This window comes from Lissotriton helveticus, chromosome 2_1, assembly GCF_964261635.1.
Source record: "Lissotriton helveticus chromosome 2_1, aLisHel1.1, whole genome shotgun sequence".
NCBI classification, from domain to species: Eukaryota; Metazoa; Chordata; class Amphibia; order Caudata; family Salamandridae; genus Lissotriton; species Lissotriton helveticus.
The window spans coordinates 1,643,694,396-1,643,982,753 of NC_136059.1; the positions used below are offsets into that span (position 1 = coordinate 1,643,694,396).

General features: G+C 46.7%; 1 protein-coding gene across 1 annotated transcript; it reads right to left on the reverse strand.

Moving 5' to 3' along the window:
• Window positions 1-454: 454 nt before the first annotated feature.
• On the reverse strand, window positions 455-204,198 carry CYP2U1 (cytochrome P450 family 2 subfamily U member 1). The gene is made up of 5 exons (XM_078676596.1): window positions 203,528-204,198; window positions 138,875-139,510; window positions 56,254-56,415; window positions 11,313-11,480; window positions 455-9,073 (listed from the first exon to the last, which is right to left on the reverse strand). Exons 1-5 carry the CDS (start codon window positions 204,048-204,050, stop codon window positions 8,895-8,897), a joined length of 1,668 nt encoding a protein of 555 aa, XP_078532722.1. The 5' UTR covers window positions 204,051-204,198; the 3' UTR covers window positions 455-8,894.
• Between the last annotated feature and the right edge of the window lie 84,160 nt (window positions 204,199-288,358).

Genomic DNA, 288,358 nt, shown 5'->3' on the forward strand with positions numbered 1-288,358 from the left:
AAATGGTACAAGTTGGCCTTACATACCTTTACTGTGGCTAGCAGTGGTCACAATAATTCTGTTTGAAGGGGTGGGAAATTAAGGATATAAATCCTTTTACAACTTCGGAGAAGAGGGGGTATTGGAATGGCAGGTAGCTTCTTCAAAGGGCTCACCTTAATCTTGGCAGGTTGCAATGTAACAAACATTCTTTGCACTTGTGGACTACAACTTAGAAGGCACCTGTTTAAGCAATTTATTAAGTTCATGAGAAGTGGGACTGTATTCAATATGAGGCAGGTTTGACTCACAAAGAAAGGCAAAATCATTCTCTTCATGATGTGGGGGGAACATTAAAGAAAACACCATCATTAGTACAGAAAAAAGTACAGTTCCTTTTACAAAACACGTATCTTCCTTGCAGGTTTGCAAAGGATTTGGGACTTATTGAGAAAGTTTCAGTAATGAGACCAAGTTTAACAGGAACAATGTCTGATAGATTTTATTTAGCACAATTAATAAAAATAATTGCTGTCATCGGCTTAAAACATTACCATAGCAAAAACATAAGATTATGACAATAAAACACATTCAACACTAATCGGTAAGAAACAGCAACCACAAGAAGCCCCAGACAGCAGTTCAGAGCATCTAGTCCGCTTTCTTTCTGAGTTCTGCCTTTTCTGCATTAAAATATGATATATGGCTAAGATGTGGTGGGCAAGTCAAAATGCAGCACTCAACAGAAAAAGAGAGAAACTCATTCGAGAAAACTCAGAGCAGTATAAAGCATTAAACACTGATACAAAATAGAATATAAAACACCTTTGGGTTAAAATTTGCACTTCTGTTACATCATAAAACCTAACAAAGGAGGTTAAAAAAGTGCAAGGCCGTTAAATACATCGTTTATTATAATGAAGGCCCAGTCCACAAGTTAATTAACAGAAGGGTGCCAGCCAAATACCGAAGATCGAGGTGTAGAAAGCAATACCACAGCAATTTACAGCCTGACTGAACCAGCCTTAAAATTAATTGTTATCATAGAGACCTAGAATGCTTATTACAGTTATCAGAAATGTCAATAATCTTGACATCAGTAACGTGGATTATCCCTTTAGGCAGACTTCCAGCACCTCATTACAAGAAGAACTGTTGAGGATTCTAAACATCGGCCATAACCAAACTTTTCTGTGCGGAGAGAGCTTTTTACAGATACACATGATGTGGATTAGTGAGTCGGTTGGATAATTACATAAGCAACATGCTGGCTCCATAGATCTCTTCAGCCATCCATATCTGTGGCCTTTTAATGTAATCAGGCCAAATTTTAGTTGCATCAGCTGGTGTTTCTGCGGCTTTGATGGAGAAGAAGTAAGGAAGCTATATAGGCAGTCACACAGGGTCATAAAGTTTGAGTGTTTGGCTACCATGTGTACATTTTGCCAGATCATGTTCGTAGTAGGTTTGCAAAAGATGTGGGACTTAATTAAAACGTTGGTTTATCAGTAATGAGACACAGTGTAACAGAAACAGTGTCTGAAGCATGGCCAGGAACTTTCTGGTTGACGGCACTACCTACATTTATGGACAAGCCAGACAGAGGTATGAAAGGAAATTCAGAGGATTTGAGGACAGACCTGCTGGCACCAGTATCAATGTGACAAGAAATGGGTTTCCCATTAATGGTGAAGTTCATGTTGGGGCCATTCTGATCAGGGATAAAGGTATTCTTGGCATAATCAGCAACTCTCAGGCTTTCCTAGTAACTTGGGTAATTTGGACAAAGAGAGCGGGACTTTGGAGAGACACCACAGACACGATTTGGACAGTCCCTTTTCCAATAGCCCACAATTAAAACATTATCTGCCAGGGGTCTCTTGATCATCTCTCCCGCACCTGACACAACAGACAGCCTGTTCCCCTTCCTTTCTGATCCCATTGCCTCCTTGGTCTGACTCTTGATTTATCTTGTTTCTTCCTTTTTTCTTTACTTTTTGCATTATTGATTTGGATTCATTAGAGTCTTTCTTACACACTTGTACTTGTATCCAATGGTCCACTTTTTAACAATTCAGCTAAGTTCTTGGTTTGCAATCCAGTACTATTCATTCTCAACTGATTCTGAACATTCCGTAACAGTCCACTTACAAAGTCAGCACCCACAGCTTCTTGATCTTCTGTAGGGAGAATAATACCATAATAAAACTCAAACACATCCTTAACTAGTCTGAATAATCAGCTGGTGATTCACCCATGTGTTGCTCTGACTTTCAAATCAAACTTAGTCTAATCAGTTTTTAAGCTGACACACTTCCATTACTACACTCACCATCTCTTTCACTTTACTCGAAGTACCTGTCTCAGCTGGATACCTTTCTCTATAAAATCAATATTTCACTTCACTCGCAACTACCAATCGTAATAGCTGAATCCCGTCCTCCCAATTCGGTAGCTACACTTAAAATACAGTGTACAATTCTTCAAGGAACTTTGGAGGGTTTTTGCACCCAATGGGGAACTGTTTCTTTTTGTTCATGGACTGTGACATGGACCATGATACAATCATGATTATTTTCACTCTAACCAACAAGATCTCTGATTTGTTGGTATTAAGTTGGAGGCAATTAGCAGTCATCTAATCTGCAATGGCTGTTAGATCTTCCGTAAACTTAAATGCATCATTCCCAGAGTCATCAGGTAGAGCTAGTGCCAGCTGTGTGTCATCCGCATAGGATACCACAGCTAATTCTCTGTTCCTAGCTACTGCTGCCAAAGGTTGGATGTAGATGTTAAAAAGGGTTGGGCTTAAAGCTGAGCCCTGAGGAACCCCTTGGTGGACAGCATGTACCTGGGAGCAGAAGCGGAGGACAGACACATGGAAAGTACGCTCTGCTAGGAAGGAGATGAGCCAACCCAGGGCAGAGCTTCTGACCACCTTGGCATGTTTCCAAGCAACGGGGACTACCGCAGAAGACAAAGATAGATTGATGAGTTTGCAGAAGGAAGAAAGAAGTTGAGGTAGAAATTTCTGGAATTGGTCAGGTTTGAGAGGGTCTGCAGGGGATCCCGATTTAATTTTATTGCAGATTGTGCGCATCACTTCTTGAGAGAGCGTCAGGAAGACAGAGTGCCGGAGTATCCCGGGACCGCAGGGAGGGGCCAGCCCTAGTCTCAGTGTGGGAGAAGGTTTTATAAATGTCCTTGACCTTCTTGATAAAGAAGGTAGAGTGGGTCTCGCATTTCTGATTTGAAGGAGGGGTGGCTTGAGGTTGCCTGGAGGATTTAGGTATTTAAGAAGGGAAAAGACCGGTTTAGCTGGATTATTGCTGCTTCTGATCTCATTGGCGTAGTAGGCAGCTCGTTCCTTCTGAATGGCTACACAGTACTGTGTATTCAGCTTTTTACAGCTTTTCCGGATTGAGGCCAAGTTGTCCTTATACCACAGACTAGGCTGGATATTACGGCTCTGGGATCACCTGGCGGGGATGAGAGTATCAAGGAAGTGTGTCAAGCACTCGAAGAGGGTAATCTCCGTCCCATCCGGATTGTCGGGAAGACTGGGTGTTGGGCTCAGGAGGAGGGTGCGGAACTGCTCGGAATCGAGTTTATGCCAGGGGCGCCTTAAGACTGATTTACGCACTGTGCCAGTTGTAACATGGTTACCAAGTAATGGTCAGGCGAGCTCATAAGAATAGGTGGATTAACTATGAGAGCGGGCAGATTAGAGAGAACAGGGTCCAGCAGAATGTGTGCATCCAGGGACGTGCTATGTCAGTGACAGGGCAGCAAGATCAGCTAAGAAATTGCTGATTTCACAGACTTGACTAGCATCCAAATGTAGGTTAAGGTCTTCGATAAGACTGAAATTGGCTGATCTGATGGCAAGTATACCAGATGTTGCGATAAGTGCATCCCTGACCTCTTTTGACGGCCGAAGAGTGATAAATTAGGAGCCCAGATAGAGTTTAATTAGCATTGAGGAGGATCCTAAACCATGCACACTCGCAGCCCACCAGGGCCTCTTTGATCAGGATGCAAGTGTAGCCAGTTTTAAAGTTAATTGCGATGCCACTAACCCGGGTCCCTCTATAAAGTGTCACAATATTGTACCCTTGAGGCATGGCTAGGCCAAGTTCTGCCTTTGTGATGTCGGAGAGCCTTGTCTCAGTGAGAAAAAGAACATCCAGTGCCTTGTCGTGAAGTAAATCGAATACTTGGGTGAAGTGTTTTACTAGGGAGCGGCAGTTCAGACTGAGAAGTTTAGCAGAGTGTGGGAGGGGGATGGAAAATTAGCGTTTGCCAGAGAGCTGAAGCCGCACTGCATGCAGAAGAAAAGGCCCGTCAGTGAGACGCAGAGGTGGAGAGCACATGGGCTTATCCCCTTACTAATAGCAGGTGGGTCGTCTAGGGAGTAGGTATCTTTTGCGCAAACCAGACGGGCAGCACATCTGGCGTCGACCAGGCGCCGACGGGCACACACAAGCTTGCCTTTGGCGTGTCCGCCCCACAGCAGGCATTAAATGACATGGGGGGCACAACTGGCTCCTCCCGGTTGAGCGTCTGATTGGTTAAAGCAAGCCAATCAGAGTTCAGCCTGTCCGTGAAGTGAGGAAGTCAAATGAGCCCAAAACACAAGCAACACTAGGAAATGAATAAAAACAGTGCAGTGTGTTAAAAATATTCAGAGGCAAAGCAGCAGAAGCACACGTTAAATAGCGTGCTCAGGGCAGTTTAACCATGTGCAACTACGGATGTATCGCTTCTCCAAGGGCTTCTGCTCTCTTTCAGATGGGAGTTTTACCGATGCCCAATGTGAACAAGCCCCATGACAACTTTTCAGAGTCACAAAATCAGCCTCTTGTCTCACGTGCTGTGCCCCTCGTCTCTTTCCAGGTACTGGGGTAGCTACTGCACTCGCAAGCACTTTACCTTCTTGTGTCCTCCCTCTTGGATGAGCAGCCAGTACTGACCAGAATTATGTTGCAGGCGCACCACAGGCCCCTTCATCCCCCTGCAGGCAGCATGGGAACCCAAGGATGTTCATTATAGCCTCCTACTTTTCAGGCTCTTCCATCTTGGTTATTTTGGTTATCTGGGGGAACAACCAAGGAAGTGGAAACACAAGTTATACCTCTGTCCTTCCAATGGCTAATGAGCTTATGTATGTTTATTTCATCAAACCAATTAAGACATGTTGGCCATTGCTGAGGTTCAATTTTGTTTTAGGACCCTTTTGTTTCTTCAGTGCATCTAATTCAAAGGTACCATTTTGTATTTTGACTCACATTCCATCCTTGCTAGTGAGTCCCACTGTTTCAAGAACTTTGCACATGCTTTTTCCATACTGGTGGTACATAGAGTGGGCAGGGGGGCTCTCTTTTGGGGGCTTTTCTTTCTTATGTGTCTTAGCCCCCATCTCCATTTTGCAAACACACACCGCATTGTGCTGCAGCTCACACCATGAGTAATAGCTAGACAGGAAGGGGAGTTAATTTATCAGCTGAGCTTCAGTTTACATTGAGCTTTGACACAACAGCTATCGCCTTTTTAGATCTATGGGTGAAGTGGAGAACGATAATATATATATATCATTTCAATTTATTTTAATAGGGTTGAAATGTCGACAGTTACGCTAGAGGACTGATTATAATCGTGATTTTCTACATGCCGTATTCTGATTTTGAGTTGATGAGTTAAATCTATATCAGCCTCTAGTGTTGTATATGCCTTGTATGTAGCACCTGTGCACTTCAATTCACTCATTCGCTTGCACGGAGTTGGTTTTTGGAGCACTTCTTTATGAAGCAATGTGTTTGCACATTATTGATATAGTTTTATAATGAAAAACGTTGACTGTATTCTTTGCAAACAAAAGTTTATTCACAGTTGTCTTTGAATTGCCACCGACTTTTAGGCTTGCACTTACCCCGCGGGGACCATTGTTCTATTTGATCACTGACTTGCCCCGGTCTCCCAGCATTACAGGATTGCCCCATATTTCTTAAGTCTATGCGCTTAATAGTGGCTTTCTTTCCTTTTTGTGTTTGATCCACCCTCAAGAGCTTTTTTGTTTTTACCACTAGTAGATTCGTTATTCATATGTGGAGCAGCACACTTTATCTGAGGGGTGAGATTTCACCATCAGTAGATTTGGGATTCCTCTTTCTAGTCAGAATATTTTCCACGCTGAACATACAAAATCATGTTGTTGTGTTCCCTTTACTTACAAGTTACAAACCGACATCCTTTGACCAATTCAAGCACTTTATATAGGGTGACCAGACGTCCCAGATTTCCCCAGACTGTCCCGGTAGCCCGATGCTTTCCTTAATTTTAAATACAAGTAGGGCTAAGGGTTTTAGTCCTACTTTTATGCCTACCCTGTATCGGTTTTTGCTTCTCAAAATCGGGCCACCCTAACTTTATAGCCTCTGATAACACAAATTACCATATTTTGCATACCTGAGTGAAAGTAGTAACAATTAATAGCTACCTAACGTTAATGGAACCGGTAGCAGCAGTTAACGCTTCTATCCACTAGAGGGAAGCACACTACACAAAACGTTAACACATCAACATCCTATTGCATGGAAAGCAGCGTGGAGCTGAAATTACCAAGAATGAAAATAATATCACATCTACTAACAGACATTTGCTTATTGCAGATATATTGTTTGGATTAGATTTGAATGTGAACCATGGTAAGCAAGACTGGCAGTATTTAAAACGTTATTCAAATCATATAATGTGGATTTTTTTCGTTTTCACCTGGAATTAAATATATTCTTGTACACTGTGTCAAAACTTCCGCTAATTATGAACTGCATGCAGCGCGTCTGGCAACAGTGAAAGCCTTAATAGGATTTAAAAAATCAGTCAAAATGAAATAGGCAATGCCAATCCGTCTTACTTGTATGTAAAGGTAAGCGACGCCGAACAGCATTCATTGCTACAGCTAGTTCTGGTGGTAGGCGATTAATAAATTAGGTTCCACTCTTCAGATATCGGATTAATTTCTGCATTTTTTTTAAGGGCCAAAATGTATTTTTTAGTAACACCGGTTTATAGCCTTTAAGTAGCTCAATTTAATACAGTTATTCTATTTACACTTTCTCACTGCATTCGTTTTCGGATTGAATAGCCATCGTGTCAAAACCACAAAAAGTTTGCTTTGATTCAATTTACTTTCATGAAAATGTAGTCAGCGATGCCTAAACAAATGCATCACCCTAGAAAATAAACACTCTTCTCTCTTCAGCCAGTAGGTGCCACGCTTTGCACAGGATATGCAACGCGCGTTGTTTCTGTACGTTAGAAGAACTGCCATTAAACTTCACACAGTTGACATGAAGCCGCCGATCGGTGAATTTCATCAAGAGAGAGCAGTACAGCGTTTTGAACGGAAAAATAAAAGGTATTCGGTGGCACCGTCCTAGCACCCCTTCCTGGCCAGAAGCAGCCTCCTATTAAAAGCACTGCACATCTGCTTAGAGGCACTGTATCTTCAAAACACAGCTCCTACAGGTGCAAATAGTGAACGTACCAGATGCCCGAGTACATCACCCATCGAGGCACAAGCGCAGTGCACATTTTACCTAAGTATAGGGCGTGGAAGTTGTGAGTAAAATGATTTATGAAAGATAAAAAAAAATCCAGTTCTGTTGAAAGTATTTGTATGCAAGGAAATAATTGAATGTGCTTGAAATTCTACCCACTTGTGTTTACTTTGATTTAACCCGTGCTTTATTTGTGTCAGGGCGTACACATACACGAACATATGTTTGTTCACCTAAAGGCCGTTCATCAGGCAGGGCGGCAGGAATAGTAGGGTTTCATCTTGTGCTACGTGGCTGATGTCACTGACCTGGTCATAATTCTAAAATGTGGACATGCAGGTCCAATCATGGGTGGAGTCCTTTTGCCGCCTCGTTTGTTTTTTCTCTTGAGAGTATTTGTCTGATTATAGGATGTAAAGGAGGTCAAAAAGCCGCCCATCATGTGAGCTGGCCAAGCATATTCACTTGTGTTAGTCACTTCACTGGTTTCATTACCACTCAAACTATGTCAACTGTAACATAGAGTGTCAAGCTCCCAAAACATGCACCTGTGACTGCAAAGCACATTTTAAAGAAATGTTTGTACTTGGCTCATTTTGGTTGTATTTCACAATATGGAGGTCAATATTCTCGCCATGCACAAATATCAACTCCACAATATCGATTATAAGCATATCATCAAGTTAGGTGCATATAGAGAGCTATAACTTTCCTATTCTTAGCTCTACAGTTCCATACCTTCACGATATGTTAGTAGTCAAAATTGGAAAGTCAATTTACGTGCCGGGCGCTATTAAAACTTCCAGAGGGCAGCAGAACTCTCCCATGCCGTTATGTTTAAAGTGGGGCATCTTTTGGATAAGCATCTACACTTTTGCTTGGAATTATGGAAGTTATAAGGCGGCCATTTTGCAGTGTAAATGGGCATGCCCACATCCACTGCATGTACAGTGGTCAAGAGCTGAAGGGACTGTGTAAGGAGCTGTTAACCTTGGGGACTTCAGTCTGACCTGGCCCCAACCTGTTTCAACATCAGGAGCAAACATTAGACTTGGTAAGTAATGGCTAAACGGTATAAAGTACATCTGGCAAACAAAACAAAGTACAAACGTATTTCAAGGCGCTTCCAATATTTACACAGATCTTTGGTTTCACGTTAATAAGGCTACGTTTATAAGAAAATGAGACAACGGAAATAAAAGTAGCCTCATAATTCCAGGAAATAAAGTCTCGGACACAAAAAACCATTTGCAGCTTAATTGAAAAAGATCAAGTTATAAAAAAAAGTGTCTATTAAAAATACCCATTTTAATCCGGTCAAATTCATTTTTGCTTATTCTCCCCAACACAGTCCTTTCACCGCTTAGTGATTTTAACATTAAAAGGATAGGGAGCCAAAGTTAGACCAAATCGTCCTTCCATGGCTGGATTTTTGGAGTCATCAGCTAAGGCAAAAGAGAAACTTTGGAATAAATTCACGAACATTAAGAATAATTCCATCTTCGCCAGCTGTTCCCCCATGCAAACTCGACGACCTGAAAAAGACAAAATATTTTGAAAGTTTAAAAAAATATTGTTTTAATTAGGGAATGCTTCTTTTTACATCAACTCATCATTCGAGGCTGCTCAACTAAAGGTGAATGCACTTTCCATCTGATCCTAATACTGACGTATCTGTAACTCCTTGCGCAATGATGCGTCATATTTACAGTATGACGCATCATTGGTGTCGCAAGGAGGGCGCAGCGAAAAGTGACACATCGCAGTTTTCACGCAGCGATGCGTCACTTTTCATAAATGAGGCCCCTAGATTTTTCTCCTTGTTATGCCCCACTGGGTGGCCTTTTTACGCATTCCCAGTTTTACTAGCTTCAGTAAATCTGGGAAAGCACCAAAATCCATGGGTGGATGCATGGAAACGCCTATGCGCCCCCCATGGAACGCCTCCCAGACGCATTGTAACACAACTCCGTACAAGAGGCATCGTTACATTACTTTTTTATGACAAAACCACACAAGGTGGCGTAACTCACGCCTTGTGTGGCTTAAGGACTGAAGTTGCCTTGTGACGACTTGCACCACGCAAGGCCAATAGTCCTTATTAGATCTGGGCCATAGTTCATAAAAAGAAACACATGCAAGTTAACAGTCTCAAATCTCAAAGTTTTCAATAAACCGATTTAAGGAATTCTTAGGATGAGGCTTTTTCATTGATTTTCGCAATATTACTATGAACTGAATCAGTATGATACGAACAGAGGACCAGTTAGACTGTTCATGGAAGTGTTTTTTGATTTCCTAAAGGAAAGGCCTTTGTCTGGGTTTTCATATATAGAGCTCTAGACCTCTGTGGTGAGACACAGGTTACAAGAACTCACACATTTCAAGTTCTGGCGGTGAGCAGCAGATGGCTTGCGGACTGGAGTGTTTATTTGGCTATGAGATGCAATGCTCATCTAGACGTTTTAGGTGAGGCACATGAGTTTTAACTTTCTTAGCTCTTACTAGAACTTTTGTTTCCAGAAAAATCAATGAGCACCCCCTAAAAAACTTAACTACGACATTCCACTTATTTTGAGGAGAAACTTAATCCCATCTTTGTTTGGAGTTATAAAAACAATGATAACAGCAACATTCATTGCATTTGTATGGTTTTCCTCGTAGGTAAAGTGAACATTCACAAATAGGTGAGTTAAGAATTTCTTTTCTCCAGTACAGCATAAACAGTAGAACGCAATTATAACTCGGCAGAAAGACAGAACCTCACTCAAAATATGCCCTGTTTGGTGTGGGGTAAATTTGGTAATTCTTGGGATATTTGTGTTACACAAACTGTTTGGAGCTTTGTATATTAAGGCCGTTAATAGTCAGAATAATTTGGTGGTTACCAGAAAGCAGAAACTGATGCTTTCTTTCTATATTCTAACTAAAAGTGTGGCAGCTAGACTCCAGAAGAATTGAATCTGACAGAAGCAATGGTGTACTGTTAGGCATGACGGATTTCGAGGAAACAAGGTGCTTTTTGTTTAGATCGCGGTTTGCAAACCCTACATGCATCATACAATCAGTGAGACAAAACTACATCAAATGATGTGGCAAACATAAAAGGCATTCTCATGACATGCCATGGACAAGGTCAGGGGTGTCATACACAGCTCTGAGAGGGGTAGATTCAGGTCATGTTTAGGATATCCACATAATAAAGTACACATCCACATACGAATAATTTAGATACATGACAATAAAAGCAAAGAATTAACAGATAATGGTTATCTTGAAAATCTGATAAGGATCTGGCTCTTCAGGACCTATGTTGGCAATGCCTGTTAGGTCTGGTAGCTTAGTGGACTAAGACGCCCATTGTAGGGGCCTGTGTTTGACCTCATGGTCACAGGTTCAAATCCAAGTGGGGCCAATCAGCCTTTCATTCTTCTGAGGTCGATAACATGAGTACCATTGAGTTGGGTAACAAACATCAATTATTCAGCGTCAAGGTACCCTTCTGGGTGAACATGCACTTTACAAATACACGTTATGTTATGTTAATGCTTCGATTAGAAGAACTAGGGACACATCTTTGTAATATGAGTACTTCATGTCAGAAATGGATGGTATTAAAAGTCTATAATCAAATGCTGCCCTATACCTTAGTACACAAAACAGCGGGACGTGAACGAGCGTAAGAAAAAGTAGAGTGCACCGTTTTTTAAAAGCCTGACTCTCGCTCCCTTTCTGATGCATTTACTGTAGACAAAAAAAAGTATTGTAGGTTACCTATTCCGAATGGAATAAATGCTTCCTTTTTCAGGATTTGTCCATGTTCATCCAGAAATCGACTAGGGTTGAATTCATTTGGTTTCTCCCAAATTTTAGGATCCCTGTGCACAGACCACAGGTTGGGTAGTATCACACTGCCTTTTGGAATAGTATATCCTTGGAATACTGGAAATAAATAAAAACAGAGTGAGTATGCGATACACCAGATTCAGAGAATCAAAAAGTGTGAACAGTGCAATACACAATAGTTCGAACGTATGATCTATTTCTGAGATATCAAGTTGAAAATATAGGACTTGTTGGACAGGCCGCATGGTCGGGCTGCCCCCTCCCCGCAAATGGGACCTGGACCCTGGCTCCCCCTGCATCCCCAGCCAGAGTCCCCGACGACCACCCGAAGTACACTGTAATTCCTCACCCACAAGACACCAGCTCCGAACCCAGCTGGCCCGGGTCACCATCCACACCACGGCCTCGGCCCAGCCGCCATCTTGGGCCACTACAGCACGAGGCCGCGTGGCCTCAACTCGACCCTCACCCTGGGCCCGGCCGGGCCCGACATCGAGGCACCAACCTCCCCCCGGGAGGCAGAGTGACCACTTGGCGAGTCAATGGGAGAAAGGAATCGTCAACGGCTCTCCTCCGCCAGGTGTCGATCACCCCCGGCCGCCTGGGCGCTGGCTCCACCCCCCTGCTGGGTGTCTGGACTCCCTCATCCCGGACCTCCCGGCCCCCCCCAGGCGCGAGGGTCCGGACATCAAAGGGGACCAGACCTATAACTGGGGCAGGACCAGACCAGGAAACCAGTTGTATCCTGGAGTCGAGAGACCCGAGAAGAACTCCTCTGTGACTTGGCCTGCTGGCGCTGCCGCGGCCCTCTGCCTCGTGAAACCATCGTCTTGGCCTGCTGGCGCTGCCGCGGCCCTCTGCCTCGTGAAACCATCGTCTTGGCCTGCTGGCGCTGCCGCGGCCCTCTGCCTCGTGAAACCATCGTCTTGGCCTGCTGGCGCTGCCGCGGCCCTCTGCCTCGTGAAACCATCGACTTGGCCTGCTGGCGCTGCCGCGGCCCCCTATCTAGGGAGACTATCATCTTGGCCTGCTGGCGCTGCCGCGGCCCGATCCACAGACACCCCAGCTCGAGGATTGTGAGCTCGCCTCTTACCACTACCTGTACCGATCCGGTACCAAGACTGTCCCGCTACCCCCTTTCCCTACAGAGACTAGAAGTGAGAGGACCCCCGGGTCCGAGATATCCTGTATCGCTGATATCCTTGCCTTAAGAACCTTATATAAAGCATTGAACTCGACTTGGTGTGGTGCCTGTTTGTGGGGAGGGAGGTAACTTGTCTGTACGATCGCAGGAGACGGTCCCACTCGGGGATCTCTCCCTCAGTATCCGGCCGACCCTCAGGGTCCCCGTCTAACATTGGTGGCCAGCGACGGGATCCGAACCTACGCATAATCGTACAGAAAGTCACCCGACCCACGACACACGACCACCATGACAACAGAGAGCGGAACAACGGAGAAATTCCAGATGGAAAAATTGGAAGATTACAACCACCGAGAACTGAAGCAATATTGCATGGAACTTGGTCTCCCAACCACGGGTCTGAGTACGAAGGAAGACTTCAAACGAGCCCTAGAAGCCTGGGCGGAAACGGGTACGGCCGTACCCCGAACACAAACAACCGAGACGAGCCCCGCACCAACTAAAGAAAGAGCGGGTCTCTCCCTGGAAGAGATCCGAGAAAGAGAAAAAACCAGACTCCACGAATTAGAACTAGCCCGACTTCGCTTGGATGGAGAACTCAAGCTGGCCGAACAAAAAATAACCCTGGAACACTTACGGCTCAGGGAAGAGCGAGAAGACAAGCAAAGACAGAGAGAGCTAGAGGAAAAGAAACTAGAGTACGAACATGAGCGCAATCTCAAAACACTGCAGGTCCAGAAACAGAATAAAGACCTCGGGCTCCCCGAACGACCGACCCCGTCTGCCTCGACCGAACCCAAGGTTCACATCCCCAAAGATGTTATCCGGGAATACCACAAGAACGATGATATACAGCAGTGGTTTAAAGCCTATGAGGTGGCAATGACCTCCCACCGGATTCCCCGAAGCGATTGGGGAGCCGGATTATGGGGGAGGTTTGTCAACGAAGGGCGGGACGCCCTGCTACAACTCCCGGACCAGCTAATGACCTCCTACGACCACATGAAGGCCGCCCTCCTCACTCGATACGGGCTCACACCGGAGATGTACCGCCAACGGTTCCGCGACTGCAAACGGATTCCGGGTACAACTTGGGTGGAGTACGTGAACTTTTTTAGCCGAGCCTTCGAGGGGTGGATCAAGGGCAACAAAGTAACCACCTACGAACAACTCTTTGACCTTATCGTATGGGAGCACCTGTCGAACAACTGCTTCGTGGAGCTCCGGCAACACCTCCTGGACAGTAAGCTAACCGACCCTCGACAACTCGCCGTCGAAGCCGACCGGTGGGAAAGCACCCGAGTTGGCCGGAACGCACCCAGCGAATTATCCAGACCGTATCGCCCCCGAGGGGGAGGAGGAAGTCAGGGTCGGGGGAGAGACCCCGGCCCCTCGTCACCCCCCAGAAACCCCTCGACCCCGGTTGGCCGAGGAAGCCCTGCCGTCCGGGCCGGTTTCCGGGCCAACATTACGTGCCACAGGTGCCAGCGACCCGGCCACTACGCCAGTGATCCCAATTGCCCAAAGAATCCGAACACTACCCCCCGCCAAGTTGCAGCGGCGGCCCTAGGGGAAGAACTAATCCCGGAAGACCAGGAAGAGTACGAGACCGATCCCTCTGAATGGGCACCCGCCGCCATGGCACTGGTCTGCTTAGGGGAGAGAGACATGATTCCGCGGGCCCCCCTTCCCGCCAACACCCAGAAGTACGGTCAATGGGTCAACATTAATGGCCGCCGGGCGGAAGCCCTCCGCGACACCGGGGCCAGTATAACGGCGGTCCGACGCCACCTCGTCACTCCAGACCAAATCTTGCCGAACATTCTTTGCCCTGTCCGATCAGCCGACAATTCCGAAAGCCTATGCCACATGGCCTGCGTCCCCTTCGAGTGGGGAGGAGTAACAGGGATGTTAAAAGTAACTGTCCGCGATGATGCCCCCGTGGATTGCCTCCTAGGAAACGACCTTGAAAGCTCTCCCTGGGCAGCTGTCGAACGGAGGGAGCACCTGGGGATGCTCGGCCTCCCCGAATGGGTCTGCGTCACGACCAGGTCCATGACCGCCCGCGCGGTCCCCAGCCCAGAAGAGCCCGAGTGGCCAGAACCTCCACCCGCGCTCATCCCCGAGGAGGCCGCCCCAGAAGCCAGTCCATTGACCCAAACCGAAGAAGGATCCGACCAGCTTCGGGACGTCCCTGACCTGGCACAATGGCGGCAGGAGGGAGGCCCCACGCAGGAACAATTCCGGGCCGAACAGAAAACCTGTCCCTCTCTCGTAGGACTCCGGCAGCAAGCCCTGGCCCAGAGCACCGGGGATACCTCGGGGGCCCACTGGATCTACTGGGACCAAGACCTGCTCTACAGCGAGCAGAAAGTTGCAGAACTAGGGGCCAGTCGGGTGCTAGTGGTGCCCCTTCGCTTCCGAGACTTCCTCCTGAACTTAGCCCACGATGTCCCCCTTGCCGGACACCTGGGGCAGGATAAAACCTACGACCGCCTGGTGACCCATTTTTTCTGGCCCCACATGCGGAAGGATGTCACCAACCACTGCAAGGCCTGCCCCACCTGCCAGGCCAGCGGAAAAAGTGGCCGAAAAATCAAAGCACCGTTACAACCCTTTCCTGTCGTCACCACCCCGTTTGAACGAGTGGGAATAGACATTGTGGGGCCCCTCGACCCTCGAACAGCCCAAGGACACCGGTTCATCCTGGTCCTTGTAGACCACGCCACCCGCTATCCCGAGGCCATCCCTCTTCGGACCGTGACGGCCCCCGTGGTGGGCCGGGCCCTGATGGGGATCTTCTCCCGGGTGGGGTTCCCCCGGGAGGTCGTCAGTGACAGGGGCACGAACTTTATCTCCAGATATATGAAGTCCCTCTGGCAACAATGCGGGGTCACCTACAAATTCACGACCCCCTATCACCCGCAAGGAAACGGACTGGTCGAGAGATTCAACCGCACCCTCAAGGGGATGATTATGGGTCTAGAAGAACCCCTTCGACGCCAGTGGGACGTGCTACTTCCCTGCCTCCTGTTTGCCTATCGGGAGGTCCCGCAGAAGTCCCTCGGCTTCAGCCCCTTTGAACTCCTGTACGGGCACCCCGTCCGGGGCCCCCTCAGCCTAGTCAAGGAAGGTTGGGAGCAGCCTCCCCAGAAAACTCCCCCGGACATCTACAGGTATCTCCTGGCTCTCCGCAACCAGACCCGGCGGTTCCGAGACGCCGCCAAAGCCAACCTCGAGGCCAGTCAGGAGGACATGAAGAGGTGGTACGATCAGCACACGTCCTCCATTGAGTTCGAACCTGGACAACAGGTCTGGGTGATGTCCCCGGTTGAGCCCTGTGCACTCCAAGACAGATGGTCCGGGCCCTTCAAGGTAATCGAACGCAAGGGGCCCGTCACCTATTTAATCGACATGGAGACGGCCCGGAACCCCCTACGGGTCCTCCATGCCAACAGGCTCAAACCCCATTTTGTGCGATCCGAACTCAGCCTCCTGATGGCTACCGATAATGGGACAGAAGAAGACTCTGAACCCCTTCCGGACTTACTGAGGGCCCTCGAGCAGGATGGCTCAGTGGAAGGGGTCCAGCTCTCCGAGGCCCTGTCCCCGGAGCAACACCAAGACTGCCAAACGCTCCTGAGGCAGTTCGCCTCCCTGTTCTCCCTCACCCCCGGAGTCACCCCCTGGTGCCTCCACGATGTGGACACCGGGGACAGCCCTCCTATTCGACACCGAGCGTACCGCGTACCAGACCGGGTACGAGCCTGCATCCAGACCGAGGTGTCCAAAATGCTGACCCTAGGAGTGATCGAACCCTCAGACAGTCCCTGGGCGAGCCCAGTCGTCCTGGTTCCCAAGGCAGCTGCCCCGGGCGTTGCCCCTGAGCTCCGGTTCTGCGTGGACTATCGGGGGCTGAATGCAGTTACCCGGACCGACGCTCATCCCATCCCCCGGGCAGACGAGCTAATTGACCGGATGGGGGCCGCCCGCTACCTGAGCATCTTCGACCTAACAGCGGGCTACTGGCAGATCGGCCTCACCCCTAGGGCCCAAGAACGATCCGCCTTCTCTACCCCAGACGGGCACTACCACTTTAAAGTCATGCCCTTCGGCATGAAAAACGCCCCGGCAACGTTCCAACGGCTGGTAAACCAGGTACTGGCGGGCCTGGAAGGCTTCAGCGCCGCCTACCTGGACGACATTGCTGTGTACAGCCACCAGTGGACCGACCACCTCCGCCACCTGCGGGAGGTTCTACACGCCCTCCAGCAAGCCGGGCTCACCCTCAAAGCCAGCAAGTGCCAGGTGGGCCAAGGGTCCGTGACCTACCTAGGACACCAAGTGGGAAGCGGGCTGGTGGCCCCTCTCCAACTCAAGATTGCTGCCATCCAGGCCTGGCGACCCCCTACGACCCAAACAGAGGTCCGGGCCTTCCTGGGGCTCACCGGATACTACCGGCGGTTCATGAAGGACTATGGCAGCATCGTGGGGCCCGTCACGGAGCTCACCTCCAAAAAGAGCCCCAAAACCGTCAACTGGACCCCGGACTGCCAATCGGCCTTCGAAAAGCTAAAGACCGCCATGTGCACGGCCCCCGTGCTCCAGGCTCCCGACTACAGCCGGGAATTCATTGTGCAGACGGACGCCTCCGATCATGGTGTGGGGGCCGTCCTCTCCCAACTCAACGCCGAAGGGATCGACCAGCCAGTGGTCTTCATCAGCAGACGCCTATTGCCCCGAGAACAGCGCTGGAGCACCATTGAGAGGGAGGCCTTCGCCGTAGTCTGGGCACTCAAGAAGCTCCGGCCATACCTCTTCGGCACCCACTTCCGGGTGCAAACAGACCACCGACCCCTGCAATGGCTGATGCAAATGCGGGGGGAGAACCCGAAGCTGCTGCGCTGGTCCATCTCCCTGCAGGGGATGGACTTCACGGTGGAACATCGTCCAGGCCAGGACCACGCCAACGCCGACGGCCTGTCACGCTTTTTCCGCCTCAGCGAGGAGAGTCCCCAGGAAGATGGCTGACTCTCCCCGCCTTCAGCTGGGGGGGACGCATGTTGGACAGGCCGCATGGTCGGGCTGCCCCCTCCCCGCAAATGGGACCTGGACCCTGGCTCCCCCTGCATCCCCAGCCAGAGTCCCCGACGACCACCCGAAGTACACTGTAATTCCTCACCCACAAGACACCAGCTCCGAACCCAGCTGGCCCAGGTCACCATCCACACCACGGCCTCGGCCCAGCCGCCATCTTGGGCCACTACAGCACGAGGCCGCGTGGCCTCAACTCGACCCTCACCCTGGGCCCGGCCGGGCCCGACATCGAGGCACCAACCTCCCCCCGGGAGGCAGAGTGACCACTTGGCGAGTCAATGGGAGAAAGGAATCGTCAACGGCTCTCCTCCGCCAGGTGTCGATCACCCCCGGCCGCCTGGGCGCTGGCTCCACCCCCCTGCTGGGTGTCTGGACTCCCTCATCCCGGACCTCCCGGCCCCCCCCAGGCGCGAGGGTCCGGACATCAAAGGGGACCAGACCTATAACTGGGGCAGGACCAGACCAGGAAACCAGTTGTATCCTGGAGTCGAGAGACCCGAGAAGAACTCCTCTGTGACTTGGCCTGCTGGCGCTGCCGCGGCCCTCTGCCTCGTGAAACCATCGTCTTGGCCTGCTGGCGCTGCCGCGGCCCTCTGCCTCGTGAAACCATCGTCTTGGCCTGCTGGCGCTGCCGCGGCCCTCTGCCTCGTGAAACCATCGTCTTGGCCTGCTGGCGCTGCCGCGGCCCTCTGCCTCGTGAAACCATCGACTTGGCCTGCTGGCGCTGCCGCGGCCCCCTATCTAGGGAGACTATCATCTTGGCCTGCTGGCGCTGCCGCGGCCCGATCCACAGACACCCCAGCTCGAGGATTGTGAGCTCGCCTCTTACCACTACCTGTACCGATCCGGTACCAAGACTGTCCCGCTACCCCCTTTCCCTACAGAGACTAGAAGTGAGAGGACCCCCGGGTCCGAGATATCCTGTATCGCTGATATCCTTGCCTTAAGAACCTTATATAAAGCATTGAACTCGACTTGGTGTGGTGCCTGTTTGTGGGGAGGGAGGTAACTTGTCTGTACGATCGCAGGAGACGGTCCCACTCGGGGATCTCTCCCTCAGTATCCGGCCGACCCTCAGGGTCCCCGTCTAACAGGACTCTATAAAACTTAACCCTTCAATTTTTTTCCACCGCACTCCAAGGTCTAAAACTATCTAAGAAAAGTTCCTCTGAGCATCCTTTCATAATGGAAAACAGCAGCTATTTATACAGTGCAGATAGTATTCTGCGTGTTCAATGCTCTCCGCTTATCTGCCATCCTGAATACAACAATTCACAAGCAGCTGCTGGAACTCTTTGATAAGTAATATAAATATAAAAAAAAAGCCAATACAATTAGCTGTTGTTTGGGTTTATCCCCACTCGTAGCACCTCTTATAACATCCATAGGCTCTACTCCGTGCTCTATCACACGGATGCTCCAGCTCTCCAGCACGCAGCGGTTTTATCGGTCGATCTGGAGAAAGCGTTTGACACGGTGAGCTGGGAGTACCTATTCAAGGTAATGCGTCGCATGGGCTTGGGGGATGACTGGGTGCAGCTCCTTTATGACTCGCCCACTGCGAGGGTCAAGACGGGACGAGCCATAGCTAGACCTTACAAGTTCTCTATTCCGAGGGCTGTCCTCTTTCCCCGCTCCTATTTGCCTTGGCTGTGGAGCCGCTGGCGGAGTGGTTCCGACTGGGGGGATGTGGGTTGGGATTGACCTTGGGTGGGCGTTGCCACCACATCTTGCTGTATGCGGACGACCTGTTGCTGTACCTCACGGAGGCAATTGGGGGGGGGGGCACTGCGGCCTTGCAAGTCCTAGGTGATTTTGCTGCTCTTTCGGGCCTTAACCCTTTAACCGGGTGATTTATAGCGTGGGTTTGGTTCGGAGGGCCCCCGGCCATCCTCTGCACAAGCCCACCGTCCGACGCACGCAAGGGGTTAAGGTTAATAAAACAAAGACCTATTTGTTTCCAATAGCTGGGCATTTACCCACTCCAGAAGCGTTGCCACCTGATACCCTCTGGGCATAGCGTACATTTAAATATTTCGGCATACACATTTTTCATGACCTGGATGATCTTAAGGACGGGAATTTGGGTAATACGTTGCGCTCCCTTTGCTCTTGTGTCCAGTTTTGGAACTCGTTGCAATTGCCCATCATGGCCCGGATCACGCTGTCCAAAATCGTTATGCTGCCCCGGTTGCTCTATTTTTTGTAAATCTCTCGGTTCTGATGCCGAGAAGCTGGTTTAGACCTCTGCACGCTCTCCTGCGGCAATTGATTTGGGGTGATGGAAGTCTGCGAGTGTCCCTGCAAATCTTGCAGCGCCCTATGTTGGAAGGCGGACTTGGGGTGCCAAATTTCGAATTTTATATGTTGGCCGCCCAACTGCAATGGTTGGCACAATGGGTGGAGGAAGTGAACGAGAAGGGAATGTGCCTAACAGATCCAGTAGAGGATTAGTGACAGCAAAACTCCTATTACTGGCTACGTCCACCCCCTTCTGCTCCCTTTTACAGTGCACAGCCTTCCAGACGTGGAGACGATGCAGTAGCGGAAGGCAACAACCTGTAAAGTATTCCCCCTTGATTCCCTTGGAGGCTCTACCACACGGGGACCCTCAATCTGTATTCATGGAAACCCAACTGGCCAGATGGTTGGATGCTGAACTGGAGACTGTAGGGGATTGTTACTTAGACAAGGCCATGATCCCTCCCTTTCGTGGACCTGATGGAAGATAGTGGACTCCCCCGGGCCAATTCCTGCGATATGAAGCGTTAATGCGCATGTTTGCGCAACTATGGGGCCCTGGAAGGGAGGAACCCAATACCCACCCTGTCCTACATGCATTATTCACTCTTGGGACGGTGGGGCATCTCGTGAAATGGCTCTATACGACGTTAGTGGAGGCCTCCACTGGCCCGCTGGATAGATTACAGGCTCGTTGGGATACAATGGGAGGTAAAGTCCTTACTGACTTGGAGTGGCGTAGTGTTTTGAGATCTTCAGGGAAGGTTTCCAGGAAGACCCGACTGAAATATACCCAATTTAACTATACACATATGACTTATATGACACCACATCGGCTCAACGTGACGTATGGAGGGGAAGTGAGACAATGCCGTAGGTGCGCACATCCGGATGCTGACTTTGGCCATATGACCTGGGATTGCCAGTGGTTACGCCCCTATTGGGAGGCGGTGTTGGTTAAGATCAAGGACGTGCTTGGTAGGGAGTTGGCCTTAACAATCCAGACATGCCTGCTTGGTCTCTTCCCCAGAACACCTAAACGCAAAGTTGGGAATCGCTTGATTGATCTTACGTTGGGGTTAGCTAAACGCTGGATCGCAATGGAGTGGACCTCTGTGAGGGATCCACAGATTTCAGTTTGGAATAGGGATGTCATTGCATGGGCGGGAGCAGAGGGCAGAGCATTGACATGGCAGGAGGCCAGAGGGGGGAGGAAGCTCCCAATGGCCCAGCAATGGAAGGAAGTACTAGCTGAATGGGAGAAGCCAGTGGGATCAGGCAGTGAAGGGGGAGAGTCGGACCGTTGGTCACAAATAGATACCCAGATCCAGGTGACTAGACTGGGGCCATCAGGAGCTCCTGGTGTCTGACATATGGTGAGGGAATGCGGAGGCTTGGAATACACACTGGAATGGCTAAGTCTACTGAGGGTAGGAGAGTACCAGCAAGGAGGGGGTCCCCTGCCACAGTCCAGCTTTACAGGTTGGGAATGTCCCCAGTCCTGCTAGATATTAGCACTTAGACGTGCTCACACCACTCCTCTGCACTAGTTACTCGTTGCTTGTTTTCTTTTTGTTTCTTTTTTTTTCATTTTCCATTGGTTTGGATTTGTACAATGTCAATGGCAAATTATGTATCAAATTATAAACATGCATACATAAGATGGACCGATGTTGGACGACACTCTAAATAATTGGTGAGATATATTTGTATTGGTAGAGCTAACACCCTTAGTTGTGGACAGTGATAATAGATGTAATATGTTCTGCTTCACCTGTGTTTTGTTTTCTGTTTCTTCTTTTTTCTCCTGATGGCAATCTAATTGTCGATTTTTGCAAAATACCAATAAAAATATATATTAAAAAAAAAAACAATTAGCTGTTGTGTGCTTCTGTGCACATGCACTAAACACAAGCGCTCACACAGAGAATGCATACATCCATATACATAACTCAGCAGTTCTATAAAAAGTTGATGCAAATCAGGGGATCAGAGGTTGATATGCATCAGATAAGTACATGATGATGATCTAAGTCCACATTTTTGCTACACAGCACTTTCAACAGGTCTGTGAGAGATTGGGTGACTCCTCCTTCAGCAACTTCCAAACCCTAATTACCAGAACTTAAATTGAGCCTTTTACCCACAATCCATCACTTCAGTCGTAAATGAAGCTCACTATAGATATTTATTAAATATAGATAATTTTACAACAAGTCTACTTCAAAATAAGGTCAAAATTCTCAGCAAAGCAACTGATCGACTAAAATCAACACAGTTGAAATGCCTTAGTACATTTGAGCAAGAGAAAGCCAAGGATCACCTGGGATAAAAGCTGTATCATAGAGAACATGGATCCCTAGTAATAATATTAACAATACAAAGAACCCAACGGCAGATTTAATAAGTCAAAATGTAACAAAATTTAAAAACACACAGTGGTGAAGTGAGTATAGGCGCACAACACATGTATCAGCAGATCATGCATAGCACGGCCCGTCAAACAAAATCACATATACAATGAACTAGGGTCTGTGGCGTTTTTTTTTTTATAGTCAGTGGTGTTTCATCATTAGGACTTAAGCAATGTAGAGAGCCTGAGGCAGAGCGAATCAGTGATGACAGATGCACTATTAGAGATCTACACAATCTACTCTCCCAGTTCAAGCACCAGATCAACCTAGGCTAGGGACAGTATCTTGAGCTTCAACTTCAAAAGAAAAGGTTTAAGACCTTGAAGTCTAGGATTGGACGAAGACCACCATCCTTCATTGGGACAAGAAAGTACTAGCAGTCCCATATTGTGCACTTCACAAGATGGTTTGTGCACTGATATTTGAACATTAGGACCTACCAGATCTGGATTCTGCTTGAAAAGTTTTCATTAATCGTGCTGATAAAGCAGAATCCAGATCTTCAACCCACTGAGGTTTTTATAATCTGAATTTGGTGCACTTTGGCAAGACGGACTCACTTGAGTAAGACATGGCAGCACTACAAGGACCAGAAGGCTGTGCAAGTAGCCCCTCCCACTAGGATAGGTCCTAATGTTCAAATATCAGTGCACAAACCATCTTGTGAGGAACAGGCATCGCCATTGACAAAGGGGACGAATACCTGAAACGCGTCTGGCGGAACAAGACTCGATGCAATGCTTCTTGCCTTTTAAGTATTCAGCTTTTCATCAAATAAAAGACTGAAGAATACTGACCTGTGGACTCTTCTATTGGGAGCTACCTTTGTGTTGGATATATATATAGATATATATATATATATATAGATATATATATATATATATATATCTATATATATATATATATAAAAGCTCCTGAGTCTCCCTCCCGTCCCGGAAAGAGAGTTTAAGCACTCCAGGTTAGGCAAACGATTTTTATTCAACACACAGCGCGGATGTCATCTGCGCTGTGTGTTGAATAAAAATCGTTTGCCTAACCTGGAGTGCTTAAACTCTCTTTCCGGGACGGGAGGGAGACTCAGGAGCTTTTATATTTATCGCGTGCAACCGGCGCGAAGACAGCACCCGCCACTTGAGTGCTCCGAAGGATCTGGTTGAACGGAGCGTCACATATATATATATATATATATATATATATATTTACACACATATACATATATATATATATACATATATATATATATATATATATACACATACATATATATATATATACACACATACACATATATATATATATATATACATACATACATACATACATACATACATACTTACACCAATGTGGTACCACTCAAGGTAGCTATCTAGCCCGTAATCCAAACGAGAAGTGTGACAGCCTTAGGTTGCAAAGAAGAAAGCAACTTGAATGGGTGTATTCCTAAAACTCAGAAGCCCCTCGCAAGAGTTGAAGAGGACAGAGGGAGAAGGACCTCAAATACTTAAAAATCTTGAAAATCACGGGGCTCAGAATCCCAGGCAGGGCAATGAGGGGGAGGGGCAGAATGAAAAACCTCAGCGGCCTGCCAAAAAAGCAACGCTTCAAACCTGAGGTTAGGCGGTATGATACAGAATACATTTCTGAATTTAGGCTCTCAAAACATCCCAGGCTGGAACTTCCCTACCCTCCTAAGAGTGAGGAATAAATTCAATAACTTAAAAGGACAGGGATATCAATGGGAAAGTTTGGTGTTATATCAGGACTTTTGTCTGATCCCTGCAGTCACAAGGACCATATAGCAATATTAAATAGGATACTGAAAGTGTTTCCCTCAAACTGGGACACTAGGTTGTCAGTGTACGACGTAAAGTTAGCCTTCCTATTTTCTATCACACCCTGATGGCTTGGTTTAGCAGTTAACTCAAAGGAGCAGATGTGAAGGTTTAAGAGTCGACTAGATAAGATACAACACAGTAGATATATGGAATGTCAAAATGTTATTTTGTATAAAAAAAGCAAATAATGTAACAACACACTAGATATAAAGATATATGTACAAAGAGTGCTATGCAGTAAATGTCACACAAATATGTACACAGCATATAACACAAAAATATAGCTGCAAAGAATAGTCGACCACATTACTGTTAACAATGACTAAACGATAAGAAATGTCATAATGTTCAAAGTTCCTTTTAATAACATAGAGGATCATAGTACACCCACCATATTATATTTACCATTATATTGTTTGAAATCCACAGTATAAAGGATGCGTGCGACCTATGGTAAAAAAAAGAAACATTCTAGCAAAGCAAAAAGAAATATCTTGAAATAAACATTAAAGAGTTATAGGGCCAGGGGATGTTGTTTTTCCTCTTGGTTTTGGGGATACCTAGAAATTTGGAAGGCTCTCAACCCCAAGATGCTCGCATCAATCCGTCAACTGCTGCCTGTCACACGAGGGCAAGTGGCAGACTTGCCTGCGGGGAAGTTGGAATGGGGGCCCGCCAGCACACCACAGGAAAACACAAGGCTATTTTACTCCCTAGCAGGGTCCGCAAGAGTGGTTTAGATTAACTTTTTCAGCACCCTGACAACTAAGGGTGGTGATGAGTCTGGATTCCCAACACTCCATGTGGATGTAAGCGGGTACTAGAACATGTCAAATATGGGGTGAGGTCCAAAGTAGGTGAACAAATAAAAAGCTGGCACAGAGAAGGAGTATGCTGTTCAGGTTGTCTCCATTCAGCTCACCTGCACTTGGTAAGTGGTTCTTGTGCTTCTTAACCAGGTCTCTGGTGATTCATAAAGATGGCTCATTGATGCTCTATGTCTGCGTTGTTGGCCGCTTGGGGCTGGCAGCTGGCCTATGTGCAGGCTAGGTCCACAGCATCAGCACAGCAGGTGAGCAGAGCCATGCCCGACATATGCCAGCAGGTACCAGGGAATACCACAGTGCGTGCTCATCGGCAAGGTCAAATCTTCTCCTTTTGCTATGCTTCTTAGAAGGTATGGTTCTGCAAGGCCTTATTTAAAAAGTTATCATTACAAATAAGTAAAACAGGAGTCTAGGCTAGAGTTTCACCCCGTCCCACAGTGCTCCATTTGCAAGCGTTACCTTGTAGAACTACAGCAAAGGCCTTGCAACCTTTCTTTAGTGATCGTGCAGGTGCAAATGGTGAGATATGCAATCGTTCAGGGTATTTTATTTGATTCTCAGAGTAGGGTAAAGGCATGGATTGGAACACAATGACTTTTTCGTTGAATGATATAATTTCTTAGATGACTCCATTGAGTGAAGTTAACATGGCTTTCGATCAAAATGTTCAAAGTCTACCATGTCTCTGTGTGCTCACAGAAGATGGGTTGGCAATCTCTTTTTATTGACACATTAACATTTGATACCAAGCTTATTGAAATCCAGTTTTGAATCTGGTAATGGAGGGTCACAGAATTACAATGGAAGGCTATGGACATTTTAAAATATATTTTATGGGTTATGTTTTACACATCTGTTCAGCAGGATAAGCTATGAGCTTGAATATCTCCTTGATAATCCCCAAACACATTTTCACAATTAAGACAGTGCATTTCGCTTTTGATTAAAGTGCTGCTAAGTGACAAGTCTTTAAGAGGCAAACTTGGCCATTAACCTTTTAAAGGATTTTTTGGGGCGAGCAGGGCTTTAGAAATGTAGAAATGAACTATGAAAAAAATGCATTAATCCTGTTTTGACCAATATGCGGGATCAAATGTGTTTAAAATGCATTGTTTGCTCTTTTAAAATATTTCTGTTTCACTTTCAGTATACAGAATATCTTTAGGCAATCATGAAGGACACTCTTCAGGCAATCCAATCGCCCGGTCCATTATGCCATTTTTATTTGAACATTAATTTTCCCAGACATAGTTACAGTAAACTCAGTACACATTGCAGATGATCAGTGTTTCAATTCTCATTCTACATTAGCTTGCACTGCCAAGCACATTTTCCTATTTGCACCTACAGCACTACCCATACATATTTAAGTTTAAATATGACCAATATATTCTAATGAATAAGTGTACATTGCTACTATCAACAGTACTGGGCATGTCAAAGGACTAGACATCCTCTGCCTGTACCCTCTACATCTACCTACCAAAGCAGCTCCAAGAGGTCTATAGGGCATGCCATCGCGTATGGCAATACAGAGTATGCGTTTGGGACTTCTTTACAGGACCCAGAGTATAACAAATCCTGCAGCCAATGCCAGGGAGAGTCCCAGGGCCAGCAAAGACATTTGTAATTCTATGCAATAAGAACGCAGAATTAAAAAATAATAAAGGCGTCATGCACCGGGAAGAAAAAGGTGTAGCCCCCTGAAGTGGGTGGTGCACCGTCCAGACTTCAACCAAACCTAAGGCAGACATCTAGGGATGGCAGAGGAGTTCTACTAGATCCAGGGGGAGGCCTGTGTGCACACAACCTATCCACTGAATGATCCATAATATCATTCCAGTCACCCCCAATCACTGAGAGCCTCTCATGAAGTTCACCCCAAAAACTGATCATTGGGTCAATAAAAGACTGACGAAGGGGAGAAGAGGGGTACACGCAAAGAAACACAAGGGATTCCCCATATAACATACCTGTCACAGCCTTATATCGACCCTGGTGGTCCGCAGACGTCTTAACAAGCTGAAATGGAACTTGATTCTTGATTAAGATGCAGGTGCCTCCGGACCCCATGGTGAACCCCGAGTGGTAAACCTGGTGTAACCGAACCGGCCAAAACAAGGGACCTTGTTGCCCATTAGGTGGGTCTCTTGGAGTATTAGGACCTCAGCCCCCACCCTTTAAGCGTTCTTCAGAACTGCCCCCGCTTGACCTTGTGGAGCAAGCCATTTAAAATGCAGGACACCACATGAAGCAGATCCAGGAGATCATCTACTATAGGGCCACTATCAGCATACTAGGGTGGAATTTTAGGCAGGTAGGGCTGGCAAAGGGAGAAACATGTAGCAGGTGTGAAAAAGTAAGAAAGGGAATAAAAATAACAATTTAAATAAAGCAAAAAAATCCCAAACACCCCCCACCCCCGAACTTCGAAAAACAGGAACAGACTGAGGTTGAGAGTTGGGAAACTAGTATAAGAGTCTCACAGTTTGGCAGTCGCTAGTCGTCATTACGACATCGGTGAGCGTCGCGACATGACAGGGATTCATGTCTTATGGAAATTTCATAAAAAGGGCGCAGATGCTCCCCCGAGTTTCCGAGGTCTCCCCACCATACACTGGGGCCCCCGTCAAGCCAGGAGCTTCTCCACAATGATTGAGATTTATTGTTAGGTCTTGACTACGGCATTGCTTTAGCAATGCTGGTTTGTCAAGAGTATAGTAAGGATTTCAAAAGTCTACCCAAACTGCGGAGCGGGTACAATTCATGTGAGCAAGGCGCTTGCACATCGCACGCCTGTGAGCCTCAGCATCAGACTTCAAAGGAATCCGCTCCCCCGCCCCCCCATCAGACTTCAAAGGAATCTGTGTTGCAGTCTGCGCTCGCCCATGCATCTCCCACTCAGTTTGTTCCATCCCCTCCCTCCCTGGCTTCTCTCCCGCCGTGCTTTCACGCCTGCTCTGTTTATTCCGACCCCTCCCTGGCCTCTCTTCTGCCGTGATTGCACTCCCTCCCAGTCCGGCAAATCATTATTCAGTTGGAGTGAACGCCAGTCTGTTGTGGCACACGCAATGTTCTTTTAAATATTATTGACATTGAGCACTTCTGATAAGTGCCTGCACCTTTAAATACTGGCTTGCTGTATCTGCTCTGCTTTCACCCCTCCCTCTTTCATTCCGGATGTGTCCAGGCCCTCAGAAGCAGCAGCTTCTTGTCCTCCGAGTTGCCGATGAACATGGGGCAACAACTAGTTTACTCAGTGGTGGTGGAGGGGGCTCGGGGTGTTTCAGCTACTGCCCCCTTTTGAGCCCTTCCAACATTCGCCAAGTCTTCTCTCCAGTGTGCAAGTCAGAGGTACAGACTCCGGGAAAATTTGGACCCGTTCCCAGCCCTCAGATCACACACTTGAGTTATAGTTCCATCTAAGGTCCCGTGCTTCATGTTTTGATGCTAACACGATTCTTTTCTCAGCTGACGGCATTGGGTGTGCTCCTCGGCTTGTGTTTGGTTCACTCGCTATAAATCCAACTGATCACTTAGATTTATCTTCCTCACCAAGGTGTAGGGACCCCTTCTGAATATGATGGAACTCACCTTCCTTCAGGGCCGGACTGGCATTTGCGGACACCGGGCATTTCCCCGGTGGGCTGGAGGGGTGGGGGCCGGTTTTGTGGCCGCAGGGGGCCGCTTTTCGTACAGAGTGCCGGTTTTGTAGCAGCGCTGCAAAATTGGCCCTCTGTAAGAAAAGCGGTAGCAGTGCTTTGCGGGTAACAACCCCCTCCCCTCCCGTTACCAGGGCCGGTGGAAAAGCAACCTGCCAGAGCTGGTTGCTGGTCTCAGTCCGGCCCTGCCTTCCTTCCCCTCACCATACTCCTCTCACACCTCCCTACATTGTTCACGTCTCCTGCTCTGCCGCTTGCAGCTGCTCCCCCTTTACTGTTTATTCCGACCCCTCCCTGGCCTCTCTTCTGCCGTGATTTCATTTCCTCCCAGTCCGGCAAATCATTGTTCAGTTGGAGTGAATGCCAGTCTGTTGTGGCACACGCAATGTTCTTTTAAATATTATTGACATTGAGCACTTCTGATAAGTGCTTGCACCTTTAAATACTGGCTTGCTGTAGCTGCTTTGCTTTCACCCCTCCCTCTTTCATTCCGGATGTGTCCAGGCCCTCAGAAGCAGCAGCTTCTTGTCCCCCGAGTTGCCGAAGAACATGGGGCAACAACTAGTTTACACAGTGGCGGTGGAGGAGGCTTGGGGTGTTTCAGCTACTGCCCCCTCTTGTTGTTAATTAAAGGCATTGAATGTGGCTGGCTGAGGCTGCAGATAGCATCTTCGCTGCCCTGGCGGCTAATCTGACATCAGCATCTGCGACTGACACTGAGGAGCTTTGAGTGCCTTTCAGCTGCTCCTGCGAAGTGCTTTTTTCCATCTCTTCCATACACTACACCAGGGCACTTCAATCTGTGGGGCGCGCCCCCCTGGAGGGCACGCCACCATCCCAGGGGGGGGGGGGGGCGCATTCCTGCCTAAACTCTGACCTTTGTTGTGATCTAATTTCCCTACTGTCCCAGGTCGCAAGTCATCACCCATTTCGAATGGTGATGTGTGATTCACTGCTGCTCGGCTTTCTCAAATCAGCATGTCAATGAGGGGGACAGCAGCTGAGATTGCCGGAAATGCCTCGAAATTTGCGGGCATAAAACTCCTGCATCCATTACTTGCTGCCTTTTATTCCTGGTTTCCTGTGGAGCAGGCCCGGCTCCAGGAATTTTTACTTGGGTGGGCCAAGGGTACATTTGGGTGGGCCTCTGCAGGCTCGATTTGTCGCATATATGTCTGGGCAGGTCTGCTTCAGGGCCCTCCTTTATCTCTTCTTAGTCTTACAAGGCCCAGTAAAACGCACTCTTTTCCAAATCTCTTTATAAATATTATCACTCTCAAAAAGTGTTTTTTCCATGTAATGTTCCTATGATGGGAAGAGGAGGTTTCTGAGGTGGGAGTATCAGGCAAGTGGCACTTCACGGGTTCTCTCTGTGCGAATCTTCAGGGAGAATCCCTCTTCATTACTACCTCCACCTGACCCCGGACTCTGCAACGTACTCCCTTACAGGCTTGATTATCCACTACTCCTCTCCAGTGCACCTTATCTCACCGCTGACCTTGGGCCCCAGCCCCATATCAGGCACCATCGGGCTCCACTTTCATTTTTCCCGGTAAAAATATTATTAAAATCACCTTCAAACTTAAAACATTGAATATAGCAGTAAATATAATTAGCACGCACTTTAAAGTATGTTCCACAGTAGCCCGTATGACCCGACTGCTAATTAAATAAACAAAAACAGAAAGGCCATGACAGGGCCGGCTTCAGTGCTGATGAAAATGTCTTTTTTGGTGCCACACCAATAACCTCTTTCTCCGTAAATGCCTTTACCACCACCTTCCAACAGTGCCCCTCATCCCTCCATGGCCCCCCTATTGACCTCCTCCTCGGATTCCCTCACTGCCACCCTCCACCAGTGCCCTTCATCTCTCTGTAGCCCCTCCCCCCCATGACCTCCTCCTCAGACTCCCTCACTGCCACCCTCCACCGCTGCCCCTCATCTCTCTGTAGCCCCTCCCCCTCATGACCTCCTCCTCAGACTCCCTCACTGCCACCCTCCACCAGTGCCCCTCATCTCTCCCTAGCTCCCCCCTCCACCCATGACCTCTTCCTCGGATTCCCTCACTGCCACCCTCCACCAGTGCCCCTCATCGCTCCGTATCCCCTCCCACTACCTTCTCCAATAGTGCCCCTCATCTTTACGTAGCCCCTCTCTCATATGCATTTCATTTGTTGTATAGCGCTACTCATATCAGTGTAGTGTGTGTCAGTACTTTACACCACGCACACATTATACAGAGAGAATGAATCATACAAGTATGTAAATCAGTCTACAGGGAATGTCACATAAGCCAATGAGGTTTAGGAATCACGAGTATGTATGTATGTATGTGAATTTGTAGAGCGCGGTTGCTGCCCAGGGGCGTCCAAGCGCTAGGAACCAAAAGAGATAATTGGCGGAAGCAAGAAAAGCTAGCAGAGAATTACTGTGAGGAGTTGAAGAGGAATGTCTTTAGCTGTTTACGGAATAAGGAGAGATTGGGGTTGGCTCTCAGATGAAGGGGAAGGGCGTTCCACGTCTTGGAAGCATTGTGGGTGAAGGTCCTGCCACCTGATCTAGCCTTTTTTATTCTAGGTGCGGTAGCCATGAAGGCCTGGTTTGAGCGGAGGTTTCTGCTAGGTTGGTAGTGGGAGACTAGGTCACGGGTGATCAAAGGACCTGTGTCCCAGAAGGCCTGGTGGGCAATACACATGGCTTTGAAGTGGATTCTTTGGCGCACTGGTAGCCAGTGTAGGCTGATCAGACCAGCTCTAACTGATTGTCTGCGTGGGAGCTGAAGCAGTGTGCGAGCTGCATAGTTCTGCACTGTCTTTAGTCTCCGCAGTGTATAGTCTGGAGCAGCAAGGTAGAGGACGTTGTTAAAGTCCAGGCGGGACTGGATCATCCATACTGGTGGGCAGTTTATTTTAAGAGGGTTTGGCCTGGGGAAACACAACCTTAGGATTTAAAGAGTATTCCATGGGGGTTAGCTTTATGGATAAAAATGTATATCTGCCCAAACATACTCATTTTAGCAACATTAGAATAATGAAAGACTGGGGCAGTTCTAACTATATCACAAAACAAAAAAAGCGAAGTTCTAACTATACCATTCATGTTTGTATGCAGCTCTTTGATGACAGTTCATTGGTCACTGTCCTATGTTAGGATTGTAACTTCTGAACTGCAAGTAACGCAAGGATCTCTGTGAAAAATGCAGTAACCCACTGAGCTATCCACATAAAACACAGTTCATCTGCATTTAAAAACTACTAACAGACAAATTATTGCTCTCCAGCAGGATCATTAATCACCAGCGTTATCTGGACATTTTGTATTGTCTTATTGTTGTCCTGCATCGGCCATTGATAATGATAACAAGCATTGGCCTAGCCAATAGGTCTCGCCTTTGGGACCTTATAAATGTTTAGTTATCCAGCACAATAAACTTAGTGCAACAACATCAACTGTTGCATGGCTAAACACTTATAAGGTCCCAAAGGCAAGACCTATTGGCTATGCCAATGCTTGTTTCTTCTGCTTTGTTTTTCTAGATGAACAGTGATATGCAGAAGGACGATATTATCGCAACATGTTTATTTTGTGTGCACTTCATGTAATTAAAGAGCGTTATTTTTAAAATCACTTATGTCAAACTGATATAAATATATTTTGCAACAAATATTTAACTGCTTTTTAGTGTGCTTAATTTTACAATACAGATTCTACTTTTATTCTCCACACCTGCACCCATCCTATCTATTTTAAATGAAAAAACAAAATATCAAGGATATTTGAGTATTGTTGGAAGGCAAATGTGTGACCATGTATTATAAGGAATAAAGTACACCTTGGCATACATTAATGTAATATTACAAGTTACCTCCACAACCTTATAAAGGAGCTTTGCCTTCAGCCTCATTCTACTATATAGTCATGGAACTTGTCTGTAACTTGCTAAATCCTTAATATGTACAGTAGGGTTATTTAAGCCATATGTAATATACCTACATGTAGGTTTTGTCAGCCAATATTATTATTTTAGACTGACGAGGGCCTGCCAACTTCCCCAACACTAGATTTGGCACAATTCTTAACAGATCGCTTGAAAATGACAGTCGAGATTAAAATTATTCTGTAAAAAAAAGTTAATAGTGCGACTAGGACAAAACAATTCTGAGGCAATTTCGCTATTAAAACGAACATAGGCTTATAAAACGGTAACGTTCATTTGTGATGAGAAATGTATCTTATACTGCGCCGACTTATTCACGCGTATGCTATAAAAATACAGATGGGCGAGCCCAAGTACTCATGGGACAACCGAAGGAAGACCCGAGCGGTGGGAATGGGGGGGTCGTTATGATGAGCTTCTTGGGTGCTTTTACAGTTTTAGCACAATTCTGCTTATCATAACCTGTGAAAGTGGTTTAGGCCAATCTGCTTTTGTCACCTCTGAAAACCAGCAATTCATTTTTTTCTTCTATTTTCTTTATGCAGTTTTATATAGCGCGAACTGGGCCTGAAGGTATTGAAGAGCTCTTTTCATGAGCACTCGTAACATTAACACACGGCCCCATTCATTTTTAAGCACAGAGCGAATAGGTGATTTGCCCAAAATCACAGGACGTTAAGCGACACCAAGACTTGAACCTGGTTATCAAGGTCCAAAGTCAGCACTTCTGGTCATAAAACCTCATCCTCCCACCATATTCTTTTAAAACTTTTTTTTTAAATGCCAAGATGGGTCTTTTAGACAGAGCTGCTAAAGGCAGTGTGTTCCTGTTGGTGTTTTTAAAGTTGCAACACAATGCTGCTTTTCATTGCTTGTGAAGACCAGCAAGCTGGTACAACTTTAAAAATACACTAACATAGGCGCATAGTCTATCGGTAAAAGATGGCACTAGGCAATGTGTCAGTGTTGGTGTTTCGTGCCTCAAGAAGGGTCTGGGCTCGGATCGTGTTAGGCTCAAGGGTCTATGAGGACCCCGAGTCAGAGCCAGGCATCGGTCTCGAGCCAATCTCGAGCTTTAAGCGGTCGTCCACCAGTATGAAAATACTGGCGCGATGGGCGCCTGATAACCAAAATTCACTTTGACTTGTTTTTTTCACTAATGAACACACACCCACTTGGGTAAAATATACGCACCTGGGCACTTGTGAGAGTGAAACACAGCTATTCGTGGGATCATCTGCCTTGCACAGGAGACCTGCACATCACTCCGGGAGCCGAGAACGCCCCATCAGTTTATAACAATCACTGCTCCAGCACACACTTCACCACCCTGATATACTCTAAATAAAAAGCTGCGCATTCAGTGACCCAATGCGACTACGTGAGGAGTGGGATCCGAGCATGCAACAGACAACTTGGGTTTGATGCACTTTACTGTAATGTACAGTGGATTCTGAAAGTGCTGCAGTGCAGGCACAGCGCATGCATAAGGTGCTGTAATAGGCCCATTGGTGCCCGGCTCCTCTAGGAGTAACCATATTTTTATCTTCAAAATCAGGGACGTTCCACAACAAAGCAGGAGTACACCTGTGCTTCGTTCGAGGGGCACAGAGTGCAGTTGGCAGCCCCCATAACCACGGAAAGCACACACAACGAAGCACCAGGTTATTACATTTAACTTTCACACAGCAGCATCTCTTAACTGCTTTCTGATCAGGGCTTCCACCTAATCCTCCCCAGGAATTTATGAAAACTTGCCGCCCTCGCTATTGTGTCGACCTTCTCCCAAAAAAAGACGACGTGATACATTTCCTGAAATTTACTGAGACAAAATGGTGAAAACGGTGGTGAAAACGGGAAGTGTCCTTCAACACTGGAGACTCCTGGTTTACCTTTGTTCCACCTCTAAATTGGAAACGAAGCCTCATTAACATGTAAATAGTCGTTTAAAGACCCGTGAAGTACTCGGGTGGGGCTGCGATAATCTCTAAAACTGTCTGTGTGTCCGGGAAGTTGTTTCGGCCCGGGCACACAACAGGGAGGGTTGAAGCACTTTGAGCCCAATGGCGTTGCGCGCAGCTTGCCTTCAAGCCCTCTCTGCGAGGGCCAAGGATCCAATTTAGGTGGGCCAGGCTCATGTTTGAGTGGGCCTGGCCCACCCGGCCCACCCGCTAGAACCGGGCCTGCTGTGGAGGCTTTTCTACAGCACCGCCACGCTCTGAAGGGCTGCTGAAATCTTGAAATCTGAAACAGGTGAGAGGGCTTTTTCGAAATCGTCCGGGTTGTAGGAGGATTGTTGTGCAGAGGTTCCGCCATAACAGAGGGTTGGAGGGGGTGGAAGAAGGGGAAATCGGGCCCATGCTCCTCCACTTTCACGAGGTTAATGCCTAGAGCTGAAATACTTTATGTGGGAGGCAAGAAGACTCCTCTGCTGAAGCTGAAACCGAAAACGAACAAACTGACAGTCCACAGTGAACTGTCTGTTCATTTGCTTTCGATTTTAGCAGAGGAGACTCCTTGCCTCCCACTGCAGCTGCTGTATGAATTCAACCCCCTCCTGGGAGTATTAGCTTTTCCCATAACGGAAACAAAGTTTCTTTTATAATTATCAGGCAATAAAGTATCTATTAGGTTCCTAAACTGAATTGCTCTGGCAATTATAGTGCTTTTTTTTTTTGCTTACTGTGAGGGCTGAAGTACTTTTGGGGGTTATGATGTACTCCTAGTCTTTTGTCTTCAGAGGTACCTTTAGGGCAGCAGCCCCTGGGTATCCACAGAGAAGCTAAATTAAACCATTTGAAACCTGTTTGAAAATATTTATAGAATGTTTAACTTTCTCTAAAATATTCCTGGACTGGAATTTAACTATTACATAAGCCTCCCAGGCAATTGTGTGGAATGTTGCACTTGGGCTGCATTAGAAGAGCACAGCAGCCAAGCTGGAAAGTTAGTAGTTTCTTTTAGAATTATACAGGTGGGCAGCAACATCCACAGGGCTAAAAGTTCTTCAAGTTGCCAAAAGAAAAATGCCAGCCATGTGTTGCATAATCAGCCTGCAAATTGCTTGTTTTGGCACTAAATATGGTTTATAAATAAAGAAGTATGTATTTATTTGTAATGTGACTTTTCTGTCCTTGTTCCTTTTAATTATCAGTCATGGATCTTTCAGGCAGCCCTAGAACACAATTTAAGTGCTTTCTATATATATTTGCTGTTCGAAGTATGCACAGATAAATGCTGAAAATACAGCTTTAGGTGACTGCTTATTTTTGTACCACCTGGGACATCAAAATAATGAGCTGGCAACCCTAATCATAAAACTGGAACTTTCTTGCAGGATCAAGTTCGGGCCTAGTTGCGCCCCAGGTGTGCTGGCAGGGTCAAAGAGGTTGCTAAAAAAAGCCTAAGTGTTTTCACAGTCATGCAAGTGTGTATAAAATAATGCAATAACAGCTTAATTGGATAATAAAGTAACTGGTGGTAAATGCACGCTTTTAGGTTATGGAACCTTAGCTTGCGACTGCCATCGCTGCAGATGCCTGTGTGTGTTAAAGCTGAGCAACTCATAATTGAACCCTAGTTGGTGCAGAGGAATAGTGACCTTTGTATTTATATGCCAGACAACTGGAATTAAGCAATTGTGTCATTTTGCGCATATTTATGGATTTCCCCGCATTTGCCACATAATCAATCATCCGCTGCATGATTTGCAGATTTTTTTAAAAACTTGTTTCTAGCTCAAATGGTTTCAAAAGTCACTAAAAATGCTGCAACACATGTTACCTCCCAGTGGAAGGCCCTTTCTAAAGGTTGGCTGGTCACCTTTCTGTTGCTTATTGCTATATGTTGGTGTTAATAAGGTATTTATGAGGGGCAATAAAGCCAGGACAGTGTTAACAAGTTTAAAAAAGGCAAAATAATGCAGTAATGCTATCACAAAATATGCAGCATTATGCAGCATAATTCGCCTTTGCTTGCTGCAGAATTTAGTCAACCCTGCTGCATAATTTGTCCTAGCCTATGGCAGAAAGCATTGTTAATATATGTCATTATTTTAAAAACGTATTTACATACTCTAAGCTAGGGTGCTGCAAAATGATGCAGTGATTGAGATAAAACAAGTTCTTAAAAAATATACTTTTTAGTAATAAGTAATCAAACTGAATTGAATGCAGACATTTTTGTAAGTGTCTCTACTATTCCAGATCTCCGGTGATAACACACTTACATTGCATCTAAAAAAGAATACATCTTGTTACCATGAAGCTTTAAGCAGAGCCACTGGAATTATTCAGCAGAAGACCATATCTCATTATGCTGCAGGTTTGACTAAATTATGCAGCAAGAAAAGGTAAATTATGCGACGTACTGTGCCACATTTTGTGGTTGGCATTACTGCATTATTTTGTCCTTTTAACTCAAGGTAATGCTGTCAGGGGAAATATTTCACCTAGTTTGTTCCAGTTTAACATCCAAATACAGCAGTAAGTAACTACAAGATCACCAGTCAATCTTTGCAAAGGGCCTTCCACTGCTCCGGAACACTTTGTCACGCTTTAAGTAACTTTTGGTCTGTTTGAGCTAAAATCAAGGTTTTTTTGTTTGTTGAAATCTGCAGAATATGTAGCAAATGCAGTAAACTGATAATTATGTGAAAAACGCTACTGCTGCACAAACTCATCGTTCCAGTGGCCCTGGCTTTAAGTGACTCAATCAATTGATGGCTGGTAAGAAGGCTGCTTTCTTTAACTTTCATCACTACCACCACACCCTTTGCTTTGAGGCAGAGACTCCTCAAAGTCCGTTTTAACCATTCAGGGGCAGTTTTTTGTGAAAGCGGCGTCCATGGGGTGCAGGTAGAAGCCTAGCAGGGTTGCATTCAGATGCAGAACCCTAATCCTTTTGATCCCTGGAGCCTCACAGCAATGGTCTAGGAGACAGGAAAGGGGCGAGATTCATAGATATTGTCAAAGAGAAAGCCCAGAATAGGGAGCACTGTATGAGTACTCATTTTTATGTTTACAAATGGCCAGAGAGATACCCCAAAGAAGAGGACAAAGGGACATTCATTAGTGAAGCTGGTACTGCTGCCAAGTGTGTAAGTGGCCACTGCTGGTTATCATTAAGTAAGCAGATGCAGCAGGACTGGTGCCCAGGGATTTGAGGGGCCCACTGCATCACAGTTATGACTGTCTACCTTTAACAAAGCGGCATCTGAGCTTATTTTCTTTTCAAGCATTAAGACCGAGGTGATGATCCGTCATGGTGGGGTAGAGGTAAAAGATGCAGAAGAGATGGACTGCAGTTATCATTAGTGCAGCAGGTATCGTTGCATGGGTGTCAACTAGTGTGAGGGTCTCACAACCTCCCAATTATGGGGAGCAGTTTGTTTGGGATGAAATCAGTTTTTGTTTGATACATTTGCATAAGTCTCATATTTAGTGCAGTTCATAAGCTATAGAAAAAGTATTCCCGATATCCTGATATCCTCTCATAGCCCCGCTCCCTGCACGCAGCCACGTCTCTCCCGCTCCCCAATGCTTGCCATAAAGTTTTGGAGGGGGGCCCGACCTCAAAACATTTTGCTTAGGGGGGGTTCAGAGTAAAAAAGTTTGAAGACCTCTGCACTACACCCACCCTGCACAAAGAGAAAACTGTACCTGCCCCCTCAGTACTGTACTTTCTGTCTCTTTCCATTTTCCAACGTTTCTCATCTTCTGTTTGTCTTCTTTTTTCTCCTCTTTCAGTCCCTTTGCCTTTGTCCGGGTGTCTGGCCATTTCTTCTTATCTTCTTGTCTGGCCATTTGCCTACTGTCTCCTCCCTTTCCTATGTCCTCCTGTCTGCCTCTTTCCTTCCTCCTCCCGCCTGTCCTTTCCCCACTCCTTCTTTCCTTGTGCCAGTCCTCATATCTGCCCTTCTATTCTGACCCACTGCCTGTCCCCTCTAAGCTGCCCACATCCTCATCCCTTTAACTTTATCCTTCTGTTTACTGCACGTTTAATGCTCATTTGTTTGTATTCTCACGCCTAAAATGGAATAAAAGGAATGCATTTAGATATTTACAAACACGTATACAGGAGCTCTCCCCACTCGTTGCCTGGTCAATTACCCCATAACAACTGTATTTCTTGACACTATATTGTGTTCTATTTTCTGATTTCAACTTATGTCGTTTGGGCAGCTGGTCGTTTTTTTTTATATGTCCGGGAGTTGGGTGTTTTGGCCTCGGTTAGGCAGAGTGTGCCTTACATTGGTTCTGCAGCAGGATAGCAAGCTTGACACGAATGTTACTTCTACACTTCTTTGTTCCTGTGACTGCCCCTGAGACAGGGACGATTCTGACCTGGAGTAGCTAGTCTCCACTACCAAGCTATATAATATACACGCCATACCCCTTAGGCAAAATGTACACATCACATTCCATCTACTACAAATACACTCCAAACAATACCACTCAGTGCCACATAATTACACGCCACATAATTACACTCTACTGAATACAACATACACCAGAGACAATACCACTCACTGCCACATAATTATATGCTACATAATTACACTGCGCTTGACGCAACATACACTCCAAATCCCATTCAGTGCCACATAATTACACGCCACATAATTAGACAGCTCACAATGCAACATACACTCTAAATACCACTCAGTGCCACATAGTTATATGCAACATAATTACACTGCACTCAATGCAACATTCACTCCAAATACCACTCAGTGCCACATAATTACACGCAACATAATTACACTCTACTGAATGCAACACACACTACACACAATAACACTCACTGCCACATAATTATTTGCTACATAATTACACTGCACTCAATGCAACATACACTCCAAACAATACCACTCAGTGCCACATAGTTACACGCCACACAATTACACTCTACTGAATACAACATACACTCATAATACTACTCAGTCTCACTCTATCGCCCTCCCTCTATCGCCCTCACTCTATCTATCTATCGCCCTCACTCTATCTATCTATCGCCCTCGCTCTATCTATCTATCGCCCTCACTCTATCTATCTATCGCCCTATCTATCTATCGCCCTCAGTCTATCGCCCTCAGTCTATCGCCCTCAGTCTATCTATCGCCTCACTCTATCTATCGCCCTCACTCTATCTATCGCCTCACTCTATCTGTCTATCTATCGCCCTCCCTCTATCTATCTATCACCCTCACTCTATCTATCTATTGCATCACCACAGCATCACTCAGCACCACCACAGCATCACTCAGGGGCACCACAACATTACTATGCGCTACAACAGCATCACTGAACGCCACAGCATCACTCAGCGCCACCACCGCATCTATCTGTGCAACCATTCAACAATAACTGGTTCAAATATGTTCTCTCAATGTTTCAAGCTTTATTACAAATGTCACAAAAAGATGTTAATATTTCACTTCTGTTCTTGGATTTTCGTCACAATAAAATACATTGAACATAATCTTCACAAAAGTTATTTACAAAAGTTTAAGCTATTACCATTATAAATTACAAAAACTTTTATTTAAGTATTAATTATTTAAAAAAATTAAAATCCATTGTTATTTTTAATATCAATACATCTAAGTCACGTAAATACAACACATATTGCATTACAAATGCTATAGGTGTCACATATGTGAAGTTAGAACTATTGGCATTGTAAATGACAAAGCTATTCATTTCGCTATTTTCAAAACCAACACATAAATATCAAATTTGTCATTTACAATACCAATAGCTCAAACTTTCCTAATGTGAGACCTATTGCATTGCAAATGCTTGTGTCTTTTTGTTGGGGTCTTGGCAGGTCGATTTTGTCAGTCTCTTTGAGACGAGTTAAAGTACATTTGCGGGGGAGTATGCAGAATTAGATCAATAAGTTTGTCGGTCCATTGGAAGATGTCTCGAAGAAGAGTGTCTGCGAGTGGTTTATATGACCTTTAGCTCAGCCGGATATAAGAACATATATATATATTATGTTTAAGCTAACAAGGCACTGTTGCTGCACCATCCTGGTATAGCCAGGGAGGATCATGATGGTGTGGGATTGGTAGGGGATCTGTTCTTGAAGCCAAGCTTATGTTAGAACAGTGTCCCTGTCCATATGATTGAGGATTGTGCGATGAAAAGATGGGTTCGGGTCCCGGGCAGAGAGCACCCTATAATTGCCATGTGGGCCTGTTTGATAATGAAACAGGGAGATAAGGCCTATGAAGCGGAGCCATTGGTCAAGGAAGCATTCCATTGAGGGACCCTCACACCTCTCAGGAAGCCCACAAACCTTGGGTTAATATGGCAAGCCCTGCCCTCTGCGTCCTCCACTCTTGCTGCCAGCTCCTTGGTCACAGCAGTGAGTTTAGTCACAGTCTGTTGTAGGGTACAAAGTGAGTCTTTCACACCAGACAGCCTGGTTTCCATCTCTATAATCCGCTAGATAACCTTCCTGAGGTCCTGGCGAAGCAAGTGGACATCAGCGCCCACCTCCACACCTCTGATTTTAGCATCCAGCATTTCAGCAACTGTGTGATAGCTGCCATGAGGGGGACAATGTCTAGAGTTGAACCATCTTATCCACAGCCCCCAACAACAAAAGACGATCCTCCGGGCTGTGCATATTTGTCTAGAGAACTCTCTTTGGCATCGGGAGGGACCTTATCTTTGGCCATGATGGCAGGTATGGCAGAAAACACAATTGTTTAACCTCTGGAGCTCGCAGGACCAGCGTTGACCCACCCCACCCCCACCGCAGCCAGGTATGTGAGGTGGCACAAGCAGTCAGATCTCAGGCCCCCCCACTGTAGTGGCAGGCGCAGTAGAAGCGCACTGCCACAGACCGCATCAGATTCTAGCCTGGTCGCCTCTGCAATGGATATACCCTGCCTAGCGGGGCCACCCTAACGGGGTTACCCACTGATATACTACATAGGTCAACTGGGCACACTGGTGAGCAGGAACAGTAGTGGCCAGGCATCCCAGATGAGGAAACATCAGTACAATTTGCCTCGGCCTGTCACTCCTCAAACAGGAAGTGCAGATATACTCTTGCAGATGGTATCAGGATTAGTGCAGAGGCCCCAGTATGTCTCACCTGGCGATCAGGGCATAGCCTGATGGTGTTATCCAATCTCCATCCAGGACCCAGGACCAGAAGACAAGTCTGCTCCCACTGGGGTAGTAAAAAGCCCCCCCCACCCCACGGCCATGGGGGAAGAAATCACAGGAGGGGGAGCCCTGATGCACCTCTCAGTCTTGCCAGCAATTCCACAATACAGGGGCCACAGCCCCACAGGCCTGCTGCGTAGGCGTCAGGATGCTGGAGTTCACTCTTCCTCAAACCGCCCTGGGACCAGCCATCTCTTTACTGGTGTGTGCCAATGTGTCTCCAGGAGTGTCCTCAAGGGCCACATCAATTTCAATGCACGGCTCCCTCAGCAATAGGCTCAGGGCCGCGGGGCAGCTCCTTGCTCCTGGACACGTTGAAAGTCATTATGGAGTGGGTCTGCTCTGAGCAAAACAGCTGAGGGCGACTACCGCATCCAGCTGGGTAGAGCTGAAGAGAATACCAGGGTGGGGTGGGAGAAGGCCCAGCAAGATAGGCCTCATGCTATGCTCGTCAGTCCCCAGGACAAAGTCCCCCATACCGGCATCCACAGCGGCTGCTCCTGGGCTCACAACCCCACCCCTCATGCCTAGACACCTTAGGTTGATTTCATGCAAGTCTGTAAATAACATCTTTTTCCTGCAGAAATGGCATAGTTTGAAGAAAGTGATCTTCAGGCCTCTTCTAGGCAGAATACCCTGAAGGAACATTTTGGGGTTACCAAGACACCAACAAAAAATCTCAGAGTGGAGCTCCAGATCCATATTGAAGGATGCAGAAAGAACTGAGTGTACAGGGGTGACACTTCTACACAGCTCCATGCCATCATTTTCAAAGCCCGGTGATGGCACTTGCTGGCAAGTGGAAGCATTTGCTGAATAAGTTCTGGATCTAGTCTGGCACCTGGGGACATTCAAATGGTGAGCAATCTGTGGTTAAAAGAAATCCATCAGATCAGACCTAAGAATCTGCTTGGAAGCATCTTACCCATACGGATCTGTCTTGGCAAAAGTATTTAGCAGATCCTTCGGCAGCGTGAAATCTAATGTGTCATATCCCAGAGGGTGTGACTATAGCGTCTCAAAAGTCAGATACTGCTTAATAAGCGCAGTGACTGCCTGCCCAATAAAAGAACGTTCTTCCCTATTGCATCAGTTCTCTTGGATTCTCTGTCTGGAAGAGTGGAAGGGAAAGCATTAGGATTGGCCTAACAAGTGAAGACCTGCACCACAGGGCTCTCTGGAGAGAGTCCTGTGTCAGAAGCTTGGGGGTCTCCAGGCGCTGATCAATTCACTGCTGGGACAGACAATGGTTTAAACCAAGCTGCTCTGCTTAAGTCAACACAATCCTCTGATTGAGTCAACACAAGCCGCGTTAGCCTTCCTTTTTAATTCTGCTTTTTGGCAAGTCAAGTAGATCCTTATGCAGGATTTTCTCGTTGAGAACAATTAAAGTAGGAGCACACTTGCTCCCACCTCCGCCAGTTAATCAGGCAGAAGTAGAAAATATGCCTTTTATGTTTCTACAGTAGTCATGGAAGGGGCAAAATTGTTGGCTAGAAAAGCATGAGGGATTTGAGTCTGTTTAGGTTAAGGACATGAATTTAGACCCACTTACATGTTTGGTTACATGCGGTTATCTCGTTTTGGTTACAGTTGCTGAAATTAACATGGCCTAAAAATAAATCATTCAGAATTCAACCAAGGTGTGGTGTGTCCTCATGGAAGATCACTTTATCATCTCTCTTTATTGGCACTATAAACATTATATGACTGCCCAGAGAAATGCGATCTTAATCCCGGATCTCAAATTCTAGCCTCAGGCACACGCTGCATTATGTGCTTACAGTACACAAAGATATGTTCAGAATGACGATCTGTATTCCAAAGTTGTCTTTTATCATACAGCCTTTCGTTCACTTCATTCTTTTTAGCCACAAAGTCAACACGTTTTTTCATAATTGGGGCGTACCCTATGACTTCCTCAGGGCTAAAACATAGAAAAAAGATCTTGATTGTAATTTTACAGATTCCTACATCACCACTTTACACCCTTGAATCGGTAGCATTGGTGTCAGTATACACTTTCATTAATGTACCTTTCCATGACATATAAGTGGAAACCCATGCACAATATATTTTCTTAAAAAATTGTTAAAGAAATGTCTATCTCCGTCATTACAGCGTAAATCACCATAGCTTTTCAAACAACCTTAGTATGAAACCAGGGGTACTATTGACACCTTGTGAATCTGAACATAACTTTGTGTACTGTGAACACATAACGCAGCGTGTGCTTGAGGCTAGAATTTAGTATTAATAGTGATTTTTGTAATCACGGTATTGGGGAGAGGGTAGAATCTCCCTACCTTTCAGAGCATCATAACCATGTTAGCATTGTGACAGATATTGTGTGAAATAATCAACTGAGTGCCAGGGCTCTATTTGATCGCCCACATGAGACTCAACTTAATCCCCGATCTGGCAATGCTGACAAGGTATCATTGCTAGTCAAAAAACTTTGAATACTATAACGTTTGTTTTTTTAAATAGGTCTTTATTGCATTTTAACCTGATGCGTGCGGGCGGAATTCCGCTCGTATGCTGAGAATTTGTAAAGTGCACTTTACATGACGAGCTGGGCTCGTCATGAGCGTGCGAGGAGGCTACCTCATGACGAGCCCAGCTCGTCATCAGCGTCGAAGGGGTTAACAAATTAATTAGAACAGTATACACTGGTTGACTTCATTTACATTATCTTTGGCAGATATAAATTCAGGGAACCTGTACTGGTGTCAGGAGTACCTTTATAAAAGCCATTGTCCAGGGCGTTCAAGTGTGTGTGGTTTGGCAGTCTGTAGTCCGGGAATGGGTGAAGGGGAGGGGTACTGGTTTTCCCCAAAGGGGCCATTTATTGCACATGAGCTGCGCCATGTCACTACAGTTGTAATCCAGGCTCGTTCTGGAGCGCCAGTAACAGCATTTCCTAACCCACGACCTAAGCTTCAAGCCCGGCCTGCTGGCGGAGTTGCTGCAGGGCACCGTCCTCAGCCCTTGCTCATCATTTGACCTTGTTCTTCAATCCCGCCATTGGTCGGCACCTCTGTCGCCTTCCAGTGTGTTGGTATCGCACAGAGCGCCAGTGCTAGGTCTATGAGCCTGGTTCCCACCTTGTCCTTCTTGGAGCCGGGCATCAGTCCCATGAGACATGTCTGTGGTCTATTACGGTGTTGCCTGCCTGTCAGCTGTGTGAAGTACGTATACACGTTCATCCAGAATGGGGGCAGCGCCACGCACTGCCAAGTCATGTGGCAAAAGTTTGCATGTTTGGTTCTGCACATGTACCATTGGTGAGACGATCAAGCGAACATCTCATGTAGACGCTCTGGGGAAAGATATTTGCAATGCACATAGAAAAGTTGTAGCAATTTTAGACATGCAATCCTCGAAACTTAAGGGATATGCCCCAGTGTCTTGCCCCAATCAGTGTTGGTCAGGTCAATGAGCAGATCATGCCTCCATTTGTCTTTTTGGTCTAGCAGCATCGGTGGCATCGCTTTGCCCATTGCTTAGTACACATTAGTCACCCAATGGCGTTTCGGGCTCCATGTCAGCACTTCCTGAAGCACAGGGTTAGCCTCCAGCTTTTTGTTCTGGCCCCTACCCCATCTTTGCAGTGGCTCGTTTGAGTGCCGCATGAGTCAGAAACTGTCCTGCTTATATGTTGCAAGTGTCCCATAGATTCTCAAACAAAATGATCCCATCTGCAAGCAACTGGGTCATTGTGAGCACCATGGCCCGCCACCACTGCGAACAGTGCGATGTGAGCCCCAACTTAGGCAAAAGCGACAGACACCACAGTGGTAGGTCAGGGGTGTATGTCATTCCCACTCGCAGACGTAGTTGATAGCGTGCCCAGCAGTGGCGGGCCACCCAGAGCATCAGTGGAGCATGTTCAGTGCATAAGGGCCTACAGCCGGGCCTCAGGGGAGGCCTCTCGTTCAATCACATCATGGTCAGCAGGTAATACAGCTTGTACTCTGGTTCCCCAATCCCTCCGATTCCTGGGGCATGCACAATTTATGTAATGCCACTTGTCATCACCCCAAAGCCCAGCCAAGCTCAGACTGCCAGCTGTCCAGCTCCTGTACCACAGTGCGCCCTAGCAGCAATGGTAGGTTGGACAATAATTCTAGGAGTTGTGGTAGTGCCATCATCTTCGCCAGATCCACTTGTCCTATTGGAGAGAGTAGAGGGACTGCCAAAACTATAAAGGCGCATGTAATGATGCAATCACCCTGACTGGATTTCCCTCTCGTGTGTCCGATGGGTCCATTTACACCTGGACCTTCAGATATCTGAAGAAATGTGGGGCAACCAGCAAGCCTCTAATTGCGCACCTGTTGCCCGTTTGTGGTCGCGTTGGTTGCTGCTGTTCTTTTCTGGACCATCTACCCCTCGCCGGACCCGCTCCGCGGGTCCCGCATCGCTGCTTGGCCACAGGAGTACGCCGGGGGAAAGTGTTTTGAGACTCAGGGCGCTGGTCAGACTTGCAGGGCTGCGAGCAGTGTGGTCAGGGACTCCATATCCCAGGAGTCCCTGATAGCCCGGCTGAGAACACCTGGGCCGCTCTCCCTGCAAGCTCCGCCCCCTAACCAATTACCCTCCCTATATACCAACGCTTACTCCTCGCTGCGCGGGAGCGTGCGGGAGCGCGCCGGGAGAAGCCCGGGACAAGGGCGGGACCGTCTGTGGCTGTCCGGGGCCGCAGGAGGCCGGGCTGGGCCACCCCCCTTATTGCTGACTCATTGTATCTTCTCTAGTAAGTGACATTTTGGTTGAGATTGATGATGACTATGGCAATGTCTACATCGATAAGTTCTGTTTCCAGTCACTTGATAACTCCCCCGGTTGAGACTGGTCCACCAGCAATTGGCCCCCTAGACAAATTCTTTTTTAGCCGTTCATTGTCAATTGACAAGGAGTTATCACTGGCAGAGAGGCGCGCAGAGCGTAGATTGTCTATAGAATTACTTAAGAATTCTGTGGACAAGCTCCCAAATCTAGCGTACCCCACCCTGGTGACCCCTTTGTCATCATTGAACCTCCCTGCTGCAACTGAATACTTTGAGGGCCAAGCTCAAACAATAAATAAGGATGTTGCAACAGAATTGAATAATCCTTGTGGGAGTAATACTCAATCTACATTGCTCCCTGATTCTGGTGCTCAGGCCATATCGGCCCAACCTAAGCTGGGGTCTAAAAGGAAAAGATCAGCCCCAGCAAGGAGATGTAAAATGGCGGCCAAACCACCTCAAAAGCACAGGAAGCTACACAAACTCGTGAACACTGGAGAGGTTGTCACTGAAGAAACTCAGAGTGTAGAAAGTGTTTTACACACCAATCTTGCCCTTTCGGCCAGTCAAGACACAGAAGACAATTCTTGTACTGACTCCACTGTACCAAATAATGAAAATGTGTTATCACTTGTAAATGTACTCCCTGAGTTGGAAAAACTACTTAGATCTTTGCTTAACCCTATTGAGGATAGAATTGACAAGCTCGCAGAAAGGCTAAATCATTTCGAGCAGTCAACATTAGACAATTTCTATTCCACAAAATCGCTGATTAAAGCGAATGCTGGGGTGGATGCAAGAATAAATTCTCAGGTCCTTAATAATCCTGCTACCCAGGAAAAGGGAAGAAGGCCCCAAAATAATTCTCCTTTACCCCCAAGCAAAGCAAATCCACAGTCAAAGCAACTACAAAACCCACAGAAAAATCTGACAGATTGAAAGTCGGCTCTGTTTTAACTCAGCCGACTATTATACACCCTATACAGTCCTCAACTCAGCAGGTACTAAATCCCCCAATTACTAAGAGTGCAGAGGCTACAGCTTGTCCCCAAGTGGACAAAGCACTAACAATTGCAGAAGTAACTAATAACATGCAGGTAGCCTCAAACATTCCGGTGGGAGGGAACAGGGCCAACGTTCGTCTTGTGGTAGATAAAATTCTAGTACCGATCCAACTAAATAATAAACAACAGGCGTTGAAGCCCGCCTCCCAACCCGTCCCCCAAGTCCCTAAATCAATCCCACCACCCTTGGTAAAGCCACCTTACAGAAAACCCCCGATTAATCTCACTCCAGATTCCTTCCCCTATGTAGCAGTCCTTATAAATGTACCATCATTACCGTCAGGGCAGAGAGAAACTTTCCAGACGCTTAAAAACAAGATCATGCACTGGTTAAAGGAAAATCGTCCTCTGCCTGGTGATATCGACGGGTTAATCATAGGGGTAAGGAGAATAGACTGGATGGGATACACACCGAAAACCTTGGGTGGGGACTGTATAGTGGTTAATTTCCAAGACCCAAGGGTGGCGGGATGGATAACCAGGCAGGGATGGGGAACAAACAAGGGAGGTATTGGAATTGTGGACCTTACCTTTTTTTACCCCCGATCAGCTAGCGTAACAACTAGCTTGCTCAGCGAACCCCTAATCCCCCCTACTGTATCATGGCCAGTCAATTCTCTACTACCTCCTTTAGTTGGTCACAACCATAATACATATATAAATCACAACTCTTATGTAGGATGGCAGGACCCTGGACGGGGATATTGACAAACCAGCACAGTTAGGAAGCGGGAGAGTTATAACGAGCCAAAAGGGGTTTGGGACGTTAATGTTGATATCACAATTGCAAACGAAACGGGCAATAATATGGAGACGGGGAGTTTGGTTGAAGAAGGTGGTTCTAGACTAGAAATTTTAAACACCAATGTAATGGTACCGCCGTCAAAGATTGTTAACACGATTGTAGATCGCATGGATGTTCGGGAAAGGCAGATCAATTCTATTGAAAGTCCAATGCCATCTCTAGCATTCCTTAAAACCAACACCTTTGATGGTTCTGTGGCTAGCATCGGTACACTTCTATCCTGGAATGTTGCGGGGTTGGGCAGCAAGATGGATTCCCAATCCTGGGTGAATTTTATAAGTGGGTATGATATCTGCTGTCTTCAAGAAACCTGGGCTTGTGATTCCCTTTTTTGTTTTGGTTATCTAAACTATTGTATACCAGCCCAAAAAGGTGGAAGAGGGCGGCCAAAGGGAGGCCTCACTGTATGGGTTAAACAAGATTTGCATATTAACATCAAAATGTTGGACCTGGGAAGTAGTGATTTACAATTACTAAGAATCTCTACAGGCAAGGGTCCCCCAATAGATTTGTATAATGTCTATGCGAGAGGTAACAATGTAACTAACACACCTACCATAGAGCTGTTATCTGCTGCCATAGAGGCCACGTCTCAAGAAAGTATGTTGATAATAGCAGGAGACCTCAACAGGACTTTTGAACCCTTGGATTGTACAAACGATCCCTTAGGGAGCGAAGAGGATAATCTCTGGGGAGTACCCTCTCTATGTTTAAAGCCTGTTAAGAGATGGACAAAAGAGATTTTATTACTGAATGGTATTTGTATGGAACACGGTTTAAGAGCACTCAACGGGAGGACACTAGGGGACAAGGAGGGCGGGTATACTTTTGATAACGGTATCAGCAGGAGCAGAATTGACTACATATTGTGTAGTCTCCAGCTGTGGAAGGGGGTTGTCGACATGACCATTAGGCCCAGGGTTGAAAGTGATCACAACCCCCTCTGTGTGACTCATAGGTGGTGGAATGCAGGTGTGGGAAACTCTTCCGAAACTAATGATGATATCCCGGTCATGAGTAACGATGAACTCAGGTTAAAATGGCCAAAAGTACTGGCAAATGAGGCTACTATGACCTATATTAATAATGTGGTCGATAGTGCAATCTCTGCGATGGAAGCAGCGGCCCCAGTGGTACCAGGAGATAGTGGTATCACGGAAATCCACAACAAGTTATTTTCCCTCCTAAGACCATGCTTCTTCACCAAAAATAGGAAAGGGAAGAAAGCTAAAGAGGTGGGAAGGTGGTTTGATAGTCAATGTAGATTGGCACGACTTGAACTGGGACAAGCCATAAGGAATAGGGACCGTGATGCAGTAACAGAGAATAGGAAACTGTATAAAAGGGCCATCCATCTAGCTAAAAAGAAATGGGATGAAGACCATTGGGCCGAATTAAAAGAGGCCTCGGGTAACAAAGACTCCAGGACATTTTGGGAAATCATGAAGTGGGGTAGAGGAGCTGGCCCCGCGAAGCCAGATAACAACGTAGCAGAAGATGCTTGGGTCGATTATTTTAGACCACAGTATGCTAATGTTAATCATCCTGTGGTGGTGGGCAGTATAATACCTGTTTACGCAACTGACAATCTGTTTTCTCTTAGAGAAGCGGAAATTGCCATTAGCACCGCGAAATGTGGGAGGGCGCCAGGACCAGATGGGATTCCCCCTGACATCTTTAAATACGATGTGACTAGATGGGCGAGGTACACCTTCCTCGTAGCAAATGCCCTAGCGAAGGGGGAAGTGGTCCCAGACCTCTGGAAAGGCGCAACCATTATCCCCATACATAAGAAGGGTGACCGTTCACTGCCTGCTAATTATAGGCCTATAAGCTTAATAGCTACTATGCAGAAGGTAGTTGGGAGAATGGTAACAAATCAGCTTATGGACTGGGTTGATGACAACAACGCCCTTTCCCCATACCAAGCTGGATTTAGGCGAGCAACCAGTACCATTGACCAGGTCTTCCGGTTCACCATATTGCGGTGGAAGACTGTTGTACTGGGAAGGGGCTGCCTGTACGTCGCGTTTGTCGACCTGCGGGCGGCATTCGACCTAGTCCCCCGGTGTAAGCTATGGTTGGTTCTGCAAAAGATGGGGATTCCTGCAGACCTGCTTACATTAATCATGCGACTGCACGAGTCCAACTTTGCAAGAGTCCAGTGGGGTGGAAGCGGGGAGACAACTATGGACTTCCCAGTTGAAAGGGGCGTCCGGCAGGGCTGTTCCATGGCCCCTTTACTGTTCTCGTTATTTATTAACGGGATTGTTGAGAGAATGTTGAAGGCTAGTGTAGATGCCCCATCGTTAGCGGACACCAGGGTTCCGATCCTGATGTTCGCTGACGACACTCTTATCTTATCTAAGACCCCTATGGGGCTGCAACGTGCATTAAACATTTTCGATGCTTTTTGCGCTGAACATGGCCTAGAGGTGAACGTGGGAAAAACAAAATTAATGGCCTTTTCCCCAGGTCGTAGGAACTACCCCAAAGTAACCTTAAATAATAGCAGGCTAGATACTGTTGCAGAATTCACGTACTTGGGGGTACAGATCGCAGAGGGCACTGGCTGGGCGCATCATGTGGATAAAGTGGTCCTTAAACATCAGCAGCTCTCAGGTGCCCTAAGGGGCGAACACCGTAAATCTAAGACAAAGCCTATAAAACCCGCACTTATGGTGTATGACGCGAAGGTCTTGGGTGCCACATTATATGGCGCAGAGTTATGGGCCTGGGATAGTATTGCGGCACTGCAGACTTCTGAGAACAAGTTTTTGCGAGGGATCACAGGACTTCCACAGAGCACCCCCTTAACCCCATTGTTTCTGGAACTGGGTAGGCGTTCTATTATAGACAGAGCCCGATTGCGCCCAGTCCTTTACTGGAGACGCCTCTGGACGACTCCAGAAATAAGACAATACGCGGAGGGTTTTCTATGGATAATCCAGGAAGATACCTTCCACAAGATAAAATGGCTAAAACATCTGAAGTCTATGCTAGTTAATCTAGGGTTTTCAAATCTTTGGAACAATCCTGTGGGAGAGATCTTCCCTAGCAAGGAAGACCTAAAAAAACAGTATTGGGATTGGGTGGGTGTCAAATTGCTGAAAGACACCAGGGCCGACTCTATGTCTGGTCGTTTCCTGGAGACAAAAATCTTTCCTGCCCTAGAAAACTACTGGGATAACATCACGGTACCAATGGACAGGAAACTGGTCTTTCAGTTAAGATCTGGATCTATCCCCCTGAAGAAAATGACAGCTGGCTGGAATAGATCGACCAATAACTTATGTCCAGCATGTGAAAATGCCGAAGAGAGCATAGGCCATTTCCTATTTGTATGTCAAGCTTACATAAAACCGAGGACAAAATGGCTCATGCCGGTATGTAAAAACCTGGGGACACGCGATAGCACTGTGGCTTTAAGAATCTTATGTACAACAACTCAGGATTCGATAGTCATAGGGGTGGCCAAATATCTGGGCTGGGCCTGGGCAATTAGACGACGGGCTCTGGGGGAAATTAGGTAATTAGGTATTTCTTTTAATAATGGTTAATGTAATATATTTGTTACACTAATGGTTTTTTGTATACAACATTGTATGAGCTGCACTTTATGTTTAATGAATTTTTTATTGTTATCATGTATTATTGTGTAACTGTTTTAAATTCCATGTGCTTTTATGAGAATTGTCTCGAATAAAGCTTATACAAAAAAAAAAAATATTTTCTTAAAAAATTGTTAAAGAAATGTCTATCTCCGTCATTACAGCGTAAATCACCATAGCTTTTCAAACAACCTTAGTATGAAACCAGGGGTACTATTGACACCTTGTGAATCTGAACATAACTTTGTGTACTGTGAACACATAACGCAGCGTGTGCTTGAGGCTAGAATTTAGTATTAATAGTGATTTTTGTAATCACGGTATTGGGGAGAGGGTAGAATCTCCCTACCTTTCAGAGCATCATAACCATGTTAGCATTGTGACAGATACTGTGTGAAATAATCAACTGAGTGCCAGGGCTCTATTTGATCGCCCACATGAGACTCAACTTAATCCCCGATCTGGCAATGCTGACAAGGTATCATTGCTAGTCAAAAAACTTTGAATACTATAACGTTTGTTTTTTTAAATAGGTCTTTATTGCATTTTAACCTGATGCGTGCGGGCGGAATTCCGCTCGTATGCTGAGAATTTGTAAAGTGCACTTTACATGACGAGCTGGGCTCGTCATGAGCGTGCGAGGAGGCTACCTCATGACGAGCCCAGCTCGTCATCAGCGTCGAAGGGGTTAACAAATTAATTAGAACAGTATACACTGGTTGACTTCATTTACATTATCTTTGGCAGATATAAATTCAGGGAACCTGTACTGGTGTCAGGAGTACCTTTATAAAAGCCATTGTCCAGGGCGTTCAAGTGTGTGTGGTTTGGCAGTCTGTAGTCCGGGAATGGGTGAAGGGGAGGGGTACTGGTTTTCCCCAAAGGGGCCATTTATTGCACATGAGCTGCGCCATGTCACTACAGTTGTAATCCAGGCTCGTTCTGGAGCGCCAGTAACAGCATTTCCTAACCCACGACCTAAGCTTCAAGCCCGGCCTGCTGGCGGAGTTGCTGCAGGGCACCGTCCTCAGCCCTTGCTCATCATTTGACCTTGTTCTTCAATCCCGCCATTGGTCGGCACCTCTGTCGCCTTCCAGTGTGTTGGTATCGCACAGCGCGCCAGTGCTAGGTCTATGAGCCTGGTTCCCACCTTGTCCTTCTTGGAGCCGGGCATCAGTCCCATGAGACATGTCTGTGGTCTATTACGGTGTTGCCTGCCTGTCAGCTGTGTGAAGTACGTATACACGTTCATCCAGAATGGGGGCAGCGCCACGCACTGCCAAGTCATGTGGCAAAAGTTTGCATGTTTGGTTCTGCACATGTACCATTGGTGAGACGATCAAGCGAACATCTCATGTAGACGCTCTGGGGAAAGATATGTGCAATGCACATAGAAAAGTTGTAGCAATTTTAGACATGCAATCCTCGAAACTTAAGGGATATGCCCCAGTGTCTTGCCCCAATCAGTGTTGGTCAGGTCAATGAGCAGATCATGCCTCCATTTGTCTTTTTGGTCTAGCAGCATCGGTGGCATCGCTTTGCCCATTGCTTAGTACACATTAGTCACCCAATGGCGTTTCGGGCTCCATGTCAGCACTTCCTGAAGCACAGGGTTAGCCTCCAGCTTTTTGTTCTGGCCCCTCCCCCATCTTTGCAGTGGCTCGTTTGAGTGCCGCATGAGTCAGAAACTGTCCTGCTTATATGTTGCAAGTGTCCCATAGATTCTCAAACAAAATGATCCCATCTGTAAGCAACTGGGTCATTGTGAGCACCATGGCCCGCCACCACTGCGAACAGTGCGATGTGAGCCCCAACTTAGGCAAAAGCGACAGACACCACAGTGGTAGGTTAGGGGTGTATGTCATTCCCACTCGCAGACGTAGTTGATAGCGTGCCCAGCAGTGGCGGGCCACCCAGAGCATCAGTGGAGCATGTTCAGTGCATAAGGGCCTACAGCCGGGCCTCAGGGGAGGCCTCTCGTTCAATCACATCATGGTCAGCAGGTAATACAGCTTGTACTCTGGTTCCCCAATCCCTCCGATTCCTGGGGCATGCACAATTTATGTAATGCCACTTGTCATCACCCCAAAGCCCAGCCAAGCTCAGACTGCCAGCTGTCCAGCTCCTGTACCACAGTGCGCCCTAGCAGCAATGGTAGGTTGGACAATAATTCTAGGAGTTGTGGTAGTGCCATCATCTTCGCCAGATCCACTTGTCCTATTGGAGAGAGTAGAGGGACTGCCAAAACTATAAAGGCGCATGTAATGATGCAATCACCCTGACTGGATTTCCCTCTCGTGTGTCCGATGGGTCCATTTACACCTGGACCTTCAGATATCTGAAGAAATGTGGGGCAACCAGCAAGCTGAGCAACTCCACCCCTGAGAGTGTGATCACCCCCCATCCGCCAGTGGGAAAGACGCATGATTTTGAAACGTTCAGGCTCAGACCCAAGAGCTCACTTAATAGCTCCACTATCTACCCAATGGGCAGCAGCCTAGTGGCAGTGTCATGCAGATATATTCAAATGCCATCTGCATAAAAGGATATGATGTACTTCTGACCGTTCGCCTTCAGTCAGTGTTCTCCATGCAGTGTGCGCGTTGTGCTAGCCAACGGTTCCATGGAAAGTGTGGACAACAATGGGACCCGCGTGCGACCATGTCGGGTGCCTAATTTAGGGGCCCCTGATCGACCAATGTGAACCCTTGCTCTGGGTTGCGAATATAATACGTGTATCTAAGCTATTAGGTCACGGACAAACCCCATAAGATAGAGGACCACAAATAAGTAGGAAAATCAAAGGCTATTGAAGGCTTTAGTCATATCCACTGACAGCGATGCCTCCCGATCATGTCCAGCTGGCAGTACATCCATCATGTGGAATAGCCGCAGTATATTCATGGAGGTGATTCTCTCCAGGACAAAACTACACTGGTCTGTGGGGACCAGAGTCGGCAGACAGTGTAGGATTCAATTCGTAATAATCTTGCCCAGGATCTTCCAATTCAGGTTGAGGAGAGACAGAGGTCTGTAAGTACTCCCGTCCGACACGTCTCCCCCTGGTTTCGGGATCACAGCAATGATCACCTCTGAAAGGTCTCAGGCAGGCCCCTCGTGCGGCCCCATACATTTTTACCAGGGGTTTGGCCAGTTACTCTTGTGCACATTTGTAAAATACCAGAGGAAGGCTGTCATTACCTGGAGTCTTCTCCGTTGCCAACTGTTTGATGGAACGTCTGATTCCTCCTTCCGTAACCGGTCCCTCCATGAGGCAGCTGGTGTCTAGGATCAGCATGGTTAGGAGAATGTCGGCTAGCAAGGCAGTCAAAAGCTCTTCTGCTGCCTCAATGGTCAAACTGTACAACAATTGGTAGTAGTCCGAGAATACCTGTCTATATACATAGTGTTCGTCTGGGTGGCGAATTGTCATGATTGTCTCCCTAGGCTGAAGAAGCCTGCCAGAAAGTACCCTGCACGGTCTCCGTCAGCGTGTTCCCTCGACAAGTACTTACGGTAATCATACAGGGCAAGCCTGGACAATACCTCTATCTCTGTGTGCCTCTGTGTGCTCCTGTTGTAGGTGGATCAAATCGCGATGAGTCGCCCTTTCCGCTCCTGTGCGAACCTCAAGTCCACACAGCTCATGCTTTTTCCAGGTAAGGTGGGCACTCGTCATCAAGAGCACCCCGCATGAGATCCTAATACATATTCCCCCGATGTACACCTTGAATGCATCCCAATCGATCGGTGGTGACAAATCTGTGTTGGCAATGACCTCAAAGAAATGGATAATTTCCTCTCTCACCGACTACAAAGTTTGAATTTTACATTATTTCAACTGGGAGCATAAGTGAGCTTCTAGATCTGTGATGAAAATCCCTAAACTTTTTTTCAGAATTAGAAAGTTATTTCAACTTTTTGATAATGCGATTGTAAGTGACAAGGCTTTGCGATACATAGTTTGCCAGTAACATTTTAAAGCATGTTCGGTGAGTTTAGGCTTTAGAAATGAAATCTAAACACTCTGAATGTATAAAGCTTTTACTTATGAATAAGCTAATTTTTTTAAAGACATGCAGCGATTTCTCTTTATGTTTACTGTTCCACACTGTATCACTTTTTAGTTGGTGCAGTACTACCACTCTGAATATTGCATTGGCTCACAACGAGGGGCATGTCACTAAAGAGAACACCTGCTTAACTAAATTTAAGGGAACAGTATAGTATGTTAGAATATGCACAGTAAATACCTGTGTTTTCAGAGGCCATGTGGGGAACTGAAAGAGGAACAACCACTGTCATCCTCTGCACTTCCATGATGGTTGCTTCTGTGAATGGCATTGAAGGCTTGTCAGTTAACGATGGAGGGCGCTCACGGCCGATCACCGCATTGATTTCCGTTTGCACCTTTTCTATTAAGAAAAAGAAGAAAACAAAGACATAAGAGCACAGTCAGGAAGAAAGGTGGGTCTCTGTATCCTAGCTGATGTGGAGAACGTTTTTATGGAAAAACCTTATAACTGAATTGCTGTACTGATGTTTGTAGAAATTATTCACCATCTAAACATGCCAGTTATATTTCAATGCCCAAATTATTACTGGATACAAAACTCAAGAAATAAAGTTTATGTAAGGCTCTTTAACGCATAAAAGCACTAGAAGAACTACAGTGTCAAACACCTTCTTTTTCACCAGTCAATCTGCTGATTTTCTGGTCGGGTTTATGCTTCTGTGGCGACCTTTCACTAGAACATCCACCAATGTCTGGCTTTGTATCTCAGAAGCACTCATTCTGATGGACTGTAATATAATTTTCAAGTCCATTGATTAAACGAGACAGAGCTCGACAATGTCTCCATGATTTTAAGATTTTGAAGGTTGTTCTCGTTTAGAGATATTTCAGGCACACAGCGCATTGAAAGGTGAGTGAAAGTTAAGGTTTGCTTTGGTTATAACACCAAAACGTGTGAATAGCCCTTAAAATTGCTATACAAAACCTCAGTTAAAGTGCTGTTAAGGTTACTAATTAAAATCAAGTTAATAGCAAACAAAACCCGAAATTCTCAAGTTAAGGCTAGGACCATAATCCATAACTTGCACACCATACACAATGATTGCTGATACTGCAGTAACCAGTGTGGAACCCCTTGTGGTACTGATGACGGTACTGCTGTACCAAACACCATTTAACAAAAACCAAATGACAAGGGGCTGGTCATAAAACAGACCCAGTGGCCAACTGTAGGCGGTGTGCAGTGGGGGTTGGCCATCTGCAGTGGGTTGGGCACAAGAACATACACCTTCTCTTTAATCTGAAGTTTTCCTCCGTGAACAGGCAGAAATCCTGGCCTCCTGTGCAATTAAACTGGCTTCTAATGGAGGTTTCCTTTCATCTGCACTTGTTGCAGCTGGTGCATATGTTATTAGCTTTATAATGATCACAGGGGATGAGATGGGTTTGTTTGCATGTAAGCTGTGTATTAAATTCACTTTGTGTAGCTATAGACAGTTTATCAAATATTGCTCCACAGTTATCAAAAATAAGGAAACTGGATTCTGTTTGAGAATAACATTTATTCTGTATAGCATCTGACTGCCTCTTGGACTTTATCACAGCCTTCCTGGAAGATTCTTCTGAAATCAACAAGTTGTGAATTTGAGAGGGGATGCTGGACTTGTGATATGACCAATCCACTATTTTCTACCTAATATGATCCATAAAATATGTGGTAGAGCTTGAAGTATATCAGTGGTCTGCAGTTTAGGAAGTGGAACTTCAATTGGTGAAATCTCTCAAAGGAATGGGGAGCTAGAAAGGTCCTCAAATTCTTGCAGGACCCTACTGATCTACAGCAGAGGGCTATTAGTAGGTTCAGAGATAGCAGAGTCCATGCTAGTTGTAATTTCTAGGCTACACAATAATGGCATTTTGATTAGCATATCCCCACCCCTCATGCGGAAATAAAGGTAAATGGTGCCATGTACACAAATCTAACCACTGTGACATCAATGTGGGTTTTATTTAATTCTACCATGGGTAACTGTAAGTAGATCACATCGATTCTAAGAGTATTACTAGATAAAATTAAGTTCATCTGGGCAGAGGCTTCTGTGGTTGGCGAATCTACTGTCATAAAAATTGCTTGGTTGGAATTAGTACACTTCCACCCATGCTTCATACTTAATTTTCATTTTTCCAGCAGAGCTGTCTTAATCTTAGGAGCTTTCTAAACATCTTTGCTATGTTAATGGCCCTTGATAGGAGCTTTTTTTGTCACCCTTGGCAACTGAGTACATAAACTGCAGAGTACGTACGACCGTGTTGACTCTAATAGCAATATCCACGTGGATTAAATTAGCAAGAATACACTTTTTAATATTTAAATAAAATGAATTAATATATTTTTTAATTAAAAAAATCCCAAATATATATGTGCAATATCCAAACAATTGCTGTAATCCACACCCTTGCAAAACCCATTTTGCAATTCACTCACCTCTCTTCTCCAACTTATAGCTTAATTGCTTAACCACAGACCAGTTCTATGCCACAGCACATCATGGCAGGCACAGCAATTTAAAACAAGCATTTACAATGCAATGGTTTCGCCTTTGGAAAAGTTAGAGCTATTGGCATTGCTCATGACATTTCTTTTTTTTTTTTTTACTTATAAATAAATGGCATTGTTATTTACATTGCTCACAGCCCACACAGCCCTTGCACTGCAAACGAAACCCTGCTAGCTGCACGATTAATGCACGCGCTCAGCGTACTCTAAATGCGGAGTACACTCTTGTACTCCCTCGCTGCACTGTACACCCCCTACGGCACTCCTCAATTGCACTTTACTACATCACCGGAGCACAAGAGGTGCCTGCTGCGTTCTAAAATCATGCACCCGTGCTGCACTTTACATACTGCACCCTCAAACATTATTTGTTGCACTTTAAATGGACGCACTGTCCCTCTGGGTGAGGACCTGGCTCCCTTCTCACAGCACTTTACTCGAATACACCCTTCTGCACGTAAGGGCACCTATGTCAGCTGCGCGTTATTCAGTAACTTATTTAAACATACACCCTGCAGCACGTTCAAAGCACATTACTCATTTGATTTTCACTTTAAATTCACACACTAATTCAATTTAAGCTCGTGCACAATCACTGGACTTTAAATCCATATACCCGGGTCATTTTGTGTGTACAGATGTCGCCTGCACTTTAACTCATTCCAACCTTAAATACTATACTAGACAACACCGCTGCACTTCGGATGAACACGTTAGCACACATTACGCGGTACGCTTATAGTGTGAAGCCGAAGTGCAGGGAATCCCTTTCCTTCCACTGCACTTTAAAGGACATTTTTTCGACTAAAGTCTCCTAAACGTTCCCGTGGCATTTCGAGATCACACCCATCTGCACTTTGCTATTTATTAATAGGTTACCGAATGTATTTAAGGATTAACCGCCCCAACTTTTTTATCAGCTCCACTTTCACTTATTTATTTCCCCTCTTCATTTTGGGGGGGGGGGGGGTAGCCTAACAGCCAAAATTGTCGACTTTGAATCTGAAGAACCGTGTTGGAGTCTCAGCGTTGGCACAGCGTCCTGTGATTCTGGGCAAAACACTCACTCTACCTGTAGCTACAAAAAAAGCTTTGCACTAGTGGTTACAGGCGGCACTGAATGGACATCGCCGCACAACCCTCCAACCCCAAAGACACAGCACTTCACTCCAGTAGTTATGGCGGGACTTTGAATATTGCTGCTACATTCCTTGCTCAGGCTATGCCGATGAGACGTAATGTGGCTTTCCTCCTCTGAACTCGAACCCTTTCTCACTCAACATGTTACATCCCTGCACCATAGTGGGGTTATGTGCAGAGGGCGACCCCTTCACCTATAAAATTCCTCTTCTGAACCTCACCTTTCCTCTGTCTATAACTTGTTCTCCCATTATGAATGTCTCTTCAGTTCCACCCAGAAAGAAGAACTTATATAGTTAAGCCTAGGCTTCCCATCAGACATTCAGCCATCTACAGTGGAGTCCTAGCCGCTTGACAATTAATTTATAGTTTTGCTCAGTGTGAACCTGAGCAATCGGGATAGTAGAGCTTTTTGTCAAGCATTAAATACATATACAAATAGAGAGATCGATAATAGAGTTCATAACAGAAAAGTGTATAATTCATATAAACATCAAAGCTTTACAATAGCCAAAGAACATGTCTGGAGCAAGATTTCGTGAGGAGAGCTATAATAGGGGCCAAATGGTAAGTTAACTTTCACATGCACAATGTCTTATTAGAATGGAATATCAAAGGCTTTTCAGAATTCACTGATTGGTTGAACACACATTCTGTGACTAAGCAAATAATTGCACATACATTCAGACGACACCTCTACAGTTATAATTGCAAAAAGAACAATTGATGGACAGAATGCTGAACACTGTCAAACATTCACCCCAGTACAGAGATCTGGGCCTAAAGTCGTCGTTTCTTTGCTCCTCAGGCCATTACAGTTTAAACCCAGTCATATGCAAATCAGTCTTGACCAACTTCCACTTCGGAATAGTCGATTCCAAACTGTCATCACTCGGCGTTCTACGAACATAACACAGGTTAAAAGCATCCTACAGCAATACCCAGGTAGCCCATTAGATACACAGACTTCAATAGTGAATCCCAGGCTACTCTATAGACAAGCATTGGTTCTATAGTGAAACCCAAGCTGCCCATCAGACAGTGTCTTCTGTAACATCAAATGTAGGCTGTGAGACAGTCAGCACTCTCCAGCAAAGGACTTGTAAGCACGATGTTTTATCCACAACGAAGCACCGGAGCAGGCATCTACAGCAAAACAAAGGCTGCCTTTGCAACGTTCAGGCGTTACACAAGCAACTTCACCGAAGCGAGGCCGCCTGTCACAGGCTCAGTGCTCCACACAGTAAACAGAGGCTCGAGCATCTTTATAAAATACAGACTGTTTATCGCTCTTCCACCTACAGCGCAGGACTGGAGGGCACTGAGCTAGATTACAATAAACAACCTGTTTGGCACATGACAACCAGAGCACTAGATCAGCGCTCAGTTTTATTACTAGGTTGCAACATCTTCGTCTGTCTGATATATTCCCCTTAACGTCGCAGCAGGGGAAGAACCCATTCGAAAGGCTTGTACGTAGATAATCGGAGTTTTACATGTGCCCACATACTATATTCCAACATGTAACCATAAGACTATATGAAATAAAGTAACGTCCGAGTTCAGGTACCCTCACTCAAGCCATCGCGCTACCGTCGCGTACATCACTTCTGTAAGAAGAGATAACCCTTTCAAATGGAAGAACATCATCTAACGTCATCTTTAACGGCCACCTCTATACTGCAGCTCCCAAACTCACCCAAGGGTTACTGGTTTGCATTCTCAGCAGTCGGTTATATCCCTTTAATCCCCCCCCCCCCCCCCTCCCCCTCACGATCTCCTGGCCCTGGAATTGAGCAGATGGACGGATGCGTTTCTGCTGTCTCCGCAGCTTGCTGCGAACACAGCTGCTTGCTTTCAACGTCAATGATACATTTTGAAATGGAAAGGACCTCAGTCCCAGCAAAATTATATGCATGTATAAGCGATCACCGTCGCACTATATTCCGGTAACCGCACACAGGCTACAGTAAACCCACATAGGCTTCTCAAGCCCCACCCCTGCCCGAAGCATGCCTTCTAAACCTCAGCTTGTGCTAATCCAGGTCACTTAGCAACAACAGACCACATAATGTAAGGGGAATCCCTCCCCCTACACAGCGACCTGGAATAATGGAGCGACAGCAGACAGCCCCCTCCCCCACCGAACCCAGCCCTGTGGATGCCTTCTTACCGTAGACTGTCTCTTCCATTGCTGCAAGCGGCGAGGGTGTGGGTTAATGGTTAGAAACTGGGCGCGCTTCTCTGGCGCGGTGTCCGTTTATGTTTCAGGCACTTCGTACCTAATCACACATTCCCCACCGGCCACACAGGCCGCTCTGTCGTCCTCACCCAGACCATCTCGACCTCGCCTACGAGCTCACACACGGCCCTTCCCAGCCGAGCCGTCGCCCATCCCTAGCCACACCCTTTTACACACAAATTGCCAATTGAACGTTGCCTTGCACTGTCAGTCAGATGAGAAGGACAGCCCTAACCCCAATCAGTCTGCGACTTTCTGAGGCCTTTGTCTTGCGCTTCCTTTATGAGGGCGTTCTTTGACTAGTCGCATCTCCGGGTTGCGCATGAGGTAAAGAAGAAACGATCCCTGACGCGAAATGCACTCTTAACTAATCAGAACGCTCTGCGTCACTTAAAAGACAATGAAAGACGAAAGGAGGGCTAAAGAGGAAAGAGAGTGATAACAAGCACTCACCTAGGCTTCCTCCGGCGGCCGTGGTCGGCATGGAGTGACAACAACAAACCCAGAAGAAAAAAAAAACGAAACTCCGCCCACTGCCCAATGACGATGCAAAAAGGGTGGAGAGCGAAAAATTCTCGGGAACGCCCCCGAATCTGGTCCGTGAATGACGGACAGATCTCTGTTCCAATGGCTAGCCTCCATTTATGGAGCTAGCCAATGGAACAGAGGGCGGATTCAAGTGTCCCTTACTGAAAACTACAGATTTCTCTGGAGGCGGAGCTAAAGCTCCGTGCTCCAGGCGAAACCTAAAAAGGTAGCAGGGAAGAGGAACCTCCATAACCTACAAGGCACACTGGCCACCACCTACTATGCAAGTGTAGTCACCCAAATTATCATGTGCCCTCTCCGCAACGTACTTACACCCTCAGGGAATGTGAGGAGCACTGCATGTTACTAGGGAAATGAAACCTAATGCAGGCTGATCGCTTCCAGGGGAGAGTGGGAGGAAGCACCATCTCAGCATAGGAAGCTGCTCACCACCTTAGCTCTTCCACGATCAGCAGTGCATTTGTGGTGGTGGAGTTAGTTTTGTGACTAAATGAATGGTGAATTTCACAGTTTTTTGGACTGAAAACAGTAACCATAACATACCTTTCAATTGAGTGTTTTAAGGAAATACAGGACACATAATGGTTGTGTGATCTTTTGTTAAAATTCTGGCTCTAGCAGATAGAAATTGTTTAAGCTGGTCCCTGCAAGGTGCAGCTAACAAGTGACACTGGTTGGACTGAGAATGCTCAGGTGTTTTTTTTCTGCTGCGGCTCCTCCACAATGGCGGAAGCGTAATCTCACTGGCTCAGAGCCAGCAGCAGAAAAATAAAATAATATTTCATTATGGTTTTATTTTTCACCAGCTGGCTGAGCCAGCGTGTGTGGGGAGGGGCAGTGCCGGGCCATGGGATGGAGGAGTGGAGTGCATGGAGAAGTGTGGCTCACTGGTTAGAAGCGGCAGACCCTGAAGCAGAGATCGGCCCGGGACCAGGGTTCAATTCCCGACGCAGCAGGGTCTTGGGTCAATGTCCGCGGACTCGATAATTCTTGCCAAGGTGCCTACGCTAACCATGGGTCCCACTCTGCAACTCTGGGCAACAGCTTGCTTAATCTCCACAACGGCCCCATCAACGCCGGGGATGCCTGGCTTCACCTTGGAGGTACCCAGGAGGGACCATCTCACAGGGAAAGCCAGGACGGGTTCCCCAGCGGTATACAGCGCCAGGACACTCCGAGATGGAGTAACAGTGCGCTTTACAAGTATACTTACTTTACTTTACTTCTAACTGCGGCATGTCAGTTTGACTGGCTGTTTGAGGCCGGCCAAACAGACACGATCAGTTAGGTTTCTCCAACCCAGCTGTATTGAACAGCGGAATGTCAAACCAGACCACTCGGGCTAATCCTCACGCTGCTCTCACAGCATGAGAGCAGTGCTGGGATTGCACAGGGAGTCTCTGATGCTGTCCCAGTGTATGCTAGGACCCCGAATAAGGTTAATACAGAGGCGTGAGGGACAAGATAGCCTGAAGCTTCAGGTAAGCGGTTAAAAAGAATTATGAACCCCCCACATCCCACAATCCCCCGCCCCACCACCTCTTGATTGATTTTTCGCCTCATTCCTTTGGAAACCTTCGAACGTTGCAGGATGTCCTGTTGAAATACCCCATTTGGAGACACCTGGAAATACTTGACGATATTTGTAACTTCCCCTATGGGCTAAATTGAAGGCCGTTCCAGTTGTACCCTATCCATTGCTCCTCTACTTCTCGGCATTGCATTTTGGGACAGGATCCTACAAGAGTATTACGTAGAACTGCTAGTAGTGGATACATTAGACCACTGCTGAAGCGTCCGCTACGGGAGCTTGTAATAATTTGGTCCCCTGAGGACCACTCTTCCCCCTTGGAATTTAATGTGTCCTACTTCCATATTGATGAATTTGTCCCACTGTGATCTGTACATCCCAGCCCTGATGAAGGTGTAGCCCGGGTTGGGGCTCTACACCGAAACGCGCGTCGGCGTTTTTTCATTTGGGGACATCTTGACTGATCTCTTTTCCACCTCCCCGATGACTTATGTTTATTTTTAACATCTAGATCAGCCTGTGGCTGTCATGCACTTTGGATATGTTGTTTGTATGTGGTATGAAATGTATGTTATCTGGGTATGTATGTTGGTATGAAAGCTTTGTATGAGGTTGGTATGTGGGACTGTTATGATACACAATGTCCTTACTTTTAAGAAAAACGATTATCTTGTTTGATATTTATGTATTAAAGAAAGCGCGTATTATGTAATAAAATCTTTATATTTTTGTATCTAACTGTTTCATGTCTGTTACATGGGGCCTTTTTTGCAATTATCAAATGACCTCTGGGTTAGGCCTTGATTGAATTTGATTGGCAAGTACTTCTGTGACTTTGTTCTTTGTATTTTCCCCGCCCACCTGCCTGCAATTTATTGGGGGTCCCCCTTCAATGTAGGGTGAGGAGCAAGATAGTGTGAAGCTTCAGGTAAGCGGTTAAAAAAAAATTATTAACCCCCCACATTCCATAATCACCCGCCCCACCATCTCTTGATTGTGTCAACAGCACTGTTTTTTTCACGTTTCATGAATAAAATGCTGATCAAAGAATGGACTATAGTAAAGCTGTGAATTATTTGGCTTGTCATTAAGAGGATAACACCCATATTTCAGGAGCCATGAAACACTTTCCATATTTTCAAGGCTGGACTCGCCATTTATCTCATTAGGCTTTTCCCTGGAGGCTTGTAGACTCTGGAGGGTGATCTATGACTGCCCAAAGTTGCTGCTAGCTCCCCTGTCATTCTCTCCAGCTCCCTAGGTTCTGCTGACACAAGCACAGAGGGGGCATACAAAGAGACGGAGGGAAATTAAAATATGGGTGGATGAAAGTAATGGAAGGGAAAGATAGAAAAAGGATAGAGAGCAATTGGTCCAAAAACAAATGATTAGTTTGTCATTTTAACAAAATGCCCGTGTGATGGCTTATCTGATTAAAGCACCTTGCACACAAGGTTTTTTTTTTGTATATTTTGTAAGACACCACGTAAACATTTTGTTCTGCTTATTTTACGTTACGATAATTTCAAATTATGCTGCCCTGCTTTACTGTTCATGCAACAATTAACATCTTTACTAATTTGTTGCAAGGTATCTAGTTACCTGTAGTCCGTGATTTGCCTTAGAAAAACGGGATCACTAGAATTAACCACCATCTTATTAAGTGCAATACGGCCAACTACATTATACAAGGTTATTACATTTTATTGTAGGGCTTTTAACACTCTTGCGCAATATTGTTTTAATTTTAATCTATTGATATTGTAATTTATTTTTACCAAAATCGAATAAAACAAACTATTTATGGATTGATTGATTATGAGGTGTGATTGGGTTTTTTTCCACATCGAAAATGCTAGCAAGTAACACTTGGGGGCATCCGCTGTTATTTCATATACCCCAGGTCCGGCTGGATGCGCCATTAAAATGTACAACATCATAATTGGAAATCATTACCAAATACTGATTTATGATTCTAAAAAACAAATACACGTGTTCAACGTGGACAACGATGCAAGTAGAACCAATGCCAACAGGCTATCTCACACCGTACCTTGCCCTTTGGAACTTGTTTCCTCTGACCCTGGTGCCAAGAGATATTGGTTTTATCACACTGTCATGAATAGACAGATTAAAATTCAGTGACAACGTGAATCACAGCAAAGCTTGGTGAAACCGACTGAAACAGACATTCAGTTAACTTGCTTACTAGCTTATCCTCACTCAAAAAAGTCTTGCATCGTCAAATCTAGCTGAAGCGTTTTGTCTTTTTTTTTAGACATACTGGGCTTCAGTTGGCAGACTTCTTAAATGTTGAAAATGTAGTGGCCAATACATTGATCCACCCTTTTGAGGCCCTGGGAATGGTGTCCATTAATCCAAAATCAGTTATCAGAGTGTATTGTAAGCACTAATAAAAAGTATTTAGTAGCATAACCCACAGAAGATATGGCCCGTTTCAAAGTAGTTACAAGTAAAGAAGTAAAAGTATGATGCCAAGTGAACGGCAAGTATGTAAATGCTTGATTTAAAAAAATCTGGGACATGGCCAAGATGGTGGACACTATGACTTGAGACCTTGCTATGGCGCCTGCTGGTCATGTCGCAAGTGCAGAGTCTTGGGGGATCCCGAAACTCCATGAGAAGGCTGGATTGCCTGCAGCTCCCAAAGGCCGGGGAGTGACAGCCACAACTGAAACGGAATCAGAAAGATGGCAGGTACTGCTTGCCCAGGGCACTGACACGGCTGGGAGTGGCTCTGCCCCAGCGGCGAAGGGCCGTCTGTCAACCAGCCCATGTCCGGAGCACCCGGAAAAGCATTGCGCAGCTCCTGTGAGTGAAGGCGTGGAGCGGCCCCTAGGGCCTGCGGAACCATGCGCCCTTATCGGGCCGATTCGGCCAGCCTCGAGGCTGTGGCTCTAGTGCCCAGACCTGGTCCTTCTGAGCAGGTTGTGCCTTGGACCCTACCTTGAGCACAGGTCACCCTTTGGCATCACCTCCGCCTCCCGAGGCCACAGGGGATGTGGATGGGGGATCCAGCTGTATGAATTAATAGGCGTGATGTGGCAACTTAACACTTGGCACCTTACAGATACTGAATTTGCAGGGTTTCTCGTCCAGGAGATCAGACACTACCTTGAGACCAACAAAGTCTTGCTCGCCTCCCACGGCACCATATGGGCTTCTGAGAAGGTCGCCCTACAAGGTATAGCCAGGCCCTATCTGAGAGGTAAAGGAAAGGAAAAAGTACCAACAAATAACTGAGTTAGAGGCTGACATTCTGAATTTGGAGCGTACTAGCCTACGGCTGTCCCACTGAGCAGATGCAGCGTCACTTGCCACCCCCAGGGCGTCTCTTAGACAGCAGCCCTTGATGAGACCCATCACTGCTAGAAGGTGGCGCCACTTAGAGTGTATGACTGGGGAAATAAGTCCAGTGAACTACTGTATTGGATGGCGAATAAAGATACAGTAATAGTAGCAATCATATAGTCATATACAACTGTCACCCTAGGCACTGGGTGTGTTGCTGATGAAAACTCAGCTCCGTTTAAATAATTTGCTTAGCCCTGGTCATTTCCTTGTGTTCAATTTTATTTCATGGAGTTCCACAAATTTAAGGTATTGGATTCATCTGATTTCAAAATTTCGTTCAATACATAGCTTTAAATCCAATGCATTTCGGTGGTTAAACCACCTTCATCAGGGATCCATCTGTGAATAACAAACGATAATCTCTAAGCATACTGATAATCTTTGAACATACTAATAATCTTTAAACTTGTGTCATCTTTAACCATACTAATAATCTTTAAACGTAAAACACTCAAGTTGTGAATACATGTTAATGAACGCATTCATGTTACGCTCCTATGCTTAAAGTCGGTTGCTGAACTAGCTTAAACCCTCTCTAAAACCTTTTTCGGTGTGATTAACTATCCCCCTTGCAGTGTGGTAAACGGTAAATCAGTTGGTGAATTCATTCCATCCGTGCATTCTGTCTATATCATCACCCTTCGTTATAAGCTGATGTCCCATAGTTGGTGTACTTGCTACGTTTTATAGTTCAGTGGGCGACCCCCTCTGTATCTCTTATCTCTCTCGGAACCTCTTAGGGGATGTTCGGTAACGCTTCTTACCTGAAATCGGACTTCACTCGCGTCTCAAAGCTGCTGCTGCGTTTACGCGCGTCTTTCTCTTCCGGGTTTAAACCTGTCTATTGCGCATGCGCTACGTCACTAAAAGCGCGTCGTAATCGCTTGCCTCTTTTTTTTATATATGTGTGCACGTTTGTGATCAACTTTATAAACTGCTTATTTACCAAACAAGAGCTGTAGGCTTATAGTGTCAATTCATACGGGCGTGTTACTATCCTTGAGTCCATGATAATTACACTCTCTAGTGCTATCGAGTAGAACCTCCTGTCGCTACATGGTAGATCTATGGTTATGTACCCATTAGTTCTATAAATTCCATTTCAACATGTTCAAACAGATTCATACATATTGATATGTCTCTTATACATGATGTTGTTATAAATAGCATAAAAACTCAGTTCTATCATTTAACCCATTAGGTTTCAGGCTGTTCAAGTGGAAAATCCAGTGGTTTTCTCGCTTCATTAGGTTTTGTTTGTTGGTAAATCCTTCTTTTTTGTCGACCTGTTCTAAGATGCATGCTCTTAGTTGGCTTATGTGATGTTTCTTCTCCAAAAAATGCGTCGCCACTGTAGATTTTAAGGAACCTGTGCGTATGTTACTTTTGTGTTCAGTTACCCTTGTTTTGAATTTCCTTTCTGTGTGTCCCACATGCACACTGCCACACGGGCATTTCAGCATACAGACCACATTGGTCGTATCACATGTTGCGTTGACTCTGAGGTATATCTTATTGCCTTTCATAGGATGAGTAATGACATTACCCTTAATCAAGTTGTGACAATTGCTGCAGTTTAGGCATGGGATGGTACCACGGAAATTCTTTTTCTCCTTGGGTTCTTTTGGTGTCTTAAGAAAGTCAGAAATGTTTTTGGCTCTCGTATACGCGAACATAGGTTCTTTGGAAAATATTCCTTTAAAATCCGGTTCTAATGTCAGCATTGACCAATGTCTCTTAATGATGGTTTTGAACTGTGGGCTTATATTTGAATATTTGCTAACGCATGTGAGTCATTGTTCTTCCTTTCTTATTTGGCCTGACAATAGTTCTTCTCTTGTTTTTGACATGGTTCTTTGTAGAGCTTGTTGCGTTATTTCTTCCGGATAACCCCTATCCAAGAATCTTCTGTTCATTATGGATAGTTGAGTTTTTAGTTGATCTTCTTCTGAGACCACTCTCTTCACCCTGAGGAATTGTGAGTAAGGTAAATGTCTCTTGAGAGCTGGGGGATGATGACTGTCGAATCTGAGTAAATTATTTCTGTCCGTGTTCTTCCGGTAGAGGTTCGTGGTAAACAGACCTTCTCTTTGGGTGATTTCTACATCCAGATATTGTATGTTGGTTTCATTAATTTTCCATGTGAATTTTAATCTTTCTTCCTTAGTGTCCAATGTTTCTATTTGTCGTTGTAGACTTTGGTTTGTGTCCTTCCATACTACAAATATGTCATCTATAAAACGCACGTACAGGTTGGTTTGTTCCATCCATGTCTCATTTTTGTACACGTGCTCTTCTTCAAATGCTGCCATGTAGAGGTTGGCATATGCCGGTGCGGCACAGTTCCCCATCGAGGTACCACTTTTCTGAATGAACCATCTCTTGTCATACTGAAAGTAGCTATGCATCAAAGTGAACTCCATAAGTTCCATTAAGAAGACTTGTAGTTCCTGGGGGTAATCACTATGGACTAAAGCTCTTTCCATGGCTTCTAGGCCTTGTTGATGAGGGATGGACATGTAGAGGGCTTTAACATCTATGGTTGCCATGGTTAGGCCATCTTCGCGTTTCATGGCATTCAGTTTCCCCAAAAAATCTGTAGTATCCTTTATGTACGATGGAGTTTTTAATACAAGAGGTTGGAGGTATCTGTCTAGATATTTTCCAATGGGTTCGTGTAAGCTTAGTTTAGTGGACACGATTGGTCGACATGGTGGTTTTACAGGGTCCTTATGGACTTTTGGAACCATATATAGGCTTGGACTGTTTGGATTAACCTGAGTCAGAAAATTCTTTGTGCGTTCGTTGATCACCCCCTTTTTTTGTGCATTGTTCAAAATGGTATGGAGTGTCCTCTTTATTTCTTCGGTTGGGTCAAGGTTGATTTCCATGTAAGTCTGTTCATCTGATAAATGTTCCTCTACCACTTGTTGGTAGTATGTTTTATTCAGAATAACTAATGCTCCCCCTTTATCCGCTTTTTGACAAATGATGTTTTTATTGTTCGATACTGATGATAGTGCACCAAATTCCTTTTTGGTCATATTCATCCTTTTGCTTTTCTTTTTGGTATTCAGTTTGCTTATATCCTTTTTGCATAATTGTTCAAAAAGATCTATGGTCTGGTGGCTTGTTGGAGCCATGTATGTGCTACGGGTTTTTAAGCCTTTTAGTTCATCAGGTTCTTGAGATTTAGTTTCCACAACTATGTTCTCAAAGAAATGTCTCAACCTCATTTTTCGGGTTAACTTAAACAAACTAACTTCCAATTCTAGTTGATTGGTGTGAGCCGTTGGAACGAATGACAATCCTTTTTGTAAGGTGTTGACTTGTTGTTGGTTTAATTGGTAATCTGAAATGTTCAATACCAAGTTGTCGGGAAGTGATACCCTGGCAGCACGGCAAAAGATAGTTAATTAAGAGGAACTAAAGGAGGCGGTGCACGTCCTAAGACTCCAAGTATTTAGTATCTCAACCCTCCACAAGCACGTGGCACGCCCTACTGAGATTTATTTCAAGATGCAATATGAAGAAATTACACACTCCACAGAAAGTAGAGCAGAAACATTTGCTTATACAGCAGAAGCTAGTGAAAAAATATACTCGTTAATACAAACAGAAACCACTGAGCATACTTTTACGAGGAACAAAGAGCAACATATTAAACACCTACTATACCTTACCAGGAAAGAAATCAACCAACGGCTACATGCCAGTACTATGGTTAAATACCACAAAGCTCAGAGAATTCCAAGAGGCTCCGCATATCCCTGAGACCATCACTATGTAAGAACTCTAAACCGTTTGTTGACAAGTGGTTTGCAATCTTAAACAAATGCAGCTTGGATTTGATCCTTTTGATCATTGAAGAATTGTCCAAGATTCTTGAAGAGTTAAAAATAGACATAGACAAAACCAAAGAAGAACTAAGTAAGTTGATCTCAACGGAAGAACTGAACAAAACAATAGAAGAAATTAACAACCAACTGACAAAACACACACAAGAGGTTAACAAACGCAAACTAAGAAAATACAAGCGAGACACGCTTGATTACAAGTTACAAGAAGTATACACATGGGCTGAAATATATGCTCGGAAAAGACAAACAAAGGTTTATACGTCCCAAACAGACACCTCCTCCACGGATAGTGAAAGAACGGCAACAGAAAGACCAAATTTACAAAAGGACCCTAGTAGCCAGGATACAGCAAGCACATCTACAACAAGGCCTTTTTTAGAGAGAGGCCCAGGCGACAACGGAGACCCCGGAGGGGACACGGCAAAAGAAAAAGAAAAGGGTCAACCCCAAACCAGGAATACCACGAAAAAGAAGAAGAAACATCATTAAATAACGACAACTTGGTATTGAACATTTCAGATTACCAATTAAACCAACAACAAGTCAACACCTTACAAAAAGGATTGTCATTCGTTCCAACGGCTCACACCAATCAACTAGAATTGGAAGTTAGTTTGTTTAAGTTAACCCGAAAAATGAGGTTGAGACATTTCTTTGAGAACATAGTTGTGGAAACTAAATCTCAAGAGCCTGATGAACTAAAAGGCTTAAAAACCCGTAGCACATACATGGCTCCAACAAGCCACCAGACCATAGATCTTTTTGAACAATTATGCAAAAAGGATATAAGCAAACTGAATACCAAAAAGAAAAGCAAAAGGATGAATATGACCAAAAAGGAATTTGGTGCACTATCATCAGTATCGAACAATAAAAACATCATTTGTCAAAAAGCGGATAAAGGGGGAGCATTAGTTATTCTGAATAAAACATACTACCAACAAGTGGTAGAGGAACATTTATCAGATGAACAGACTTACATGGAAATCAACCTTGACCCAACCGAAGAAATAAAGAGGACACTCCATACCATTTTGAACAATGCACAAAAAAAGGGGGTGATCAACGAACGCACAAAGAATTTTCTGACTCAGGTTAATCCAAACAGTCCAAGCCTATATATGGTTCCAAAAGTCCATAAGGACCCTGTAAAACCACCATGTCGACCAATCGTGTCCACTAAACGAAGCTTACACGAACCCATTGGAAAATATCTAGACAGATACCTCCAACCTCTTGTATTAAAAACTCCATCGTACATAAAGGATACTACAGATTTTTTGGGGAAACTGAATGCCATGAAACGCGAAGATGGCCTAACCATGGCAACCATAGATGTTAAAGCCCTCTACACGTCCATCCCTCATCAACAAGGCCTAGAAGCCATGGAAAGAGCTTTAGTCCATAGTGATTACCCCCAGGAACTACAAGTCTTCTTAATGGAACTTATGGAGTTCACTTTGATGCATAGCTACTTTCAGTATGACAAGAGATGGTTCATTCAGAAAAGTGGTACCTCGATGGGGAACTGTGCCGCACCGGCATATGCCAACCTCTACATGGCAGCATTTGAAGAAGAGCACGTGTACAAAAATGAGACATGGATGGAACAAACCAACCTGTACGTGCGTTTTATAGATGACATATTTGTAGTATGGAAGGACACAAACCAAAGTCTACAACGACAAATAGAAACATTGGACACTAAGGAAGAAAGAATAAAATTCACATGGAAAATTAATGAAACCAACATACAATATCTGGATGTAGAAATCACCCAAAGAGAAGGTCTGTTTACCACGAACCTCTACCGGAAGAACACGGACAGAAATAATTTACTCAGATTCGACAGTCATCATCCCCCAGCTCTCAAGAGACATTTACCTTACTCACAATTCCTCAGGGTGAAGAGAGTGGTCTCAGAAGAAGATCAACTAAAAACTCAACTATCCATAATGAACAGAAGATTCTTGGATAGGGGTTATCCGGAAGAAATAACGCAACAAGCTCTACAAAGAACCATGTCAAAAACAAGAGAAGAACTATTGTCAGGCCAAATAAGAAAGGAAGAACAACGACTCACATGCGTTAGCAAATATTCAAATATAAGCCCACAGTTTAAAACCATCATTAAGAGACATTGGTCAATGCTGACATTAGAACCGGATTTTAAAGGAATATTTTCCAAAGAACCTATGTTCGCGTATACGAGAGCCAAAAACATTTCTGACTTTCTTAAGACACCAAAAGAACCCAAGGAGAAAAAGAATTTCCGTGGTACCATCCCATGCCTAAACTGCAGCAATTGTCACAACTTGATTAAGGGTAATGTCATTACTCATCCTATGAAAGGCAATAAGATATACCTCAGAGTCAACGCAACATGTGATACGACCAATGTGGTCTATATGCTGAAATGCCCGTGTGGCAGTGTGTATGTGGGACACACAGAAAGGAAATTCAAAACAAGGGTAACTGAACACAAAAGTAACATACGCACAGGTTCCTTAAAATCTACAGTGGCGACGCATTTTTTGGAGAAGAAACATCACATAAGCCAACTAAGAGCATGCATCTTAGAACAGGTTGACAAAAAAGAAGGATTTACCAACAAACAAAAAACCTATTGAAGCGAGAAAACCACAGGATTTTCCACTTGAACAGCCTGAAACCTAATGGGTTAAATGATAGAACTGAGTTTTTATGCTATTTATAACAACATCATGTATAAGAGACATATCAATATGTATGAATCTGTTTGAACATGTTGAAATGGAATTTATAGAACTAATGGGTACATAACCATAGATCTACCATGTAGCGACAGGAGGTTCTACCCGATAGCACTAGAGAGTGTAATTATCATGGACTCAAGGATAGTAACACGCCCGTATGAATTGACACTATAAGCCTACAGCTCTTGCTTGTTAAATAAGCAGTTTATAAAGTTGATCACGAACGTGCACACATATATATAAAAAGAGGCAAGCGATTACGACGCGCTTTTAGTGACGTAGCGCATGCGCAATAGACAGGTTTAAGCCCGGAAGAGAAAGACGCGCGTAAACGCAGCGGCAGCTTTGAGACGCGAGTGAAGTCCGATTTCAGGTAAGAAGCGTTACCGAACATCCCCTAAGAGGTTCAGAGAGAGATAAGAGATACAGAGGGGAGCGCCCACTGAACTATAAAACGTAGCAAGTACACCAACTATGGGACATCAGCTTATAACGAAGGGTGATGATATAGACAGAATGCACGGATGGAATGAATTCACAAACTGATTTACCGTTTACCACACTGCAAGGGGGATAGTTAATCACACCGAAAAAGGTTTTAGAGAGGGTTTAAGCTAGTTCAGCAACCGACTTTAAGCATAGGAGCGTAACATGAATGCGTTCATTAACATGTATTCACAACTTGAGTGTTTTAGGTTTAAAGATTATTAGTATGGTTAAAGATGACACAGGTTTAAAGATTATTAGTATGTTCAAAGATTATCAGTATGCTTACAGATTATCGTTTGTTATTCACAGATGGATCCCTGATGAAGGTGGTTTAACCACCGAAATGCATTGGATTTAAAGCTATGTATTGAACGAAATTTTGAAATCAGATGAATCCAATACCTTAAATTTGTGGAACTCAATGAAATAAAATTGAACACAAGGAAATGACCATGGCTAAGAAAATTATTTAAACGGAGCTGAGTTTTCATCAGCAACACACCCAGTGCCTAGGGTGACAGTTGTATATGACTATATGATTGCTACTATTACTCATTGATTACACTTCAGGCGGGAAGTGATACCCTGGCAGCACGGCAAAAGATAGTTAATTAAGAGGAACTAAAAGAGGCGGTGCACGTCCTAAGACTCCAAGAATAAAGATACAGTCTCACATATAGTTGCATTCCTTACAGGGGACCACATGACAGGGGTGAAACAGTTGAGGCCTCTGCCATAGCTGCGACATTGCGGCATTCTACTGCTCACTATATGTGGCTCGTGAACGTCCCTATGGAAAACTACCATGCCTCTTATTACAGACCTCTCTCTGCCTTGTTTGCACTCAAGAGACTGTCAAGCTATTGAGAAGCCCCTCAGGCCAGATGAAATTCAGCTTGCTATCATGGGCCTGAATGTCGTTAAAACCCTGGTCCTGGCAATTACCCGGTGGAGTACTATCGATGGTTCGCAATGTTCTTGATACCCCTGCTTCTCGGCATGTACCAGGAGCAATCTCCAAGGGACACAACCTCCACCGACATACACCCCTCCCTCCACCCCAGTAGTGGACCTGGCAACCATTGTAGTTTTACATAAATTGGGCCATCCCCCCAACTGGTGCGAGTCATACCGAACCACCTCCCTTATCAACAAAGAATTAAAGATTTATACCCAGGTCCTGGCCAATAGCCTTCTCCCTTTGCTGCCACTGCCGGTCCAGGTGGTGCTGGCTCGTCTTTCCAACTTACACAGTCTCCCTGCTCTGATCGACTGCTAAGAGGCCATCGATTTGCTTCACTAGTCCTTTATGGAGAAAGTACTCAAGAAACTTGACATGGACCGAACCTTTTCTCATATATTCAGGTCCCTGTACCCACACCTGCAGGTGTAGGTCTGAGTTAACTGTACTCTGTCAGATCTCTTTCCAATTGGACGGGGTACCGGTCAGGGATACTCCTTATCCCCCTTTTGTTAACCCTGGCCATTCCTTTGAGCCCTTGGTGATATGGGTGAGATGTGATGGCCAGGTCCAGGGCTTCAATTAGGGGATAGCAGAGGAAGACCGCATATCACTTTACGTGGACAACATCCTTTTGTTCCTGATGCTGCCTTCCGTCAGGGACCCTCGCCTCCTTCAGATACTGATGCCCTATGGGGAAGCCTCTGAAAGAGGACATGCGCACTGTAAACTGGCAGGTACAACTAGAGGTCCGCAGACTGAATTTTCTGTATCTGGGGGTGCACATAGCCATAGAACCCGACCTCGCATGGTCTCTAAAAGTAGCACCCTTAATCAGTGGCGGCTGGTGACATTTGAAAGTGGTGAGGTGTAAAATTGTCGTATTGCAGTGCGGCGAGCAAGCGAGCCCGAACAACCTAATTTTGAAAAAAAGAGTGTGAAAATGGTCCATTTTCAAGCACATTTTAGTAAGCAGGAAGGTTAATAAAGCAAAAAGATAGAATTATTTATCATTAAAGAAATCGTAAATTTTTATGAGCTATGTAGGACAATCTTTACTTATATGAGGTTTTCATTTGCCCATATTAACCTTTGAACACACAGATACACTTGTAATGGTTTTAACTATACAATAAATACATTCATTGACTGTGCAGTGCTGTGCAGTGCTGTACAGTGCTGGGAAAGAGAAGGCTGGACCAGACTGTGTCAGTCGCAGCCACTTAGCTCCGACTTGCAAGCAGGCACACAGCCCACTGGGCTACCCTGATGGCCTCCTATGGCAATGTTATTTGCCCCTCGTGACAAAGCCTTAACCAGAGAATCCCCCGCTTGAACTGGGGCCCATGACAACCTTCCTATGCCGCGCTGAGTCTAGGAGAAGGTTTGTACGGCTGCCACTGGTACTGGTTTGAAAGCTTTGACATCAGCAGCTTTCACTGGAACTACTGTGCAATTCAGACTCACTTCCTCTGAAAACTGAAACCCTGCTAAGCTCTCACATATTAACCCTTTCAACAATCACCACGTTACCCCATTCAACTCTCTGCGCATTCTGAAACACTTTCTTCAGTGAGACCCAGAGGAATTCTGGTACTTGCAGTCTTTCACACCACATCAATTTTAGTATTCTGGAGTTGTTTTCTAGTGAGACTCTGCGATATTCTGGTTCCTTCAGCCATTCACATCACAGTTTTTCCTGTATTTTCTCAACTTAAAGTCAATATAAAATGCATCTAATTAATCACCTTAGATACGTTCTCCAGATAGTTTTCTGAAGCTCATGGAGTTCTGGGTTATTATATGAGTATATTATGCCATGAAAAATAAAGACACCATTTTTCCAAAATCTGCATCACCCAAACAATTACCTCTGCTCAGCTATCAATAAAAGAACAGAGCTTCTACTTGCAGGAGCCATTTTATTTTACACATATATATTTTTTGTCTACAGGTGCAGTTTCGACAGCTGATTGGAGCACAAGGTTACACGCATAAGCACCGTAATGGCCAAGGGAGGCTGAGAAATAAAACAAGCATTTGCAATGCAATAGGTCTCGTATTGACGAGAGTTTAATCTATAGGCACTGTAAATGAAAATGCCTTTGATTTAGGTTTTAAAAACCAAAACATAAATGAAAGGTATAGTGATTTACAATGCTAATAGCTCAAATTTGCATAAATGCGAGACCTATTTAATTGCAAAAGCCTGTTGTTTTCTTGGTCCCTCTATAAACACAATACACAGTGACCGCTTTAAAGCATCAGGAAGGGAAGCTGGTGTCTGCCTGGGGGAGCACTGTCTGGTCCCCTCGTTCTGCTGCCTGGGTCGGATAGGGGTCCCCAGCCACTGCAGCAGTGTACATCTGCATTGATGTCTGGCCCTGATGTTACTGGGACCAGAGTTTATGGACCTGATATGTTTACCCTCCGGAGACACTCGGAACTGCAGGTGGTGTAAGTCTACCTGGAGTTATGGTTCGGGGTGACATTCTTCCGGGTCTCGGAGGTCACAGGAGGCAGGAAGATGGGTAGATCCGACGAGAGGCGAGCCTCGAGTGCCATCGCTATCTGTGTACGAAACGATGTAAACAATAACAGCACGTGCAGAGCAAGGGTGCAAAGCAGACTCCTGATCTGAGGATATGTCCATGAACCAACTCTTACTGCCAGCATGTGTCAATTACAGCATTACAGACCCACGCATGCGTGTACGCGCTTTACGAATACTCATGATATTGGTGACGTGAACCCATCAGTAGTAGCTAGGTCTCCTCGTGTACGCTCTTAAAACAAACAATTTCTAGCGACACCACTAGGGGTCTCCTAAGTAAGGGTTTGACAACCTGCACTTGCATGTTTTTTGTAAAACAAATCGCTCCTGTCCTGTGGTGAGGAGGCTTCGTGGCACTATTTCCAAAGACAGTGGAATTATGAGATTTTGCACCTGTGGTGTTTTCCACTTAGTTATGGACTTGCCACATTTGACGCACAATCCATTATCTGCAGATTTGAACCCCCATTTTTTTTTTTAGCTCAAACGTATCAAAATTTAGTAAAAATGTGGCTACCTCAGTTGCCACAAGTGGAGGACCCTTTGAAAACGTTGACTGATCTCCTTCCGTTGCTTATTGCAGGATCTGGGTGTTAAACTGGTACTCGCGAACGAAAGCTTGGCTCAGAAAGTGTTGGCACTTCAGACAGTTTTAGCATGTTTAGAAATAATTAGACAGTTTTAGCATGTTTAGAAATAATAAAACAACACTATCACAAAATGTGCTGCATTATGCTGAATAATGTGCCTTTTCTTGTTGCATAATTTAATTAACGCTGCCGCATAATTCCAGTTACCCTGCCTACGTTACGTCCCTAGGCACACAACACTCGGACACCACTCCTTGGTTCCACAGATACAGTAAGGGTACCTCTACTCCCAGCGATTTTCCTGTTTGCTCAACTCGGTATGTGGCATTTCTGTTTCTGCCGTTCAAAAAGTTGTGTTGGCGGCGGCACATGTTTTTGTGTCTGTCAAGGAAGTGAGATCAGCGAGCTGGTAACGCAGGTGCACAGAGACACAAGTGTTTGGACGAATCCAAGATCGGCAGGGGAGGCGGAGGCATATATACATACTGTGCGGCCTCTTTCTGATTATCTCATGGCCCTCCGAATCACTTGCAATATTTGCCAGAGTCACAGGTTTGTACTGCCACTATCTGGAGATCTATGTCAAAGTGGCACGATCCACGGACCCCACGCATCGGAATGGTATGAGCTGAGTTGGCACAACCGCACTGGCAACCTAAGGAGTGACTCACCCTATGTAGGAAACACGGGAGTTGGAGCAGCGCTGACCTGTAACCCTGGTGGATGGAACACAGCCCCGGTCGTGCCGCTCACCCGTCACAGAGGTAGTAAAGGAAGGAAAGGTTGGGGTGAGAAAAGTATGAAATAGAAGGAACCGCGGGGCAGAGGAATGCGAAGTGCAGACTTAAACTGAGAAACTGAGAAAAAAATAGCCTTTGGAGGTCAGAGAAAGACCCACGGTAGACAAGCGAGTAAAAAAAGTGGTCGAAGTGCATTAAACCAGCAATGCTCGCGGGAAGCCTCGCTCCAGCTCCGGGGGTCGAGAAGTGGCTGCGCGCCGTGGCGGATTCCCCGGCACTGCCTCCGGGCCCTTCAGCCTGTCTGGGAAAAGAATAAGCACGCCGCCATGGGACAAAAAAATGCGCGCGCGTGCACAAAGATAGCGGCGGGCTGTCCACATGCGCGTGCTTTTTTGTCCCTACGCGTGCATGTTTAGGTTTGCAGATGGCGAGAGCAGCCATCTTTGTCCATTTGGACGTGCGTGCATTCAGCTTTGGCTAAATCGATTCCAAAAGGTCCTCTCCATGGCGAGAGCGAATAAAACAAGCATTGGAAATGCAATAGGTCTCGCATTAGAAAAGTTGGATCTATTGGTTTTGTAAATGACAATTTTTTTTTTATGTGTTGGTCTTGAAAATAGCAAAATTAATAGCTTTGTCATTTACAATGCCAATACTTTTAACTTTTGCAAATGTGACACCTATAGCATTGTATGTACGTGACTTAGATGTATTCATATTACAAATACAAATGGCTTTTAATTTTTTAAAGTAATTAATACTTAAATAAAAGTTCTTGTAATGTATAATAGCAATAGCTTAAACTATTGTAAATAACTTTTGTGAAGAATATGTTCAGTGTATTTTATTGTGACGAAAATCCAAGAACAGACGTGAAATAAGGCTTCCGAACCGAAACGAGGAAACAAAAGATGGGTTTGTTTTCAGGCAAAGGCGTTTTGGGAGGGAAAAGCATCACATTTACCCCCCTCAAGAAATGCACAATTCAGGAAAAACAATGGTTTGTTTAGGCCAACAGCGGTCAGGTGGGAGTCTCGGTTACCTCGAGGCTAAACACATCTCACTACAATCCGATTATAATAAATGCAATAGTCTCTTTCGTAACAGTTTCACGTCGATATCAGAATAAACAAAAGCAGCACACATAAAAGCGCGAAAATTAAAAAAGCATGAAGTATTACAATTATGGAATCCATGGGTGGGGTCCTGAATGGATGAATGGAAGGATGAATGTAGGACGAGTCAGTGTGTCTTGCGGTGAAATAATGCGATGAATGAGGTTTGGTGACGCAGGAGTAAACAGTTGAGGCCAAAGTCCGAGTTGTTTTTGAATGTCGACCGAACAATGCAGAAGCATTATCGGAGTAACATACACAGACCAATTGCGTATTTTTATTGTACACGAAACAAATATGTTCCCCGTGTCATCAGCTTCCTGCTGCGCAGCTGGGTGGCAGCAATTCACGTATCGTCGAGGGGGCCTCGATAACCACGTGCAGGGCAGGAGAAAGGAACCAACAGGGCAGGAGAGGCGGTCTGAGGCCAGAGCAGGCTACCTTGGAACCAGGTTCAAGTCCCGGCGTCGGCTCAACAACCGGTGATTCTCGGCAAATCACGTAATCTCTCCCTGTCTATATTAAAAAAAATATAGTACCATGTAATCTAGTGTTCCTGAAGCGCATTCTATTTTCATTGGGCCAAGTTTGCGCTATATAATAAAGGTCAAAACAGCTATATATCTATACAGAGAGAGAGGGAGAAACGAATGCAAGGGCAACTATGCATCTACAATTTACGAGTGTACCGCTAATATAAACAGAATGACTATTGCAACAGTACCTGACTCGTACAGGCAAATGATGGGCAAAGACAAACGGATAGTCATATAAAGGTAACAAGACGGAGGGCATTGCTGTGGGGAGGGGGGAGAAGAAATGCGACACGGCCGCAGCAGGGGGCGGAGCGGGGAGAGAGGCGATGAGGGAGAGACATGGCCTGGAGGCCGTGAATAGTGTGAAGCAGCATGCGCCTTTGAAGTGAAGCTAAGCTTCACTTCAAAGGTGTGGGAGGAGTGCGGCTGAGGCAGAGCGCACGCTGGGGGAAGCTTGTGGGGCGGAGCGGGAAGAGCTGTGGGGGAACAGATGGCTGGCGATTTGATGCTGTGCACGCGCATTTTAGACCTAAAAGCGCACGGGCACAGCATCAAATCGCCAGTCTAGGTAAAGTCTGCTTAAGCCCCTATAGTCTCGCTCCGCTCAATGCGCATGCCCATTGAGAGGCGAGACCTAAACAAAGGGCAATCTCTGGGAGATCCCTCAGCCACGCAGTTCTTAAATCCCGGCTGCTATTTTGAGAAGTGTGGGGATTTCGGTTAGCATAAAGGACAGGGAAAAATAATCTGATACGTCCATCACTGCACATTGCAAACTTAAAGTGAGCCTTGGTCCACCAGCACCTTAGAACCCGAGCCAAGGACAAGCGTTGAAGAGTGTTCACCAGAACTTTTCAAAAAATAATTTTGGTCACTCTGTGATAACTTCAGAGAGCAACCGCTTTGGTATATGGCAGTGATACATAACCGTTTTTGATACTCTCCTCCACAAAGAAGATAAGAAAACAAGCTAGAGACAAGTTCACCCATGTACGGAAAGCAGACCACAGTATTTTTTTTAACTACTGGTGCAGCCGCACTAGTGTGTGATGGTAAAGGCATTTAAGTATGAGTGTTTATGTTCCTGCTGGGAATACTCAGCAGCGCTGAGTAAAAGATTACTACATTTCACGATGAACGCCACTTTTCAGGTGTGAATCAGAGAGTTTTGACTATGGAAGCTTGAAGACCAGCAGATAATACGGCAGTATGTAAAGTGCATGTACTGGATTAGTGCCATTCCTAGACGAACAGTGAACCCCACCCTTTCCCTCCCCCACCCTCATTCACTCTTATATTTGAATTAAAACACACAAATCCAAGTTACATGCGCACGTCGGGTTTCGTCATTCTGAGTTCCGACTATTGTTTTTAATTTACACCCCACATATCAACACAGACCTGCAGAACCAAACAGACAGATATAACCTCAGACAGAGGCAGTGATATATTCAAACACACAGACACTTACTTTCATAAAGATACAGGCACAGAGAAAACACAATCACCGGCAGTGCTCGTATATACAGCAACACACTGCCATAGGGCAACTTGTAAACTTTAACACAACAGCAGCGCAAGAGCATATATGCCACGAGTTGGCATGCAACACAATGATATTTTTGTACAAAAGATAAGTAAACAGGACTATACGAATAGCATCCGAAGATGAATATGAAACGTTACCACATTGTAATAAAGTCGATAATATAGAATGAACAATTAGTTTACTATTCCCATATAGTTGATTCGTTGCTAGATAAGGTTGTTTTTTGAAGAAAGAACATCATTTGTGGGTGAAAGAGCAGTAATAATTGAACGAGTCTCGGTGCACTTATTTTATCGCCGGGTTCTGCTGAGGTGTCTCCCAGCGAGCACTCATGCAGGGCTACACCTCCCTGCTGGGTCAAGAGCCGAGCATAGGAACGTCAGCTAGACACCCCCTATTGCTCAAGTAACCAGGAGATGTGTTGGCAGAACAGTGCAGCCTACCAGGACTGGTCCAGTGTGGGCACTCTGTTATGGGCAGCGGCAGCCTGTTCTGCTGAAGTGAGACAGAGTCATGGTTCTAACCCAAACGTGGCAATATGGCGTCTAAGCATTTAACACCCACGCACACTGCCAGCCAGAAGGGTGGGGTTTCGAAGCTTAAAGTAGGGAATGGCTCAAAAGCACATATAATAAGCGCAGAACATTTTACGAAGCCAGCATCATATGTGTAGAAAAATATTTTTTAAGCAGCAGCAAACGTATGAATATGAAGGTGAAAGTGTATTTGGAAAAAAACTGGGGCCCCTGTATGCAGGGTAATACTGTCATGACAGGGAAAAGACAAATTAGAAAAAGGAGAACATGGGCAAGGTTAATCACATAAATAACAGGCAACCCATACAACCTGCGACTAAATTATTGACTTTTACTCATCTCAATTTGTATACAAAAATAGATATTTTTATTGATAAGTAAACATTTGAATCATCATTTTTCTTTCATTCATATATAATATTTTTTTATATAAACCAATCAGTGTTTATAATATTTTACATTTTTTACATAAAAAATAACTTGTTTTTGGACACAACATACAATGAGTGAGCTTTAGGACAAAAACAATGAGTGAGTGAACATAAAAGGCAATTTCATAAACAATGAATAAATAAATATAGTGTTAAAATGCAATACTAGCATTTCGAAGTCATGATCAGGAACTAACGATGTATGTTTAATTTACACGCGTTTCGGCATAGCCTTCATCAGGTTCGGCATAGCCTTCATCAGGTTTCCGTCTCTGTAAGTCACAACTATGTAAGCAGATAGAGTATTATATGTGGAGGGTATCTCTTCAAACTCTTAAGACTCTTTTAATGAAGCAGCAGACTTTTGTGCAACAAGGTGCTTAAGGGTAGTAACACTAATAGTGGAATATTCCAGAATTCATGATCCTGTAGTGTGTTTATGCCCTCTAATTTTCTTCGCAGGTCCAAGATTAAAAAGGAGACCATTTAAGATTTAAGGGTTTGTATTCTGATGCGTGTTAATCTCCATAGCAGCTAGCGTGCTTGTATTATGCGAGGTGCGCTATTGTTGTAATACTGAGCCAATAATACATTGATATAATCGTCCTTTAAAATGTCGTAAATATAACGTACTATTGTGTAATAAGCAGCTTGCTGCACTGGGCTTGTTCTTGTTTGTGGTAGCTTTACGGGTCAAAATTTCAATTTGATCCCTCCATGTCCGTCTTGAGAGGAGTAAAAGTCAATAATTTAGTCGCAGGTTGTATGGGTTGCCTGTTATTTATGTGATTAACCTTGCCCATGTTCTCCTTTTTCTAATATGTAGGTGAAAGTGTACATTGAAAGTAATGCACTCAGTTACCAACGTTTCTGTTATTTCCCGTTTCTTCTTCCCTCTGGTCTAGTTTTTAACCCACACTAGGTTTGAAATTACCCAACCATATTTGCCCATTTTTACAATGTACGTCCTCCTTGGCTTCATGATATGCTACTTGGTTCGCGCATTTAAGATGCTGTATAGAGAGTGGATGGTGGCCACGTGGTTGGCAATGTAAACTTAGTGACACCATGGTCTAGTTTTTGGGCTCCTGTGCACGCCAGTTCGGTATTCCCATTCTGTGCAGAACTGCAGATCAGTCGCGTCTCGCAATTCTCGGGGGCAGAGGGGGGGTAACATAAGAGGGCGTTTCCGTAGTCGAGTCTGCTGCCGATGATGGCCTGGGTGACTGTCTTTCTTGTATCTGTCGGGATCCATCTGTAGATCTTGCGGAGCATGCAGAGGGTGTTGAAGCAGGAGGAGGAGATGGCGTCGACTTTCTTGGTCATTGAGAGCGTTGAGTCGAGGATGATTCCCAGGTTGCCTGCCTGGTCGGTAGGTGTCAGGGCTGCCCCAAGTGCCATCGGCTACCAGGAGTCGTCCCAGGCTGAAGGGTTTGAGCCGAGGATGAGGACCTCCGCCTTGTCCGAGTTCAGCCTAAGACAGCTGATCTTCATCCAGTCGGTGAAGGCCTTTATTCCTTCGTGGAGGTTGGCTTTGGCGGTGATGGGGTCCTTGGTGAGGGAGAGGATCAGTTGAGTGTTGTCGGCGTAGGAGATTATGTTGAGGTCATGCTGTCGGGCGACGTGTGCGAGCGGGGCCATGTAAATGTTAAGCAGTGTCGGGCTGAGGGAGGATCCCTGGGGTACGCCGCAGATGATCTCGGAGGCTTTGGAACGGAATGGGGGGAGGGGGACACTCTGGGTTCTGCCGGAGAGGAAAGAGATGGTCCATTCCAGAACCTTGTCTGGGATCCCTGCGGCGTGGAGGCGTGCACATTGAGTGTGATGGCAGACGGTGTCGAAGGCGGCGGAGAGGTATAGGAGGATGAGTGCTGCTGTCTCATCATTGTCCATCAGGGTTCTGATGTCGTCAGTGGCAGCGATGAGGGCAGTCTCGGTGCTGTGGTTGCTGCGGAACCCTGACTGGGAAGGGTCCAGGATTCTGTTTTCTTCAAGGTATCGGGTTAGCTGTCTGTTGACGATTTTCTCGATGACCTTGGCCGGGAAGGGGAGCAGAGAGATGGGCCGGAAGTTCTTGAGGTCTCTTGGGTCTGCCTTAGGTTTTTTGAGTAGGGCGTTGATCTCGGCGTGTTTCCAGCTCTTTGGGAAGGCCATGGTCTCGAGGGAAAGAGTGATGACATTGTGCAGGTGGGGTGCGATGGAGCTGCTTGCTTTGTTGAAGACGTGTTGCGGGAATGGGCCAGAGTTGATTCTGCTCATGGTCTTGATGGCGTCATCGACGTTCACGCTGGCCCAGGCTAGCAGGGGGTCGGTCGTGGTCGATGGTGTGCGGAGGGTCTGTTGTGTACTTGTCTGTTGGGGCTGTCTGGGTGTTAAAGCTGTTGTGGATGTCTGCTATCTTGCGGTGGAAGAAGGTGGCCAGGGAGTCGCATAGGGCTTGCGACGGCAGGATTTTGTGGGTTTTTGAGAGTTCCTGCACGCCACCCCCTTCAGCGGCCGATTGCGGCGTGCGCGTGTCCCAGCAGCGCGAGAGTTGAGAGAATTGCTTAATTTGCTTGCTATAACGAATTTAGGGTCGATGTGGCTAGTGGGGCAACGCCACAGCGCCCCAATGAACGCACCACCACTGCCCTTAATGCTTTATTCAAAATTAGCATGAGTGTGCACATGTGTGGTTTGCGACTTCGGTCTGTGTGTGGATATTGCACTGTGTGAATGTGTGTGTTTGCTTGTGCTTGAGTCGGAGAGTGTAGTTGGGACGGTGGATGTGGAAGAGGTAGGGGTGGAGGTCCTTAACACTGTGTCTAACAAGCATTTACAATGCAATGGTCTCGTCTTTGTTAAAGTTAGAGCTATTGGCATTGCAAATGGCATTTTTTTCATTTTTTGTTTTTTTAAAACATAAATAAATGGTATTGTCATTTACAATGGCAATAGGTGAGCATTAGAGAGTAGTAGAGTATTAGCAGACACAGAGCCCAACACAAACACACAGAGCCCAACACACACACACATATAGACACACACACGCACACACACACACACACACACACACACACACACACACACACACACACACACACACACACAGAGGGCCACACACACACAGAGGGCCACACACACACACAGAGCCACACACACAGAGCCACACACACACAAAAGCACACACACACACAGAGCCACACACACACACAGAGCCACACACACACACAGAGCCACACACACACACACACACACACACACACACACACACACACAGAGAGCCACAGAGACACAGGTCACACATGTCAGCTGGTGCGCTGGCGTCCATGCCCTGGGCACCCACTGCCCCTCACCACACGCCCACCACTGCCCAGTAACGCCCAAGGGAACAGAGGCAAGTAAAGCGAGCACAACCAGGGGGCAGAGGCAAGAAAAAACTATCACAACCAGGGAAGAGAGGCAAGAAAAAACAATCACAACCAGGGAAGAAAGGCAAGAAAAAACAATCACAACCAGGGAAGAGAGGCAAGAAAAACCAATCACAACCAGGGAAGAGAGGCAAGAAAAAACGATCACAACCAGGAAAGAGAGGCAAGAAAAGCGAGCACAACCAGGGGGCAGAGGCAAGAAAAGCGAGCACAACCAGGGGGCGGAGGCAAGAAAAAACTATCAGACATAACATACACGGAACCCACTACCTCAACATAAGATGCACTGGCAGGAGATCCTGCCACCATCTAGTCCCGCCCCGCACCCCAGGGGTACTCACAGACTGCAGGAAGTGCAGGGTCCCCACATAGTCCCTCTCCGTGTTTAGAATTTCGTTCAGGACACCGAGCCGGAGGTGCAGCTGGCAGTCCGAGTCCCTGCAGCTCTCCGGGGCCAGTGCGGGCCCCCCGCCTCTATCTTGGCCTCACTGACCCCAGATAACAGTCCCGTGCACGGAAGCAGCAGAAAGGGTCTTTATTATCCTCCAGGAAACGCGTCTTGTCCGGTCGGTTACCATCCAATGCCTATCCGAAGACTGGCCTACCAGGTGCAGTCTCACTGACACCACTCCAGCGCCTTATAATGTTAGCTCCAAAATTCGGATCTAGGCGCTGGGGTGTAATCAGGTGCGATGGTGTTCAGACACAGCCCGGACCCTTCATCTCTTGTGCTGGCATTCATCTGCTCTCTGTGCTGGTTGTCCACACGCACCAGGCTCACGGGTTCCCTCCAGGTTTACTTGTCACTGTCCCAGCCTCTCCCTTTGCATCTGTTCCTCCCGGTCCACTCGCCGGAGCCGCTACCGCTTGACCCAAACTTGAAGCAAAACTTGTCAGTTTCCTGTGGCGTCCAGCTCCCCAGCCGACCCGGCCCCCTGCGCTGCTCATTCCAGCCCCTTGCAAAGGAGGGGAGAGAGTCACTGCCGGCCAGCTTCAGTTCCGCACACACTCACTGCAGTGCCTTCTGGCTGCTCACTGCACTTCAGCCTGGCAGCGCCAAGCTCACAATGCGCTCACTGTTTATATCTCACTGCACATAACTCCTGCCCGTAGTACAGGCGTGCACACACGCAGCCAACACTATCACGCCTCACAGTGCAGGAAGCATACCTCGCTCACCATGCAACACACAAGCCTCCTGTGCACAGACTCACACTGGGTCACCACGAGCATCGGAATACAACACTCTCACTGTTTACAGAGCGTCATAGCACTGCACAGGACTCTGACCCGTAGAGTGTGTGCACACACACACTCAATACATTCACGCCTCCCTGTGTCAAGGCTCACACTGTGAACCACGAGCACCCGAGTACAACGCTCTCACTGTTTATAAGGCGCCCATCCCATCTCACTGCACAGGACGCAGTGCACGCTGCACCAAGCACACACACACACACGCTCTACTCCACACCAGCACGCCTCAGAGTGCACCCCGACACTCGCTCACAAGCCTCACTCACTGTGCACAGCTCACAACGTTCAACCCCCCTTGGTAGCCAGCGCTGCAATCCCCCTTGTTTACATCACACCCACTACACACCCTCTCCTCAGCTGTGCGCCGCGCGCTGCTCACTGTTTTCATGGCTCAGTGCGCACAGCACATGCACGCTGCTCCCGCGTTGTGCACTGCACAGCACGGGGCTCTGCCAGGACCGGTCTTCCCCCTCTTTGATCCCCGGTCCGCCTGCGGCTGGTGGAGGGGTCAGGAAAGTTCCCGGAGCAGCGGTTTCCAGCCCCGCTCGGACCACGGGAGGGAAGCGCGGGCTACGTGAGCCCTTATTGTGCAGGCAGCGCAGACTCAAGCTGAAGAGACCGTCTGCAAAGAGCACTCCCTCACACGAGGCGCACAGTCAAGGTGTCAGCCACAACACCCAGTGAGGTGCGCTGGCTGCTGCCTGGACTAAAAGAGGCGCAAAGGGATTAACAAAAAAAAATTCTAAACGCTTTCTTGGGCACTAAAACCCCATATGACTTTTAAAAATGCAAGACATTACTTACAAAAGTATTGAATTTTGGTTCTTAGCTTGTAACTTTAACGTTACCATTGCCTGATATCTGATAAACGGTTTCCTGGCATCTGATAATCCTTGAACCGTTTGTCCTCACAATCTAGAATCTCCGGGGATCCCGGTCGGCTTTTCTTTCGGGACGCTCCCCGGCCAGCAGCTCCGCTTCCTGGATGAGCGAGGAGGAGCCCTCAGAGGCTGGTACCAATCCCAGCACGGCCCACGATGACGTGGTCGGTGTCCCTGCAGGCGGGAGCCAATCCCAGCGGGGCAGGCCGATGACGCTGCCGCAATCCCTGGGGGCAGGAACCAACCACAGCGCTGTACACCGATGATGTAAGCCCCGTCCTTTTCAGACTGGGGGGCGTGTTTTTTGTGGAGTGATTGAAGACGTCACAGAGATAAAGACAGCAAAAACACGCCCCTCAATCCGAAATGGACGGGGCTTCAAGTGACGGACACAGCTCTTCTCCAATGGCTGGCCGGCGTTTAGGAAGCAAGCCAATGGAGAAGAGCTAGCTCGTTTACCCCCCTACTAGAAGACATAAGATCTCGCTAGCGAGACTGCGCATGCGCAGCCTACGCTAGCCGAGACCTAAAAACAACCCTGTAAAAGCACATCTCCTAATGGTTCCCATGGGCAAGGGAAAAATCTTCAGGATATACTAAACCTTTATCATCAGTACGTCAAATCTTTTCATAGACCTGAAGGCCCAGTGGGAGGGGTGCCTGGGATCCCTAGACGAGCTGGACTGGAGGGATGCATGCATGCCCCCCAGAGTTTTGCTGATTCCCTCCACACTCTGACCCATCCAACTCAATTACCTCCACATGGCCTATCTTACACCCCTAAGATTATGACAGGGTAATATACTGGCTGCTCCAACGTGCAGCAGTTTCCAGAGTGAAGAAGCTAATTTCTATCACATGACACAGGAATGTCACAGGTAACTAGGGAGTCCGAAGAGCCCTCCCCAAGGGTGGCCTAGCTGCACATTGTTGAAGATGTAATGGGGAATCAACGAGAGACCACACTCTCCTGGGAATCAGGATAATACTCGCCAAAAGAGACATTGCTAAACATTGGCATTCCCCCTCTCCTCGACCCCTGGAGAGCAGCAATGGACTGGTTTGTCAAGCTTGAGGAACTGATTTACACATCTGGAGGGTGCCCTGGGAAGCATGGGAGGGTCTGGAGGAAATGACGGGCATATTACGGCTTAGACTGCTAAAATATTTGAAATAATGTACAGACTTTGTCCCTATGATGCTTATTGTCCTCCCGGGTGGGTTGTCAACTGTTCTGTTACTCTATAAAACGAGCAAAACAATAACATTTGGTTTAAAAAAAATAAAATAAACATAAATAAAAATATAAAACAAATCTTGCCAAAGATGCCCATGCAAAATTTACTTACAAGAAAAGGCAAAAAGTTGTAACATTTTACTTGGTTTCGGATTGCTAAATATATTAAGCAACTAGTATATTGTGACAAGCACTCCAACCAGGAACAATCAGGGGTTAAACAGCATATGATATATATGAAAAGTAGTTTTAGGGGTCTGAGAAGGTAGATTACTATGGTGTAGTGTGGTGGTGATGGGCACAACCCCTTACCCACCTACCAGGGTGGGGTGGGTGGATTAACGTATTTCAAGAACAGAGCCTATACATTATTTTAGGAACAAGAAAACTGATACACAACACAATAAACAAGAACTAACTTGAACTTGAGTAGGAGTGTCTCTACATCAAGGCTAATAACTGGACATAACCAACATCCCGTAACAATTTACAAGAAAATCCTTTCCAGGAGGGATGAGTCCTATTTGAGTTCCTACTAAAAACTAGGCCATACTACCCCATACGACAAACAAGTAATCAGTGAAGCTTCCATTCATATTCGGCACTAGTACCCTCCAGGGCACATTGAGGATAAATGAGGCCTTATTACATCTCACCCATCTGAAAGTTCCCCAGTCCCAGATGTGGACCTTCTAGTTATCTTTCAGTCTCATCCATCTGCCAAAGGTTTGTCAGGACAACCCTAAACATCTAGGTCACACGAGATATAGCAGGATAATGGGTTTGCCATAGTTTTTGCTGGCAATCCCCAGGCACTCGGGTCGTAAAGTGACAGTCTTTGAGGCAAGCGTATGCCCCCAACACAAGGGTTGCCCAAGTACCCTAGTCTACTAACCCCCATAGATGGTTAGTGACCCATGTGGGCAGCTCAGTCACATTGGCCTATCCTGTGGCACTTCATGGTCTCTATTGCTATGTTGCCTGAGGGGGGACTCTTTCATCAAATCCACTGCCAGGTTCCTGGTTCTGTATGCTGGAAATCAGCAACATCTGTTCTTATTTCTCTTTATAGATGGCCAAATTCCTTATTAACACCAGGATTATGAGCAAGTTGTATTGATGCACCAGCTTCCTAGATGGTTTTCTACTATATTCCTCCTTTAACAAAAAGAATATAGTATAATAGAGAGGCCATCATTTTCACAGTACTCAACTAACGGTGAACATCCCGGTCCGTATCTAAAACATGTTGCATTATGTCTGTTTTTTTTTTTTTAAGACTTTATTTTTCAGCAGAATGAACAATACTTCCCCCCCCCGCCCCCCCCAAAATTGGCATCAGTGCATAAAAAAATACAGGTGTACATAATTCACATCCCCAGCATGGCGTCCACAATAGCAACCAGAACAGGAATTGCAAGAGACAAATCCACGGGATACAGTGCAAGTATAGAAACCGACATAAGGGAACATGTGCGCAGTCAACAGGGTAGCACCTCAGCCCCTACACTTCCTCCCCATCACCCTCCACCCCTTCCTCAGGCCCCGATTCCTCGGACGAGAACAATGCAGCACTAGTAGCATCGGAGTCGCTGTCAGCCAACCCCACAGCACACATCATACGCCATGCGAGCAAGTCCTCCTGTAGCCGCTCATCTCTATGCGTATGTTGCATGTGCGTTTCTTCGGCTAATGTCCATTCCCCCACATCCCGAAGCCATAATGTCATATCTGGCGCCCTTTGTCCCATCCAGGTGATAGCGACCCGCCGTCTAGCCAGCACTAAGAGTAGCTGCAGCATCTTATATGACAAATTCCTCCTTCTAGGCTTGGGGACCAGGGCTAACAGGCAATGGAGCGGGGTCAGGTCAAGACGCAGTCCCGTGACCCCCCGAATGTGGGCCACTACTACCCTCCAGAAGTCCCCGACCAGTGGGCACTCCCAGGCTAAATGGAGAAATCCGGCCCCTACCGACCCACAGCGAGGACAGGCATCCGATTTATCCGACGCAATGCGTCGCAGAGCAACTGGGGTTACGTAAGTACGGTGCATGAAGTTAAAATGAATTAATTTGAAACGCGCGTTGCACAAAACCTTCTTTGTGAGTGTCCCTATCCGCCCCCGCTGTCCCGGGTCCAAGGCAACCCCTAAATCCGCCTCCCACGCCGCCCAGGACGGAGACACCGGAGGCGCCGAGTCGCGTCTCATTGCTGTATATAAAAGCGTTCTCAATCGCCGTCCCGCGCCGCACGATAGCAAGATATTCAGAGTATGGGACACCTGGGGCGCTTCAGGGAACTGTGGCCACGTCGCTCTCGCCATGTCCCTCAGGCCACCATAATGAAGGTATTGGCCCCCAGTAAGACCGAAGGCCTCGACAGCTCTCTCCAGGGTCACAAAGGACTCGTCCGGATATAAGTCAGCTAAGGTGTCGCAGGCGCCCTCACGCCATTCTCGAAACGACATGTGCTCTTCCATTAGTGTGACCGGCGCCAATATCCATATTGGCAGCTCCCTATGAAAAGGGGCCCGTCTCAACACTCTTTCCACCACTCGCTGCCAGATCCCCGCAGTATGCCGAACAATATACGGCAGGTTGCCATCCGCTCCTCTGCCACGCATCAGAGCCAATTGCAACGCCTTCTCATCTGCGCTGCCAGCCAGAAGTCGCAATTCCCAATTTTCCGCACCCGCGAACCAGCGCGCAGCCGGTATAAGTTGGGCCGCGTAATAGTAGAGATCAAAGCGCGGGGCCTCCAAGCCCACCTCCTCCCATCGTCTGACCATCCTACGCAGCGCAACTCTGCTGCGTCTGCCTGCCCAAAGCAGGGAGGTAGGCATCGTATTAAGCTTGTTGAAAATTCGAGGAGGAAGAGGACAGAGGGTATTCTGCAGGATATACAATATTCTAGGCAGCATCACCATCTTAGAGACGGCCAATCGTCCCATGAGAGAGAGCGGAAGCGTATTCCAAAAGGATACAGATCGCTGTAGGGAACTAAGCACACGGTCGGCGTTTCGGGCCAGCAATTGTTCATCAGAAACAGCCACCTGAATACCCAAATAGCGGAAGGCCTCCATCTCCCACCGTAGCCCCAGGGGCGGGAAACCCACACGAGGGTCGTCACCGCAACCCGCAAGGGGAAAGATCAGGGATTTCTCAGGATTAAGACATAGCCCAGAAGCCGCACCAAAGCGTTCCAAGTGGCGTAACAGGATCGGTAGTGACTCCCGCGGGGAGGTCAGGTAGAACAACGCATCATCCGCATAAAGCGAAACCAGGTGTACCACATCTCCCACTCGTATTCCCCAGGGTGCCATCTCCGCGCGTAGCGTCACTGCAAGGGGCTCAATTGCCAGAGCGAACAGAAGCGGTGACAGGGGGTATCCCTGACGAGTGCCCCTGCCCAACCGCCACTCCTCCGAACGGGCCGCTCCGAGCCTGACCCTGGCCGTAGGTGCACTGTAAAGGATACGAATCCAAGTGCAGAAAAGGGGCCCCAGCCCCGCCAGCCGAAGCACCTCCGACAGGTACCCCCAACTAACTGTATCGAACGCCTTAGCCAGGTCCATCGAGACCAGGACCTGAGGATCCTCTCTATCTCGCACCTCATGAAGAACGTGGTTCAGGCGCCGGAGATTCATGGCGGTGTTGCGGCCCGGAATGAACCCGCACTGATCAGAATGGACCAAGTGCGTCATATGTGGAGCCAGCTGGGTGGCCAAGATCTTAGTAAGAATTTTGGCTTCGGTATTGATTAAAGTGATCGGCCGGTAGGCCGCAGGATCACATCCATCCCCCCCCCGGTTTCAGGATCATGCAGACCTCACCCTGCTGCATGGTGGGCGGGAGTGCGGCTCGCTCCATCGCTTCATGGTAAACCTGCAAGAGATGGGGCGAGAGGGTATCAGCAAACGCCTGGTAAAACTCTGGGGGAAAACCGTCCCCACCCGGCGACTTAGCCTTCGGCAGGGCGGCCACCGCCACCTTGACCTCATGAAGCGTCACCGGCGTGTCCATGTCCTCGGCATCCTCTTTAGAGAGGGTCTGAAGGGGCAAATCCCGGAGGTATGGCTGATAGGACGCCTCTGTCACCAGGGGGTCAGCGGTATAGACCTTCTGCAGATGTGCGCGGAGCACCGCAAGAAGGTCCCGTTCCGAGTGTACTAGGACCCCAGCGGGGTTTCTCAGTGCGACAATCCGCGCAGGGGCCGACTCCCTTCGGAGAATCCAGGCGAGCAACTGGCCCGACTTGTCTCCCTCACGGTGAAGGCGTTGGCGATATCGACCAAGAGTGAACCTATCTAGCCGGTCCAGGATATCATGGACGCCTTCTCGGGCTGTCCGTTCAGAGTCCACGTTTGACCCATCCGGGTCCGGCTGGGACTGGCAGTGGCTGAGGCGCTCCTCAGCACTCGCGAGGTCACGGAGCAGCTGTTTGCGGACTCCATACGTCAGACCCATACAAGCGCCCCGCACGACTGCCTTAAGGGCATCCCATTTGGTCGCAAAAGGGATATCACCCACAGCCCAGTTCAGGTCCAGATAAGTACGCAGGGACGTCTCCACATGGTCCCGCCCCACCGGATCCTGTAGAAGATCCCCTGGCATCCGCCAGGTCCTGGGGCGGGATTAGCGGTCCACCCACTGTACCTTGCACGTCACGGGCGAATGGTCGGACAAGAACCGGGCCTGATGTGTGACCGATAAAACAAGGGATGCGCCAATGTTAGCCGCAAGGACCCTGTCGAGCCTGCTATGCGTGTTATGCGTGGGGGTATAACATGTGTAGAGCTTCAGTCCCGGATTGCCGAGGCGCCAGACATCTACAGCACCCAAATTATCCATCACCTCTCGGAGTCGCGACGTCATCCGAGGCTTAGTACCCGTCCGGGGCGGATGCCTGTCCAGTTGTGGATCCAGTACACAATTAAAATCTCCAAACCAGAGGAGGGGGGCATCCAGGTCCGTCGCTATAAGCTCCTGCAGGCCGGTAAAGAAACTCGGGTCCTCTATGTTAGGTGCATAAGAATTCACCAGCAGGAAGTCCCTCCCTCCAGTTTCACACGTATAAGAACATATCTGCCCTCAACATCAGCTTCAACATACTGGACTGCTAGGGGAAGCCCTGGAGCCACCCAGATCAGGACCCCCCTAGCATAGGTAGAAAAGGAGGAATGAAACACCTGACCCCTCGACTTCCTTGCCAATTTAAGAGCACCCTCCTCATTCATATGTGTTTCCTGCAGGCAGGCCACTGATACTCCATGCCGACGAAGGAAGGATAGCACCCTGTGCCGCTTGGAGCAAGTACCCAGGCCACGCACGTTCCAAGTTAAAAATTTGAATCCCATAAGCGTTGGTCCTGCCCATCCGGGCACCCAAGTGGAACCTCTGTAAACAGCCCCCTAGGGGTGCAAACCGTAGCACACACTATGCCAAAAACAAATACCCCCCCCAACTTCCCCCAACCCCACAATACCCGCAACCCCTCAGCCCCTGAAACAGTCCCCCCCTCTTCCCCACCCATGAGCAGAAATGACTCCACAGGAAAACACACCATCCCAGTCATCCCAAGCCAGCGCCAACCAAAAACAATAATACGCAACACCCCATCAGAACCAGTCTCCCCCCCCCACCCGCGAGCAGAAGGACAGCAACAACCAAGAACGCTACCCTGTCCTTCCCCTGCCAGTGCCAGGACGTGCACAGCCACCCCATACACCACACACACCCCACAGTCACACACAACCAACCAAAACCACCCACCCTCCCCCCCAACTCCCCGAGGACCCAATGTTCCAGGACAGTCTCTGGGAATGTTCATGAAAGTCAGTTCCAATGCAGGGCGACGGTACGCCATAAACTCTTGGACCTCGCACCACATCGCCTCGGCCAACCCGGCATCCATCCTCTGTACAGCCCACCAACAAGGGCTCCCAGCGCCAGGCAGCGACAGCACTGGGCAGGGAAAAACCAGGAGAGGCGACTTACCCAACCCCCCAGGGCAACAACACTTTAACTAGACAGTACCTCATAGCAGAGTTCACTCAGGCCGTGTTTCGGAGAGGGCAGTTTCCGGCACCACCGGGGGAGCAGAGTGTACATCCAGTAAGGTTTCCTGCAAGGTATCTGGGACCAGGATCTCACCAGGTGCAGGGGCCTCAGGTGACTCCGGAGCGGCCCCCGCCGTCGATGGCCTCACGTGTAGCGCCCCATCCTCGCCTACGGTAATCCGGGGCTCAGGAGAACCCCGGGATCCAGACCTGCGTCTCCCTCTGCCTCGACTGCGCCTCTGGGGGCGGGTCCCCCAGGTCTCGCGGGGGCCACCTCTCTCACCAGGCGGTAGGTCGTCTCCCCGAATCTCGAGCCACTCCCACACCTCCGTCGGGGACTCGAAGAAGTGAGCGCGTCCTTGGGAGAGCACCTTGAGTTTGGCTGGGTAAAGGAGCATGTATTGTAGCTTCATGTCCCGAAGCTTCCGCTTGACTCCCAGGAAGGACTTCCGTTGCTCCTGCACCTGTTGAGTATAGTCAGGGTAGATGGAGACTCGACTATTTTCAATGGTGATGGACTCCATCTCTCTCGCGGCCCGCAGGATACAATCGCGATCCTTATAATTCAGGATCTTTGCAATGATGGCTCTAGGTGACTCGCCTGGGCGTGGAGGGGGGACCAGGGCCCTGTGTGCCCTCTCGATGACAAAGACACTGGACAGTCCGGTCGGGCATAGCTGGGTACGGATCCACGTCTCCAAGAAGCGTTCAGCGCTTCCCGCCTCAAGGCGCTCCGGCACGCCCAGGACCCTGATGTTGCTCCGACGGGCCCTGCCTTCTGCATCCTCCGCTCTTCTCTCGAGCGCACGGGTAGTGGACGTCAGGTGCGCGACCGACTTCTGCAGGGAGGCCACTTCAGTTTGCAGTTGTACGATGTTGCCCTCCGCGTCCGAGACCTTGTCCGCCACCTTGCGGAGATCCGTCCGGAGGAGGTTTACATCGATCGACACAGTCTCGATCTGCCTCTCCAAAGCAGAATGGGATCCCTGGATCGCTTTCAGGATCTCCGCTCGGGAGGGTTCATGCGGTTCGTCGCCCCCATCGTCCGGTCCCGTCTGCCGCGTGATCCTCTGCGACGGCAGTCTCGGGGTGGTATACTGCACAATGGTGTTGGGTTGGGAGGATTTCGCAGTCCTATCGTTGCGGGTCGTCATCCCGGGAGGCAGTCCGGGAGCCCCCCCGAGGCGTCGAAGCTAGGACTCGCCTGGTCCCAACGGTCAGGCACCGGTGGAGGGGACGATTCAGTAGGGTGCACCAGGCAAATCCGGCCTAAGCGACGACCCCCACCACTAGCAAAGAGAGAGCGGGACAACCAGCGGGCAAGATGCACTCACCGAGCCGGTCGGGAGGACCTCAAAGAATCGGAGCAAAAGCAGGCCACCGCCAACCAGCACACCTCAGGCGCACCCTCTCCAGGGCCAGGTGCAACAGCGTGATTTCCAAGTCTCCTGGGGTAGCCCAGTCCAAGCTCCAGCACCACACAGGGGAGGGGCCGCTCCGGCAGTCGGGGAGAACAGCACGCAGTTGATGTGGGGGCCCCAAGTCGCCAGTGTCCCTAAGAAGTCGACACAGCAGGACGCCACTAGGCACAGCGCCAGTGCAATTTCCACTTGGGATGGTCTCCGGAGCCCTCCGCAGTAGGGACGGAGGCCGCAAACGCCACAGCTGCAGGGAAACCACAGGGGATAGGCCGCACAGGCCGCACCGGCTCCCAGTGCAAATGCGGGCCTTAATGCCACCAGGTCCGGCAATCAGAGTCCAGCACTCGGCCACTTCACCATTTCAGGCCCCCAGGAGTCACGTAGGGCCCCAGGCCCCAGGGGAAACACTCACCCTGAGCCGCTCTCCGCCGCCGGGAGCTCCGGTTTAGAATAGGTCCGTGGGGGGAGGGGCCAGCACCTCAACCTCCTGCACAGGTCCGCGGGAGTCACCGGACCCCAGCTCGGCCCTCCACTGGCCTCACAGGACGTCCACTACAGGTCTCCGACCGTCGGGCGGTCCGCCGTGGACTCGAGCACTGCCCCAGCCAGGATACTTCTGCAGGAAGCGGGCCGCACGCACCGCTACTCTTTCGCGCAGGCCCAGTCCGCGGTCTCGCGTAGAGACAGGCGGAGCCCTCTGAGCGCCGTGGTGTTCTTTGGCAGCGGAACGGGACGCCAGAGGCTCTCCAGGCGACGTGTTGGTCCCAGACAGGACTAAGAGGAATCTGGACCGTCAGCTCCTCTTCAGAAGGTCCAGCAAGGATCTTTTATGCAGGATATTAAGGGTCCTCGGACGGAGCTGGTGAAGCTCACGTCCTGTCGGCCATGCTGCTTGGCCACGCCCCCTCCATTATGTCTGTTTTTTTAACTTCTCGTCACCTTCCCCTGGAATACCATTTGCCACCCATTCAAAGCAGGCCCTTCACTTATCACATTTGAGTATGTGCTCACAAAAAGCATGTCCCTCAATCCACAGGACCAGCGCAATTGAAATTCCATTCCCACTCCTTCTAGAACCCCTGATCCATATGCCGTACATTAATGTGAATGTGTAACATGGAGATAAATGTACATTTGTTTATGAGAACTTACACATAACTGAATGATATTACCTTACAGTTCAACCAAATTACATTAATGATGCCCAGCTTATGAACATATATGCAGAGCAGCTGGACACCCCCATATTAGAGGATGAAGTCAAAAGCTACAATTAAACAATTGATGGTGGTCAAGGCGCCAGGCCTGGACGGCTACACTGGGGTATTCTATAAACCTTCCTCCACAAGATACTCCCTCAAGTGACATCTCTGTTTAATAAATTTGCTTCTGAGGAGCTTAGTGACACTTTCCATGACAGAAGATGTTATATCACTCATTCTAAATCCTGTTAAAGACCAGAAAGCTGTGGCTCTGCCTTACTAAATATAGCAGTAAAATGATATACAAAAACATGTTTAGTGGATAGATTGGACAAACTTCTGAGAGTCATACATCCTGACCAGTCGGCCTTTGGCAGAGCCAAAAAACCCATAAAACATCCATAAATTAATCTATCTAACTGAAAAAGTAGGGATGGGAATTTTATGAGATGGGGTTTGTAGGCAGCAGGTATAGGTCCTTGATTCATCTCAATGATCATAGCTAACTATACAGCCCCTAGACCAAGAATCGCTCTCAATGGTCAGGTCTCGCAACACTTTACACTGACAAGAGGTACGAGACAGGACTTCTCCTGTCTCCCCTCTTGTTTGCTCTCAGTGTAGAGCCATTAGAAGCCCAGTTAAAACACCGCAACCATCATGGGAATATACTTTCGAGCAAAAGAACACAAACTAGCCCTGTTTGCGGACTACCTCTTCATCACACTGACTGACCATGCTGGCTCACTAGAACAGGCACTACTGCATCTCAAGACCTTTGAAACATTAGCAGGATATCAAATAAATGTGTCCAATTCTAAGGTACTTAATATCAAGCTCCGTAGAGAAATAGTGGGCGATTTAAAAGTCATATATCCCTTTAATGGACTTCTAGTTTGAATAAGTACGTGGGGATTCATCTCACACCTCAAGCCCAGCATCTATGTTTACCTAATTAACCCCTATCACTCAATGAGATCAAACTTGTTTTGTGTACAAAGGAACCTCTTTTCTTATCCAGGATGGGCCAAATCAATGTCATGAAGATGAATATCATATCTAGAGTCTTAGACTGGTTTCAGGCTCTCTCGATTGTGGTAGAGGACTCCTTCTTCACTTCCTTTCAAATAGCTATAAGTAAGTTAATTTGGAAGAACTCTAGACCACGTGTCTCATTACGGCTGCTGCAACAGAAAAAACAAAAAGCAGCACTAGCCTTACCTAATTTCAAGTTCTATTACTACACAGTGCAACTCAAGTTATTGTGGTATGATTCACAGAAGAGATGGACACATGCTGGCCCCCTATGGAGAGGACTGTCATGACACAACCGCTACAAGGGGTGATTTGATCCATAAATCCCATAGACCACGTACCGCACATCTTTATAAATTAATGGGCACTACCCTTCAGATGTGGGATACAGTATTTAGGAAGGAAACTTTATCTATATATCCCTCACCATACAACCCAATATAGGCTAACCTAGATTTCACCCCAGCCTTTGAAAGGTGCGCCTTCGCTAGATGACAACAAGGAGGTTGAAGATCGATAACGGACATATTCCATCATAGTGAAATAAAATAGTTTCCACAACACAAGCTAGATTTCAATCTGCCCGTAATAGAAAGACTGCAATATGCGCAATTTTGACATTGAGTGTTACATCCAGTTAATAAAAAAGAAGCGATGCGAGACAAAACATAATTTGAAAAACTACTGGCCACTCTTATGACACGGAGAAGGCTCTTGTCTGAATTGTACACTACTCTTACAGAAAGTACTCCACCACCACGATTGACCAAAATGGACTGGTAATACCACCTTTAGCAGGAAGGTGCTCCAAGTCCTCTGCACCAATTTGCCCAGGAAGAAATTGGTATAGGTAGGTTGCACATAGAGCGCTTACTCAAGAAGTGATGGGGATAAGAAAGACGGCCCTGACTGTCAGAATTCATAATAAGCAACTGTGCGTAGGTTCGAATGGCATGCACAAATGGAACACCATGGCATGATTTAGGTACCACTAAAAGGTATGACGAATGGCTTTGGAGAGGGAATATTATTCAGGCCCCCGAGAACAAATGCATTACAACCATTGATTTGAAGTGAGAGGGATGATTAACTTAGGTACCCACTGCAAGGCCTGGCTGGGCCAACCAAAATAAGGAAAAACAATACATCAGAAAGATTGCCTGCAAAGGACCAAGACGACACACTGCACACCAGGTCACAAACGTTTCCCAGCGCCCTGAAGTTATGGTTTTCATCGATGGGCGTCTGACTGCAAAAATAACATCTACCGCTTCAGGCGGCAAGTCAAAATTATTAATTTTATGCTCAATCTCCAAGCAGGGAGGTGGAAATTGCAGAAATTTAGGTGAAGGGCCCTTCCCTCTTGCTACGACAGGAGGTTAATGCTGAGACTCAGGAACTCTAGGTACTTCTCTTGACCCAGTCCAGAGCTATTAACATGACTTTGTCCTGGTCTGTTGTGACTTTCCTCAAAACTCCAGGCAGAAGAGGAGGATGGTGGGAATGAGTACCGGAAACATGTGTTCCACAAAGAAGAAATGCATCTCCCAGTGACCTTTCTGGAGGAAACACTAGTGTGCAGAAGCTTTGACCTAGTGATAGTGGTAAACAGGTGTAACCAGAGTGTAACCAGAGTGTGGCCCACTGACTGAAGATGCTCTGGGCGATCTCTGAATGGAGAGCCACTCGTGGTCTGCCAGACGACTTCTACTCATTTAGACTCCTCTGTCGTACAGGAGCCCTGCTACATGGTTGGCTACCAAAAAGATCTTATGCAGCAATTCTTCACGGTACAGGAAGATATGTATTCTAACATCCAAAGATAAGTTGCTACCACTGCCATCACTTAAATGAACACCCCAGGGGGCTGAGGTAAGGCTGAAGGACAGCACATCAAATTGTTAGTGATCTGAACCTACTAAGAATCTCAGTTAGCACCCATGGGACTGTAGGATGGGTTTATGTTGCATATTTAGAAAAAACGATTTCAGTTTATATCACCTCTTTTTAAAATGTGTGTTAATTAATAATGCACCAAACACTACACATGGGGCAAAACGCTTTTTGCATGAAAAGTGTTGGACTTTGGCCCTTAGGGCAGGTTCACCCCTAGACTTTTTGCTTTAAATGGTGACCTGGCAATGGTGATTTTTGGGATTCTGCGCACTTTCACTGTGTCCCAGTGGAAAGTGCATGCGCACTCTGAGTGCATGTGCTGAGCTAGGCCTGCCCGCCCATAGGAATGCATGGGGAATGTATGTGTCCCTGGTAGTTCCTGATGCGTGGGGTGTACAGGCTTGAGTCTGGTATGTGTGAACTCGTGAGAATGAATGCTGCACAACGGTATGTGCGGCTTGTATGTGTCTAGTGGGGAAGTATCATTCCTAGACATGGCTGTACGTGTGCAGTGAGGGTGCTGGAGCGTGATTGGCTGGAGCTGGCTGGCATGCCAGGCTCCAGGAAGTCTGGATGGGTCTGCCCGGTGGTGAGTGTGAGATTAGCATGAGTGATGTGTGGGAGGAGTGTACATGTGTCCTGGATGGGCTGGGTTTTCCCCACACAATGCTGGCTCCTCCCCCCTGTGGTGTGTCTAACGACCCAAGCCCTGCCAGTGAATAGAGAGGGTGGTTGAGGTAAACAGAGTACTCAAGAACCAGCTGCGACTGGTTCCGCCCCCACCCTGCACCTTCAGACAAAGGAAAATGGTGTATAAAAATGGGGCTGTGTCCCCACAGATGATTTTTTGTTCCAGGATCCTGAGGGGGCTGTTGCTGCTGGGCCAGAGGACCGCCACTTAGACTGTCTCCCTGCCTGGAGACCCAGTGAGCTGGCTCTGGGCCCAGCCTTGCCCCCCCTGCCTTGCTGAAGGACTCTGCCTGGATTTTGGGGGCCTGAACTCTCCCCTAGCGCTTGGGAGCGCTTGATTTCGGCCCCAGCGCTTAATAACGCTTTATTTGCCCTCTAGCGCTTGGAAGCGCTTTGTTTTTGATTATAGCGCTTGGAGCGCTGTGATTGTCGGCCTAGCGCAGGGAGCGCTGTAAATTGCCTTTTAGCACTTGGGAGCGCTTTGCCTGCCAGATCGAGTGCCCACCTCGATTGGAGTATTTATTTAGGAAGGCCGGTGCCCACCCGGCATTGCCCCGGTGATTTGCTGCTGTTTTTGAATTTGACTCGAGGGAGCCCTCGGTTTATTGAGCCCCCGCCTAGAGGTGCCGGAGACGGGCCGCCGCGATTCCCGCGACGACCCGGAAGTGCTCCTGCCGGCCGGCCAATCCGAGCGCGGCCCGACAGAAGTCCCGCCCCCACAGCCGCGACCCGGAAGTCAGGCAGGCCGGGGGCAGGACAGAGAAGCAACCGGAAGCGGACGGGAGGCCACCCCGCGCTCCGGTGAGGAGAGAGAGCCGGCGTCTTTCCTTGTCCCTCCTCCGGGGCTCCCGAGGATGAGGGAGAGCCCCGGAGCACCAGAAAGAAGAGTCCTGGCGGCAGGGAGACGCCGCAGGAACCCAGCGCGACCTCGGAGCCCCCGCAGCAGAGCCCGGTGAGTGAAGTGCGGGCGTCTCGAGGCGGGGGCCCCAGTGATCTGTAAAGGTCCCGTGGGGGCTCATTCATACTTCAGGAGCGGCCCCGGAAGGCAGCGGGCCGCTCCCCCCCTTAAAATCCGAAGTGAGGGAAATTGTTGGTGGAGCCCTGAGAGGGCTCCGGGGGCATTGTCATTTTGAGTCCCCAGGAGGGGGACTCCGCCGATTGCCCCACATCTTGTGCAAGGGCCCTGAGGCCCCACCGACCAGCCCGCCTTACCTTGGTTGTTTGGAGCCCCAGAGAGGCTCTAGGTGCCCCAATTTTGCTTCGAGTCCCCAGGAGGGGGACTCCAACGGCGGCCATTATTGATTTTGAGCCTAGAGAGGCTCAGGGGGCACAGTTGTTTTACGAGCCCTGAGAGGCTCGGGAGGGCCATTCTGTTTGTTTAGAGCCACGAGGCTCTTGGGGGACACTAGTGCTTTGTCCAGAGCCTGAGAGGCTCCAACGTTGTCCCCACCAGCATTGCACCAGTTGCCCAGCACTTTGTGGGCAACTGCTCCGTTTAGGCCCCCCCTGACATTGGACACAGGGCGTCCTAGCCCCAGAGAGGCCAGTTGGCCTAGGGACAGTCACAGGTGGTGACTTACGTGAGTTTGGCGCAATTGTACTTTCTATGCACCTCTGAATGTATTGTTGATGCATCATGTGTTTTCCTTCCTTACACCTCTGAATGAATGTTATGCATTGCATCATGTGTTATGTTCTTACACCCCTACAGGTATTGTAATACTTAGGTGGTTGTTTTCTCCCTAGTACAGGTGGTACTAGTGAGGTCCTGTTACCAGTGATTACTGGTTGTGTGCCCTATTTTTATATTGTGTGCTACAGTGATTTTTATTTCTACAAAGTCCTAAAAGTGCTGATACCCCTGACAGTGGTCCAAGTGGCCCTGTCCTGTACAATATCCCTTGTAAATTCCGCCCGTGCCTGTTGGCACAGTGTAACAATATGTGTGTTTTATCTGATGTATATTTGGTGTAATACAAAGGCTATTTTTATATAACCTGGTGTGGAGTTTCCTTTGTGGTGGGCCTCTGGGTGTTGTTGCTGGGGTGCGTGCGCAAATACTTAACTTACATCGCCTCCAAGTTTAGCCTTGCTGCTCGTGCCACGTTACCTAGAGGGTGAGCAGGGGTTATCTTGGCGTGTAACTCCCTTGCCCTGACTTGGGAGTGGTGGTCTCTGACTGACTTTGGCGAAAGCCCTGGCCAGCCGGGGATCCCATTTCCAACATTGGCGGCAAGCGGTGAGGATAAGGATTTGTGTTTGCCTTGTACCTTAGTAGCAGCTGGCTGCACCACAAAACTCTGCATTTTAGATGACCACATTTTAGGGGATTGTATTGTTTTTGAAGTTTCATATTTTCTTCTCCTAAAGGTACCATTGTGTAATTGTGTCCAGTACATTTGTCCCCCACCCCGCGCCCAGAGTCTGGTACCTGTGTCACATGTGGTCAGGTTGAGAAGTCAGGGGTGGTAGAAACTGCCTCACTAGTCCGAGGGGGGGGTTGTGTGTGGATGAATGGTGTGTGGCACTAGGCAAGTGAGTGTGAGTTCTTTGGGGTAGAGAGCTTGCTGATACCTTTGTGAATTGTGTACTCCTGTGTTAGCTCAGACCCCTAGGTTCCCTGTGTAATCTTGTCTCTAGAACGTCCTGCCAAGATGGATCTTGTTTTTGATTTCAGTGATCTAGATACCTACAGTACGTGGGAGCTGGTAAGGTTCTGTGACGAGAGAGACATAGGGAGGGGTGAGTCAAACTCGTACGAACTTAGGGACCGCCTGGTCAGATGGCAAGAGGGTCAATGGGATCGTGAGCGCAGTGAGGAAAGGGCCTGGGCCTCACACCATGAGGGTGATGGGTCTGTGGGGAGCCCTGAAGATTCAGAAGAGGAGGAAGAAGATGACAGCACCTGGACGCCAGTAGAGACCCCATAGATAGGGAGTCCCTTGCTGGGTCCAGCGTAGGAGGCAGCGCCTCATCCCTTTCCCTGTCCCCAGAGGAGCTGGAAGATAGGAGGAGAGAAAGGGAGCACCAGCTGGCTTTAGAGAAGCTCAGGTTGGAGCATGCCCAGGCTATGGCACAGCTGGGCGTTAGAAAGCAACAGCTAGAGACCGAGAGGGTCTTAGCGCAGGAAAGGATAGAGGAGGCTGAGAGGGCCGCCACCAGAGGCAAAGTAGCTCTGGAGGGTAGACTATCCCCTGCGCGCAGTGTTGAGTGTCTGGATTCCCCAGGGAGGGTTGAGTCCAGTGGTGGCAGCTATTTAGATTTCAGTGTAGGAAATCCCAGTCCCAGTTCCCCCAGTCTGGTACCTGTTTCCCCAGAGGAGGAGTTAAGGGTGAAGTTCAGGGACAGTAGGAAACTGTCTCACCAGTCTTGGGAGGAATTTGAGGATGAATGTTGTGATACACTGTGGGCTTGGGTGCAAGTTCACACGAAAGATGATTTTGACGTCTTGTTTGGTCTGATTGTCAAAGAGCATCTGCTCAGTTGTTGTTCACCAGGGTTGCGCACACACCTGTTGGGGTGTGGATTGTCTGACGCATGTGAGCTTGCAGATGAAGCAGACCGCTGGGAAAGGGCCAGAGGTTCTCTAGAGTCATTGGTGAGTGACTCCAAAAGTAGTGGTTCAGGGATCTTCCAGCCCAGCGTGGTGGAAGAGGCTCAGTGTGGCCCAGCTAGGTCCCAGGATAGCGAGGAGGGTGTAGGGGCTTACTGCCTGGCTCAGTGGAGCAGGAGTAAGTGGGTGCCCGAGGGTCCCCAGGTGCCCGATGCCCTGCCTCAGGACTTGGATGGTTTCTTTAGGGAACACCAGGTTGGGGACCTAGGCTGTCCTGTTAGTCCATTTGAGGAGGAACCTGGCTGTCCTGTTAGTCCATTTGAGGAGGATCTCCTAGTGAGTAGAGGACCTGGAGCGTCTGTAACCAGAGCTCCTGTGGTTCTAGAGGCTGGCAGTACCGCTCCGGTAGGGAGGGTACAGGAGTCCAGCGTGAGGAGTGATTGGGGGATGAGTTTCCCAGTGGACGCACCAGTGGACCAGGGACTAGCCAGTTGGGCTAGATCTTCTTGGAGGGACCCGGGTGGCGCCACTTCTGGTCTGGGGGATCATCACGCACTGTCAGGTGGACAGAGGGCGGGAGATCTGCGCCAGACAGACAGTCACACAACAGATGTGTCATTTGTTAGCCTCAGGGGGATTGTGTGTGAGTCCCCAGAAGTCCTGGAGTGCCAGGCAATTGTTCCACCGAAGGTTTTAGACCAGAGGTTGGAAGGCCAGGTTCAGGATCAGCCTGACCTGAAGGGTAGGACGACTGTAACCAGTGTCCTGACCGGTTTTTCTTCCAGAGGAACTTCTCCAGGTGGGAGAGGGCAGACCTCTGGAAGGGGGTGCAGAGGGTGGGAGAGCCCACCTCTGACCCCGGTGCAACCTGAGTGGAAAAGCCCTGGGTTGGAATGGCGTTCTAGGTGTACCCCTCGCCGGAGGAGGAGGAACCCTAGGAGAAGAGGTAGGGGGAGGAGAGCCTTCCCCGAGACTCCTGGTCCGCCTGCGGTTGTAGACCCTAGGCTGGAGTACCAGTGACAGTCTAGTCCTGTCTGGCAGACAGGAAGAGTGGAGAATGGCTCCTATGGGCCAGGGGTTACTACCCCCCGCTCTGCGAATAGGCAAGGACCAGTGGCACCTGGGTGGCCCAGGGCCTGGTCCTGGCCGCGGACAGCTTGGGAGTACCAGTGGGGTAGCCCAGTTGGTCCAGACAGTGGTTTGAGAAGGAATCCCATGGGTTCACCGTGGCGTAGAACAGGAGGGTGTCCCTGCAGTTGCGGGCCCGCGTCCGTGTTCTATCGCCCCAAGCAGGGAAGTCCATCACGGTGGTGATTGTTCTACCCTGCGTTTTGGCTGGAAGGGGGTTGTGTTGGACTTTGGCCCTTAGGGCAGGTTCACCCCTAGACTTTTTGCTTTAAATGGTGACCTGGCAATGGTGATTTTTGGGATTCTGCGCACTTTCACTGTGTCCCAGTGGAAAGTGCGTGCGCACTCTGAGCGCATGTGCTGAGTTAGGCCTGCCCGCCCATAGGAATGCATGGGGAATGTATGTGTCCCTGGTAGTTCCTGATGCGTGGGGTGTACAGGCTTGAGTCTGGTATGTGTGAACTCGTGAGAATGAATGCTGCGCAACGGTATGTGCGGCTTGTATGTGTCTAGTGGGGAAGTATCATTCCTAGACATGGCTGTACGTGTGCAGTGAGGGTGCTGGAGCGTGATTGGCTGGAGCTGGCTGGCATGCCAGGCTCCAGGAAGTCTGGATGGGTCTGCCCGGTGGTGAGTGTGAGATTAGCATGAGTGATGTGTGGGAGGAGTGTACCTGTGTCCTGGATGGGCTGGGTTTTCCCCACACAATGCTGGCTCCGCCCCCCTGTGGTGTGTCTAACGACCCAAGCCCTGCCAGTGAATAGAGAGTGTGGTTGAGGTAAACAGAGTACTCAAGAACCAGCTGCGACTGGTTCCGCCCCCACCCTGCACCTTCAGACAAAGGAAAATGGTGTATAAAAATGGGGCTGTGTCCCCACAGATGTTTTTTTGTTCCAGGATCCTGAGGGGGCTGTTGCTGCTGGGCCAGAGGACCGCCACTTGGACTGTCTCCCTGCCTGGAGACCCAATGAGCTGGCTCTAGGCCCAGCCTTGCCCCCCCTGCCTTGCTGAAGGACTCTGCCTGGACTTTGGGGGCCTGAACTCTCCCCTAGCGCTTGGGAGCGCTTGATTTCGGCCCCAGCGCTTAATAGCGCTTTATTTGCCCTCTAGCGCTTGGAAGCGCTTTGTTTTTGATTATAGCGCTTGGAGCGCTGTGATTGTCGGCCTAGCGCAGGGGGCGCTGTAAATTGCCTTTTAGCGCTTGGGAGCGCTTTGCCTGCCAGATCGAGTGCCCACCTCGATTGGAGTATTTATTTAGGAAGGCCGGTGCCCACCCGGCATTGCCCCGGTGATTTGCTGCTGTTTTTGAATTTGACTCGAGGGAGCCCTCGGTTTATTGAGCCCCCGCCTAGAGGTGCCGGAGACGGGCCGCCGCGCTTCCCGCGACGATCCGGAAGTGCTCCTGCCGGCCGGCCAATCCGAGCGCGGCCCGACAGAAGTCCCGCCCCCACAGCCGCGACCCGGAAGTCAGGCAGGCCGGGGGCAGGACAGAGAAGCAACCGGAAGCGGACGGGAGGCCACCCCGCGCTCCGGTGAGGAGAGAGAGCCGGCGTCTTTCCTTGTCCCTCCTCCGGGGCTCCCGAGGACGAGGGAGAGCTCCGGAGCACCAGAAAGAAGAGTCCTGGCGGCAGGGAGACGCCGCAGGAACCCAGCGCGACCTCGGAGCCCCCGCAGCAGAGCCCGGTGAGTGAAGTGCGGGCGTCTCGAGGCGGGGGCCCCAGTGATCTGTAAAGGTCCCGTGGGGGCCCATGCATACTTCGGGAGCGGCCCCGGAAGGCAGCGGGCCGCTCCCCCCTTAAAATTCGAAGTTTGGGAAATTGTTGGTGAAGCCCTGAGAGGGCTCCGGGGGCATTGTCATTTTGAGTCCCCAGGAGGGGGACTCCGCCGATTGCCCCGCATCTTGTGCAAGGGCCCTGAGGCCCCACCGACCAGCCCGCCTTACCTTGGTTGTTTGGAGCCCTAGAGAGGCTCTAGGTGCCCCAATTTTGCTTCGAGTCGGCGGCCATTATTGATTTTGAGCCTAGAGAGGCTCAGGGGGCACAGTTGTTTTACGAGCCCTGAGAGGCTCGGGAGGGCCATTCTGTTTGTTTAGAGCCACGAGGCTCTTGGGGGACACTAGTGCTTTGTCCAGAGCCTGAGAGGCTCCAACGTTGTCCCCACCAGCATTGCACCAGTTGCCCAGCACTTTGTGGGCAACTGCTCCGTTTAGGCCCCCCCTGACATTGGACACAGGGCGTCCTAGCCCCAGAGAGGCCAGTTGGCCTAGGGACAGTCACAGGTGGTGACTTACGTGAGTTTGGCGCAATTGTACTTTCTATGCACCTCTGAATGTATTGTTGATGCATCATGTGTTTTCCTTCCTTACACCTCTGAATGAATGTTATGCATTGCATCATGTGTTATGTTCTTACACCCCTACAGGTATTGTAATACTTAGGTGGTTGTTTTCTCCCTAGTACAGGTGGTACTAGTGAGGTCCTGTTACCAGTGATTACTGGTTGTGTGCCCTATTTTTATATTGTGTGCTACAGTGATTTTTATTTCTACAAAGTCCTAAAAGTGCTGATACCCCTGACAGTGGTCCAAGTGGCCCTGTCCTGTACAATATCCCTTGTAAATTCCGCCCGTGCCTGTTGGCACAGTGTAACAATATGTGTGTTTTATCTGATGTATATTTGGTGTAATACAAAGGCTATTTTTATATAACCTGGTGTGGAGTTTCCTTTGTGGTGGGCCTTTGGGTGTTGTTGCTGGGGTGCGTGCGCAAATACTTAACTTACATCGCCTCCAAGTTTAGCCTTGCTGCTCGTGCCACGTTACCTAGAGGGTGAGCAGGGGTTATCTTGGCGTGTAACTCCCTTGCCCTGACTTGGGAGTGGTGGTCTCTGACTGACTTTGGCGAAAGCCCTGGCCAGCCGGGGATCCCATTTCCAACAAAAAGCTATCTAAAACATTAAAGCATGTTGCTATTAGTATGTATTAACTGTGAGCGCTTTGAAAATTTACACTAGTGCATGTTTATGCTATGTTGCACATTTTTATTTTTGCATGTTGAGCACAAATGATAGGAAAAGCTGCTTTAAACTAATGGCTTTGCTAGGTAATCATTTCTAAAGGGTATTAGTATGGGGCGGAAAAACATAATGGGTTTATTTACATAAAGTTAATACTCTTTTGTGTTTGTTTTGTTTTTTGGGCCCAAGATAAAATGGCTGCCTGTGAATCCAACAATTTTTATTATTGCTGCATGCTTTGCGGTGATTAATCTCTCTCACACAGTACACTTGCCAACATTCAGTGATTAAAAACAGATAGGATTTATCAGGATTGAGAAGTACAACTTGGCATAATGATAATGTCAATGAAAATGATAACATATGCCCTTTGTGCCTAAGATATCAAAGGAAGTTACATCACTTGTCACTCAGATAGAAGCTGCCCTGCTTAGATTCCTGATACGTGCTGGAAGACTCATGGGTTAATAGCAGATGTATTTCTGGCAACAGTGAGAGGGGCATGTGCCTTCTTGAAAATATGTTCTATGCGCTAACAACTGCTCTTGATCACACACAACCATTATTTTTAAGTATTAGTCAAATTCAAGGGAAAGAAGGCTACAGGTGCTGGAATGGAGTTGTTAAATAAAAACTTCACTATTGGAGTCTGCCATCCCAGCTGGCACCAAACCTAGTCAGCTGCTATTGTTGTAGTGTGCCCATCACAAGAAGCTCAACCAATGTGCCTCAACCCTGACTTAAAAAACCATCCCTCTGTAGATCCATAACAATTCCAAGCAACTCTCTCTATGTGCCTCAGTCTTTCCATGCGTTGCCATCAACCCGAGTTTCAAAAACGAGTGTCCCTGTGAGCAAGTCTATCAATCAGTGACTGATGATTCTTACTTGCAGCACTATTACCCTGCTCTTTCATTCCTCAACAATGTTCCTCAAGCCTTGTTCATCTTACAATGTGCCTCAACATGTTTCATATATATCCTGCTGTTCCAGGAACTTGACCCTTGCACATATCTGCCAATGCAACTCTAATCTTGCCCCATTTCAAGGGCAGGTCAGCCTAGGAACCTTACAATTAGGTCCGCTGTTGCACCTCAATCCAGCTCAAGCATGGATTGAGTCTGTAGCCAACCTTTCACATGAATGGTGGCCTTGAGATTGTAAATCTACCTCGGTACAATGCAGGGCGGAGGAGCGTCGCCCCACTACTTTCTCAAAGTGCGAGAAGCAGAAACAAAAAAATGGTAAAACTACCATTTTATGTTTCTGCTTCTCGCACTGCGAGAAAGCAGAAGTTTTGGGTTGCGGACGGGTGGGCGGAGCTGCTCTATGAGCAGGGCTGGGCAGGGAAGGAGTGGGGTGCCAACTCTTGAGTGAGCATGACTGCTTTGGTCGGCCCTGTAGGCCGGCCAAACCAGTCATGCGCACTCTGCCCTTTCTCCATGCAGGCACACGACTCAGAAGGACATCTAGACCAATTTTATAAAATTATACTTTGTTTGTACTTTATTTTAAGACCAGGGTCTTCTTAATAAGGTAAGTACATTTTTAATTAAAAATACTTTTCCACTTTAAAAAAACCCACACGTAGAAACATTTTCACACTGTTCAATGTTATCCTATGGGGAAAACAATATTGTGGTTAACCAGGTAAGTATCGAACTTACAATTTCAGACTTGGGAGCCAAATGTCAGCAATGGCCAGGGGTCGGATCAGTACCAAAACTGCAACACCAGCGGCATAGGGGCGGCCGGGTGCAGAGGTCAAAATTGGAGTTCGATCCAATGCTTTCCAAAGGACAGGGGGAGCCTGGAGCTACACTGCTTGTAGGTAAGTAAATCGGTTGCAGGGACCAAGCTTTAGGGGTTAGTACAAGCACATTGAGGGCCACATGGCCGCACCAAACATACACCCCCAGTGGCACAGGGTTGGCCGGGTACAGGGTGCAAATTCGACGTTGGGCGCCCAATGCTTTTCGATGAGAATTTTCCTGACCACAAAGAGGCTGCAGGCATGGCACTGGAGGTTGCAGGAGGAAGACCAACGACAGCAGAGGAAAGTTGAGATATAGGGGAACTGTCTGTTCAGCTCCCCAGGGCACAGGAGCTTTGGGTGCAGGGGTGCCTTTGGACGTTGGAATCTATTTACCGGAGCTGATCACGGTTGGGGGCAACATCTGGATTCACGCTGAAGGCGCCGTCATTGAGGGCAGGAGAGGTCAGCCAACGCCAGACAAAAGGTCAGGAACACTGGGGAGACTTCACTGCACAGGTGAACCACTCAGACTCGGGCTGCGGGCGTCGGGTGCAGAGTGAGTTTTCGGAGTCTGTTTCTTCGGGACAGGTTCGCTGTCCCCAGGAGATTGGAGTCTTTATTGAAGGCAACAGGCCCCCCTGGGGTTTTGGAGGAAGTGCTGCAAGACAGGTCGCAGTTTCAGGGAAGCTGGAAACAGGCCGCTAGGGCTAGGGCCAAAGCAGTTGTAGTCTTCTCACTTTTGCTTCAGGGTGTCTTCTTTCTTCTTAGGCAGTCGCAGATCTGAAGGCCAGGTCTGGGGGAGCCACCTAAATACAAAATTTAGTAGGCGTTATAGAGGACTAGCAGGTAGGGCCAATGGGCACCTTACCAGGGGAGACTACACCCTTTATTATGCCACCTTCCTGTTGCATAGCCTTGATTGGAGGCATCCCCCATGTTCAATATGATGGGGACTTAAAAGTGTGCTTCAAGTCGCTTCCCGCCACCTTAGGGCTGGGCCTTCCTGCCATTTTCCGGTCCAAATTGGGGGTGCAAACCAGGGGCTAGCAGCTGGGGGGTCACATTACAAAGGAGGCAGGCATTTGAAGCTTCCCTCTTCGAGCACTGGCACGCCCAGGGGGATGAGGCATGACACCACTGCCCAGGATGTACATGGTTTCTGGTCTCAGAGAACAGAGGCTCTTTACCCAGGGATCCAGAAACATGTCTGGTGGTGGCTGGCTGCTTTCAGCCAGTCAACAGACCACACACGGGTTGGTAGGGGTTCAGGGGCACCTCTGAGGAGTCCTCTAGGCACATGGTACAATAAATCCTACACTGGCATTAATGTGGATTTATTGAAATGAGTAGTTTGGTACCAAACTCTCTTAAATTCAGTAAAGCCATCATGGTGATGTGGAACTCGAGTTGTAGAGTTCCCAGCTCATCTACTCTCTATGGATACACTGGCACTAACAATATTGAGAAATGGTGCCCAATATGGTTGGGGGTCTATCTTCTCATGCAAATATGCCTTCACCTGTAGTATAATGCACCCTGCCTTAGGGCTGGGAGGCATGATAGAGGGACAATGCCAGGCAGTGTTAGTTGGCATGGCACCCAGGCAGGGTGCCATGTCAACTTTGTTTTTTTTCTCCTTCACAGGGGCATGCAGGCTGCAAGGTTAGTGGCATGGTTCCAGTGACCATATTCAGCTCTCAGGTCCCAATGACCCAGGTTACCAGATACTAGGGACTTACAAGGGGCAGAAGTACCAATTGAGAGTTTGTTTTTAGGGAAGGAGCACTGGCACAGGGCACCTAGTTGGCAGGGATCCTGTGACCTACATTTGAAACCACATCAAAACCATGTAACAAGTGGGGGGCTAACCATGCAATAAGACACTTTCTCACATGACCCTCACTCCCCCAATAAATAGAAGAGGATAAAACTAACCTTCCCCTGGAGAGTCTCCATCTTCTAAGTGGAAGAACCTGTAAAGGGCATCTGCATTGGCATGGGCAGGCCCAGGTCTGTGTTCCACTGTTAAATCCATTCCCTGTAGGAATATGGACCACCTTAGCAGTTTGGGATTTTCACTTTTCATCTGTTGTAAACACATGACAAGCCAACTAGGCAGTGATTGCCAAACAGGTATGGCATCAACTTCTTCAGGGCCCAAACCACAGTAAAGGCTCTCCCCTCTATGGCACTCCAAAGCTGTTCTCTATAAAAGTAACAGGTTTGTCATGTCCCTAATCATTTGTTTGGGCTAGGACTGCACCTATCCCATGTTCAGAGGCATTTGTCTGCACAGTGAACTGCTCGGTATAGTCTGGAGCTTTCAGGACTGGGAAGACTACATTGCACCCTTCAAAGTGTGAAAAGCCTTTTGACAGCACACTGTCCAGTTTACTTTCTTGGGCATCCTATTGGAGGTAAGTTCTGTGAGGGGAGTCACCATGGACCCCTTCAGAAACCTATAGTACCCAGTCAAGCCAAGGCATATCCTGACCTGGGTCTGAGTAATTGGAGCTATCCAGAACATAAGTGTCTGGATCTTGGGTATGAGTGGCTGAACTTGGCCTTCACCTACCAGGTTACCCAAGTACACAGCTTTCCCTGCCCTAGTTGGCATTCGTTTGCCTTGATAGTGAGGCCTCCACTTCTCAGAGCCTCCAAGACCTTGCCAAGGAGATCCTGTCAGGTGGAGCTGTAGACAGCAATATCATCAAGATAAGCTGCACTAACGGATTCCAACCCAACAAGGACTTTGTTCACCAACCGTTGAAAGGTGGCGGGGGCATTCTTTTATCCAAAGGGCATCACAGTAAACTAGAAGTGCCCATTTGGAGTGGAGAATGTTGATTTTTCTTTTGCTCCTGGGGTCAGACCTATCTGCCAGTACCCAGATGTGAGATCAAAGGTACTAAGATATTTGGCGGCCCCTAACCTGTCAATTAGTTCATCTGCCTAGAAATTGGGTGAGCATCAGTTTTTGTCACAGCATTGAGCCCCCTATAGTCCACACAACACCTCATTTCTTTCTGTTCATCCCTGGAGTGAGGTTTGGGGACTGAGGCAACTGGGCTGGACCCAGGAGCTCTCTGAGGGTTCAATGACGCCCAATTCCAGTAACTTGCTGACTTCAGTTTGCATGCTCTCACTGACAGTATCAGACTGCCTGTAAATTGAAAACGTGACAGGTAGGCTGTCACCAGTGTCCACATCATGGGTACACCAGCTAGTCTGACAAGAGTTCAGAGAGACGAGCTCAGCATACGGATTTAGGATTAGCCTGTAGTCAGCCGGCTGTTGGGCAGTGAGGGTGTCTCAAAACCCCACCCCATCCACAGACCCATCTTGGGGATTGCTGGAGAGGAGATCAGGAAAAGGTACACTCACATGTTCCTTTCCCTCACCTGTGACCATGAGCATGGTCATGTCAGCTCTGTCATAATAAGACTTAAGGCGGTTGACGTGTTGCCCTTTTTGGGTGTTTGTCACTGCAAAGGTCTACTAGATAGGTGACCTCCCCTTTTCTTTCAAGGAGAGGGTAGGGTCCACTCCACCTATCTTGGAGGGCCCTAGGGGCCACAGGCTCCAACACCCATACTTTCTACCCTGGTTTAAGTTCTACCAGAGCAGCCTTTTGGTCATGCCACTGCTTTTGCAGTTCTTGGCTGGACTGAAAATCTGGGCTTGCTTTCTCCATGTACACAGCCATCCTGGAGCGAAGGCCAAGCACATAGTCCACTATGTCTTGTTTTGGCCCTTTGAGAGGTTTTTCCCAACTTTCTCTTACTAGAATGCCCAAACAAAAGTTCAAAAGGGCGAAAACCTCACCCCCTTCTGTGGCACTACCCTGCAGGCAAAAGTAGCATGGAAATCGGACATCCCATCTCCTTCTGAGTTTCTCAGGGAGCCCACCAATCATGCCTTTCAGTCTCTGGTTGAATCTCTCCACCAGGCCACTGGTTTGTGGATGATGGGATGTGGTGAATCTGTAGCTCACTCTATACTTATCCAATATGTGCTTTAGGTATGAAGACATGAAGTTTGTACCTTTGTGAGATACCACTTTATTTGGGAAACCAACCCTGGTGAATACACCAAGGAGGGCTTTTGCCACCACTGGGGCAGTGGTGGCCCTTAGGGGAATAGCTTCAGGATATGTGGTGGCATGATCCACTACCACCAGAATATATTTGTTCCCTGAGGTTGTTGGAGGGTCCAGTGAGCCAACAATGTCAACGGCTACCCTTTCAAACGGTACCCCAACCACTGGAAGTGGAATTAAGGGGGCTTCCAGTGGCCTCCTGCCTTGCCACTGGCTTGGCAGGTGACACAGGATTGGCAAAAGTCCTTCACCTCCTGGTACATCCCTGCCAGTAGAAGTGGTTGGCTAACCTAATGCAAGTTTTATCCTGGCCAAGGTGCCCAGCTAAGGATATATCATGGGCCAAAGTGAGGAGAAACTCTCTAAAACTAAAATTCTGTGGCACTACCACTCTTCTGGTTGTACCAAGTTGTAAAGGAGCCCATCCTCCCAATAGACCCTGTGGGTGCCACTGTTATCACCCTTTTCCTGTGCAGCAGCTAGCTGGCTCAGGCTTTCAGGAAAGGGACAGGTTTCTTGTCTCTGGCACAGATTCATCCTAGAGGGCCCCCCTGTGCGCAATAGATCTGCCTGGTAAGGCCCAACCCTTTCAGGCTCAGTTCCCGCTGAGAATACCAAGTTCTCTTCCTGAGAAGAGGGGTTCTGTGTAACCCTGGGCGGAGTTCGGGGAGTTGCACTACGCAGGGCTCCGCGAAGTGCAAAAAAAAGTCTGCTGTACTACGCAGAGCTCCCCAGGCTGCGGAGTACAACAGAAAAATGCTGTTCAAGTTGATTGCACTGTGCCGGATGCTTGTCTGCACTGTGCAATCATTGGGAACGGCACCATGCACAGTGCAAGTGGTCCCTGCTTTCCTTTTCTGCCGCTCAAGTAGATTTTTACTCCAGCGGCAGCTTTCTCAACGCAAAAAGGGCAGTTTCTCAACTCGAGCTGTCGCAAGTATACGTGACCAATCGCAGTGAGAAACCTAACACCCCAACTTTGACAAATCTCGCCAGGATGTTGATTTTCCACGCTTGCGCTCGCCAACTTGATGTTGACAATCGCGAACGAGAAAAAATCTCGCCGGGAGGTTGATTTTCCTCGCTTACGGTCGCCAACTTGACGTTGATGAACGGTAGAGAGGAAAAAAACTCCACTCCACTTAACGCGGAGTGTGGAAAACTCTGCACACTCCGCGTGCGGAGCGGCGTTCACTGCCCATGGTTAATTCTGTTTAGAAGCTGGTCCCCCAGTTTTATTGCCCTTTCTCTTGGAGGACTGGTCCATTCTTCCAGGATCCAGCTCCTCTTTTTCACTCAGATCGCTGCTCTGTGCTCTGGTTGTAACACAATCCCATTCTGAGAGACCAATCCATGCTGGCATGGGTCCTCAGTTCAGCTTCAGTCCAAGGAGAAGTCTCTAAGTCATTTCCAAGCAGACAATCTATAGGAACATCAGAGGACTAAACCACCTCTTTCTGTCCAACTACCCCCGCCACCCCAAGTCCAAAGTGACCATAGCCATGGGATGGACTGTGATGACATTGTTAGCATTGGTGACTGGATAGGATCTTCCAATCCAGTACTGATCTGAGTGCACTGGCTGCTGGGTCACCATGGTGACACTAGCCCCAGTATCCCTCAAGGCCTCTATCCTGGACCCATTTATCTTTGTATAAACTGCCTGTATTTTTCCTGGTTTATGGCCAGGTAGCACAGAGTAAGTCTATCGCTCCCTGAAAGACTAATGTTACCTCAGTGTGGTTCCTGACATGGTCAGGCCACACCTCGGATCTCATCTGGATGTTAGCAACTGCAGGTGGACTAGAGGCATTTTTCTTTGTTATACAGCTAAGCTCTCCAGTTCAGTGTCCTGTTGCCTTACAATCATGACAACAAGCTTTGTTGGGATCCCAGTTCTTGCCCTGGTACCCACCCTTAGACTGTGTAGAGACTCTCTGGATCCACCCGTCTAAGCAGGTTTTTGGGGGCCTGTAGAAAACGCGTAATAATTTTTATAGTTACCCTTTTCCCTTGGGGGAGGTGCTTTTTGGCCTCTTTCTTTTAGTGTCCCCCACAAGTGTTAGTTTTGGTGACCCTTGAGTTGACCCTTTGGTCTGCCTTCTTCCCCAACTCTTGAGGAGAAAGTGGACCTAGGTCTACCTAGTTTCCATTGGTGTCTCAAGTTTCATAACCAAGTTATACAGCCCTTCATAATCATGTACATTGTTACCACTCAACCAACATCCCAGTATTTTCACTTAGTAATCTACAAAATGTAACCAGGATTGGCCTTGGGTTTTCTTGGCCTCCTTGAACTTGATCCTATATTCCCCAGTGCAGAATCCTAAGCCCTCAATCATGGTACCCTTCATGAGGTAATAAGATGTAGCATATTTCTCATTGAGTGTCAGGAGTCTATCCCTGCACTTTCCTGAAAACCTTCCACAGCTTCCTGTGGACCTATCTACCAAGACAGGCTCTCTCAAAAGCAATGCACCATTTAGTCAAATCACCCTCAAAATATTTAGGGATACTCCCTTTGGGGATTTTGGAGTCTGCAGAATCTGCCCCCCATTTATTATTTTGCTGCCACCAGAGATGGGCCCTAAGCCCATCTCAACTCTTTTTTTTAAGGCAGGCAAGAAGTTTAGCTTCTCAAGCTATTCTCCTTGCCAGTTTATGAAGATCTGCATCTTCAGTTACTGCTTCATCTGGGACACTACTGGGGTCATTACTACCAGAAGTGTTACTATCTTAGGAGGTGGTAGTGAGAGAGTCAACATCCTCCCATCTACTTCATCATCTTGACCTACTTCTTACCCATTGAGGGGAGTTTTGCTTGCCAGAGACTTGTAATTTTCTGCCAGCAACTGCAAGAGATGAGCTTTATTGGGTTTAGGACCCATGGCAGGGTTCTATGCTTTGCAGAGATCTTGAAGTTGGGCAACTTTAAGATGTGCACAGGGACCCAGGCTGAGTTCCGGGCTTGTCCCTGTGTATCAGTCATGGTGGTTAAAGTAAGTGGGGTCTTATTAGAGGATTAAAAAACACAAAGTACTTCTAAGGCCTAACTACTTTAAAGTATTTTAAGTTTCGAAAACTGTGGGGGACTTAATCAAGGCCCTAACACTATTTTTAAACTATTTGGAGAAAAAAGTTGATAATTGGAAAATATTCTATTCTAAAGACAATCTTTGGATTTCTTCAGTGAAATCAATTATTATTCAAGTGATACAACAAATGTCAGTCTTGTACCTCACCGCTGCACCACCAATGAAGTAAGCTGGCTCTGTATATGATATTATCACTCGGTGGTAATACTGTGTACATGGTCATGGTGTTCCCCAAAAGTGTACCGGGCTCAATGCAAAACCCAAAGTGCCCTATTAGTAGTAGCGTGGGCGAGCAGCCTTAGGCCTACCACAGAGGAGTGTGACATTTATTGCACACATCCGATCAATAAAAGGCACACAACTCAAAAAGGAGATCCAGACCAATTTTATAAAATTATACTGTGTAATTTATTTTAAGACTTCATAATAAGATGAGTAAGTTTTTAATTAAAAATACTTTTCACTATCAAAAAATCGACACTTAAAAACTTTTTCACACTGTCCAATGTTATCCTATTCGGAAAACAATATTGCAAATAACCAAGCCAATCAATTAATCAGGGACTTGTAAAGCGTGGCTACTCACCTGTGAGGGTCTCAAGGTGCTGTGAGTATCGAGGTGAGTATCGAACTTACAATTTCAGTCTTCAGAGGTAAAAGTCAGCAAGGGCCAGGGTTCAGGTAGGTTCCAAAACTGAACCAACACCAGCACAGGGGCGGCCGGGTGCAGAAGTCGAAATTAGAGTGTGACCCAATGCTTTCCAATGAAGACAGGGGGGGCCAAGAGCCGCGATGCTTGCAGGTAAGTAAATCGGTTGCAGGGGCCAAGCTTTGGGGGTTAGCATACGCACAGAGGGTGGGCCACAAAGCCGCACTAAACATACCAGTGGCACAGGGGTGGCCGGGTGCAGGGTGCAAATTCGACTTCGGGCGCCCAATTTTTTTCAACAAGGATTTTCCTGATGGCAAAGAGGCTACAGGTGTGGCACGGAGGTTGCAGGAGGAAGATCAATAATAGCAGAGGTAAGTTGGGATGTAGGGGGTCATAGAGGCACCATCAGGTCAGCCACCAAGGCCCAGGGGCTTCGGTGCTGAGGTGTCTTTGAACGTCAGAATCATCTTACTAGAGCCAGTCGCGGTCGGGGGTAGCCTCTGGATTCACACTGCAAGCCCTGTCGTGGAGGGCAGGAGAGGTCAGCCAACGCTGGACATAAGGTCAGGCTCACCCGGGAGACTTCACTGCATAGATGTGCCACTCAGACTCGGGCCGCGTGGGCATCGAGTGCAGAGTGAGCTGTCGTCGCCTATCCGCCGGGATCCGAAATCTTCAGAGTCAGTTTCTTATGGACAGGTCCGCTGTCCTTGGGAGATTGGAGTCTTTATTGAAGGCAACAGTCCTCCCAGGGGTTTTAGAGATTGTGCTGCAAGACAGGTATCAGGTTTCGCCAAAGCTGGAGACAGGCAGTTAGGGCTGGGGGTAAGGCAGTTATCGTCTTCTGGCTTTTGGTGCACAGTGTCTTCGTTCTTCTTAGGTCGTCACAAAACTGAGGGCCAGGTCTGCGGGAGCCACTTAAAAACTAAATGTAGGACGTGTTTTAGGGGAGTAGCAGGTAGGGGCCAATGGACAATTTAACTGGGGTGACTACACCCTCTGTTATGCCACTCTCCTGTGGGAGGGGGCATAGGCCTAACCCTGTTTGGAGGGGTTACCCATCTTGAAGATGGTGGGGACTAAAAAGTGTGCTTCACCTCGCTTCCCCTGACCTTAGGGATGGGGTTGGCAGAGGTGGGCACACCTCCTATCTTTTTTAATTTTCCCACTGTTTTTCCAGCCCAAGTTGGGGGTGTAAACCAGGGGCTGCCATCTGCTGCTAGCAGCAGAGGCTGGGGGTTGAATTACAAAGGCGGTAGACCTTTGAAGCTTCCAGTTTCAAGCCAGGATGTGCATTGTTTCTGGTACCAAACGCTCCTATATTTAGTTAATCAATCATGGTGCTGTGGAAATCGAGTTGTCGATTACCAGCCCATGTACTCTCTATGGCTTCACTGGCACTTACAATATTGGGAAATGGTGCCCAATATTGGAGGGGCATATCTGCTCATGTAGATATGCCCTCATCTCTAGTATAATGCACCTTGACTTAGGGCTGGGAGGCCTTCTAGAGGGGTGTCTCCCACCTGTGCTGCCAGGCAGTGTTAATTGGCACGGCACCAGACAGTGTGCCATGTCAACCTGGATGTTTTCTCTCGTACAGGGGCATGCAGACTGCAAGTGCAGTGGCACGGTCCCAGTGAGGGGTATCCCAAGGGACCCTCTTCAGCTCAGGCCCCAGGTAACCAGTTACTAGGCACTGACAGGGAGCAGAAGTACCAATTGGGAATTTTGTTTTAGGGAAGGAGCTCTGGCACAGGGCACCTAGTTGGCAGGGACCTTGTGTACTGCAATTGAAACCACATCAAAACGTGGGGGGCTAACCATGCAAAAGAGGCACTTTCTCACACTTACAGAGTATCTTAGATATGAGAGATTCCTTCTAGGAATCTAGAGGGGAGGCACAATCTTCCATCTTGTTAAGCCAAACTCAAGGTTCTTGGTGTGCAAAATAACGATGGACTGGGATGCGTCACCAAGTAATTAACAGTTGCTGAGATTAATTTAAGCATTCCTTCCATCACTTTTTTGTATATTTCAGTGCGGCGCCCAAAGTGAAATGGGTATGCCCAGACGTGGGTCCATGCACACAGTGCTACTGGAACCAAACTATGCTAGCTTGATGAACCCTAATGAGGGCAAAACCGGTCTTGAGTTGCTTGTGTTCCAGTTCAGGGAGGACATTATCTGGCCTGGCAGTTTGGGCTGTACTGGTCCTATTTGAGATGGATCAAGACTGATTTGCATATGGCTGGGTCCAAATTGAGGAGGGATGGTGTAAAAAATAACAATGCACTGGGATGTATCCTGCGTAAATACTGGTGTTGAGATTAATTCAAGTCTTCCATAACTTTTTTGTATACTTTGATTAGAGATGAAAGCACTGCAGTACAGCACTTAAGATGACATCTTCTTGGGCTCTGGCGTCGCACCCTCTTGTTCAAGTCTTTAATCAATCTCTTATATCTGAAATAGTTATCCAAAAGAAAACAAGTAAACAACTGTGTTGCACTTTAGTAACAGGCATCCTTGTAATCCAGGAGACATCTCTCTAAAGCACAATTTCTATGCTTCAAGTTGCTGCTAATCTACATGGAAAAGGTTACCCTGTAATTCAAAGATTGTGTCCAGTTCTTTGCATACTAAGTGAGTCAGTCCTGGTCTAAGTCCTTGAAGGCCTGCTAGGAGCAAACTACAGTGGCAGTGTCCCCACCTTTATTTCACTAGATCAATTGGTGGCCTTTAATCACAGCAACCATTCCACTTTGGTGAGTCATTGGCAAGAGATCAAATGTGCTTGTTTAATTCTAACCTGGCCCTATTCATTCTTGCCTAATACACTGAAGCTGTTTCCTTTGTCTTTTCTTATTACACCATTGTTCCTGGTCTCGTGCGGTTCACTAGAAACCTTCAATGTAACCAACAGGTTCTAAATTTATGCTTAGCCTCAGCTCATCTGTTCCCATGGCTTTCAATTTCACATCTATAGTGACGAGATTCAGATCCTGAGACTGACTGGATTGGATCTGTATTCTGCCAAATGATAACATTGTTTGAGAACCAATGGGGAATTGCATGGATTACCAATGTCTAAGGCTGAACACAGAAGAAGATTGATATGATCTTGTGGGTTTTTTACTAAAGGCTTCTGGAACACATTATCCCATCCACAGACTTGGGCTACTGCCTTTTGCCACAGTCAGTAGTGAAATACCCTTGTTTTGCCCATCTGTGTCTCCTCTAGTGTCTCCATAATCACAGAGTAAAGTCCAAGGTGCTTTCCATGGCTCACTGAGCTTTCCACAGCCTAGAAGATGCACCTTTTTTTGTGTGATACGCACAATTTATGATCCTGGCAACTCAATTCTTCAGTACATATACAGATTTAATTAAAATACAAGCACTGGCAAAGCCAGTAGGTCTTGCCTATGTGAGAACTATTGGCTTTCCCAATCAATGTCTTTTAGCCATGTTGTACAGCAGGGTGGCTGCTGTTCAGCATGGCAAAACTTTGTGACGTTGCGTAGAGGAGAGTGGGACACAGGGCAGTTGCACACAGAATAGAGTGGCAGAAGAGTGCCGTAAAATCAAGTGGCGTGGCCTAGTGTAATATACAGTGGCATGGAGCAGAATGGCTTAAAGTGGAGTGGAATAGAGAAGTACAGTTGTGCGTGTAAGTAACTAAAGCATCAAAAGAGATGGCAGATCGGGTGAAAACAAGATAAAAAAAGAAGCTGTAGGCCTGTGTTAAAAGTAGCAAAGCACACTGCATGTCCAGAAATAATACTAAAACGCTTATAAAACAATAAAAATAAAGCATTGTAAAAAGACGGAAAAGAACAAAGACGAGGAAGAACACATGCACTTGGTCCATGCTCCAGGGAGGAGGTAACAAGAAAGGAAGGGAAGCCTACAGGAGCCAAGCAAACGAAAGATTGAAAATGAGAGTGAAAAAGAAAAAACCCAATGGTAAACTGTGGGTGGATTATAAGCCCAATGAAAAGTAAACAATATGTCCCACAACGCAGCGCATGTGCTGTGTAGGGGAGACCTAATACGGTCAGATCTGTTCCTGGCTAAGAAAAGAAAAATCCAACCAATGCCATAACCTTTCTTCAAACGAAAGAATTTAGGGTGCCTCAACTTTAAAAGAAAAAAATTAATTGGAATAATCGGGGACTATTATAAATGCTAACATTAAATGGTTACCTGGAAAACTTCAAATAGCCTACAGAGGACTGTAATGTTTATATATTTCAAACCCTATACAATGTTTTACTACACCATCAGAATATGTTTGTTAAGTTATTGTGCTAAAATAGTTTAGCCAATAGGTCAGTAGGTAAGAGTTATGGCAAAGGAAAACCTGCTTCCCAGAAAACAGCCAAGTACAACTGTCCTCTTTCAATAAATTTAGATCCACCGACTATTTATTTCAATTACAGAAAGTTTGTTGCCTCGGATCATGAGAATGAAATGGACACACTTTAAAGGAGGTCCACTTTGAAGTTACACCCGTCGAACATGGCACCAACTGTTTACAATTGTGGAAAGTAGAAGATAGAGTTGTGAATCATTTCTCATCATCACACAAAGTGGGTGACACGGGTGACACAGGATTCTAATACAGAAGCAACTAAACATTTTAATATTTACTTCTCGCAGTACAGAGCCTTCAGCAACACTGTTGTCAAAACTCTTCTGAAGACCTGGTGCCCGGCATACATTCCTGCATGAACATGCACGAGAAGGGGGGGGGGGGTGGAGCAATCCCTTCCTTAAACATACCAACTCCTCCCCCTGTTCAAGGGTGCCTGTACCAACAAAGAACACAGTTGCCTGAACAGACTGATTCCTGATTAAAACATTCTGAAAACACACTGATACCTGCTCTAAAGGCCAGCCTCTTGTGAGGTGAAGCTCTGTGCACCATTTCTCCCAGGGCCCTGCAGTGGGATCCATCTTGGCGTAAAGGATGCAGTGTTTGTGAAAACTCCCCAGAGCACAGGTGAGTGCAATTGCACTCAGATGTTTCCAGGGAGCAAATGAACTCTCAGACAAGCACGTGCCACTTTTTCTACTGCCCATTGAAGTGGAAAAGAGTTACCTTTTTTCGTTTCATCCTGGGCAGTATTTTATAGAAGGGAGAAGTAAAACCGACTGGCAAAACGCACCTGGTGCTTACAGACAAGTTACATTTATTTTTGTTGGGGGGGGGGGGGCAGAACTCGAAACAATTTTTCTGGCATCTTATTTGATGATAGTCGAAAGGAAAATTATTTCCATAATTGTGCAAACATAAGCCAGCTACACTTCTCAAACCAGACGACCACGTTGTTTTATGATAGATCTAGGTAAACTAAGATTACAAAAAAACAGATAGCGCCTTGACAGCATATAAATACAATAAGGACACTATACAAATACTCGTAGCGTAGCAATCAGTATGAAACATTCCTCAGCCATTAATTTATGGTCTGTTTCTCCATACATCCGTATATGTTCAGTAGACTTGTCTGAGGTTGGAGGAATCATCTGACTCCTTTTAAACATTTTACTCACAAGCTCTCAGATGCCTCCCATTCTTCTTTCCCTAACCAAAACCACAAAGGGTACTCTGCACTTTCAGCAAACAATGCGTCCATGCGCCACCCTTTGAAAAATAAAAATAAAAAAGTGCACAAGTTCGCGTTTTTGACAGGCAGTGATCTTGTTGTGTAGTTCCGATACATTTATATAGGATCTGTGCGTTTAGACAACATAAACTGTGGGATAGGTGTCCAGACTGATTCCAGACACCCCCACCGGGTATGTTCGCCTGTATACCAGCTAGCTCACAGTGCCACTATGAACCCCTCTTACCAAGTAGAGAATAGTTTCTGGCAACTATCGAACCGGACAACCCTGACCCCTCAGGGATCGTGGAAACAGTACAGTATTTTTCGTTCAGTCACTCGTGCTCACTTTGTCTCAAAGAGATACACAGAATAAATGATGGGGACGTTTTCAATAAGCATTTATTGAACCAGCGTCATTCTAGTGTAAAATACGTGTGCTGAAACAACCATAAGACAGAAAAAGATATAAACGATTATACGCATCAACAGAGTAAATGGATGGTAGATTTCCAACATAGTGCTAAAACAATGGATATACACAGGTATATAAATGCATGACAGTAATAATGCGAACTCCTACGATGCAGCCCTAACTAGATGTACCTAAGTGTACCTAGCATGTATGTAGGTGTAGAGCCAAGAATCCCCCTAGGATGAATCCAACTCATTACCTGATGTGAGAGTATGAAGGAACCCATCTTGGTCTTGAGATGGAGGGATGTCAGACTACTGCGTGCTGGAGTGTCTGCGTGCAGGAACCTCAGCGTTTCACATCCGTGTGTCAGCATGGAAGTCTTTTTCTCCTCTACCCGCCCCAGCAAAGATATGGTGTTTATATACCCAAAAGGTACCCTCAGGGGTTCAACCTTGCTATGTCATGTCGGTCGAGGATGACGATAGGGATGAATGACCCTTATACATAGTTATTATGCAGAAGATGGTAATCCTGCTGTGGTTCTGAGAATCCTCATGCATAATAAATGAGGCTAGTTTTCTGGGAAAGCCACACAACATTTTCTGCAGCACCTAACTAGGTAAAAGGTCAATACCAGAAACCATTATGTAGTACAATGGCAAGGAAAATGTAGGTGAAAGGTTAGGTGACTACCCAGGCCTACAAAACATAACACCCACTCCTCATCCGACCAGACGACATCCTAAAAAAGGTGAATGTCCTTCTAAGCAATCGTAAAACATTGTTAAAAAATGTTCAGAATAAGAATGTCTAAAAGTATATAAAAAGTGCCTCAAATGCTATAAATCCTTTATATATGTTAAAAGCCCAATAAGTACTTAAAAATAAGTTCATAGACAGCGGCAGAGCTGAGGACTCAGACCAATCTGGGAAAGATCACTGAGGGTCTCAGGTACTCTGTGCTCCCTGTTTGGTGGTGTAGTTCCCGTTGGCTGGGGACAGTGCGGTTGAGACCCGGCGAACTGGATGCATTGTTGATGCCTCAGCGTCAATTCGAGACTGAGTTATTGACCATGAGTGGGGTGATGGAGTGTGGCTCGTGGACGACCTATTAGGGGCTGCCACTCTCCTACTAAGGTGGGAGTTGTTAGGGGAGGGGGGATGTGACTACTGGGTTTCGGGGTGTTGGGATCCATTGGCATGGTTGGTCTTGGGCCCTCCGTTTTGGGCTCGGGGTTGCCCATGCCGCGACAGGTACTTCATAGTTCCATGAGGTATAGGGGGGGGGAGAGGTGGGGTGGGGGTAGCGGGGAAGGGAACGGTTGAGGAGGGGGGGTTTGGGGGGGTATGGGAAAAAGCGGATGTTGCCTTTCTTGTTGTATTTGGGTCCTGGGGTAGGTGGGGGGGATGCACGTGTTAGTTACAATGATGCTGATGTTGGTGCGCAATGGGTGGTGTTGGCACAGAGGGCCTCCTTGGTGGGTCCCCCTTGATTATGGCTAATGCGTTACATAGACTCCCTGAGGAGTCCCTGCGAGTAATTACATGGAATGTTAGGGGGATGCTGGACAAGGTTAAACGTGGGGCAGTCTTACGCTGGGGAAAGAGGGAGGTCGCTGATGTGCTCTTGCTCCAAGAAACTCACATGATGGGATCAAAGGTGCTCAGTCTGCAGAGGTTTGGTTATCATCAGGTTTTCCACGCCGGATTTTCCAGGGGGTCCAGAGGGGTAGCTATTTTAATTCATCGCAGGGTGGCCTACGTCCATGAGAAGCAGTGGGTGGACCCGCAGGGTCGCTATCTCTTTGTCAAGGGAATGGTGGGCACGGAGCCCGTGGTCTTTGGGAGTGTCTATGCCCCCCCCCCCCTCTGCAGTGGGCCCTGGCTGAGAGGCTGTTCACAGTGCGGGAGGACATCCCGGAGTCCCTGGCGGTAGTTGGGGGGGACTGGAATGAGGTAATGGATGTATGTATGGACCGTCAGAGGCGTCAGGAGATGCTTGGGCCAGCCCCTCCCCCCCCCCTACTAGGCTGCATGCTATGAGTGAAGGAATGGGCTGGGTGGATGCATGGCGACACATACACCCTACAGCGCGCGAGTACACATTTGTGTCTGCAGTGCATGGCTCCTTCTCACGATTGGATTATGTGTTTGTGCCCAGAGTATGCATGTGCAGGGTGCGAGCGGCAGAGATCTTACCGTGGGGACTGTCCGATCATTCCCCAGTGTTGGTTAGGGTGGAACTCCTTAGAAAACGTCAACCCTTCAGGTGGAGGATGTCCTCGTGGCATCTCCAGCAGCCTGGCTATATCAAACATCTTCGGGAGGCTATAGACCACTATTGGCGAGAAAACCTGGTAAATGACGTCGACGCAGTGGTGGTATGGGAGGCCTTGAAACCCACTATACGGGGGGTGGACATTGCGTGGTGTACTGCGGCCTGTCGTGGGCGTCGAGAGACAATAACGGCGGCGGCCGCGCTGGTAGAAACTCTAGAGCAGCAGAGTCGAGGAGGAAGAGATGAAGTCGGAATACGTCTGCTTCTCCAGGCACAGCAATCCTATGCGTCGGTCTTAATGGATGAGGCCAAACAGGCGTGGCTGGCCACGCGGAGTAGAATATACCAGTGGGGAGATAAATCGTGCACACTACTCCATAGACTTTGTCAACGTAGCCTTCAACCCATCACGCTGCCGGGCCTTACTGCTGACGACGGGGTGGTTATTACTGACCCGAACAAATTGGCGGCGAGCTTTGCTAGCTACTTCACGACACAATATGCCCCGTGTGACCGTTTATCTGTTGACGAAGTAGCTAAATTCATAGACGATTTACCGCCTAAAGCGGTGTCGGATGAGACCAAGAGGGCCCTGGATGCTCCCCTTATGGCGGAGGAACTGGGGGAGGCCCTGGGACAGCTCAATGTAGGTAAGGCCCCCGGGCCGAGTGGCTACCCGTGTGAGTTTTACAAGAAATTTCATGTACAACTAGGATCCCACTACCGTCGTGCACTTGAAACGGCGCGTGCTCGGGGCAAGCTGCCCCCGGATTGGCGCCATGCCGAAGTAGTGGTCTTTCAGAAACCAGGTAGGCCCCCAGATAAACATGACTCCTATCGCCCCATTTCCTTACTTAATGTAGAGGCTAAGATACTGGCAAAGGCCCTGGCGAATCGGTTGCTCCCTTATATAACTGACCTGGTCCACGCGGACCAGGCTGGCTTCATGCCTCGCAGGGCAACGCGTCGTAATATCCGGCACGCATGGGCCGCGGTGGATGCGATGGGGGCCACGGGTGAGCAGGCGGCTTTGTTGCTAGCTGACATAAATAAAGCCTTTGACTCGGTGAGCTGGACATATCTTTTTGCGCTCCTGCCCCGCCTCAATCTGGGCCCGATATTTCTGTCATATATCAAGCTGCTCTATACTGATATCACGGCTGCGGTGCGAGTCGCGGGGGCGGTGTCAGAGACCTTTCGCATTGGACGAGGAACCCGGCAGGGGTGTCCTCTATCCCCTTACTTGTTTGCCCTTGCCATGGAGCCTCTGGCCGCTTGGGTGTGCATAGATGCACAGATGTGAGGCTTTGTGTGGACCGGGGACCTCTCTGATAGAATCGCGTTGTACGCGGACGATGTCCTATTCTTTCTTACTGACCTGCGACGCTCAGGGCCGCGGGTGTTGGAAATAATGCGGGTATTTGGGGAGGTCTCGGGCCTTTACCTGAACCTCCGCAAATCTACCCTGTGGGTCCTTGGGGGTGGTGCTGTGACGGACCCCTGGACATCGGAACTGCAGGTAGCAGCTGGCGGTTTGAAGTATCTGGGGGTGTTCCTGTCGGAATCGGTGAGCCTTACATGGGAACGCACCGTACTGCCTGTTTGGGAGCGAGTTCAAGCAGATGTGAAAACGTGGTCTCGGATGCCCCTCAATATCTTTGGTCGGTCCGCGATTTTCAAGATGGTTGCGCTTCCTCGCCTCCTATACCAGCTGCAGAATTATCCCCACCCCATCGCACCCCAGTGGTTTCGGCAGGTCAACTCTGTCCTGGGATGCTTCCTGTGGGCTGGGGGGGCTGCCAGAGTGGCGCTGCGTACTTGCTTCTTATCTACGTATTGCGGAGGGCTTGCCACCTCGGACCTTCTGTCTTATTATCAAGCTTCCCACCTGCTCATCCTAAATGACTGGTGGTACAGCGACAGTGGTGATCCGGCTTATGCTCTAGAGCGCGCATTGATGGGCGATAATACGCTCCTCTACTCAGCCCGGCTGCGGCGGACATTGTCTAGAGTTACGAAAACTGTCTTCGTTGTATGGCGACAGGCGTTACGTCGCATGGGCTGGTGGGGTAGACTAACTGCAGAAACACCGCTGTGGCATAATGGACGACTCCCCGAACTTGCCTCACTGCCAGGATTTGACGGCTGGGACACAATTGGGATCTCGTTGCTGGGACATGTGATGTCCGGAGTTACACTCAAATCGTTCCAGGAGCTCAGCGCAGAATTCCACATGCCCCGGACTCAGTTCTTTCGCTATCTGCAGCTTAGACATGCACTGGCGCCCAGCATTGCCAATCTAGACTCACTTCCTGAATTTAGCCCACTGGAGGCGAAGGTGTTCATGGGCGACCTCGGGGATAAAAAGGTATCCTGTATATACCAAACGATGGTCACTCACTGCTTCCCTACCCTTCTTCCCCTGCGGATGGCCTGGGAGGCTGACATTGGCCCCATGGATGAGGATGATTGGCGGGAGGCCCTGGAGTCCCCGCGGGGGACTGCCATCGCAATACGGCTCAGGTTAATCCAATTCAAAATTCTTCACTGGGCTTACTACACCCGTGAGCGGCTGTGAAAGGCAGGACTGATTGAATCGCCGGAATGTTTGCGCTGTGGGGCGGGGGTGGGTACGCTGCTCCATACTGTGTGGTTGTGCCCAGGAATAGCTGGCTTCTGGAGGGGTGTGTGGAATTGCCTGTCTGAAGTACTGGATTGGGAACTCCCACGCACTCATCGCCTGGGGCTACTTCACATCCTTGAGGGGGTTGGTGGGAACGTATATAAATGCCACTTATTGCTATTGGGACTGGTACTGGCCAAAAGGGATTTGGCACGTGCTTGGAAGGACGAGAGGGCCCCTCCTTTGTGTGCATGGAGAGCCGGATTGGACTTTTGTATGGGTCTGGAACTGCCAATATTCGAAGCCAGAGGGTGCCCCCGCAAGCACTTCAAGATATGGAAGAGGTGGGCTGAATATAGGGAATTGACACTAGATCCCCCAGTGGAACCTGAGGAGGATCCCTAGGCATGCACCTTCAATTGGGCCTGTGAACTGCGTCATATCTGCCACACCATGACCGAACACTGTTGCTCCTTCTACACACGTGCACAGGGTTAGGGAGGGATAACAGGGAGGGAACAGGAAAATGGGTGGTGGGAGTTCGGGGGGTAGGGGTGAGGGGGGAAGTTCTTATTGTTCGTGTTTAACTATAATGCTTGATTTGACTCTGGCCTTGTGATGTAAATTGTATCAACATGCCTGGTGGTTTCTCCTGACTGTGGGCTGCCACATTTATTGCTCTGCCTAATTCAATCAATAAAAATCTGTTGTGAAAAAAAAAATAAGTTCATATATATAGTGTGACCAACTGAGAGCATCTGAAAGCCATGGTGCTCAGTAACAGTATAGAAAGAAAAAAAAAATCTAATTTTGGTTGTTTTGGAAAAAAGGCAGAATTGTTCCCAGCACACGGAGAGCAAAATGTTTATGTGTCCTGTGTGGGTGATGCAACATTACTGCTGCTTGCCTTCGCAGATGACAGTCCCTGTAACACAACCCAGAGCAGGTCAATCGAGCAAAGGTGATCTACTTCAGTTCCACAGCCGATGCTGAGAAAGCATTCAAAACAGCCAAAGGCTGTGTGCCTGTAGTAGAGCCGATGCCAATCCAACAGGAGCTGAATCATCCCATGGTCACTCTAAGAATGCCAACATCAACATGGGAATATGCTGAGGACACTCCGTGGGCCTTTAACGGGTGCAGCAATACATCCACGTTCAGAAGCGCAACCGCTGGAAGTGTTAGGCAGAGGTCCAACACGCATTCTTGTCTGCAGAAGAGGCAGCGGAGAACGGGCAAAAAACACAGTCAATCCAGACTGGTCTGAATGATAGGCACCAAGACTCACTGAGCTACCGAAGTCGAGGTGTGCCCAGATGGAGTACCATACGATCATGGTTACGTCGCACCAAGAGCGTTTTTTCCATCTCCTTGGTGACTGGGACGTCCATTGTGTAGCAGAAAATTTTAAATCAGGATTTCCACTACCAGTAGCAGGATTAGCAGAAGCCCTCTAAAAATGCTCTCAAATACAGAGTGTATAAAGGTTGGAATCCCTCCAAAGACTGTCTGAAAGGTGCTTAACAGTCCAGAACCTATGGTCTTAAATAGGTGTACTATACCCTTTGTATCAGACATGTTAAAGATACGCTGTTCCATTTCTCTTAAATGGAAAGGACAGTTAGTTCGTACCTGTGCCTGTATCTCAGCTGAGGACATTGCAACCGGAAGATCAAAAGTCTCTTGGGTTGAGGTTAAGGGCACATACTTCTGTAAAAGCATTCATTTCATTCGGCTCAGAGTATCAAATCGTGTAAAGTAAACATTCAACTAAGGCCATAACAGCGCCTCCCTGACTGTGTGAGTCAGTGGAAACAATACTTGCAGACGACAAGTAACCCTGGAACTTACTGTGACTAGATATGTGATGCCTGGAAGCATCCCACAACAATTAAGATCATTCAGCATTAAGTAACTCCCATTATAGAGCAGCCTGAACACAGGATTAATCATGGCAGCTGGTGAACCCTTTAAATGACAGATAAGGTTTTCAACTGAACAGTTGCAGGCCCATGAAGCAATACCCTGGCAAAGTAGAGATCCACTTAATGAAGTGTTGCAGTCAATACAGCCAGCTGAGAAACACTTCTGTGTCCCCATTACAGCATCTAGATCTATACAGTCATTCCCAGGATTCAAGGATGAATCTTCGTATCTGATTACCTGGTGGTATTCTAAGCAATATTGAAATTAGAAAGTTGTTACTGGCAATGTTATATGGCCATGAATTAACCATTCTGTGGACGGTGATTCTGCCATGGTGAAAGGTAATTGGCATAATTTTTCAATGTACTGCATTGTATATTTTGCATCTCTTTGTGCCTTTATCGTCTGTCTCGCTGATAGATTATATTCGGAGAATAGAGACGTACTGCTAATATATAGCCAGGACACATGATCAGAGTGCAATGATTGTAGCGTCTAGCTTAATATTAGAATGGATCGTAACTGTGACTGTCCTGTTCTAAGATGGACAGATCCTGTTCCATTATATCTATATGCACAGTGAATAAATCCTGGATGTCATTGTTGTCATACCATTGTCAACCACAGCCAAAGCCATTTCTAACTTAACTCTATCAATTTCATGCAATCTCTCCGCAGCTTCCTAATGATTTTCCAAATTTCATTTTAAACAGCGTATAAGAAGCGTTTTGGATGTGGCTTTCAGGGACATAGCAAAAAATCCCTAAGATCCATGTCGTCTGAGAGTAAGGACAAGTGTTGTTTCGCCTGTGACAGTGTGGAGATTCATAGCCAATCTAGGCATAAAGTCCCAACACTGTATTATGTCACCACCCTCGGATGTTCTTGTTGTACATAGCGTAAGTCAGGCCTATGAATATTAAACCCTTTGGTGGTGTCCCAGAATCTTAACTGACACCTACTTGTTTTGACCACCCATCCCTTTCAATTGGGGTCTCTTGAATTGTATGAAACGCCATGCATGATGTCATCTAGTGTACCCTCACCATTTTCTGTATAGTTTTGCCATCCCTCCAAGTGTAAAAGCAAGGGAATACGAGGTGTGTTCAAGTCCTTAAACTTGGCAAACCCAAGACAGGAAGTCTGTTGCACCGTGTCGTTCAGGAAAATAATTTGTTGTGGTATGAGGCATGCTTTAACCAGTGCCTCAGTTCCCTGAACCTGCCATTCCTTAATACCCCAAACTGATTTTATGTCTATAGTGTCTTTCCATAAGTCGAAAACCTGTTCAGACAGTTGGGTAATAAAGGATGCAGAGTATATCTGTTTTGTGTTCGTAAGAATACTTTTCTTTGCAGATGTAGGTGCAAGCTTATTATACTTTGAGCGTGAATCTGCTGAAAAATAAGCCAACTTTTGTGCAAACTTTTGTGAACTACCTTTCGGTGGTGTTGGGCAATGTTCCTATTGGTGGTATGTGAAAACCTTACGTGGTGCACTCGTTTTTTGCAAAAAATTATGAACATAACGTTAGTAACAATACATGATGTCAAAATCAGATGAACATCAAAAAGTTCCTTTTTCGTAAATGCTGCAGACAGTTCTAAATCAGACAGCATACTATTTACAGTTTTAAAATCCCAATCATCAGAGAATTTCTGGAGGTGATGATTTCATGTAAAGAATTTTTTAATACATGTAGTATTTTCAAAAATTCAGTGGGAACAAATACATCATATGAAACTCCGTCCCAAACTGTTCCGTTAGGAACTGGAACTGCTGTAATGTTCTCATAGGACAGGTCTCTCTGTTCAAGATGGGATGACGTATGAGGTTTCAGTACCAAGCTCACATTTGATACTAAAGAGCGTTCTGGGAGATAGTGTACATTCACGAGCAAGAAAAAGACAGTCGCTAAACCTATCCAGAAGAGTAGGAACAGTATTCCAGTCATTATCCAGAGCTGTAGCCATGGTGAGACTAGGTATGTCTTTTTCAGACAAATGCAGAAATGATGAAGTTGTTTTTAGCGGGAAACGGGAGATGACAGTGAATCAGGTTCACTTGATTCCAGAGAAAAAGTGTCAAAATCGATGAAGTAGCCAAATGCAGTGCGATCTATCTTTGGTAGCTCAGCAGGTTTTGTTGAACTTGCAGATGTCTCCTGTAGAGGCATATTAATGTAGATGTTGGTGGAAGGCCGAATTGATATTTATATTTCATTTGTATTTTGATGATGTTCAATTTCAATAAGAACGAGTCCCATTTCATTGTTGGTCACTTCATTACTACGTATAGTAGACTCTTCAAATGTTATCAGTCTTTCTGTCTGAACCTCCTGTATGGTAGCGAGAGAAGGTCGGCGGCTACCTAAGAGCCCACACAGCCTGCTATTCAGTACTGGCCCCATAGTGTGGTTTGATCATGATCAATGGAGAAAAATCTATTTTCTTTCATGATGGCAAGAGGAGGAAGAAGTACTGTTCTTGTTCCTTCGAAAGCCAGGCCAAGTACAGTCCTTCTGCATGATGGCCCAAATTCTTTCTTATCCACAATTTTTCTCTGTCCAGATCCCCGACTTTTGGGATCCAGGCGAGTCTTGCAGTTACTGTTTTAACTTCCCCAGTGGCGGTGTGTTTTACTTGGATGTTGCTTTGTAGTTCCCAGAATTCATTGAGTTCCTGTTAAATAGCCAAATGGTTATCAATGTCAAATGAATTTTCATCCGCCACTGTGCTGCCACAATCGAGGTTAGGTACCCACATTCTCATCCCAAATAGGACTTCGTAAGGGGTGAGGCCCCCTAAGGAACTTCTTGGCATGTTATTCATTCCGATATTAGTGGTGTTTGCGCCGGACATGCTACGGTGGAACCCTTCATCTGCTGACAGATGTCGCACTTAAGGACAAATGCTTTTGTCTGCTTTGTTAAACCTGGCTACTAATAGCGTTGTTTCAGTAATGAAACTGTATGCGGTAATCTCTGCATGTGCAGAACCCGTACCCTCATATGCAGCTAGAATTAAACCTAATCTGCAATCCAGGTTTGGTATTACTCCATCCCCCACTCCTGAAATTTGTGCATAACAGAATATTTTGTACATCTAACTTAGTAGGAATACTTGAATGGAAAGCATTTTGGCACGGCTGAGCTGTTTTTGTCAGAAGCAACGACAGCTACCATGATCTGACTGTCTATTCTCGTGCTAGAACGAGAGACTGCAGCTACAGCAGCAGTTTGCACTGTTGCCTTGGCTACTTTATCAGCCAATGAATTCCCATCAACGTGAACGCCATCAAGTTGATGAATATTGTCCCTAGGAGGACATTGAAGTTCTACTCACCTACCAGGAGCACATAAACTGATTTAAAGGCACCCTCCCACATACAACAGATAAAGTAAGAGTCCGTCCGCTCGGCAGGGATAGAGCCACTTGGCCGGTCCTAGCGGCTTACACACAGCATCCACACATTGACACAATGCCAATAGCAGACTAACGTCCACTTCACAAATAAATAATAAAACTCTAGAGAAATCGGACACAGTTTGTTATGAGAACACTCACACTACAACCAACAAGGGTTACACCAGCAGGACAAATTCAAGGAACTGCTTCTAAAATAACTCCGCAAACACTGAATGCAATTATGGGTAGAATGTCCATTAAACGTGAGCAAATGCCATTCTGGACAGCTCAGAAAAACACACAGAGGCAGTGTTTCCACACACAGGCCCTCAAGAAAAACACAGAATGCTAACAATATGCTTGCCAATGGGGATCACTTTTGTCCCCCAGATTCGCCCTGGTTGTTGTAAATAGTTTGTAAAAGCCTACAATACGAAACAAAGTTATTTTAGATAGCCAGGTCTCTAAATCCACTCTTCCAACAGTATTGGTAATGAAGAAAGACATTTTGTATATATATGAAGAAGGCTGCTGCGTCAGCTGAAACGCGTATCTATGCTGGGTTGGAGGAAGCTTATTTAATAAAAAAGGCCTTAACCCAAATGGTCCTCGTGGGCGTGCTCTTTTCCTGATGGGGAGTAGAGGTTTTCCTGTTTGATATATATATATATATATATATATATATATATATATATATATATATATATATATATTTCGCTCCACTGCCAAATGAATGACCGGACCAGCACTCACGTTAGTTTAAACCTCACTTAGGTTTATTGCGCAAACAATAAAACAGACGCGTTTCAGCCTTTGCCTTCGTCAGTGTCATGTATATACACACACACACACACACACACACCCCACACGTTAGATGAATTAGACGACTCTTGAATTACACCAAAATATGGATGGGCAGAATTTTTTCAAGTCAAGTACACCCCAACTCTGAGAATTTGTTCATAAATGAGGTGAAGATTAGAAAACTCTGATAATGTTAGTGACTGTGATAGTGAATACTGAAAAGCACATTTTCTACAATCTTATAACTTTGTGTTTTTGCATGTTCTGAAACTGAAGAACTGCCCACAGAAGACTCTTGGGGCAAAAATGGGGAGGGGAGAGGGGTTGGCCTAACGGCTAAGGCGCTCGACCTCGGACCTGGGGATCTGGGTTCGAGTCTCGGTAACGATGCCAAAAACCCCCTGTGATTCTGGGCAAATCACTTAATCTCCCCGTGCCTAAAAAATGAAAGTGTGTCCTCATGTAACGTAACTGGTGCTATGTAAAGCGCTCTGATAACTGATTCGGTTCGGTTCGGTTCTAGTTCGTGCTATTTAAAACTCCGAAAAAATAAAAATACAAGTGGAAACTAGGCTACTGAGAATGATGGAATAACTAGTTGATAGTAAAGAAAGCCTCTAGAGCGTTGGGGGCAGTGTAAGATGCACTTTGATGCAGAATGGCCTTTATTTACAAACAGGAACAAAGCAGTGGTATCTTAAGTAACCAATTTATTTGAATAGAATTAAATGTGGAACATCAGTGGAGTGGGTTCTGGTGGGGTAAACTTGAACAGTAAATTACAGTACTGCCTTCTACAATCAATTTCTGGGAGCCCTTCCAAATGAGCGAGAGTATTGAATATCAATCTGGATGATTATGAAAATGCACCAAATGGTGCCTGTAAAAGACTCTGGTAAGTTTCTAGTTACATTAATGCTTTATGATCTGCTTGCATCAAAAGGAGAGACGATACCCACGCCTCTGGGGTTCTGATGTGCAGAAGATCAGGGTTCCAGATGAAAGGTGCCAGGTTGGATATGTAAGTTCAGGTAGGAAAGGTCTAGGGTATGTATACCATGCACAAAAATGAATGAGCTTACTGGAGAAGTGTATTCCTGAACTAAAAGAATGGAGCCTAGATCTTCATTCCCAGGATTAAAATAAGAGTAAGGAATGGGTAGATATACACAAGGAAACTATTTGCAATATTGTGGCATATATTGGTCTAATATTTGCACAGCCCATAGCATCAGACATCAATGCAAGTCCATGCAGTGAAGAACCACTTGAGCTGCAAGCTTCAAATACATAGCATTTGTTTGCATGAGAAATCCTAGGCTTACAAAGGACAAATACTGAGGGCTGACTTTAGTACTTACTCGCGCATTTTAATGCTTTTTCATTATTATACCACTTTAAATTAGGCCACAACCGAACAATGGTTTAAAAGAAAAAAACATCGCATTTTTTATTTGAATTGGGTGCTGGCTTGGTGGCATGGCCGCATAGGGGAGCCGCTGATACAAATATGTGGTCGTGAGAATGTTAACCAACACAATTTTGTGCCCCTTTATGACTGGATACTGCCTGCTGTTAGTAAGCCTTTTCAAATGAACACTGTGCTTAAGTGTGCATGGGGAACTCACCACTTGCGTTATACACTGAAAACATGCAAGTGCTGCAATGTAGCATGCATGTACAATGACTTGTGACCCATGCATAACAGCATATGCTCACTTGGCACTGCTGCAAATTATTAGCACCTTTGGGGCTTATTGTGTTATCAAACAAGTGTCATACTTTTACTAATATACTTGCTGCCATAAACCTGCAAACATTAAATTTGAGAGTTGTTGTGGCATTAAAAGTAAGTAAAATAAAAAAAAATATGAGAAATATGAAATGACAAAGGTGGCAACAAAATGTGTTTACCTTGCATATCAGGCTTGAGAGCCATGTACAGAATGCACCAAAGAATTGTGTTGGTGGTGGTGTCAGTGCCAGCGATGAAGAGGTCACCAATAATATAAAAAAGATAGTCTTCACTGAATACGCTCTCACTATTGATCTTCTTCTCCTCCTCCGCGTGAAGGAGGTACATGTCAATAAAGTCTCTGGGGTTATCAGCATTCAACGTCTCCCTGTGCTGCACAATAATTCTCTTCAAAAAAGCTGTAATGTCTAGTTCAATTTGTCTTAATTCTTTGAAAGGTCCAAAAGGAAGATAATATAACCATCCACAGAGGTTGCTTAGAATGGCGTGGCTGTTGACGCTGATCTCTAGGCCGCGGGCCATGAAGTTCAGCATGGTCTTGAACTCTTTGTCTGTATAGTTGAAGCGTCGACCAAAGCTTATGGAGCAAATGATGTTGGACACTGAGTTGCTGATGATTGGTAAAGGGTTGAAAGCTTCTGTCCCTCGTTTCAGTAATTCTTCCTTAACATACTTAAATTCTTCAGTGAATATAGGTTCTAAGCTGAGCTTTCCCAGGCCAAAGTGGCGGAGAGTTGAGTGAGCGAACTTCCTCTGCTGCCTCCAAACCGGACCATAAGGGGCAAAGATAATACCTGCAAGAAGCACAAGTGATAATAAAGTTAATTAAAAATGAAGATCAAAAACAACTTTGTGTCTGTTTAGTCAAATCATTCACAAAACAGTACTACATAATGTTACACAACGTGGTGATACCTGGACATTCTAAATTATGATTTCTGATTTGGATGAAAGAAACACATTTTCTTGGGCCTAGCCAACACTTTATTAGCTTCCACTCCAAACTATTCTATTATGCAGACCTAATTACTAAGGAGTCTGTTCATTTTACCTGTTTATAACAATCACTTAAAGCTTGCATCAAATTAAAAAACTAGATTTAATACAGTAAGCTATATTTCCAACGGTCTTCCTATTTTTAAAAAAACAATTGCAGAAAGATAAAGAAAAACAAGCATTTGCAATGAAATAGCTCTCGCATTGACACAAGTTTCAGCTTTTGTCATTGTAAATGACAATGCGTTTTATTTATGTTTTAAAAAACCAAAACATAAATAAAAGTCATTGTCATTTAAAATGCCAATAGCTCAAACGCAGGTAAATGCGAGATCTATTGCATTGCAAACCGTAAGCATCATGGACAACGGGATGGGGGGAGGAGCACAGACAACGGGAGGAGGGTAAAGAAGGCACGACAACGGGAGGGAGGGCGGGAGGGGTTAAAGAAGGCACGAGAGGGCAGGGTTGTAAAGATGGCACTTAAGCACGTTGTGCCTGCAGTAAGAGAAAGTGGATAAAGAAAACAGTGCTTAACCCCTTGGGCGCAGCCGCGATTCTGCGCCTGTGCGGCCATTTTAATGAGTGGGCGGGTTCATGACGGCCCCCAGCCGTCATCAGCACACGCCCACCGTGATGCATGGAAGGGGTTGAAGACTAAATAACACGTACCTTGTAACAACCAAAGTAAAAGGGCCAGTTGCCATGGGAGGTGACAAATGAAGAGGAGGCGTTACTAAGGATGTTTGCGTGTCCTCATGTAACGTAACTGGTGCTATGTAAGGCGCTCTGATACCTGATTCAGTTCGGGTCTAGTTCGCGCTATATAAAACTCTGAAGAAAAAAAAAAAAAAAGAGGGACTAACAAGCCTATTTACGAATCAGAAGCTAGGATTTAGGACAATGACACAAGCCAATGGCAAATATGGGCAGAAAGTAGGCGGGGCTTCTATTCCCTACTCCACTACAAGTCTCGCAGAGCAGCGCATGTGCGCTCACTCTAGGCTCGGCCTAACTAGTCACATAGTGCATGCACGCTGGCCCTAGGTTCGACCTAAAAATAAGTAAAATAAAATTACTAAAATGAAAGACCTCGTATATTGTAATCTGGTGCTCGTGTAAAGCCCGTCAATGCTCTCAGGACATGTTCGCGCTGTATAAAACTGACAAAAGGGAATGGAAAACCTACATGTGCCAGAATGCAAAGTACTGTTGCCATAAAAGGTTGGAAAGGTTTAAAGTGCCACATATGACATGGGATTACTGAGTGGATGTGTCTAATCTTGGCTTCAAAAGTTTAGTCTGTAATTTCTCAATATTGTTTACCCCCCACCCCCAGTCAGTAGCACCAACTGCTCCAGTGCCGGCCCCAGGACTCTTTAAACCGATCCTTTGCACCATGTTCTCCTTTTTTTACCACCTCTGATGGGCTCTTGCAGTCTGATGAAAAGGGTCAAAAATCCCACCACAAATAAACAGAAAAACAAAGTTACTTGTCAAACAGGAGGAACAGTCCAAGGTAATAAGTCTCCTCCCAGGAACGCGGGCCCTGGGGAGTGGAGGGGAAGGGACCCTCCCTCCCGGATTTAGGATGTTTACCTGCTGGGGGTAGGGGAGGAAAGCATATGAGGTCCTAGGGTTCTAAAAGAGGGAAGAGGGCCGTGGGGTTTCCCCAAGACACAATGGGGCTCAAGTGAGTGTGGGGGAGAGGAAGGGACTCTGGATATACTTCAGGGCATAGGGATTGTAGAGAGCAAAGTCCAGCCAGCATAGGAGAGCTGTAGCAGTAATACTCACAGCTGGTCCTCAATGAGCTAGACTCAAGAGGGCTACTATCCGCCCACACAATCGGACTCCTCCTTCAAATGACAGGAGCTACCAGACTGATCTCTGAAGGGGGCCCGTCGCCAAACCAGAGGTAAGTGGTTTAACTGGTGAGACAGTCACTCTTCACCCGCACTATTCTGCATGAACCTGTAATCTCTCTAGACTTCCCATCTGTATCTTTTGGCACTTTTCCTCCAAACCCCAGATTTTGTCGTCTAGTTTGACAGTGTCTTGGCGAGTAAAATGAGAGCGAACCTTTTATTTCCCAACTAGCAACTAAGAGTCCTAATTTACGTGGTTGCCAAGTGGCCCAATATCGCGTGTTATCCTCAAGGCACACATTTTTTTTTTATCCCGTAGCGCTTTAGATGCTGAAAGCTTTCAAGGCCCTAAACACAATGGTAAAATGAAACTAGAAGTCCCTGAATGCAAAATACGGTAAACACGAGCTAGGACCGGTCGGAGTTTCACTAGGTGACACCGGCGTAGTTGTCAGGTGTGGGCATGCTCCCGGGCAGAGTCAGATCTGAAGGCATGTTCCTATTGTTTTATGCCTCCTTTCTATTACAGTCCCTGCTGTAAAGCCAGTTTCCCAGTGATTAACTTGGCTGGCTTTGGAGCAGCCCCTGATTGTGTGGTAGAAGCAGCTTAACAGGTACTTGCTGGCACTGTCTGGCGTTCAGGCAGTTTATTTGGGCTTCAGACTGTTTTCAGGCAACTCGCTCCCAACCCCTCTTTCTGACCTTTCCCCCGGGAAGGACAGGTCGAACCAGTTCCTGTCACTGGGAGGCGCAGCCAGGCCAGAGTGACTTGATGGTCGCTATATTTACTGTTTATGTAACGCTTTGGCTCTAGGAAAAGGTGTTGGAGCGCCTTACATATTTGAGAAACACCGATCTTCCCAACATATTAAACAAACCAAGAGGTTGTGCAATGCGGAGCATTAATGGTGTAATTCATTATCATACAGTAGGTAAGACTCATGTACCCAGCAAGAATCCTGAGCATCCTTCTGCACAAATGCCTGTCTATCTATCTAGGGTGCTAGAAGGCTAAAGCCCAATTCTTGGCGCTGTTGGAGGCAAATCTTTCTCTGCATCACGGACAACCGGGGGGGGGGGGGGGGGAGGGCTGGGGGGGGTTAGGCACGGACAACAGGAGGGATGGGGTAAAGAAGGCACGACAAGGCAAGGGGGGTAAAGAAGGCATGACAATGACAGGGAGGGCAGGGGGTAAAGAAGGCATGACAACGGCAGGGAGGGCGGGGTAAAGAAGGCACGACAATGGCAGGGAGGGGGTGGGGTAAAGACGGCACGGACAACGGGAGGGAGAGCGGGGTTGTAAAGAAGGCACAAAAGCACGTGGTGCCTGTAGTAAGAGAAACAGGATAAAGAAAATAGTGCTTAAAGACTAAATAACATGTACAGTGTAACAACCAAAGTAAAGGGGACAGTCACCATGGGAGGTGACAGATGAAGAGGAGCAGGACTAAGGAGGGTCTAACAAGCCTGTTGACGAATCAGAAGCCAGCATTTAGGACAGACAATGACACAAGCCAACGGCAAATATGGACAGAGAGTGGGCGGGGCTTCTATCTGCTACTCCACCACAACAAGTCTCGCAGAGCAGCGCATGCACTCTGGCTTGACCCAACTAGTAGCAAGAACACGGTTTGATTAAAAGAACACGGTTTGATTAAACAACCCTAAGATGAAGAAAACTGAAACATTCTCCTGCGTAGTTTCTCCTGGTGGAGATCATTTTGAATTCTGGCTTCACTCATCAGAATTTAACAAATCCTCGTTCTAGTCCCCTTTCTAGGACTAGTCTACTTGCTCTAATGTTTCCATTGCTACATTGTTTCCTATTACAGGTCAAGCATGCAAAGCATCCAGCTTCTTGCATTGGCTAAGGCACATTATTTACCTACTATAAAAATAAATTATAAACGTAATTGTTCCAGCTACTCTTATTTTCACACTGCAATTCCTTTAGGAAAACGTGCCAATATTTATATTTCTTGTAGTCAATCATAAAAACAAAAACATGCTTTTACTCCTCTGCAAGGATGCGTGAACAGTCTCTCTTTCAAATGCAAATAGAAAATGATTTCGCCCCCTTTCACTACTGAGACCTGGAGTCTGTACTTGATGAGGGATGATAGGCTGGATGCTGGTACTCCTAGGACTGTAGCCTAGATGGTGCTAATGATTCGGATAAAAACAACATCGGGTGTGGGTGGATCACAAAAAAAGGTGCAACTTCTAAGCTATGGAAAGCACAGTGAGCCGAGGAAAACACCTTGTACCTGCATTTTTGTTGACTATGTAGCCAATAGACGGCGCACAAATGGCCAAACCAAAGATTTTTCACAGCTAATCGTGGCAAAGGGCAGGATCCGAAGTCCTACAAACAATATAATGAGTTCCAAAAACCACAAGTTTAACCCAAAACATTATATCAATCTTCTCTGCGTTCCGCGGTAGTTATCGGTACCCCATCCAGTTTCCCATGGGCCCTCAAACAATGTCATAATTTGGTGGAATTTATTTAGTATTTTGTTGAGAAGCAGCAGATTAAAACTGCAACAAAATGAACAGTTCAAGGACGAGCCTTTTTCTACTCGAGCTTTTCACTGCCTTCTAACATGCAGCCATCAGCTTCTCCTTAGCCCACGAACGTTCCACTAAACATTAGGTCAAATTGAAAAAGGAGAACGTAGATAAATCATGGTTATCTTTTCAACTAATTTTCTTGATTTAACTCCTGGGAAGTCATAAGTATATCCACTTCGCAGAGGTATTCAAATGCATGCACATTTTTAAATAATAAAATGTGAGTGGCAATGCCAGACTAAAATGCATCTGCACTCTATATTTATCTTGGTTTCCACAAGGGGGGTTTTGCTTTTGCAATCTCTCAATGGCTTTAGAGGTTCTTTCTCCCCGATAAAGGTTTTACTTTTGCCATTGACAGGAGCGAATCTCAGAGTGCTGTTTAAAGTGTGAAACTCACTGCACAGTTTGGTATATACACTCAAAGCTATGATTGTATGGGTTTTCACCAACTTCGGCAAGTGAACCCACCCTAAAATACCAATAAACTTGCCTCAAAGAGCAGATCTGATCACAGGGAAATTCCTCCATATTGTCAGTTATTTCCATGTCATCCAGGCCCTCGTTTACACAGGTTTTTCTATGAGGAGCAATTGTATCCTGCCAATTCAGGTCCGCTTTACTGCTGATTTAGCAGAAGTAACACACACCCCATTGTTGAAGGCATGGCGAACTTTGAATTAGAATTCAGTTTTGGTTCTTTTTTAACTTTGGTTTCGCCCCAACTTTACCAAATGAAAAGAATGATATCCTGGTGTTGCGACACTCTTTGTGATCCTTTAACTCTCTCGCCTTGAATGCTGTCTCCCACACTGCCATAGTTTCACCAACCCCAGCATGCGGCTAAGCATGGTTACTGAAGCAGACACACAGAGTAGTGTCCATCCAACATGTGGTGAATCTCTGATAGCACAGAAGCAAAACATCTATTACCTACATAGAGGAATATTTAACAGGCACAATCAATCGGAAACTCTACTGTCAATACAGGTATTGTGAAACTGCACGTTCTTCAATGGCATGTTCTACACAATTTGTAGAACGTGCCATTGGAGAACATGCAGTAAAACAATTCTTCAGTAAGTTGTGCTATGAGCCTGAAAAAGTTTCAGGAATTGTAGGAAAACAGCTGGCCATATCTGACCTGTACCCTCATTGAGCCTATTGTTCCAATTTTCACAAGTGCCATGTCGCTGGATAGGATTTATGGTAAATTGACCAGGAGCAACAAACCCCTGATATTTCAGAAAAATACATCTTATTAGAAAATCATGTTCCGTGAATGGTTCCTTCCCATGAATGAACAGAGATCTATCGTAGACCACAGACACTGGTGAAATACTGACCCAATGAAAAGGACTATTTGAGTGTCAGCTTCCAAAAACACAAATCAAATCTACAAATTCACCCCTGTGGAATTGTGCCCCTATATTTTCTAATATATCAACAAAAATGGCCTGCAAAATGGAACTGTAATCATCTTTCTGATGAAGGAGCTTTTTGATCAATATCACTTCCTTGATTGTCCTCTTATTGCTAATTGTGCGTCTTAATAGCAAGCTCATATGAAAAAATAAGCAAAACTAAAATTCATTAGCAGTCCATAAACTCTGGCTTATATTCAATTGACTGTCATGTTAGGGCATGGTGCACGGAGATGGCTTTGTCAGTGTTGTGGATTGTGTGATTATTAAAGTTGACTTTTCTAGATTGATCCTCTTTGACATAAATTTCCATGGGGTTTATATTTAAGTCCCTACATCCATTATGTTCAACAAGAGGGTGTTGCAGTACCACGGTTTACACTATTTTTTCGATAACTTTGAACCTTCCAACCTTGCAAGAGCGGAACCTGAATATCTTGAGTTCAAGCCGAAGAGCACATTTTTAGCACCTACATCTCACAAAACTCTCGACATGTTCGATGCATTGGTGAAAAAGGACTTCCAGCAAATAAGCTTCTGCGATACCACTATGAAGAATATCTAAATGGGAGCATGGTGCATTCACCACGCTAGCTCAAGACAGGGATTTGACATTTCAATCTGCAGATAAAGGTGGAGCATTAGTGGTCATGGATCGCACCTTCTATGAGAACAAGGTAACATCACATGTTGCTGATAAGCACACCTACATGCCATTAGGGAATGACCCTTCCATCGCATTCATCGCCACTTTAAAGCAGATACTTGACAGAGCCTTGGATTGGGCCGGATCAAAGAGAATACCAGGCGTTATTTGATGATGGAATTTCCACGGACATCACACCTCTATATTTTACCAAAGATCCACAAAAGCATCACTGACCCTTCATTTAGACCCATTGTTTCTGGGTGTGGGTCTATTCATGAACCTCTCGGAATATATCTTGATACATTCCTACAACCTTTTGTTCAGAAGTGGAGGTCTTATGTTCAAGACACCACAGACTTTTAGAAACATCTAGTGCACCTACAAGTTGTTGACACGGAGGAATGGTGACTCTGTACCACAGATATTGCTTCTCTATATACATCCACACCACACGACGAAGGCATTGAGGCTGTGGAATAGGCATTGGTCAACTCGGATGAGGTATGGGCCACTAAAGTTTTTCTGCTAGAAGTACTTGATTTCGGCTTGCTCCATAGTTACTTTGTATGGAAGGGCACTTACTATCTACAGAAGAGCGGTACATCCATGGGTTTTTCTGGGTCACCCAGTTAGGTCAACAACTTCATGTTGAAATTTGAGGATAGCTGCATCAACAACTCTGACTTCTGGTGCACACATTTCATCATGTACCTAAGATACATTGATGATATATTCGTGATTTGGCACCGCAGCAGGGATCTTCTTGAACAGCAGATTTTGGATCTCAATTTGAAGAAACCCAAGATCTAGTTCACACATTCCATTCACAAGCCCAAAATAACCTATTTGGATGTTCAAGTTGAGCTTAAACCATAGAATCTTTCTACCAAAGTCTTCAAGAAGCCCATTGATTTCAACATGTTACTATTTATTAACTTTCATCCTCCATCGCTAAAGCGGCATCTACCATTCTCACAATTCATACGTGTGAAACAAATAACGTCTAAATGCAGGTATCCTGAAGATGTGCTGAAAACTGCACTACATCGGATGTCATCCTTGGATCATTCAACGTTGCTACAGAAGAGACAAGCTGCTAAACTAACACGGGAGGTTTTCATATCTAGATTCTCAACCCAGCCTAATAAGATCAAATGGATTATTTCGCAACGTTGGGAACTTCTGCAAACTTAACCAGACTTTAAGGGTCTTTTCTTGAACAAACCCCTATTCAGATACACACACACAGACACACACTAGTAATTTGAAACAAATGTTGTCATCACCCCCACAGAAGCACAGTATTCCACCTAAGGGGATGAATAGGTACCACAATTGTATACATTGTGGTAATCTTATAGTGGGTAATACCATTTCTCACCCACAAACTGGTAAATCACCAACGTAGACACTTGGCAATCTGTAATACTAAAATAGTTGTTCACGCCATTAAGTGTCCATGCAGATAAATTTATGTGGGCAAAACAGAAAGGCATATCAAGGTGCGCATCACAGAGCACAAAAGCCCAATTAGACACAAGAACAGAAACTCATCTCTCGTGGCTCATTGGTGGGATAACAACCACAACATTACACAACTCAGATACACAGTGCTTGAAACCATATTGGAGAAACCAGAAATCAATACCAAGAAATGTTTATATCGCAACGTGAGACGCGCTGGTACAAGTATTTGAATTGTCTCATCCCCACAGGCCTCAATGACAAGCTGAAACTTGCCTGGTTCCTCTAAACCTTCTCTTCCTGTAGATATCTCCGCTTTCCCTGCTTAAGGGTATTTGCCCCGCACAACACATGCATTTGCCACTTACACATAATTTCCAGCATTCAGAGAAAACCTACAGTAAGGTAGCCTAGCCATTTAGTACCACGCAACACTTCATGCACACACCGTACATGTTGCAGTTCTTTTATGCGGTTACTTTCATTGCTTTCGTACCGATCAGCCACCAATTAACACATATTTGTTTAGCTCAATAGATGTAACTTCCACCACTGTGCATGGTATGTCACACACATGCTACAGTAAATCTGTGTTAGATATCTCAGGCATTTGTTACAGTGACATGTTTTAATATTGGCTACCTTTTGTACACATTGTACACTTTGTAGGCTCATTAAGGACCTTGGGCACAATTGGTCCTTCCCCGTAGTGTGTGGAGGAGTGGGTAGCTACTCCACTCTCCACCGTCCTCCTAGCGGCCTCACTTCAGTGCGCGCTACCAGCCACACGCTGACTTCGCTTTCTCCACCCCGCCCACAGCAGCTTCCCAGTCTCACGCTGCCGGGGGGGGGGGTTTCAGCACCGCTGCCGCCTTTCACCATCGGGTACACCTCTCCTGGGCTGCGACGTGGGGGCAGGGTGACGACACTGTGCACTTTTACTATGCGGGTAGGCTCCGCTGCATGAATTGGTGTCCTGCAGCTCTTCACTTGCTGCGGGCACTTCTCCGGGACTATTCACCCCGCCGCCTCCATTCACACACGCGGCGGGGACAGGGGACGCTCCGGGCAGGCCGCGGGTGGGCTCCGTTGGCCTCGCTTTATTGGGGGCCCAGTCGCCGGCGTCGCTCGCACTTTCGGGGGCACAGTGTCATTTTAGCAGCGGGTGGGCTCCGCTTTGTTAATCGGCGCCCCGCAGCTTCCCTCACGCTGCGGGCGCTCTCTGGTAAAAATTCATTTCCCTGCCGCCACACTTCACACACGCAGCAGGGACGCTGCAGGCAGGCCGCGGGTGGGCTCCGCTGGCGCTGCTTTATTTGAAGTCTAATGTGGCTGCAATTACGCCCGGCAAGGCGCGCTGGTCAATGCGGGTGGGCTCCGCTTTCATTGTTCGTTCATTGTCGGCGCTCGGCAGGGCGCCACAGCCATGCGGGTGGGCACCGCTTATGGTACAGTCACGGGGGTCGCTTTATGCTTGCGCGGCCCCCTCCGCTCACCTTTGTGTTCGGCCGACGGGCCTTCCTCCTCCACGCGGGTGGGCTCCACGGAGGTTTCACCGAGCGGTGGCGGCCGATGCAGGTGGGCTCTGCACGGCTCTCTTTCTTCACCCCAGGCAGGGGCGCATTCGCGGCCAACGCGGGTGGGCTCCGGTCGGTCCGCTCTTCATCACCCCACGCAGGGGTCCTTGCAGGCTGGGCTCAAAGGTGTGGGGTAGGCTCCCGGTCACCTTCGTGTCTGCAGGCAGGCCCAGGGCTCGGCTTACGCCCTGCAGGCCTCTCGGCGGCCGGCGCCGCTTCCCCAGGGGAATGCCCTGCACATAGGCACTTCCCTTCTTCTTTCCGGGGATTTTCAGCTGCGGCACGCGTGGCTAGCGTCCGCCCTCCTCGTCGCCAATGTAATGTTGGGGGCCCTGGGCCCTCCTTGCTAAAAGGACTGACGCAGACACAGGCAGTTACTTGGTACAACTGGCCCAGAGCACATGGGCTCTGCCCCTTTTATTAAAGCTGTGTCACCTGACCAGTGACATCAGTGGTGGGTGGGTGTTCAGTGTGCTGGCTTACAAAGCACTAGACTGCTGACCGTGATTCTGGATCACTACAATGGCTATTTCACTGTTACAAATTTTCCTCGATTGTCAGTGCCACCGGCTTGTGACTGCGTGGTCAGTTGGGGGCTACAGCCAGTTGTATACTCTCTCAGGGACATGGCTCAAGTCTTTTCACTCTGGTGTTGGTTGGTATTTTTAATCAACACATTCCAGTTGCTGCAATTCTATTACAGGACCGGAGGCTTCGGATTGTGCTTTCTCTTTCTTTTCTGACAAATTTCAGCCGCCGATGAAAACGTTCAACATATTGCAAAAACAGCATTTTCCATGATGCCAAAGTGTATATCCACCAATTCACAGTCTCCCTGTCCCTAATACCAGGATATGTCACGTAACACAAGCCTCTTTCTTTGCAGCTCTCAGCCGAGTTAAGTGCTCTATATTTCTTGTTGTCGTTGTTGCGTTTGTTGAAAAATTGTCTGTAAATTGTTTTTTGCATGTAATTCATTCGCATTTGTGAGCGAAATTGTGTATCTCCGTGATTTATGTTAATAATTCGCCGCTAGAAAGAAAACGCTGGCTGCGCTATGCGAGTGGCGGGCCAGCGTCTGCTCCTGCCCGGTGCAATGTTTTTCTTCCCTGGAGCTACCCCCTGTGAGCGCACTGTATAAGAGTGCCTCAGCGGCACATGCGCATGGCCAATATTCACCGCGAAGCCTCCCCTCATCGGGCCTGCGAGAGTATGAATCCTTTCATAGAGCAGGAAGCGCAATTGGGCTGGTTTTGGGCTCCTTTTGAGCTATGGGACGTCTGTTTGCAGCGGGACCCCAAGCAGTAAATTAACTGCCTCTGTGTGGTCTTACACCTACTTGGGCTGGAATAACTGGAGGTGGCCCAAACTGAGTGCAGGCTATATATACATTTTTGGTTCTCCTGACGCCCTGATTTGGGCTGCAATAACTTAGATACAGCTGGGCTGAGTAGCAAGGTTAATTTCTTTGTTGTGCACTAAGGGTTGCTCCCCCTAATGTATTTCTCTGGAATTGACTTGGCCAATTTGAGAAGCGAGTGTTAATTATACCCCCAGAATGGAGGATTGTGCCAACTTTGAGGAGGACGAATATGGTTACTACGAGGAGCAGCAGGGTCTCTATTTAGAGGACAAGTTGGTTGACACCTTGAATGCTTCGGTTCAACGGAGCCATTGAGACGGCTGTCCCTCAGACTGTCAACCAAGCTCTGGCGGCCGCCCTGAAGCAAATTACTGTGCAGCTGGATAACTTCGCCAATTGACTTGGGTTACAGTTCCCAGGTGATTCAGGGTCCATACCTTGCCCCTCCGACGGGGCGTCTAGGGCAAAGGCCAAGTTATTTACATGGCCTCATGCGCAGGCCTTAGCCAATCTTCCCCAAGCTCCTTCAGGAGACCATGAGTACCAGTGTGCAAAAGGGCCACAGATACCGATTCCTCGGATCATACTTCTCCTCCAAAGAAGAAGAAAGCAAAAAAGGCACATGTAATTCAGCCGTCACTCTCTAACTTCCATATTTCTACCCCATTCGATTTCAACCCTCAAGACATCATCCATCCATGGTCCTCCGACTGGGCCCGTGCGCAGAAGTAGCAGAGTATCTGCATCAGAACATGTGCAGAGGATTCGACAAAGAGGTTTGCAACTGTTTGAGGGCAGAATGACCCCGTCCCGATATTCCGGGCAAAGTGGCCGAAACTCCGGACATTGATGCTACAGACACAGACCCGGACTGGCCATAGTGGGCACCGGGCAATCCCCCGGTGCGCCGCAAGGGTGGGGTCCGGTTTTGGGCCCCTGGGGGCCGTTTTTGTTATAGGGCCGTTTTTGCAGCATAGCTGCAAAATCGGCCCTGTAACAAAATCGGCCGAAAACCGGCCCCGGCAAAGTACTCGGCCGCCGCCCCCCTCCCCCCCTCTCCCCCCTTCCCCCCCTCCCCCATCCCCCCTCCGAGTGGGGAGGTGGGGGGGGGCGGCCGAGCACTTTGCCAGGGCCGGTTGTGGTTCCCAGTCCGGCCCTGTCCGGACAGCATCAACCAGGGCAGCAGAGTGGAACAAATTCAAGGTGGTGATTAGAGGGACGTGTATCCAACACATCTTCGGAGTATGTAAAACCCTAGAGCGGCACATACTAGAAGAGGAACAGAAACTAGCAACACTGACACAGGCAGCAGATAAAAACAGATATACGGAGGTACTTGCAGACATCTGGTGATAGAACTTTAGAGCGCACGCAGCCAGAGCACACAGGGAAGGGGACAGAGCAGGCACACTGCTAGCATGGCTGGTAAAAAAAAAACACTAACTTGCATCCGATAACTGAAGTGCACACCATCGCAGGCATACCAGTCCGCTCCCAGGCAGAAATAATGCCTGCATGCATGCCACGAGTACTATACAGCCTTATACACAGCCCCTGACCCGGTAAACTCAGAAATAGTGGATAGATACTTAGGGGTCCATTATGATATCGGGCGGATTGCCTCCGCCAGGCTGGCGGTAGCCACCGCCAGCCTGGCGGAGGCAATCCGCCCGATATCATAACTAGATTTCCCCCCGCCATATTAGGATGGCGGGGGGACCACGGCGGACGGAAAGACTGTCCGCCGCTTTTCCGTCCCGGTCGCCTTGCGGCCGGGCGGAAAAGGAATAATATGGTGGCGGTGTCTAACAGACACCGCCAGCCATATTATGATGTCTGGTTTTCAGTGCCTTTCCGCGGCGGCGATGCCGCCACGGAAAGGCATGCGGTCTTCACTCTGGGGGCCCCCAGAGTGAAGTACAGGTAGGGGGTGCACCTTCATTGTCATTTACAAAGCGGCAGGCACCGCTCGGTGCCTGCCACTTTGTAAATGACAATGTGAAAGTGCATTTTCAGCATTGTGGCGGGCGGTGCAGAGAGCAATGCTGAAAATACAGTATGTGCCCGCCACTGTGGCGGGCACATCCTAATAGCACCCCCGGGACCCCCGCCCTTATGGCGGGCGGTCCCGATTTACGATGGGATGACGGGCGGGCAAAGTCCGCCCGTCATCCTAATGAGGCCCTTAGATGCACACCCACTACATTGTATAGCGACAACTGAAAAATGCACCCTAGATGAACACATTACCTCAACACAAGCTATACAAACCCTGGCCACAAATAAAGCCCCAGGTCTAGATGGCCTACCATTAGAATTCTTCCACACATTCTCCACCCTGTTAGTCCCACGACTGGTAGAATTGTATAAAGCAGCACTAGAGGAAGGTGCACTGCCACAATCTATGCAGGAATCATTAATTGACTAATTTCTAAACCAGACCGGGATCCCCACCACCTGGGGTCATACCGGCCCATTGCCCTGCTGTTCGGAAACTATCAATCAATCAATCACTGCATTTGTAAAGCGCCCTACGTACCCGCGAGGGTCTCAAGGAGCTGGGGAGGGGGGGGTGCTACTGGTCGAAGAGCCAGGTCTTGAGGAGTCTTCTGAAGGCCAGCAGGTCCTGGGTCTGTCGTAGCATGGTGGGGAGAGTGTTCCAGGTCTGGACGGCGAGGTAGGAGAAGGAACTGCCGCCGGTGGTGGTTTTTCGGATGCGGGGGACTGTGGCGAGGGCGAGGTTGGCTGAGCGGAGGCTTCGGGTGGGGGTGTGGAAGCTGAGTCGGTTGTTGAGGTAGGTGGGTCCGGTGTTGTGCAGTGCTTTGTGTGCGTGGAGCAGACTCCAAAATCTTTGGTAAAATACTAGCAGAGCGGTACATCTCAATTCTCCCAACACTAATACACCCAGACAAATGTGGATTTGTTACGGGAAGAAATACCTCCCGTAACACCCGGCAGCTGTTTGATGTGCAGGATCAGGTTTGGCGCAGTTTTCCTCACGCTGAGTGCCTGGTATTGGACCTGGTGCACACTGGAGGAGTCGACTTTGTGTGGAGTACGCGAGCAACACAGTACTTAGGCGTGCGCTTGTATCCACTCCCCACAAGATTTCTACAAGGGTAACCACCGAAAAGTACTAACAGTCAACTTCTGGAACATCCTTCCCTCAGCCCTCAACGGGAAAGTAGCAGTAGCCAAAATGATCCTTGTCCCGCAACTGCTCTACCACGTTGCTAATCTCCTGATAGTCCCTCCCCGCTCCTTCTTCGGGAACTAGATACTCTTCTCAGCACTCTAATATGGGGTGAGGGTCATAGACTGGTAGCACTGGACAAAGTAAACTGCCAGTGAACGGAGGCGGACTGGGAGCTCCCTCATTTGAAGCATACTTCCAAGCGGCTCAATTACCGTGGATGTCGCAGTGGATGGCAGGACGTGCGTTAGGGGAGACTCACACAAGCACTGGGCCAATATCTGCCTCTGCGATCCGATACATGCTGCTACCGGGGGCGAAGCCCACGTCAAGTTGTCAGTTATAAGTGACAGTAGTGCTCACTTGCTTGAAATGCATACACCGGATGTCACAGACAACCCCACTTTATTCCTCTCTTCTACCACTGGTAGGCCTTCTAAGAGGTCGCTATCACTACAGAGCACAGACCCTGCAAACCTGGACAGAACATTCACTCATGGAGGCAGGCTTACTGTTCGCAAATGGACACCTGCTTTCATTTGCAGAGCTGACAGCCGACACTGACCTTCCTAGAGGACAGTTTCTTATGTATGGAAGGCTGGTGGCAGACTTCCGCCGAACCTGGCACATAACCGATAGAAAGTCTGCTACACACCCTTCCTCCGTGCTAACCTACAGATGGGCCAGGACGTCACATAGTGACTTGGATATACAAGGCAATCCGAGAACTCAATGCAATAACACTCGCCCCCCTGCAGGCATTAAAGTATCCCAAAAAAGTATCCCGAAATTACCGATTCAAATATACAATACTTTATTTTACATCGGGTATATCTGACACCTGAAAATCCCCAGCGATATTACTGGAACACACCATTCTTATGCCCATGATGCCAAGAACCTAGCGGGTCCTTTCTCCACATGTTCTGAAGCTGCCCAACACAGCATTCTTACTGGAACACAATACACATCACACTGCGCAAGGTGGTGGGACTCACAGATACTGCAACATGGGAAGCCATTGCATTAGGCATATTCAAGCGGTACACAGTCGAAATATCAAGTTTTAAATATTGACCTACAAAAATATTGAGTTGGAAATATCGAAGGTACAGAATATCGAGGTCAAGAATATCGTTGGACAGAATATCGACCCTAAGGTAAGTAATATCGATTTTTTTCTATCGATGTTACTAATATCGATATTTGTATTATTGTTATGTATTTTATTATGTATATATAATATGTTTTTTGTTAAGTATTTTACTTGTTTTAAATTATATGTCTACTATTTTTATATATTAATAATGTTATTTTTAAGTAAATTTTATATTTTAGTACCGGAGCGGGTTGTGGGTTTATAGGGGAATAGGGTGAGAAGTAATTTAAATATACTAAATTAATTATTAATTTTTAGGAATTATAAATTAATTTTAACTAATGTTTGTGTTTATTTCTGTAGCGGGTTGTGGGTTTATAGGGGAATTGGGTTGGAAGTAATTTAATTGTAATTAAGTAATGATTTATTTTTATTTATTGGTATGGATGATTATTTTATTTTTAATTATTAATTGGCAATTAATTATTTTAAATGATAAATAATGTTTTTAATTGGTAAATAATTTTTTACATTGGTAATCAATTTTTAAATTGGTAGTTAATTTGCATTAATTGGAAATTATTTGGTAATCAATGTTTCATAAAATGTATTTTTTGGTATTAAAAATAATTGTATTGTTTAATATTTTTTAATTGTGAATTAATTTTAAATAATTTTCTTAATGAAAAATAATGTATTGTTCAATATTTATTATTTGGTGACTAATATTTATTAATTAATATTTATAGGTCTTCATTGTTAATTTATTGTTAATTCATTATTCAATTGTAAATATGTTTTTAATAATTATTAATGGGTATTTGTAAATGATGTAGAGTTATTTAAAAATTTAATTATTTATTATTTTAAATACAAAAATTATTTATAAGTATGTTATATTTAAATTCTACGCTATCCAACGTTTTCCCAACTGTTTCATTCTCTGGAGTTGTTTTCCCTACTGTTTCACTCTCTGGAGTTGGAATAGTAATTTTTACCCCTACGCTATCCAACGCTTTCCCTACTGTTGCCCCCTCTGGAGTTGGACTAGTAATGTTTACCCCTACGCTATCCCTACTGTAGCACCCTCTGGAGTTGGAATAGTAATTTTTACCCCTACGCTATCCAACGCTTTCCCTACTGTTTCACTGTTGGAATAGTAATTTTGACCCCTATGCTATCCAACGCTTTCCCTACTGTTGCATTTTCTGAAGTTGGAATAGTAATTTTAAGTGTTACGCTATCCAATGTTATCATTACTGTAGTTTTTTTGGCACTTTGAATAGTAGTTTTATTTATTTAGCTATTTAATATTTATTTTTGATTTTTGATAATGTAGTATATTATTAGTTTTAAAAATATTGAAAGTATATATATTTTTTTAATTTATTAAATATAATTCTTTAATTTTTATTTATGTTATTGTTTTATGTGTGTAGATGTATTTGTAATTTATAATATTTTTAATAATTTATAAGTTATTAAAATAATTATTAAAACGTATTATTATGTAAGCATATATTAAATATTTCATGTATATGTTTAATTAATGTTATATTATTGTATATGTATTATTTATTAATTGTAAACATTATTAAGTATTTTTAACTATGTTTATTTGGTTTAAAAGTATTATTTACTTTATTTTACACTTTTTTTTCATTACAAAAGAACCCGATATTTTTAATTACGATATTTTTAACATCAATATTTTGGTTTCGATATTTTTGTACTTACCATGTTGTAAATAGGGTGTCGATATTCTTGCCTTCGATATTCCAGCGTCGATTTTTCTGTAAGCCGATATTTTGTCCGTCGATATTCTGTCAGTGATCATATTCAACGCAAAGTTGAAACGCAATTTGCGTCCTTGGCTATCCTGCTAGCCAAATGGCGCATTGCCATGCACTGGAGAACTCCAGCGGTACCTCCTCTAGCCGCCTGGAGGGGAGCAGTTATAAAGTGGAGAGCATTGGAGGAAGATGTGTTACGATATGAGGAAGTCTGAGGCATTAGTAAACGCCACATCTCCATGCAGGGGATGACACTGTTACACACCTTCAATCATACCACAAAACACGCTGAGTCTCCTCAGTTAACACCAAACTCCCCGCAAACCCCTCGGGAGAAATCTCATTCAGGGTGTGAAAAGGATGGCCTTCTCCTTGCGCATAACACACAGGGCATGGATACAGGGCACATATGAGCACCAGGGCTACAACCTTACTGATGCACACACTCTTGCAGCCTTTTTCACAGTAACTATAAACTAAATCTCTCAGCAATGCTCATCTACATCCAGTACCCTACAGATCTTCATCCACAGTGTAATCCCAGTTTTGTTCCACTCCCCAGCTTAGTTATAGTTATACTCCCCATTGCAGAGAGTCTTACACTCATCAATGCCAAGGACAGACATCAAATACAGCTGTAATATATACAGTGAAGCTACATCCTTTATCATAGTCTGAAACAAGAGCAACATATTAGAGCAGTATATAAGACTATAACAATGTCCACAGCTGAAATGATAATGTATCCAAATGCATGAACAAGCTCTTATGTAAATTTCAATTGCTAACGATGCTGTCCTATCGCATGTATGCAAAGAAAACCAAATAAACAGAATATACAAAACAGACAAACAAAAACTCATAAAAAATGCAATGGCATAAACCATATATGCAGATGCGCAGAGTATAATACCCTACTTATTAATATTTTGAGGGGGTGGAGGGGCATCATGACTCACTCAATGCTTCGCTTCAACAATAGTAATACATAACATAATACATACTGGCTGCATCTGTGTGTGTGTACACAAATACAAACAGTATATATATATATATATATATATATATATATATATATATATATATATATATATATATCACACACACACACACTATCGCTATACATTGGGTTTTCTCTTAAGACTTGCAAGATTCCTGTGGATTGGTAATATGAGCTCTCTCGTGTGCATGATTGTTGCTGAAGGTTGCCTTGACAGAAACTAGGCGATATAAAAGAACTGTTGTCTCTCGTCACTGGTTTAAGAGTAATGTAGTAATGATGCACTGAGAGTCTACGTAGCTTGTTTATTTTTCAAAACATCATAGGATGGCACTGTAGTTAACAAGTGCAAAATAAGAGTTTTATATATGCTACAAGAAACGCATGGGTTCCGGAGTAGCGCGCTACCCATCGAAAAGCGATTCAACACCACGTCAGAAGTAGCAAGCGCTATATAAATATAAAAGCAATAAAACCACGATGGGAGCACACTGCTAGCCCCTCCTCCGGATCGCCCCTCTGCATTCTGGTATATGCAGTACGTGTAACTTGAAGAGTTTCGAAAAAGGTTCGTGAATGTTTCACCAAAGTTGGTGCAAGTAAGTACTTGATATTTCCAGCATCTCTAGACACAAGACATGGCTCGTGTTTCAGGATAGTATCCCTCATCAGTAGAGAAAAGTTCTGGGGTGGATGAGAAGGCCGCCAAACAACCGTCACAGGCCTCGATGCCTCTCTGGCGCGCAGGTGCATCTCCAAAAGCTCGTCAGCTTAGGGGCTCACGGGAGCCCTTTAACAGGAAAACCACGATGGGAGCACACTGCTAGCCTCTCCTCCGGATCGCCCATCTGCATTCTGGTATATGCAGTACGTGTAACTTGAAGAGTTTCGAAAAAGGTTCGTGAATGTTTCACCAAAGTTGGTGCAAGTAAGTACTTGATATTTCCAGCATCTCTAGACACGAGACATGGCTCGTGTTTCGGGATAGTATCCCTCATCAGTAGAGAAAAGTTCTGGGGTGGTTGAGAAGGCCGCCAAACAACCGTCACAACGAACTGCATGACCCAGTATGCACAGGGGCAATCCAGCTGAGAGGTGGAGCAGAGTGCGCCCAATCCTGTTTACTGTTAAGGGCTCCTGTGAGCCTCCCTAGCTAACGAGCTAGTGGTGCTGCACCTGCGCACCTCTTAGGCACCTATGCCTGTGACTGTTCGTTGGGCAGCCTATTCAGCGGCCTCATTACCTATCTCTACTGACGAAGGATATTGATCCAGAAACACAAGCCGATGCTCGTGTCTAGAGATGCCTGGAAATAACAAGTATCGTCTTACACCAAACCTGGTGAAATACTTACAAACCCTTTCTTTACCACGTGCGAAGATAAACGAACTGCATGACCCAGTATGCACAGGGTCAATCCAGCTGAGAGGTGGAGCAGAGTGCGCCCAATCCCGTTTACTGTTAAGGGCTCCCTTGAGCCTCCCTAGCTGACGAGCTAGTGGTGCTGCACCTCCGCGCCCTTTAGGCATCTATACCTGTGACTGTTCGTTGGGCAGTCTATTCAGCGGCCTCAATACCTATCTCTACTGACGAAGGATGTTGATCCAGAAACACGAGCCGATGCTTGTGTCTAGAGATGCCTGGAAATAACAAGTATCGGTTACACCAAACCTGGTGAAATACTTACAAACCCTTTCTTTTCCACTTGCGAAGATAAACAAACTGCATGACCCAGCATGCACAGGGGCAATCCAGCTGAGAGGTGGAGCAAAGTGCGCCCAATCCTGTTTACTGTTAAATATAAAAGCAAGCCCTTCCCTCTTCTATCCATCCACTATCGTTTTTCAATACGAATAACAGACTAGCATGTCCACCGCTCAAACTAATTTCACAGTCCCCTATACTAATCTCCCCACTAATCCTGCTTAGGTTCCGGAGTGGCGTTCTACCCACCGAAAATGTGCTTCGACGCCTCGTCAGGGGTAGTAAGCTATATAAATGCAATTACCATGCAAAGCAGTTAAAACAAAGTACCCCCCATACCCACACAACGTTATATCATATTTTCTATAGGAAGCTCTTACTAATGATGTAGGAGCACAACCAAAAAAAAGACCATCATCAGCTGCTCTCAGTCATGTCCTGAAGTGACCCTGGCCCTCTTTGGCAAACTGGTCATGGGATCACAAAAATAGATAAAGTAAACAGCTTTGCCATTGTAGACTTCCCCAAAAATTAATTTTTCAGTCACGTGCAATCGAAATGGATTTAGAGTTCCCAAAACTTAAGTGGGCAGCAAATCCAAGGAAATTGTTGTGGAAAGGACAATAATCGAACTATGGAGTAATGATAATCACACAAACTGAAAAACGCAATAGGATTAGGATGATTTCTTAGCTTTTGCCAGTTATCTGGATGCTAAAGTACTTATGATGCGTGGTTTTTATATAGCGCACAATTATTAATTACTTGGCCTCTGACAGCTCCTTGATGCAGGGGTATCTTTGCGTTGTGCCCTACGACGAAGGGGTTGTAGGACGATCAGCTCTTCCTTGGGCATGAGTCGTGTGGTTTGGAGGGCGAGAGTTTCCCCTGCTGATGCTTGACACTGAAGAGGCACACTGCCACAACTTCACCTTTTATCTGGATTTTTGGCTAAAGCACCCTGATAAAGGACTACAAGGAGGCAGCCGGGGACGGCAGGGAATACAGGGTCACTGAAATTCCTACCACTCGCTGTGAAATGGTCTGTTGCTGGTAGGGAGAAACGCTAAGGATTTGGGATTAGCAGGTGCGATGGGATTCAGGGTCACTAAATTATTGGGGACCCAATTAAATATGCAGCTCAAACAGAGCCAGGTGCCTAGCAACCCCACCAACCTTCCCGCTGGTGAAAACAAAGTCCCAGGGAAGTACTGCACTATAGAGTATACCTACGCACTGGTGTATATCCTTAGTGCAGCCGGTGCAGGGTCACCAGATGACTACAATTACACTTGCCTATTACTAACCAGCTTGCATTAGGGTCCTGGATCTTTTCCATACGGGACATGTGTACCATCAAATTGGCAACCATTAATTATGAGGATAGTTAATTTTTAACACACACACACGCTTTGACAGTAAAAACTGTACTGATAAACACGTAATGAAACATTACTACAGTGCAAAAAGGTCAAATTTAAATTATAGTGCAGCACATAAAATATGTTTAAACACTTTTTACTGCCTCACAGAATGCATATACCAATTACTTTACACATTTCTCTGGAGTGTGAATTTACCTGACCACACAAATTTAAATAAAGTTTCAACCAAATAACTAAATCATTTTCTTAAAGCTGATATTATACTTTGTGTAATGATTGTAGCAGATTTATATCAGTATACATCACAAACACAATTTGGCAGCTGCTACAGTAAATCGACCGAAAACCCCTTGAAAGGCATATGTCCATCTCAAAATGGGCAACTTCCCAGGGCTCTCCGAAATTATACTGCCCTAAGTGCAACCTGTACGCTGCTGACCTTAGACATATGTTTGTTGTGTGTCCCTGCCTAACTACATTCTGGGCTGAGGTCGCTTCGGTTCTTAGCAGGTTATCAGGTACGCGGATTCATCTAACGGAGAAAGAAACAGTTTTGGGCTCGGTCATTGAGTCAGGCAGTTTATCTAAATCACTAGCTTCAATTATTATTATTTTGGCGCTGCTTTGTATTGCCAGGGCCTGGATTGAGGTAGCTAGTCCCAAGATTACTCATTTTTGGTTGTTACTTGTGGGAGTTTTTGAAATGGAACTGGCGTTAGCAAAAGCTTGGGGTTTAGGTTCAGGGTTAAATTTGGGAAGGTAGGGTCAAGTCTGCAATGGGATTAATTGCTGCTGTTTGCTCAAAGTCTTTTGTTATATTTTGGGTGCTCTACTATATGTTGGTCTCATTTACATTTTCGTTTGTATATTTGTTCTTAATTCTTTCATTTCATCTGGCCTGGACTAAGATTACTATTCATTTGACTGTCTTATCTGACACATGTGGATGTTCTAATGTACAATAATTGGGGCCGCTCTTGTTGTTTCTATCAATTTCTGTGCTATATATGATTTGTTGTTTTTGTCATGCTTGAGACTTAAAAAAATATATATATATTAAAAAAAAAACGTATATGTCAAATTTATGGAAAATCACGTTTACTTCTGTGAAATGAAACAGACCTGTGAAAGATTTAAGTTTGGTTTTAAGGACAGCTAGAACTCCCTGAACTAATAGCCATGTTGGCTCTTAAGGTGTTGAGGCAGAGCATTTGTAATTCTTCTACTGCACATCGTGATTTGCTCCTTTTACGTTATGTACTCTGTATTTTATTGTGTATTTTGTTTCATTTTGCTCCCCCCTATTTGATGTTCCTCCGTTTGGCTCACCTTCACGTCTTATCATTGCAACCTGCTCTGGCCAAACTATTTTGTTGTTTATTTTACATGATTATGTTAATAATTTCTGTGCTCACTCCACTTGCTTATGCTGCTCAGCTTTATCATACTCTTCAGCATCCTGTGCTGCTATTTATTTATTTGATCTTACTTATTTGCTCCTACCTCCTCTCCCCTTACGCCTAATCATGCCTCCTCTCTCGCTTCCCCATGCTACCTCAGCCTCACCCTTTACTAAAACCGGCCCAAACTCCTGGTCTATCCTCTACCCCTCTCATCTATCCAAACACGGTAAAAAAAAACTCAAACATAAACTCCTCTGTCTCCACCCAGAAACCTTATTTGAGGACCACCATAATACCCTTAACGCCTCCATCATCACCAACTACATCTTCTACACTAAATGCACTTTCAAATGGAAAAGCCTCTTTCTCCGCCTCCTCCCCATCACAAATTCACGCAATATCCCATACGGTCTAAAACTCTCCACTACTCCCTCCCCTTCCTTTCCCGGAGAGGTCGATATCTCCATTTTTAAATCTGGAAACATTCTTATCCAAGCTTCCGAAAACCACCTATTCATCTTTGAACACCACTTCAGCTCTCTATCACAATCCCTCTCTCAATCCGACACGGCCCCCTTGGCCCCCCTCTTGACTCCCACTCAACCTACAACTCCCTCCCCTCCCATCTTTCCTTCTACCCCCTTTTCTCTGACCCTTGATACGCCCTCCCGCTCTCTTACACCCAACGTCCTCTCCCTTTCCAAACACATGACTTCCCCCATCCCTCTCAATGTCTCCCTTAATGATCCCCCTACTCTCCTTCCACCTTGATCCCATCCCTCCTGCTCCCTCTCCATATCCCCAAAGCTAGCAGATTACCCTCAATCACCTTGTAGCTCCCTTAACATTAAAACCTGCTCTAACAACCCGGTCCCTCTATCCCCAACTCTCTCTCAGTCCCTGAATGTCGGCCAGTCCCCTCTCTCTCTCTCAACCTTCGAATATCTCCCAGCCCTCCCATGTATTTTTCCCCCCTCTCACCCCTCTCAACTTCTGTCCGACCCGACTCCCTCGTTGCTTCCCCAATATCGCCTTTACCCACAGATTCCTCCATGCATACTCAGGCACCCTCACTTATCAATAAGTCCCAAACCATAACCAATCATTCACCTCCTGTCGATCACACTTCAATTACTCCACCCACAACCTCCCCCCATCCAACTCCTCAGCCACTCCTCCAGTAGCACATATTGACCCCCTGTCACCTACCTTTTCTAATAATGCTCTCCTCCCGACCCTCTTCCCCCCTCCGACACACCTCTTGGCTCCTTGAACTTGCACACATCCATTGATTCTCACATGCCTACTGAGACTCACGCCCTTACGCCTAATCTCCTTCGCTCAACCTCTCGCAAGCCGTCTGACGATCACCTCTTAGTCGAACCCCCTAAATCCACAACCCCATCCAACCCCTCAACTACTACTCCTGCTCCTCCTGACTCACCGACTTACCCTTTATCATCCCCCATTACTATTGTCTCTCCCTCCTCAAACCTCCTACCTGCCACTCACTCACACTCTCCCTCATCCCTTATGAGCCCCTTTACATTGCTCACCGCTCAAATATCCCCCTCACATCCCCACCCACTCCACCTCCTCTTCCACCTCACTCATCTATCGGTCCTCCTAATCTGAATATACCCCCTACCTATCTCTATAATTTCCCCCCTCACCACCCGCAGGCTTTCCTCCCTTTCCGCCCCATGCTATCCCCCACCTTGATAACCCGTATTCTTCCAATCTCTTTCATTTAACTGATACACTCTACGCCTCAATTCCCTCCCAATCACTCCTTAAAGTCGAACTTCTTCTTTCATCACTTGTATTAGAACTCTCCTCACTCAGAAGTGATATCTCTCTCCTCCTCAAAATCCATCCGTCCAATCCAGATCACACTTTTATGTCATCGTATTGCGCTGCACTGTCACAAGGTGATTAAAGGCTAGCCGAACACTAACGGACCTCCCACTGTAGTGTCCTCCACCGGCACCCCTCTCCTCCCCTTTAAACCCACAGCATGAGCTAAACATAATGACCACTCTCTTAGCACCACAACTAGCAACCTTAATTCATCCTTTCAGTCGCACCGAGACACTAGCTTCTTAATCTCAGGAACCAACTCTTCTAATAACCCTCCTAACCCCCCCTCTCCTTCCTCGCTCACCATCCCCTTTCCTTCTACAATACATGTTCTCTTAAACTCAACTAGACTCCCCCTGCACCTGCATCTCCTAGACCTCCCCAAATTCTTAGACCTATCCCCCACGGTCCACTACCCCACCTCATGTCTCTCCTCCCCTCCGATGCATGTTGATAAATTGTAGATCTGCCTCCTGCCACGCCACTGAGATTGCTGAAACCATCCTCAGTGAAAATATTGACATCGCATTCCTTACTGAAACCTGGCTAACCGCCCACTCTACCCCTATCCTCGACCTGCTTGTCCCTCCAGGCTTCTCTATTATTAGAAAAGATAGAAAAGAACAATTAGGTGGAGGACTTGCCCTGATCTTAAATGACAAATTTGACATATCACCTGTCCTGCTCCAAGACCCTTCGTCCTTTGAATACCTTTGCGCTGACCTTTCTTTTCCCGGGTTGCCCTCTACTCGACTTCACACCATCTACCACCCCCCGGGAAACTGCCTACCGTTCTCCGAAGAGATGACTGACCTTATTATTCAAGCTTCGATTTCCCATTCCAAGAATCTCTTCTTGGGTGACTACAACATCCACTGGAACACAAATGATGATCCTGGGGTCACCCTTTTCAATCAAACCCTAGACATCACTGACCTGACTCAAATCTGCCTGGCCCCTACTCATATCAAAGGCGCCACCCTTGATGCTATCCTCACTAACAAAGATATGGCCACTCTCTCTAGTATACTTCCTGTAGATTGGTCTGATCACCACCTCATCCTCTTCACCTTGAAGTACCCCTCTAAACCTCCCTCCCGAATCAGTACTCCTCCCACTAAATCCACTCGTAGCCTTCACCCCATCCCACCTGGTGAACTAGAATCCATAATTAAAGCTCGCTTACTCCCCCCCCCTCTCTTAGCACCAATGATCTCACCTATTATTACAATAATTCCATTCTTGAGGCCCTCAACCTTATTGCCCCCATTAAACTCAAAAAACAAAAAAACATCCCCTCCAAGTCCCGGTTCAATGCCGACCTCAATAACGAAAGACGAACCCTCAGACAATCTGAACGTACTTGGAGGAGCCATCCCTCCGCTGAAAACCTGGCTCTTCTTAGAGCAAACAGAGCCCAATACAAAAAGCATATCTTCAATGAGAAAGCCACCTTTCTCTGGTCTCAACTTGACCAGGCTAGAAACCGCCCCAGAGAATTGTTTAACATTGTTAAAAAACAAACTTCCTCTGGCCCTCCTAAACTTGCAGCCTCTGTGGAAAGATGCAAAGAAATTGCTAGTTTCTTCTCTAATAAAGTTAACACCATTGAACTATCCTTCTCTTCCCCTCCTCTCCCCCTTCATCCTCCCTCCACCCACTTCACCATCCCTACTATTCCCAACTCACCATCTTCCTCCTCCCCCCCTCCTCCTTCCCAACAACCGCCCATCCTACTCTCCCTCCCTAGCACTGATAGCTCTCTCCCCCCCCCACACTCCAACACCTCGACCCTGCACACCCCCTCCTTTCCAGCACCCAACCTGCATCTTCACCGACGAATTCCTTTCCCAAAAACAAGGCTTCATGGAGCGTTTTTAAACCAATTTCTGAAACCAATATCATCAACATCATCTCCAAACTTAAACCGTCTTCACATTCCAACGACCCCCTCCCTGCCCATTTAGTTCAAGAGCTCAAGCACATCATTGCCCCTATTTGGTCCGATATCATCAACTCCTCACTCTCTTCCGGTTGCGTTCCTGCCTCCCTTCAGCTAGGCCAAATATCCCCCATTCTTAAAAACCTCACTGCCGACCATAATGATCTGAACAATCTGCGCCCCATCTCCAACCTTCCTTTCCTCTCTAAAGCCCTTGAAAAATGTGTCCTTTCCCAGCTAGATAATCATATCTCCTCTTTCAATCTACTCGACATTTACCAATCTGGATTTAGAAAGGGATGCAGCACAGAAACAGCGATGCTCAATATTACTGATGACATTCATCGCTCTCTTGACAAAGGCGAATCCTCATTACTTATCCTCCTTGATCTCTCGGCCGCCTTTGATACGGTACATCATCCCACCTTGCTGAACACCCTTAAAGAGCGATTTGGTTTTGAAGGCAATGTACTCAAATGGTTCACATCCTTCCTCCAGAACAGATCACAGCAAATTAAGCTCAGTCATTGTCTAACTAAACCCAAACCTATCACTCTCGGGGTCCCCCAAGGGTCTATCCTCTCTCCAACCCTTTTCAACCTCTTCATGGAACCCCTCACTATCATTCTCAAACAAGCCAAAATCAGCTATCACCTCTATGCCGATGACACACAACTTTACTACAAGATTAAATCCCACAATGACATCCTTCACCTCAATGACACTCTACGGAAAGTCCAAGTCTGGTTCCACCTTAATCATCTTAAACTGAATCCTAAAAAAAACAAAATCATTCTTTTCACCCCTAAACAAAATCCCCTCCCCATTCAAATCTGGATTAAGGACATCAATGCCCTTAATTGCTCCCTCTCCACCTCTAATGCTATCAAATCCCTTGGTATCAGTATTGATCAGAACCTTTTCCTCATCCCCCACATCAAAGATACAGCTAAAAGTGCTCTCTTCACCCTGCACCACCTCAAAAAAATTAAACCTTTCATTCCTGCCGATGATTTCAAAATCGTTGTTCAATCGCTTGTCCTATCCAAGATTGACTATGGTAATGCTACTCTGGCAGGCACACCCAAAGCCCACCTGGCACTGATTAAAGCTGTCCTCAACACAGCAGCTAGACTGATCGCTGACTGTAGAAAATTTGACATCTCCCCTGCCCTCAAAAATCTTAACTGGCTCCCAATTAAAGGCCGCTCCACATACAAGATAGCCTGCATTACACACAAAGCACTTCACCTAGACACCCCCTCCTACCTTTCAAGTAAATTACATAAAGCAGGGTGCACCAGATCCTTGAGAAGTACTAACTCCCTTGTCCTTATCCCTCCTAAACTCAAATGTAAAAAGACCCAATCTTGTGCATTCTCCGGCAATGCCCCTACGATCTGGAACTCTCTTCCCAAAGACCTTCGCTGCAACCCCTCCTACCCTCTCTTCAAAAAGAGACTCAAATTACTTCTCCTCAATAAACACTGGGGACCCTCATTTTTATCTATCCTGAATCCTGCTAAGCACCCTTCTATCTCTAAGCCCTACCCCTTTCCCCCTCCTTCACTATGCTCTACCCTCCAAATCCCTCCTCTACTCCCCTCTCTTGACCCCTTCACTTACCCAACTCCTTTTCTTCTTTCTCTCATTCTTCTTCTATTGTTTCTTTTAATCTTCCTATAAACTAAAAAACTGTAGTCAGTATTTAATATATTCCTGTTTATGTTCCTATGTTATCTTCTTTTAACTATGTAAAGCGCTCTGATACTCTCGGGTCCAGCAGCGCTATATAAAACCTTTTAAATAAATAAAATAAATAAATAAAATTGCCTCCCTGCCCCTAAACATGAATTGCTGATGCCCAGTGCGAAAATGCGGTGGTGTTGACTGCAGATTTACATATATCCCATTTACATACAAGTCACTTGAAGCACTGCACCCATTCACCGCCATTTTATTGCCCCTGAAATGACAGCCTAAATTGATTATAGGGAAAGTTGCATTACAGAGGATTGTTTTCACTCATCAAGGTGAAAGAGCTAACTGTAAGCTAAAAATGAACATTACACAACACCACCACCACAGATAAGAAATGTAGTAGATAAAGCTTTATGATGCTTTGATAGGAATATTATCAAATGTCTCAACCAAATACCTTGTAACTATCTTTCTTGGCTTACAGCATTGCTTTATTAGCTGCCATTTGTTGAGGGCCCTTCACCCCCTCTGATGAACACAACTAACCAGACACATGCTGGTAGTGGATACCTTCACTGTTCAAGGTGCCCAATTTACCAACAATAGGCAAACACATTAAAAGGCACTCAATAACATGCATTGGCATAACCAATAGGTCTCGCCTATAGGACCTTATAAGTGTTTACTTATCCAGCACAATATCCTTGGTGCACCAACATCAACTGTTGCATTCACTTATAACGTCCCAAAGGCAAGACCTATTGGCTATGCAAATGCTTGTTTTTATAGCTGTAAAACATGCTGGTCTATTAAACAATACACAAGAAATATATTTTAACTTTGGGTATCCTGAAATGAAAACTTTCAAGATGCTTTCATATGCGATGATCATGGGAAAAGATGCAGTGAAGAAAAGTGATTGTTTAGGGTCACATTGTTTGGTCAAGCTTGAAGGCTGGGATTGAAACCAGATTTCCTGATTAGACATTGTACAGCTCAGATTCTAGATGGATACCACATTCTTTTCCCCTTCTGCCCTGATGAAAATTGTATTAGTGACCCAAGAGACAGGTCAGTTGACTTCTGCCTCCTGTACAAGGCCTTTATTGTTGTAGTCTGAGTCACTAGAATTATGCAATTGTGTGGTTGCAGCGTTTTTCACACAATTATAGATTTGCCGCAATTGCCACATAATCCATAATCTGCAGCATAATCTGTAGATTTTAACAAAAAAAAAGTTCATAGCTCAAACAGTTCAAAAATTACAAAAAATGGAGTGATATATTGCTGTGCAGTGAAAGGTCCCTTGCAAAGGTTGACAGGCCACCTTTCCGTTGCTTATAGCTATATTTGGGTGTTAAATTGGTACTAAAGAGGTGCACCCAATGGCCAGTAAATATGATAAAATAATAAAGTAATACTATCACAAAATGTGCCGCATTATGTCACATAATGTGCCTTCGTTTGCTGCACAAGTTACTCAACCCTGCCGCATAAATTGGCCCTCCCTGCTGCAGAATTCCAATGGTTCTGGTTATAGATGGGGCAACATTATGGGCTATTAAACCGTATGCAAGAGAGGTTTTTCTGCTGTGCACATCCTGAACTGAATTATTTCAAGGTGCTCTCAAATGTTGATGATTATAGAAAAGGAGGCAGAGAGAAGAAAAGCAATTACCCAGGTGGTACATGGTTTGGTTAAGCTGGGAAGCTGGGACAGAAGCCAGAGTCTCTACAACAGACCCCACAACTAGTTTTTCCCGAGTCCAACAAAAAGCTTCTGACTGGACTAGGCATGTTATGCAAGTGCTTTAAACGATCCTTTGTGGTTTTTAATAAGAACACACAACAGCAGTGGAAACATCCCTCTTTGTAGAACAGGCACAGCTTGGGCAGAAACAGTGCAAACGTATCTCCTTCAGAAGGCGGTACAGCTATGGTATGATCCGCACCAGCTTTTCGAATCACACGACATGTGCAATATGCACAGCAGCAGTGCAAGCTTCACTGCCTCACAGAATAGGGACAGTGTGGCAGTAGCAATGCAAGCTTCCTTCTCTCACAGAAGGCAGAAAGTGCAGTTTTTCACACGGCAGGTACAATATGAGCAACAGCAGTGCAAGCTTCACTGCCTCACAGAATAGGGTCAGTGTGGCAGTAGCAATGCAAGCTTCCTTCTCTCACAGAAGGCAGAAAGTGCAGTTTTTCACACGGCAGGTACAATATGCGCAAACGCAGTGCAAGCTTCACTGCCTCACAGAATAGGAAGGGACAGTGTGGCAGTAGCAACACAAGTTTCCTTCTCTCACAGAAGGCAGAAAGTGCAGTTTTTGGTTTCCTGCAGAATAGGCCCAGTAGGGCACACTAGTACAAGCGTTTATCGCTCAAAGAACATGTACAATTAAGGCATAAGTGGCACGAGGTTTACATATATCCGCGGCAGGTGCTTAATTCACTGCCAGGAGTGGACAGGTGGATGACTTGGTCAGCCATTCTCACTTGGGTGATGTTCGAAGTCGGCCCTGTGAAAGCCCTGCTGCTGTCACCTGGAAACCTGCTGACTGTACAGATTCTTTGGCATCCCATGTATTGAGAAGCAGCCGTTCCCTAGTAAGGCATTGTTCTTTGGAGCAGCCTCCCCACGAGTCGACCTAGCTATGCCCTAGACAGGCACACAGTGTCAGCCTCTTGGAAGAGGTTTCATAGGCGCACGCACCCAGCCTAGGTGCTGCAACCGTTCAAAATGCTGAGAACACCTAGGGATGCACAGAGGCGTTTTGGGTCTGGTCACAGCAAGTACTGGAGAACGGGCCTGCACCCCGCAGGTCGCTGCAGAGACAGCCCTGATGGGTCTGATCACACACGTGCTGGGTGTGAGCCTGCCCCCTGCAGGTGGCTGGAGACACACAAAAGATTTTGAGATCTGGTCACACGTACCCGCTGGAGTCTAAACCTGCACATTGGAAGTGGCTGCATGCAGATAGATGCCTTGGGGCCTGGTCGCACGCATTCGCAGGCAGTCCTGCCAAGTATCACTCATCAGGTGTGACATTCACGCATTTCAGTGCAGTGTTCCGCATCACCGCACTGAAATGTAATGTCACGCATTGTTAATGCTACTCAGAAACTCGTGCTGACTGGTGTGCAGGCTCTGCTTCCCGGCACTGCGCACTCACTTAGTTTAAAGAGTTAATCTGTCTCTCTGGCTCAGCCTCTGAGAGTCAGTGAGGTGCTACAATGTTACGACTGCCCTGGCTTTGATTCCCAGTCCCGCTGTGCGCCCGCCACACGGCTGTCAATCACAGACTCACTCCGACCCTGGAACGGGGCCTGCCCCTCACTCAGCTCAACAGAGGTTGCTACTGGCTGCTGTGGCGTCGTGGGTGGGGATTATTAATCGGATGTGACCTCTCCGGCTGCCTGCACAGGAAGTGAGGGCCCTAGTCGTTAAAAGCGGCGGGGGACTCGAGAGAGACAGACAAGTGAGTTGAGTGCTTGCTGCCTCTCAGCCTGCACATAATTTAAAATTAAATATTATTACCGGCGCCCAGCCACGACCCTCACTGACTGTGACTACTGTCTACAGTCTCAGCAATGGGCCCGCGCATCAGGCATCGTGATCCTCCAGATTGCGGGAGAGTCTGGTGACCGACCATGTGTGGCTCACCGCCGAGGCCGCAGGGCCACCGGCAGTGTAACTGTGTGTTGACGCGGCCTGTGCAAATAATTGCTGCTCGCCTCAAAGCAAAGTGAGTGCAGCACTGGAGTGTGAACTCTCTCTCACTCTGCTTGACCCACACATGTGCTTTCACTGGATAGCGAGGCGCTGCTGTGCCGACAGTGAGGAGCATAGATCATTCGTCGGCGTGCAGGCAGTGTATAAAGCTTTGAATTCCAAAGTCCCTGCACGACACACGACCCCCATTTGATGTACACATTTAGCCTAATATGCACAGACTGCAGTGCTGTACTATCTACTAAAATTCTTACCCAGACTGTCAACACCGTCGACCTCGGGCAGTGCAGGATGTGCATAATCTGTACTATTCATTCTCTGCCTGCCGCGCATGATGAAAGGAGCGGAGGTAGTAGCAGTGAGAGTAAATTAGAAAGTCAAACAAAACCTTACCTTCGCTCAAAGTACCGCCTGTGTCTGATGCCAGTTCCAGCCACGTGTCTGTAGACAGTGTGGCTTTTTAGTAAATAAAATAATGCGCAGACTTTATGACAAAAATGTCAGTGAGATAGTTGCAGCCACGTGTTAACCTACAAATGTGCTTATTACTGCTTACAGCGCCATCAGCTGCCTGCCGCTCACATTTTATGACTCAGACTCGCCAGCATTGGACACGATAATGAGGATGTTTATTGTAAAATTTCCTAAATGATGAGTGAAACCCGGCCTCGTCATGGCGGTGAAGTGTTAGCACCAGAGGTAAAAGAGTTCAAAGTGCACTAGAGGTCAGAGAAAAGCTTCCGCTTTAAAGCACCACAGGTTTCGAGCGTGAAACTAGCTGCACTAGCACAACAGACATTAAATCAAATACTTTATATGGGAACAGTGGTTGACAATGGCGTACATGGGCCCCTGCGGCGCAAAAAAGGGCCCCAATCCTTCAGGGGGGCTCCATTCAGCCCATAGCATGTCAGCAGGTCTGGGATAATCAAGAAAGTGTTGGGGGGTGGGGGGTCATTACGTTAAAGAAGGTCAGATTTATTTTTAGGTGCAGTGATATTAACTGCTTTCAGCAGAATCACAGCGTGTGTTGAGTCGACTGCGGAACTCTAACCGTGCTCCCCAGTTCCAAAGTCTTACTAACCGCTGTCACAGACCCAGGCTCCTCCCGAGCGGGCCCTGCTCCCGTCTAATTAATTGCACACTTTTGGGCTATCTTTCATCGGTGTCCAGGCCACATCCAAAGCTATTAGTTGCATCCGGGAGAAGGAAGCAACTGCTGCCTGAACGCCCGAGTGCGGCTCTCACCATGTCAATAATCACAAGACAAAGCGCGGAGACGCTGTTCTCACTCACACCACCCTGGACTGAAGAGGGACAATAGAATCAAAAACTCAACTGGGCGACCCTCTCTGCACCCCTGCAGGAATGCAGACGAGAATAAGTCATACCACCCCCCTCCGCAAATACCCCCCACCACACACACACACACACACACACACACACACACACACACAGGAGAAGTACACAATCTCTTTTAGGGTTTTTTTTTTTTATCTAAAAGGACTTCATCCCCAAATCAAGACAGAGAATGCAGAAACAGAACACAAGATTTCTCGCAGTCTCACACCAATGTAATTTAGCATCTGTAGGTGCAATGACATCATCTTAAACAAAGCGTACAAGGGCATTTACTATCTATCATTGATTGCATGAAATACACAGTGTTAAAATTAAGTCGTGTTTGGGAAATGCTCTATGAACAGTTAGAGTCACTTTTCAAGTAGCATTAACAATATCACTTAGCATTCACAATAGCGTTATGAAGCCCGCATAGTGCGTTTAGACGTGTTTAATCCCCCTTACTGCTGCTCCATGTTTATAAACAAAGGAAGGAGAGTTCCTCTGTTCTCAGACCACGGCTTTGAAGTGTAATTTCAACGGATGTTATTGACTCGATGCCTGGCCGAGGAGGGGAGAGATAGCTGCTGGTTGCGGGCAGCGGTAATTGCCGGAGACAGGCAGGGCTGGGGCCAAGGTGGCCAGGTATAGGAAAACTCTCAAAAATTAAGAGGCATAAATAACAGCCGGAGTGAACTCAGGCCGCGCAGCCCCGCTCGGACATGCTCCAATAAAACGCTCCTGCCCCATAGAAAACAAGCCAGCGTGCCTGTGAAAGTAAAACGGGGAGAGGAGGCGGCAGCAGGGGGAGGGGAGAGAGGAGGGGACCTGCACCTGTTTCGCTTGCGGGAGTGAGCAGAAACCATATGGTTTCAAGGTTCGCTCCCGCAAGGGAATCGCCAAACGTGATCGCGTTGCCATTAAAAGCAATGCAACGCATGCACGTTTTTGGTGCCAAAACCGAATCGATTACTAGAGGTATTTTTTACGATGCAGCGCATGCGCGCTGCGTAGGACGAGACCTAAAAATTAGTACTCATTGTCAAAGACTCATTCTATGCAACAAAGACTTGGGGATGCTCATGGTTGGTTCATCTAGAACAGAACATAATAATCAAAGTGCTAGATATGACTCCCAAGCCCCACATGAGCCAAATGACTTTAAGGCAACAAACTGGGCGTAGCAATAGCAAATTATGAGGCAGCAGCAGAGCGTAAAATCATGAAGTTGAAATGGGGGAGGTTGAAGCCTCTCCTTAGGTTAAAAAAAAGATCCAGAAGAGCATTATTCAATTTAGTTTTCACAACCTGTCCATTAATGTATACTGTCTAGATAAAGTTCCAATCATCCAATTTTGGGACTTGGATTTGAAGTATTATGCCTAGGAAATCAGCAGTGAATATAAATTTCCATCAATATCTGTAAGAGTAAGGCAGTCTACCCCATGACCAAAAAACATTTCTTACTGGGATGAAGGCTGTGCACATGCCCTATCCACTGCCTTTTTCCCAGTTCTTAGCACTTAAACTGGTAGCCCAGTATGGCTTTCAAGCCTTCTGCACTATTCTCTTTATCTAGCTCACCTCCAGGGGATTGAAGGACAGAGGACAGGCAGTATTTAATCCATCATAATTTCCTCAAAGTCACTACTACATCTACTGATACTGCTCACCCAAATGTGTTTTAAAAGATTTTTAGAGTCAATGCTCTTTCTGTGTCTTCTTTGCTCATATACATGGGAGTGGGATGTCCTGTTCAATGGATAATATAGGCAGCATGTCATGTACCATGCAAACACAAAACCTTTGATAAAAAACAAAATAGTCTAATTACAAGACTCCATCCCATGCCCGATAGGCAAGGCAGTGCCCGTGTCCTTTTACTAATAGTTCAAGTAGTTCTTCCAGAGAATCAGTGATTCATGAACTTTGATCCCAGAGTCTAGGCTCAAATGCAAACAAACACCATTTATTATACTCTACAAAGCATGGCTTTTGGCTGACTGGTACACAGCAGAGAAATAATTAGCTACCTTATCACACATGTAAATTATGAGTAGAATTATGCTATTTTTCTTGAGCAGAGTCCATCGAAGTGTAATAAGGGCAGGTGTGCAACACTGAGCCAGCGAGGTCAGAAATATTGTGCCTTTGGCTTGCCTAAGACAATGGGATTTTGGTCTTTGTGGAGTTTGAATAAAACACTACCATTCCACTAAAACATTCCCCCCTACTGTGAATGACTTCGGGCTGTCCAGAGCTCGTGCATCAAACGATCTATCTAGTGTTCTACAGTGACACCTTGCATTTTTTTTAATGGCAAACTCAGGCCTGTACATGGTGGACAAGTGATATCATTCTCAGGATTCTGCTCACCTGTACCCTGTGCCTTCCGGTGGGGGAAGCATAAACAGTCATGACAGACCTCCAGAAATATTCCTTAGCAGCTCACTAACTATGCTCACTCAGCTTCTTGAATCCACCGCATACAGGTTGCTTCAGGCACAATAAGGATACATTCACAGCAATCGAGGAATAAAAGTTGAACCTAACAAGCAAACAAAAACATGGTTTGGTGGGGTGATAGAATGTACGGCCGCCCTTGGTTTCTTAGTAAGAAGTGCAGTTCGATTCAGCTTGAGGCTCGTGTAGCTTTCTCTCTTGTCCATATGCCCAACAGCCAGTTCTCTTCTAATAGGGTGCATATAGGTTATACCTCTTCCCATGGAGTTTAAGAGATTTGGGGATTCTTGGCAGTTGGTGCAACCTCCTCCTAATACCCAGTTAGGGGATTCTTGATTTCTTGTTCTACTATATATATATATATATATATATATATATATATATATATATATATATATATATATACACATATATACATATATACATATATATATATATATACACATATATACACATATATACATATATACATATATATATATATATATACGGTAAAAATACTTAAACCAACTGACATACCAGAAGCGCATCATGTGATCAAGTCCCCTGTGGAGGGACGAAACGCGTCATGGCTGCTGCTGCGCTTACTATAGAACCTAAATAAATTTCAGCTGACGGTGGTCTGTGCTCATTTCTTGCCGAGGTAAACCGGGCTATTGGGGAAGAGTTCTTTATATATATATATATATATATATATATATATATATATATATATATATATATATATATATATATATATATATTTAAACACACAGAGTTTAGCGTGCTTTAGCCTCTTGGACGGCGGGCTCACGACGGGGTACGCCAGCCCCTATTATGCACACACTCCTGGTCACTCTTCTTTCATGAAAAACCAGAGTCGGAGCCCAAATGCTTTACGGTGCTGTCAATTTATTTGGCAGAGCAAACCCAACGCGTTTCGAGATCCGCCGATCTCTTGCTCACGGGTGGGGCTTTGCTGGTACTGACATTCATTTAAAGAGACATAGTGTTTACAAGTTATGCACGTGATTGTGAACATAAAGAAAATACCATTGTAAGCTAAGTCTGTTAGTTGTAAACATAGTTTCATGTAAACATTTGTAACAGTTCCAAACAAAATTAGGAATTAGTTAGGAAGCCACATTCTTGACTTATTATTCAAATTACAAGAACAATGTTCGTATTCATGAGACAGACCTAATTAATTTATGCTGTCCATTTAACATGCGCCCATACGCCAGACATAATTTGCGGTACTGTGTTAGATTCACACAATTACCCGAGTCATTGTTCATGTATTGTATTGCCCCAGTGGGCCAAAGTCCATCAATTAATTAATCTGAGTTGACTTCCAATAATGCCCATGTGGGCGATGGTATCTCCCATATCCTGTAACGGAAAAAAGAAAACAAGACTATAGCTATACTCTTGGATATTTACATTTTTAGATCAGTGCAAACATCATTTTTAAAAACCTTTTAAAATGTTAAACTTCAGATACCAAAAAAGCAGCAGCATATTATACATCGCAGAAAAACCATACTTTATGTTTGGAGGTGAATGGCTAACTCTTCACCCAAATTGTGTCCTGTGGGCTGCAAGGTATTATACATTATAATGTACTTTGATTCGAGTTTCCGTAACTCAAGCCACCTGTTACCTCCCCTCTCATTGAGTTCAACGCTGTCCAAAACACAAAATTTCATCAGATTAGGATTTTTGTTATGTGCCAGCGCAAAATGCCTTGCTACAGGGTATTGCTGATTCTCGTTTCTTATTGCTCTCTGATGCTCCAAAATTCTTAACTTTGCCTGTTTTGTTGTACAGCCTATATAAAATTTCTTACACGGACACTCTAGAGCATAAACCACATACTGCGTTGTACAACTGAGATGCTTAGTAATTTTATGAGCACCTCTGTCTTTTGACAGTTCAATTGATTTCCGAGTACTACTGTATTTACAGGCTTTGCATCTGTAACATGGAAAGAAACCTTGAATAGAATTGGTTTTTTCGCTCTCTTTTATCAGTGTACTACTCAATGTGTCCTTAAGCGATTTGGCTTTCCTGTACGTCAGTGAAGGAATTTCATGGATTGCCTCTTTAACATCATTGTCCAATTTCAATGTTTCCCAATACTTAGTTAAGCACTTACGTAGTTTCCATGATTGACTGTTATAGGTCGTAATGAAACGTACCTTCTCATCTTTTTTATGCTCCTTGGGGACTAATAGGTCCTTCCTGTCCATCGCATTGACTTTTGTCAGTGCCTGCTGTATTATTTTTTCACTGTATCCCCTCTCAGAGAATCGCTGCATCATAATTTTGCTTTCTTCAAGAAAACCCTCTGCAGAGCTACAGTTTCTCTTGGCCCTTATTAGTTCACCCATGGGAATACTACGTATAAGGCTTTGGGGATGACCACTCCCTGCATGAAGCAGGCTATTTCCAGCTGTCAGTTTACGAAATAACGTGCTTATGAGATTACCATCCTTGACTGCAAGTTTGATGTCTAAGAATTCCAATTGATCTTTACTGATTACACTGGTGAATTTTAGATTAAAAGAGTTATTATTCAAAATAGATTCAAATTCGTGTATTTGGTCCAAGGTGCCATCCCAAACACAGAAAATGTCGTCTATGTACCTCTTCCAGAGGATGACGTGGGCACTATAGTGGGCGATCTTCTTCACTACTAGCTCCTCCCACCAGCCCAGATATAAACAAGCTAGGCTGGGGGAAAAACAAGTACCCATCGCCACCCCCCGGATCTGTTTATACATGGATTTGTTGAAAATGAAATAGTTGTTATTCATACACTCCCAAATCATGTCAAGTAACATGTGGGTGTGTGATAGAAGGGAAACCGATCTGTTTCTGAGATAGAATTTACATGCTTCTACTCCTAGCTCCTGTGGGATACTGGTATACAAGCTGGCCACATCAAAGCTAACCAGCCAATATTGGGGACTCCACACAATATCCTTGATGATACCTAAGAAATCAGATGAGTCCCTAACGTATGAGGGTAAATCACTCACATAAGGCTGCAAAAAGTGGTCTACATATCTGCTGGTTTTTTCATACAGACTGCCCACCGACGAAACAATAGGACTGCCGGGGGGTGCCTGTAGACTTTTGTGTAACTTAGGGAGCAAATATAGTGCCGGTATTTTTGGATATTTTACTTGGAGGTAATTAAACTCATCATCCTCAAGTATACCTCTGGCTTTCCAGTCACACAATTTGTCAATATAAGTACCTTTGGATACATTGTAGTCCTCTCTGGTTGCTTTCATGTAACTATGTTCATCAGATAACTGCATCAAACCTTCTTTTAGGTACATGTCAATGGGCCAGACCACCACATTCCCACCCTTGTCGCTATTCCTGATCACCACATCTACCCAACCTTCCATTTCTTTAAGAGCAAGAAACTGTTTTTTGTTAAGATTCCAGTTTGTTTTAGGCTTCATTCTGTCCAAACGACTCATTTCTTGTATCATTCCACGTTCAAAGCTATCAATGTAGCTGTTCGTAATTTGAGGAACAAACACCGATTTTGGTTTGAAACCACTGCCACTACTCATATGAATTGTATCCTCAGTGTCAACCAAGTTAAGCACAGCATTGTCATACACATTATCGCAGCCCGCCAATAATTGTACAGATTGCAGCAGTTCTGCGTCATTGACACTTAGAGTACTAGGTTTCTCTGTCATTGGATCTTTTCTGAGTCGCGGTACCTCAGGAGTGGTAACCAGAGGCAAGGCGGCGAAAATATAAGCTCCATGACAGTGGTAAATCTTTCTAACCGTACTTTAACACCTGTACAAATTGAAGTACTTTCCAGGGGGCTTTCATTCTGTCCAACCTCCACCTTCAATTTCACCAGTGCTCGCATTGATCTTTTTTGTTTCACACGCAAACTAAAACTGCGAAAGTGGTTTGCCAATAAACCGCGACTCAGAAAAGATCCAATGACAGAGAAACCTAGTACTCTAAGTGTCAATGACGCAGAACTGCTGCAATCTGTACAATTATTGGCGGGCTGCGATAATGTGTATGACAATGCTGTGCTTAACTTGGCTGACACTGAGGATACAATTCATATGAGTAGTGGCAGTGGTTTCAAACCAAAATCGGTGTTTGTTCCTCAAATTACGAACAGCTACATTGATAGCTTTGAACGTGGAATGATACAAGAAATGAGTCGTTTGGACAGAATGAAGCCTAAAACAAACTGGAATCTTAACAAAAAACAGTTTCTTGCTCTTAAAGAAATGGAAGGTTGGGTAGATGTGGTGATCAGGAATAGCGACAAGGGTGGGAATGTGGTGGTCTGGCCCATTGACATGTACCTAAAAGAAGGTTTGATGCAGTTATCTGATGAACATAGTTACATGAAAGCAACCAGAGAGGACTACAATGTATCCAAAGGTACTTATATTGACAAATTGTGTGACTGGAAAGCCAGAGGTATACTTGAGGATGATGAGTTTAATTACCTCCAAGTAAAATATCCAAAAATACCGGCACTATATTTGCTCCCTAAGTTACACAAAAGTCTACAGGCACCCCCCGGCAGACCTATTGTTTCGTCGGTGGGCAGTCTGTATGAAAAAACCAGCAGATATGTAGACCACTTTTTGCAGCCTTATGTGAGTGATTTACCCTCATACGTTAGGGACTCATCTGATTTCTTAGGTATCATCAAGGATATTGTGTGGAGTCCCCAATATTGGCTGGTTAGCTTTGATGTGGCCAGCTTGTATACCAGTATCCCACAGGAGCTAGGAGTAGAAGCATGTAAATTCTATCTCAGAAACAGATCGGTTTCCCTTCTATCACACACCCACATGTTACTTGACATGATTTGGGAGTGTATGAATAACAACTATTTCATTTTCAACAAATCCATGTATAAACAGATCCGGGGGGTGGCGATGGGTACTTGTTTTTCCCCCAGCCTAGCTTGTTTATATCTGGGCTGGTGGGAGGAGCTAGTAGTGAAGAAGATCGCCCACTATAGTGCCCACGTCATCCTCTGGAAGAGGTACATAGACGACATTTTCTGTGTTTGGGATGGCACCTTGGACCAAATACACGAATTTGAATCTATTTTGAATAATAACTCTTTTAATCTAAAATTCACCAGTGTAATCAGTAAAGATCAATTGGAATTCTTAGACATCAAACTTGCAGTCAAGGATGGTAATCTCATAAGCACGTTATTTCGTAAACTGACAGCTGGAAATAGCCTGCTTCATGCAGGGAGTGGTCATCCCCAAAGCCTTATACGTAGTATTCCCATGGGTGAACTAATAAGGGCCAAGAGAAACTGTAGCTCTGCAGAGGGTTTTCTTGAAGAAAGCAAAATTATGATGCAGCGATTCTCTGAGAGGGGATACAGTGAAAAAATAATACAGCAGGCACTGACAAAAGTCAATGCGATGGACAGGAAGGACCTATTAGTCCCCAAGGAGCATAAAAAAGATGAGAAGGTACGTTTCATTACGACCTATAACAGTCAATCATGGAAACTACGTAAGTGCTTAACTAAGTATTGGGAAACATTGAAATTGGACAATGATGTTAAAGAGGCAATCCATGAAATTCCTTCACTGACGTACAGGAAAGCCAAATCGCTTAAGGACACATTGAGTAGTACACTGATAAAAGAGAGCGAAAAAACCAATTCTATTCAAGGTTTCTTTCCATGTTACAGATGCAAAGCCTGTAAATACAGTAGTACTCGGATATCAATTGAACTGTCAAAAGACAGAGGTGCTCATAAAATTACTAAGCATCTCAGTTGTACAACGCAATATGTGGTTTATGCTCTAGAGTGTCCGTGTAAGAAATTTTATATAGGCTGTACAACAAAACAGGCAAAGTTAAGAATTTTGGAGCATCAGAGAGCAATAAGAAACGAGAATCAGCAATACCCTGTAGCAAGGCATTTTGCGCTGGCACATAACAAAAATCCTAATCTGATGAAATTTTGTGTTTTGGACAGCGTTGAACTCAATGAGAGGGGAGGTAACAGGTGGCTTGAGTTACGGAAACTCGAATCAAAGTACATTATAATGTATAATACCTTGCAGCCCACAGGACACAATTTGGGTGAAGAGTTAGCCATTCACCTCCAAACATAAAGTATGGTTTTTCTGCGATGTATAATATGCTGCTGCTTTTTTGGTATCTGAAGTTTAAAATTTTAAAAGGTTTTTAAAAATGATGTTTGCACTGATCTAAAAATGTAAATATCCAAGAGTATAGCTATAGTCTTGTTTTTTTTTTTCCGTTACAGGATATGGGAGATACCATCGCCCACATGGGCATTATTGGAAGTCAACTCCGATTAATTAATTGATGGACTTTGGCCCACTGGGGCAATACAATACATGAACAATGACTCGGGTAATTGTGTGAATCTAACACAGTACCGCAAATTATGTCTGGCGTATGGGCGCATGTTAAATGGACAGCATAAATTAATTTGGTCTGTCTCATGAATACGAACATTGTTCTTGTAATTTGAATAATAAGTCAAGAATGTGGCTTCCTAACTAATTCCTAATTTTGTTTGGAACTGTTACAAATGTTTACATGAAACTATGTTTACAACTAACAGACTTAGCTTACAATGGTATTTTCTTTATGTTCACAATCACGTGCATAACTTGTAAACACTATGTCTCTTTAAATGAATGTCAGTACCAGCAAAGCCCCACCCGTGAGCAAGAGATCGGCGGATCTCGAAACGCGTTGGGTTTGCTCTGCCAAATAAACTGACAGCACCGTAAAGCATTTGGGCTCCGACTCTGGTTTTTCATGAAAGAAGAGTGACCAGGAGTGTGTGCATATATATATATATATATATATATATATATATTTTGCCACCAATACGTTCCTTAGAAGGTGCACGCTGTATGTCGGTCGGTGCCAGACAGCGGGGATGAACGTTTCCCCACAAACAATCTTTCACCAAAAAATGAATATTGTCTGCACACGTCCAATTGCTTCTTTAACCCCTTCAGCGCTAATGACAAGGGTAACTCGTCATGGACTTTCCATTGATTTCAATGGAAAGTCAATGGAGCTCATCGAACACCCTTAGCAGCCAAGTGGTTAAAGGGTTTTATTCAAGAGACTCAAGGAGCCCCATTCACCTGCGCGTTTCGACCGCAGGTCTTGATCACAGTGTTTACCACTAGTCCATTTTCTCTTTTCATTTTTTATAGTGTAGCTCCCAATCAACTCATAATGAAGCATCATGGGAGACGTAGTTTTACAACCAATTTGACACACATTAAACGTTCTTACATTGCAGAAACATTCATATTGTCTTTCTGTTAATGATACTTTCTCTTAAAACTGTAAAAGAAAAGTAGAAAAATCATAGAAGGTTTTTTACATATATACAAGAGTCGGTTCTAAAAGGAAAATTGTTTTTCCTAAACAACACAATATTGCTTAGACCGTCACATAGTGCATTATTTTTCAAAAAGTTAACTATATAATGTCACTGAGGTACATCTTCATTTAAGGCTAAGTGCCATAATTCTCCTTCCTTCGATATTTCCACATTTCATAGGTTAGTATACTGGGCTCAGTGCCCATTGTAAAGTTGTTGAGAAAGTTATAGTACAGAAAGATTATTGCACAAAAAGGGATGTTTTTCATGAAGTTCAAGAGTTCAAATCTTAATTTCTCATATCTGATTTAGGTTCCCAATTGTCCATTCAAAGTTACTAGAGATGAACATACATCTCATCATCCATATTCAGTCCTCTCGGTGCCTTAGTTTGGAACCGTATGATTAGACGTGACTCTAATCTCCTCAATTGCAGTTTACGATTACCACCTCTTTCGTGTGGGGGTATTGTTGCTATCCCGCTATAGCGTATGTCTTTCCAAGTTTTTCCACTATGCATCGACATATGCTTGGCTATGGCATAGGACATGTCCCCATTTTGGATGGCTCGGATGTGCTCCAAGATTCTCTTATGTAACGGGCAGGTCGTCATCCCAATATAGTTCTTACCACATGCACATGTAAGAATATAAACTACATAAGTTGTCTTGCAGGTTATGGTTTGTTCTATATTGAATCTCTTTCCTTGTGGATCCATTAGAGATTTAAGGGATGAACCTACTGTACATGCTTTGCATATTAGACATTTCGTGAAGCCTTTTTGTTGAGTAGTCAACCAGTCATCTTTTTTCTTCATTTTAAAGTGACTGTTCACTAGTTTATCTTGCAATGATGGTGGTTTTCTAAAGGTTACCAGAGGATATTCACTCATTTGTTCACCGATATCAGGATCTTTTTTGATGATATTCCAATATTTGTTAAGGATCTTTCTTACGTTCTGGCTTTCCTTGCTGTACGTCATAATCATTCTGATTGGTTCAAATTTAGATGCAGATTTAGATAGTTTTTTGTCAATCAGAGTTTGTGTTCTGCTAAGTTGTCTTGCCTTTAGTTCTCCTTTTTTGACGTCTGCATAATTATATCCTCGTTTAAGGAATCTTTTAGTTGTCTCCTTATATTTTTGGTTCATTTCGTCTGGATTTGAGCAGTTCCTTTTCATGCGTACGAATTCCCCGTATGGTATACTCTTTTTTAAAATCGTAGGATGAAAGCTTTCACCATGTAAAACACTATTGGTTGCAGTCTTCTTCCTATGCACAGTTGTTTCCAGTTGTCCATTTTCAATGTATACCTTTGTGTCTAGGAACACTACTTCTTTTTCGTTGATTACTGATGTAAATTTTAGTCCCAGATCGTTTGTATTCAATTCGGTTAAATATTGATTGAATTCGATTTCTGTACCATTCCAGATTAGGAACAAATCGTCTATAAAACGTAGCCAAATAACTATTTTTGACGTGAAATGTTCATTTTCTTCTTTCCAGGCTATTGTTTTTTCCCAGTAGCCCATTGCTAGATTCGCGTAGCTGGGAGAAAATGCCACGCCCATGGCAGTTCCACATTTTTGAATGTAGTACGTTTTATTAAAAAGAAAGACATTATTATTTAGGCATAGTTCAGTCATTTCTTTTATCATTTGCCAATGTTGGAACTCTTCCAATGGTTTCTGTTTGAGGAAGTAGTCCATTGCAGTAAGTCCCATTTCATGAGTTATTGATGTATGTATTTATTTACTTGATTAAGCGCAACTGCCACCCAAAGGGTACCCTGGCGCTGATGTATATAAGGAGACTACATCAATGGTAGCTAGTTTGTATTCGTCTACCCAGGAAATATTCATCAGGTTCCGTAAGAAGTCTCCTGTATCTTTGAGATACGATGTTAAAGTAGGGACAATTGGTGCCAAAAAAGAATCAACATAGATGGAAAGGTTCTCATATAGTGAGCCACAGCTTGCTATTATGGGTCTGCCCGGGGGTTTTTTCAAAGTCTTGTGCACTTTTGGCAAAAAGTACATGGTGGGCATCACAGGGTCTTCATTTGTTAAGAATTGCACTTCCTGATTCGTCAGGAGTCCCATATTTTCCCATTTAGTCAACTTAAGGTTCAATGCTGTTATTAGTTCATTGATCGGATTTTTTTTTTAATTTCTCATAGTTCTTACTTTCAGTTAGTTGACGCATGGCTTCTTGTATATAGTCAATTTTATCCATTAGGACTATATTCCCGCCCTTGTCTGCTGGTTTTATTTCAAGCGATTCATCTTCCATCAAAAGTCGTAGGGCATTTCTTTCTGATATTGACATATTTTCTTTTTTGCCAGTATGTTTGATTTTTTTCATTTTTTCTAGGTCTGCATTGACCAAATCAAAAAAAAAATATCAATTTTGTTTCCTGGATGTAGCGTAGGACAAAATCTCGTTTGTTTCTTGAAGTTGGTTTTAAGGCTTTGATTCATTGCCTGCCCCATATCAGTTAATATTTGACTATCTGTCAACGTTGATTCTTCAATTTCATTTGCTAATTCGAAGGCTGTTCGCATTGCAGGAATTTCATTGATTGTGATGCGAGTTTCAATGTCATCATTGTCAATGGAAATAGAGGTACCAGTTGGTTGATTTTGTTTTTTGAAGAATTTAGCTAACTTCAGTTTTCGTGTGTACTTGTACAGATCAATTTTTATTTCTACCGGGTCATAGTGTTTTTCCGGGCAAAACGTTAATCCTTTATTCAATAAACTTTCCTCTGCTCTTGTTAGCACGTGTTTTGAAAGATTTATTATCAAGTGCGGGTCTGATTCTTCATTGAGTGCTATTAATTCGCGGTTCTGTTGCGTAGGGTGTATCCCTTTGTTTTTGCCAGAGCCTCTTCTAGTTTTCCGTCGTCTTGTTTCTTTGCGCTTTGTTGGCCCCTTCCTTTTTGTTTTGTAGCTGTTTGTTTCTGGCCTCTTCCTCTCCCTCTCCCTCGTCCTCTTCCTCTTCCCCTCGCTTGTTGTTGTTCTAGATAAACCATTTTTACCTCTTCTAAAAAAGGGGTCCTAGTTCCAGTTGTGTCTTGATCCTCATTTTCACTCCAATCTGTGTCTGATTCACTTAAAGTGGTATTTGCAATTTCAGTTTGAGGTTGCGATTTCAGTTGGAGTTTTATCTGTTCAAATTTTTTTGCAAAGGTTAGGATTCTGCCACATGAGTAATCTTGTTCGTCTCTCCTATATTTCCGTTCTTTTCGCTCTTCCACTTCATTTTCATGCTTATCTAAGTTAGTTTCCATATCTTTTGTTAACTTCTTAGTTTCTTCTTCTTTACCATGAGAAGTAATTAGAGATTCTATTTCAGATATTTTCTCGTGTAGGTCTTCTATATCAATTTCTGCGTGTTTCACTATAATTCTTAACATGTTGGCAGAGCATTGCATGTTGTTATTACCCCATTCAAAGAGCATTTCAGGGCGTGTGTCTGGGTGGTTCGGGAGGGTATATATTCTTAGGCCTCTGGGGACCATTTTGCATTCCAAATATTTCCTCAATGTTAAAATTTCCCAACTTTTGGATATTTCTTTCTTGAGCAGCCTTTCAAGTTTCACAAATAATTGTTTTAGTGTCATAGAATTAAGATTAGTTTCCTCTGATTCTTTATTGGTGTTATCAGCGGTATTTTCTGCTTTTTTCCCTTTTTGGAATACTGTTTGTGCACGTAGCGCACGTTTATTTGCTCTTTCTTCCATTGCGATTAAGGACTTTATTAATCACTTGCAGTAAGAACGTTACTTTGTGTCAACCAATTTAATCAACTGTGTGGCTGGGGAACGCTAGTTTTTTAACGCTTTCTTGAACCCTTTAGCAATGGACAAAGTTATTTCACACAAGCGCGATCCGGCAGGTCTTTCAGTGTCCTGCTCGATCACTAAGATATAGTTGCTGTGTTATTTTTACCGCGGCCATGCAAAGCGCATCCGTATGATTATGAAAAAACGCAACGCGCTCTCACCTTTTGTTTGCTTCGTGAGACGCAGCGTTTCAAACAAGTCCTTCGTTTCACTCTCGTGTGACGGATAGTCTGTTGCAGATCCCTCGGGGAAATTATTATTAGTTTAGAATCCCAGTTTAGCGATGGGCGTCTTCTCTGCTACAGCCTGAAAAGCCGACCTGCTTTCAGTGCCGATGTCAGTTCCAGCGCCATACGTTGTCAATCACGTTCCGCAAACCGGGAGCCTCCGAGGGTAGCCGGGTGCCGCCTTCTTTTTTTCAATTTGCCACCAATACGTTCCTTAGAAGGTGCACGCTGTATGTCGGTCGGTGCCAGACAGCGGGGATGAACGTTTCCCCACAAACAATCTTTCACCAAAAAATGAATATTGTCTGCACACGTCCAATTGCTTCTTTAAAGGGTTTTATTCAAGAGACTCAAGGAGCCCCATTCACCTACGCGTTTCGACCGCAGGTCTTGATCACAGTGTTTACCACTAGTCCATTTTCTCTTTTCATTTTTTATAGTGTAGCTCCCAATCAACTCATAATGAAGCATCATGGGAGACGTAGTTTTACAACCAATTTGACACAAATTAAACGTTCTTACATTGCAGAAACATTCATATTGTCTTTCTGTTAATGATACTTTCTCTTAAAACTGTAAAAGAAAAGTAGAAAAATCATAGAAGGTTTTTTACATATATACAAGAGTCGGTTCTAAAAGGAAAATTGTTTTTCCTAAACAACACAATATTGCTTAGACCGTCACATAGTGCATTATTTTTCAAAAAGTTAACTATATAATGTCACTGAATAAAACCCTTTAAAGAAGCAATTGGACGTGTGCAGACAATATTCATTTTTTGGTGAAAGATATATATATATATATATATATATATTGTTAGAAATTGGATCCCTGGCTGGCCAGGGCTTGCGCCAAAGTCAGTCAGAGACCACCACTTCCACTTCAGGGCAAGGAAGTTACACACCAAGATAACCTCTGCTCACCCCCTTGGTAACGTGACACGAGCAGTAAGGCTAAACCCGGAGGCAATGTGAGTTAAGTGTTTGCGCACGCACCCCAGCAACAACACCCAAGGCCCACCACAAAGGAAACTCCACACAGGGTTATATATAAAAATAGCCTTTGTATTATACCAAAACACATTAGATAAAAACACACACTTTACAATGTGCCAACAGGCACGGTCAGAATTTACAGGGGATATGTACAAGACTGGGCCACATGGACCACTGTCAGGAATAGGCACTTTTAGAACTAGCACTTAGAACATAGAACATAAGATCACTGTAGCACAAATTAGAAAATGTAGCACACAACCAGTAATTACTGGTAACAGGTAAGTACTACGTACGCAACCCTAACCACCTTAGGAAAATGTCACGCAGAGAACCAGGACCTCACTAGCACCACCTGTACTAGCAAGAACAACCACCTAAGTATCACAATACATGTAGGGGTATAAGCAAGAACACATTACACATGATGCATCCCAACATTCGGAGGTGTAGGGAAGGAAAACACATGACGCATAAAAACACATTCAGCGGTGTAAGAACAAGGCACATGACGCATCAAAACACATTCAGAGGTGCAGCACAGGAGAACACATGATGTATAACCAACACATTCAGAGGTGTAAAAACAAGGCACATGACGCATAAAAACACATTCAGAGGTGCAGGAAAACACAATTGCGCCAAACTCACATAAGTCACTACCTGTGACTGTCCCTAGGCCCTCTGGCCTTGTTGGGGCTAGGACGCCCTGTGTCCCAATGTCAGGGGGGCCTAAACGTGGCAGCTGCCCACTAAGTGCTGGGCAGCTGTAGAGAAAATGATGGGGCCAACGTGGGAGCCTCGCAGGCTCTGACCAACTGACTGTCCCCTTTGGAGTCTCGCTGGGCTCTAAGCAAAGCAATGGCCCTGAGCCCCTCTGGGCTCTAAAACAAATCTGGCGCCTTGAGCCTCTCGGGGCTCGGAACAACTGTGGGTCCCTGGAGCCTCTCAGGGCTCGAACTACTAATGCCCCTTTAATTGGTGGAGTCCCTCTCGGGGCGACTCGAACTTGCCAAGATGCCGCCTGAGCCTCATGGCTCTAAACGCTGTGATGCCCCTGGAGCCCTCGTGGCTCTGAAAGCAAAGCAATGCCCTCGTCGTTGGAGCCTTTCAAGCTCGAGAACTGCGGGCCCAGGGTGGGGGTAGCGGCCCGCTGCCAGCCGGGGCCACTCTACCCTCAGGGGTGCAGGAGCCCTCGTGGGCTGGGATCACCCAAAATGCGCCTGTGTCGTTGGAGCCCCCCTCCTGGGGGCTCGAAATAGATTGTTGCCACTGAGTGCCTCCGTGGCTCTAGAGGAGAGGATGGTGCCCGTGGGTGGAGCCCCCCACCCTCTCTGGGGGCTCAAAGCACTTCCAACACCCCCAAGATTGCCGGAGCTCCACTCACCGGGATCTGGCGGGGGAACTCCTCTCTGGTCCCGGTGTTGCTCCTCGGCGTGAACTGCTCTCGCTGGGGCACTTCTTCAGGAGGTGGAAATCTCTCTGGAGCTCCGGCCTCGCTCTGGAACCCCGCCCGCTCCTCCAGGCGGCGGTTCCTCTGTCAGGCTGCGGGGCAGGACTTCCGCCTTTGAACAGCAGTGCTTCCGGGTCGCCGCGGGCAGCGCGGCGGCCCTCCCCCAGCACACACAGGCGGCGCTTCGGCCTAATGAGGGGTGGGCACCCTCGAGGCCGCAATCTAGTGGGCAATGCCGGGTGGGCACCAGCTTTTGTAAATAAAGCGCTCCCAGGCGCTAGCGGGCATAAAAGCGCTCCCAGGCGCTTAGAGGACAAATCAAGCGCTTCCAGGCGTTTCGAGGGGAATACAGCGCTCCCAAGCGCTTATAACAGCAAATAAAGCGCTTCCAGGCTCTTGGAGGCCTACAAGTCCAGAAAAAGTCCTCCTAGGACTGAAGCAAGATTGGGGGGGGGGGGCAAGGCTGGGCCAGGGGCCAGCTCACTGGGCCCTCCAGGCAGGAAGGCAGTCCCAAGTGGCGGTTCCTCCTGGCGCCCAGCAGCAGCCCCCCTCAGATAGGATCCAGCAAGAGAACAGTTTGTAAGGGGACACAGCCCCTTTTTATACACAGTATTCCGTTGTCTTTGCTCAGGGTGAGGGGAAAAACCAGTCGCAGCTGGTTTGTGAGCACTCTTGATGTGCTCAGCCCCTCACTCTATTCACTGGCAGGGCTAGGGACATTAGACGCACCACAGGGGGCGGAGCCAGCATTGTGTGGGGAAAGCCCAGCCCTATTCAGGATCCAGGTGAACTCCTCCCCAGCCATCAGCATGCTAATCTCCACACTCACCACCGGGCAGACCCATCATGACTCATGGAGCCTGGCACCCCAGCCAGCTCCAGCCAATCACATGCCAGCACATTCACTGCACAGACAGGCACACTTCTAGAGGTGGCACTTCCATATTAGACACATACACACCGCATACATCATTGCGCAGCATTCAATCACACGAGTCCGCACATACCAGACTCGAGCCTGCACACCCCACGCATCAGGAACTACCAGGGACACATACATTCTTATGGGAGGGCAGGCCTATCTCACCACATGCACTCAGAGTGTGCACGCTCTTTCCACTGGGACACAGTGAAAGGGCGCAGAAACCAAAAATCACCATCACCAGGTCACCATTAAAAGCTAAAAGTTTAGGGGTGAACCTGCCAGAAGGGCCAAGTCCAATATATATATATATATATATATATATATATATATACTATCCTCAGCTATCCTCTCATCATAGTCTGATATTTGGAGGAGCTTGCATTTCTTCCAGTTTGCGAATTCTGTGTTGAATTTGCCTTTGCATCTAAAAATGGTTTTGTAAAAGGCATTTGGTCCATCCCCTTGTGCTACCTCCACTCAATTCCCTTTCCTCCTCCGCCTCCCCACCCTCTGATGGCATTGTGTTTTAACCTGACAATGTTGCAGTGCACAGCCAGCCTTCTTTCTGTCGCACTTGCAATTACAGTTTTTTTCCTCATATTCATATTGCGTTCTGACTTTTTTATTGTCTTACTTTATGGACAGTTGTGTTTATTTTTTACAATCGTTTATTCTGTTTCCTATCTGTGAGGCTCTGGGCAGGTACATGGCTAAGTCATTTATGATTTTTATCTCCACCACTTTTCCTTTCAGTCATTTACTTTTCCCGAGTGTGCATGTTTGCTTTTTATTATACAGTGTTTGTGCCGTTTACATTATCTTCTGGCAGGAGATCAACACCAAACAAGCTCTTGCGTGGCATAACCCTTACACCATCAACTATTATAGTAATGCGGAATCTATTCTTTCACTGCCGTAGACAGGCATAATTTTCACCTGAAGAAGGACAGAGTGCCTATTTCTGTAGCTCTCTGTCAGTGTTGCCCCTCTGGGAATTTCAGCATTGCAAGCAACGATCAGTGGGCTATCTGCAGGTCACCTGAGTGCAGCAGGAGAGTTCAGGACTGCAGCCGGAACAAACATTTCAAAGAACCAGTCATGATTTTTATAACGAGTTTATTAAAATGGCTGCTCTATGGGGACGGGGTACCTCCTATCAAAGTTATGAAACCCAACGTTAATTTACAGTTATGTACACAGATGGAGCCAGATTTTGCTGAACACAAAGCATGAAAGTACCAAATTCAAGTCACCTCTGCGTTTCAATTCTTCATCATCAATTCGCCCACTAATTCACCTTTGCACAAGACACTGAACTGTGTCATGTACCTCTTGTGGGTCCCTAGACTGCAAAGACAATCCTGCAAAGTACAACGTTCTCTGTGTGCATTAGGAGGGCCGCCAGACACCAGAACACGGACAGGTGAAGGAAGAAGCCGCCAACTCTGTAAATCATGTTTACGTCTGCAAATCATGTTTACGTCTGCAAATGTAGATCGTCAATCCACTGAAAGAAAAATCCAGCTTTCCCCTACTCCACCACATACACTAAACAAGTCTGTGACACACTCTTTAGCGAGTGTAGGAGACGAAGGGATTATTCCTTATCTGTCTCCACGCGTTCAGAATTTGATCTTGTAAATCTGTATTGGAATTGACCTAGTTTGGAAAATCCTGGGTCTCGGAAGTAGAATTAGTATGAATAATAGAGTAATGTATATGTGACTAGTGAGTCAAATGCAGCATATTTTATCTTCTTTTATTTTTTGTGAACTTTGAATGAGTGGAAAACATTATTTGCCCAATTTTTAGGAAATATCAAACCTTGACTTGAAACGATGCCCAGGTCACTTTGTTCATTATGAAATGTTTCCACATAGGATTTGCTATTGCAAGATATATTCAGTTAAGTCAAAAAAGACCATTCGTGGTTTAGAGTTAGGACAAAGAATAGCAGTCCTTTTTGTGTACTAGAGTTCATGGCGAAATGTATGGAATATTGCAGAAGTATATAATATCAGGTATCCTTAACGGAATTATTCTTATGTACAATTGTATGGTAAATGATATTTGTTTAAAATCAATTTGTAAAAAGAAATTGTATTTTGAGTCTTAATCTTTTTTTACATTTCTATAAGATATTTTCCTGGAAATATATATATTCTTTTACTATTACACATGCACCTGTTTCTTCCTACCCAGCTGCCACAAAATAAAGTCAGCCCAGGTTCCTCTCTCACACCTATTTTGTTTCTACGACTACTGCGAAGCATATTAGCCCATTGTTGTTAGTCTGCCCAAATAAATATAGGTTACTGTGCAGGCAGATTGCCATCAGGGCAATTTTAAGTCTGGCTTGACAGCATAGCTGTCTGCAAATTGTTACTGATCTTTGTATATAAGGTAGGCTCTAACTCCGCACAGCACAGTATTAACCTCTCACCTCTTGTCATTGGCTTTTTGGAATATCATTCCATCTCCTACGGAGTGTCTTTACTGAAATGCTTGAGGGACTAAGCTGCTTGTCCTAAGCACACTAAATCTTGACAGAATACTTTCTCCCATAAATGCATTTAATACCGACACAACATTTTTTTTTCACTGCAGGGGGCTTTTATTTTGATATAAATATATATGTGCAGGCCAGACCTATTAGCTTTGCCAATACTTGTTCACTCTTCTGGTTAACACCACTGGGAAATGTTTTACATGGTCTTTGTAGAAAGTTAATAATCTTCTGTGAAATGTGATTTGAGGGCTTTTTCAGGGATAGGCTCCAGTAAAATCCCTCCAGTGGCACCCTATATGCAGCAGCCTCAGATACACGAGTGATAATTCTAAAATTCATTAAAGAGAAGCCTCCAAAGTTTTGGGTATTGCCAGCAAGTCTGTAAACTAGTATTGTTCCAGATACCATAATATCAGTACTTAGTAAGAATAGGAGTTAGAAATGTACCTTGTTTCTTACCTTTTCTATATTTAGAAATGTTGATATAAAACCTATCAAATAAATATATAGATGTGCAGGAGTTTTACCTAATGTTCTGTGTTGCCTATGTTATCCTGTATTGTGTTTAGAAAAATTGAATATTTGTAATCCTGCCATCACAGACCACACTGAGAGATCCACAGCAAATAATAGCATGTATATATGTGCGTGTGTGTATACACACACACACACACACACACACACACACAATGCAATAGGCTATTCTTTATCATTGATGAGTTCATCATGATGCCCCTCCACTCCTACAACAATGGTATGAAATAGCATATTATACACTGCGTATATCTGTAGATTGTTTTTCATGTGCACTTCTTTTACACACAAAAAACGAATATTTTATCAGACAGGTCAATGTTGTTCGTAAACCGGACACCAACATTTATTGGAGGTGTGTGTGATGCAACTACGAAGAGCTATAACTAAAATATCTCGAAGAGACACAGTGGTCACTAAACCAAACAACACGTAGAAGCCTCAAACTTTAAAACGACATTAGAGCGTTTCTTAGCAAATGATGGCATCCGGAAACTGGGAGGTAAATCAAACATTTGGAGGAGATTCCAGTGACAAGGGCACTGAGGGACAACAAGACGTCTTGTCGCTTCATTTCTCTCTGTGGACCCCGCAAGGTGGCAGTGAGCAAGAAGGCGTGTGAATCAATGCCTGGATAAAGAAGATCCTAGTTTGAATTCCACTATGTATGTATTTGGGATTTATATAGCGCGCAACTCACCCTGGGGCAGCATGGCGCTGGCTAGAGACTGGACTAAATTGCTGTCGGAAGATTTTTTTAAAAACAGGATTTTTAAAACAGAAATGTCTTCAGGTGTTTCTTGAAAGTGCCATAATGCGGAATGGATCGGAGAGCCAGGGGTAGCCCGTTCCAATACCTGGGAGCCAGATAGGAGAAGGCTCTCCCTCCAGTCCGAGTCTAGAACAACAGTGTACACTTGCCACCCTAGATTTACTTTTAAACTGTTTCATAACTGGAGGTTTTGCTTTAAACACCCAGAAGACAAAAGTGGAATGTTTTTTCCCTCAATTACATTCTAATGCACCAGTAGGAAGGGAACACCCAACTATTTTTACACCCTTTAGATTTTTGATTTTCCATTTACAAACAGGGGCATTTAGCCAGCTCTCTTAATTCATCGACATATTACTTCCACCCACCCCAGCATGGAGCAGTCCAAATCAGACAATGGCTAATTTAACTTTAATTGATGGAATTCTGCCTTTCCCTAGCAGCACCGCCACAGTGCTAAAACTATTATGACAGACAACGTGTGTTTTTTGAGAACAAAAGATTTTTTTTTTCTTTTAGCCATTTTTAGGTCAAGCCTGGGCAGCACAATGCGCAGCTCTGTAAGGCATGCTGTATTGGAGTATGCACTTGAAGCCCACTCTACGCCTGTTATTTGTCATTGGCTTATGTCATTGTCCCTCGTAAATGCTGGCTTCTGATTCGTAAATAGGTTTGTTAGTCCCTCCTTAGTACCGCCCGGTCTTCATGTGTAACCTCCCATGAGGACACCCTATTTTACATGTGTTGTTGCTCTGTAGGCTTTATTTACAGCCTCCGAGCATTATTTTGTTTAATGGTTTTCGCATGCCTGCTGTTGCAGGCAGGACAGGCTCTCTCTCAACAGCTGTATTTTTTTCTTTTACATAGCACTGCACGCCACGCTGATCGTGGTGGCAGTGCTTTTGCTTTACGTGCTGCGCCAAATGCAACTGCGTGTTTTAAAAAAAAAAAATGTATTTAATTAATTTTTTTAAATGCCCAATGCCGTACTTGCACTTTCATGTCAGCCGCGCTCCTTTTCTTAAACAAGTCGAGTCTACGGAAAGGGGCGTGGCCGGCACTAAAGTGAAAGAACGGCACGGTGCGCTTTTACAAAAAAAAGCATTTGTTTGTCAACTTGACAAACAAATGCTTTTTTTTTTATAAAAGCACTCCATACCATGCTTTCACTTTAATAGCAGCCACACCCCTTTCTTTAGACACGGCTCGCCTAACGAAAGGGGTGCAACCAATATTAAAGTTAAAGCGCCGTATGGGCGTTTTTACAATCTAGCACTTGTAATGCAATAGGTGTCGCATTTACAAAACTCTCATAAATGCGAGACATATTGCATTGCTAGTGCTTGTTTTTAATATCTGTGGGGCCCCACACATCCCCCAACAATAAAGTATTATAAAAACCATGGCAAAACAAAACAAGCACTGGCAATGCCAAATAGCTGGCTGCCAACACCAAACGTTTTGGGTTTTCTAAGTCTTGTTTGGAATAGTTAATACTTAACGACTGTAAGACTACTGCCAAAAGTATTCCCCGAAGCAACTACATGAAGGTGCTTAAGAAATGTTATGTTGTCATGCACATCTTTGCTGCTCTTATCTTTTTGCAAAACATTTAATTGTTGAAAGGTATTGAGAGATTGCCCGGACTGTTATCTTCTGTTTTTCAGATAGCATTCCATGGCCAAACTTCATTATGCACATTGACCCTGCTTGTGAGATATCCACGTGTCCAGGTGTAACAGGACATTGCCTTACACAGTCTCTTTAGGACATTGCGCCTTATCGCTTTTCCACTGGGGAAAAGATACACGTCTCATATCCCTCACTAAGCCGGTCACGCACAGAAAGAGTGGTGTGGGAAAAAATGCATGTTATAAATCAATGAACACAGAAGAGAAAACTTGTGATAGAATAATCTCTATAGTCTCTCTAGTGAAAAGAACAGTGGGGGGTATCCATATATTTTTAAGAACCCTCACACACTAGTCATTTAAGTTGCATGCTTAATCATTGGGTTCTCACCCAGCATACCTAACATATCTGGTTGGGCTCTGCACATATATAACAAACAGCGGAGCTCTTAGTTGGTGTTATCAAGGGATCTACTTTTTCAAATTGCTTGCATGGATCCCGTTTCTTACTAATTTTATCAGGGGAACTTTGGCAATGTTTAAAACGAGAACTTAGATGTAACTGGAGTTACAATGAGCTCCTACATTAGGCAGTTCTTCGTGTTTCAGCTATAAATGTTTGTCACTTAGGTCAGATAGCTTTCTTCTGGACCAGTAAGTTGTATAGATCTCTAGTTCAATTATGTCAGAGACTAAACACTACTCGTGCAATTGTAACGACTGTGAATGCACATTAAATGATGCTATTGTGTGCATGCCGTACAGTTCATGACCGTAAAAGTCCAAAAGAAAAAGAAGAAGTCAAAGCAGGACTTGGCTCCTTCTAACAATCTCATTCTCGAAAGAAGGTGCAAGGGCATCACCATGCCTGCAGGTCTTGCTCCCATTTGCACGAGGAACTGATTCCAACCTTGGTCTAAATCTGTTGAGTTTTGGTGTCTTTCGATGACATCGCAGCAGGTCAAACTCTTTAGAGAGGCCAGGTTGTGCATTTTTTGGCATGCATCCAGCTTCCTCAGGCGCACCTTCAGGCCACAAGGCTCAGCAGGGGCATCCAGTGGAGTTACTGCAGGCAGAGCCATCCTCTGCGCCTTCTGTGCCACTTGAACCCACTTAGAGTTCCATGCTGGTATTGGTGCCAACTTTAGGGCTGGACAATATCTACACTGGTTACTCAGACATCAGCTCTGACACTGGAGCCACTGGCCTCGGGAAAGGATCGACAACTTGTTGTGGTATCAGACTCGTAGCGGATTTCTTCCTGACCTGTACCGTAGCCACATCCAGTCCCTATATGGCTCAGCCAACATTGAACTCCTCTGATTCAGAGAATAAACTGTTACCACACAGTTGCACAGCCACTGCACCAACCTTTTTGGCTCGTACTTCGACCAGAGTCAGCCTTTGGAGACAATGGAGATGGTGGGGGAAGAGTTTGCCTCCATTCTATGATGAGGATAACAGGTACATGGATCTACAAGATGCAAGTGGGTTGGATTCGCCATAGACCAGCTCCAGACGACCTGAATGTTTTAACCCTGTGTGCAATTCCTGAGAGTTTGGTGACATCCACCAGCAGAATTTACCGTAGCACTTTTCCAACAAGTCCTGACACAGTCAAAACGTATGGAAAAGTATGGCAAAAGAATGTTTTTATGAGCCAGCCTGGTCTTGAGGTCGGTCAACACCATCTGCCCCACTGGTCGTTAAACCTATGAACTCTGGGACATGGTTGGTGAGAGCTTACCGGGAGTTCTAGAATACTTACACCCTTCCTTTGCCCAAACCATTCATAATAGTCAAGATGCAGCCAAGTTCGTCATCCTCCCAGACCTAGACATCACTGACTGTCTAAAAAGGGAGACGGAGTCAAGCGTGGGGCTCCGGCACCACTCCGGATGAGAGCAACAGTCTTTGCCAGGGACATCAGATATTGATATTGGACACGCTCTTCGATGGTTCCAGCCTATTCAGCACAAAGGTGTAATAATAAAAATGTTTATAAATAATAAACACGTTTATAAAGCGCAAGGCTACACTAACTAGTGTGTCCCCGCGCTGCGGCAAAAGAAAGACCCTGAGTGGATCAGAGAAGAGATACAGAGTTAGAAATAGGCAGGAGCATTTTAGGAAGAGCCAAGCCATGGCACGCTCTTTGGAACAGCTCAGAAATCCAGCCAACGGTTTTGTCCATTTTGGGGATATGCCATGGGCTTGGCGTATCAGAGGAGTCCCGCCCCACCACCTGCATAATAGTCCTCTCAGCAATTTCGTGGCTGGGCTGTGGGCCCAAGAGACAACAATCAGGTCATCAGGGGCAACAACTTCCAAACCACTTTAGTGTGCCTTTAGCAGCACACAGCCATCTGGTGGGAGCAGGGTAAGCTAATTATTCTTTCAGGAGTTGCAGAGAATCACATCTAACAGGGTTATGCTCTGCCATTCCTTTTCTACCAGCTACACCTGCCATCTTCATCAGAGCAGCTTTTGGAGCACTATCTGTCCGTTTTGGGCCCGGAGGTGCAATATCTTTTGGGGAAAGAAGCCATAGAGTGGGTAGGGACTTTCTTGTACTGAAAAATGATGGATGCCAAGATGCTCACTCTAGCCCAGGTTCTATTTGCACTGGGTCCCAGAGACTGGATTGTGGCGTTAGGCCTGCAGGATGCCTATGTTTACATTCCCATCCTGCAGCCCACAGGCACTACCTGCGGTTCCAGAGGGCTGTGAGTACTTTCAGTTGTGCTCTCTTTTGGCCACACCAGTGCCCTTTGGGTGCTCACAAAGGTGATGGGGTAGTCATCTGCCATTTTCGGAGTTCACTGGTCCCAGTCGTCCACTATCTCGACCTGTCTCGTAAAAGAAGCAGGTCTGCATATTTAAAGGGGGAATTGCAATGGATAGAAAAATTTAATGCTTTTAACTATTTTCTGTTGAAGGAAGCACAGTTCTCCTTTTGCAGATGTGATCTGCGTTAAGATGCATGTGTCAACAAAGCCATCATTACTTGGAAACAAGTATTAAGAGCTTCATTCTACCTAAAATTTAAAAAAACAAGGAAAAAACTTCTGAAAATCGGACCATACACACTGAGGATCACGTGGAAAGCTCAAGTATGCCTCGGTGAAAAAACATTGCCACTAAAAGGCGTGACCTGGAACCTTTGTGCACCCAGTGAGGATACTATGCCAAAACATGGATTTTACATGTGCAATAAACAACCATTTGTGAATGAATTTAGGCGGGCTTCAATATGTAAATGAGGCAAGTCCTGTGTTATAAAATAAAACTTCAGGCATTTTAGTGTCAGACACACTGAATAATGTCTAATATGTGAACATCAAATAAATTCATAATGGTAGTGACTAAAACGTATTCATGCTATTTCTTTATTATTGTCTTATTGGTTAATACACCCATTTGAAACGTGTTGCCATGTAATAGGTCTATATCAATACAAGTAAGGGCATCATTTAGTACACATATACCCACTACACATGTTCAATGTTGGAAACCTAGGGGGTCTGATACCTTCGTCGAATTATATTTTGTCTAGTCAGTCCTTTGAAGCAGCAAATGGTAGATTGAGAAGTGAAAGAAGTGTGGTATCAAACAGCTACCTGCATGTCTTTACAATACACTCAGTTTAGCCGTGGCGGAATTGATATCCGCATTTCTAAACCAATATGAATATTCATAATAAAAATCTAAATTTTGTCACTGGCTTTGTTAGTGCAAATACTTTTATTAGCAGTAACAGCTTTTTATAACACTTTCCAGTCCAAAGTTACAGATTCACAGTTGAAATAAATGTTGCAAATTGTGTATACTTCATGCAGCCAAACTGAAGGAAAACGATTTAATCCAAAAACTCTAATGTTTTAGGTGCAAAATGCAAACATATTTAATTCTCTCGACAACACTTCACATATGCTCTGCACAGCAGCGCAAAGGCTCAACACTGTTAATTTACCACAGTGGATTTGAAGGCAATTTGGAAATATAAATTATTGCCCAGTAAATGCATCATGTAACTGAGGGCTATTTATCAGACATTAGCCACTGCACACATGAAGCCAAATGAGAAACACACCCAAAAATATATAGATTTCATTAGACTGCTTAATAAATGATTTAATGAACTTGTATCTTATTGTTAATGTATTTGTGAGTCAATTTTGAGCAGTAAATTGAGTTTGTGCTATGTCCTAGTATTGATATCAGTGTATCCAGTACTAAAAACGATACAAAAGGGGATGATGGACGGAGCGTTTGAGCAAATCAAACACTCACCCCCAGTCAACTGATCTGGGGTTAATCCATCACCATTCTTTAGCTCACTCAGCCACCCCATTTCAGACATGGCTATATGCAAATCAGTCTGACCCTGTGCCTCATGGGAACAGTCCAGCCCGAACTGCCAAGCCATGTCTTCCATGGACCGGAACAAGCATCCTGGACCGGTTTCGGATTCATAATCCTCATCAGCCAGGCTATCTTGAATCCAGTGGCCAAGTGAGCAAGGGACTCACGTCTGAGCATACCCTGCCACACTTAGGGCGAACAAAGCGATACAAAAGGAGATGATGGACGGAGCGTTTGAGCAAATCAAACACTCACCCCCAGTCAACTGATCTGGGGTTAATCCATCACCATTCTTTAGCCCACTCAGCCACCCCATTTCAGACATGGCTATATGCAAATCAGTCTGACCCTGTGCCTCATGGGAACAGTCCAGCCCGAACTGCCAAGCCATGTCTTCCATGGACCGGAAACAAGCATCCTGGGACCGGTTTCGGATTCATAATCCTCATCAGCCAGGCTATCTTGAATCCAGTGACCAAGTGAGCAAGGGACTCACGTCTGAGCATACCCTGCCACACTTAGGGCGAACAAAGCGATACAAAAGGGGATGATGGACGGAGCGTTTGAGCAAATCAAACACTCACCCCCAGTCAACTGATCTGGGGTTAATCCATCACCATTCTTTAGCCCACTCAGCCACCCCATTTCAGACATGGCTATATGCAAATCAGTCTGACCCTGTGCCTCATGGGAACAGTCCTGCCCGAACTGCCAAGCCATGTCTTTCATGGACCGGAAACAAGCATCCTGGGACCGGTTTCGGATTCATAATCCTCATCAGCCAGGCTATCTTGAATCCAGTGGCCAAGTGAGCAAGGGACTCACGTCTGAGCATACCCTGCCACACTTAGGGCGAACAAAGCGATACAAAAGGGGATGATGGACGGAGCGTTTGAGCAAATCAAACACTCACCCCCAGTCAACTGATCTGGGGTTAATGCATCACCATTCTTTAGCCCACTCAGCCACCCCATTTCAGACATGGCCAAATGCAAATCAGTCTGACCCTGTGCCTCATGGGAACAGTCCAGCCCGAACTGCCAAGCCATGTCTTTCATGGACCGGAAACAAGCATCCTGGGACCGGTTTCGGATTCATAATCCTCATCAGCCAGGCTATCTTGAATCCAGTGGCCAAGTGAGCAAGGACCTCACGTCTGAGCATACCCTGCCACACTTAGGGCGAACAAAGCGATACAAAAGGGGATGATGGACGGAGCGTTTGAGCAAATCAAACACTCACCCCCAGTCAACTGATCTGGGGTTAATCCATCACCATTCTTTAGCCCACTCAGCCACCCCATTTCAGACATGGCTATATGCAAATCAGTCTGACAGCCCGAACTGCCAAACCATGTCTTCCATGGACCGGAAACAAGCATCCTGGGACCGGTTTCGGATACATAATCCTCATCAGCCAGGCTATCTTGAATCCAGTGGCCAAGTGAGCAAGGGACTCCCGTCTGAACATACCCTGCCACACTTAGAGCGAACAAAGTGATACAAAAGGGGATGATGGACGGAGCGTTTGAGCAAATCAAACACTCACCCCCAGTCAACTGATCTGGGGTTAATCCATCACCATTCTTTAGCCCACTCAGCCACCCCATTTCAGACATGGCTATATGCAAATCAGTCTGACCCTGTGCCTCATTGGAACAGTCCAGCCCAAACTGCCAAGCCATGTCTTCCATGGACCGGAAACAAGCATCCTGGGACCGGTTTCGGATTCATAATCCTCATCAGCCAGGCTATCTTGAATCCAGTGGCCAAGTGAGCAAGGGACTCACATCTGAGCATACCCTGCCACACTTAGGGCGAACAAAGCGATACAAAAGGGGATGATGGACGGAGCGTTTGAGCAAATCAAACACTCACCCCCAGTCAACTGATCTGGGGTTAATCCATCACCATTCTTTAGCCCAATCAGCCACCCCATTTCAGACATGGCTATATGCAAATCAGACTGACCCTGTGCCTCATGGGAACAGTCAAGCCCGAACTGCCAATCAATGTCTTCGATGGACCGGAAACAAGCATCCTGGGACCGGTTTCGGATTCATAATCCTCATCAGCCAGGCTTTCTTGAATCCAGTGGCCAAGTGAGCAAGGGGCTCACGTCTGAGCATACCCTGCCACACTTAGGGCAAACAAAGCGATACAAAAGGGGATGATGGACGGAGCGTTTGAGCAAATCAAACACTCACCCCCAGTCAACTGATCTGGGGTTAATCCATCACCATTCTTTAGCCCACTCAGCCACCCCATTTCAGACATGGCTACATGTGCCTGTTCCCATGAGGCACAGGGTCAGATTGATTTGCATATAGCCATGTCTGAACTGGGGTGGCCGAGTGAGCTAAAGAATGGTGATGGATTAAACCCAGATCAGTTGACTGGGGGTGAGTGTTTGATTTGCTCAAGCGCTCCGTCCATCATCCCCTTTTGTACCGCTTTGTTCGCCCTAAGTGTGGCAGGGTATGCTCAGACGTGAGTCCCTTGCTCACTTGGCCACTGGATTCAAGATAGCCTGGCTGATGAGGATTATGAATCCGAAACCGGTTCCAGGATGCTTGTTTCCGGTCCAGGGAAGACATGGCTTGGCAGTTCGGGCTGGACTGTTCCCATGAGGCACAGGGTCAGACTGATTTGCATATAGCCATGTCTGAACTGGGGTGGCCGAGTGAGCTAAAGAATGGCGATGGATTAAACCCAGATCAGTTGACTGGGGGTGAGTGTTTGATTTGCTCAAGCGCTCCGTCCATCATCCCCTTTTGTATCGCTTTGTTCGCCCTAAGTGTGGCAGGGTATGCTCAGACGTGAGTCCCTTGCTCACTTGGCCACTGGATTCAAGATAGCCTGGCTGATGAGGATTATGAATCCGAAACCGGTCCCAGGATGCTTGTTTCCGGTCCAGGGAAGACATGGGTTGGCAGTCCGGGCTGGACTGTTCCCATGAGGCACAGGGTCAGACTGATTTGCATATAGCCATGTCTGAACTGGGGTGGTCGAGTGAGCTAAAGAATGGTGATGGATTAAACCCAGATCAGTTGACTGCGGGTGAGTGTTTGATTTGCTCAAGCGCTCCGTCCATCATCCCCTTTTGTATCGCTCCAGTACTAAAAACTACATTTAACTGTAGCACATGGGGAAGTGGAGCTCAACCCCTAACAGGATTGTGGACTCAACACACTCTACGTTTACTCTCTAATCTCTCCTTGTTACATATCTGTTGGCGTCGTGCCATACGCTCCTGTAGTGTCTCATGCCTCAAATAACCACACAAAAAGGTGCACATGCTGCATTGCCCCATGATAGCGTCGCTTCTTGTCATGGTGTTGTGCATCAGATTGAGCTTAAATTGATTGTTCAATCCAGACTTCACTTTGTAGTACAGCACGTTCTGCATTCCTCCCTTAACAGTACGGAATGCAGAAAACGTAGCCTTAAGTTGTTCAGTACCATGCACTGCCCTTTCATTGTCATGCACGCTCTACTTTCGCTTCAAAATGCTCCACAGTCCGTTTCTCATCTTGCTTCCTTCTGCAGTGTGGCATCTCCTGCATTGCTGCCCGCCTTGCATGGCATCGCACCTCCCCGCACTGCTTCCCCACTCACCTTTCCTCTTGGTGATGATGGTGACCATGGGCACGCTCGGCCGGTCGGAGAACACCTCGGCATAATTGACCATAGCGTCGCGCACCGTGGGGAAGTCTCCCAGTATCACCAGCATGCGGTTCCCAATGAAGAGACTGAAGATGTTGCCGTAAAAGCGCCCTAACTTGGTCAGGAAGACGTGGGGGGCCAACTCACCGCCCTCGATCGGCACCCCGATTCCTCGGTGCGTTTGGCCCGTGCAGCGGCGCAGGAACGCCAGCAGCCGCCCCGGCACCAACAGGAAGCCGAAGTTTCCCACCAGGGGCCAAGGCCGCGGGCCCGGCGGGATGTTGCTGAACATGAGACGGCCGTAGGACCAAAGGCGGCTGACCAGCCACTGCACCACGAACAGCAGCACGGCCAGCAGCAGCAGCCGGGCACAGGAGGCGCCGCCCGCCGCAGAGGGGGGCACCAGCCCCTCGGGGAGCAGCCAGGCCATGGAGGGCCACTGGGCGCCCGGCTCCTCCAGCAGCTTCGCCTCCATACTCCGGACTGTGGTCAAACGCACGAAGAAGGTCACACCTTCAACGCTCCCTCCTGTGCTTCCGACAGGTCCCCTCAGCCCTTTATAACGCCGCTCAGGGCCATTGTTTACAAACAGCCAGAAGCCCGCCCCTTTGGACACATTGCCGCGCTCTGATTGGCTGGCCGCGTGACAGCGAGACGCCCCGTTTCCTGGAAGCCCACTATCTTTGACCCGTTTTCAGTTCCTGGTGTCACCGGAAAACGAAAGTCCAGGGACCCCGCGAGTAAACAGTGCAGTGCTACGGGGCTGAACGTGTTAAATATTTATTTGAAGTTCTTGAATAGGCAAGCCATGCTGTAATGTGTGCGTGGGGAAATACCGAACTGCATTAAGTGACAGTACATGCATGGCACGTATGGCTTTCTGTGCGGATGACAAAAACAGGTGAGGAAACGCAACCATTCGCACAGTTGTAGTGGAATAACAAATGTAGGTAACGTGAAGAAAATGTTTTTGTTACTGTATTATGTTAATCCGCATATGGAACGTGTTGACATTATTATTGCCACCTGGTCCCTATCGTATAGCACTATCTTAGTATTTTTATGTGTAGGCACTACATATATTGGGAAAATCGGTTAAGACTGGTATTTTCCCCTGTGAAACATAAACGTAAAGTAGCAAATATATATACACATATTTTAGAGTTGTTTAAACTATGGGTGCACTTTTTTTTTACAGCACACGGAGGCAAACATGTTATTAAAAAAATATTCTGGGATTTTTCCCAAAATCATATTCAAGTGCCGGAGAGTTGCCCTTCCAGAATCTCTAAAAAAAAAACAAATGACCGGTATTTTGTTTCTGAGAAAGCTGGTAATCCTAATTGAAATTAAAAACGAAATGTAACGTTTAAGTAAGTTATAGCATGATAACATATAAACAGCCAAACCAGAGAGACAGTTCCCAAGGTAGGTCCACCTTCCGTTCTGTACATATCTATCTAAACTATATATATTCTCGGTTGTATCCCTTGACATGTTGAAGAATAATTAGAAGGTTTTTAACTATTAATTCTAAGGCATTGAAGTTTGTTTAGTTCTAGGGTTATATTTCCATAAATACTTCAGAATTTCAGCAAGTCTCCATACTTTGGTGTACTGTAGGGTCATTCACATTCTCTTCAAACAACAGCATACAGTATGGGGCTCTGAGTGAGCCCACTTCAACATTTAGCGAACTTCGCCGTGCTTGATAACATTCTGCTCTTTGGTTAGAGCACCTCCACACCATAAGTAGTTCCCTTAAGTACCAGGGGTTACCGTGGTAGTGTATCTTTCTTGAACCCCCAAAATATTTTTGCTTCCAGACAGTGTTTGTTGATGTTGGTGAGATCCTGGCAGTTAGCAACCCCCCCCCTTCTCAAATTAAGTTTTACAAAAACAATAGCAACACAAAACAGACATTGGCAAAACTAAAAAGATGGCAGCAAATGCCATAACTATTGCCTTTGCTATTTTTGGTAGGTCTTCATGTCCGTATATGAAAGGACAATAAATAAAGTACTCAATTTTTGGTCAGAAATAAAACAGACAGTGCCAGATTCTTAAAGAAAGTAATACATCTTCATATCTTGCATGCGTCCAGGTTTACACTGTCTAGAAATCCATAAAAGCTTGCAGGTATTATGCTTGACTGCCAGCATAATTTTCAGATTTCAGGCAGACTCCCGTAAAACTATTGAGATTCTATTTTCACACAAGTAGATGTGTATGCGCACGTGCTAACTTTTTTTTTCTCCGATGGGGAAAATATTTCTCCTGAAGGCGAAATTCCTTCCTGTTAACGCCCACCAAATTTGAGGGTGTTGACAGAGGTACCCATCCCACCCACCTCCAAAGGGATTTGCCCCAGTTCTTGTATAGAGTAATTTTCAACCTTTTCCAGGAAAGAAATTTGAGCAGAGCTTGAGAATATCCACAAATGTGTACATTTGTGGCTTTGCATAAATCCACACGACATTCTACTCTTAAAACACCCATCTCCACCCACTCCCGGGACATGTCAGTAAATTCATGAAGATCTACGAAAGTAAACCCTTGTAAAAGTGTATATCTAAGTTCTGAGAATGTATAAAGAAGGACTTGCACTCACAGGCTCCTAAGCCTATTTGTGTGAAAGATAGCAGGGGCACAGTGTAGGTATTTCATGTATGGATCCACAATTGTGTCACGTCTTATTACTGGAATACGATAAGCCTAATGAATTGCAGTTTGCGTATAACACTAAATTGTGACTTACCACAGGAAGGGGCATTGTTTTATTCTTTGCTAAAGAGTGAGGAGCAAAGTACAGCTATAAACTTTAAAGAAATAAATTATCCGGTAGGTGTTTTCTATTGCTGTTAAAAGCTTGCAACTTTTCTGTGTCGAAAAGAATGCAAGCACACCTATAATGCTGTGTTCAAGTTTACAGTTCACTTACTTCCACAATCCAATTTGGTCAACATTCAGACGGGTACAGATGAAAAATGAACTATTTCTTAAAATCCCAACCACTTCCCCCTCTTGTCCGTTGCAACAAAACCATATCACGGGGCCTTAACCAGAATCTCTACTAAATTAGAAATACTGGTTAAGGCCCCGCTAGTACAGACAAGGTGGACTTTAGATAGAACCCTATTAGGGGATGCAGAAGTAGTACGATCTCTGAAAGAGGAAACTGTTGTCTTTTTTAAACAAAACGCTCTTTCTGCTCCACCACACATTATCTGGGACGCTTAAAAGCGTATCTCTGTGGGAAATTAATAAGTTTAGCTGCTTATAAGAATAAGGTGGGGAAGAACAAAGTAAGGGAATATGACCAGGCCATTGAAGAAATCCAGGGAAAATTAGCAAAGAGTGAGTCTGTCCAAGCCTCGACAAAAGAGGAGTTACAAAGCAAATTGACAGAAGCTAAGGGGATATTATCTGATTATCTGAAGGGACTAGTGAAACAGAGATGGGAAGCTAGTAGGCTGACGAATCACGAATATGGGGAAGATGCGGGAAGATGCTAGCATGGAAAGCAAGACAAGGAAGTAATAAATAATAAAACAGGAAGTAAGTGTACAGAAGAGAGGACAATCGGGGAAGCTTTTGTGAGCTTCTTTCAGGAGTTACATACTGACGACGTGGAAGGGATGCAACTGGAGATAAGAGATTGGCTAAAACAGGACAAACTCCCCTGCCTAAATATCACTCAGGAGACAGCACTCAACCTAGAGATTTCCACAGCAGAAATAGATAGTATCATTAAGAACCTAAAGAATAGGAAAGCTCAGGCACGATAGCCTTCCCAATGAGATATACAAAATCCTGAAAGAGGAAATCACCCCCTTTCTGGTGGGATGCTAAATGCTATATACACACAGCAAGCACCCCTCCCCTCTACATGGTGTGAAGCAGTGATTACTCTAATTCTCAAACTGGATAAGGACCCAAAAAATGTGAATCTTACAGGCCAAATTCTCTGCTAAATGCAGATTACAAAATTTACTCACAAGTCCTGGCTAAATGATTGGATAAGGTCCTAGGAGATGTAATAGGTACAAACCAGAAGGGTTTCATGAAGGGGAGGCAGCTCTATGATCTGACACAGGACCTGGGGTGTGCGATAGATGTAGCCTCTGTGATGGGATGCCCCTTATCTGTTATTATGGTTGATGCCGCCCAGGCTTTCAACAGAGTTAGTTGTCCTTATCTGTACGAAGTGATAGAACAAAATGGTCTTGGTGGTAATTTCCTCCATGCTATCCAAGGTATATATGCTGCCTATCAAGTCAATGAAGATAAGACTGAGACTACGTCATTGAACAACCCTGTCCCCACCCACCCTAAACACTTGGATAAGACAGAGTTTAGGTACCTGGGAGTACGAGTGATAAAAGACTTGGACAAAATGGTAGATATCAACTTTGCTCGACTTATGCAAGCGACTAAAACCATTTGCAGAGCTGGGCCTCCGTTCCGCTCTCCATTCTAGGAAGGGCCAACTTAGTTAAAATTACAATTCTACCTAAGTTTACTTTTATTTCCAACAGTCTCCCTTTGTTTTTTAAGCCTGCCTGGTTTACAAAACTTCATGGGGGGGGCGTGGCTTGCGAGGCGATGTGAGCGGACGAGCTCTGACGGGGCTCCCGCTGCTATCAGCCTTTATTAGCCATTAAAGCGGAGTCGGGGGGGTACTGAACTCACCCCTGGAACTCTTGAGGGTGTTGGTGCACCGAGAGCCAGCGACTGCCCGGCGGCCTTACGAGAGACAGCTGGAGTGCGGGGTTCGGCGGAGCCGGGCGGAGATCCGTAAGCAGGGACCCACCATTTTGTAGGCCCTGCTGTGACGGTTCTCGCTCCTGGCAAACGGAGGGTGAACCCTGGCGGAAGAGGACTATGTGGAGAACCCGGGTCGCCCTGCCTGACGGCCCTTGCGGGTGAGCGCTTGTGGACACACCTCCGCACCCCGGAACGTCGCTGACAAGAGGAGACGGCCGAACATGGTCACGAGTCCGGGGAAGGAGACCCGCCATTTTGAAGTGCCGGGTGAACTGCGGCGGTGATCTAGCCGCCTGAGCCTTCCTGCTGCGGGTGCGGCATTTGTCCCTGTGCAGCGGAGCGGCGCGGGGGCGTCCCGGCGCTGGGTCCCCTGTGGTGTGCTTGATGGAGCGAGATTCAGAAATGTTTTCAATTCAGCTCGTGAAGTCACACTTCCATAATTTAATTAATTATGCTAACAATTTGTGCTGTGTATGTATTAATTCAACCTAGTTTTAAAAGTTGCATACACAAAAGACACGAGGGTTATTAACATGTGTGCTCATAAACGTGCATTATGTTGCATTTTCATTTATGTGGAAAATAATAAATTAATCTTGTCTATTGTTATATCATAACTAATAGCAGCTGTTTTAAATAATGGCATGTGCTTATTTTGCTTTCTTGTCTATGTGGTGTCACTTTACTCTTTACAGGTGCATAAAGAATCCTGTTGGATTAAATGAAGAATGGTAGATATAAATGCTGCTTTATTTGTATGCTTCAGCTAGGTAATTTAGACTAATGGGTTAATCATTAGCTGTGGTGGGTGGCAACAGAACAAACTGTATTTCTCGCTTTATTTATTTTCTTGTGTTTGTTTATATGATAGTTTTCGGAAAATGATTTTGGGCCTAGTGCTTTCGTGTTTGCTAAAATTCTGCTCGGAGCAAGAGAGAGTCCATGATGGAAAAATTCCTGCTGCCTGAAACAATTTGTGGTGATGAGCTAACTGTTCCTCAGTCAAGCAAGGCCAAGGCCAGGAACCGGCATAGGAGTGTGCGACAATTTCATATCCGAGGAAGCAATGATTTTCTTTCAGTTAATGTTGCAAACTGGAGGAAGCCTCGTTGTTCGAAAACTAGAGACAATGTACTCTAAGAAAGTGACGGAACTGATGTTTAAAAAAATGTGGTGACATGATGGTCTGTCACTTGACAGCCAATGGGACTCCGACTTTAGCAGAAAATATACTTTTACTTAGATTAGTTTAGTGTAGAAAGAGAGTGCTGCTTCTTGCTGACCTTTGATGAAGGGTGTCTTGCAGATGAACATTTCTTGGAGCAGGTAAGAACCTTCAAAAGACTTTACTCTTTATTTTTTAATATAGTAAGCGTAGTTAGGGACTTAGGATTATGATAATACCAAATGTCATTATGTTCTAATTAATTCATGCTACTGAATTTTACTTAAACCAACGTTACTTTTTACAAATATTCTAATAAAAATGTTCTAATAAAAATTACAAATGCATTTTCTAAACAAATAATAAATAAATCTTTACTTTGGAAAACAAGCTGGTCTTGTTTTGGAAAACAAGCTGGTCTTGTTATTTCATGAGTTTAGGTTACCATTAGCAAGATCTTATCGACACAGTGGCTTAATTATTTCGTAGGGATTCGTAAATATAATTAATTCATTTACCGCGGTTGTATATAAAATGTATATAATTTGTGAATAGGTTAATTAGGTCACATGATTCAGTTGGTCAAAATATGTCATATTAGTTTATGGGCCTTGTATTTGATTTATGATTAATAGTGATTATTGTGAAGTTGGGTAGTGTAGTTTATGACATATTTCCTATAGGCCGCTGGATCATGCTCAGAGTAGCGGTGATTGCAGTGCATCTCGAGAGCTGCGGGAGAGGATTGAATGTATCGAGGGCCTACAGTGGACGGCGATTCTGGGGCGCTGCCTGCAGGGTGCGTGGCGCCTTTGAGGAGCGGCAGGGCGACCTACCGGCGCTTTCTCCCGAGTGGTCTGTGGCGGACCGGCCCCAGACAAGCAGAGCTGTGCTCCGGGGAGGTGCCTGGCTGGTGTGAGCGGAGACGGATCTGACGCTGGGCTGGTGCTGGCCTGGAGTTGCGGTCTGCCGTGGTTGAGAACCGGCTTCCAGGAGGTCCTACGGAGGTGGGCACGATCCCGAGACATCAAGGTGAGCGGCGCTGGTTCAGCGAGAGAGGGGAGGAGGACGGCGCAGCCCGCCATCTTTTGCTTGCTGTGGGGCCGGCCTTGGGAGGCCTAGAGCTTGGACTGGGGGTTCCTTGGGTGGACTGGGTGTGAACTGCCTATCGCCCTCCATCTGGCCCCCGGGCGCCCTGGACTGTGTGGTATTTTGAGTGGGACTTACACTTCTCTGGCGGTGGCTGGCGTGCTGCCCTGCAATCGTGCGGCGAGGCCCGCAGTATAGGTGCTGGAGCACAGTTGATCCCTACCTTGCAGTGTCCTGACCCGCTCCCCAAATCAGTGCGCGATTTCTTCGACTTGCCTAACCGAGAGGGGGGAATGACGCGCTCAAATAAAGGAAGCAAGACCGACCCGGCAGCGGCCCCCAAGGACAACACGGTTGTGGCCATGTGGGGTAAAGCGGGAGCGCCTGCTGCCGGTGAAGGCCCATCCCAAGTTGCTGGGGATTCCCCGCCGGTCACTCAAGCATTCATGACCACCTTTATGACTGAGCTGAAACTGGAGATAGGATCCCTGCGGTCTGAGGTGCATAACTGTGTGACTGAGCTTAGGAAAGAGGTGACGGAGCTTGGGGACCGAGTGGATGGGCTGGAGAGGACAATGGACACGCGCATGGAAGATCAAGAACATCTATGGCAGCGCCTGGCGGCCCTCGAGGAGCAAAACATTGAGCTTCAAGTAAAGCAGGAGGACTTGGAGAATAGAAGCCGGTGCTACAACCTCCGCATCCGGGGAATTCCGCATGGAGAAGAAGGGGAAGACATCATGGGCTATGTGGCGCAGCTTCTCCACGAGGTCTGGGGGATGCGGCCGCCTCACCCCCGACTCTGGATCGGGCACACCGTGTAGCTGGCCCTGTGGGGAGGCCAGGACTTCTACTGGACATTTTGACCAGAGTTCATTTCTTCACCGAGAAAGAGGCAATCTGGAAAAGGGTGCGTGATCAATCAGACCTGCGATATAAGGGCCACAAGATTCAAATCTTCCAAGATTTAGCGCCCAACACCCTGAAGCGGAGGCGTGCATTCCGACCTGTGACCGAAAAGCTGCGTAGCATGGGCATCGCCTACCAGTGGGGTCATCCATTTGCACTTATATTCCAATGGGAGTCCAAACGCAGTGTCGTGCGATCCTACACGGAAGCGTCGCAGCTCCTCCGCATGTCAACGTCCCCTCCGGCGAGTCCATCTCAGCCCCATAGACGGAAGAGGACGCCGGCCGGACCAGACTGGACCACGGTACAGCGGCACCGTCACCCCTCCCCCGTCGAAGGGGCGCTCACCCACCCAGGCCAAACAGGACATTATAGCCCACATTCGGTCTCTTGAGGGGGACAAAGCAGAGTCTGATGGGGACTCCCTCACACCTTGAATTGTGGTTCGCTTGCTTCTTTCCTCCTAGTTTGGAGACCTCGCACTGGCCGATGCTTGACTCTGTGGGTGGAGACGCGATGAGGCCTCTCACTCACTACCCTGACTCTAAAGCTTTGGGTTGAGGGGGCAGTGGGAGCCCCTCAACTATTTGTACTTTGAGACCGCCACAACCCCCCTTGGTCTGCCCCCTAGGGAGTGACATCCCGGAGAGCGTCCAAACCTGTGGGTGTAGGATACCCTGTAATGTGGTCGGAGACCTTCGGCCCTGTTGGCCGCGATTGTTATGTCTAGATGACTGGCCCCTTAGGCCGCTAGTTCTCTCTTTATCTCTTTCTTCTTTCCTTTGTTTCTCGCTGCTCTCTTTTCTCCTTTTCTTTCCTTCTCGTGGGGGCTCGGGGAGGGGGGGCTGGACGTTGGTAGGGTGTGGATGGGTGCGGGCCCAGGCCTGTGGTATGTGTGATGCGAATGGGATGGCAGTCGTGGGAGAAACAATAACTTATGACAACACCCAGCATAGCTGTGAATGCGCCTAGCCCTCTGAAGGTCCTGTCCCTTAACGTAAAGAGCCTTAACTCGCCTAATAAGCGCAAGCAGGCATGGCATTATCTCACCCGTCAGAATCCAGACATCATATTCTTACAGGAGACTCACCTTCTGCAGACTGATACTGCGCGCATGGCACACCCTAGGTACCCTCTCCAGTTCTGGGCTACTACAGACACAAAGACAGCAGGAGTGGCGATATTGTGCAGAGCTGGCATCAGGCCGGGGGAAGGCAGACCCTTTCGGAGTGGTGACGGGGCTTTCTCAGAGTGGGTTTCGAGGTGGGGCGTCGCCGCCTCACATTGTGCAACATTTATGCTCCCAACCAGGCGCAGGACCGCTACCTCAGAGACCTCTTGAGAGATCATGTGCCGCAGGGCGGATACTCGCTTATTGTGGGGGGTGATTTGAACTTGGTCTGGTGCCCGAAGCTGGATCGGAATGAGGGTTCCTTCAGTGGTGCTGGGGCAATGTCCTCGGCGTTACACAAGCAGATTGCGGACTAAGGGTTGTTCGACGCATGGCGTTATTTCTCCCCGGACAAGAGGGAGTACTCATACTATTCACACGCTCATCGCTCCTATTCTCGCATCGATTATTTGTTTATGTCCCATGATCTCTCCCGCGATGTCATAGGGGTAGAACTGTCTGATATCTCGATTTCTGATCATGCTCATGTGGAATTGCTCCTACAGGACCCAGCAGCCTGTCCTCCCCGGGAACGGAAGTGGTGTCTGCCGCCAAGTATCCTTCGGGATGCGGCGGATGTCGAGGACATCCGGAGAGCCATTGTTTCCTACTTTGAGCGTAACAACTTGCCTGAGACGCCCTTTCTGGTGGTCTGGGATGCCTTCAAGGCAACAATACGGGGGCATATTACGTCCCTTTCGATCGTGAGGCCGCGAGAGGCGCTAGCATTGGAAGACAAACTGACAGATGACCTAAAGAAGACGGAGGCACAGGACCAGGGAGACTCCACCCAGCGGACGAGGAGACATTTAGCTAATCTTAGGGGTCAACTCAGGATGCTGCGCACCAATAGGGCTGAAACTTCCCTGGTGGCCTTAAAACAGAAATATTTCGAGGGGGGAGACAAGGTGGGGAGAATATTGGTGAGGAGATTGAGGGCTAAAGCTGCTAAAGCACATATAACGAACGTACAGCTGCCGAATGGGACCAGGGTCGCGGCAGCGAAGGATAAATGCCAGGCTTTCAGGGATTATTACACGTCACTTTATTCGGAGGAGAAACCACCTCCCGAGCTAGTGGAGGAAGTACTGGTGCAGTATGGCGGGGCGACGCTACACCCCCATTTTGCGCGACTTCTGGAGGACTCGATCACGCAGGAGGAAATAGCCTCAGCTATCCAGGAGCTTCACCTGGGGAAAACACCGGGGCCCGATGGTCTCCCGTTGTCCTTCTATCGCATGTTCCAGGCGCAACTCGGGCCCTACCTTCTCCGGTTATTCAATTCTTTCACTGACGAGCAGGGGCCGTCCCCAGACATGGGGTTGGCCGAAATCGCTTTAATATTGAAGCCTGGGAAGGACCCCGCTATGTGCACATTGTACCGCCCGATAGCCTTATTGAACACCGACTTTAAAATATACACCAAGTTACTGGCGAGGCGCTTAGACCCCCATATGCCGGGCCTGATCGACCCCGATCAGGTGGGTTTCATCCGAGGCCGACAGGGGGTCGACAACGTGCGGAGAGTAGCACACCTTGTGGGTAAGGCCCATCACTGGCAGATCCCGGCCTGCCTCCTCTCGTTAGACGCCGAAAAGGCGTTCGACCGGGTGGTTTGGTCCTTCCTTTGGGCGGTCCTCCATAAGATAGGGCTCGGTCCGAAGATGGTCACCAGGATTATGGCGCTTACATTGCAGATTCGAGTGAACGGACAGCTCACGGAGCCGTTTACTATAGGGAGGGGAACCAGGCAGGGATGTCCGCTCTCGCCTTTATTGTTTGCCCTGGCAATTGAGCCACTGGCGGACATGATTCGTCGAGCCCCTGACATCCATGGTATCCCGTTAGGCGGCCTCGTCGGCCTCGATAATAAAGTGGCACTCTTTGCGGATGATCTCATCCTGACACTTACTAAGCCCCGAGAGTCCCTGCCGGCAGTACACTCTACGCTTTGCCTCTTTGAGCGTGTTTCTGGCCTGAAAATTAACCATAGCAAGTTCTGGGCGCTGAACCTTACCATCCCAAAGACAGAAATCCCCCACCTGGAACTGATAGCCCCCTACCGCTGGACGACACAACATATCCGTTATCTTGGCTTGCAGTTGACTCCCTCGCTAGATGGCTGGACACATGCCAACTGGAGGGACTGTCGCCGAGCGGTCCTGTAGGATCTACGGAGATGGAAGCAGCTTGTACCGTCTTGGCTGGGTAGAATCAATGCGATAAAGATGTCCATCCTACCCAAAATCCTATATTTATTTCAGTGCCTCCCCACTCCCATCCCGCTGCATAATATAAGAAGTCTGCAGAGAGATCTAACCAACTTTATTTGGGGGGGGGAAGAGGCCTCGCTTCTCACAGGCACTCCTTTTGGCGCCGCGAGATCGGGGGGATTGGCGTGTCCTAATCTGGTGGAGTACTACTGGGCTGCCCATCTTCGCTTCATAATAGAATGGGGTACTACAGAGAGTGAGAAGGGGTGGCTGCATATGGACAGAGCCACACCATCTGGGATTTGGCATGGAAACACAAGGCGGGGCGCTCCCCGAGCGCCTACATGGCGGTGCCTACGAAAACGGTGTTGGAGATTTGGGACAGGATAGCGGTACGTAGGGGCCTCACGACCTTCCCCTCGCCACACACTCCAATTGAAGGGAACCCGTTGTTCCCACCGGCTCTCCGCACCAGAGCCTTCCGTAGATGGCCTCAGGGCAATTGTAGGGTGCTTCCAGACCTCTTTGATGGGGGCACCCTTAAAACCTTTGCGCACTGCAGGGAGGACTTCCGACTGCCACCTGACGCCGAGTTGCAATATGCCCAACTGAGGCACTGGGTAATGGCGGATGGGACGTATAAGGCGGCTACACGCGCTTTCACCCCGTTTGAGAGGCTAGCTCGTTACTTCACAGAATCGAAGGGTCTGATCTCAAAAATTTATCAAATTCTGCAACACCCTCAGACGCCGCCTTTACATAAGTATCAACACCGTTGGCAATCTATTTCGCGTACAGACATCACATCAGCACAATGGCTTCGACTGTGGCGCGACATACCTAAAATTTATCGTAGCATACCGCAACAAGAGAACGCATATAAAATGATGACCCAGTGGTACTATACGCCGCAACGACTCCACAAAATGTTTCCGGCCTCTTCTCCTGAGTGCTGGAGGTGTCGGTCTGCGACTGGTGATTTTTTGCACATATGGTGGACTTGCCCCTCGCTAACTCTCCTCTGGAAGGAGGTCTTGAGTCACATCAGGGGGGTCGTCGGGTTTCCTCTGCCTGATGCCACTAGCACGATATTACTGGGGGTCAAACCAACAGGCCTGCTAGCGCTAACCTGGAGCGACTGGATGTTAGCGCTTCAAATGCTGGGGGCAGCCAGGCAGCTCATTGCCCTATATTGGAAAAAGACGGAAGCACCGCCTGTCGCTGCGTGGTTCGTGAGACTCTGGCATGTCATAACAATGGAGCTCCTTACAGCTCGACTGCAGGCTCGCGACACGCGCTTTAAGGCAGTGTGGCAACCCCTGGTGAAATATTTATGCAAAGTAGAGCATGCGAGACACATGCCCCCTAAGCTACGGGTGCTACGTTTGGTAGAGGATGCTGTGACCCCCCCCCCCATATCGAACAGGCTACTGCCATAGCAGCCCCAGGGAGTGGGGTGTAGAGTGCGACAGGCGCTGCTGTTATCCCCAAGGTCTGGTATGATGCTCCCTTCCTCGTTTCCTTAGCTGTCCCCTAGGCCCTCTCGCTTCTACTTTCTAAACCTTCTCTTTCAATCCTTTCCTCTGTCTACCTTACACTGGTGCCTGTACTTCAGGCACTATGTTATGGTTTGGACCCGTCTGGTCCTGTGGTTCCGCCAGTTCTAGTTCCTTGGTTACATTTGGCCCTTGGGGCCGGGCTATCATTGGCAGTGACTGCCCAGTGTGCACTAAGCGCTGTATGACGCGGCCAGCCCTTTCGGGTTGTAGGCATAATGCTGTGTATAAAGTTATCATAGATGTGTGCCACTACTCTGTTCCCATGCATTTTATATGACGCGGCCGGCCCTATCAGGGTTGTAGGCTTATCGCTGTGTACATGTCACTCTTATGCATACTCCCTGTTGCAGGGGTGAAATAAAAAGACTTGAATACAAAAAACTTCATGGGCAACTCAGTAGTTTTATATGGAGGAACAAGAGTGTGAGAATCTCCTGGAAAAAACTCAGGAAGAAAAAGCTGGAGGGGGGACTATCACTCCCTGATTTCCAATTATATTACTGGGCCTTTTTTTGGAAAAATTCTAGGCGATTGCTGATGGCCTCCAGGACATGCTGATGAGATATAGGGCTCTAATAAGCAACTTGGGAGAAGAAGGCAAAGGTTTTTATTTAAATTTGGTCACACAAAATATTTCAAAAAAATTAAATTTAAGACCTTAAATTCAACATGCAGAATTTGGATTCAGGTCAAAGAAAGTCTTGAGATTCCATACTATTGCTGCATAGCACCAATCTGAAGCTCCCCAGGGACCCCTCTATGCTTGCAGGACAACCTAGCCTCCCCACTGGTAAATGCTGGTATACTAAGATAGGGTCAACTCGCGGAGGAAGGCACACTATTAACATGGGCTGCTCTTAGCCAGAGCACAGACTTCAACATATCCAGATTCAAATACTACCAGTTGGTCAGCATCCCAAATAAACCTCGGGCGGAGTCGGAAGTCGAGACGGATTTAGTGAAGATAAAACCTACAGTAAGGAAGTCTCAAAGTGGTACTGGGCACTGGTACAAGGAGATGATAACGGGAGGACCTGGCCGAAGAAATCTGGAAGCGACATGCCAGGCTGCGTCATCCAAAACTTATGGCAAGTATCTGCTGCTACACTATGGGCTTCAGTGACCTCAACATCACTCAGGTTAGCTTGTTGTTGGTGAGTGCATGAGTGCTATGCCTCATCACTGAAATTGTAATTTTATTCTGTTCTCTTTCGCCGCATGACTAATATGCTGTGTTACCATCTTGCTGCTGCTACTTTTTAAAATTATTATTTGACTGTGTGTGCTAATTTTTAAAAATTTTATCTATTTGCCCCACTCCCATTAACGGCGCCATATGATTAATATGTGTTGCTGTTGGCGTTAATTTTTGGAAATACTCACCTGATTTGATTTCTGCTCACACTTGCTTTTTGCACACCTTCAGATGGCCCGACCTGTTAGAGGCCCGCCGCTCTTGCATTTCTTTAGCTTGCCAAGCGCCCCGGTCCACCACGGGTTTTCCCGTTTGCTGTGGAGGGTGCAGGCAGACATTTACAGCGCTGATCTCATTGGCTTGCTGAGGGTCACGCGCTGCGCTCCACACAGGCGACGCCTTATTTAGGCTCCATGCTTCCTTCCGCACGCCGAAGTCGCGCCAAAGTCCCGCCCGTCTGCGTCCGCCAGCGCTGAGTACGCGCCAGGGTCCAAGGATGCTGGTCTCTCTGCTGTTTGCTGCCAAGTAGGTGCTCTGTATTCCACTCAGGATTTCCTGGCATGGAAGCCTTCTAGATTGCACCACTCCTTCCAGCCTGAGGTGTTCCTAGGGGATCCCAGCGGTAACTGTTTGTCCGACCATTGCTGCCCTGCTTTTCCGCTCTCCTCACATATGCACCCCACCCCCAGGTCGCCAATTTCCCCTTCCTCTACTATTGAAGAGGGCTTTCTGATTAATGTTAGATCTTTAATAAAAAACGAAATCGCCTTTAACGATTTTGTTTCCGTCAGGAGACCCTCACGGAAACCTGGGCGTCAGAATCTTCAGGCCCGAGCTCGTTGATGCCATTCCGGAGGGCTATGCCTTAGCTCGGATGGACAGAATTGGGCGAAGGGGAGGAGGTCTGGGGATTTTATACAGGAACTCCCTTATCTGTCGCACTGAACATCTTTCTACTCCAACAGTTCACTTTCAGGCTCTGTACTTCTCTCTTAACTCTTCCCCCACGGTTTCTTTTTCTGGTCTGCTATTTTACAGGCCCCCTGGTCCCAGGTCAGCCTTCAACCATGATCTTCTAAAGATACTAGAAGCTTTTGTTGATAGACCCAACATTACCTTGTTAGGTAATTTTAATTTTCACCTTGAAAATTCGAACGCCAGCGACACTTCATTTCTGGTGGAATCGCTAGCCTCGTACGGCTTGGTGCAACTTGTGGACAGCCCTACCCACTCGGCCGGCCACACGCTGGACGGTGTCTTTTCCAATGACTCTAGATTAAGAATAGGCCCTCCCATCCCTCTTACGTGGTCAGACGACCTCGCTATCCCGCTGGAGTTAAAATCCTTCTCTTCCTTTCCTCCCACTTCCGACTCTAGGAGGTGGGAATTAAGAACGAATTACAGGGAGGTCAACTATGCAACTCTTGCCCCGTTCTTGTCCAGCCTGAGGCCCCTCACCTCCCGGGACACCAACGCAGTGGCCCTCGATCTCTCTAATTCCATCTCGAGAGCGTTGGATATTCTGGCTCCCGCTAAACACCACTACTCAGCCAGAAAAAGACCCTCTTCTCCTTGGTTCTCTGAATTACTCAGACTGCTAAGGCAGAGCTGCCGTAAACAGGAGAGACGTTGGCGGGCCCACTTCGACCCAAAGGAGAGAGAAGTGCACAAACGCCTCCTCGCTGAATATAAACTGGCAATTATTGAGGGAAAGAAGGCGCATTTTGCTAGTCTTACGTCCTCGCTAAATTCTTCTCGTGATCTCTTCAAGATCATCAACACCCTCTCCAGCCCTGAGACACCGGACCCTATAGTAGCTTCTCAAGAATTGTGTGATAAGATCGCCACATTTTTCCACACTAAAATAGCTGATATCTATAGGTCTCTCGAAATCCTGAACCTTAACTCTGGTGTCTCCCTTCTCTCTACCCCTGCTGTGCCGGATTATGGGGCGAATGAATCTCGCCCTAGCTTCCTCAACCTTCCCCTTCTCACTCTAGAATCGCTCTCCTTACTCCTTGACAAAACGAAATCTGGCTCCCCTCTGGACCCTTGCCCCCTTAAGATCCTCAAGGAGTGCAAGGAGGTGGTCATTCCTCCCCTCCTAGAGGTACTGACCTTAGTGATTGTGGAAGGAAACTTTCCACTTTTGTGGAAAATGGCGGTCGTTAAACCCCTCCTGAAAAAGGCCACACTCGACCCTGGGGTGATAAAAAACTTTCGTCCAATCTCTCTGCTTCCCGCCCCTGCTAAAATTCTCGAGGCCCACCTTAACCGCTATCTAAGTGCCTTTTTGGATGACGCCAGCCTGCTGGACCCCTCTCAGCATGGCTTTCGGAGAGCCCACAGCACGGAGTCCACCCTTACGGTGGTCATTAACATCATCCGAGTGAAGGTCGACATGGGCCAGACCTCCCTTCTGGTCCTTCTCGACCTCACGGCGGCTTTTGACACCTTGTCCCCCTCCGTTCTGATCGCCCGCCTTCGGGAGATCGGAGTTGGTGGCTCTGCCTTAACCCTCCTGTCCTCTTTCCTTATTCAAAGAGAACAGAGGGTAAAGCTGGGCGACTTCCTCTCCCCCTCTAAAACTGTGCAGTGTGGGGTCCCTCAGGGCTCTTCCCTGAGCCCCACACTTTTTAACATCTATGTGGCCCCACTTGCCAGGTTAGTACGATCTTTTGGCCTAGAGGTGTTATCATATGCTGACGACACCCAAATCATGGTTTCCCTCACTCAATCGGTCAGTCTCTCCGCCTCTAACTTCAGGAGGTGTATGGAAGCAGTCTCCTTTTGGATGATTCAGAACTTCCTGAAGTTGAACGGGGAGGAGACAGAGGTCCTGATTTTTGGTGCTAATCAGGATATCTGGTTGAGCGATTGGTGGCCCCCGTCCCTAGGGGTGTGTCCTATTCCATCCTACTCCGCCAGGAATCTGGGGGTACTGATTGATTCCACCCTCGCCTTTGACGTCAGGTCAGCAGGACGATCTCTACATGCTGTGGAATCATCAGGGTCCTGAGAAAGATTGCCCACTTCCTCTCTCCCGAAGTGCGGAAGCAGGTTACTGTGGCCCTGGTCTCTTCAAGGCTAGACTACTGTAATGCGCTTTATTCAGGTATCAACAAAAACCTGATTCAGCGCTTACAGGTTGTGCAAAATGCGGCGGCTAGGTTGGTCCTTAACCTCCCTAGACTTTCCTTAGCCTCCACCGCCAGGAAGGACCTCCACTGGCTGCCAATTCAGTCCAGGATCTCCTTCAAGATCCTCTGTCTTGCCCATGGGGCTCTGTACGGCTCCGGTTCGGAGGGTATCAGGGCCCTTCTACACCCTTACCCTCCCTGTAGAGCTCTTCGCTCTTCTAACAAAAATCTTCTGTCAGTCCCTCGGTTCCACAAAGTTAGGTGGGGAGGGAGAGCCTTTGCCTCCCTGGCTCCCAGGCTGTGGAATTCTCTCCCTCTCGAACTAGCGGGACAATCCTCCATCACTCTCTTTTGTAAAGCTTTGAAAACGTACCTCTTTGTAGAGGCTTATCTGTAGTCTGGCTCTCCAACACTTACAAGCTGCACGATCTCTAGGTGCCTTGATGCCCTTGGGCTAAGTTGCGCGGTACAAGACACAACTCATTCATTCATTCATTCAGGAGGAATCATTTGTTTACCATATACTGGGCCTACTGGTCTCCCAAGAAACTCGCGAAGATGGGAGGAAGTAAAAGAAGATGCTGCCCAAAATGTCAACTGGAAAACGCGGATGATGTGCATCTGTTTTGGCAGTGTCCAGCTATCCAGTCCTTCTGGCAAGATGTGGGTAAAGTATTTAAAAAAATCATGGGTTGTGACATTGCGGTAAGCCTTCCTTTGGTGATATTTGGAGTACTGGAGGCAGACAAGACAGTCTTGGGGAAAATACTACGTCGCTGCTTTTTTTTAACTTTAATAAACACCACACGCAGGGACTTTTGTCTAAAGTGGGTCTCTGAACTACCCCCTACCTGGGCGGGCTGGCTAACCTTTTCAAGACACATAGCTAGATTAGACTGCCAGACGGGCTCGTACAAGAAAGAAAGAAAGAATGTGGGCCCCCTTTATTTCACTTGATCACTGATATCACCACTTCCAGCACATTTCTTTTTTTGTTTAGGGGTTTGTGAAATTATGTTTTCCCTGGGTTGTTAATTTCTGCCTCGTCCAAGGATAAGACAAGCTGAACAAGTTGGCGATATTAGTGGTGGCTGCCATTAGACCGCTCATCAACTGCGAGTGGGAAAAGGCTGGCTCCCAGTTGCACAGATCTTAGAAGGTGCGTGGCGCTCAGATTCTTCAGACCTTCGGTTAGATCTCGCTCCTTGCCATTGTCAAATATTAGGAACAAAAAAATAAATAAAAAAAACATATCACTGCAGGCATGAACAGCAGCATGGAAGTTATTTTGAAAGGCAATAAAAATGCTAATGGAAACAATCGTATAATATTTGCTGAGGGCTTCAAAAAATGTAAATGTCGGACTAACCTATGAATGAATGAACTAATACTTCCAGGATAACTGGAACTCGTGCAGCTGTTAATACAGTTGATGAGCTCCATTACCTGCCTGAAAGCTGATCGCTGCACAGGAAAATGAGCGGTTTTAAGGCTGTTTTGTCAGGAGCACGGTATCCAGTGCTTTCATGTTTAGAGTTGAAGTTTTAGTTGTATTAAAACTCTGAGGGAGTCTGTATGGTGACTTGATGACACATGATAGGTAGAGGACATTCTTACCAGAGTTATGTTGCATACCTCATTATTTTGGGGACACACTCATGGATCCCACATGCCCAAATGGTGCTATACCTGTAACTTCCAGGGGTCCTAGATGTAGCAGGTCGCTATTATGGGTGAAATCATTGTGCCGGGACCCTGCACGTTCTTAATGATTTCAGCTTCTTCAGCCTGATATCCTCTCTGCGCACAGGGAATGTGATTGGGTGGTGCTGCAGTGCCACAGGTGGCTCACGCTTGGGTCAATTCTTCTTAAGCATACCATGCCAATGAATAACATGCTAGTGAATAATAGTGCAAATTCGTCCTGCCTACACTCTATCTAACACTGGCTAATGGTAATGTGCATTACATTTAGTTCTTGCTTGATTGAGCATCTTAGGGATGGGCCTTTTCCAATACTGTGATCCATATTGTGGCCTGAGCTGGTGTGAGGACCATGCCCAATAGTATATTTCAAAACAGACCTTCAGAGGGATTGGGATGAGGTCTTTGTAGGCACATATGCAAGTGAGGCTCTGGTACGCGCGCCCACATGCACATTCCTACTGAAATACACGTCCAGACATGGGACCACTTAACGTTTATAGTTTGTGCACCTGGAATGTGCGGGGCATGGGCTCGATTCATAAACGACACAGGATACTCGCACAACTGAACCGAAGGGGCGTCATGATGGCCTGCCTGCAAGAGACCCACCTGAACTGTGCTGAGAGTGTGAAATTACATAAGAAGTGGAAAGGCCAGTTTTTTGCTACGTCCTACTCTGCATTCTCTAGGGGGGCTGCTATCTGGCTCCGTAATTCTGTTCCCTTTAAGCCACTGGAGCAACGAATTGACAAAGAGGGTAGATATGTCTTTGTGAGGGGGCTGCTGGATGGGGCTACTGTCGTGCTTGGCTGTGTGTACTCCCCAAATTCTGGACAACAGGATTTTTTGATTGCTGTCAACAGGGTCATTGCGGATTGGGCAGAGCACCAATGGGTGGTGGGAGGGGATTTCAATGCTGTGTTGGATGTAGCCATAGACAGATCACACCCCCCACTGCATGCCACGGAGAGCAGGCGACAGGCAGAGGCACTGACGCAATGGGCGGAGGGATGGGACCTAGCAGACACATGGAGATGTACGCATCCACAAGATAGAGAATACACCTTTTACTCCCCCCCCCCACAATCTCCACACCAGGATAGACCGAATTTTCTGCTCCCGTTCCTTGCTAGGGTCGGTTATCCAGGCTCAGCACATGGGGAAGACCCTATCTGATCACAATCCAGTTGAACTGACTTGGCAATGGGGACGTCAGACGACCCCTATCCCGACCTGGAGATTACCCACAGAATTACTGGAGGATACAGTCTTCAAATCCACTATGGCGGATGCCATCGAGGGTTATTTTGCCACGAACACTAACACTGCCAGCTCCCGACAATTGGAATGGGACGCCTTTAAAGTTTACATTAGGGGGGAAGCGATGGCCACTAAGGTGGGCATGAGGAAAGCAGTCGTTGCAGATCTGAGAGATGTGGAGGGTAGACTAGCAACCCTGGAATGTGAGGCTGCGGGCACGAACACACCTTTCACCCCGCTGCAGGATGCACATGTAAAACACGCTGAACTACTAGAAGACTTGAGATTATTGGACTACAGGGAATACACACTGAGACAACACACACAAGCAGATAGGGCAGGCGCCCTATTGGCCCGTATCTTACGTGACTCCCCGCCACAACACCCCATCCTAGAAGTACTGGACCAGGACGACACACTAGTCACAACACAAGCAGGGATAAACGACGCGTTCAAGGACTACTATGCAACGCTCTACGGCCCCCACAATTGCCTCTCACACACTGCATTTGAGGGTTTCATGCAGGACTTAAACTTACCCAAGCTCACTGACGGCCAACGCGACGACCTAAAGCGTACTATTTCTATAGCGGAAATTAGACAGGCGATCCCGGGACGGACGGCTTGCCGGCCGAATTCTACACCGCGTTTATGGATCTGTTGGCCCCTCGCCTCCATACCCTCTACTTGGAGGCGCTACGGACTGCATGCTTGCCGCAATCCTCCCTTCAGGCCTTGATTACTTCCCTTTTAAAGCCGGGCAAGGACGGGCTGTACCTTGCTAGCTACAGACCCTTATCTTTACTTAACACCGATTACAAGATACTGAGTAAAATTCTAGCGACAAGACTGGCACAATACATACCACATTTGATTCACCCTCATCAGTGTGGCTTTGTGCCAGGTAGGAGCACGGCCATGAATCTTAGGCGGCTAGCCCAGCTGATGCTGGGAGATCAGGCGGACCTCGGCTCGGAGGGATGCATTTCATTGGACCTGAAGCAGGCTTTTGATTCCCTCAGATGGGATTACATGCTCGCTGTGTTCGCGAGATTCGGAATCCCTCAAGAGTATATAACATGGTTTCAACTGCTATACACACGCCCCACGGCCCGGGTGCGCACGTCCAGCTGCATCTCGGATCCCATAGTTATTGCGCGGGGCACGAGACAAGGCTGCCCCCTCTCCCCACTCCTCTTCATTTTAGCGCTCGAACCACTACTCTGTAAACTACGGACTGTGGCCCCCCACCGTGGAATTGAAAGAGGTAACACGACGCATATAGTGTCAGCCTACGCTGACGATATTATCCTCTACCTACGTAACCTAGGTGAAGACCTGGACCCTATCCCTTCCATATTTGAGGACTTTAGATCGTTATCCGGCCTCACAATCAGCAAGTCTAAGTCCTACGGATTTACCTTTGTCGCCTCTGCCTTGCATACACCGCTGCTCTTTGAGCCACACGCGTTTCAAATAGCAGATACTTCATTCCGATACCTCGGGATACAGGTCTACAGGGATGCCAACATGATGATTGACGGCAACCTTGGAAGGGCTATCAGAACTCTGAAGTCACAGATACAGTTCTGGTTGTCACTCCCTCTCTCAGTGGCCGGCAGGATTGCCATCTCCAAGATGGTGATGCTTCCCCGTCTCATTTACTACTTTACGAATTTACCGTTCCTGATCCCTGCCACGACGTTTAAAATGTTTGACACTCTCCTTACGGAACTCATATGGGGACAAGGGCGAAGGCGCATAGGTCTCGCTAAGCTGCAACTCGCAACCAGTTCGGGAGGTATGGGAGTACCTGACTTTAGGGCCTACAACTTTGCATGTCAGCTGCAATGGCTGGCCTTTTGGCTTGCTGGTAGGAACCTCCATGAGATTGGCATGGTAGATGACGATCGTGCTAAGGGGAGAATACATGTCCTGCTCCTTCCCCACTCGGACTTAGCGAGAGATGCCCCGCCACTTCTCCGACTTGCAGTACTATACTGGCGAAAGGCGGTGAAATACACGACCCCTCTATCATCTTACGCCCCCACAATTCCACTACTGGGATTGCCACTAAGGTCGTGATCGCTCACGACACACAAACTAACGCTATGGCATGACGCAGGTGTGACACACGTAGGAGACCTTTTTGCTGCAGGGCGGATGTTGTCATTTGAAGACCTCAAGTCCACGCATAACGTACCAGGGGGTTCGTTCCTCATGCATGCTAGCATCTGCCGCTACGTACTGGGACAATGGGCGCCTGGGGGGGTAGAACCACCCACGAACCCCTTGCTGACGATGCAGTACCTCATGGAAACGGGAAGCCATCTGACAAAATGGCTTACTGCTGGCATTAGAGCGGGTCAAGCGGTTTCACTATCCTCTCTCAGGTCCAAGTGGGAAGAGGACGTTGGGAGGCCATTATGGGACAAGGAATGGGAGAGGATCCTTCAATTCCCCAAAAAGGTAGCTAGAAACCCTAAATTTAAATTCATCCAACTAATGGTCCTGCACAGAGCTTACCTAACGCCACACCGGTTGCATGCCATGTTGCCCATCGCCACTGACACCTGCCCTAGATGCGCTATAGATGATGCGTCCCTGATACATATGTTGTGGAGTTGCCCCAAATTGGGCTATTTCTGGACTACTGTTCATGATACACTTACGGATGCAGGTGCATTGATGCAGCCACTCACCATGGAATGCACGCTTCTGGGGTTGGGTCCTACAGCACGTAAGAGAAGCGTTGCGACACGTTTTACTGATACAGTGATGCTGCTTGCAAAGCGTGCCATTACAATGAGGTGGAAGTCTCTCAAGCCACCTGACCCTGATTTATGGAAAACGGAACTATTGCGATGGGGCAAGGCAGAAGGTGTGGCGCTACAACGCGAAGAACGCAGAGGCCTCCCAAAAACACCAATCTCACTAGATTGGTTTACTATACTCGGGAGGCTAGAATCAGGGAGGGATGAAGAGTCTGATACTTCAATGCTGTAAACTGTACTGAGCGAAGCTGTTGAAGGGCCTCCATAAACCTCGCACAGCCATGTTGCACTGACTTGGGACACGGGTTAACTTGTGCTAAAATGCTTATACCACTGTCTGGTAGTGTAAAGCGCAAACAAATGCATTGTAGAATTGTTCTGCCTGTAGGGGGCGCACTGGTACTAACTGCTATATGTACAAGCTCGATAGGAGTGTTTAGGGTGGGGCCTTTCTGAGGGTGGAGGATGGGTTTATATGGTTTTTCTGGGGATTGTTAGATTGTATGATAACAATACAAAAGTTTAAAATGTTTGACACACGCATTGTTCAAGAGCTCGCTGGAGCGGTATTAATCCTATTTTGATGCTATACTACTGACGATGTATAATTGCTCTGATCACCCTGTTAATAAACAGATTTTTCAAAAAAAAAAAATGCAAGTGAGGCTCTAACCTCAGTTGTCAGTACTCTCTGTAAGACCATACATTAATAGTTTCTCAGATGTCTGTCATAGCCACGAAGTCCTGGTAATCAAATTAGATGCAGCACTTGGGGTAAGCTCTTTGCTGCTTTCTTTCCTTCACGGTCAGTAAAATGTGAATTTTCTTCTTTTCAAAATTCTTTGTGTTGGAGGGCTGACCTTCCCTCTCAGTGATTATATGCTATGAAGCTCTGTATCCGACACCTGAGGTTCCTCGGCAGAAATTTCCCAGGTAGGCACGTTCATGCAACGGAATATGCTTTTCCATATGTTGCACACCTTTTCCCCAGGGCTGCACATTCGTCTTAGTGGAACAGTTAGTGGCTAGTGAGCGAGGCTTTCTTGAGTTGTGACTTTTGTCTGCATTTTTCAGCTCTTCCTCTTTCACTGGCCATGGCAAAATGATTTAGTTTCTGATTTGTTTTCTTCCGGATCTGTGACAGTGCAGGCATTCAGTGTTTAATCAAGTTTAGTAAAGCAGATCCAGGCAGGCACATGATGCTTTTTTCATAACTTGCATTAACTAAGTTTGCAAATAGGGCGTCAGAGCCTGATACGGATACAAAATTGCCATTGGTTTATGTGTGAGGTCTAACAAAGCCAAAACTGGCCTGGGTTTGTTTGTGTTCCCATCTCGACCTAGCCTGGTGGTTCAGGCTGGACTGCATTGGAAACACAAGGAGATGATGGACAGAGCGCTGAAACTTTCCAGACACTCCCCCCCCAGTCACAGATCTGGGTTGAATCCATCATCATTCTTTAGCTCACTTCGCCACCTCTGTTCAGACCCAGCTATATGCAAATCAGTCTTGACCCTGTGCCTTATGACAACAGTACAGCCCCAACTACGGACCAGTTTCAGGGTAACACCCCTCATCAGCCAAGTTAGCTTGAATCCAGTGGCAAAGAGAGCAAGGGACCCACGTCTGGGCATACCCTGCCAACTTAGGGCGAACAAAGCAAACACAAGAAGAATGGGATGGTGAGCAAAAAAATTATGGATTTTGGCCCAGATCTCTGTACAGGGGCGAATGTATGACATTTCCTGCATTCTGTCCAGCAATTGCTCTTTTTGCGGACTGGATTGGAGCACGACTTTGTCAGATTTGTACAAGGCTGGACTTAATCTGGAGTGGCTTGGTGGCAAGAAAGCGATGGACTGAAATGCGGCTAAGCAATTTTCAGTTTCACAGATTAATTCAAGCATTTCCAAAGATCACTTTATTGTTTTTCAAAGTAAGACATTCTAACTGCTTGTCATGACCACCAATATTTATAAGGCCCTCTAGACGCAAGTCGCAGGTTCACTGTACCCAAAACCTTAGAAGCACTAGTTAAAATACAGTGCTTTAACTGAATGGTCTTGGGAACACAAGGGAACAAAACAACTAAGGCAGCAAAAATGGAGGGCCACCTACGGCGTAACTCACAAAACCTGTATAATAAGTGAAGTGGATATAATCAATGTATATGCAATATAGATATTGCATTTCAGAAACATTGATAACACGCTTACCTCCATGAGAGCCTGGGGATTGCTGGTCATAGAGGAGGCATGACGATTGGTTCAGTGAGTCCCCAAAGACCTACAGAGGGACATAATCCTAGAGAACCAATCTAACATGTGTATAGCGTAGGGAGACCAAATGTGGACCAGAGAAAAGTCGATAAGCAAGGCCGGATGACAACTTATGCAGAGAACCCAATAAGATGCAAGTTTGACAGTCTTTGTTTATTGCTGTCTTGTTTAGTGTCCCTGCACCCGGAAGAGAAAATTATGTCAAGGCCTACATTGACAGGTACCATCTTGGATTGTGTACCCATTTGGTGCAAGTCAATGAATATACATAAGCCCCACAGTATTGAATGGAATCCAAACTCATCAATAGTCCACAGTCTCTATGTCTTACTGCCATAACCTCCAATTCCCTTGGTGTGTTACACTTACTGGAACCTGATGATCTCTATATACTGGTTGTCATAATATGCACCAAGTCTCAACTTATCGTCAAGGTTTGCGAGAGGGGTTGTGACTCCAATGTGAATCCTACTCCCCCTCCTCCATCTCTGTCAATCAGACCGAGTGGGCGTAGATCGAGCAGAGAACCACCGGGGAAAAGTTCATGGAAGGCAAGAGAGACACATGTGGTTTTCTGCTTCGGATTTTCAGGAAGGGAACAACAAGGCCAGTAGTATAGAGGAGAGTGGACACTGAGCACACTAACAAGGGTGTACATTTTAAAGCAATGAAGACATACAAATGCACGCAATACAGGTACACAAAGGCAATTGGTCTTCTGGGACTCTGTGGAGGATGACGCTGTGATTAGCCTAACCGATCTGGATACAGATGGCAAACCCCAGGGGGCAACATAATATATAGTACTAAGATGGTTGAGTACAAGGCACTCAAGGTAACAGTCCTGCCTAACCGTGCTGCACGAGGGAACCAAATAGAGGCGAAAGAAAAACGGTGCAGAAATGGACATGAGAATGAATGTTTGAAACAGGGATCCATGCAACTATGCAAAAAGTTGCATGCTGCTACTATATGCTTACTTGGGGCTTATGAATCCTTCAGTCCTTATGAACCTATTCTCCATTTCCGTCAGGCAACCATAAACCCTCTCACTTTTACCGATGTAGATGGTCGTGGGACTTGTAGTCCTAGCTATTTTAGTTTATTCTCAGATTCTGAATTGCCGAAGTACCAGGCAGACTGACTTTCCAAGCCTTTCAAGTCTCTCTTTTCCTAATCTTGATAGTTCCCACTCAGAGAAACCTCTGCAAGATATTATCTCTGGTGCTGGTTTATCTGGATGTCTAGAATGAAATTCTCTAACTAAAACATGGGTATGCACAAATGAAGTGGGTTCCTAAGAATGTTTAGCAACATCATACACCTTCCATCACACCAAATACTTCAGTTGACCATCATGTTATGTTTGTGAATCCACTAGAGATTCAACTCATATTCCAGTGGCCCATCTACCATCATAGAAGCAGGTGGACTTTATGCAGTTACTCTTGCTGGATTTATCCATAAAATAAGGACCTCAGGATAAATTCTTAATTTCTCAGGGAATTTTAGTTTAATTGCCACTGCCCCTAGCATCTGAAAGGGTACTACACATTTCGGGGTACACTTTACATGTGTGCCTGGGATGAAAGGTATCTTGTGGACAACAAAGTCTTTCTCCTACTTTTTTACAATGGGTGTCTCTCTATGTCTGTGTGAAATTCTCTTTTAAGCATTTTTGGTCGCCAGTAAATATTTGTATGTATGTATGTATAGGCATACTTGTATAGCGCATAACTGTCACCCGACTGGCATCCTGGCGCTTGTAATATTCATATAGAGATAGCCTAATGAGTTTAATGGTTTACTAAACATGACCAAAAAAGGGCTAGGTAGATGGTGAAATAACATACAACAATCAACAAAACTGTAAATCCATAGCAATCAGGACATTCAGCAAAAAAATCCACCACAGTCTTAGCCCATGGTTGCTGAGGAATGGACAGTGGTTGGAACAGTCCAAAAAGTTTCATGTGTGAACTCTTGGCCTGAGCTCAGATGCTTCATTGGTCAACAAAATTATGCATACATTTTGTCATTGTTGGCCACCAGAAGTATCCAGTAACAAGTTCTTTCATTTTCCTTTGCCCTGAATATCTTGCTACAGGAGTCACATGACTACAACTCAATGCTCGGTATGCAAATCTTGCTTGGGTAGGTGCTAAGCACTTTTAGGAAATAAAAAAGTATTTTTCAATGTCTTCTGACCAGATGTTCTTTAGCCAAGCTTCTTGATCTATTTTCAATAGCTTTCCTTGAAATGTATCAAGTGCTTTTTTTGGAGTACTGGAAATAGCCAGAATGTGTGCATGTTGATACATGATCATCTACTGGCCGGAATAAGGCATTTGCCTTGCCATGCCAGTTTCCTGATCGATATATGTGATTTTATACCAGGAATGATAGAAAATCATTGACCACCTCATATGTCTCATGTTAGCGTACTTCATTGATTTGAGATTTAGCAGGCTTTTGTGATCATTCCCGACTGTTATCTCATGGACCGCTCCTTCCAAATAATGCCACCAATGCGAGAATGATTTCTGTATCATACATCATGTTGTTTTTCAAAGTACTTGTCAGAGTTCTCAAGCAGGATACTACAAGGTGCAGAGCTTCCATTTCTGGATGCTGTGGTGGACGTACTGCTCCGACTGCATAGGAGGAAGCAACATTCTGTACAATGAAGGATAATTGTACATCAGAATGCTGTAACATAGGAGCTGAAGTAAAGGTGGCCTTAAGAGTGTTGAACGCGTGTTCCTGTTCTTCACCCTAAAGACAGAGTTGTGGGTGGATTTTGTCACCAAAACTCATTGGCAAGAATAAACATGATGGCAAAGCGCCTTCAAACTATTTGCCAAGTCACTCATTTTAGACAGTGTCAGGATGGACAACTATGGAAGTCAGAGCATGTGAATTAGAACAGCGAGGTTGGTAACCACCGAGAGGGGCAGACTTCCTAGAGTGATGGTCGCTACCGGAGCAATGGCGGCAATGCATATATAACACCATTAGAGAATTCAGCTCTGTGCCTAGCAAAATCTCATTTTTGCATTGGCTAAAGTTCATACACTCGACTTAGTGTTGACACATATGTTTTGTTCTGCTTTTTCAGGTCCCCTTTGCTTTTGTTATTTGCCTATTTTCTCCTGTTTGTCTCTTGTGTTGGTCTGCCTCGTTTGTGATCATTGCGCTTAGTCGTCACTTGGTTTCATCATAGCAACATGGATTGCAGAGCAGGGTAAGCAGCAGTGCTTAGTTTGTAAAACAAGCATTTGCAATGCAATCGGTCTCGTCTTTGGGACCTTATATGTATTTAGCTAAGCAGCACATTAGCCTGGGTGCCGAAACATCTACTGTTCTTTAACATGGAGGGAAAGTAAGCACCAAACTGCGTGACACGCCAGGTATGGGAACACATGGAGACAAATATTGCCTTTCAGCGGGAAATGGTGTAGTCTAAAGCTCTGTTTTTAATATAAAATCAAGGCCTTCAGTGGTCATATCACTGAAAATACAAGATTTGAAAAAAACTATTATTGTCTACGGGTGCTCGTGGAAGACAATTTCTATGGACTGGAATCTAGAGAATGCTAAAGTGAATCTGGTATTTTACTGACCTCTCCTGGTCGTTTTCTATCAAGAAGGTTAAATAGAGGCAGTTGCCAGAAAAATAAAAAATAGAAAGGCACTCCGCAGAAAGCAATTCTGGTATTTTACTGACCTCTGCTGGTCATTTACTATCAAGACAGTTAAGCAGAAGCAGACAAGTCCTATGGCTGATCTCCAGAGCACACAAAGTACATACACATATAAGTATATAATAAGATATACTAAAGTATATACAAAAGGTCTTGAATGCTCAACCTAAAAATAAGTGCAGGGGCCCTCGTCAGGAGGTCACTGCACTTTGCACCACACATGGCCATTGTACTTACACAACGAGTAACAATCACACTGCTATAAGTGTAACAATTCAGACTGTTCAAGGGTGCCAATGCTTTAAGAATGGCTTGGGAGGCAGGCATTCATTGTTTTTTAATGTATATTAAATTAACAAACAACAGATTGTCTGCTCATCTTTACATTACACAAACAGCACTAACATGTGGCAGCTGTTATAAGTGCAGGTTCTGGCAATTAAATGCCAGTGTTGAGCATGGAAACCACCCGGTCACATTAAGCACTGGTAAGCAGAATACTCTTCTGTTTCTTATACTTTTGTATACCCACTTAGTTTGATATTAGTTTTTGACTACTTACTATTTTTATCCAGAGCGCACATTCTGCATCGTCTCCTAAGGCCACAAGCTTGCCCTTTGGAAGTCCACAGACAGCCGTTCCGGGGTTTACCATCACCTTTCTCTAACTGTAAAAGTGCCTGTGTTTCTTTCCCCGTTCCCTATTTTCTCCAGCTGTTTAGGTCTCGGGCCTAGCGACACACTGCGAAGCAGTGTGGGCAGAGCCCGAGTGTTGGAACCTAATGTTGTCAGGTCACCAAGGGTAGCCTGGCCTAGGGTAAGACAATCTCTAATTGAGGCACATGTGTGAAGGTTGCATACAACCCAGCAGTAACATCAAGCAATTCCACTCAAATATGACGCTACACCCAACTTTGTGTAAAAGTACGAGCTGTTTTATAAAAGTTCTCTTTCTTTCTTTAAATGTACTTTTCAGCACGACTTTCTTTACATTACTCTAATCATATTTGTTCTGCTTAATCTTTAAGACATCACATTTAAAGGAATGATTTCTTGGTTTAAATCCTTCACAATCGCAGAATAGCGCAGGCAGTTTCTCAGCTTTAACCTTTCCTCCTTTCACCTGTAACAGGGTTAACAAAAAGCTTCAGACATATCTAACAGTTATACCTAGCAGAACATAGATCAACCATTAGCTGTTAGCACAGAATTTCACAGAGAGAGCGCTACCATCATTCCTCAGACCTTTCCCTCTCCTGGGCAGATGGCATCGATCATTTCAGGAACCCCAAGTAAGGTACATAACTTGTTTCATATACGCTGTACAGGGAAGTCCTCTACCCACCCTCAAACACAGTCTGTCTGCTAGTGCCAGCTCCTTGTAGGCCTGGCTGAATGAAGTCAACTCAGTCGCTGTTCCTAACTTCTCTCAACTCTTTCACTAATAGCAGGAGGTTTCCTTCTCACAGTTCTCCACACCTAACTTCATGGAAGATTCTCCGCTTTGGCCAATTCTAACTTGGGTGCCAATAACTCCCGTTGCTTTTCCTCCCTCTCCTCACTTACTTCACACCCCAGCTGGATCCAAGCAGGAGGGGGGGGGCTCAGCTAACGGGAGGGTTCAATCCTCTCCCTCTCTCCTAGTCGCACAGGATCTTAGAGCCGGTCTCCCGGGTGGTAGGGAGGTCTCCGCCCACGTTCCCGGTCGGCCGCTCCTCCCGCTGAACTCCCGCGGGAAGAACACACCTCGGATTCCTTCAGCGCCTTCCCTCACCTCTCACTCGCGTAGGCTGTCGGAAGCACTGCTCTTCCTGTCCTGCGCAGAAGCCGCACGTCGACGCCGCCTCTCACCTCAGGGCTGGCGCTACAGGCTGCTCCTTCTCTGGGTCACTCCCACCGGTCCCGCCTCCGCTGCGCCTGCACCAAGGAGAGACGCTTCCCTCTCTTCTCCGCGCAGCGGCAGAACCAGAACACCACTACTCGGCAGCTTCACCGAGCCTCACCGCCTCAAGAGCCAATGGTCAGCTGAAGACGAGAAAAAGGGGCACCCGGCAGAGATGTGGTAATCTCCCTCAGCACCCGCTAGAATTCGGCAATAATGAGGGTAAGGAGCGGATCGGGAGTCAGGTCGCTCTGTGGCCCTATCCTTTTGACGTCCGGGAGCAGGATTACCACATTGAAGATCCCAAGCCGGGTCAGACCCACTCGTGGAGATATGACAGAGGAGGGGGGGGCGATTGGAATGGCTAGATAGTCCTCCCCTTTTCTCTCACTGGCCAGTGGATGGAGCTTCACTCAGTACAATCTCCCTCACCCACTCTTTCTTCTGGGACCGGATGAAAACAGGTGCCCAGGGTCTCCAGGATTTTCCCCAGCAGGGTTAGGTCAGCAACTACAAGGGGAGAAGGGTGGTGAATCAGTAAGGAGCGTCCCTACGCTGGGAGGTCAACCCTCTGATGATCCTACCCTCGCCTTATGCTACAGCCTTCACTCCAGCTAGCCTTCTCTGAAAAGACAAAATGGCTGTCCAGCATTCCGCCTTATATAGGCTGACCCTCAGAGGTCCAGAAGGGACCAGAAGGTTCTGGAATGCCCTACTCTATCCTATGGGACAAATCCCAGGTGTGACAGTTGTGTCACTTGAAAACCACCATTTTGTAAACCTGAGTGAATTCCTGTCAGGAAAGGCACCTAGGCCTGAGATGAAAAACTAGGAGGGCAAAAGAGCACCTAAAAGAGCACCTATCCCCCAGGCCAACACCATAAAAACCTAGTGGACATAAAAAAAACACAAAGGCATGAGGGGCGAAAAGGGGACAAAATAAATAATAAATTGGAGGAACTATGCAAAAGGCAGACAGATCTAACACGCGTCCCCCCCAGCTGAAAGTGGGGAGAACTACCCAACCCCTTGGGAGTCCTCATCACTAAGGCGGAAATACCTAGAGAGACCGTCTGCATTGGCGTGGTCCACTCCAGGCCGATGTTCCACCCGGAAGTCCATTCCCTGTAGGGAGATGGACCATCTCAGCAACTTGGGATTCTCCCCCTTCATCTGCATCAGCCAACGAAGGGGTCGGTGGTCAGTCTGAACCAGGAAGTGCGAGCCAAACAGGTATGGCCGCAGCTTCTTCAGAGCCCACACCACCGCGAAAGCTTCCCTCTCAATGGCACTCCACTTCTGTTCCCGGGGAAGCAGTCTCCTGGAGAGGAAAACTACAGGCTGATCCAGGCCCTCTTCATTCAGTTGAGATAACACTGCCCCAATGCCATGTTCTGATGCATCTGTCTGGACAATGAACTCCTTGGAGAAGTCTGGGGCCCTCAGGACCGGTGCTGCACACATTGCCTGCTTCAGTTTTTCAAAGTTAAACTGAATCGGAGCGACTTTCCGCCCCGCACCGGGTGCACAACTACATCCATAGCATTCCACAAATGCCAAAACCATTATTTGTTTTTCTTCCAATTTATTTATTTCTTGTCCATTTTTTCAGTTTTTCATCATTTGTAATCCAAATTGTAACATAGTTTCATTCCTTTTGCGCAAGTCACAGGAACGACTTTTTACGTTTTCACCATATTCTAAACGATGTAGGAGTGTTTATCCAAACTTTATGCTGCACCCCGAGGGTGATCGTAAATCCTTAAGCATCACTTTTGTTTACCCAATGCATTTCGGACCCTCCATTCGGTCCTTCGTCAGGGGTTAATATATCTACAATATACAAAAACATGGTTCAGACTCTTTTTCAACCTCCCTCTTTCAGTTTAAAAGCACACCCTCGCCCTTATGCCAAATATCACAATCAACGTCTTCCCGCAATAACAACATCCATTGTATTAACACCACTCTTTATCTTTTAGTGCTTTCCTAGATATTCCTCTGCGTTACCCTCCTCCATGACATATCTCATCTCCCCCATGATCCCCTTCTACGTATCCTAACCCCAAACTTTCGACTCCATACCTCTCAACTCGCTCCTGCTTGCCTCGGTCCCATCATCTCACACGGAGATTGACAACAGCTTCCGGTTACTCAACCCTCCCTTCTGCCTCCTCTTTCTAATTCAAAAAACTATCTCCTCCCCTCTTTCACACCTGTGTTCCATTAACCCCCCACCCATACATCATGCACCTAAACTCTGCAATTACCTTCAAAACACACAATGCACTAAAACTCCTTATTCAGTTCAAGGATTCCAGTTTTCCATTTATATTATTGCCCCGCCCACCCTTTGATGTCAAACCCGACGTGGATTGTTCCATCTATCGTTTTTACAAAACATACTAGGCGTATCAGCTCTATTAACTTATGCACAATTCAACACTCGTTTGAAAAGTTCGTCATCTCCAATGTTCTGACTTCGTGATGAAATATAATGCTCCGTTGTTGTTTGGTAAAGTCTGTCCTGTGACGGATTGATTCTTATGCCATTTTTTTTGTTTTTCTCCTGTTATTTGATCTCCTCCAGTGGGTGCTCCGTGACCGATAGGCCGTAAAAGTAAACTGTACTGTGAGAGTGGCACGGTGCACACCATTTTTAACCTTTTTTTTATACATATCATTTTTCACATTTTTTATTGTTGATTGCGTGCTCCCCGGAAAAACGTGGACGGCCCAAAACCACGCGGTTAATCAATATTAAACTGAATCGGAGCGACTTTCAGTTTTTCAAAGGCCTGCTGACAAGCCTCTGTCCAAACTACCCGTCGAGGTTGTTTCTTTGAGGTGAGCTCTGTGAGAGGCGCTACAATAGTGCCATACCCCTTCACAAAGCGACGGTAGTAGCCTGTGAGGCCCAGGAAAGCTCGGACCTCAGTTTGCGTCTTGGGGGGTTCCCAGGCCATGATTGCCTCAATCTTTGCCTGCAGGGGCTGCACTGTCCCCCTACCCACCAAGTGTCCAAGGTACACAACCGACCCCTGCCCAATCTGACATTTGCTAGCCTTGATGGTCAATCCAGCTTGTTTCAGGGCCTGGAGAACTGCTTGCAAATGTTGCAAATGGTCCTCCCAACTGCTACTGAAGACAGCAATGTCATCCAGATAAGCAGCGGAGAAACCCTCCATTCCGGAGAGGACCTGATTCACCAGCCGCTGAAAAGTGGCAGGGGCCTTTTTGAGCCCAAAGGGCATCACACAAAATTGGAAGTGTCCCACAGGCGTGGAGAAGGCTGACCTTTCCTTTGCTCCATCTGTCAGAGAGATCTGCCAGTACCCTGAAGTGAGGTCAAAGGTACTTAGATATTGGGCAGCTCCCAGCCGGTCAATTAATTCATCCGCCCTAGGGATCGGATGAGCGTCAGTTTTTGTAACTGAGTTCAGTCCCCTGTAATCCACACAGAACCTCAGTTCTGGAGTGGTGCCTGGTGGAGCGGCTTTTGGCACTAGAATCACCGGACTGGACATGGGGCTGTTGGAAGGTTCGATAACTCCTAGCTCCAGCATCTTGGCAACCTCACCATGGATGCTAGCCTTCACCTTGTCGGACAGCCGGTAGGTCTTTGACTTCACTGGTGGGCTGTCCCCTGTGTCCACATCATGGGTACACAGGTGAGTCCTTCCCGGGACAAGGGAGGACAGCGTAGAATACTGCTCCAGTATCTGGCGACAGTCCTCCCGCTGTTCAGGAGTTAGGGTTGGAGAGAGAATCACTCCCTCCACTGACCCATCCTTTTCTTGAGACGCGAACAAGTCTGGGAGAGGTTCGCTTTCCGCTTCCTCTCCTCCATCGGTCACCATCATTAAGATGACTTCGGGCCTCTCATGGTGGGGTTTGAGTCGGTTGGCATGAAGCACCCGCAGGGGCTGTCGTGGGGTCTTAAGGTCCACCAGGTATGTGGCCTTACCCTTCTTCTCCAACACCTCAAAGGGGCCTGTCCAGCGATCCTGGAGGGCACTAAGCTCTCCAGGCTCCATCACCCACACTTTCTGGCCAGGCTCCAACTCCACCGGGTGAGCTTTGTGGTCATACCACTCTTTCATTACTGCCTGGCTGGCCTCCAAGTTGTCAGAAGCTTGCTTCCACAACTTCGCCATTTGGCTCCTGAAGGCCAGCATGTAGCTCACCACATCCTGGGGGGGTTTCCTGGGAGACTTTTCCCATCCATCCTTCACCAGGCTGAGAGGACCGCGTACAGGGTGCCCATACAGAAGCTCGAAGGGGCTGAAGCCCACTCCCTTCTGTGGCACTTCCCTGTAGGAGAATAGCAAACAGGGTAGGAGGACGTCCCATTTCCTCCGCAGGCTTTCAGGCAGACTTCTGATCATGCCCTTCAAGGTCTTGTTGAACCATTCTACCAGTCCATTGGACTGGGGGTGATAGGGAGTGGTGAACCGGTAGGTCACTCCACACTCCTTCCACATTGCCCGCATGTATGCTGACATAAAGTTGGTCCCTCTGTCAGACACAACTTCCTTGGGGAATCCCACTCGGGTAAAGATCCCCATCAGGGCCCTAGCCACCACAGGTGCAGTGACAGTCCTCAGAGGAATTGCCTCTGGGTACCGTGTGGCATGATCCACCAGAACCAGGATGAACCTGTGACCAGCTGTTGTTGGTGGATCCAATGGCCCTACAATGTCGATGCCCACCTTTTCAAAGGGGGTGCTAACGACAGGAAGTGGTTCTAGGGGAGCTTTCAGCTTCACCCCTGTTTTCCCACTGGCTTGGCAGGTTACACACGTCCGACAGTATGTGTTAGACGCCACTTTCATCTGAGGCCAGTAAAAGTGGGGGACAAGCCGAGCAAAGGTCTTGTCCTGACCTAAGTGTCCTGCCAAGGGAATTTCATGAGCCAATTCCAGCAGAAAGGCTCGGTACCGTTGCGGGACTACCAAGGCCCTTGATGAACCAGGTAAGGGTACCTTGGGTTCACTGTAGAGGAGTCCATCCTCCCAGTAAATGTGGTAGTGTCCCGCAACGTCCCCTGCTGCCTGGGCTTCAGCGTGTCGCCTCAGTCCCTCAAGGGTAGGGCACTCCTTCTGGCCCTTACAGAACTCCTCTCTGGTAGGCCCTCCCTCCACATGCCACTCAGCAGGGATGGGCAGGTCCTCCAGAGAAACTACTTCCCCCTCCACGGACTCCTGGTCCACCACCGCAGGCGGCCGATCTGTCACATGGGGTGTGGAAGCCGAAGCAGGCTTCTCCTGTCTTCGGGTCTGTCCCTTTTTGGCAGCGGGTTGGGCCATTGTTCCAGGCTCCAACCCAGGCGAACTCCCTCTCCGAGCAGTCGCAGACCTTGTGCTTACACAGGCCCAGTCAGGTGTACCCAGCATCGCAGAATGCGTCCGGTATTCCACCTCTCTCCAAGCATTGTGCTCCATATCATTCCCCAGCAGACAATCAACTGGCACGGCAGGGCTTACGGCAACTCGAAGTGAACCTGCAACCCCTTCCCACTCAAAGGGAACCTCAGCCACGTGATAGTGGCCCATTCTGCCGTCAGCCATCGCGGCGGGGTGGAGTACATTGGGAACCACCTGCTCTGGAGACACCAGTTGACTTCTCACCATAGTCATACTGGCTCCTGTATCTCTCAGAGCCTCCCCTCTCTGGCCATTGATGGTGATCCATTGCCCATACTTAGCAGAATTTGGGGGCACCTGGATCTTAGGAACCATCTCCCGTTCTCCCAGGGACACTAAGGTGACACCCGCCCACTCACCCCCCTTATCTAAGGGCAACTCTTCCCCAAGCGCTACACTAGCTACTCCCGGGGCTTTTCCTCCGGTGGGAGGGGGTGGTCTCTTTGGGCATCTGACATCTCCCTTATAATGTCCGACACCACCACACTCGAAGCAGTGGACAACCCTTGGCTGCTGGCTTTGGCCAGGATGAGGGTTTCTGGGCGGGTTAGCCTTAGGGGTGAAACCTGTTCCCTTTCCCTGGAAACTGTTTTGGGGACCTTTTGTCAGGACTCCTAATTTACAAGTAGCAACCACTGTCTGTGTCAAAAATTATCAGCCAAAAGAAAAGTCCAAAGTTGGTTCCTGGTCCGCTTTGTGGAGCGCCCGGAATCTCAAGATGGCCGCTGGTCTGTGCCACGGTCAGCTGTCTAGTGTTTGAAGCCTTAACGACCGAGTTCAGGTGAGGCGCGAGAGAATGAAGAACTGCGCACTTCACCAACGGTATTTCACGGAGAAGCAGCAATTCTGGAGTTTGGCGGTAGTTAGTTCAGGGAAAGCTTAGTTAGGGAGAAGAGTTACAGAATTATTTAGTATCTTTCGCGTTCAACGTTAATATTGAGCCAAGCACGAATTCAGGAAGAGAACGGAGTATTTGCCTGGGTGTTCCTTGAAAACGGCGAAGTCAATCTGCGCGTCAGCGTTGAAGGAAGTTCAGCGACGGCAGTACACGAACTGAAGCCTTGCGGAACATATCTGGAGAAAGAAGGAGAGAGATAAGTGACATTGGAAAAATTAATAGATATTGTGTAATCGTATAACGACAGAGATAAACCTTGTTAAAAGTGATACTTACAGTACAGGATTCTACGAGGCGTTTTGAGGAGTTAATAACAGGAATCTATGAGAGAACACGAGAAAACAGAATTAGTGAAGCCAGGAGTTGCTAGAAGAGAATAGATAAGAAAACGCTAAGTAAGTTGAACAAAGCATAAGTTAAGAAGCATAGAAGAATATTAGAGAAATGAGACAGTAGTTAACAGCCTAGCATTAATATGTTTTTCAGTTAAACAAGAAAGAATACCAAGAAATATAAAAGGACCCACAGAATAGCGGAGGAAGAGTACGAACAGAAAGTGAGTAAGGAACAGGAATTAGATAACAGAAAACTAAAGAGAGAAAAGGTGTAATGTAGTGTAATTGTGAATTACAGGACGAAAATACTAAAGAAAAGATCAGAAGAAATCTAGAGTTTCACCAAATAGAAGATGGGTTAAATCTCTTGGTAGAAATGGTAGGTAAGAGTAATGAATAAGTGCATAGGAAGATTAGAGAAAGATAACAGGTGTATTTAGACAGTTGTAATATTTCTCTTTGCAGGTTTTCCAAAAGATAGAGACGGTCTGCAGGTCGGACTGACGAGGGAGCCATCCAAGAGGATCTCTTCTTTGTTGTTTATTATTTTATCCAATTCCCCTTCCCTTTGAGGTAAAAGTCTGGAGTCTCATAATACAGTATTGAGCTCTGGGCGGTTGCCTTGAAAGGATTCGGAAGTCAGCATCTCTGTTCCTGTGCAGTAACCAAGAGTATCCTTTTGTTAAGATCTGACAGAGTGAAGTGCCCAAGTTGCACTTAGCACCCGAGCAGAGATGGCGGAGGGAATAAACCTGCAAGGTTTAGGAGTTATCTTAGACACAATTCAAAAGGAGTTAAGTGCAGTCAGAGAAGAGAACCAAAATCTAAGGTTGGAATTAGTAAATAATAGGAAAGAAACAGCTGAGCTAGCACATAAAATTCGGCAGCCTTTTAGTGTAGGTTCAGAGACTCAGAACCCCTTACCAGATAGTACAAATAGGATGACTACTCAAGTGATCCATTCCTTATCCCCTGTAATACCTTTAGCAGCCCAGGAGCGATTTAATGGTGACCCTCAGAAGGCGCAAATATTTATAACTCAATGCTCTCTACACTACATGTGTCGCCCTTTAATTTTCCCTGACGCACAATCCAAGGTCGCGTTCGCTTTATCCTATTTGAGCGGAGACGCAGCAGCTTGGTCCATGCCGCTCATCACCAGAAATGATCCAATTTTGAGAAACTATGAAGAATTCAAGGAGGAGTTCTTACGAATATTCGACAGAAGAAGAATATCACAAGTCGTCGACAATGAACTGCTTGACTTGAAGCAAGGAAACCGCGACCTGGTGGGTTACCTGGCTCAGTTCAACAAACTAGTAGTAGAGACAAACTGGCCGGAGAGCAAACGAGCAGCGGTGTTTTATCGTGGCTTGAGAGACGAACTCAAGGACGCCTTGGCCGGAATTCCGAATCGTCCCACCGAGATATCTGCATTGGTGGATCTAGTATTGGAAATAGACTTTCGGAAAGGCGAACGAAAAGGTGAAAAAAGGAGGGAGTTTCGACCCACGGTTCCAAGGTTTGATCGGGCTCGGTCAGAAAGTAGCCGAACCAATGAAGGTTCCTCTGGAGTGGAGCCCATGCAGATCGGAACTATCCGAGGACCTTTGTCAAAGGAAGAAAAAGAAAAAAGAAGGACTGGAAATCTGTGCATGTACTGTGGGAATGGTGGCCATTTTGTCAGGAACTGCCCTAAGAAGCCTAAGACTATCTACAAGCCGAAGGAAAACTAGTTGCACTGCCTGTTGGAGGAGTTGAACCGGTAGGTGCGATATTAGAGAAGACTCCAGAGGAACATCGAGTGGCCAATACTCTACAGTCGGCAGCCCCACATCTAAATTTATCAATGGAAGTTAAATTTCGACAAACCACCTTGTCAGGTGTGTCGGTAATGATAGATTCTGGCGCCACTGGGAACTTTTGTGATCTGAGATTTGCTCGTAAGGTGGGGATACAGGCGATAATGAAGAATAAAAGCGAACCAGTTAGAGCTGTGGATGGAACAAACCTGTCATCTGGTCCCATAGTAAGTCACACTGAGGTGATCCAGCTCGTCTCAGATAGTGGTCATGAAGAGAAAATTCAGTTCAATTTGATAGACGCTCCTCAGTTCGAATTGATCCTGGGCCTTCCCTGGCTCACTGAGCACAACCCCACCATCGATTGGAGTAATCGAACAATCAAAATGAACTCAAAATACTGTTTGGAAAATTGTTTTGAACATAAGGAAGGAGAAAAGGAAATGGAAGTCAGCCCATCTCATTCCTTAAGTCGACTGGAAGGTTCAATATGCGTAATTAGCGCTCAAGCGATTCCCGAAGAATACTCCGAGTTTCATGAAGTTTTTAACGAGGTGGAAGCGGAACAATTGCCCCCACACAGGGATTATGACTGCAAGATAGAGATCGAACCTGGATCCAACTTGCCCTGTAGTCGGGTGTATGCCTTGACGGAGAAGGAACATCGTCACCTCAAAGAGTATTTAGACAGATATCTAGCTAACGGATTCATTCGACCTTCCCAATCCCCAGTGTCATCGCTCTTATTCTTTGTGCCAAAGAAGGAAGGGGATTTGAGAACCTGCATTGATTATAGAGCCATCAACAGAATCACCAAGAAAAATAGGTACCCTTTGCCCCTGATATCAGTTTTATTGGACCAAGTGAAAGGGGCTCAAATATATACAAAACTCGATTTAAGGGGAGCCTATCACTTGGTCAGGATGAGAGAGGGCGACGAGTGGAAGACTGCTTTTCGGACTCGTTTTGGTTTATTCGAATATCAAGTCATGCCCTATGGACTTTGTAATGCCCCGGCGGCCTTTCAACATTTCATTAATGATGTACTAAAGGAATTCATTGACCAATGTGCCATAGTGTATATTGATGACATTTTAATTTACTCTGCTGATCCTGAAAGACACACGGAACAGGTCAAGGGAGTTTTGAGGAAGCTGAAGGAAAACAGACTATTTGTAAAATTAGAGAAATGCGCCTTTAATGTAAACCAAGTGGAGTTTTTGGGTTTTGTAATTTCACCAAAAGGAATACTTATGGACCAACGAAAGATCGAAGCGGTTGTCAAGTGGAAGTCTCCAGAGAGTGTGAAGGAGGTTCAGAGTTTTATTGGGTTCGCCAATTTTTATCGCAGATTCATCAGTGAGTTTTCTCACAAGATCTTACCGCTTACCAAATTGCTGAGGAAAGGTATTCCATTCAATTGGACCAAAGAGGCTGAGGAGGCATTTAACTCTTTGAAGCAGAACTTCACTACGGCCCCAATTCTACAACATGCTGATCCCAACGAACCTTTTTATGTAGAAACTGATGCTTCTGATCAAGCGGTAGGAGGAGTCCTTTCGCAGCGAAACAAGATAACGGGACAATTGCATCCAGTGGCGTATAGGTCGAGGAAATTGTCCCCCGCTGAGTGCAATTACACCATTACAGAGAAGGAGTTGTTGGCGATAAAGGACGCTTTCAAGGAATGGAGGCATCATCTCATGGGGGCCCAACATCAAGTCACAGTATTTACTGATCATCGGAATCTAAAATTCTTGAAGACGGCTAGGACATTAACACCTCGGCAACTGAGATGGTCATTGTATTTTGCTGACTACGATTTTATAATAACCTTCCGACCAGGAGCGCAGAATGGTAAGGCGGATGCCCTGTCCAGGATTGATACCGAGAATCAGAAAACATCTTTGGAGAATCAATCCATCATCCCCAGAGAGAAAATCATTGGAGCCACCACTTCGGTGGATTTGGAAACCAAAATTTTGGAGTTAATGACACCAGAAGAGATGGAGGCTTGGACTAGAGAAGAAGAAGGAAGAAGAGTCGTAGGTCAACTCCCCTACTATCAGGAAGGTCTTTATATCCCTACTAAAGAGTTGCAGTTACAAGTCATGCAAGAAAATCACGATATGAAGTTGGCTGGTCATAAGGGAGAAGCAAAAACCAAGGAGCTAATTAAGCGGCAGTATTGGTGGCCAGAGATGAACAAGGATATTGAGAACTATGTAAAGACTTGCGAGATCTGTGCACAGGGAAAATCTGAACGGCAAGCTCCGAAGGGTTTCCTTCAACCACTACCAACACCTCCTCATCCTTGGCACACTATAACATTAGACCTCATCACAGACTTACCACTTAGTAAGGGCTACAATACTATTTTGGTAGTGGTAGACACCTTTACAAAGATGGCACATTTCTCGGCATTGAAGGGTATCCCATCTGCTAAACAGCTAGCCTTACTCCTTAGCACAGACATAGTAAAAATACATGGAATACCCAAGATTGTAATCTCAGATAGGGGAACACAATTCATTTCCCATTTTTGGAAATCCTTTATGGAAAATTTAGGAATCGAAGCAAGATACTCCACTAGTTACCATCCCGAGACCGATGGCCTAACAGAACGAGTCAACCAAGAGTTAGAACAGTACCTACGATTGTTTCTGTTGAAACAGGAGGGAGACTGGGTGGATTATTTGTGGGCAGCAGAGTTCGCCCACAATAATGCCAAAAATGTCTCTACAGGGTTCTCCCCCTTTTATATGAACTATGGAAGACATCCAAATTCAACCCTTAGACAGGTAGACTTAAGTGTCCCGGCAGTACAGGAGATGGTGACTCATTTAGATCAAGTACATCAAGATGCTAGGGAAAGTCTTCAGAAAGCGAAAGAAAAATACAAGGGTTATGCTGATAAAAAGAGGCAAGAAGGTCCTAAACTAGTGAAGGGAGATAAGGTGTGGCTTAATACCAAAAATCTTAGGCTGAAAGGAAATCGGAAGTTCCAACCACGCTTTATTGGCCCATATCCGGTAGAGAAGCAGACAAATCCAGTTTCTTATAGGCTCATCTTACCATCTAGACTTAAAGTTCATCCAGTATTCCACGTTTCATTGTTGAAGAAGGCCCCGAGCAATTTACGAAAGACTTTACCACCAAAACCAGTCAATTTAGAGACAGGAACTGAGTATGTAGTCAAGGAAATCTTAGACTCCAGATATTCAAAAGGAAAATTGTTCTATCTCATAGACTGGAAAGGTTATGGGCCAGAAGAGCGATCTTGGGAATGTGAAGAGGATGTACATGCTCCCAGATTGATCAAATCCTTTCATCAATGTTTCCCCACAAAACCCCGGGGGAAAACCTCGGCCTTGTTGGGGGGTACTGTCAGGACTCCTAATTTACAAGTAGCAACCACTGTCTGTGTCAAAAATTATCAGCCAAAAGAAAAGTCCAAAGTTGGTTCCTGGTCCGCTTTGTGGAGCGCCCGGAATCTCAAGATGGCCGCTGGTCTGTGCCACGGTCAGCTGTCTAGTGTTTGAAGCCTTAACGACCGAGTTCAGGTGAGGCGCGAGAGAATGAAGAACTGCGCACTTCACCAACGGTATTTCACGGAGAAGCAGCAATTCTGGAGTTTGGCGGTAGTTAGTTCAGGGAAAGCTTAGTAAGGGAGAAGAGTTACAGAATTATTTAGTAGCTTTCGCGTTCAACGTTAATATTGAGCCAAGCACGAATTCAGGAAGAGAACGGAGTATTTGCCTGGGTGTTCCTTGAAAACGGCGAAGTCAATCTGCGCGTCAGCGTTGAAGGAAGTTCAGCGACGGCAGTACACGAACTGAAGCCTTGCGGAACATATCTGGAGAAAGAAGGAGAGAGATAAGTGACATTGGAAAAATTAATAGATATTGTGTAATCGTATAACGACAGAGATAAACCTTGTTAAAAGTGATACTTACAGTACAGGATTCTACGAGGCGTTTTGAGGAGTTAATAACAGGAATCTATGAGAGAACACGAGAAAACAGAATTAGTGAAGCCAGGAGTTGCTAGAAGAGAATAGATAAGAAAACGCTAAGTAAGTTGAACAAAGCATAAGTTAAGAAGCATAGAAGAATATTAGAGAAATGAGACAGTAGTTAACAGCCTAGGATTAATATGTTTTTCAGTTAAACAAGAAAGAATACCAAGAATATAAAAGGACCCACAGAATAGCGGAGGAAGAGTACTAACAGAAAGTGAGTAAGGAACAGGAATTAGATAACAGAAAACTAAAGAGAGAAAAGGTGTAATGTAGTGTAATTGTGAATTACAGGACGAAAATACTAAAGAAAAGATCAGAAGAAATCTAGAGTTTCACCAAATAGAAGATGGGTTAAATCTCTTGGTAGAAATGGTAGGTAAGAGTAATGAATAAGTGCATAGGAAGATTAGAGAAAGATAACAGGTGTATTTAGACAGTTGTAATATTTCTCTTTGCAGGTTTTCCAAAAGATAGAGACGGTCTGCAGGTCGGACTGACGAGGGAGCCATCCAAGAGGATCTCTTCTTTGTTGTTTATTATTTTATCCAATTCCCCTTCCCTTTGAGGTAAAAGTCTGGAGTCTCATAATACAGTATTGAGCTCTGGGCGGTTGCCTTGAAAGGATTCGGAAGTCAGCATCTCTGTTCCTGTGCAGTAACCAAGAGTATCCTTTTGTTAAGATCTGACACCTTTAGAGAACTCCCGCTTTTTATCTCCCCCCTCCTTCTTCTGAGGGGCGCCCTGTCCGGCCTTTTGGGAATCCCCTCCAGTCCCCTTTGAGGACACCCGGGTACTCGCCCAGATGTCCGCCTCCTCTGCAAGCTTCCGGGGGTTAGTCAGCTTGCTGTCCACCAGGTGTTGGCGCAGCTCGGGAAAACATTTCTCGAGTAGATGCTCTTTCAAAAAAAGATCATACAACCCCTCATAATCCTTCACCTCACTGCCCTGTACCCAGCCCTCCAATGCCTTCCTTGCATAATCTAGAAAGTCCACCCAGTTCTGGGTGCTTAACTTGTGGCTCCCCCTGAACTTCTGACGATACCTTTCTGGGGTTAGCCCAAACTTCCTGATCAGTGCTAGCTTCATGGTGGGGTAGTTGGTCTGCTCCTCCGGTTCCAAGGCTAACAAGGTATCCCGACCAGTAGGAGGCATATACTTATACAACCCACCCCCCAGTGTTTCTCCTGGATCCCATGGGCTCTTAAGGAGACCTCATAGGCAGCCAGCCACTTGGCTATGTCATCCCCCTGACTATAGCTGGCAATTATATCCTTAGGCAGGTAGGGTCTGGACTCCCTGGTTGGTTCTCTGGTTTCGCTGCCACCATTTGGGGTTGGAAAGGGTCCCCGTTGCAGGGCCTGGAGTTCTAACTCTTTTAGTTTGAATTCATGAGCCATTCTCCGCTCTTCCTTCTCCTGTTCTAACCTGGCTAACTCCCACTTCAGCTTCCTTTTTTCCCTCCTGTCTGTGAGCTCCGCTTCGGTCAAGCTTCCCCCGGAGACACTACTGCCCCTCCTAGAGGAGGTCATTGGTCCTGGGAGTAGGTTTCCCACCTCAGGGTGGAATAATCCCTCTACCTCTATGACCGTGTCCCGGTCTGTCCCCTCATCCTCCTCCTTCCCTTCTCTGCGCGCTTCCACCCAAGCCCTCAAACTGGTCTGGAGCTCCCCCTTCTTGGCACCCCGCTTAAAGAATACTCCCATTTGTTGACAGAAGTCTTTTAGCTGGGCCACAGAATAAGTGTCCAGTTCTTCCAGTGCAAATTCAATTTTGCTAAAGGCAATTCAAGGTCAAGCACACAAAAAGAATAGAGTTACAAGGGCAACCTGAAGCTACCTCCACCCCACCACCAGGAATAATTTGGAAAAAGCAAAAGTAAAAATTAGGAAGTCCGCCAGGAGAAAACTCCAGGTGTAGGTTAGTGGATTACACTTAGTTACTGCAGAGTAGTCGCAACCACAGTCAGGATCCCACCGCTAGACACCAATATGTTGGAACCTAATGTTGTCAGGTCACCAAGGGTAGCCTGGCCTAGGGTAAGACAATCTCTAATTGAGGCACATGTGTGAAGGTTGCATACAACCCAGCAGTAACATCAAGCAATTCCACTCAAAAATGACGCTACACCCAACTTTGTGTAAAAATACGAGCTGTTTTATAAAAGTTCTCTTTCTTTCTTTAAATGTACTTTTCAGCACGACTTTCTTTACATTACTCTAATCATATTTGTTCTGCTTAATCTTTAAGACATCACATTTAAAGGAATGATTTCTTGGTTTAAATCCTTCACAAGCGCAGAATAGCGCAGGCAGTTTCTCAGCTTTAACCTTTCCTCCTTTCACCTGTAACAGGGCTAACAAAAAGCTTCAGACATATCTAACAGTTATACCTAGCAGAACATAGATCAACCATTAGCTGTTAGCACAGAATTTCACAGAGAGAGCGCTACCATCATTCCTCAGACCTTTCCCTCTCCTGGGCAGATGGCATCGATCATTTCAGGAACCCCAAGTAAGGTACATAACTTGTTTCATATACGCTGTACAGGGAAGTCCTCTACCCACCCTCAAACACAGTCTGTCTGCTAGTGCCAGCTCCTTGTAGGCCTGGCTGAATGAAGTCAACTCAGTCGCTGTTCCTAACTTCTCTCAACTCTTTCACTAATAGCAGGAGGTTTCCTTCTCACAGTTCTCCACACCTAACTTCATGGAAGATTCTCCGCTTTGGCCAATTCTAACTTGGGTGCCAATAACTCCCTTTGCTTTTCCTCCCTCTCCTCACTTACTTCACACCCCAGCTGGATCCAAGCAGGAGGGGGGGGGCTCAGCTAACGAGAGGGTTCAATCCTCTCCCTCTCTCCTAGTCGCACAGGATCTTAGAGCCGGTCTCCCGAGTGGTAGGGAGGTCTCCGCCCACGTTCCCGGTCGGCCGCTCCTCCCGCTGAACTCCCGCGGGAAGAACACACCTCGGATTCCTTCAGCGCCTTCCCTCACCTCTCACTCGCGTAGGCTGTTGGAAGCACTGCTCTTCCTGTCCTGCGCAGAAGCCGCACGTCGACGCCGCCTCTCACCTCAGGGCTGGCGCTACAGGCTGCTCCTTCTCTGGGTCACTCCCACCGGTCCCGCCTCCGCTGCGCCTGCACCAAGGAGAGACGCTTCCCTCTCTTCTCCGTGCAGCGGCGGAACCAGAACACCACTACTCGGCAGCTTCACCGAGCCTCACCGCCTCAAGAGCCAATGGTCAGCTGAAGACGAGAAAAAGGGGCACCCGGCAGAGATGTGGTAATCTCCCTCAGCACCCGCTAGAATTCGGCAATAATGAGCGTAAGGAGCAGATCGGGAGTCAGGTCGCTCTGTGGCCCTATCCTTTTGACGTCCGGGAGCAGGATTACCACATTGAAGATCCCAAGCCGGGTCAGACCCACTCGTGGAGATATGACAGAGGAGGGGGGGGCGATTGGAATGGCTAGATAGTCCTCCCCTTTTCTCTCACTGGCCAGTGGATGGAGCTTCACTCAGTACAATCTCCCTCACCCACTCTTTCTTCTGGGACCGGATGAAAACAGGTGCCCAGGGTCTCCAGGATTTTCCCCAGCAGGGTTAGGTCAGCAACTAAAAAGAGAGAAGGGTGGTGAATCAGTAAGGAGCGTCCCTACGCTGGGAGGTCAACCCTCTGATGATCCTACCCTCGCCTTATGCTACAGCCTTCACTCCAGCTAGCCTTCTCTGAAAAGACAAAATGGCTGTCCAGCATTCCGCCTTATATAGGCTGACCCTCAGAGGTCCAGAAGGGACCAGAAGGTTCTGGAATGCCCTACTCTATCCTATGGGACAAATCCCAGGTGTGACAGTTGTGTCAGTTGAAAACCACCATTTTGTAAACCTGAGTGAATTCCTGTCAGGAAAGGCACCTAGGCCTGAGATGAAAAACTAGGAGGGCAAAAGAGCACCTATCCCCCAGGCCAACACCATAAAAACCTAGTGGACATAAAAAAAACACAAAGGCATGAGGGGCGAAAAGGGGACAAAATAAATAATAAATTGGAGGAACTACGCAAAAGGCCAGACAGGTCTAACACCGAGATTTTATGTTTTGGCTACAGTGGGGCTTGAACCCGCCCCTCTTCTCCATTGGCTGGCTTCCTAAATGGAGGCCAGCCATTGGAGGAGAGGGGCATCACTCTGTTCAAGCCCCGTCTTTTTGTGATTCAGGGGCGTGTTTTTTGCAGTTTTTAAGCCGTGACGTCATCCGTCACTCAACTGCTAAAAACACGCCCCCGAATCGCGGAAATGTCTGCGCTTTTCTAACCATTTCTGCCCGACCGTGAAGAAGTAGAGAAGCTGCTGAGTCTTTCGCTTGCTCCCCTGCCCCCTCACTGTGTTTGATGGCGTTGGCCTGCTTCCTGTTAGGGGCCTCATGCTGGTAAGGGTGTCGCTTCCCTTTGTGTTATAAATCCTCTTGTTTCCTCTGAATTGTTCTCCGAACATTTCTGCTTTAAGCGGGTCTGCTGCTGTGTGCGTATGAGGCAGGGTCCAGGGTGCTGATGAGTTCAGTCACATGGCGCGGAGGAGTCGGTGTTCTCTCGTGCGGGGTGTTTTGTATGTTCCCATGGTCTGTATGTGCGCTTCTGTATTTATGATTGTCTCTGTACGTATTTACAGCCCAGTAACAAATCGCACCTAGGCGCTTTTTGTTCACGTGTATGATTGTCCGTATTTCGTTTAGAAGTGGTTTCTGTCTTTCTGTGCGCGTTTGAGGGGGTGCGCGTGTTGGCACTCACTACTGTATTTGCACGTGCTCGTTGATGTTGACTCCAGTTATAAATAGAATGCATGCCCCCCCGCTGCAATCCTCCCCGCCCCAGATCCTTTGCTGTGGGGGAGGTAGAGGGTCGCAGCAGATGTGCATGCGCCCATCACAGTTCCGTACTAGTAGCAGCGTCAGAGCATTAGCAGAAGCCCATGATCGTAGGAATGGGGCTGTGCTGTGGGAGGGGGAGTAGGCGATGCGGTGGGAGCGCTGTGAATGGACGTGTGTGGTTGCTTGCTGCTAGGGCTTTGCAGATGTGCCTGGCTGTGTGTCATGTACAGAAGTGGCTGTGTCCATGACCTCCATCCAGCCCATTCCCCCCCTCCTTCGCAGTCTCTGCCTGACCTTGTTCAGCAACCTCGTCATCACAGTGACTTTCTGAGCTGACGGTACCCCGTGACTAATACGGAGTATCTCACACTTTATAATTTATTTATATGTTTTTATATAGCGTGGGCTTTACCCGAAGGTGTTGGGGCGCTTTACAACAGAAACCAGTTACATTACATAAGGACTTCGGAGTACATGGATTTCATGTAGGATATTAACAGATACATGAGTCTAAACACAGAAGGAAAACGTTGCCATGGTGTTTACGAAAGATTTGCAATTTAAACTAGGAGTGTAAATCTAATCATCCAGTATATAATATCATGTTATGTCTATATTCTTTGCGCTCGTTTTCTGCCAAAACTGGATGATTATATTTACAGTAGCTGTCTTTAGCTAGACTGCAAAAAGAAGCACTAGAAGTAGAGAACGGGAGATACATTTTCTTACACTGATTCGCCTTTAAAAAATCTCAAGAAAGCCTGTTTGGAAACACTCAGCCCAATGAGCCTTCATCCAGGCTGTACCTATGAAGTAAACTTGGGCAGGGGCGTGACGCCGTCAAACAGTTTTATCAATAATTTCACTGGTGGCTCAAGTATGCTTGTTGTTTCTTGGTGGCACAGAGCACACTCACACATATTCTTTAAGTGTCTTTATTGCCCATTTAAAACTTCTAGGTGCATTTATTGTGAGCGCTGGGTACATGTAGTCTGTGGTGCGCTCAACCTCTGCACCGTTACAAATTGTTGCTGTTCTTCTTTCTGTTTTTCAGGAATAACATAATTTTGGCCTTTCTTTGGCCCTTAGGGGTGGATGACCAGATTTTGAAATCCAAAAAAGGAGACATTTCGCAAAAATAGAAGGCCTAAAATTGTACATCAACCGAGAGGCACACAATTACAATGTGCAGAAACATAGAAACACAGACCAGACACTAAAGAAATAAATACAATGTAAACTTTAAGCCCAGTATCATACTTGTTTATTAAATTGCTTTCTGATAACAGCTACTAACTAGTCCTGCTTTGGAACACAGAAACATGCAGGGGTGGATTCTCTTTGTGGGCAGAAGAGCGTTGCCCCACTTGCTGCAAGTGCAACGGTAAACACAGAATAATAAAATGGTCGCCGCCAGTCATAGCGTGTAAATGGTTGGGGCAAAGTAAAATAGAAGGATGAGGTTGTAGGTGCTCAGTATGCATGTCAGATTGGCCCGCTGGCTACAGCTGGGCAAACTGACGTGTGCACTTCAAAGCCAGCAAATCCCAGCGCTGTAAAACTGCAGAAGGATTGCAGGCACAGGCCCCCAGCCTCAAAATGAGAGCACCGGGTTCCCGTGCTCCAACCAATCCTGGAGCTGCAGAGTGCAGCTCCAGGATTGGTTGAATCCATGTTGCAAAAGGAGGAAAGACTTTCCTGCTCCTTGTCACCCACAGGATTGGCACGAGGATAGGAGTATCGGTTTGGAGTGCCCAGCAACCAGTAGCATTTTTCTTGCCTGTCTTCCCTGCTTGTGATCGTATTTTCTTGCCTCTGTTCCCTGGGGCTTTACTGGGCGTGTGACTGACCTAGACTGAGGGAAGCAACGGTGAGCTCTGGGAGTTGGTGGGGGCCTTGAAAAACCCATTTGTAAATAAGTAGACTCCCTGGGGTGAGGGTGGCTCTGTGTGTGTGGCTCTGTGTGGGTGGCTCTGTGTGTGTGGCTCTGTGTGTGTGGCTCTGTCTGTGTGGCTCTGTCTGTGTGTGTGTGTGGCTCTGTCTGTGTGTGTGTGTGTGGGACTCTGTGTGTGTGTGTTGGGCTCTGTGTGTGTGTTGGGCTCTGTGTGTGGCTCTGTGGGTAGCTTTTTTTGTAGGTGGGTATGTTTAAGGGTGGCTCTGTGTGTGTTTAGGTGGATCTGTGTGGGTGGCTCTGTGTGTGTGTGTGTGGCTCTGTGTGAATGACTGTGTGGGTGGCTCTGTGTGGGTGGCTCTGTATGTGTGTGTGTAGGTGGCTTTGTTTGTGTGGCTCTGTTTGTGGGTGCAAATGCAAAAGGTCTCGCATTTGCGAGAGATTAAGCTATTGGCATTGTAAATGACGATGCCATTTATTTATATGTTTTAAAAACAAAAACATAAATAAAAATAATGTCATGAGCAATGCCAATAACTCTAACTTTAACAATGCCGAGACCATTGCATTGTAAATGCTTGTTTTGTTTAGGTGTGCAACTTGTCAGCACCTTCAGAGAGATTTGGGGAAGGCTGGGAATCACAACACGTCCCCGCTACAAGCTTCCACCATGACAGGTGTCCCTGTTCTTTCAGATGAGTGAATGGAGCCACTAGAGAAGAAAAATATTGTATGAAGTGCTGATAAAAAATGGCAAAACGAAGAAATCTCTGAATGTCTTATTTTGGAAGGTCTGGGCCAATCCAACACTACATGAATTTGCTGGTGCCCCTGAAAGCTCTGGAGAGCTGACATTCTAACAAGGAAATTTGTGTTACTTCGAACACACACTATTCTTTATTCACATATACAGATTATTTTGTTCATCTTCATATATCCTATTATATATGTTCTCGATGTTGTTTTAAGGTTTCTGAGAACATCAAATTATCATGCGGATAAACAATGATGAAAGTGTTTAAATAATCTCCAAAGTGGTTAACGGAATGGTGAAATGCTAGAGGAGCATTATGTAGACCAAACGGATTAACCAAATTTCCATAATGACCGTATCTTGTTTCAGACCATTGGAATGTTGAGAGCTCCATGGAAGACAATGGAGTAGTTCTCGCCCTATAGTGGCTGGTATAAACCCGAGAGTCTTCTCTTACTGGGTGGAATGTTCTAATAGCATTATAGCCCATCTGCCAAGGGCTTTAGTGGTTGTTAAAGGCCCTCTTCTGCGGCTTGGGTCTATAACTTGTGTACAGGACCTTTAACAACCAGTATAGTCCTCCGCAGCGGGCTATAAACAATGTTGAATGGTGTCTTTCAATCAACCTCCTCACATATATGACCAGATTAGAAACTCCACATAAATCAAGTTTGGAGAATATCATAGATGTCTTAATCTGGCCCAACAAGACTGAAATGAGAGGTAGAGGAGAAGGATTCCTGATTATGATCAGTCTCTGTTCTCTGTAGTCAAAATAGGGACGTTATTCACCCAATATCTTTAACATAAAAATGACGGGGGCTTGTGTAGGTGACATGGATTGTCTTCTGAAAACATTTAATTGGTTCTCTTGCAAGTATTGTCAGAGCAACTCATATTCATGTATGGCTAAGTGATCTATTCAGCCATTTGGAATGCGGGTACCAGGAATGAGCTTTATGGCGCAATCATACTGCTAATGAGCAAGCAAAGTATTGGTTCCTTTTTTACTAAATACGTCAATATAGTCTCTATGAGCTGCAAGATTATCTGATGGCTCATTTGCCTCCTCTTCTCTAGAGCTTTTCAAAGACACTGGCCGTGAAGGAGGAATAGCCAGACACTCAGGGATTGATTCGTCTTTTCAGACTTTCTCAAACAACAATTCTCTAAGCAATAGCTGAACGTAAATATGAAGGAATGATCAGTCTAATCAATTATGGTGGTTATATGACCTTACAACATATGCCTTTACCATTTAATTTAATATTGATTTCTTTTCTTTATTTCCTAGGCCCCCCCAAACCCCCTACAATTACCCATACCTCCCCTTACCACTCCCTAGTACCCACTTATAAACCCTAAACTCAATATTTAATTTTTTACTTTTATGGGGGAGAAACACTCCACCCCCTTTCTTAAATGTTCTCCTTACCTTCCTTTGCAATTACCCACCCCTAAACCCCCAAATTACAGTTTTTACCCTTTACCACTACCCACACCAAAAACCTAAAATTGCCCAAACCACCCTTTATCACTACACACCTCTAAACCCTAAAAGTAACCTTACCTCCCATTACTACTACCCACCCCTAACCCAAAACTTACCCATACCATATATATATATTACCGCTTTCTCCTTTCCTCCAAAGAGTCCATGCACTCTGTAAAGGGGGACACCACAAATTTATTGAAGCCAAATCCAAGAGACGCGTTTCAGCATTTACTGCATTTATCAATCTTGCTTGCTATTGGTTGCCATTTTGATTGCATTATTACTACTCTCCCCCTCCACTTCACATAGAGGAAATACTTGTTGATTGTTTCAAGAAACCATGTCCATCATAATAAACGTGATAAAAATCAAATATCATGGTTTCACGGCAAGGTATTTACAATGTTAAAATTCATGGGCTGGGACGTGGCCTAGATGGCAGCCAGCTAGGACGTGTTTTGCGGTCTCTCTGGCTCCACCACAGCTATTGATTTGTTTTGCCTGCTCTACCTGCTCATCGCTGGCAGGAAGAACGGCGATTGGGCTCTGGAGCACGCCCGGACCCCCTGGAGGCGTGGAGAACCCCGACCTTCCGAGTTTGGTGCCCCACAAGAACCAAGAGAATTGCGGCCTGCCTGGTGAGGAGGGGCGAGGACAGCAGAAGTTGGGACTGCCGGGGCCGACACAGTAGCAGATATCATCGCGTGGCCCCAATTAGCTGAGGAAGTCACTGCCGCAGAGGGAAGGCGACCGGGGCCATGTGTGGCCCAAAGCGTACGAAGAAGGAGTGAGCCGGCAGCGGGTGAGAAAAGGCAAGGAGGCATGGCGATGCGGACCGGCATGGCGATGGGGGAGGAGCTGTGGCCCTAAGGCTTAGAATTGCTGGAGCATTAGTGCGTGCAGCCGAGTGTGAGGGTGACAGCAGGAGGGATCACCCCCCCGACCCAGTGGAGCTGAGGCTGTGCGTGCAGGCTGAGGTACCTCTCTCCGGCACTTGAAGTGGCGTGAGCCCGCACCCGTAGACAGTTGACGGACCCGTGGCCGACCAGTGTGCTGCGTGGGGACGGGAACACGCCCGACAAGAGTCTAAGGCTGTTGGCGAAGAGGCCTGGCTGAGAGTGGCTTCCCGTCGCTGGCTACCCCACAGACGCCAATGGACTGGAGTGCTTGGTGGCCCCCCCAGTGAGTGTGTAGCTCGGGGGAACCGCAGGGCGCTCATGAATGCGGGTCCCCCGCTGTGCACAGTGCGGACAGCTACTGGATTATGGGCCCCGAAGTTCGTGCGCTGACTCACGGGCAGGGGTGTGTCCGGTGGTGCCTCTGGCAGAAGGGGGCTAAATGCATCATCCCAGTGGGAGTACTCCCCCCCCCCCCCAGCGCTGGTGTGGCAGAATTGTCTAGAAGAGCGATGTCCATGCGGTGGACATAGCGCGACCGACTGTGCTGCCGGCCCCCCTCTTTGGAGCACAGGATCTTTCCCCAGCAATGGCACCTACCTGTGCCAACGCATGAAGTAAGCGGAACAGCCCAAATTTTCCCTGCTGGAAGAGTTTGGCCCAGGGGACGTGCGTTCTGCTACACATTGTGAGGGTCCCACGGGATAGCCTTTCCAGAGCGGGCAGGAGTTGGTGGGCCGTCGGCACCGAGCTTAAGGACCAGGACCCTGTGACCAACCGGAGGAGATTGACTGAGCATAATGACGAGCACCAGGCTGAAAAAGGAGCGCTCAGTCATGTAGATGCTCCTAAAGCAACCCATGCTGGGGGCCGCCGCAGTGACAGGGTGAGACGAGGAAGGGAGTCTCGGAGGTCAAGAGGGAGCTGGCACCCCCGCTACTAAAGCCTTTATGACTGCGCTCTTCACGCCCTTGCACGAGGATCTGCAGGAAGTCAAAGGACAACTAACGTCCCACCTCAGAGAAGTTAAGCATGATGTCGAGGAGATTGGCTATTGTGTGGCAACACTGGAGGAACATGAAAATGGGCGCGATGAGGAGGTAGAAATGATGCAGCAGGAGATGCTCCGGCTCAAGGAGCAGCACATTGACCTACAGGCCCATGCAGAAGACCTGGAGAACTGCTCCAACGTGCGTATCCGGGGAGTGAAACTTGGTGCCGAAGGAGAGGACATAATAGAATTTGTCATGGCCCTCTTCAGTCAGATGTTGAACGCAGACCACTCAGCCGCTGTCAAGATCGACAGGGCCCACGGGTAGGGTTGCCAATGAGTGGCAAGGCCCCACCACCGGACATCTTAGTATGTGTGCATGAGTTCCAGCTCAAAGAGCTCATCATGAGGAAGGCGAGGGATGCACACCCCTTGCAGTTTCGAGGTCACTCGCCTACACTTTTCCTGGACCTGTCCGCCACCACCGGGTTCAAACGATGGAAATTCCGCCCGATTACGACGCATCTGAAGGACTAAGGATTCGCCTACTCATGGGGTCATCCCTTCCGTATCATATTCTGCTATGATGGACAGTTGAGGCAGATTCGCTCACTTAAGGAGGCCAGAGAAGTCCTGGGATTATTGAGGCCCACGTCCCCAAAGATGCAACACAAGCCCTTGGAGGGGCCTAGACACAATCGTCCTCGCTGGCAGACAGTGGGTAAGTCAGCCTCCGCCCACAAACCGGGCACAGCAACCATTGTGAAAGAAAGAGAAGCAGTTATCTCTTCTTGGCCTCTTCCCCTGTCCAGTTATCTTCCTCATTTTTTTTTTTATTTTTTTTTCACAGAGTTTTATATAGCGCAAACTAGACCCTAACTCAATCGGGTATCAGAGCGCCTTACATAGCACCAGTTCCTCATGAATGCTCAGTAATGGAAGGTGGTGCACTATCTCGAGGCGGAGTCGGGGACCGCCCCTGTTTGCCTTTGAAGGTCTGCCATGGACGCTTGTCCCCCTAATCAGTGTTCCCTAGAAGAACTGTGGTCTTCACAGACTTTTGCACAAACCTGTTGGATGAGACAGCTTCTATTGTTCAATCATTTGGAGTTTATTTTGTCTTGGATATCCTGCACCAGTCCTAGGGCAACCTGTTTTACCACTCGGTGCACCCCCTCTCGACCTCTCTGCGCTGAGGTCATCGCCCTGCACTGTATATTATCGATTGTACCCCATGGGTAAGGATCTCAAGATTGTATGTCTCAATCTCCGGGGACTGTTAATTAAACTAGGAGTTTTAGTACCTAGTGTGAGCACATGCAATACCACCTTCTACAGATAAAGCAGTTTAGAATAAATATTATTGTTTTGTGCAGGACTTGAGAGCAGTGAACAAGGATGTAAAACCTAACTTTCCTGCAGTTCCTAGTCCCACTGCCATACTATCATGTATTCCTGCTTCCACAAGTTGGTTTACAGTCCTTGATCTATGCTTCTTTTTCGTCTCCATTCCTAGTCACCCCTTTGTGTACCATTTCGGCAGAGGCAGCTAATATGGAGGACTCCCACAAGGGTGTATCGAATCTCCTTTCATCTTTTCTCTAACCCTTAAGAAATATCTCTATACCGCAGTCTTACTTGCTTCTACCACTCAGGAACAATGCAAGGTTGAATTGATTTATCTGCTCACTACATTTGCTAAGAAATGGCAAAAGGCTTTGAAAAAGAATTACAATTTGTCTCCCTTATGTTCGATATATAGGTTACTACATCTCCGCTGAGGAGCACCAATGGTCTGTAGACCGGATGGAAACCATTCAAAAGTTGGCACGTCCATTTACAACCTCTATTCTTGGCAATAGCTGGATACTATAGACAATGGATATTGGGATTTGCCACTGGGATTTGCCACTGTGGATGAGCTTCTTCAGGGTTTAGTTCAAAAGATACCCCAAAGCCCTGCTTACGGATTTAACCCAAATCTCTTGACTGGGGGTGAATGTTTTGATTTGTTCTGCATTCCGTCCATCAATTGTGTTTCTTTTGCAGGATTATGATGGGCAGAAAAAGCCACAACTGCATAATATTCTTCCTTCTGTAGCCGCCATAACGTCTGCACTTGCGACTTGCTTGCAGTTTATGTCTGTAGCTGCCCTTCTGGTAGAAGCTGAAGAAGACATTAGTTTAGGTTGTACTCTGATACTTGCTTTTCCCAATTCCATGGCCACTTTACTGCTCACAATAGTAACCCAAGATTTATCTGCAGCAGAGTTGTCCTGACGTGAAATGTGATTACTTTGTGGTAGTCAATTGTCCTGCACTGAATCGAGCTTATTTGAGGCCCACTGTACCGAAAGAGGAGACCCTCAATTCAGTGGCGGCTTCTCCACTATGGCGGTGGAGCGTCGCTTTCCTGCCCCAGAGGCATATAAAAAAATGATAATAAAACAGTTTTATTATCATTTAATTTTTTGTCAGTAGCCGAGCCTTGGGGCGGGGTCGTACTAGGAATGGTGGAGGAGTGATGGGCACTGTAGTTAGTGCGCATGTCAGTTTGGCTGGCTGCCTCAGGATGGCCAAACCGACATGCGCACTATCTTTCCAGCCCAGCTGCATTGCTGGGTGGAGAACAACAGCAGGAAGAGGCTCCCAGCCCCCAATGGAGCACAAAAACAGCCCACTCTACCCAATCCCAACGCTGCTCTCATGGTTATTACCACCATGACATCAGCTTCTGGACTCGCCGCAGGGGACTGTGGGAGCATCAGCTTGTGCCCAGAGGAGCGGCAGGAAAGTTGTTTGTTTGTTTGTTTTGTTACTGCCCCTCCCCCACGCTGCCCCAACACTTTTTCCCAACACTACTGCCTCAATTACGTGTTTGCCACCGAACATTTGACTAAACCTCAAATTGATTTATCTGATGTCACCAGACCAAATTGTGAACTTATTTACTGTGTGGATGTGTCATGTCTTAGAGAGTACGTTGGAAGCCTTGTTGCTGGATATGCTGCATGTACTTTGTATGAGGTGATAGCGAGCCATCAATTGCCTCAAGTTCTTTATGCTCAAGTGGACGAACTTGTGGCATTTACAGGCACATGTATTTAGCTTCGCACAACAATATTACTGTATTTACTCGTTCAAATTATACCTTAGTGTTAGCTCATTATTTTAGGCTGCTCTGGATCAGAGGTTTTCTTACTTTTGCTGTTACACCCTTAAAAAATCGGTCCTACGTTAAGAACTTGTGAGATGCTCTCTTTCTGTCTCATAAAATTACAATTGTTAAGTGTACTGCCCACTATTCCTCTCAAGGTGAAGTAGCCCAGGGTAATGCATTTGCTGATGATACCACTAAGAAAACTGGACTGTCTACAAATCCATCTGAGGATGAAAAGCTGTCATGGACCAAAATGAACTGTTAAAGGGACCCTGATGGTTTGTGGCAGTATGAAAGAATGAATGGATGAATTAATTAATTAAGATGATTTGTATAGCAAACAGCTGCTCCTAGGAACATCCCAGCACTGCAAGGGTTTGCAGACCCACGACCGTATGCCTGTTAAGATGACACAACCAGCAGGTTTTAGACAGCTTATGAAACTGCAGTACAGTGCTAGTGCTTTGAAGATTTACTGGCAGCTTGTTCCAGGCTCGCACGGCTGAAAAGGAGAGGAATCAACCTTCTTTACTAGCGTGCCAGAACTTCAGGACCAAAAACAAAACAGCATGTGATGAGTGTAATGCTCTTAAAGCAAGATAAGGGGTGAACCTGTCAAATAGAAACTGAGAACAGGAAGCATAGAAGGCCCTGTGAGCCAGTAAAAGAGCTTTGTAAAGAATCCTCTTCTTGACCGGCAGCCAAGGCAGATGCTGTGAGAAAGATTCGTGTCAGGGGATTAAGAATCTAACACACAGGTGCATTCTATAGAACTTGCAGCCATTTTAGCAAACTGCTAGGAGACCCAGATACAAAACATTGGCATAATCCATTCTAAAAGTAATTAGTGCATGTGACACTACTATCTGAGTGTGCAACTGGAGAAGAAAAAGTCATTGTTGTAGGGCGCGGAGGAGAACCATACTAGAGCCCACCACCAAAGACACCTGGTACTGAAAAGAGAGGTTGTCAAATTCGACCCCCAGGTTTTTGGCTGCTGTGGCTGGAAGAGGTGGAGAGAGCAGAGCATCAGGCCAGCAACTTGCCAACCACTTGTTTTGGAAAGACGTGAACCAAAGAATTTCTGTCTTATCAGAATTCGATTGAAGGTTGTTAGCTGGCGTCCACTCTCATACAGGCAGTAGACAGGTTTTGAAGATTTCCTGTGCAGCAACCAATTCATTCTCAACTAAAAGGATTATTTCGTCTGCATAAGAAATCACTTTAAATTCAAAAGCCTCAACTAGGTGAGTGAAAGGGGCCATATAGATAGTAAACAAAGTGGGTCTCAAAGATGAGCCCTGTGGCGCCTCAAATATGAGTGGTTTGGAAGCTGGGGCACAAGAAGCCATCCAAACTGCCTGCCCTCTATTCTCCAAAAAGGATTTTATCCAGCCCTAAGCCTGGCCAGAGACATCTATGTTTACGAGATGTTGCAAGAAAATAGAATCAGATGAGGCCTAAAGATCAAATTGTATAAGGGAGGCGTTTCTCCCTTGGTCCAATGTCATTTTGATGGAATCGGACACTTCTAGAAGAGCTGTATTGGTACTGTGTCAGGAGCAGGAGCCGATTGACTCGGATGTAGCAACCTGTACTGCTCAGGGAGAGTGGTATCCCTAAAATTTCTGCTCCCCAACCTAACTAGCTTACATTTCAGCCATGCCTATTTTGGATGGGACGGCATGATCCGTGCTTCAGACACTCTTTGGTTTGTGCCCATTTACCCATGCCCACTTCTGTGCCTCATGCCAAGCCTTCAACATCGAGAGCAGTGCTGCCACCAACCCATTTCCTTGTGGACTACTTTTCCACATATAGATGGAATTTATTCAGAAGCCCAAGTGTTGTACATCCTCTTATGTACTTGTGTTTCTGTGTCTATTATCTGGCTGGGTAATGGCATATCTGGCTTTCTAGAAATCTGAGAGCTCACTTTGTCTCTTCTGTAGTATAGAAAGTTTTCAAGGCACTTGGGATTAATCAGAATTTCCACTGTGCCTATCATCTTGAATTGTCAGGTAAAGTGGGGCATTAAAACAGTTCTCTCAAGTACAAACCGGTCAAGATCTACTCAGCGACTCAACTTAGATCGCCTGGTGCACTACCCCGAGCACTTTGGTAGATACGAGCCATATGAGGTTGTCATGGGTTGTCCCATGCAGCTTCTCTTCAACCCTGTCTCTGCCCTGGAATTGTCCCTGAATGATGATGCAGCCCTTCAATATTGCAGGCAACTGAAAGAATGCCTGGCTGAGTCCTGCCACGACCTACAGCCTGGTGAGTGGATCCATATCTGGGTTTATAAATCAAAGGCTGCCTTGCAGTCCAGGTAAAACGGCACCTACAAGGTTTTGCGCACTATAAACACTGTTGTGAAGTTCCAAGGAGATCCTGTCTGGATTCATTGCACCCACTACAAGTGAACAATTGGGCCCCAGATTCCAGTCCTTCCACAGCAGTTGTGCCTTCTTTTTTTTTTTTTTAAATAAGTCTTTATTGATACATTTTCTTTTTTCTCCCCTCGCTGGTTTTAAATAAAAATCCATATAAAGCAATAAAATCTATTGCATATACATACCCAACCAACCCCCCCACACCCCCAAGCTTGAGCATATACATATGAAAAAACAGTAATTGAAGAAAATTAAACATGGTAAATGATAAAGGACATTTTTGTGCCTTAGTGATAACAGTGCAAAAAACACATTTGATGGACAGAATGTAGAACAATGTCATACATTCACCCCAGTACAAGGATCTGGGCCTAAATCCATCGTTTTTTTGCACTCCACACCACCCTGGGTTAGACACTGGCTATATGCAAATCAGCTCTGACCCTGTGCCTCATGGGAACAGTCCAGTCCGAACTACCAAGCCATGTCTTTCCCAGACCGGAATCAAGCATCCAAGGACCGGTTTCTGGCTATCAGCCTTCATCAGCCTGGACAGCTTGACTCCAGTGGTGTGGAGAGCCTGGGACTCACGTCTGAGCATACCCAGCCCACTCGGGGTGAAAATTGCAAAAAACACATTTGATGGACAGAATGTAGAACAATGTCATACATTCACCCCAGTACAAGGATCTGGGCCTAAATCCATCGTTTTTTTGCACTCCACACCACCCTGGGTTAGACACTGGCTATATGCAAATCAGCTCTGACCCTGTGCCTCATAGGAACAGTCCAGTCCGAACTACCAAGCCATGTCTTTCCCAGACCGGAATCAAGCATCCAAGGACCGGTTTCTGGCTATCAGCCTTCATCAGCCTGGACAGCTTGACTCCAGTGGTGTGGAGAGCCTGGGACTCACGTCTGAGCATACCCAGCCCACTCGGGTGAAAATTGCAAAAAACACATTTGATGGACAGAATGTAGAACAATGTCATACATTCACCCCAGTACAAGGATCTGGGCCTAAATCCATCGTTTTTTTGCACTCCACACCACCCTGGGTTAGACACTGGCTATATGCAAATCAGCTCTGACCCTGTGCCTCATGGGAACAGTCCAGTCCGAACTACCAAGCCATGTCTTTCCCAGACCGGAATCAAGCATCCAAGGACCGGTTTCTGGCTATCAGCCTTCATCAGCCTGGATAGCTTGACTCCAGTGGTGTGGAGAGCCTGGGACTCACGTCTGAGCATACCCAGCCCACTCGGGGTGAAAATTGCAAAAAACACATTTGATGGACTGAATGTAGAACAATGTCATACATTCACCCCAGTACTAGGATCTGGGCCTAAATCCATCGTTTTTTTGCACTCCACACCACCCTGGGTTAGACACTGGCTATATGCAAATCAGCTCTGACCCTGTGCCTCATGGGAACAGTCCAGTCCGAACTACCAAGCCATGTCTTTCCCAGACCGGAATCAAGCATCCAAGGACCGGTTTCTGGCTATCAGCCTTCATCAGCCTGGATAGCTTGACTCCAGTGGTGTGGAGAGCCTGGGACTCACGTCTGAGCATACCCAGCCCACTCGGGGTGAAAATTGCAAAAAACACATTTGATGGACAGAATGTAGAACAATGTCATACATTCACCCCAGTACAAGGATCTGGGCCTAAATCCATCGTTTTTTTGCACTCCACACCACCCTGGGTTAGACACTGGCTATATGCAAATCAGCTCTGACCCTGTGCCTCATGGGAACAGTCCAGTCCGAACTACCAAGCCATGTCTTTCCCAGACCGGAATCAAGCATCCAAGGACCGGTTTCTGGCTATCAGCCTTCATCAGCCTGGATAGCTTGACTCCAGTGGTGTGGAGAGCCTGGGACTCACGTCTGAGCATACCCAGCCCATTCGGGGTGAAAATTGCAAAAAACACTTTTGATGGACAGAATGTAGAACAATGTCATACATTCACCCCAGTACAAGGATCTGGGCCTAAATCCATCGTTTTTTTGCACTCCACACCACCCTGGGTTAGACACTGGCTATATGCAAATCAGCTCTGACCCTGTGCCTCATGGGAACAGTCCAGTCCGAACTACCAAGCCATGTCTTTCCCAGATCGGAATCAAGCATCCAAGGACCGGTTTCTGGCTATCAGCCTTCATCAGCCTGGATAGCTTGACTCCAGTGGAGTGGAGAGCCTGGGACTCACGTCTGAGCATACCCAGCCCACTCGGGGTGAAAATTGCAAAAAACACGTTTGATGGACAGAATGTAGAACAATGTCATACATTCACCCCAGTACAAGGATCTGGGCCTAAATCCATCGTTTTTTTGCACTCCACACCACCCTGGGTTAGACACTGGCTATATGCAAATCAGCTCTGACCCTGTGCCTCATGGGAACAGTCCAGTCCGAACTACCAAGCCATGTCTTTCCCAGACCGGAATCAAGCATCCAAGGACCGGTTTCGAGGTATCAGCCTTCATCAGCCTGGATAGCTTGACTCCAGTGATGTGGAGAGCCTGGGACTCACGTCTGAGCATACCCAGCCCACTCGGGGTGAGAATTGCAAAAAACACATTTGATGGACAGAATGTAGAACAATGTCATACATTCACCCCAGTTCAAGGAACTGGGCCTAAATCCATCGTTTTTTTGCACTCCACACCACCCTGGGCTAGACACTGGCTATATGCAAATCAGCTCTGACCCTGTGCCTCATGGGAACAGTCCAGTCCGAACTACCAAGCCATGTCTTTCCCAGACCGGAATCAAGCATCCAAGGACCGGTTTCGAGGTATCAGCCTTCATCAGCCTGGATAGCTTGACTCCAGTGATGTGGAGAGCCTGGGACTCACGTCTGAGCATACCCAGCCCACTCGGGGTGAAAATTGCAAAAAACACATTTGATGGACAGAATGTAGAACAATGTCATACATTCACCCCAGTACAAGGATCTGGGCCTAAATCCATCGTTTTTTTTGCACTCCACACCACCCTGGGTTAGACACTGGCTATATGCAAATCAGCTCTGACCCTGTGCCTCATGGGAACAGTCCAGTCCGAACTACCAAGCCATGTCTTTCCCAGACCGGAATCAAGCATCCAAGGACCGGTTTCTGGCTATCAGCCTTCATCAGCCTGGCTAGCTTGACTCCAGTGGTGTGGAGAGCCTGGGACTCACGTCTGAGCATACCCAGCCCACTCGGTGTGAAAATTGCAAAAAACACATTTGATGGACAGAATGTAGAACAATGTCATACATTCACCCCAGTACAAGGATCTGGGCCTAAATCCGTCATATTTTTTGCACTCCACACCACCCTGGGTTAGACACTGGCTATGTGCAAATCAGCTCTGACCCTGTGCCTCATGGGAACAGTCCAGTTCGAACTACCAAGCCATGTCTTTCCCAGACCGGAATCAAGCATCCAAGGACCGGTTTCTGGCTATCAGCCTTCATCAGCCTGGATAGCTTGACTCCAGTGGTGTGGAGAGCCTGGGACTCACGTCTGAGCATACCCAGCCCACTCGGGGTGAAAATTGCAAAAAACTCATTCGATGGACAGAATGTAGAACAATGTCATACATTCACCCCAGTACAAGGATCTGGGCCTAAATCCATTGTTTTTTTGCACTCCACATCACCCTGGGTTAGACACTGGCTATATGCAAATCAGCTCTGACCCTGTGCCTCATGGGAACCGTCCGGTCCGAACTACCAAGTCATGTCTTTCCCAGACCGGAATCAAGCATCCAAGGACTGGTTTCTGGCTATCAGCCATCATCAGCCTGGATAGCTTGACTCCAGTGGTGTGGAGAGCCTGGGACTCACATCTGAGCATACCCAGCCCACTCGGGGTGAGTCCCTTGCTCACTTGGCCACTGGATTCAAGATAGCCTGGCTGATGTGGATTATGAATCCGAAACCTGTCCCAGGATGCTTGTTTCCGGTCCATGGAAGACATGGCTTGTCAGTTCGGGCTGTACTGTTCCCATGAGGCACAGGGTCAGACTGATTTGCATATAGCCATGTCTGAAATGGGGTGGCTGAGTGGGATAAAGAATGGTGATGGATTAAACCCAGATCAGTTGACTGGGGGTGAGTGTTTGATTTGCTCAAACGCTCCGTCCACCATCCCCTTTTGTATCGCTTTGTTCGCCCTAAGTGTGGCAGGGTATGCTCAGACGTGAGTCCCTTGCTCACTTGGCCACTGGATTCAAGATAGCCTGGCTGATGAGGATTATGAATCCGAAACCGGTCCCAGGATGCTTGTTTCCGGTCCATGGAAGACATGGCTTGGCAGTTCGGGCTGTACTGTTCCCATGAGGCACAGGGTCAGACTGATTTGCATATAGCCATGTCTGAAATGGGGTGGCTGAGTGGGCTAAAGAATGGTGATGAATTAAACCAAGATCAGTTGACTGAGGATGAGTGTTTGATTTGCTCAAACGCTCCGTCCATCATCCCCTTTTGTATCGCTTTGTTCGCCCTAAGTGTGGCAGGGTATGCTCAGACGTGAGTCCCTTGCTCACTTGGCTACTGGATTCAAGATAGCCTGGCTGATGAGGATTATGAATCCGAAACCGGTCCCAGGATGCTTGTTTCCGGTCCATGGAAGACATGGCTTGGCAGTTCGGGCTGTACTGTTCCCATTGATGAGTTCAGACGTCAGCAAGGCCCAAAGGTACCGAAAGGGTTCGCCCTTCTGTGTACAAAGTCCTTAGACTTACAAATGAAGTTGGCAAGGAAACTGGAAATACAAAAGCATAGTTTAATAAACCTTTAAAGGTGGTGATACAACCTCCACAACACTTCTACAGCATTGTACAGAGTAGCACACTGAATACAAGCACATGGCCCCTTTTATACACAGTGGAAGGGGTTCAGTTTACAGTTTAGACAGAGGTTACAACCACGTAAGGACATTTCTAAACATATCAGTGGGTGGAGCTAACAGTATTTCTAGAACATGGGAGGGCTATGCTAATAAGGAACAGCTGTTACTTCTGCTGAGCATGCGCTACACTCTCAAGAAGGACTAATAATAACTGTTGCTAGGTAGAATCCACAGTGTAACTGGCAGAGAGGTAGGACAATCAGAACATTGAGCACATGGCAATGCAGGACATGAAAAATGGCAGACTCGAAATACAAAATGGAATCCGTATACTAGATATTTGGACTAATGCATTATGGCTTCGGCTAATGCTTAATAATACAGCTGTTTTATTTACAACAGACGACCCTTTCAGCATTAGCTGAAGCCATTCCATTTCATAGGGTAGTCATCATACTCATCTTGAATGTCAATGCTCATAATGTTAGAAATTTCTTTAGTTAAACTTTTTTGATAAGCAGCTTCGGAAACAGCTTTCTTATTGGGTATACAAGAGGTAATACAAAGAGAACATATCATAGGACCACATTGAATACGCATACAGCAAGTGAAGGGAATTGCTACTATTATACAAAGGCCAGTGAGAATCTTCCAACCCCATGTAGTAAATAAGGTCCAAAACCAACTAGAGAAGGTCCATGTACCAATATCTACATGTATGTCGGCAGCTATTTTATGCAGTTTATTTATGGCATTATAAACAGAAGGCGAGTGGTCTGGGATAAAGACACAACAGCTACTTCCAATAATTCTACAAGCTCCTCCCTTTTCTGCTAATATGACATCTAACACCATTCTGTTCTGCAGGGCAACAATTCTAGTAATTTGCAACTCTTCAGTTACGTTTCCTAGTGCTGCAGCAGTTTGGTTGGTCACTGCCTCTACAACTCTAGTTAATCTTCTTATCTTTCTACTGTTTAGGGCAGCTCCAACAAAGAAGAATAAACCTAGGTTAAAATCTACATATTGCTGCAAACTAGTATCGGTCTGGTCCACATCATCGATAGATAAAGTACGTTTGTATCTATTCACAGTGGCATTATTCAACAATCTCAAGTCTTTATGATATGTGGCAGGTGCTAAAAACACTGGTGGTAATAAAAACGATACATAACATACTCCTGACCAGCCAGCTGGTAATCGATAATATCCTCTATTACCGCATACAAAATATGTATTATGGGATGCTAAAAATGTGCTATTATTCAGGCCATCTATATTTAAGACTTTAATACAATCACTAACACCTACAGGGATGTACCCAACACTTTGCACACATAAGTCCGCTTGTGCTTGTGCAACTGAGATCACAAATTTTTCACTTTCGACAGTGTCTCTAGTGTTCGTAAAAATTTAGGGAGTAGACTCATTGTCTGGTCGATATTCTTCCCACTCCCATATGGTTCCATTGGCTTGTGGATAGCCTTCTTTATTCTGGTGACATTCTTTGTTTAGTCTAAAAAGTAACCTTCCAACAGCAGGCTTTCTCGTGGCAAATAGAAGAGTATACCAGGCACGACAAGAACCATTATGAGAGAAAGGGAGAGGTATGAACGGTGTTCCCCCCTTCTTCTGGTGAGCTGGCATCATAACACATATCCAGCAATTTGTTTCATTTGTAGCAGTGTGGGTATGATGTAGTATTTGAATGAAGGTGTTATTTACAAAGGACAAGCGGTGTTTTGATTCCTGATAGGGGAGTGTGATGGTGGGTCGGTCGCAGGCCGGAAAAGCAGGCAAGGAGGCCGTATATAGTGGGCTATACTGTTCGTTTATTGCACCAAGACAGAAAACAAAGTCCCAAATAGAAGTAAGGAGGTCCAGGGGAGGATGTCGCTGTTCTTTCCGGTTCTTGGGATCGGGTCCGGATCTTTGGGACGTCCGTCGACGGCTCCGGTAGTGGGGAGGATCCACGGAGGGCAGCAAGAGGAGAAAAAACAAGGGACCGTTAGTCCTATCTTGAGCCTTTGGGCATGAAGGTACCAAAACACGTCACCCGGGCAGTGAGGGGGACAGAAAAGAACCAGTGAGGGAAGGAAGGGCTCGGGGTGGAGGAAAGACAGGACGGCAGATAGAAAAGGGTGTTGCTTGGTCGGGCGTGGAAGGCTTTGTACACGGTGATAGTGCTTTACAATTATACTACAGTGCAAGGGATGTGAGACTACAGAGAAAGGAGATATTTACAGGGGCTATACAACGGGCTCCTAATGAGCTATGGAAAGAAGACTCTAGGGTACTCACGCGGTCCGCCGTAACTCTCCAGTGAGTCACGGCCGCTCTTCAGCCACCTCCTGAGGGCTCCACCACTCTTCGGTCCACACCTCTTCCTCGCACGCCTCCTCTCCTTCTCCAGCTCCAGTCCGAGTGTCCTGCCACGATGCTCCGACGGCGTTCTGCTTCCTGGGCTCGGCTATTCCCTGTTCTGGCGCTGCCGCGGGGGCGGGACTTCCGGGGTTGATGGGATGTGCTTCCTCCGGTATCAGGGCTCTGGTTGGTCCCTGCAATAGAGAGAAGGGCGGGGGTCCGTGGGTTATGGCTGCTGCTTCGAGTCCCGTCGCCGGAGCGGGACTGTGTCTTTGGGGTTGCCGTCGTGGCGAAAAGGAAGGAGGTACGTGTGGGGGAGGGCGACTTCCCTTCAGTGGGGCCCGGGGCACCGTCTCACATCCCCTTCCCCTAGCTGTCCTTCTTGTACCGGAGGGAGACAGAGGATATCGTGAAAGGAAGTCTGCATTACCCTGGTCTGATCCTTTTCTGTGTTTTGTCGTGAAACGGAAGGGCTGTAGGGACAGAAACCAGCGGAGGACCCGGTCGTTCTGGCCTTTGTTCCGGGCCATCCACTCCAAGGGGGCGTGGTCGGTGTAGAGGAGAACGTCTCTGCCTTCAAGGTAATAACGCAGGCTTTCCACTGCCCACTTGATTGCCAGGGCTTCTTTTTCCACGACAGCGTAATGTTTTTCTCTGGGAAACAGTTTGCGGCTCACATATAGTATGGGTCTTTCGTTCCCTAGGGCATCTTTTTGTGATAGCACTGCCCCCAGCCCTTGATCGGAAGCATCCGTTTGCAGAATAAACGGCAACGAATAGTCAGGGGGCACCAGGACCGGACTAGAGGTCAGGGCGTCTTTTAAGTCCGTGAAGGCCTTCCAGGCTTCGGGTGTGGGGTTTCACAGCTGCTCATCAGATCGGTTTGTTTTCTTTAGGAGAACTGTGAGGGCTGCAGCTCTCTGGGAAAAGTTTGGTACAAACCGCCGATAATAGCCTAGAAGGCCCAAAAAGGCTCGGAGGTCTTTCTTTGTCTGAGGGAAGGGAAGGGACTTGATGGCCACGGTTTTACTTTCTTGGGGTCTTATCAGGCCCTCCCCCAGGAGATACCCAAGGTATTTGACTGTCTTGGCTGCCAGGGTGGTTTTGGCGGGGTTGATGGCAAACCCAAAGGACCCTAGGGAAGAGACAACGCTGTGAAGATGTGTCAGGTGTTGGTCCCAGCTATCACTAAAGATGACGATATCGTCTAGATATGCTCCAGCGTATCGTGAGTGGGGCCGTAGGACGTGGTTCATGGCACGCTGAAAAGTGGCGGGGCGCCATGCAGCCCAGAGGGCATGACCGTGAATTGGTACAACCCCTCAGGGGTGGAAAAGGCGGTTTTCTTTTTGTCCTGTTCCCTGAGGGGTATTTGCCAATACCCTTTGCAGAGATCAAGGGTGGAGATGAATTTAGCCTTTCCTATCCTCTCTATCATCTCATCCACCCGGGGCAAGGGATAGGTGTCAAAGCTGGATACCTTATTGACCTCCCGAAAGTCAATACAAAACCTGACAGACCCGTCAGGTTTGGGCACCAAGACGATAGGGGAGTTCCAGTCGCTGACTGAGGGCTCTATAATACCCATCCTCTGCATCGCCTCTATTTCCTTCCGTATAACCGCACTTCGGGCCTCTGGGACTCGATAGGGCCGTAAACGGACAACCTTTCCTGGCTCTGTGTCTATGACGTGTTCCGTGATAGCGGTTCGGCCTGGGGAAGAGGAAAATACCCCTTTCACAGAACAGAGAGTTTCTCGGATGTCTCGGTTCTCGGTGGGATTCAGATCGGGGTCAAGGCAGGGATCAAAAGGGAAAGGTATGGGCCGGCGGGTTTCGGCGAGAACCGGACGGGGTCCTACCCATTTTTTTAGCAGGTTCACGTGGTATATCTGGGCGGTACCCCGAGTGGGGTCCAGCTCTACCTCGTAGGTGACTGGGGTCACCTGCCGGCGGATGGCATAGAGGCCTTGCCATTGACCCAGGAGTTTTCGGTCTGACGAGGGCATCATAAGGAGGACCAAATCCCCCACAGCGAAGACACGGGTTCGGGTGCCCTTGTCGTATTGCCTCTTCTGGGTGTTTTGGGCAGTTACTAGGTTCTGCCTTACGATGTCTCGTATCTGAGATAGGTGGGACTTCAGGTTTTCTACATATTCAGGGAGTGGACGGGTGCGATCAGGCTCTGCTTCCCAGGCCTCCTGTGCCATGTCTAACAGAGTACGTGGGGGCCTCCCATACAGCAACTCATATGGGTAATAACCAGTGCTGCTCTGGGTCTTGCAGCGAATGGCGAATAGTGCCAATGGTAGCATGTCTTCCCATCGTTTTGCTTCCAAGCCCAGAAGTTTTTTCAATGTTTGTTTTAACGTAGCGTTGTAGCGCTCAACTAATCCGTCGGTTTGCGGATGATACGCTGAAGTCCTGATCTGTTTTATCCCTAACTGGGAACAAACCTGTCTCATAAGGGCAGAAACGAAGGGGGTACCCTGATCAGTCAGGATTTCCCGGGGAAACCCCACTCGGGAAAAGATAGAAATAAGGGCCTTGGCTATGCTCTGGGCCGTGGGTTGACGAAGGGGTATAGCCTCTGGAAAGCAGGTGGCATAGTCGACTATGACCAACGCATAGCGACACCCACTTCGGGAGGGTAGGAGGGGTCTAATGATATCCATCCCTATTCGGCTGAACGGGATGTCAATAAGGGGGAGAGGTAGTAAAGGCACTCGGGGGGTCTGTGACGGCTGTGTTTTTGACAGACCGCACACTCACGGCAGTATGTTTTAATCTTCTGATGTACGCCAGGCCAGTAGAACTTTTCCAGAACCGCTTGACTGGTCTTCTCGTCCCCGAAGTGTCCCCCTAAAAGGTGGCTGTGAGCTAGGAAGAGAACTTTGTCATGGAAAGGACCAGGGATGAACAACTGGGGTTTCTGTTGGGGCCCACCCTTTCGATACAGCAACCCGTTCCGTTTGTAAAAGTAGGGACCTACTTGCAGCGGTTCCTCGTTATCCAGGGCCCTCCCCCACGCTTCCTGAAGGAGGGGATCCTCCTGTTGTGCTGCCCTGAAATCCCTGTCGGTCTGCCAGGGGTGGTCATCCGTGAGGGCGGGGTAAGCACTGGTGTAGTCCTTTTTTTCTCTTCTCCTCTGGCTTTTGGGCTTGTGCGGTTTGGGATCCGTAGTCGGGGTTGGTAGGCCTGAAGAATAGGGAGCCTCACTCCACCACTGAGCCAGGGAGTCTGTTGTGTCCTGGAGGAGCATAGGCAGTCCTGGATAGTCGCTCCCCAAAAAGCTTGCTCGGGTAGCGCCGGCACCAGTCCGACAGTGAGACTTGTTCCGGGGTCTTTGGGGTGTTGGACATGAACCTGGGTGGTTGGATACCGTTTGGTATCCCCATGGACACACTGGATATCCACGACTCCTGTATGGTTGCCGACTGGACAGGAGAAGTCCTGAGGCCGGAGAACGCTTTGACGACAACCGGTGTCGGCTAAAGCCATGACTCGCTGTCCGTCGATCGAGACGGGGCAATGAAACGGGGGAGGGGTGGTTTCCTGAGTGGAGCACACATAGTTCCGCACGAGACCGACCTCCATCGGCTCTTCTTTCTGTGGGAACACACGGGCAATGTGCCCAAAACCCCCGCACGAATAACACTGGGGTCCTGTATTAGGGGGCCGGAACAGGACCGGTGAGGGCATAAGGGGGTTTGTTCTGGTCTTCGTGGTAGCAGAGGCCGGGGGGGGACGAGGGCCTGTTGCGTTGTGGGGCCTGTGAAGATGGTCCTCCTTACCCCGCTGGAGTTCTTGAGCACGGCTAAAGGCACTCGCTATTTCGATGGCCGTGTCCAAAGTGAGGCGGGAGTGTTGTCTAACCCATCGCTGAGTAGCCGGGTACAGGGAGTTCAAGAACTGTTCGAGATATATTTTCTCCAGGATATTCTCTTTAGTGGAGGCTTCTGGTCTGAGCCAACGATTCGCCAGATCCCTAATCCGGAAGGAGAGTGCTCTGGGGTTCTCTTGGGGTCTCTCTTTCGCTTGTCTTAGTTGTACCCGGTAGGTCTCGTCGTCAATACCGAGACGCTCCAGGATACACCGTTTGATGTCCGCATACGGGTTGTTGCCCTGGATGTTGGCCTGTTGGTAGGCGGCCTGCAAGTCGCCTGTTAAAAGGGGACCTAGATATTGGCCCCATCGGTCCACAGGCCAATTTGCTGCTTGGGCTAGTCGTTCAAAGTTAGTAAAGAAGTAGTCCGGGTCTTCCCCCGGCACGTACTTCTGGAGGACCACGGAGGGGAGAGAGGCCACAGGCCTCTGTTGTCCCATGGCATCAGTGAGTTTTCCCAAAGCTTGTTCATGGGCTACTCCCTGGCCCTTCAGAACGTCGTGGAGCTGTCCTCGGTCGTCTTCCGCGGTCTTCAGGAACCGTTCCATGAGCTTTCCGAATTGGTCTTGTGATTCCGCCATTTTCGTCAGGACGGCCTCCATGCTTCCAGCGGATCCCACTTCTGACACCAGATGTGATGGTGGGTCGGTCGCAGGCCGGAAAAGCAGGCAAGGAGGCCGTATATAGTGGGCTATACTGTTCGTTTATTGCACCAAGACAGAAAACAAAGTCCCAAATAGAAGTAAGGAGGTCCAGGGGAGGATGTCGCTGTTCTTTCCGGTTCTTGGGATCGGGTCCGGATCTTCGGGACGTCCGTCGACGGCTCCGGTAGTGGGGAGGATCCACGGAGGGCAGCAAGAGGAGAAAAAACAAGGGACCGTTAGTCCTATCTTGAGCCTTCGGGCATGAAGGTACCAAAACACCGTCACCCGGGCAGTGAGGGGGACAGAAAAGAACCAGTGAGGGAAGGAAGGGCTCGGGGTGGAGGAAAGACAGGACGGCAGATAGAAAAGGGTGTTGCTCGGTCGGGCGTGGAAGGCTTTGTACACGGTGATAGTGCTTTACAATTATACTACAGTGCAAGGGATGTGAGACTACAGAGAAAGGAGATATTTACAGGGGCTATACAACGGGCTCCTAATGAGCTATGGAAAGAAGACTCTAGGGTACTCACGCGGTCCGCCGTAACTCTCCAGTGAGTCACGGCCGCTCTTCAGCCACCTCCTGAGGGCTCCACCACTCTTCGGTCCACACCTCTTCCTCGCACGCCTCCTCTCCTTCTCCAGCTCCAGTCCGAGTGTCCTGCCACGATGCTCCGACGGCGTTCTGCTTCCTGGGCTGGGCTTTTCCCTGTTCTGTCGCTGCCGCGGGGGCGGGACTTCCGGGGTTGATGGGATGTGCTTCCTCCGGTATCAGGGCTCTGGTTGGTCCCTGCAATAGAGAGAAGGGCGGGGGTCCATGGGTTATGGCTGCTGCTTCGAGTCCCGTCGCCGGAGCGGGACTGTGTCTTTGGGGTTGCCGTCGTGGCGAAAAGGAAGGAGGTACGTGTGGGGGAGGGCGACTTCCCTTCAGTGGGGCCCGGGGCACCGTCTCACAGGGAGCGTATAAAAGAAATGCTCCTCTGGCACCGGTGTAGAAACCACATATAGATCACGGGCAGGAATTATATCCTCAACAAACCATGTGATAATGGCAACAACTGCCACAATAGCAATGAATCCAAAAGCGCAGATCACTTTCTTTCTCTCCATGTTGAACAAATGTCTCGCAAATCTTCCTGAAACTAAAAAAAAAAGGTTGTCAGAACTCTTCCCCCAAGGCGGCCGTTGTTTTCTTCACCAGCGGGCCAAGACGGGTGTAACTACTCTAATGCAAGGTTGATCCCCCCCCCTTTCCTCATCGGCTCTCCGTTGCACCAACCGAGGGGCCGTTCTGACAACAGTCTAAACAGCAGCAAGCTTCTTTCTGGGTCGAAGGTTGTATTTTCTTACTCCAGAAGTCGTCGGGTCCGGGAAAACCTCCTCTTGCTCATCAGGTACCACAGCAGGGCCTTTCTCTGTAGTCAGGATTTCTCGATGGTCAGTCAACACGGCAGGCTCCACCAATCCAGGTTGCACTCTGCGACAGTGAAGGGAGTGAATCCAGTTTTTCCGGTTGGTCACTCGGACAGCCGTTCTTGTTGCGAGCAGAACTTGCTCGGGACCACACCATCGGGGCTCCAGGCCACTCGTCCTCTCGAACGCCTTGATGAGGACGAAGTCACCGGGTCGGAGACTATGACCCTCGCCCGTGGACCGGTCAGGGAGTGCTTCTCGAACCTGTTGATGAATAGAAACCAAGTTATCAGTTAATTGTGCCAGATAGTCATTCATCAATACACAAGGTACATCATATACGGAACTTGGTTTGGGCACTCCCCAAATATTCATGGGACGACCAAACACCACTTCATACGGTGTAAGGCCGGTCCGGGAGTGTGGTACTGATCTTATTGACAACAATGCCAAAGGCAAAGCGTCTGGCCAAGTCAGAGAAGTGAAAGCCTGGATCTTTGCTAGTTTAAGCTTCATTGTTCCATTGTACCGTTCCACCAAGCCAGCCGACTGTGGATGGAATACTGCATGGAACTTCTGCTTTATCCCCAGACCTTTCAGAACATACTTGATAACGTCTGCTATAAAATGAGGCCCGTTATCACTCCATAGCAGTCTACAAACACCATACCTAGGGAAGAACTCCTTCAATAGCACCTTTGCTGTAGTCATTGCAGTATTGTCCTTAGTAGGGTAGGCTTCAATCCATTTACTGAAAGCACACACCACCACCAAGACATACTTTAAATTATTACAGCGTTCGAGTTGGATATAGTCCGTTTGCAGGACTTCAAAAGGTGCAGTAGGTATTTCAAATCCTCCTGCTGGAGTCCGTGTTCCTTTCCCTGGGTTGTATTTAAGACAGATCATACAGGTCTGTACCACTCTCTTGGCCGTGCTAGCAATCTCTGGATGCTCCCAAACTTGCGCAAGCAATTTCACAATCGCTGAAGCTCCAACATGTGCTAGCCCATGTGCCATTTGAACCATAGGTTGGACAAAAGCTGTGGGCAACTTCCACCTATCCATTTGTTTGTTGCGCCAACAACCTTCATCATCCAGTTCTCCATTTTCAGACCATTGCTCTCGTTCTTTATCAGAAGCAACTCTCTGTATTTCCATCACTTCTTTCCTAGCATCATGCCATCGTTCTGCTTGTGACTTCACAACATACATTGAAGTGGAGTCAGGTCTCATTGCAGTTTCTCGTGCTACTTGGTCAACAAAAGCATTTCCTTGCCCTACTTTGTCGGTAACCTTCTTATGTGCACTGCATTTCACTATAGCTATCTTTTTAGGAAATGTCAAGGCAGTCAAAAGATTGTGCACCAATTCTCCATAGAATACTTCGGCAGAGATCTGCACTGACTCCCATTGTGAGAATCTGGCTACCTTTTTTCTGGAGAAAGTGCAGAAAATCTACCGAGGATTTGACCTGTATCGGCTGGATCCAGAGTTAGTTGACCCTAATTCTTTGGGGTATGAGACTCTGTCTTTTTTACCTGATCTGTCTACTGAGGCCTTTGACAAACTTAGCCTCAGCGTTAAATCAGGCTCTCCCCTGGATCCGCTGAAGCCAGCTCTTATTAATACGCTTTCCCCGCTATGTCGTGCCCCAATACTCACTTTAATCAACATGTCGTTGTCAACTGGGACGGTCCCTTCCTTGTGGAAGCAGGCGGTAGTTACCCCAATCTTGAAAAAGGCAAACTCTGACCCCCTTTTGCCTGAGAACTACCGCCCCATATCTCTTCTGCCTTGGACTGCTAAAGTTACAGAAGTCCATGTTAACGCGATCTTGTCTGATCACCTTGCCCGAAATCAGATACTGGACTCCAGCCAAAATGACTTTCGGCCAGGACACAGTACCGAGACCGCTCTGCTCTATATCATCGAACATCTACGCCTGGTGCTTGACTCCGGACGTACGGCAGCGCTCTTGTTATTAGATCTGAGTGCTGCTTTCGATACTGTGTCCCATCATATACTGATCCAACGCCTAGAGGAAGCTGGAGTAGCAGGTACCGCTCTTCAGTGGTTTCGATCTTTTCTTTCTGGTCGAACCTTTAAAGTGGCAATACCACCCTGCCAATCTACCATTCATCCCTTGGGCCTGGGGGTCCCACAGGGCTCCTCGTTGAGCCCCACCTTGTTCAACCTCTACGTGAAACCGCTAGCTGCAGTCGTCAAACAGTGGGGTTTGACGATGACCTCATATGCGGACGACACGCAGCTGGCGGTGACACTGAGTGGAGACCCAAAAGTGGAGGCCCCCAGATTCCGAGCTGGACTTGTGGCAGTAGCAAGTTGGCTTCGTACCAACTGCTTACAGTTGAATGCCACCAAAACTGAAGTGTTGGTCCTGGGGAAACATGCTGAGCTATGGGGAGACCAGTGGTGGCCTCCAGAGCTGGGTATTATTCCTATCCCAGCTTCCGAAGTGAAAAACCTAGGAATTTGGCTGGATCCCGCGCTCACCTTCACAGGACATACGAAGAAGGTTGCAGCCACCTGCTACGGCATCTTGCGTGGCATAAGGCCGATCTTGAAATATTTTGATCCTCCCACTCGGCAGCTCGTGGTCCAAGCCTCGATTTTATCCCGGCTGGACTACGGAAGCGCGCTGATGTTAGGGGTAAACCAGGCTGAGGCATCTAGGCTCCAAAGGGTTCAGAATGCCGCGGCGCGGGCCATTGTTGGTCTTCCCAGACATTGTTCGGTTTCGGGCACCATCCTGGCCCTACATTGGTTACCAGTCAGACAGAGGATCAAGTTTAAAGCTCTCTGTCTGGCCTTTAAAATCATAAAACTGTCTTCGCCGCCGGCTCTTGCCAATTTGATTATCCCCTACATCCCTTTGAGATCTTTAAGATCAGAGGCTCTTCATCTGGCAGTCTGCCCCCGCTTTAAACTCAGTAGAATGGGTGGCCGTTCTTACCGGGTGCTTGCTGCGGGGCTGTGGAACTCCCTCCTGGTACACATTCGAGCTCTGAACGATTTGTCCACTTTCAGGCGTGCTATTAAAACTTTCCTGTTCCCTGTTTCTTAGTAGCCGCCCCCCCCTCTTTATCTCTCATTTTGTGTGTTATGTTATGGTACCTGTCTAAGCGCCAGGACGCCCCTTTGCTGGGGCAGCTGTGCGCTATAAAAATAACATTAACATAACATAACATAATTTGTGCTCCGTGTGATGTCAGAAAACCTCTTTCTTTCCAGAGCAGGCCAAAGTCGTGCGCTACTCCGAAAGCATAGCAGCTATCTGTATAAATATTCACACACAACTCTGTACTAAGTTCACATGCTCGTGTCAATGCTATCAGCTCCGCTGCCTGGGCTGATTTCTGTGGTATGCGTGCTGTTTCCACGATAGTATACAAAGTAGTGATGGCATATGCTGCCGAAGTCGTACCATCCGGTAGCTTCAGGCAGGAGCGATCCACCCATAATTCTCTATCTACATCTGAGAAAGGCGTATCCTGGAGATCGATACGACCCTATGTCTGTTCCTCAGTCACAAAAATACAATCATGTGCTTCCTGTGCCTCAGGCTGAATCGTCGGGAATGGTAACAATGTTGCTGGATTTAACGTAGCACATCTCCTCTGTTGCAGGGTTTCTGTACTCACACAGAACTGTGCACAGAGGAGTGGAACCTCGGCAAATTAGGATGTCCCAAAACTTACCTTAGCAACCAACTCACCCCTTACCGAGCTAGCTACAGTGTCTCATTGGACATATCAAACACCCAATGTTTAGACAAACCAGAACATGAACTTACAGTACCTCAGGGTACGTGGGACTCATGAACACTCTTTCGTTATATTATCATTACAAACCAGAACATGGAGTAAAGAAGACACATGTGCATTTGAAATGTTTATTTACTAATGCCGTCTTCTCAGGCGCAGTATCTTTGATAATACAAGTATACTTATTATCAGTAGCAAAATTATCAGCATAGTTACTAAGACATAAAAAGCGAATGGTGACAGCATGTTAACATGCTGTAATGAATAAGAGTTAACAACACTTATATCTCACCCTCCCTGACACATATATTATATTATTAGCTAAGAAGGTCTCTTTGGGTTGTTTTAGGGCGGGCCCATACCTTAGTGTCCTAGCATGAAGGAATCACATCAGCATACACCAGCTCTCTCTGCATGTGCACCGCATCAAGTGTGTTAACAATTCTCGTGCAAAGCAATATCAATCCCGCCTCAAGCCCAAGTTGGCAAAGGCTGCACTTGTGTTATGACTATGAAGGCGTGGAGATCAGACCTCATAACAATTCCATATCGTGTTGCTCCTGAAACTTCAGCACTCTCCGTGCAGACATGGTTTATTAAACAAAACTGATATCAGAGCAATAACATATTATTCTCACATACACCACGGCAAACCACTAGGTTGAAAGCTAAGTCAACAATTAAGGGTCGTGTGCAGAAGTTGCAAGAAAGGAAAAATGGCGTTTAAATCTCAAATGTACCTATGCTAACTTAACACGATATAAGGATATATAGGAGCTATACAACACCCCCCCATGATCCGAGAACGGACTAAATAAGGTAACAGAAGTGCCATCACATGAGAGCAGAATCCATTTATAAACGAGCATGAATAAAAATTCAATTATAAAAACTAATGCTAAAAAATAGCCAATATAATGTGGCTCAAGCCAATAGGCAAGCAAAAATAAAATGTCTTGACCAAAAGTCAATAAAATCAAGGAAATGCTATCAATCAGCATGTCAATTTGAGGCAGTGTCTATGATAAGACTGTATATGAAAAGTAAGCTGCAACAGCCTCCAGGAGGAAGTCACTGTCCTCATCCGAAAACAGTTCAGCCATCCAATTTAAAAGATGAAAGGAACATACGTGATCCTCCAGCACCGGATCCTCTATAACCATCAGAGGACAGCTCGGTGGGTTCTCAAGAAAACTTAGTTCCAAGAAATTTTGCGCTGCCGACAACACATCCCAGGGACCCATTAGTCCATGTGCCACCGCCAAGGCCATAATCCTTTCGTCAGAACAAACCAACTCGTGAGCAATGATAGGACTCATCAGTTGATCAAAATCGACGTCAGAAGATACTGGTCCGCAGAGACACAAATCAATGGCCCAAAGGAAATCACAGGTCAGGCAGCGAAATACAGGCTGGACACAGGTGAAATAGGAGAACCGAAAAGATAATCCAAACGCCGTGCTTAGAGTCGCTAACGGCAGTGTGCCATAATAATCAAGCATGCGGTTGCGAAACCGCGTCAGTAGCAGCTGTGCGTGGTCTTGCACAGGAAGGGCATCCATATTTAAAAAGGCAGAAAACCACCAATGCGCCAGCCGCTAATGCAAGTAAAAATGGGAACCCTCCAAATAAGGACGAAAAAATAGAATGGAAGAAGGCAGGGATGACTCCAAAAATCTTCTCAAAGGAAGTCACGAGACCACCGCTCACAACTTTAAAAAAAATGTGCTAGGCCCGTTGTGGAGGATGCGTTAAAGATAGAACGGACCATGGCTCCGAAATGCAAAGGCAAATCAGTGTTTAATAGAGCCTGAACCTCCGTACGGGTGTTAGCAATGTGAAGCACGAAAGTTTCACGGGCCGAGCTCAAGGCCACCTCTTTCTGGGACAATAGAGCTCTTATTCTAGCCATGCCGCTGAATTCTGCTCCCAAGGTCGGTATCTGTGGCCAAATGGAAGACTCCCTATGTTCACGTGTGGGAGGATAAAGAACATTTCTGCAGCAAATAACTCGCTCACTAACCGTTACTATGAAAGCTATACCTTTAATTAAACCACAACAGTTTTCATTATTGAGCATTAAATAACTACCATTCTCTAACAATTTAAACGTGGGGATGATAGCAGGAACTGGCGTGCCCTGTAAAACGCAAGCCATATTCGGTCTGTCCTTGTTACATGAACCGTGTAACTGTATGTGTCTACACATTAAAGAATGATCTGGCGTCTCAGTACACTCATCCCCTGTTAGATAAACTTCTTGTTCATCCTTGAAACATCTGTATGTGTATGGGAGTGACCAGACCTCATGAAGAAAACCGCTACCTAAGGGTTCAAAACGACCTATTGGCACATATTTCATACAATTTGAAAACTTATATAAAGCAAAAGGCAGCGTTATTAAACCGTGGATAAGCCACGTAGCAGCAGTGGCTTCTGCCACAGAAAAAGGTAAAGATTCCAACCTTTCAATATGTAGCATAGAAAAGGAAGCATCACGCATCGAAAGCAAGCGTTGTTTGTCTGTCAAATTAAACGGTGCAAATAAAGAGGAAACGTTCATGTATCCCCAGGGAACTTTACCCATTTTCAGAGTCTGAAGTGTCCATGCAAACTGCATGATTGACCGTAATTGATTTTGACCATGGTATAATACAGACACTTCATCATGCACAATATCAACAACAGACGACACAATATTATCTAATGTGTAAATTCTAGAGGAAAGCACGTTAATGCTATTGTCAACAACTGCAAGCACTTTCTCAAGATTCGCCTGATCAATAGCCCTAAGGCGTGAAGCAGCCTCAATCTGTGAGAGTTTCCAAAGTTCATTGTAAACCCCATATAACCATCTTTTCGACCTGCCACTAGCTGGGCCTTTAATGAAATCATTCAAATCCACGTCTGCATTCAGTTTGGAAAGGTGATACTTAACCGCAGGTAAAGTTGAATGTTTCAGCCAAGCTTGACACAACTTGCCCACAGAGTAAGAGGTGACAGTATGACTCAAATCAAAACGGGGATCAGATCTAACAGTCTTAAAACCGTCAGTTATATTTAAAAATCTTTTTTGGCAAGAATCAGCACTACGGTGCCAAAGCAGCCAACCCTTGGGATTCATACTGGAAATGTTAAAGGAGGAATTCAGAAGCAGAGCCTGTATTTCTCTAATGGACAATTTAGTAAAATTACTCCAATTCTCATGTTCCTCCAACTCCGGGAAAGACGGGGTGTTCAACCTTTTAGATGTAGCCAATCCAAAGCATGTGGTCTGGGAAATGGTTTCATTTAAAAACCACATATGATTTGGGATGAGACATGCACGGTGCAAAGCCTCAGTGCCTCGTACCTGCCAGGCCCTTGAGCCCCAAACTGATTTAAGGTCTATGGTATCCTTCCATAACTCATACCCCCCAGTAACTAATTGATCTAGGAAGGCCTTCGAATACAACAATTTTGTATTTGTAAGTCGAACCTTGGACAGTGGCTGTTTGTTAAATTTAAAATAAAATGACTCGGGATTGGACTGATTAAAGTCAGTGAAATAAGTATACTTTTTAAGAAATGTTTCTGAACTCCCTTGTGTAGGTGCTGGGCAATGTTCCCACTGAGTAAAATTAACTGCATCCCTTCGGGAAGATGTCTTGTGTAAGAAGTGATTGCCATAATGTTGGTAACAGAACAATTCACCATAATTAGCAGATTCTAAATATAAATCCTCAGCATCAAAAGCAGCATAGTATTTCAAATCAGAAAACAAACTTTCCACAGCATTAACATCCCAATCATCAGAACGAATGTTTTGTTTCACCACATCCCCCATATTAACTCTCAGTACATTAGGAACATTAACGACTTCCGTTGGACCATGAATCTGAAAACGAACTGCATCCCACGCGATTCCATCCAGAACAGGCCATGCTGTGATGTTAACCAAAGTCAAGTCTCTTTTTAATCTGTGTGTAGAATGTGAAGAGGAAAGTGGGGCCAATGTTCCATTTAAATGAGTAATGCAAGTTCTCTCCTCGACATAGTGTCCATTCATAATCCGAAAAAAATAAAACACAAAACCAATTGACATAAAAAGGTAAACTGAAAAAAGGACCAGCCAAATGTATATCCAAGGAGGTATCAAAAAATGTTTTTTAAACAGGCTAGCATATACTGCAATTTTAGAGGGTTTTTTCGAGGCAAGGGAAGCAGAGTCAAATGAAAATCTGGATTCCGTGGCTAAACGAGCTTGCAGGTCAGGCATGGACAAATCAGTGGGGTATGTATAGTCTGTCTCATCAAGGTTAGTTCCTGGTAAATTATTCAATAATGGACTGGAAACAGCAGGTAATTCGATGGCCACCTCAGGTTCATTATTAGAAGCAGTGGGCATAATTGAATTTCTCACAATGGAAGGACAGGAAACAGCCGGTGTCATGCTAAGAAGAATCGGCCACTCTGTGTATCTTGACATTGTCAATAGAAATAAACCTGTTTTCCTTACGACCTGGAAGTGGTGGTAAAATGACTGTTCTTGTGCCCTTCACTCCAAGCACTGGGACTGGAGCTCGATAGGAGGGACCAAACTCTTTCTTGTTGTCGATCTTCTCTCGAACCAGTTCTCCAACTTGGGGTAGCCAGCCAACTACCGGGATCTGCAACGCATCATCCGAAGTGGAGGGCAAATGTTCCTTTGCAAGACTGTCTCTGGTCTTTTGTAGATTCTGTAAAACATTGCAATGTTCATCTGCGTCAAAGGAAGTGGCGCGAACCACAGAGTCTAGACCGTCAAGGTCAGGGACGTACATCTTGATGCCAAAGAGCATTTCGTATGGGGTCCGCCCACCCAGAGACCTTCTAGGGAGATTATTAAGAGCACGCTGCACGCCATAGAGGTGAGCCAGCCAGTTTCTGCCAGTGCCTATAACTCGGGCTGTCAAAGATTGCTTTAAATCACGGTTCATTCGTTCAACTACACTATTACCCTCAGGTCTGTAGGGTGACGAAAACTTGACTTGGACCCCCATCGAAGTCATGGCATCCTTATACGCCTTAGAGGCGAAAGCCGGACCCTGATCCGAATGGAAGGTACCACAGGCAAAAATCCCTATAAAGATACGCAAATCTCTAATGACAGTCCGTGAATCAGCGCTGCGATGTGGCCATACCCACACAAAGCGTGTGCATGAGTCAACTGCTACTAAGATGTACTTATACGCAGTATCAGATGAAAAAGGACCGCAGTGATCTAAATAAACACAGCCTAGTGGTTTATTAGAAATGTACAACTGAGTCTGTGGCGGACGCGTAGCAGTTGAAGGTTTAATCTGCTGGCATATGTCACAAAGAAGGACATAATCACGCGTCTGTTTGTACAGTCCCCGCCACCAGAAACGTTGTTGTAGTTGCGTTACAGTGGCTGAGACGCCCGCATGCGCAGACGCCACACCTTCATGAGCCGCTGTAATCAAGTCTGTTCTGCGATCCGAGTTGGGAATCAGCCGTTCCCCAACATCAGGAATTGTCACAAAAGGAACCTTTTCGGGACTTAAGTGGTATTTATACTTCGAAGGGAATCCAGCAGGATGTTTACTTCCCTTCTCAGAGGCAGCAATAGCTGCCAAGATGTCGCTATCAATCTTGGTTTTAGACCTAGTAACTGCTGCAACTAAGTATGTAGATACTGCTGATTTCGCTGCTTCATCAGCAAGCGAGTTGCCAACAGCGTGAACTCCTACGCGCTGATGACCGAGAGTATGAATCACATAAACGAGTGGCAACATAGCCTTAAGCTCTGCCACTCGAACCCAGATCATTTTATGTTTTATTGTGCTACCCTTGGAATCATGAAAGTCATTTTGAATCCAAAAGAACAAGTTTTCATTGTAAGACTGGACACAGTAGTAAGAATCACTTACAATTAGAGTAGTAACACTTGGATCCGCGTACTCCAAAGCTAGTAATAGAGCACGAAGCTCCGCCAATTGTGCGGTGCAATCGCCCAGGGGCAACGTGTGTACCTCCCTGGAAATGAACTCATCATTTAACATAGCACCGACCACAATGGCGCATGCGGAAACGTAGGCATGTTTAGAGCCATGCGCAACCTGCGCCGACCCATCAGTGTAAATGATGCAATGGAAGTCCTCCAAAGGTCGCATCGCCAGAGGAGCAGGATGAACGAATTCATACTGCAAGTACTCCTGCGACCGTAAGGAAGCGTCAAAAATAAACATGACATCCGAGGATGACAATGACGCAGCCCACTGAATCCACCGAGGGTGCAAAGCTTTTGAATTTGGTACACTCGCTTTCGTGACTGCCTCCAAATGAGGACAGGGTGTTACCACTAGCATGCGTTTCCCCTGTGACAGAGCACGTTCTTTCAGAATTGCCATCTGTACAGCAGTTAAAACTTTTTCCACTGTGGGAAACCGCATCTCAGCCGAAGTGTACAAGTGAGACTTGTAAGCGATAGGTACTGTGTCACCTTCATTAAAAGTGAGGTATGTGAAACCCACCGTCCCAGGAATTATTCTTATTACCAGGTTGGTGTGGTTATCACGAGTCAGTAAATATTTAGAAGCGAGCAGATCAGCCTGCAAGGATTGCAAAATGGCTGAATGCTCAGGCAGCCAGCATGATTTTGAGAATGTTGGTTGGATCAAAGCATACAAAGGCTTGATACGCTGGGCATATTCCGGAATGTAAGTTCTGCCGAAATTCAAAAAGCCCAGTAAAGACTGTAATTTTTTCAGCGTTGTTGGAGCGCGTAATTGTGCGCACTTCTCTAAGAAGTGAGGAGCCAAACCTCTACCTTCATTGTTGAGCTCATAGCCCAAAAACAACACTGTGTGTTCAGCAATGTGCGATTTTGCAAAGTTGAATTTGTAACCCATGTCTGCGAAGTTGCAAACAAGAGAATTTACACGACACAGATGCTCCCAAATATCGTCGTCTGTGAGATATATGTCATCCACATACGAAAAAGCATCAGGGTAAAGTGCCTCCAGAATAGAGACAATTCGAGCGGTAAATATACCAGGACTATTCTTGTAGCCCATTGGAAGACGCCGGAATTGCTTTTGGACTCCAGCGCTTGTAAAACTGGTCCATTGGGAGCTAAAGCTGTCCAATCTGTGGGCATAAAAACCATTGGATATGTCAAGCGTTGTCTTGAAACGCTTACGCACGAGACTATCCACTAGGGCAGAGCCGTGGGTATTCTGTACTGCACAGTTACGGCAATGCGAGTTTAAATGCCGGTAATCCAAAACCAAACGATATGATCCGTCAGGTTTGTTCACAGTAAAAAGGGGATTATTCATCGGTGACACACACGTTTCAATAACTCCCTGATATTCCAATTGTTCAAGGATTTCCGCGACGGAAGATTTCGCTTCACGCCGAATGGGATATTGAGGTTGAGGCTGCGGCTGAGACCGCAACGGAATTTCGTGGCAAGGCGACAATTTATCCCAACCACATTGGTTACGGTACAGAGCCGGTGCGAGAGCCCGAGCCCACTCTGCTGCAAAATGCTGCGCATGCTCTTTCGAGACAGTGTTCGCGAAACTGGGTAGGATCACCTCCTCCCCTCGCGGCGCCGCAAGCACAAAAGGTGGGGGCCAGTCAGCCTCCGAAAGTAAAATATCATATGTAGAAGACAGATTCTCCCAAAATACACCATTAACGGTACGCTGTATGTCACCTTCAATTAACAGGACAATTTCATATAGTCTTTCAGGGGGAGCAAGTCTCGTATCCGCTGTTTCTATCACAACGTAGACATCAGTCGCTGTCACCCTCAGTAGTGGACGCAGCGTCTCTCTGACTATGGTTATCTCCGCCGCGCTGTCCAGCAAGGTCAGAGCCCACGTCAGATTCCGAAGCCGCGTTCTCACTATCTGTGGCATATCGATGCGCTGTTAAGGCTGCGACTTTCTTTTTCGCAAACTGCGGACGCCTAGACGTAGAATCCTCCTGCTTCACTGCGCCGTCCGTCTGGCGGGACTGGCCACGTCCTTGTTGGCCACCACGTCCACGTCCACCCCCTCCTCCTCCACCGGTCTTCTGGGCCGATGTGTCCTGAAAGGAACGAGGAGAGCGT

Bases quoted from the DNA above. Each gene is read 5' to 3' on its own strand.
- CYP2U1 (XM_078676596.1), bottom strand. From the start codon at position 204,050: ATGGAGGCGAAGCTGCTGGAGGAGCCGGGCGCCCAGTGGCCCTCCATG. The intron at 139,511-203,527 runs GTGAGTGGGGAA...TGCTTCTTGCAG, and splicing joins CATCATCACCAAGAGGAAAG to GTATTATCTTTGCCCCTTAT. The intron at 56,416-138,874 runs GTAAACACATTT...TTTTCTTAATAG, and splicing joins TCTCAAGCCTGATATGCAAG to AAAAGGTGCAAACGGAAATC.